The sequence below is a fragment of the Gracilinanus agilis genome, chromosome 1 (genome assembly GCF_016433145.1).
Source record: "Gracilinanus agilis isolate LMUSP501 chromosome 1, AgileGrace, whole genome shotgun sequence".
NCBI classification, from domain to species: Eukaryota; Metazoa; Chordata; class Mammalia; order Didelphimorphia; family Didelphidae; genus Gracilinanus; species Gracilinanus agilis.
The window spans coordinates 423,484,759-423,702,603 of record NC_058130.1 but is presented as its reverse complement, the minus strand read 5'-3'; the positions used below and the strand labels follow the sequence as shown (position 1 = coordinate 423,702,603).

The 217,845-nt window shown below is 37.0% G+C and overlaps 2 protein-coding genes across 2 annotated transcripts; one reads left to right on the top strand and one right to left on the bottom strand.

Annotated features, from left to right (window-relative positions):
* The first annotated feature begins 13,481 nt into the window (after positions 1-13,481).
* Positions 13,482-145,753, top strand: SLC9A3 (solute carrier family 9 member A3). The gene is made up of 16 exons (XM_044665160.1): positions 13,482-13,707; positions 78,590-78,892; positions 92,121-92,281; positions 96,891-96,969; positions 102,973-103,150; positions 106,384-106,604; positions 108,809-109,011; positions 119,198-119,287; positions 119,657-119,727; positions 120,475-120,604; positions 139,202-139,317; positions 140,184-140,313; positions 141,347-141,523; positions 142,246-142,318; positions 143,830-143,943; positions 145,506-145,753. The coding sequence occupies exons 1-16, from the start codon at positions 13,482-13,484 to the stop codon at positions 145,751-145,753; spliced, it is 2,520 nt and encodes an 839-aa protein (XP_044521095.1).
* Positions 145,754-168,307: 22,554 nt separating this feature from the next.
* EXOC3 (exocyst complex component 3) lies at positions 168,308-207,667 on the bottom strand. The gene is made up of 13 exons (XM_044665149.1): positions 207,615-207,667; positions 204,215-204,414; positions 201,535-201,754; positions 198,377-199,058; positions 190,754-190,871; positions 189,104-189,229; positions 180,662-180,762; positions 178,329-178,439; positions 178,075-178,225; positions 175,871-175,993; positions 171,060-171,221; positions 169,879-170,006; positions 168,308-168,989 (listed from the first exon to the last, which is right to left on the bottom strand). The coding sequence occupies exons 2-13, from the start codon at positions 204,356-204,358 to the stop codon at positions 168,818-168,820; spliced, it is 2,238 nt and encodes a 745-aa protein (XP_044521084.1). The 5' UTR covers positions 204,359-204,414; positions 207,615-207,667; the 3' UTR covers positions 168,308-168,817.
* Between the last annotated feature and the right edge of the window lie 10,178 nt (positions 207,668-217,845).

The window sequence follows — 217,845 nt, the reverse complement described above, 5'->3', positions numbered from 1 at the left end:
CGACGCACATTTCCACTGGTTGTAACATGTGTCCTTGTTCAGGGCCTATTTCCATATTGTTGTTAGTTGCATTGGTGTGGTTGTTTCGAGTCTACATCCCCAATCATGTCCGCCTCAACCCATTCGTTCAAGCAATTGTTTATCTTCTATGTTTCCTCTCCTGCAGATCTTCCTCTGAATGTGGGTAGCATCTTTACCATAAATCCCTCAGAGCTGTCCTGTGTCATTGCGTTGCTGCTGGTACAGAGGTCCATTACATTTGATTTTACCACAGTATATCAGCCTCTGTGTACAGTGTTCTTCTGGCTCTGCTCCTTTCGCTCTGCATCAGTTCCTGGAGGTCTTTCCAGTTCACCTGGAATTCCTCCAGTTTATTATTCCTTTGAGCACAATAGTATTCCATCACCCGCATATACCACAGTTTGTTCAGCCATTCCCCAATTGAAGGACATACCCTCCCTTTCCAGTTCTTTGCCACCACAAAAAGTGCAGCTATAAATATTTTCGTACAAGTCTGTTTATCTATGATCTCTTTGGGGTACAAACCCAACAATGGTATGGCTGGATCAAAGGGCACGCAGTCTTTTATAGCTCTTTGAGCATAGTTCCAAATTGCCAGCCAGAATGGTTGGATCAGTTCACAACTCCACCAGCAATGCATTAATGTCCCAATTTTGCCACATCCCCTCCAGCATTCATTACTCTCCCCTTCTTTTATTTTAGCCAATCTGCTAGGTGTGAGGTGATACCTCAGAGTTGTTTTGATTTGCATTTCTCTAATTATTAGAGATTTAAAGTACTTTCTCGTGTGCTTATTGATACTTTTGATTTCTTTACCTGAAAATTGTCTATTCATGTCTCTTGCCCATTTATCAGTTGGGGAATGGCTTGATTTTTTATAAAATTGATTTAGCTCCTTGTATATTTGAGTAATTAGACCCCTGTCAGAGTTTTTTGTTATAAAGATTTTTTCCCAAATTGTTGTTTCCCTTCTGATTTTGACTACATTGTTTTTGTTTGTACAAAAGCTTTTTAGCTTAATATAATCAAAACCATTTAATTTACATTTTATAATTTTCTCTAACTCTTGCTTGGTTTTAAAATCTTTCCCAGAGATCTGACAGGTATACTATTTTGTATTCACTTAACTTATTTATAGTTTCCCTCTTTATATTCAGGTCATTCACCCATTTTGAATTTATCTTGGTGTAGGGTGTGAGATGTTGATCTAGACCTAATCTCTCCCATATTGCTTTCCAAATTTCCCAGCAGTTTTTGTCAAATAGTGGATTCATTTCCCAAAAGTTGGGCTCTTTGGGTTTATCATACACTGTCTTGCTGACATCATTAACCCCAAGTCTATTCCACTGATCCTCCCTTCTATCTCTTAGCCAGTACCATATTGTTTTGATGACTGCTGCTTTATAGTATAGTTTAATATCTGGTACTGCTAGGCCCCCTTCCTTCACATTTTTTTAATTATTTCCCTTGATATTCTTGTTTTTTTGTTATTCCAAATGAACTTTGTTATAGTTTTTCCTAATTCAGTAAAGAAGTTTTTTGATAATTTGATAGGTATGGCGCTAAATAGGTAAATTAATTTGGGTAGAATGTTCATTTTTATTATGTTAGTTCGTCCTACCCATGAACAATTAATGGTTTTCCAATTGTTGAGATCTAGTTTTATTTTTTTGGAAAGTGTTTTGTAGTTGTTATCGTATAATAGCTGTGTTTGTTTTGGTAGATAGATTCCTAAGTATTTTATATTGTCTAGGGTAATTTTAAATGGTGTTTCTCTTTCTACCTCTTGCTGCTCTAATGTGTTGGAGATATATAGAAATGCTGATGATTTATGTGCATTTATTTTGTATCCTGCAACTTTGCTAAAGTTGTTGATTATTTCTACCAGCTTCTTAGTTGATTCTCTAGGGTTTTTTAAGTAGACCATCATATCATCTGCAAAGAGTGATAGCTTAGTCTCCTCAATGCCTATTTTGATACCTTCAATTTCTTTTTCTTCTCTAATTGCTATTGCTAGTGTTTCTAGTACTATGTTGAATAATAGAGGTGATAATGGGCATCCTTGTTTCACTCCTGATCTTATTGGGAAGGCTTCTAATTTATCCCCATTGCATATAATGCTTGTTGATGGTTTTAGGTATATACTGTTTATTATTTTTAGGAAGGGTCCTTCTATTCCTATACTTTTCAATGTTTTCAATAGAAATGGATGCTGTATTTTGTCAAAGGCTTTTTCAGCATCTATTGAGATGATCATGTGATTTTTGTTTGTTAGACTGTTGATATGGTCAATTATGTGGATGGTTTTCCTAAGAAGTTGCAATCTTCTAGAGAAGATCATTGGATAAGAAGGATCTAGCACAAATGTAGAAGAAGGTGTGGAAGGATTAAAGAGGGAAGAAAAAATTTGTATTAGCTTCTTGTAGAGTGAAACAGGGAACCAATTATAACTGCCTTGCTGCAGTGAGGATCCAGTTGACATTTCAACATGTATGTTTAATGCTCCTAATTGGCATTTTTGTGAGATTTCTTCCAGCTGTCCTCAGATAGCTCTGTAGCCAGGAAATGGATGTGTGATGGATGTATGCACAAGCGGTACCCCTTAAATGGCAGGAGATCTGTTTTAACATTACCATAACATTGGGTGGACACCTATAAAGGATTTGAAAAATTATACAGAATGAAAAGATGTATATGGGCTGTCATCTATACCATCAGAGGTGGTATTTATATCTGTGAGATCACCAATCTCTTGAAGGCTGTGATTTAGAAAGAAAACCCACATTGATGAGATCATAGAGCTACTGAAGTATCATTTCTTATAGTGCAAATAGTATTCCACAACTTGTTGATTCATTCTCCAAATGATGGATAACCCTCCAGTTTCCAATTCTCTTTCACTTCAAAAAGAGCTACTAAAATATTTTGGTATAAGTAGGTCCTTTTCTCTTAGTCTTATCTCTTTGGGATATAAACTCAGAAGTGATATTGCTAGTTCAAAGAATTATGCATAGTTTTATGGCCTCTTGAGCATGGTTCCATATTGCTCTCCAGAAAGGTTGTAGCCATTCAAAGTTCCAACAAAAGCATATTAGTGTCCCAATTTTCCTATGTTCCTCCAACATTTATCATTTTCCTTTTTGGGTCACTATTACAGGTGTTTTTTCCACCTATTTCCTCATTTCTTACTGCACGATAATATTCCATCATATTCATTGACATTTACATTTATTCACATCACATATCCACATCTAATTTATCCACTCTTCAATTGATGAGCTCTCCATTAGTTTTCAGTTTTTTGGTCCCAAAAGGGTTTCCATAAATATTTTTTACACAAAAGACCTTTATCTTTTTCTTTACTGCCACTAAATAACACTAAATAACACTAAAAAGTAATAATTATTAAAACAATTAGGCGGCCTCAGCCACTTCCCAGCTGTGTGACCCTGGACAAGTCACTTGATCCCCATTGCCCACCCTTACCAATCTTCCACCTATGAGACAATACACCGAAGTACAAGGGTTTAAAAAAAAAAACAATTAGGTACTAGTTAAAAAATATCAGAAAAGATAAATCTGGAACAGATTAGATATACAACATACAGAAGCAAATATATCTAATGCCATAGTATTTGGTGAACAAAAAGAACATGGCTATTGGGGAAAGGCTCACTATTTGACAAAAACTGATAGGAAAATTGGACAGAACTATAGAAAAAATAGATTTAGACCAACACCTTTTGTCAGATGTACAAGATATCTTGTACAAAAATAATCCAAATGAGTACATGACCTAGATATAAAAAGGATTCATAAAACAATTAGAGACATAAAAAAATACCTATCAGCTCTATGGACTACAGAAAAGTCCATGATCAAACAAGAAACAGAAAAGATTACAGAAAATAAAATAGACAATTTTGATTTCAAAAAATGTAAAAGTTTTTGCAAAAAGAAATTTAATAAAGTTTAGATTAAAAGGGAAACAAGGAGGAGGGGGGAATCTTTGCAGCAAGTTTCTCTAAGAGGGCATGTAGGTGGCTCAATGGACTGGGAGCCAGGCCTAGAGATGGAAGGTCCTTGTTTAAATCTGGCCTCAGGCACTTCCTAGCTGTATGATCCTGAGCAAGTCACTTAACTTCCATTGCATAGCCCTAATCATTCTAAAATGGAAGGTAAGAATATTTAAAAGTAAAAAAAAAAAAAGTTCTAGTCTTATATAGGATGGTTATTAGGGTTTTTTTTCATCTTTAAGACTGTATGATTTAACTCCAGAATCTTAGAGCTAGCTCACCCAAATTAACAATTTTACAAATCAGGAAAATGATCCCTGGAGAAATAAAGTGGTTTGTCCAACTTCATTAAGTTTATTGTTTGCTCTAGAAGTTTGCTTTTTTTTTTCAGACATCATTGCTTCTACCTGGGACACCATTATGAAAACCCAGTCAATACCTTAAATATTGGACTCTCATTGCCTGACTTTTCATATCTAATCATTTATTAAGTTCCAGGAATTTTGGTTCAGTAAAACAATAACAACAGCAATAGCCGCAGCAACAAAATTTAACAAGACCTACTAACCTTAATAACTTTTTTACATTTTAATTAACTAATTCAGTGCATAAAGTATATATATAACCTTTCCAGTTACTCCTTCTAAAATCTTTGTAAGGATTGTTTGTCTATTCATGCATATTCACTTTTCCTTTTCCATAATCATAGTGTATCATGAGGCACCATGGTATTTCATAAAAATAACTCCAAATTTCTTTTATATTCCTTACATTAGTCAGCCTTAATAGCATAATAGTATTCCATTACATTGACGTACCAAAGTTTTCTCCTATTGTTGTATGTTAAGTTGTACAAAAGTGGCACTTGGATGACTGTGGAATGGCTAGTGTAGATACTCACTTTTTAAAAGGTGAGTGTATAGGAAAAAAGTAGAAGAGAGCAGACTGGAGTAGGACTCATCCAGTGAGGGCTTTGATCCCCAAAATCCTTAACCTGCCCAGCCAGTCCCCAGACTGCATAGTGTCTCCCTTATTAGAATGTGAGCTCCTTCCATCTGTTCTGGAGGACAATTTGAAACTGCCCTAAATGCTACTACACTGTGCATATGCAGTGCAGTGACTCAGTGATACTACTGCTAGGTCTATACTTCTCAGATAGTTCAATGAAAAAGTCAAATGGCCAATATGTACAAAAATATTTTAGTAACTCTATTTTGCTGTAGCAAAGATTTGGAAACTGAAGACATACCTATCAATTAGGGAATGGTTGAACAACTTATATACGAATGTGAAGGAATACTATTCTGCTGTAAGCAATGATGCAGGGGATAATTTCAGGAAAACCTAAGAAGGCTTATACATACTGATGCAAAGTGAAGTGAGCAGACCTGGGAGAACAACTTATACATAATAATTTTATAAAGATTTGAAAGTCTTAGGAACTCTGAACCATACAATCAATAACCAAGCATGATTCCAGAGAACTCATAGTGAAACAGGCTACCTCCTTCCTGAGAGGAGATGGACTCGGGATATAGGTTAAGACATGAAGTTTTTTTTAGACAAGGCCAATGTGGGAATTTGTTTTGCTTGACTGTATATGTTTGTAACAAGGGTATTTTGTTTTTCTTGCTTTCAATTGGGGTTGGGTTAGGTGATAGGAAGAAGAGGAGACAGGTCTTTGAAAAGTAAAATAAAATTTAGTTTCTTTTTTCAAAAAAAAAAAAAAAAGAATGTTCTTGAGGGTAGACACCAGGGTTTGGACTTTCTTTATATCTCCAGCACTTATCAAGGTGTGGCCACATATTAAGCACTTAAATGCTTTTTGACTGACTGACAGAGATGGTAGCAACAGAGAGATAATGGCAGATCAATGGAGGGGGAACTATGAAACCTGAGGAGAAAACGGCCATTTTCTCTTTTCCATAAATACCTTGACATGGGAATTCTATTCTGATATTTCCAGGAGAAAGTTGTTTGTTGTTCTGTGTACTAAAAAAAAAACAAAAAACAAAATGACATCACTGATAATGTCTTTTGACTCCTGCATAAATTGGATTTAAGTGAAGCAGAGGTGCACAAAGTTGTCAGCTTTGGTCTCTCTTCCAGAGTGATCAAAGTCCAGGGGCCAGACAAAAGTAAGGAGGATTGGTGATGGCTTGTGCTGTAATGAATGACCGTGGCTTCTTCCAGGTCTAAATAAGCTCCAAGTACTCCACGATAACTGTTTCAGCCACCTTCATGGTCATCAGAACAAATTATTCTCATCTGCCCATTCTGCCAGGGAAATTCTTTATATGCCTGGAGTCAACATCCCCTTAACTCAAGTTTGAGAGTAGTCAGTTACCCTTAACATGCTTTAGCCTGACAAGAGAGCTCACTAAAGAGTGGCTTCTGTGCATACTATATAGCATCTTGGAGCCACAGGTGAGATCTGGGGTGGCAGGTGTTCCCTGAACACCCTATACGCCTTACCAAGAGAAACTAGAAACAAGTCAAAAAGAAATATGGGGGAGATATCTCAAAAGTGAACCAATATGCATTAATGCTAGACCTGGGATTTAAGGCCACAGGCTATTTGTGTATCTCTTTTTTTCCCCTTCCCAGAATATAAACTTTTTAAGGTCAAGGACTCATTGCTCCCACTATACTCCCTTTTTCCGCTATATAATCTTTAATCCCTCTTTCTCTACTGATTTATAATAGTGGTAAACAGCAAGTCATCTGATCTGCTCTAGCTAGAGTATATCTTAACCCATTTTCATGAAAAGTCAGAAAGATGGGAGAGGTGAGAAGGAGTAGGGGCAGGGAGCAGCAGGAAAGAGGAGAGAACAAGTAAGTATGCAAGTAGAAAGTTAAGGACTTATCTTTTTAAGCACTGTATTCTGCCCCAGACAGTCATGGGGATGGGGGCAGGGATTTCTCAGGATTTGCTGGGTCATCCCAAAGTGCCAAGTCCTTCAGAGATGAAAACATGTGAGCACATGTTTCCCTGGAAGTGGCCAGGATACAGGCTCAGCATTCCATGGGTAGGCTCAAGCCAGAGCAAAGCACCAGGAGCTTGCCATTTACTCAGGTTCCTTCCCTGATGCCTAAAAACATGACCACATCTTTCTGTCCTTAAAAAAAATCTCACTAGATACCACCATCCCTGATAATCCTTTATCTCTCTTCTGCCCTTCTCAGCTAAATATGCCAAAGCCATCTACACTGGATGCATCTATTTCCTTTCCTCTCACTCTTTGAAATGATCTGGAATCTGGTTTCCAGTCTCCTCATTCGATTGCCGCTGTTCTCCCCAGAGTTACCAATGATCCCTCAGTTGACATATCTAAAGGCCTCCTTGACCTCTCTGTAATATCTGTAAGTGTTGACCACCACCTCCTGCTGGATACACTCTCCTCTGGGTTTCTCTTAGTTCTTCTCCTACCTATCCAACCATATCTTCTCACTTTCGGTTTTTTACTAGCTCTTCATATCATGCACACTAACTTGTGGGTTTCCTCCAAGGCTTTGTCCCAGGTCCTCTTCTCTTTCTTCCTAGTCTCACTTGTTGATCTCATCAACTCCCATAGGTTAATTCTTATCTCTATGCAAATAATTCTTAAATCTACATATTCAGCCCTAATTTCTCTCCCATATCACCAGCTACTTATTGAACATTTCAAACCATAATACCCATAAACAACTCAAACTTAGCATGTCCGAAACAGAACTCAATGTTTTTCCCCTTCAAACTATCTCTCTTTCAAACTTTCCTGTTACTATGAAGTATCCCACTCTTCTTCCAGTCTTGCTTCATGTCCTCCATATCATCCTTAACTTCTTACTCTCATTCATAGGACACACAAAATCGGTTGCCGAGTCTTGTCTTTCAGATCTCCACACTTCTCAGACATCTCCTCTTCTCTACTCACATGTCTGCCATTCTAGTTCAGGTCCTCCTCACCTCTTCAATAGCCTCCTAATAGGGGTCGATGTTAAATTCTCTCCCCACTGCAATCCTTCACACAGCTGCCAAAGTGATAATGTCCAGGCCTCACCAAGACCTTCTCCTATTTAAGTAAACTCCAGTGGCTCACTATTGCTTCCAAGTTTAAATATTTGTAGCAAAGCTATGTAGTGCCTGAGACTACTTCCTCAATTCTCACTTACATGAGTCCTTAGAGGGCAGCAGACTACTATCCCTTTGGTTTACAGAGGTAATTCTGAGTGGTTGGGTTTCTAGTTCTATTCCTCACAAGCTCCCATAGGTATGCTTCTCATTGGTTATCAGACTTAATTAGCTTTTAGAAAGGCTGTTTGCAAAGCAGATATAGCAAGAACAATTGCTATGAAAATAGCTCCTCCAATTTCGGGGCACACTCTTCTTTTGCAACCTCAAGATTGATGGAGTGGGCTCAAACTTAGAGCACAAAGCTAATGGGTCACAGGTGCAGATGGCCAAGGGATAACTCAAAGCTTTAGTCTTTGGGGATGTCCTTTGTGAGACCTCAAGAAGTTCTCCTTATGTGTAGCACAAAGGAAACATGAATTTCACAAATCCAGAGATATCTCCATCTCAAATTTGTAAGGGTCTACTAGTGCCCAACCTGTGGTAGAACCTTCTGTACTCTACTGGACTGCTCAGCTACATACACTCACATTGTATCCTTAACCCAACATATATCATTGGTCTTCTTCAAAAAGGAAGGACAAACAGCTGACCAAAGCACCAAGGGCCATTGTCTTTGTAGATTCTTTCACCTGAAATCCTCTGCCTATGATTGGGAGGAATCTCATTCTGAAACAGTTTCCTTAGTATCGGATGTGGCCTCAGCTATACAGCAAATGCTGTCAGGCTACTGCTCCAGGGACAAAGCAATTGACTTTCCTGAACACTGCTGCTCCAGATCTTCTGAACTTCAAAATTCACAAGGTTATCACCTGGTTAAAGGAGAGGCTGGGGGAAGAGTTAGTGAAAAAGAGAAACAAAGGCAGAGAAAGACAGAGAGAGAAGAAAGAGAAAGAGAAACAAAGACAGAGAGAAACTGAGAGACTCTAAAAAAGACACAAGACAGAAAGGAGGAGGGAGAGAGAGAGAAACACAGAGAGATTGAGAGACAGAGATAGAGACAGAGAGAGAGAAAGACAGAGAGAATAGACACACAGAAGACACACAGATAGAACAGAGACACAGAGATAAAAACAGAGGCAGAGAGACAGACTTGAAAAAAGGGGAGGAAGGGAAGACTTTCCTCCAGACCCTGCCCCACCCCTAAAATTTCTTCCTTCAAAGTTGTTATTTGATGGATTTTTTCCCACAATTCTATGGACTAGCTCCAAACTAAATGGCTTTTTTTATAATATAGCCCCATAAGACATGATTAATTCTTTTTAACCAGTCACCAGATATTTCCTCTGAGGAAGCATCTGCTTTCATCTAATAATCTAAAGCTACTATGATGCTTTAAAATCGATTAAGGATTTTATTCATACCTAGTTTATTGGTTTCTTTTATTGGTAACCAAGAGGTCTAGGCCTTCAGTGATTAATTTGAGGTAGGGAGTGGACCTCTACCTCTACTTATAAACTCCCCTTTGTGGCAATTAAAGTTCATCACAATCTAGGTCTTTCTAGTCTCATGCATTATACCCTTTCATGCACTCCTTCATATAGCCACAGTGGTCTGGTTGCAGTTCCTAACACAAAATACTCCATCTCCTACCTCTATGTCTTTGTATCAGATGCTTCCTATACTCAGAATGCTGTCCATCACCTCCACCTCTTAGAAACCCTGGCTTTCTACAAGACTTCACTTCCTCAGGAGGATTTTTATCGCACAAGTATATCTACCATATGGAGACTTAACCCACTGCAGTTTCGATATATCTTGGGTTAACATGAGAAAATGAGAATTTTTGGAGAATTTTAGGGAAGCCACAGGTAACATACAAAAGCAGGTAGATGACAGAGAAAAAAGGTCTAGAAGCTCAGAAATGCATAAAATATGCATATAGTATTGCATAATATCAAAATATTTTATTTTATTAACTTTTTAAAGTTAAACTAGGTAAAGTTAAAGTTAAAATTAAAGTTATTTTAAGTTAAAATAAATAAAAAGTTGAAGTTTTCTAAAAGAATGCAAAAGCCAGCAGACAACCCACAAAGGCTAAAAATGTGGAGATATCTTAAAAGGTTTAGTAAATTTAGTTTTAAATGCCTATAACGTACTCTCAACATCCCATGAAGGAAAAAGAAAAAATTCATACTTCTCTGATACAAAGGGAGGGCCAAAAAATTTCACTTGGATTTTCCAATGTAAGGGATGCCTATACTCCCAGCTGCTAGAGTCTTCCCCCTCTATCTAGTCTGTATCTTGTATATACTCATTCATATACATTTAATTTTTCTCACTAAAACTCCCTGAGGGAAGGAACCTCTTTTGCTTTTTTCTATCTATTCTTTGTACTTAACAGAGTAAACACTTAAGAAATGCTTGTTGATTGATATTTTTATTCTTATATTTCCTTCAGATCCTAGGCTTGCACAGAGTAAATTCTAAATGCTATCATTGATTTAGTTTGATGAATCAATAGACAGCTAGATGGTTAAGTGAATAGAGCTCTAGGTTTGGAATCAGTGAACTCATTTTTTTAAGTTCAAATCTAGCCTCAGATACTTACTAGCGTTGTGACCCTGGGCAAGTCACTTAACTTTGCCTCAGATCATCTGTAAAAAGAGTTAGAGAAGGAAACAAACAAACTATATATATATATATATATACATATATATATATACACATATATATACATATATGTGCATATATATGTATGTATGTATGTCATGGAGAGTCAGTGGTGACTGAAAATGACTGAACAAAATGAATCAGTGCCTTATTGCCCCCATGTCCAGATGGTCAGTGCTATTCTTTCTTTTAGAACTAGCTATTTTTACAGCCAGCATTAGGTCAGCAGGCTTTTCACTTTAGATGCAAATAACTTAGCCACCACATAGGGATAAAGGCCTCTGGAAGATATCTGGTACAGTCATATGATCATAGGATTTAGTACTTGGAAGTTATAAAGTGACTTTTCCAAGATCACATAGGTAGAAAGTAACTGAGATTCAAACTTGACTTGTGACTCTACCATCATTTATAAACTGCTGTCAAAGCATTAGAGGCTCCCCTTTGCCTTTGAGCTAAAATGCAAACTCCTGTATTTGACCTTTAAAATCCCTGCCTTCCTCATATCTTTTCAAGGCTTCATATATATCACTCCCTCTCATACTCTAGGCTTGGGCAAAACTGCAGTACTTTCTGTTCTTTATACACAGTATTGAGTCTTTTGCCCCTGGGGCTTTGCACAGGCATGCCTGGCACTCTCTCTCACCTCTGCCTCATGAACTCCCTAACTCCTTTCAAGGCTCAGCTTAAGTGCCACTTCCTTTAAGAGAGCCCAAGTGGTTCACCTTCTTTCTTGCATCATTGTATTTGTATACTGTATATATCTTGTTTTTACTTTTCTGTGAATCTGTTGGATCCCTCTAAAATAGGAGGGGCCTTGCCCTCACAGATTGTCTCGAGTTTGTTTTTGTATCTTCCATGCCTACTACAATGCCTAGCATATATATAATGAGTGATTGATGCTACCTTCTAGCTTATGTACCCGCTTTGATAAAAGTATGTCCATGAGCATTCTGGACACCTGGACACTCCAGTGACTGAGGCATCATCAATTAGCCATGACTACGTTGGCAAAAAATGTAACCAAAAAAAGAAAATTTAGAAGCACCTGAACGGGGCAGCTGGGTGGCTCAGTGGATTGAGAGCCTAGAGATGGGAAGTCCTGGGTTCAAATATGACCTCAGACACTTCCTAGCTGTGTGAACCTGGGCAAGTCACTTAACCCCCATTGTCTAGCCCTTACTGCTCTTCTGCCTTGGAACCAATACACAGTATTGATTCTAAAATGGAAGATAAGGTTTTTTTTTTTTTAATAAAATAAATTTTTAAAAAGAAGCAACTAAAACTGTACTAGGAATACGCTCTACTGTTTATTTAAAAACCAACCGTATACTTTGATGTTTCTACCCAAATGAAACCTTACCTCCTATGGAAAGCCTTTTCTCCATGCCTAGAGATGGGAGGTCCTGGGTTCAAATTTGCTCTTGGACACTGCCTAGCTGTGTGACCCTGGGCAAGTCATTTAATTCCCATTGACTAACCCTCATAGCCCTTCTGCCTAGGAACCAATGCACAATATTGATTCTAAGACAAAAGGTAAAGCTTTAAAAAAAAAAAAAGCTTTTCTCATCCCTATAGTTGGTAATAGCAGAGACCACACACATAGTGCTTTGTTTTCATCTCTCGAGCTTGTTATTTTGTAAGATAATCATTTGCACGTGCTAATGAATTACTTGTATAGCTCACCCAATTCCTAGTATAATTTTCCTCTGCACACAATTTGGGCGTTAAAGAATTATTGAACTGAAATGAACCAAACCCTCATACTTGTGCGAGCTCCCTTCTCCTGGTGTTTTTAGCATCCCGTTAAACGGGCGTTCATCTGCCAGATTTGTGCCCTCTCCAAACCCCTTCCCAGGATCTGTCCCAAGCCTTGGCCCCTCCCTCCCGTGCATTATAACCCTGGATGAGTCCATAATTTCCTCGCTCGGAGCTCCCACGCCTTTTCCTCTCATTGCTTGTGGTGCGGGGACCCCACTGCGCTAACCTCGTGGCTAGGACCTCTCAGTTCACCGCGCGCTTGGGACGGTCGGTAGAAGCCGTGGGAACAGACGGCGTTGAGCGCTGCGGCTCGGACTCCTTGGCCGCTCTCGGATTGACTTGGCTCAGCTGGACTCCTTATCCAGGAGTCAGGCCGGCCAGAGACTGAGATACACGGAGCGCGGGGCGGGGTGCATGTGCGTGTGTGCACGTGTGTACGTGTGTGTGTGAACTGTGTAGTTGTATGTGTGTGTATGTGTGTGGTATATGGTGTGTGTGTGGTGTGTCCAGGGAGGGGAAGGCTCCGCCTCTCTGGGCTCTGGGTCCGCCCAATAAAGAGAACTGCGGCCGGACCAGCCGCTAGCACGGTGCACTACCCTCGCCTTCGCTCCCACTCCAGCTCCTGGCGTTTCTTTTTTCAGATAGCCCGGCGGCCCTGTGCCCCTTTTGCGCCGGGTAGGCTCCTCTGTCAGTCTGTCAGTCTCGTCTGTCTGCCTCGCTAGCCCTGGCCTGATCTGGAGCCGGGAGCAGCAGGTGAGACTCGGAGGCGCAGGGGGATGTCAGAGATTATGTTGATCCCATCCGACTGGAAAGGGCGCTGAGCCGGCACCGGCACCGGCTCCGCTGCCGCTGGACTTGGAGCTGTCAGCAGAGAGCAGGTGGCTGCTGTCTGTGACCGTCGCTGCCCCCGCTTGGAGGCAGCGCATCTCAGGGAATCCCAAGTGTCAGGCTTCAGGATGGCGTTCAGGGTGAGGGGGACGCGCCGGGAATTCCGTTTCCCTGTCTGGGGACTCTTGTTCTTGGCCCTTTGGATGCTGCCACGGGTGCTGGGGGTTGAAGAGATCCCAGGGCACAATAGTCACGAAAATCAGGGCTTCCAGATCGTCACTTTCAAATGGCATCACGTCCAGGACCCCTACATCATCGCACTCTGGATCCTCGTAGCTAGCCTGGCCAAGATCGGTGAGTGAGGTAACAAGCCCTCCAACCCCTACCCCCACCCCCTCAGGCAGACTGTCCGAAGACTTGGCGAGTTGGCGGCACCTGACCCAGACTCTAAAGATCCTCTTTTCATGTTTGGGGAGGATGATGGTATTCGGGACCCAGAGTGGAAGGATCAGAACCATTTATTTTATTTAGGCGTTCCTCCCCAAATTTCCTGCCACTGGACGGAAAGATTGCAGTGACCTTGTTACACAGTTGTAGTTTGAATCTTTAATCCAAATTAATGAGTTATCTTATCATAAGCCTTTTTTTCTAAGTCCAATCCTATTTCTTTTTCATGTCAAATACTTTTCTAAAGCAAGTATTTTTATCCTGTGATGATTATTCTCCTCTATCATAGTATTCATATAGCTAATGACTCTTCTGGGAAAACATCCCAGATTTTTTTTAATGGTGTGTCATTTTGTGACACCTCTTCTCCTCCCTCTCCCATAACATGACACTACCTAGAACTTTATGGGAAAGTGCAGCCGAGGTAGATAGGGATTACATTCCACCGTCAATGCTGATATTGGGGTCATTTTGTACGTAAGATTGGGTTAGCATATATTAGCATTACATAGTGCCACTGGTATCCTCAATATTTCCTGGTTCTCAGTGACATTTTACCTTTTGTAAAAATTTCTGTCTGGTTTAACAAGCATTGTAGGACTTGGCATATCTCACTTTTAATAACACTGTCTCTCATACACATATATATCCTACAGAATTCAGTGGTTGGCATTGAATTCTTATGTGATTTTTTTAAAAAAGAAGTTGCTGGTAAAGTTTGTTGAGAGCTTTAAAGGATATAATTAGAAAGTGAAATTGTGCTTTTATTACCTGAATTACCCTCCACTATTTCCAATAGATCTGAGATCTCATTAAGCCTTAATTGCTCAGCAAACTAAAACATTTCATCCTGATTCAACCACAACAACCCATGCATTAGTAAAAGCAGTGGAACAGGAGAAAAAATATCTTGTGTAAAAGAGGAAGCTTTTTTTTCCCCAAAGCCTTACGGATTTTTGGTATTTATGACAACTTTCCCCTCTTTTGTCAGGGTTTCAGATTTTTTTTTTCTACTTCAGATTCCTGTTTGTTTAAAACCTTGATTTTTTTTCAAATTTGAGTTTATTTCTTTAGACTATCTGTAGTTATGAGATATTTCTGTTTCAGTATACTGAAGCAGATAATTGGGGAAACCATGTGTGCAATGACATTTTCTCCTGTAATTCTTTTTTTCCCCCCACTGACTTCATTAGCTGTCTGTTCATTCCTCTGAGAAAGCTGCCTCACCTTTCAATAAAACAAAGGTGATAATTAACTACGAGGGAAGGTGATAGGAAGGTTAATTTTCCTCAAGTGCTTGCCTACAGAAAATTCAGAAGATTTAATAAATGTGTCTTTTTACTGTAAATCATCTGTTTTAGTTTATAATAATCCTTTGAAGGACCCGGCCGGCCTGTTGTCCCAGCTCTGTGCAGTGAACTTTTTCTGTCTAATATAGGTATATCCTGCTCCCTTCAGGTAGATGGGCTTATTTGATACAACCTCATTCTCTTTCTTTTTAGTATTTGACCTTTATCTTTATCAAATGATTTCAATCCCAAAGCAGAGCAAGGGGAATAGGCAATTTGTGTAGCTGGAACTGAACAGTTAACTTATCCAAGAAGACATAGTGTGGTATGAGAGGGAGCTTCAAAACCAGGAAGGCTTGAGTTCATGTTCCAACTCTGAATATATGCTGACAGTATGGCTTTGGGCATGTCATTTATCTGAATGCCCTAGGCAATTCTTTAGGACTCTAAGTTGAAGAAAAGGTACTAACCTGATTTGGTAGAGTGTTTTCTCATTAGGGATTCTCTGTATTAATGAAATCACTGATGCAATCCCTATTCATAAAGAAAGGTAAATACCTGAAAGCATAAAGGACTCCAACTAAATTTTTTTGCATCCTCACCAGTACTAGAGAAGAAAGATTACAGATTAAACATCAACTTCGTATAAAATTGTTTTGAGATGCAGCCTGGTAGATAAAGGTTAAAAGCTAGTCATGGATCCAGGAAAATCTAGGTTCAAGTCGTCCCTCTGACAAATAAATAGATCAGAAACTGGAAGGAAGAGGCAGCTAGGTGGCACAGTGGATAAAGTGCTGAAATTAAGAAGATTTGAGTTCAAATACAACCTCAGACTTTTACTAGCTTTGTAACCTTGTACAAGTCACTTAACTCATGTCTGCCTCAGTTTCCTCATCTGTGAATTAGAACAGCTAGGTGGCATGGTGGATAGAGTGCCAGGCCTGGAGTCAAGAAGAATTATGTTCAAATCCATCCACAGATACTTAACTGTGTGACCCTAAGCAAGTCATTTAACCCTGTTTGCCACAGTTCCTTGATGGTAAAATGAGCTGGAAAAGGAAATGGCAAACCACTCCAATATTTTTGCCAAGAAAACCCCAGAATGGGGTCATTCCACAACTGAAAAATGATTAAACAACAAATTGAGGATGATACTAGCACCTACCTACCAAGGTTGCTGTGAGGATAAAATGAGATATTTGTGAGACACTTTGCAAACCTTAGTAATAATTTCAACTGAAATACTTGGAACTTCTTAGGAGAAAAACAGTAAATGCTCATAGATTTAGAGTTGGAAGGGACCTGAGAAGCTGCTTAATCTAATTTTCCCATTTTATAGATGAGGAAACTGATACTCAGAGTCCATAGCCTGTAGCAGTGGTTCCCAAACTTTTTTGGCCTACCTCCCCCTTTCCAGAAAAAATATTACTTAGCCCCCTGGAAATTAATTTTGTTTAAATTTTAATAGCAATTAATAGGAAAGATAAATGCACCTGTGGCCATCACTGTTCCCCTGAATCGCTGTAGCACCCACCAGGGGCCAGTGGTGCCCACTTTGGGAATCACTGGCCTATAAGTATCCAAGGCCAAGATTGGACTATCCTTCCTTACTCCAAGCCCAGTTTTCTAACCACTATACAGTGGTGTGTTTCATAAAATAACATGGTTTGTATAAATGTCAACTCTCTGGGGGAAGCTAGGTATCTCAGTGGATAGAGAGCCAGGCCTGGGGATGAAATGTCCTGGGTCCAAATTTGGCCTTACACTGTTCCTAGATGTGTGAACCTGGGCAAGTCACTTAACCCCAATGCCTAGCCATTACTGTTCTTTTGCCCTAGAACTGATACTTAGAATCAATTCTAAGATAGAAGGTAAGAGTTTGAGATGGAGAGATAGATATATGGAGAGACAGACAGAGTCAGAGAGACAGAGACAGAGACAGAGAGACAAAAAGAGGGAGAGAGAGAGGGAGGAAGGGAGAGAGGCACCTTTTTCCTTGCTAAGCCCTTTTGAAAAAAGTTCTAGCTCTACCACCTGCACTTTTCAGGTTTTGCATGACAGTTCCAACATTCCGTAGTTGTTTAACCTTTTTGAACTCATTTTATCTTTAAGCCTAAATTTCCTCATTTCTAAAATGAGGAAAATGATACATGCACTACCTACCTTGGAAGATGGTGGTGAGAATTAAAGGAACTAATGTAATGAATCTGCATTGTAACTTTAGAGCACTACCTATATTGAGTAAGCTTGTATAACCTAGAAAATATTTTTCTCTGATTTTAGTGAGCTGAGGTAATCATTTAGAATGGAACAGCCCTCGTGTCTACTTCAATTTGGCTATCCTTGAAAGAATCCCTAAAGACTTCTGTAAAAAATACTCTGTCCTGGGTCACCAAGGACCAAATACTTATCTGCTCTCCCCTGGTTTGATTAACCCAGGGCAGAAAGAGATCACTATCAAGTCAGGAAGAAGGTTCTCGTGTAATACAGATGAAATCCTGTTTAAATAATTTCACATGAGAATTCCATTATATGAAACCATTTCCATTTTCCAGATTTCAAGCCCTAATGAAAGCTTATAAAATGTTATGTTTCTGGTATAAATAATTTTATGAAGAGAAAAGGCTATATAGATGATTGGTCTACAAGTCTTGTTAGTTTCATAATCAATCAATGGGGATTATGTGGTACCTTCAGAATGTCGAGAGATTAAGACAAGACTCCCAGCATATTGTTGGGTGGACCCCTCTCTAAAGGATTTATGGGGCAAAGTAGCTAAATGTTGCACTGTATGAGAGGTAATGAATGAGCTGCAATTGGCACTTATTGATGAGATTACACATCCATTGGAAGTCTTTAGTGTTGCCCTTTCAGTATCTTTTAAATAAAGCAGATGATACCTATAATTGATGTGAGTATAAAAAATGAATACTTTCTGAGAGAACTAGAAGATTGTTTGCACGTTGGTTGGTGAAGGTGACTAAGTTGTTTGTCTTCGACATCGGAGTGAGATCTTGAATGAGTGAATGATCAAAGTAGATATTCTGGGAGCAAATTAGTTTTGAAGTGGGAACTGCATAAAAAGAAAAGTAAAGAAAAGGGATAAGAGTTAAGTATGAAGGATTCAGCTCCAGAAAGACTGATAGGAACAAAGGGAAATATAAATTGGAACCCATAAACTGAAGATGAATTACAAAAGTATGAGTCGTCTAGGGGTTGGAGGTAAAAACAAGGGAATGTGAGAGAATTCTCAAGACTCACTTAAAAGATGGGCTTCTGTTGGCAGAATAAAATATGCAAAAATGATAAGGTCTTTTCTAAATTAAAAAAAAAAAAGCCCTTACCTTCTATCTTAGGATGGGTACTAAATATCCATTCCAAGACAGAAGAATGGCAAGGATTAAGCAATTGGGGTTAAATGACTTGCCGAAGGTCACACAACTAGGAAATATCTGAAGTCAAATTTAAACACAGGGACTCCTGTCTCAAGGCCTGGCTATCCACTGAGTCACCTGTTTTAGATACAAATGTTTTAGACACCTCAAACTTTTTCATTCAAGACACCTCAGAGTCAAGGAGTTTTAGGAAGAAATCTTGGTCTTGACCTAATCTGACTTCCTCAGTGAAGAATCCTTTCTACAATTCAATTATATATCTTCTGTATGCAAGACTTTGTTTTAAACATCACGAGAGTACAAGGATATAGTATTTGTTCAGCTTTCCAATAATTCTCTCTAGAGAATATAATCTGCTACCCTATACAGAAATCTCACCCTGAATGGGCAGAGCCTTTCAGCATTTTCTATTAGACAGTATCTTGCTCATATTCATTTACTTTGATTCTGCATTCATTTGAGATCCCATTGAACTGGATAGGACCTTTGGCCACCTTGTCTAACCCACGCCTAAACAAGAATGTCTTCTTCATTATCTCTGAGGAATGATCATCTTTTTCTCATAGATCTTTAATGAGGGAGACCCTACTACATCCTGAGGCAATTAATTCTACTTTAAGGTCAATTCATTGATTCTGAATTGGGGGGCAGGGAGATTGTTCTTCATACAAAATCCAAAGATGAGTCTTTACAAATTGCTTAGTTCTGTCACATGGGACCAGAGAGTTAAGTTTTGTCCTTCTTCTATATAATAGAGCTTCAATTGCTTGAAGAGTGCTACCATACCCTCCCCCTCCTCACTCCCTTTCTCTTCTCTAAGCTAAACATTTTCATTTTCTTCAACTGATTCTTTTAAGTCATAGTATAAAGGAACTGATTCACCATTCCTGGATTATGAATATTCTTAATCACAATGGATTTAATTTCAGGATGGGAATTCTGTTGAAGTCATAATATCATTCTGGTTCCAATAGAGAAGGCTTTTTACATAAAGGAAATCATTTTTAACTGTTCTAAACCCCATCTCACAATTTAATACATTTTTAAAGTATGTCAGTGTTTCATATATCTGATTTAAAATATTGAGCAATAGTGGTGTCAAATTCAAATGAAATGGATTCCCATGGGCCACATATTGACTTGGAAAACCACAAATTACCATTATGTTATATTGTAATTGTATTATTCTATTAAACATTTCCCAGTTACATTTTATCTGATTAGCAGTACTCAGGAATTTTTACTATGCTAAGTTTGACTCCTCTACTGTACAGTAAATAGATCCTATACATTAAGAGTTTTCTTTAATTCTAATCTACTGAATAATGAAAGAATCAGAGAATGTAGGGCCAGAAGTTCCTTGGAAGTCATTTCATCTTACATCCTCATTTTATAGGAAGGTAAAGTACCCAGGCCCAAGGCCCCATTGCTCTCTAAAACTAAAAATTAAACAGTTGGCTGGATTATTTGCCTGGCAATATATAGCCCAGTTCAATTATCCTACTAAAGAATACTTCTACCAATTACCTTTAAACTGACCCTATCAACCCTCAACAACATTCTCTAAACTGACCCATCCTTTTTGCTAAAACAGTCTTGAGCATTTCTCCCATTTCTATGATTTTTTTTTCAGATATTTATCACAAGTCATTCAATTCTTTACAGAGAAGGAAATTATGCAACGCAGAAGTTTACAAACTTTGTTTAATTGGGTTACTATGGATTGATAAAGGCAGAGAGTGTAGTGGATAGAGTGCCAGGCCTGGAGTCAAGAAGACTCATCTTCTGGAGTTCAAATCTAGACTCAAACACTTATGTGACCTTGGGTAAGACATTTAACCCTGTTTATCTCAATTTCTCCATCCACAAAATGAGTTGGAGAAGGAAATGGCAAACCACTCTGGTGTCTTTGCCAAGGAAGACTCAAATGGGATCCCAAAGAGTGGGACACCACTGAAAAACAAATGAACAACTAAAATTAATTTTGTGGAGAAAATCCTTTTTTCTTCCAATGCCTAGATCAAGCTAGTACTCAAGGCCTAAATCCACTTACTTTCTTTACAGTGTTTATTCCAGATACATAAATATATTCTTTACATCTTTGTTTCCAAGAACATAGGAAATAAAAAGATCACAAAAGAGGGGGCAGCTAGGTGGCTCGGTGAATAGAGAGACTGGAGATGAAAGGTCCTGGGTTCAAATGTGACTTCAGCTACCTCCTAGCTGTGTGATCCTTAGCAAGCCACTTAACCTTCAGTTGCCTAGCTCTTACTGCACTTCTGCCATGGAACCTATACTTAGAAGATAAGATTTTTTTTTAAAAAGTGCCTGAGCTGAGCCTTAAAGGAAATATGGGATGCCAAGAGGGGAAAAGGGAAAAGAGAATACATTCCAGGTACAGAGGACAGCCTATGCCAAGAGAGGCAAGGAGACAGAAATGGAATTCCAAGTTCAGAGAATAACAAGCATTTCAATGAGTCTAAAATATAGAGTCTGAGCAAAGGGAAATAATATGAAATTTGGCTGGATAGGTAGGCTGGAGGCAGACCTTGAAGGGCTTTAAATGCCAGGCTACAGAGTTTATGTTTTAAATCCTAGAAGCCATAGAAAGGCTAGCAGACATATTGGACACTCAGCATGAGTGAAATCTTGGCTTTACCATAAAGATTTAGCATCCAGCCAACTACTGGGCAATTAGGTGAAGCAGTGAATGGAGTGCTGGATCTGGAGCCAGGAAGATGTCTTCCTGAGTTCAAATCTAACCTCAGACACTTATTAGCTGGATAATAAGACCTGAGTAAGTCATTTAACCCTCTTTGCCTCAGTTTCCTCATCTGTAAAGTGAGTTGGAATAGGAAATTGCAAACTACTCCAGTATATTTGCCAAGAAAACTCCAAAAGGGGTCACAAAGAATCAGACATGGCTGAACAATAGAAACAGTAACTATTTTAAGATAACTTTATTGTTTATTACTATTGCATAAAATATTTCCATGTTGGATTTATTCAAAAAATGACTGTATTATAGAAGATCAATTTTTGAAATATTTAAGTGAAGTTATTTCTAGAACAATAAGATTAAGCTTTATTCACAGCAACAGAAATATCTTCTTTCATGTGCTATTTTTAAAAATAACTTTGATAGATTACCCATACTGAATCTAGCTTTGTGTTAGGTCCTCTATAGTGTTCATTTCCAGACATTCCCAGTCATATCTAACTCTTTGGGACCTCATTTCAGATTTTTTTTGGCAAAATGGTTTACCATTTCCTTATCCAATTCATTTTACTAAAGAAGAAACTAAAGCAGAGTTAAGTGACTTTCCCAGGGTCACACAGTATCTGAGGCTGGATTGAACTCAAGAAAATTAGACTTCCTGACTCCAGGCCCAGCATTCTATCCACTGTGCTATATATAAGGTAATATATGATGGCATCAAAGTGCTATATATAAGGTAATATATGATGGTATCAAAGTGAGTGATAATTCTCCAAAGTTCAGAAGAAGGAAGAAAATAAATATAAATGGTAAATAAGTCTTATACATGTTTACTTTTGTGAAAAATACACTAAATGAGCCTAAAATAATCAAATTAGCATTTAGGAGAGACCTTAGAGATCATCCAGCACAATCCCTTCATTTTTACAGTGGAAGAAAGTGAGGCCCAGTGAAAGAGAATGACTTCCCCCAAATCTCGCAAATATTAGTAATGGTTTACTCAAAACATCCCAAGATGGTTTGGAGGAAGTAGTAGTCAGTTTTTTTGCTCAGTCATTTCAGTCATGTCTGATTCTTCTTGGCTCTATTTAAGGTTTTCTTGGCAAAGATACTGGAATAATTTGCCATTTGCTTCTCCAGCTCATTTTAGAGATGAAGAAACTGAGGTCAGCAGAGTTAAGGGACTTGTTCAGGGTCAAACAGTGAGCAATCTGAGGCCAGCTGGTTACTCAAAAAGATGAGTCTTACTGACTCCAGTCCTGTCACTATACCATCTGGCTGCCCAAAGTGGTCAATACTCACTATCATTTATGTATCACTTGATATACATATATAATTTTGATTCTCAGGATAATCCAGTGAGATAGGTATTTCCATTATTGTTTATATTTCATAAATGAGGAAGCAAACTCTGTAAAAGGGATTAATTGACCTTTTCAAGGTCATACCACAAGTAAGTTGCAGTCAGGATTCAAACTTAGGTTCTCTTACTCTAAATCCAGTACTCTCCCCACCACACCATATTACTTACCTCACACAACAACAAATGACACAGGGTAATAAACAAGGGATATGGTTCTTAAAGCATTCATCTAACATTAAAAACTTGCCCTAGCTATGAGAAGTAGGGTGCCCACTATTTGAAAAAAAATGGCTGTAGCCTTCTTGTCTAGGCAAGAGACACTATTTCAGAGTTTTCAGTGTTTTAGTAAAGATTCCAAATTGAATATCAAAGTAACTAAACTTGTTTAATAACTGCATGAATTAATTTTGATCCATGACGTATCATGATTTGGTCACTCTCTCAAAGCCAAAAGGTGCCATTATTGATCAGTAGAACATAAGCAATAGGTCTTTACAGATGAGTCAGTGATGAAATAATATTGTCCTTGCCTGGGGCTAGTAATCAGGAGTTTTGCATTTATTCCTTTTGGTGCCATTTATTAGTTATGAGACTTTTCTGAACATTAGAAAACTGCCTTTGGTTTCTTCATTCTAAAATAAGTTCAATTATAATATATCCCCTACTATCTCACAAGGTGGCTATGAAGTTAATAATATCAAGGATGTATATAGTCTTCGAATTGGAAGGGATTTAACTTAAAGGTAACTTTGGAAAACTTTTCACCTAAAGCAGGAGTGCTTCCAACCCAGTCATCCAGACTCTAACTGGAAGTTTTCATAATGAATCAGTCTGTCCAGTTTCGGGGCAGTTCAGTTTATTGCAAAGTTCTTCCCTTTGTTGAATAAAAATCGATCTCTCTGAAATATCTATCTGTTGGTTCTAGTTTTGTCTTCTGGAGAATAACAAGAATAACTTGTATCCTTGTTCACTTTAATAGACCTTAAAATATTTGATGATGCTGTCATGGCCCCCCGCTAGGTGTTCTCTTCTGATTAAAAGCACCTGCATATTCATCAGAAACATCTATGTTAATTAGAAGACATGATTTGTAGACCCTTTTCTACCCTGGCCACCCTACTCTGGATGCACTCCAGGTAATCAATGTCCTTCTTAAGTTGTGGCACTCAGAGAACTGAACACAAGATTCTAGACAGGCATGATGTACAATTGGACCATTATTACCTCCCACGATTTGGACACACTATACTTAACATTTATTGCTGCCTAAAATTCCATTAACTTTTAAAACAGCTACATCATAATGTTAGCTCATCTTTAGCTAATAGTCAACTAAAATCTCCAGGCTTCTTCATATAAAGTAATGCCAATTATTCATGTTTTCAGTTTTTAGAACCTAAATGAGGGACTTTAAATTTATCAGTATTCAATATTTTTGATTTGGGCCAATTTTTTCAAAATATTTTAAGAAAATTTTGAATTTTGATTCTATTTTCTAGCATATTTGCTTTCCAATCAAGTGTTGTGCCATCTACCTAATTTAGTAAGCATGTCATTCATCTTCATTTAAATTACTGATTATAAAAATATTGAACATGCCATAGCCAAGGACAGAGTCTAGAGTACACCACAAGATATTTGCCTTGAGGTTTGACATTAATCTTTTTTTTTTTTAATTTAAACCCTTAACTTCTGTGTATTGAATCTTAGGTGGAAGAGTAGTAAGGGTGGGCAATGGGGGTCAAGTGACTTGCCCAGGGTCACACAGCTGGGAAGTGTCTGAGGCCAGATTTGAACCTAGGACCTCCCATCTCTAGGCCTGACTCTCGATCCACTGAGCTACCCAGCTGCCCCCTGACATTAATCTTTTAACCAACATTCTTTGATACAATTCTTCAACCAGCAAGAAACCTCCATAATTAAACAACATACATTCCTACATCCTGTCACACAGACAGCATTTAAGGACTTTGTCAAGTGCCTTTCTGAAATACAGTAGTTGATTTAAAGAAACAATATTTGTGCTGGTCACTTCTGTGAACTAATAATTCAAAGACAAAAATGAAAGCTATTCCATGCCCTCAATGAGCTTACATTTTATAGTCTTCTCTCCTCTACCAATCTAATAACACTATACAAACAGGAAATAAAATTAGTGATTTGTTCTTAGTGAACCCATTCTGCGTTTTCACCTCTCCCTGTTCTAAATGCCGACAAACCATCTGTTTAATCATTTCTAGATCTTGAGGTGAGGCTGGGGGGAGGGGAGGAATTCAATTTAAAAAAACATTTATTGTGATCCTTTTTTTATTCTTTCTGAAAAATGAGTTGACAATTTGTACATCTCCAATCTCTTATTCTCCGACTTTTTGTATTTTATATCTTCAAAAATCATTACTATACAAGGCTTTTGTTGCAGTCATTTGTTTTACATAATTTGACATTGGGTCTCTCCCAGTGTCCAAGATTTCTTAGTGATTGAAAGTTTCTATGATCATAAAATGATGATAATAATAACCTAACAAAATATTTTATGTGTCTGATCCACAGAACTCTGTGAATTCAGTAGTATAGGCATTGTTCTTATTTTTACTTCACCATGAGCTGCAAAACACAAGTATTATTATCATTATTATTTTAGAAAATTCATTATTCCCATCTTTTTAATAGAGTGTGGATAGAAAGTCTGGGAAACAAATCACCATCCTGCTATACTTTTTTTTTACATTTAATGTTTTACAGGTTATTGTACAGGTGGATAAAACAATTGCATTTTGTTGTAGAATAAAAAATATTGAGATGTAGGCACAAACACTATCAGCAAAATGTGTATACATATGTACCTTATCCTGTTTCTTTATGATTTTGATTTCTTCTGCTTGGTCTCTACATTTTGAAGATTTTTCATCCCAAACAGTTTGGGGATTATGAATATTTGTCACCATGAAATCTTTTGAAATGTTGTTCTAAAGTTTTTATGGAACAGTATTATGTTTGGGTAATTTTGGACAAGAGTTTGGTCTGCAATAATGCCCTAGTTTAGTACAATTTATTGTTTTTATTTCTCAAGAATATTTTGAGGACTGCATTTTGTAGTTTGCAGTAGAATTTGTCTTCCTTCCATGAAAGTTAGCAAATAATTGACATAATTTTAGCCACTGGATCACATTTTGCTGGGGATTTTATAGGTGTTAAATTGTTCCATCCATAGTCTGCACTGATCACTGAGTATAAGCTTCTTAATAATGTCTTTTCTTTTTATTTCTTGTGGCATTATCCTAGTCCTAAATTGCCACTATAAACTTGTCTGCTTCCACAGACAAATCCAAATGTCTCAGCCGTCTTCTTGGCACTTCTTTGTCAGCATACAGTTGGCCCAGCACATGAAGATAGTACCTAAGAAGGGTCTTTGGATTTCACTGTAGGATCTTTGTCATTTCCTTGGCTCCAGAGAGAATTAAACCAGTTTGAGTTATATCTAACAAATTTAATGTTGTGTATCTGTTAATAGTTTTTACTACTGTGCAATGAAATACTAAAAAGTCTACTTGTTCCAGATGTATCTCAAGGTTTTATTTTGTTTTTTTTTAAACTGCTTAACATGTCCCTGAGAATGTCTAACAATCCTTTTCTTCCTTTTTAGTTAGGATGTGTTTATTTTTCTGTAGTTGCCTTGGGGCAGTACCTGGCCCCAGGTTCCTTAATATTTTATGGTATTTTGTTTGTATGCTAGTGAAATATGTTATAGTCCATTTTACAGTTCCAAAAGTATATATTAAAACTAGAATTTAGTAAGTGTCAGTAGTATTAATCATGTACTTGCCATTTGGCTTTTATATCAGAGACAGCTTGGTGATACAGTAGGTAAAGCACTGAACCTAAAGTCAAGAGTAAAAATCTAACCTTAGACATTTACTAGTTGTGGTAAGCAAGGTCACTTAACCTCTGTCTCAGTTTACTCATATGTAAAATGGGAATGATAGTAGCACTTACCTTCCAGGGTTGTTGTGAGGATCAAATGAGATATTAACAAAGTGCTTTGCAAACCTTAAAGTACTATATAAATGCTAGTTATTGTTTTTTATTAATATATCAGTAATAGATTTCTCCTTAATAGCTTTATAAACAATATGTCTTACCTGGAGGAGAAGTTTGGGTTGGGTTTTTTTTTGTATTATCCTCACCCATTGGTTCAATTTGACCTCTAGATCCAAGCTTAGAGGCTTTAGTCTCTGTATACATTAAACATTTTGTACTTATTAAAGCCAGACAATATTTTAGTAGCACTGGGAAAAGATATCACACAAAGTAAGGGGACTATTTAGGGTGGTCTTTGATGGATCCATGTAGTTTGATGTGATCCATGAATATCAAGCGATTAATAAAATGCTTTCATTTGACTCCCTTTTTAACTTGGAAGCCATGTTTAGCTCCATTTAGGAGAGATGATAGGCAGAAACATAATGAGCTTAAATATCTCTGAAAATAATGTTCTCTGTGAAGTAGGAACTAGAAATACTGTAGCATTTTCATGATTTAGTGAATTGGTGTGTATGTATGTGTGTAGGAGGTAGGAAACCAGGTAGGAGTCCAGAAATGTGAATACACACATATGCCTACATAGTTGCCATTCTAGAACTACATGCATGTGTAAGTGTGAGTGTAGTGGCTATCCTCGAGCCTAAGCCCCTACTTCTGGAATGTGCTGTCTGCTCTTTCTCCCAGGGCCCCAGGGAGAGGCTGGAGGTAGAGGCTAGAGAAGGTAAGGAACCTTCTACATGGAATGCTCTGAGGATAGCGATGGAAAGGGAAATGAGCCATCCTTCCACATCTGCTCTAGTTTTTCTAGTCTGGAATGTCGAAGTCATTGGAGCTGCTAGAAAATAGCCCCTGAAGATACAAGTAGGATACAAAGGATCCTCCTGGCCACTGTTTCTAGCCGATGAATAGGAAACTTCTTGCAATCCATCTTAAGACCTTATTAGTGGATCTTCTGGCAGTTGCCCTTCTGGCAGGGATGATTTATGCATTAATGATGGTTATAGCAAATGCCAGATGTTGTCTTGCAAGCAGAATGCAGAATTAGACAGATGCTGAGTCTCAAAATGCAACAGGGACAAGATGCTAGCATAAGATGCTAACATCGCTGATGCTTAAAACGCTCTGTTTGTTTGTATGCTCTTTCCCCAAACTTCTTTCTTATTACCACCTCTCATATACTTGACTTGCTGACCTAACTGGTGTCCTTGCCATAGGCCTGCCCATGACACTCTACCTCCCTTTGCTGCCCCTTTGCACCGGCTCTTCCTCGTGACTGGAATGCACCTTCTTCAAATTTGGAGCCCCTTTTAAGTTCAGCTCAAGTTTCACCCTCTAAACAAATCTATTCCTGATCCCCCCAAAGTCTTCTCCTATGAGAATTGTCTAGTTTACTTACCTGTGTATGTGTTGTTCCCTCCCCTTATAAAATATAAGTTCCCTAAAGGCAGGACCTGGTTTATTTTGTAATTTGCAATCACAGCAATCTAGTACAGTGTGCGTGGCGCATAATAAATATTAAATGTTAATAAATAATAAGCAATATTCATAATAATAAATAAACAATACTCATAATAATAAATAATAAAATTAATAATTGAAATTAATAATTGTTGTTTGAAGTGAACTGTTTTGAACTAATAGAGAATGATTGCTTCTTTAAAACTGTATATATTTTTGCAACAGGCCATAGCAGGTAGAGAGCTGAACTTGAAGCCAGGACTTCGTAGGCTTAAATCTTTCCCAGGGCTTTAGGACCTTGGCAAATTCACTGAATTTCTCAGTGGCCTAGGAAACTCTCTAGATTGTGGAGAAGGTATTGATCAATCTACATTGATAGGAGATGCTTTACCTGAGAGTTTCTCATAATGCAGCTCCAATCTCTATCGCTATATAGTTCTTATAACCAAAAAAGAAAAAAACAAATACATTGCTACAATTTCTGTACATATAGGGCTCGCTCAGTTCCCCCCATGCCCAGACAATCCCACACCCCTGAAGTTTAAAGACCAATAAAGTTTCAAATCTCTCCTTCCAGCTGATATAAGGAGGGAATAGCCCTAACGACTCAGCCATGGTCCTCGCCACCTTCCAATGCTATTATTCTTTAAATAGGGGCAACTAGGTGGCTTAGTGGATGGAGACTCAGTCCTAGAAACCAGAGGTTTGGGGTTCAAATGTGACCTCAGATACTTCCTAGCTATGTGACCCTGGAGAAGTCATTTAACCCCATTTGGATAGCCCTTACTGCTCTTCTGTTTTGGAACCAATACTTAATATTGATTACAAGACAAAAGGTAAGGGTTTAAAGAAAAGAGTAGTAAATGTGCATCTGCACAGACCATGACAAGTCTAAGTCTTTTAGTCCTATCTGGTGGTCTGAGGTGGAAAACGGATACCTCAGCACTGTTACCCATCCCATACCCTGTCCTTGTTCCTTATTTTTAGAGAATAATTCTTCAGGCCCTTTCACATGTTTCTCCAGTAGGAAAACAGCTTAGTGCATTTATTATATCTATATATTTTTATATATTATTATATGTATATGGTATATTTATATTGTACATACATATATATGTATATAAAATAATTCTATTTATTACACACATAACTGAGACTAGACTCACAAGGGAAGAAAAACAGACCACATGTGTGGAATATCACTGTGGTGACTAGTTCCCCTGAAACTCATCCTGCTTTGTGGATACCCATGCAGATTCCCCATATATACAATTCCCTGGGGGCACAAGGTCATGGTAACTTTTGAACTTTGCCTTTCTCTTAACCTCTGCTATTATATTAGGTTTTAGGTTTAGAATGATTTGCCCCAACTTAGATATCAAGACCAACCTTCTTCATTAGTCAGTTAGGACAGGCTCTAACATGAAGTATTTCCAAACTTTTCACTCAATTATTTTAATGGAAATTCTATCTTCCCAATTGTTTTAATAATTATTATAAAATTCCTTGAAATAAAATAAAGGGCTCTGCAGTGCAAGTCGAGTCACTAAGGCATCTAATCAAGTTCCTGCTATATACCAGGCCCTGTGCTAAACCTGTGGGGCTACAAAGAAAGGCAAAAGGCAGTCTCCACCCTGAAGGAGCTCATAACCTATTGGGACACACCACCTGCACGAACAAGATATTTACAGCATATATTTATGGTAGGGAAGTTACTAAGTTTCAGGAAACTGGGAAAGGTTTACTTCCAACTTTACCACTTTTCAGGCTTGTGGCTTTGAGAAACTTGTATTATCCCACTTGGCATTGGTTTCCCCATTTTGGAAATTAAAAAACTGGAATAGATGATCTCTAAATTCTTTTTCTAGTTCTAAAACTTTATAATTATAGTAACTTGTATTTCTAGAGAAACAAATAAGGTATTAGACCCCCTATGCGTGATGGCACCTTCAGCCTGCTATACTCCATACTTAACTGGGAAATTTTTAAGAAAATAAGTAAAAATACAATGTTGTTGTTCCATCTTGCCTGACTTGTCCCATCCCCATACGAGGTTTTCTTGGCAAAACTACCCAGAATAGTTTGCCATTTTCTTCTCCAGTGGATTAAGGTAAGGCAGCTTAATTAAATGACTTGCCCAGGGTCACACAGCTAAATTTGAACTCAGGTCTTCCTGTCTCGAGGCCCCGTGTTCGATCCACTAAGCCATTGGTTTTCTAAGTCACATGCAACCTCAGATAGCTTTTCTATTTAAATTTGACACCCCTGATCTCAAGAACTTTCTAGGCATAACCAAGACTAGTTGAGCCAGGTGCAAATCTGGAAAGCACAAGTGTCTTTTAAGAACGTACCTCTACCAGAAGCCTGGAATAGAGCAGGGGTCTACTCCCAGGAATTCATTAGACCTGCAACAATCATTGTAATAAAAGGGATTTGCATGATACTTTTTGTATCTGCCAAGACGATCTCTGAAAATACAAACTTATAAAATCTACTGCCTTAAAGACAAGGGGTTTCAGAAAAAAAATGAGGACTCTTTATAAAACAATATAGTGAGTAATACAGAACAGACCCTGGCCAAAACTTTAGGTAGATTATTGTTATTTAGTCATTTCAGTCTTGTTCAACTCTTTGTGGTCCCATTTGGTGTTTTCTTAGCAAAGATAATAGAGTGGTTTGCCATTTCCTTCTCCAGCTCATGTTATAGATAAAGAAAAAATGAGGCAAACAGGATTAATTGATTTGCGCAGGGATCAGAGAGCTATTAAATGTCTGAGACTAAATATGAACTCAAGAATATGAGTCTTCCTGACTCCAGGGCCAGCACTCTATCCTAGGTAAATTACTTTCTCTTTAATTCAGGTTCCTAGCCCTGAGTTCTTCCTCGTCTTCAGTTGATGCCTGTTTCTTTCAGACTCTCCTAGCAATCTTCTATCAAAATATGTTTTCAGAGACTTCATTCATGCAACAATATAAATGACAGATAACATTTTCATTCATTTGAAATGTGGTTCTTAAAGCAATTAATTGGGATATACAGAAATGGTAACAAAAGAGTCCAAGGGCTATATGCAAGGGGTTTCCTCAAGGATTTTACTAGCATGAACATGAGGATATTTGGTATATAAAGTCTCTCTCTCTCTCTCTCTCTCTCTCTCTCTCTCTCTGTCTCTGTCTCTCTCTCTCTCCCCCCGTCTCTCATAACAGGACATTGATAGAGCTACCAAGTAGGTTATAAAATAATTTATTGGAGTCTGGAGCTGAGCTATGACCCTAGAACATCCTGAAGAAAAAAAAGCAAAGGTTGATTAGTGCTGATAGCATCTAGGGTTCAGATTTCAGTGAAAGAGATTGATTTAGGTCACTCACACTTAATATAAGTGGTTACCTTATTGAGTTACAACATGGGCTAGTTTTCCGAAAAGAAACACATGAATGAGATGTCAGATTCTTCCTAAGGTAGAAGCAACCTTTGGTTAGGGAAATGTTGAACTATTTCACTGACACAAATGATAATACACACATACATAGGCTATATTTCAACTGAGTATCTCAACAACCCTATGATTTAAATGCCATAGGTATTCTTTCCACTTTGCAGACAGAGACTTAAACTTAGAACTAAGTGAACTAATTTATCCATGGTTACAAGTTTCAGAAGTAGAATTTGAACCCAGATCTTCGAGATTTCAAACTCTCTTCACTTTGTATCCATGTAACAGATTTCATTGTTATGAAACGTATTGCTTTCTTGTAGCAGACTTTTGTTTTAAGGAATCTCCAACATAGTAGTCATCGGACAGTTATTCTGCCTCATATTACAGGTCTATCTGTCTCTTATCTCCCTGCTGCCAGTTTACAAGGCCGGTGATATGAAGTATTGTGCCTTGTACATCATTCTGTTTTCCACAATGATGTTCACAGAGCAGGTGCCCAATAAATAAAGATTTGCTGAATGTATAAATAATATTAAATTGTATTCCTAATATGTAGGACCTAAACTAAAAACAGGATACCATTATCCTGGTAGCTGAAAAGACATATAATATTTGGCCATTCTTGAAACTAAGGCACTCACCTTTTCCTTCTAGATTTTTGTCATTGAGTCACTTCAGTCATGCCCAACTCTTGTAACCCCATTTGAAGTTTCCTTGGCACAGATACTAGAGTTGTATCTTTCCTTTTCCAGCTCATTTTACATATGAGGAAACCGAGGCAAACAAGATTAAATGACTTGCCCAGGATCATACAACTAATGTCTGATGCCAGAATTGAATTCTTCCTGATTGGTCCAGCACTTTGTCTACTATGCCACCCAGCTGCCTTCCTTTTCAATATGCAGGTGTAATTCTTAGTTTGGATATATGATATGAATATTCAGATTAATTTCTTGGTAGAGAAAGTTGGGATATTTAAGGACTGAAGAGAGTTGGAGAATAACCAATACTTGATAAGACTTAAAGAATTCTATTGTATTGGAATTCTTAGTAAATTTTCTTCCCCTTCTTCAATTATAATGAGACAAACATAACCAGAAACTCCATTTATAGAAAATGACACTTAGATGGGCAAGGTCCAATGATGAAATTTCTACTACCCCATATAGAATCTTTGAAGAGGCAGAACTTCAAGTTAGAGAGAACCAGGCTCAAGTCCTACCTTCAAGATCTATTTATTAAGTACTCATAGATGAGTCATTCAACCTTTGAATGCCTGAAACAACTCTTTAAGCCTAAAAGTTCTGTAAGAGATGTCTCTATGACAATGTATTTTGCATACCAAGTGTTCCCTACATAACTGAAATTGCAGGGCTGGGCAAAAATTAATATGGAGCAAGCACAGGATCTTCCATTGGCCAGAGTTCCATTGAATATCAGTCATAGAGTCAGGAAGAGTGCCTCTGATATCTTGCCAACTGTGCAACCCAGGGCAAAATACTTAACCACTGTGTGCCTGTAACCTTATCTATAATATATAATAGTATATATATATATATATATATACACATATATATATAATTTTATAAATGTATTTTAAATTATAAATATAATATAGTTAGGGATAATAACAGCACCAATTTCCCTGAATTGTTGTAAAGACTGAATAAGGTAATAATGTAAAGCACTTTGCAAGCCTTAAAGTGCTATGTAAATGCTTACTTTTACTTTTTCTGTATCTCTCCTCCCTTTCATTGATAAACTTGTAAAAAGAATAGACTATATGAAATGCCTTTTTTCCTACATATCCATTCACCCTAAGCAAGTATGATTTCCAAGCCCTCCCTTTTATAAAGACTGCCCTTTCCAAGATCACCAATGAACTATCAATTCCCACATCCTTGAGGTCTTTTCTTCTTTTCTCAGTCTTTATCATTGACCTTTCTGCAACATTTAATTTTGTTGACTATCCCCTTCTTCCAGTATATTCTCTCATCCCTCATCTTCCATGACACTTTATACTTCTAGTTGTCTTTTTGTATACCTGATATTTTTACTTTCCTTTGATATTTTATTCTTTTTTCTCACTCACTAAGTATGTATATTCCTCAATAGTCTGTCCTGAGTCTTTTTCTTTCTATACTCTCCTTTGGCAATTTAATGGCTTCAATATATACCTCTAAAGAGATGATTTCTAAATCTATAGATATAAATAGATATTGATAATATACCTTAATAGACTGAAATTACATATGTATGATTTTTATCTTGAGTTCAAGTCTTATATCTCCAACTTCCTGGGGACAGTGTCTACTTGCATGTCCCATAAGCCCCATAATCCCAAACTGAATTTCCCTCATTAGATTTCCAACCTACAAAGATCCTTCTCCCAGGATTTAATGTGTCATTGAAGAATCTTCCATTAAGTCCTCCATACTCTCAAATGTCCAACCAGCTCAAATGCATAGAAAGTCTGTCTTGCTCTTGACATCTTCCTTTCCTGGATACAGATTGGTTGTTAAAGCTAACCTCGCCTTATGGGTGAAAGACAGCTGTGCTTACATTTTACAGAGAGGCTTTGGATGCAGAGTGAGATATTTTCAGAAATGGCCAATGTGTGAATTGGTTTTACTTGACTATAGTTCTTATAAGGGAGAGTTTTTAGGAGGAAGTAGTAGGGGATAATAATATCTATTATCTAAAAAAATCATTCCTATTGCTTTAAAAAACCATATGTAATAAGTATTCAAGGTCTCATAATATTATCTTTTTTTATTCTTGTACAAAATATTCATGGTTATTGATGCTTTTCAAATTCATACTAAAAAAGGAAAGAAAAAACTATATCCTTTCTGCAAGATACTATTTCCTCTTTATCTTGCTCTCTTCCATCCTCTTTTTTTATTTCTTGCTATATCTCTCATTTCTTTCTCCTTCTAGAATGTCATTCATTTATTTCTCTTTCTTGTTTCTCTCCATAACATCTTCTTATCTTTGTTTTGTTCTGTTTTATAAGGGCTTTTTGCCCTGATCTCCTCTCAGTTCAGCATAAAACTCAGGTTTATTAGCTGCACCTGCAGGAATCCTGTCTCAAGAAACCGATAAAAGCAGTTGGGAAGGAGAAAGAATCAGTGCTAGTGGATAGAGCTGATGCTCTCTCCCACCCTAATTCAAAATCCTCCTCAGACTCTAACTCTCATACTAAAACTCTAACTTAATGTGAAAATTCTAACCCTAACTCTAAACTTTAACCCTCACCCTGACTCTAACCCTAATCCTAAATTCTAAGCCTATCCCTAAAACTCTATCTCTAACCCTAAGACTCTAACCCTAACCCTAAATCCTGACCCTAATGCTAAACTCAAACCCTTGCCCTAAAACTCTAACCCCAAACTCTGATCCTTACCCTAAAACTCTAACTCTTACCCTACATTTGTAGATGAGAGAAGCTATGATGTTACTGCCCCTGTCAAAAATATGTGAGAAACTTGATAAAGTTTTTGCCTTATGGTCACCGATTCACAGTATGGTCTTGACTCTCTATAAAAGGGGGATATGATTCATTTCCTTTTTATTCATTTACATGCAAAGCTATCAAGCACCTATGTACAAATCGGTTAGCTAGGTCAAGGAGGGAGATGCCAGTTATTAGTTTTTTGAGTCTTTGACCAAGTCATTAACCTCTCTGAATCTCAATTTTCTAATTTGCAAAATTAGAACAGTGTGTAAAAGAAGGACATTACCCATTCCACTGGGTTCTTGTGAAGATAAAATTAAACAACTTGAAAGTACTTTGTAAAGTTGAGAGTGTCAGATAAATGTGAGCTGCTGTTGTTATTTTTACCATAATGATAAATAAAGTTCAGTCCCTGCCATCAATAATTCTTAGGAAATAGGAAAGGAATAAGTTGGTTGTCTTAGCAGATAAACTAGAAAAAAATCAAGCATTCAAAGTGAAATGAATGGTGATGCTGAATAGCCTGAATGTCAGCAAGTGCCGGTACAGTATTCCCTGGCTTAGGATTGTTATTATTAGCTAATGTCAGCTTATTGAAGCAAATGTCCTGCTTAAATGACATATTTTGCAATAGTCTTTAAACCCTACTCCACCCTGACATGCATACTTCCATCCTTCCATCTCTCATGCTCCACCCCATAAAACACAGTTTCCCTCCTCTTCAGTTCATCTAGCTTTGACAGAATCCACTCCAAGAAACTGTTCCCAGCTACAAGTGGATTTGGTAACCTAAAATCTTAATAGAAGAAAGTGTTTTGGGGGTAGCTAGATGACTCATTGTAGATAGAGAGCCAGGCCTGAAGATGAGAGGCCTTGGGTTCAAATTTGACCTTGGATTCTTCCTAACTGTGTGACCCTGGGCAAGTCACTTAACTCCCCTTATCACTCTTCTGCCTTGGAACCAATACTTAGTAGTGAGTCTAAGATAAAAGGTAAGGATTTTTAAAAGGGAGTTTTTTGGAGGTACTATGCCCAAAATATCCTATATGCTCGTAGAGCTTTTATTGTCATTATAAAACATGCATTTGCTTGATGTTTATCAGTTTGTTACAGTGTACAAATACCAACATTATTCAATACTGAGTTATAGTTCTGTAGTGTTTAGTTAAACCATGCCTCAGTTTTCCAGACGCACTTCTTATAAGAAGCAATATACTCCTTTAATAACAATCTGGAGTATCTTAGAATTATTGAACAAATGTACTAGAAATGACTTTAGAGATGATCTAGTTACTTCTCTCATTTTGCAGATAAGCAAACAGAAGCCAAGAAAGAGGAGATGACTTGGCCAAAGTCACAAAGCTAGCAAGTGTCAAGACCTAGAGGTCTCTGCATCCATAGCCTAGTGCTCTTTCCAATATTCCAAAACTAAAACACTTCATTTGAACAATGATTTTTAATTTGCAAAAGGATTCGACATCAAATAAGATCAATAACTGGAAAGAGAATTATTGGCTAAATTTTGCAAAAGATAAGTTGAAGTGTTAAGGGAACTTAAAGCTAAGCTTTTCTATCTTTTTATCTAATGTCATGGCACTGCTTAAAAGCCTTCATTATATGATATTGTGATTTCACATGTACTTAGCACATTACCTGATAGCTCTATTATCAGAAAGTGCCTATCTTGATCTAAAAATCTACATTTTTGTAATTTGGTCTCAGTCAGCCTTTTGGAAAAACAGAGAATAACAGAAAATAATGACTTCTCTCTTTTTTAAAATCCTTACCTCTGTCTTAGAATGAACACTAAAGTACAGGTTCTAAAGCAAAAGAGTAGTAAAGTCTAGGGAATTGGGATTAAGTGAGTTGTTTAGAATCACATATCTAGGAAGAATCTGAAACCATTTGTCCTCCTTTGGATGGACTCTGATTCATGGTTGTCCTTTAAAACATGGTATCCAGACCTGACCCTTGATTTCAAGATATAGTCCAACCAGAATAGAGGAACATTATTATTTCATAGATTTGGATAAGACAATCTGATTATATTGATGTGAAGTGAGGAAACAATGAATATAAAAGTGTAAACAGTTGTGATTCTGCTACCTGGTGGAAGTAAACCTGTTAATAGATTTCCCAAAGGGATATAACACCTTTCATGCAGTGTAAGTATGTGTGGATGGAGAGAGAGAGAGAGAGAGGGAGAGAGAGAGAGAGTCAGATAGATAGATGGAGAGAGGTAAATATGTATATCTATAATGCTATATAGACTTATAGAAATATATAGATAAATAGACATTTGTTGCTCAGTAGTGCCTAATTTTTTTCTGTGTGTACATACACACATGCACACACATATAGAAGTCTTTGACTTAAAAAACACTATGACAGAGGAACCATGAAAAGGGTTATGAATTCTGTGCCTGTCTTTACATCACTCTACTTCTGTTAGTTCTTACTCTAAACAACTATGTAAGCAGAATCCATAATGAATATATGTAATGGACTGAAGTGGCAACTCCTTAAGATGATTTTTTAATCAGCAAAATATCATTGTTGTAAATGACATTTACATCCACCACCATGGGAACTATTGTGAAAAACCTTGATCCTTGAGAGAGTTTATGGCTTTATAGTGTTCCATAGTGGAAAGAATGTTGGCTCTCAAGTCTGAGATGTGCTGAGTTTGTCTTTGAGCTTTTCCACATACCTGTGAGCCATGCAACCAAAGACAAATCACCTCCCCACCCACTCTGGCCTTTAATTTCTTCATCTGTACTAGATGACTTCCCAGGAATCTTTCAGCTTTGATATTCTGCATTTCTGTAAAATAGAGGAATAAAAGGTGCTGCCTAAAGCAGGAAGAGCTCATGAAAAAGCAAGAAAATAGCATATGCTCCATCAAGGTTGGCCTTCCAACATGGTGGACATTCCAATTCATTTCAAGACATTTCTGCAAGACATTGTACTAGGTCCTGGCAATACAGAGATTTTAAACACACACACACACACACACACACACACACACACACACACACACACACACACACACCCCTCTACCCCTGTCTTCAGGAAGCTTGGAATTAAACATGGATTTTGGAAGGGATTGAGAACCATACCCAGAAAACTATACTATAAGTTATAAAGAGAAAATAGCATTATATAGACTAGGAAGACCTGAGAGATTTGAAAATATGTATTTGTCTAGTTTGGAAGTTAGAGAATTAGGAAAGTCCTCATTGAGGATTTTATTCTTGAGGTGGATCTTGAAAGGGGAGAAGCAATTCAAATGATGGACATGTGGGAAAAGTCCACAAACTCTCCCTTCACTTTCACCACACAAACACAGACATACACACAGTGTTTTCACAGTACTTTGTTGCACTAAGATTTCACATATTACTGATTCATCTTATTAATGAGCATCCTCTTTTTAAAATCTGAACATACCTGCAAAGGTTTAGGAAATATCAGTCAGACATATTTTGGAAAGAATTCATTCAATCAAAATTTCCTTCCAACAACAAATACATCAGCTGAATAAAAGAAGGGAAACAGGTAGTTTTGGAGTATGGATGATTTTTAAAGGAATCTTAGACTACAGAAACTATTATTACATATTCAAACACTATAATTAGGGCATGTAGTCATGTGTACGTTATAAGTAAATGACATCTATGAAAAATGAAAATCTAACTTCCTGATTTCTCTTGTACTTCAAAATACCACTTAAACACAAATTTTCATCAAGGTCCCCAAACCATATTATAGGTTAAAATTAGTCTTTATATGCTTAGCTATAGACCAAACCAACATTTATAATACTGATTATTTTATTTTGATAGGGAAGTGGAGTCAGGGAGATGGAGAGTGGCAGTATTCCTAGTTTTAAACAACTCTCTTAGCTACTAACTTTTAGAAGTTGTTAGAGTGGGGGCCATCAGTATTTCCATCTCCCCAAAACAGCTCAGCTTGAATCTCTTGGATCGTTTTTGGAGATGAATATTGAGGAGTGGGGTATAAGGAGATCACTGAGACTTCCTAAGCAATCCTTTTTCTAAAGGGACATTTGACTCTATTTAACCATCTACTCCCCCTAATCAGAAGATGAGAGTTCAATTCATTAAATATTTATTGCATAGTCTACCTTGCATTAATTCAGTTTAAATTTTTCTGTTTTAAGAAATGATAACAAAGTTAAAAATAGAAAATTGATTCATTGACAGACATGTTGCATAGCATCTATACAATCTTTCTTGCATCCAAAAATCTCAGTTTTCCAGGACCTTTGGATTCTAGTAGCCTGTAATCTTCTTTTATCCTGAGCCCCCTTTTGTATTTCTTAGATGAAATGTATACAAAGAAAAATTGAATACTATCATGGAAGAAGCGCTAGGTCAAAAGTGAGTGGATACCTAGATTCTGGTTCTGGTTCTAGCACTTAAAAGTTACATGGCATTAAGCAAATTATTTATCTTCTCACATTTTCCTCAGTATAAAATTAGACTTCAACTCAGGTATCTATATAGTCCCTTCCAGGAATAAAATTCTTCGATTCTGTGATCTCTGATCCCTCGCCGAAGGCCTTGGGATAGGCCTTGAATTAAATGTGAATTGAGTGAATTTGTACCCTGCCACTAATAAGCTGTATGACCTTAAGTAGGTTATTTAACCACTGATGGACCTGAGTTTCGTCATCTGTCCCATGTGGGAATTGGACTAGATGATCTCTAATATCCTTCTAGCTGCAATAATCCATTCAGACACTCATAAATATATGCTGTACCTGGAGAGAATTCAAATGAGGTTTTTTTTTGTTTGTTTGTTGTTTTTATTCAATAATGGGATCAGGTTTATAGAGACCTTATGAAACCAGTCTGGGAGTGTGAGACTGGATTAGGAAAGCCCTTTGTGAGAATGAGCCTGAATTGATTGTTCCTGGGATGGAACTGGTGCTCTCACTAGCCTATATGCCCATCGAACTGACCTCCCTGATCGTGGCAAAGGGGGAAAAAGGAGAGGAGGTGGGTGTTCCCCATTCACATCCAGCAACTGGGCAAGCTTAGTTGTTCTTTGTTTTCTTACCTTGACCAATGCGGAAAGCTTCCCAAAGAATTCTCTGCCTGCCAAGCTGGAAATATCAAAGTTCAGCCGGTTTTGAGTTCTTGTGTTCTCTTTGTGCAGCAGAAAAATGGTTTCCTGGTCAAAGCAGAATGCAAAGGAATTTTTTTAAAAGGCGCACTTTTTTCAAGATAACTTTGGAAATGAGACCTAAGCATGGAGAATTGCCAGCACAAAATATCTTTATTTCTTTTAAGATGAAAATTCCTAAAATGGGTGACTCTAATAGCAATAGAATCATAATATTTTTTTAAAAACCCTTATCTTCCATCTTAGAATTAATACTGCAAATTGGTTCCGAGGCAGAAAAGGAGTAAAGGCTAGGCAATGGGGGTTAAAGGACTTGCCCAGGGGTAACCCAACTTAGAAGTGTCTGAGGTCACATTTGAACCCAGGACCTCTCATTTCTGGACCTGGCTCTCAATCCACTGCTTCACCTGTAATTTATAGCATTTATGGGATGTTGAATAGTACAAATGCTAAGAATAGTGCAAATGCTAAGAGTTGGTAAATAAGTTTTATTTTTATTAAAACTTTTCCCTGCAAGATGGTAAAAGGGAAGAAACACTGAGCCTACAGTCAGGAAGACTTATCTTTATGAGTTCAAATCTGGTCTCAAATACTTACTAGCTGTGTTTCTGGGCAAGTCGCCTAAGCCTTTTTGCCTCAGTTTCCTCATCTGTAAAATGAGCTGGAGAAGGACCACTGGAAAAAACCATTCCAGTATCTTTGCCAAGAAATGGTGTCACACAGTCAGACAAACTGAAAAACAACTGAATGTGTTTCCCTTTCTTATCTGTTGCCCAACTTATTTAAGAAATGGGTCCAGTGTGATTGTCTTGTTCAGGATATTCGGATGGGTAATATATACCCAAGAACTAGTTTCTGATCTCTGATGCCATTTCTTAAGTTGTTTTGTCTGTGGCAGCAGGGGAAGTTTACTGTGGTATCTACAGAATTGTAGTTCCTGTGTGGATGGATATAGCACATTTCAGACACATTACTGCAATTTAAAGTTATTTTTTACTGTACAATCAGACCAAAATTCCTTTGTTTTCATTGTGTTTATTTTTGGAAAATTCTGTTACCAATGATATTTGCAGGTATTCTAATTGCCTTTTTTATGATAATAAAAGCTAATTCTCTGAAAAGAAAGGATGAAATGTCCTACCTAGATTTCCCTTTGAACTGATGTGACAGTTCAAGAATGGCCACCAGGTCTCTGATATTTTTCTGTACTACTCTAAGAGATTATAAGTGTCCCTGACAGAACTCTGTGAAAAATCCATGAGGGAATACTTTGTATAGTATTATTCTCATCATAGGCACTTAATAAATCCACACTGAATTGACTCCTCATTTAATACGTCATTCACAGAATACAGGAGTCAAATACTTGCCACTACATTACACTGCAGCACACAGAGATATTCTTCCTAACATTCTAATGTTTCAAATATTTTAATTAATTAATAGCAATATTGGATGATGATTGTCTGTGAACACTTGGTTACTCTCAGCAATGACTGATCTGGGACAATTTTAAAAAAATTTTAGACTATTTTTCCATGGTTACATGATTCATTTTCTTTCCCTCCTCTCTTCCCTCCTCGCTTCCAGAGCCGATGAGTAATTCCATTAGGTTGTACAAATGTTTCACTTGATACCTTTTTCCATATTATTCATTTTTGCTATAGAGTGATTTTTTAAAGCCTACTCCCCAAATCACATAATCTTGGACAATCCTGAAAATCTTATGACAGGGAATGCAATCCACCTCCAGGGAAAGAACTTTTGGAGTCATCTTTCATATCAGTGTGTTCTTGGTTTTATTTTGGGCTTTGGCTTTTGTATGAGTTTGCTCTTACAACAATGACCAATGTGGAAGTGTGTGTTTGCATGATGATTTAAAAAATGAAAAAAAAAACCCAAATCGTTCAAAAGATCTGTGATTTTATTGGGTTGGTTATACAATGCAGATATCAACCCCCTTGGGTCTTTATAGGCATTTCTTACAAGTTATTACAGCCAAAATTAATCATCACCTTGAAGTTAGACTTCAGATGATGAGTTTTCCTCAGTTTCCTTAGGATTGTTTTTGGATGACAGACACAGAGTCAGTCACTAGCCCTGTATTCCAAGTAGTAATAGCTTGTCAGGATCTGTCCAAGATTGTACTCTAAAAACATAACCTTAAAGAACAAAGGGTCAGCTCCATTACCTGATGAGGCATCAGGATAGGAATTTAAGCAGAGGAATAATAACAATAACAACAACTCCTTACCTTTAGAAAGTCTAAAGACATGATGGAGCAAATGAAGATGCCCAAAATTTCTGTTTGTTTTTACCTTTGTGATCTGACAATCATGAAATGTCATTCCCATATTCTATGGGTTCCACTAGAACACAAGCTGTTTATAAATCGAACAGTATTAGTTAATAATACAAATTCAATATCTTTTAAAATATTTCTTCTAACAAACTTTTGTTTTTTTATTTTTTTATTTTTATTCTGACTTTTTTGTTGTTTTATAATGCTGATCATCTAATCAACACTATCACTTGCAAATAAAGGTATGTTCAGAACCAAATTATTGTAGCCTTTGTGTAAAAGAGGTGGCAAGGTGGTTCAGTGGCTAGAACACTGGACCTGGAGTCCTGGATTCAAATCTAGCCTCAAAACATGTACTACCAACGTGACTCCTGCAAACCATTTAATGTGTTTGCCTTAATCCACTAGAGAAGGAAATGGTAGACCACTGCAGTATCTTTGTCAAAAACAAACAAAAAAACAAAAACAAAAAAAACCCCTAATATAATCCTTGGGATCTCAAAGAGTCACACACAACAGAACACCAACAACTTTTGTGTACAGGAATGTTTTATACTTATTTTAGTGTCTTGAATTACCTGTTGCTTTCTACTTAGAGTATTGAGGTAGAGGGTTTTTTTTTCCTTATTCAAATATTTCTGGAATCACTTTTAAAAAAAAAGACAGAATTCCATTAGTTGGGAACAATCAAGTATTTCTGATGATTTCAGGGAAAGAGCCTGGGTCCTGCACAGAATCAGGCAAGGATAGAGTTGGATTACATTAATGTTATGTTTCTAAATGATATTAAATAAAATATATATCCAGAGTACAAATACTACATCATGCTAATTATAAGAACTATGAATTCTTTTATACTTAAAGAACCCCTTAATATACATTTGTGGAATTAAATTGAAACTTTGTGGTAGGAGGTGAGCTGCAGAGTGCTCATAGTTTTGTGCTTTTTGAGTAGAGTAGACCTTGTAGTGGTGAAGAAGAAGAATCTGTTGTCAAAGTCCTTTATTCATTAACTCATTAATCCTAGCAACATTCCTTTGAGCAGAGACACCCTTAACAGTGAGATGAGCCTTGTACTTTGGGAAAATGCTGTAAAGTCTCAGAAGAGCCCTGTGTTAAGTACATCTTGCTCTAGGCCAACCTACAATAAAGATTGCCTAAGGGTGACCCTGCACTTGAAGCATTTTACATGAGCTGGCAGTGTGCAAGAAGGGCAGGGTTGGCAACAGGCAACTGCCTCCTTCCTGGATGCCATCCCGATTTGCACACTTGGCTGGTCACCCAGAGAGAAGAAGGAATGGGGTCTGCCAGTATTTTCTTTATTGGGACGAAATGTCCCTTAATGCCCACAAAGCACTATGATCAAGCCCAATTTTGGAAAGAGAAAAACTGATGCATAGAATACCTATATACCTTAATGGAAAAGCCAAGGAAATGCAAATCACACCACCAATCAGGTAAGATGCCAAATGTGCTTAAAGAAGGAATTTGTTTATTTAGTGGGAAAACATCTTCATTCAACCTACTTCAAGGAAGGAAAAGATGGAAATTTTTTCTTTCCATTTTCTTGTTCTACATTAAAACTGTGTCCTGCATCGCCTAATACTTTCACTAATCCTTGCACCTCCTTTAGTGAGACACTTGGAAAGCTGCCTTCACTCTCACCAGTGGACTCTCTACTTTGGGGATTATCTTCAGTGAATTGTTAATCCTGGCTCAGCTCTTCCAAGTGTATTCAGGCCCTGTAGACTAATTTTCATATTAGCCAGAACAATTCGTGATTCGTGATAAAGTAAGTTAAATGACAAAAAGGAATATTCATCCCCAAACCAAAAGTTTATAATTTTTATGTAACTGATAATTTTGATTTCTATGTCTCTGGTGACATCCATTTGCCTAGATCATTTAAAGCTGACAATAAACACTGTTCTTGCAACAAATTTGGGTTTGCTGGTGTTCGTTCAAAAGGGAAGAGGGAAAGCATGAAAATTTAAGTTTTTTCTTCAACTAATGTTTCCTCCTCCAAACTAAGTTTTGACAGCTTTTAAAAACTGTTCATATAATCCTAGTTCTGCTTACCAGGAGAGATATTATCCTTTCCAAAGTTGGAAAATGGCGTAATCACAATCAGATCCTGTCACTGCCCAATTCTGTTTTTAGCCTAGAATTACAATGGGATTTCAGATCAGTTTCTTATGCTACATTCACATTTGTGCCAAGCTAAACTGTTTTCAACTTAAATAGACTTCCTATAGCTCTCAATGCATAACTGTGCTAAGTTAAAGTTAAACCACTACTGAGCATCAGCTGTGCTCGGTGGGGAACAAGGTCCTCTTTGCTTTGTAATGTACAACAAGTAGAATGGGATCATATTCATTAAGTGCCCTCCAGAATAAACTGCTTTAGATTAACGAAGCTTAAATCCTTAGGGGACAGTATGGTCCATTGGTTTAAACACTGGTCTCAAAATGACAAGGTTGTCATTTGATGTCCCATCTCCCATTGACCACACTTTACTCTTCCCCATAGTTCAGTGATTTCCTGTAGGATTTAGTGTTAAACAAGTTTTTCAGCTTCTGTAGTAAAGTGATATTGAGCAATATCAGAGTATTGGTCGGTTTCCTAATGATCAGTACCATGGTCAAGGGAAGGGAACTCTCTAATGGTCTCCACAGAATACTGATCCTCCTCTTATTGACTGAATTTCTTCCTCTTGGCTAGGACTAAGATCTTTATCATTAATCTTTAACCTAAAGCATAAATGCTGAGAATATCACCCCCCCTCCAAGCCATTAAAAATCTTTTATACCATCTCATTATTTGCAAAGTACTAAGTTGATTGGTTGCTCTTAAACCTTTGTATCCAGAGCAAGAATCATTTTCTGTGACAGCTTTTACATTTTTTACCCTTGTCCTCACCACCTTTTTTACCACAATATATTTGTTTTATGCCTGACTTAAAACAGACTGTATTAAAAACATAATTTTTATGCTTCCATCATTTATCCAAAATTAAAATGGAGATCAATGATCTGTTGTAAAATTAAATAAGTATATTTTGTCCCTTCCAAAAAAAGTTTATGCTCTATAAATTTCTAATGTGTCTTCTTTTTCCCTTCTTACATGAACTACCTCTTTTCCCAGTTTCAGACCTTTATTTATGACTTCTTTCAGGACATTTGGATATCTCACTGGCACCTCAGCATGTCCAAAACTGAGTTTATTATCTCCTCTCCCTCTCTAAGAGCTTCCCATTCTAACATTATGGTTTCTATCTATGGCACTACCTTTTGTTTGTCTCCTTTGTTTATTACCTTAAGGTCATCATTGACTACTCTCTCAACTTTTAAATTTATCAAGTCCTGGTAATTCTACCTCCAGAAAAATTGTCTTACATCCTTCCCTTTCTATTGTCATCATCGCCACTCTCCTATTAATCTTTATTACCACCCACCTAGACTATTTCAATAACCACCTAAGAGATCTTTCCAACTCTACTTTCTTAGTCTTCTCAAATTCATCCTTCATACCATTTCCCAAATAACCTTATTTTATTTACATAGATCTAGTCTTTTTATTCTTCAGTAGCCTCTTATCAACTACCAAGTCAATTTCAGATTTCCTTGGTTGGTTTATTCAATGCCCTTCCACAATATGACACTATTCTTTATTTCTATCCTTATCTCATAATATTCTTTCCCAAATAATCTACTTTTCAACCAAACCAAACTATCAGCTGTACAAATCAAAGCTTCATGCTCCCAACTCCCATGCCTTTGCCAATGCCATTGCTTATACTTAGGATATGTCCCCCCAACCTCTTTTATTATTGAATTCCCACCTTGTAACATTTAAAATCTGACACAGAAGCTTCCTCTGGTCCCCCAGTCAGTAAGTACAGCCTCTAAGACAGTGGTTCCCAAACTTGTTTGACCTACCGCCCCCTTTCCAGAAAAAATATTACTTAGCCCCCTGGAAATTAATTTTTTTAATTTTAATAGCAATTAATAGGAAAGATAAATGCACCTGTGGCCATCACCACTCTCCTGGATCGCTGCAGTACCCACCAGGGGGTGGTAGCACCCACTCTGGGAATCACTGCTCTAAGACATCATAGCATGCTAGTATGTCTTATGATTTTCTAATGCACTAATCATGTAATTTTATCTATTAGGAATTATCTGAGTTTTTATTCATTATCTAAACTTAACTCTCTGAATGCTGAGTGTAGTACTTTGTACACAGTAGGAGCTGAACACATGCATATTTAATGGGCAAATGAATTGGCATTATATTGATTGACTTTCAATTTCATTCTAATATTCTATTTTATAAACAAATAGTACACTATCTATAACTTTGTGTGGGACCATCCTTCATTTCTCTTTACTCCTAATCCTTTTTCCCTAGCATATAGTAAAAACAATAAATTTTTGCTGATTGGTTGATTTGTATATATTTCTCTCTTCTAGAGCAGTGATTCCCAAAGTGGGCGCTACCAAGGTGGCAGTGATGGCCATAGGTGCATTTGTCTTTCCTATTAATTGATATTAAAATTTTAAAAAATTAATTTCCAGGGATCTAAGTAATATTTTTTTTTCTAGAAAAAGGGCAGTAGGCCAAACAAGTTTGGGAACCACTGTTCTAGAGCAAGAAAGGCATAGAAGCAGGAGAGAATTAGTGAGGAGAGAGGGAATTTTGGGTGGTTAGCAAAGCAACTACAGGGTAGGGTTTTTTATGTTATTTAAAAAAAATAAATTCCTAGACTCAGTATTGTATTTTGTTTATCATTAGACCTGGCCATATTATTCAACTTACTGACTAAATGCACCAGGAATTCTTGCATTTCTTATGTGGGGTTCCAGTTACCTTTTTAAAAAACCTTTACCTTCTGTCTTAGAATTAATGCTAAATATTGATTCCAAGGCAGATGAGTGGTAAGGGCTAGGCAATTGAGGCTAAGTGACTTGCCCAGGGTCACATGGCTAGGAAGTACAGTAATCTGTAATATATAGTTTCAATGCCAGTTTCATTCCCTCTATCAATCTAATGGTAAATGTCATTCCTTGGGGTTTGACAGACTTAAATCTATTCTTTCTCTCCTGAATCTTGACTATAGATAAAAATAATTATGACTGTCATACTAGGAGCCCCTTCAGTATTTCAAGGCTGAAGGGGGGGAAACAACTTCCTCTGGACAACACAAGATAGCTTGTGGGGACATGGGACTTGAGGGAGAAGTCCCTTTTGTAGTGTTTTAATGAAAGAAATGAAAATTAAAATTTAGAGCACCTTCAAATTTCTCACTTAATTTATGGGCTTTGTATTAATCTTAGTTTAAAATTCATTAAAAGAATGAATAAATGAATTAATAAACATTTACTCCATTTATCTGCCACTCTGAGTAACAAGAAAACTAAAGTTCATATTCAACTAGGCACAAATCCCACTGGTTCACATGGACAACCCATTTTTGCTTATAGTTACTTTGCAAAGTGTAGAATTATTAACAGGGAACAAAGCCAGTGAGTTCTTTGAGCAGATTCAATCTAGTGTGGTGTATGGTAATAAACTTCCAACATAATAATGCAATGTAACTGAAGTTGGAAAACTTTTTATCTCTAAGGATCACTTAGAGGGGCTGAGTAAGCTTACACTTAAGAGGAAAGGAAAAATGAAAGAGGAAAAAATAAAGAAAGTGGTAATGTAGGAGGAGCAGTAGGGATGGAGAAATAGAGGAAGATGTGTGGTGAGGAGTGGGAGGAAAAAGATGAGAAAGAATGAAAGAAAAAAAATCTAGGAGGCCAATCAAATTTGTCTAAACTAAGCCTAATTGAGTAAGTAGTTTGAAATCTTAAATGGGTGAGATGAGAGCTTCTTGAAAAAAAGACGTATGGTAGTTGTCTTTGGTTTCGTTTTGGTTTGTTTGGGTTTTTTACTGTATTTTGGGATCATAGGATTAGGAGGAAATCTAAAATAATTCAATTCAGTAATCATTTCTAGGCACTGGTAGAGATACAAAGCCAATATATTAACAAATTTCCACATAAATTTTCCAAAGTTATATGATCAAACTTGTCTCCCTCCCTCCCTTTCTGTCCCCTTCCCAGTGCTAACAAGCAATTCAATCTGGGTTATACATGTATTATCATGCAAAACATATTTCCATATTGTTCATTTTTGTTAGTAAATAATCTTATAAAACCAAAGCCTCAAAACATACCCAAAGAAACAAGTGAAAAAGCAAATGCTTTGGTCTCCTTTCTGACTCTGACAGTTCTTTTTCTGGAGGTGGATAGCATTCTTTATCATAAGTCCCTCAGAATTATCTTGGATCATTGTATTGCTGAGAATATCTAAGTCTATCACAGTTGATCATTCTGTTATTGACACAGATAAGTATAATAGAAAATAATACATAATGCTGCATCATGGTGTGAGGCAAAGAGAGTCAGCGTTTGATATATGATGGACAAAGAATTTCCCTGAGAATCCAAAGGGTTGAAAGTCCTACTTCTGACACTCATTGGCTGAGTGATTCTGGGCAAGTCATTAAGCTCTACTCATCCCCAGTAATACTTTAAATTGCAGAGAAGATGGGAGGCCTACATGGGTAGAAGAATAAAATAACAGAGCTAGATAAAACAACAGCAGCAACAAAAGAAATGTATGCCTGATGGGTGTATAAGAGAAGTATAGCAATACGTTAAATGAAGTCAGGTAGAAGGAAGGAAGTAGCCTTTACAGAGAAGAGAATTTGAGTTGGGCTTCAAAGAAAATGTAGGAAGTCAATGGGTAAAGGATGGGAAGGGCATTCAGGTACAGAGCATCATAAACTTAACAGGCTCTGCAAATATTACCACACATCAAAGAGCAATCTTTACACAGGCAAAGTATGGCAAATATTGTAGAGCAATTTTCCCCACCACTCCCTCCCAGGAAGATAGGGATGGCTATCAGGAAATGTCATTCTAAGAGCAATCTGTGCACACAAAATAGATATGTGAACATCAGCGTCTGTGTGGCTTTTTGCCACAACTTGTAAAGGTTGGCATTTTACCCATTACTATACTGGAGCTATCACTAGCCTTTCATGCCCATTTAATTACATATCATCATTAGAAGCTGCTGCCTTCCAACCAGTTAACATCATTTAGAACCATAACCAGTGGCACGTCTCTGCATGTTTCAGGAGACCCATTTTTATCTTTTTTAAAATGTTAAGCATTTTAAAGGCACAGACCTGAGTTTACAGAACACAAATTTGAAAAAAGATGCTCCCATTTTGGAGAGCACTGAGTCAGATTTTAACAATGAATAGAGCAGTCACTAACTAAAAATCATCAGAAGTGACCACCATCATTGTTAGACCAACCCTCAGGACATATGGTGTTCTCCTTGATGAGTCAATATCCATCTCTTACTCAGATATGGTATGGTGATCAAACCAATTCTACCACTGTTTCTGGAAGGGGCTTGTCAATGGACTCCTCTAGGCTTTATTCAACATCTCTTTGACTTCCCAAAGTAAAATACCCTTTCTTGGCCACTAATGCCTTTTTAAGCATCTCTTCTCCTAGAATGTAAGTTCTTTGAGGGCAAGGACTCCCTTGTATTTGTATCCTCTGAATTTAGCAACTAGCTTCCTCTCTTATCAGGATTTAACAAATACTTTTCATTCATTCATTCATTTATTCATCCATTAACCATGTTCTTCCTAACTATCCCCCATCTCAGCCTAGTAAAAAAAAAAAAAAAAAGCAGATTTTGCTGAATCCTGTATGAAACTTAAAAATCCCAACTCCTCCAAATCTTCCTCACTGGTCCTGTTTTCCAATTCTTGCATTGTTTTGGTTGCGCTTCTCTGGACTCTTTCCAATTCCTCCACATTATTCTTCTGTTACCATTCCCCTTGTCTATAATCTGGTATTGACCCACTTTGCTAATCTATTAAAACTTATCTCATTCACAGGAATTTTATGAAATTTTCCTGTAACTTTTCATCTCCAGGGGACTTTCTAGCTGTATTGCCTTGCATGTAGTAAAGGTTTGATTAAATGTTTCTTGAAAGACTGAATGAATGTATTCCTAGGGTTTACCTCCTTTAGTAAGTTGCCAAAAGTGTGAACTATTCTCAGCCCTCATTGTCTACCCATTAACATTGTCCTATGGCTGTTTCTTAACCTCTATCAGCTTTTGACTTTTATGTAGGTTGTCTCCTCTTCTGGAAATATTTAAATGCCTTATTTTCTTCACAGACCTTGGGCAGAAGCATTTTTTAGTCTCAGGGGCTGGGGAATCATTCTGATCCTTTAAAACAAAGACCATAGGAATATAATGTATTACTTCTGAAAAAAAAAAAGATAATGTGATCCAGGTAAAATTGGCAAAAGTCTCTTAAGTAGAATCTTTCCCTCAGGGGATAGGAAAAGAAAATCCAGAAAATGGATTCATTTGTGTAGTGGGGGAGGGTTGAAGGGAAAAGAAAGGATAGAGAGAGCTAATTAAAGGATCCTTAAAAATTCAAAGAAGAAAACCAAAATTTAAATTCAATGTCCATAAAAGTAATTCAGGAAAAGAAAAGAAAACAAACAAACAAAAAAAAACAACACCACCTGCTAAAGTGGTTTGGCAATGGGCTTAAGAGTTGCAATGATCATTTTCTGTGACATTATACGTTTCAGGGAACTATCTTTTATATTTATTAAGAACATAAACCCTGTTCTAAATTTCTTAAGAACATAAAACGTGAAGGAAGGGGGCCTAGCAGTACCAGATATTATATTATGCTATAAAGCAGTAGTCATCAAAACGATATGTTACTGGTGAAGAGACAGAAGGAAGGATCAGTGGAATAGACTTTGGGATAAGTAACATCAGCAAGACAGTGTATGATAAATCCAAAGAGCCCAACTTTTGGGACAAAAATCCACTATTTGACAAAAACTGCTGGTAAAATTGGAAAATAATACGAGAGAGATTAGGTTTAGATGAACATCTCACACCCTACACCAAGATAAATTCAGAATGGGTGAATGACTTAAATATAAAGAAGGAAAATATAAGTAAATCAGGCGAACACAGAATAGTGTACTTGTCACATCTCTGGGAAAGGAAAGAATTTAAAATCAAGCAAGAGTTAGAAAAAATTACAAAGTGTAAAATAAATAATTTAGATTACATTAAACTAAAAAGTTTTTGTACAAACAAAAACAATACAACCAAAATCAGAAGGGAAACAACAAACTGGGGAAAAAATTTATAACCAAAAATACTGACAAAGGTCTAATTGCTCAAATATACAAGGAGCTAAATCAATGGTACAAAAAATCAAGCCATTCCCTAATCATTAAATGGGCAAGGAATATGAATAGGAAATTTTCAGATAAAGAAATCAAAATTATCAATAAGCACATGAGAAAGTATTCTAAATCTCTAATAATTAGAGAAATACAAATCAAAACAACTCTGAGGTATCACCTCACACCTAGCAGATTGGCTAAAATGACAGCAGGGGAGAGTAACGAATGTTGGAGGGGATGTGGCAAAATTGAGACATTAATGCATTGCTGGTGGAGTTGTGAACTGATCCAACCATTCTGGATGGCAATGTGGAACTATGCCCAAAAACTCTAAAAGATTGCCTGCCCTTTGAACCAGCCATACCATTGCTGGGTTTGTACCCCAAAGAGATCATAGGGGAAAAGACTTGTACAAGAATATTTATAGCCACACTTTTTGTGGTAGCAAAAAACTGGAAAACGAGGGGATGCCCATCAATTGGGGACTAGCTGAACAAATTGTGGCATCTGCTGGTGATGGAATACTACTGTGCTCAAAGGAATAGTAAACTGGACGAATTCCATGTGAACTGGAAAGACCACCAGGAATTGATGCAGAGTGAAAGGAGCAGAGCCAGGAGAACATTGTACACAGAGACTGATACACTGTGGTACAATCGAACATAAGGGACTTCTCTACTAACAGCAATGCAATGACCCAAGACCATTCTGAGGGACTTATGGAAAAGGACGCTCTCCACATTCAGAGGAAGAACTACAGGAGTGGAAACACGGAAGAAAAACAACTGCTTGAACACATGAGTTGATGTGGACATGATTTGGGAAGTAAATGCTAAACAACCACCCTAATACAACTATCAATAATATGGAAATAGGTCTTGATCAATGATACATGAAGAAACCAGTGGAAATGTGCATTGGCTACAGGGGGAGGGGGGGAGAGAGTAAGAACATGAATCATGTAACCATGGAAAATTTTTTTCTAAAAATAATAAAATTTTTAAAAAAGAACATAAATCTTTCAAAGAATGATCTTTTTGTTACCAACTCATTCTATATAGCTATTTATAATGACTTATTATTCTATTATTGTTATTACTCTAAATGTTTACAAATGTAAACAAAACAGGCATTTCCATATATAAAGAAAAAAGATATTACACAAATGAAATCACAAATCTCCTATATGTTTAACTTACTATTCTTCATATCTATATAATAGATCTCATCCACAGGTGTCCCAACCCCAATCTGCTCCCTCCATATCAGATAATACCAGGGATGCCAACATGTTGATATAAATTAAGTCTTTCATGTTTTATCTTTCTGTTCACTTTCTGGAGGTAACATTCTCAGTTTATTTTTTCAGTATTAGTATTGTGTCTGTGTACAATGTTCTTGGTTCTATTCATTTCATTGTTCACTATCACATATAGCTTTTCACAGATTTTTAAAAAATCAATTTGTTCATTGTTTCTTATGGCACAGTAGTATTCCATCACACTCATATACCACAATTTGCTTAGCCACTCCACAATTGATTGGTATACCCTCAGTTTTTAATTCTTTGATGACACTACAAAGAAAGCTGCTAGAAATATTTTGGAACATATGGGTTTTTTTCCTCTTTCTCTAATCTCCTTGGGAAACAAACCCAGCAGTGCTATTGTTGGGCCTAAGGGTATACACAATTTTATACTCTCTGGGTGTAATTCCAAATTGCTCTCTAAAATGGTTAGATCGGTTCACAGCTTCCACCAATAGTTTATCAGTCCCCATTTTTCCATATCCCCTCCAAAATTTGCCATTTAAGCCAGTCTGGAGGGTGTGAGGTGATATCTCAAAGTTTTTAAATTTGTTTTTCTCTTATCAGTAGTGATTAGAGCATTTTTTTCATATACCTATCTGTGGCTTTGATTTCTTCATCTGAAAATTGTTCATATCTTTTGCCCACTTATCAATTGGGGGATGACTTTTTGATGAAAAATTTGTTGGTAATTTAATTGGGATGGCATTAAGTAGATTAGTTTAGCTAGATTATCATTTCAATTATATTGGCTCTGCTCAGCCAAGCACAATTACTATTTCTCCATTTATTTATATCTAACTTTGTATAAAAAGTATTTTATAATTATGTTCATGTAGTTCCTAGATTTTTTTGTGGCAAGTATACCCCACAGGTATTTTATTCTCTGTCTGATTATTTTAAATGAAGTATCTCCTCATCTCTTTTTGCAGGACTTTGCCAGTAATTTATAGAAATGCTGATGATTTATGTGGATTTATTTTATATCCTGCTACTTTGCTAGTTATCTATAGTTTCAACTAAATTTTTAGTTGATTTTTTGTGATTTCTAAAATAGTGTTCTGATTCCTTTGATTTCATTTTCTCTTACTGCTATTGCTAGCATTTCTAATACTATGTTAAATAATATTCGTTATAATGGGCAGCCTTGTTTCCCTCTTGATCTAATTGGGAAGGCTTCTACTTCTCTCCATTATAGATAATACTTGCTAAAGGTTTTAGGTAGAGACCTTGTATCGTTTTAAGAAAAATTCCATTTATGCCTGTGCTTTCTGATGATTAAATGGAATGAGTGTTACATTTTGTCAAAGACTTTTCCTTCATCTTTTGGTATAATCATGGTTTTATTACTTTCATTATTGATATTATCAATCATGTGGATAGTTTTCTTTATATTAAACCATTCCTTTATTCCTGTTATGAATCCTGTTTGGTCCCGTTATAAAATCTTTGTAACATATTGTTGTAATCTCCTAGCTAGTATTTTGTTTAGGATTTTTGCATCCACATTCATTGATGAGATTGGTCTATAATTTTCTTTCTCTGTTTTTGCTCTTCTTGGTTTAGGTATCAACACCATATTTGTTTCATAAAAGGAGTTTAGTAAAACTAATTTTTCAGCTGTCAGTTCAAATAATTTATATAATATTGGGATTGGTGAGTCCTCAAATGTTTGGTAGAATTCACTTGTAAATCCATCTGGTCGTGATTTTTTCTTAGGAAGCTTATTTATGGCTTGTTCAATTTCTTTTTTCTAAAAAAGGTTTATTAAAATACTTGTACAAAAATATTTATAGCTACACTTTTGTGGTGGCAAAAAAATTGGAAAATGAGGGGATGATATCCTTCAATTGGGGAATGGCTGAACAAATTATGGTATCTATTGGTGATGGAATACTATTGTGCTAAAAGGAATAATGCATTGAAGGAATTCCATGTGAACTAGAAAGACCTCCAGGAATTGATGCAGAGCAAAAGGAGCAGAACCAGGAGAATGTTGTACACAGGGACTGATACACTGTGGCACAATCGAATGTAACAGACTTCTGTACTAGCAGCGATGCAATGACCCAGGACAATCCAGAGGAACTTATGAGGAAAGAATGCTTTAAACATCCAGAGAAAGGCTGTGGAAGTAGAAACACAGAAGAAAAACATTTCCTTGATCACATGGTTCGATGAGGTTATGATTGGGGACTCTAAATGTAGACTCTAAATGATCACTCTATCGCTAACATTAATAATATGAAAATAGGTCTTGATCAATGATACATATAAAACCCAGTTAAATTGCTTGTTGGCTATGGGAGGAAGAAGGGAGGAGGTGCAGGAAAGAATATGAATCATGTAACCATGGAAAAATATTCTAAAATAAATAAATAAATGTGAAAAATAGATGTATTCCCACATTTAAAATATAAATATAAATAAAATAAAAAAGGTTTATTTAGGCTTCCTGTTTCTTGCTCTGACATTCCAGGCAGCTTATTTTTTGTAAGTTTTCTTCCATTTCTCTTTCATTAAATTTGTTTTCATACACTTGAACAAAATGGTATATTCACCCTTTTCATCTTTAATGTAAGTGATCTGGTTTTCTTCTCTCTTATTTTTATTAGATTAACCAATGGTTTAACAGTCTTGATTTTTTCCACAAAACCAACTGCTAGGTTTATTTATTAATTCAATGGTTTTCTTACATTCAATTTTATTGATCTCACCTTTAACTTTTAGAATTTCTAATTTGGTGTTTAATTGGAGATTTTTGCTTTGTTTTTTTTTTCAGTTTTTAAAATTGCATTTCCAATTCATTCATCCTTTCTTTCTCTGCTTTAACATAAACATTTAGAGATGTAAATTTTCCTCTCCAAACTGCTTTTGCTGTATCTCTCTCACAGATATAAACCACTTGTTATAAAGCACTTTGTCCTTTTACTACACTCCATAAACATTAAAAATGAATAATCATAATCACGTCTTCCTGTAATATCTCAAAGTAACAATAAGTTACAAAGTCCTGGGTTTAAGGAAATAATAATATCATGACCCACATGATTGTCTATGCAACTACAGCAATTAAATGTGTCTACGAACAGGTTAGATTTACAACAGTCTTGGAACATTGCCCAAACATTTTATCTGTACAAAAGATGTCTTTTATAAAAATAGCCCTGTTGGAATCTTATTGGCAATATAACATAAAGTTTAGTTAGACTGACATTTGACCTGCTTCTGATTTTGTTTTCAGGAAAAGGATTATGTTTGCACAATCATTGTAGTTTTTAAATGATTTTTTTTTTCACCAAATGAAACACTTCTGCCAAGCAGCTGGTTTTAGATAATACCAAAATATAGTCATGCTATATGTTTCATACTTCTCAAAATGTTTATATATAATATGGTTAACTTCATTGTTCTCTAAAGTTAAAATCTTAGAAAGAAACTTTGTTTGCCTTCCAGTTATGTGACTTGAGTCAAATCCCTTTACTGTCTGGGATCCATTTTCTTTGTTTTATAAATTGAAGAAGTTGGATCATCTCTTAGGTCTCTTAAGTGTCCAATGTAATCATAGCATATATCTATTTTGTAAAAACATGAAGAATATTTAGCATCACATTTTCTTCTCTGCAAGTAGGACTGTATATTCTCTACATGATGAAGTCAGAAGAGACTCTTCTGTTCCTCCCATTTTCTTCAAGCACTTAAGGCAGTCCATGTTTCTCTTTGCCTCATGCCTGATCCTCCATCTCAACTTCCAAATCCACTTTGGATAGTTTTAGTCTTCCTGTAAGTTTCTTGTGGTTCTAGGAGATATAAGCACCAAATGCCCACAGTTCCTCACCTGAGCCTTCCTTTCCTATGTGACTTCTGATAGTTGGGGCATTTCAAGATATTCTCCCATTAAAATTTGTCTTTCCTGCCTCCCATTTCCTTAAGACTTGGCATTTTTGCTATATGACAGTAAATCATATGATAAAATAATTCACACCAATATGTTTGTGAGTGGTAATGTTTTAACCTTCCAAAGAAGAAGGAGGTATTTGGAGAAAATGTCTTAACTTTAATGATGGCAGTCCACAATGATACTCAGGGGCCAGGAGTCTTGGGCAATCATTCCTTTGTTTTCCCTTTCACATAGATGGGAGGAAAAGTTGGGAGGAAGAGGTGGAAACACACCAAAAATATCTCAATATGAAGAGAATGGAGGTTGAAGGTCGTTAAAAGAATAAAGAGGTAAAAGAGAATGAAAGTGTGGGATTAAAAAAACAAACAAACCACAAAGCTATAGGATTAGAACGTGAGAAAATTGTTCTAGTACCAAATGTCCTTATAGCAGGATGCAAGTCATTTATCAGCATTTAAGTAATATTGCAGTAATACAAGTTGCTGTAAGTAAAATACATAACCATTTTCACTTAGTTGGAGGAAAATAATAAAGAAGAAGAACTTTATGAGGAGAATTGCTTTGTTAAGTAATATTAACCATGAGAATTTAGTTGCCTCTTTTTTTCCATTTGACTTTTAATTTAGAGGCAACAGGGAAATACACACTTTAAATACACATTAAAGCAACAGGGAAATACACACTTTAAGCTTCATTGTATGTATAAAATAGAGACTGTTGAGGCAGAGACTAGTAGGATAAGCTGGAGATTTAAAAAATTAAGGAAGCAATAATAAGAGATGAATTAAACCCCATTTTCTTGAAAATAATTCAACAAGGTTCTTTTCCAATGTGGTCAAGGGTTCAGCAGGTTATTTTAGCCTAACAGTCAACGCGTTACTTAGGAGACAAATATAGTTGTGAATTAAACCCCTAATGAATCCCTAGACTGTAGTTCCTTTTGGCATGAATTTGAATTCTGTTGGGAATTTTAATATATAATTTAAACTTTCTTGGTTCTAAGAGTCAAGCTCTCTCTATTTCAAACTAGTGATAACCAGGCAGTGTGAGTTTTATGCTGAATCAAAAGTCCTTTCTTCATTTTTCTGCTTTTCTCTTAGATAAATCTAATCTTGTATACTTCCTGTAGTGGACTCTAGAAGTCTAATTTGCTTGATCTGTTTACTGGGAAGCTATAATTACAAAGGGAAGTAAAGTCAGTCCTGACAAACATAACCTTGTTCTCTGGTAACACTGTTCAACTCATCTAATTATCCCTGGAATGGCTTTGTAATCTACATGGGGAAAACATTCTGGGGTGGAACTTACTTCATTAGGAAAATTATATTTTTTAAGATGATGCTTAAGGGAATTTAAGCATGGGATTCTTGTACAAGAATTTGGGAAGGGCCAGGATGATACAGCAGCTGCAAGTAAATGATGACTGCTAGATTCATTCAATAAAATTACTGTTGAGACTTCATTGCATTTTTATTATATCACTGGAAAAATAGCATTTCTCTGGTAAATGTTAGTGTCTCAGAATGACTATATGTGTGTGGTTGTTGTTGTTGTTGTGTCATTTTCAGTTGTGTCCAACTCTTTGTGACCGCATTTGGAATTTTCTTAGATCTTAGAGTGGTTTGCCATTTCCTTCTTCAACTCATTGTACAGATGAGGAAACTGAGGCAAAGAGGTTTAAGTGATTTGCCCAGTGTCATGCAACTAAGTAAGTGTCTGAAGCCAGATCTGACCTCAGGGAGATTTGTCTTCCTAACTCCCTAACTAGTCTCTGTGTCTTATCCTCTGTGTCACCCAGCTTCAAGTGAAGATGTATGCGTGTGTGTGTTTGTGTGTGTGTGTGTGTAGTGTGCATATGTATTCACACACATGTGTGAGTGATGCTTTTCTAAACAAGGTACTGGGGATTATAAGATTTAATAATGTCTTTATGGTAACTGGAACATTCATGAATGAAATGGGTGTCTCCTTGTGTTAAGTCAAAGAAGTTAACTGGAGACAGACTTGGGCCATTTCTGACTAATCAGAGTTTCCTCCCCTAGCTGCTCCCTCTGTGGCGGTCAGAGGCCATCAGCTGCTTATAAGGATTAGGTTTTAAATCCTTTTAGAAAGTCTTTCTTTCGAAATATAAAATTGACATAAAAGCAAACTTAAATGTTGTAATTATAGGGGGGAAAAGTTGTAACTACTGTGCTCAGCAATTCAGATAACTAAAAATAGTTGAGAAATATTCTCAGAGAAGCACACAAAATATCTAAAATAAAATCTACCCTCTTCCTCCTTTCCAGTCTAGACAGCTAGCTCACGAATGGACTTGCTCTTAAATACATACAATTTCTTCTGACCTCAGTTAAGAGAAGTGGGACATTTTACATCAGAGAGGGTGGATGGGGTGCTACTCCCTACAGTTGGGAGGGAAGGAAGAGTCTTTAGTTCTGTTTCTCATTCACTTAAACCTCTGTGTGCTGCAGTGCATTCATCTGTAAAAGTTTGGAAAATTCATTAGATAATATTTGCAAAGGTCTCAAAGGTGACATCAGAAACTCTTTTCCTTTCTGCACTGGGCTTTGGATTTTGACACAGGGGGAGATGGCTTGTACACACACACACACACACACACACACACACACACACACACACACACAATACAAAGAAGTACATGATCGGAGAAAGGGGGATGTCTCTAAAATGTGCTTTGAGAAACTTGAGGGGAGGTGGGGCTAAGGATAACCAAAGAAATTTCAATGTGGAGCTGATAACTTAGAAGAAGATCACTTCAAAAGATGGAGATAGGGGAAAAGGGAAAATTCACTGTGGGTGTAGTAGATGATGGAAGCAAAGCCTAACAATCAAAGGTGATAGAAAGTAAGATTAGAAGAGGGATAGAGGGGGCAAATGGTGGCTCAGAAACGGGAGGTCTTTGGTTCAAATCTGGCCTCAGACACTTCCTAACTGTGTAAGCCTGGGCAAGTCACATAATTCCAATTACCTAGTCCTTATTGCTTTTCTGCCTTGGAACCAATATCCAGGATTGATCCTAAAATGGAAGGTGAGGGTTAAGAGAAAGAAAAAGAACAGTGATAGAGAGTATTGCTAATTAGGATGAAATTTAAGGTTGGGGATCGGGAGTAATATCAAGCTGGAGAGCTCAATTGATTCCTCATTACCAAAAAACAACTACCAAAAGCAAAAACTCCAGATTCTGCCATTGATGATTTCTTACAATCTGGAACCAGTTGACCATTCCAGGTAACTAAAGAAGTTGTAGCAGGAGCAGAAAGGAAGGAACAGAAGAGATAGGTGTAATGGAGGCAGAAATGAAAGCTTAACTACTAATAGGATTACAGAGTGAGGGAAAGGGAAGAGGCAGAGATAACTGAGAGTCAGCAATGAAAGAAAAGTGGGGCAAAAGGGCAAGCTGACAGGGAGCAAGACTGCAATAAAGCATTCCATTTTGAATTGCTGTAATATGAAAAAAAAACTATTTGAGTGCTATAGGTCTGTGTAATTAGCTAAAATGCTTGCACTCCTATTGAGAGTAGCATATTATGCTACTAGACAGTTAGAGTTTGGGTTTGGTTTTTTTTTTTTTCCCCTGTCCGTGACCATGGCCTGTACCCTAATTCAATGAACTGTTTCTCAAGTGTCCTGTAAGTCACAAGGGGAAACTGGGAAAAAGTTTGTGGTTAAGTACAAATCCACTGGGAAAAATTATTAATGGATAAGCGCCATCATATTTGCATAAAAGCACACTTAACAGATTGTAAACTTGAGGGCAGGGCTGTGACTTATTTATCTTTGTGCCCCCTCCAGTACTTAAGCATGATATTTTGCTCAGAGCGGAAGCTCAATGAATGTGGATTGACTTGATCAGAATCCATAGATTTGTGATTTTGACATCCACAATATTTCAGGAACTAATCTGGGTTTGCTATGCATTATCTGAAAAAGGATAGAATACCAGCATGAACTCTCAGGGGCTTAGCAGTGTTTTTCTAGCCAGCTGTTTACTGGTATGTTTAGTTGTATTTCATTTACAAAGGTTCGCCCATGTTAAAGTAAAACCAAAGGATTTACTGTGCTTTTTAATTTAAGTGGATTCAGCTAAATCTTCAAATTAGCTCAAAAGATCATTGAAGGCCAAAGGGGATTTTTTTATACATATAAGTGGGTCAGAGACTCTCCGGAACTATGCTTAATGTGTTTGTAGGATGGTTTATTTTGTAATGGTAGATCAGCTGATATCCTTTATGGGGACCAGAGGGAACTATTTTAGCCCAACAGTCAGAGGACACTTACTATTACTAACCTGTGTAGCTGCAGTCAGCTATTGCTGACCTTTAACATCAGTTAGAAAGGTTTGTAATTAGAGTTAAATGCTTTGTTATCCTGTAGTTACTATAATGCAACTGTACCATTTTGTGCTTAATTAGCTGTAACTCTTTCAGGACTCTTGCAATAAGTTACTGGCTACTTTAGATGCCACTTAAATAACATGTCATCGCTTAAAAGGTATGCTAGACTCAGCTGCCAAAAAAATTTCGAGTCCTTGACTTTCTCCATTATTAAACTCCTATCAAATACTTCTTCCCTTTTCCTGTCTTTATTTTGGTTTTTTGAAACCAGAAAAAAATCTTTGCCATTGGAAAATTATCAAACTCCTTGATATAGATTTCTTCCAATATATTGTTGGCATTGTAGCATTTAGTTGTGACATTTAGTCTCTTTTTTGTAAGGGTTTGGTATTAAATTTGGGTCAATGTAGAATGTCCTGATACAGAGCCTCACTGTGGACATTACTGTTCACATTTATATGAATTCAAATTATTGTAGGTTGAATTGTGGCTCCTGCAAAGTAGCAATTAAAATACCACATAAAAACTGATTCACAAAGCTAATTCATAGAGTGAGTGCTAATTTGTTGCTATCAGTATTACAAAGAGATCTCATAATTCTTTATTTCTAAGCCAGCTGGCTGGGCATTTTGAGGAATCCTAGAAACTAAAGTGTCCTGCATTTAGTAAGTACTAAATAAATATACTATAGTTGAATGAATAAATAAATAAAATAAACTTTAGGAATTTTATTATGAAAGATTTTACAGTAAGGTTAATAGAAGATAGCTTGGCCCATTTATCTTTTGACTCAATGACATTTTCAAAATATCCCTTTGATTTTTCATCTCTCTCCCTATCTCCTCTCTCATTCTTTCTCTCTCTCTCTCATTCCCATACATATGTGTGTTTATGTACACAGACACATTTCATAAATGAGGAATCTAGTAATGCTACCTAAAATGATGTTATGGTTTGTTACAAATAAAAATAAACAGACTTTTTCCCCAATTGCCTGTTGGGATTCAATAGATAAATCTCTATGGAGGTGCTTAAACTGAATCTGAAGGATCAAAATGGCATCTTCATGACATTGCCATTGGTACTGGTATTTCCATGGCTCAAATAATTATAGTTATTTTTAGTGAAGGAGAATTATCCCACAGATTTACAAAGCAACTTTGAAATATAAGACTGTCCAGAGGATGAAACAATTTCTGGAATTATATGGTAGTGATGAGGATAGAAAGAACCACATGCAGATGCGGGTAAGTGAATGGGACAGGTAATAGATGAAAATAGGGTTTGACCTAAAAGAAGCCAAAGCTCCCCTGGGCCTAGAATTCAATGACCTTCCTCAGTGTCGTTCTGTCTTAAAATCCCTGCCTTCATTCAGGATTTAGTTCAAATGTCATCTTCAGGAATAGACCTTTCCAAGTCTCCTCAGCTGCTCATGACTTCATCTCTGTTATCTTCTATCAGCTCTAGATGTACATGTTTTCTCTTCCATTGGAATGTAAATTCCTTGAGGCCAATAACTTTTATTTTTGTCTTCAAATCCCATGTGTAACTCAGTGCCTGGTAGTAGTAAGTGGTTAATAAAGGCTTGCTGAGTGCATGAGGAATTGAATGATATAGGACATTTGATAATGTTTGACAATATTACTCAGGGCCATCTATATTTCTAGCACTTCCTTTCCCCACCTTTTCCAGAACACCACCATTCCCTTTATTTTCCCACTAGCCTTCACGCTCATGTTCTTCTCTCCTCTTCTCTTTGTTTTATACACACACACACACACACACACACACACACACATTAGAACTCTTCTAGGAAATAGCAGGCATTGTGGTTAAGATAGGTTTAGTTTATAAGTAGGAGATAAGGCAAGTCACTAGTTGGAGCATCTCCATTGACTTCTAGCTTCCCATTTCAAAAGAATCATCTTTAGCATTCCTAAGTATAGAAATTACTCCTAGCTACTTCACGATCAATAAAAGGGAATTCATTAACTTGTTTGGAAAGGATATTTCTTGGTACTACGGGCACAAACTTTGCATTCTGTTCTGAATCAGTCACATCATTACAAATTAATATAATGTTCACCAAAAATGGATTGTGAGGTATAGGAGACATGACTGCTGGCATAAAGAGGATAAAATAGAAATTTCAAAATTTACATCTTTGCACTCAACTCCTGTTCTAACTAATAGGTTCCACTATCCCTTGGGGCTAAGACTTGGAAATTGCAGGATATATCAAATAGGAAACTTGACTTATTGACCTTATTATACCCATTATACTTCTAATTGGTGAGCTACAAGTAAATTGAAACTTAAATTTAGCCAAGTCTTTAGTTTAATTAACTCATTACAATTCAGTAGCATTCTAAATGGTGATCATGAATAGTCGTAGTAGGAATTGGATTAAACTAGAATCAGGTTAGTTTGAAAATCCTCAGTAAAAAAAAAAAACCCTCTGTAATGGATTGTATACCATTAGCTGTCTAAAAAGCCCCACAAAGCCAGAGCTACTTGAGAATCTAAGTTGACTAGTAGAAATTAATTTAGTTAGCCAAGCTGGGCCCTCTCATATGCCCACTTCTTTTTGTTAGTAGTATATAGAGGGTCTCCACTCATCATCTGATCTCAAGAAATTCTTTACCTCTTAAGGTTATTCTTATTTTATTATCAGGAGCACTTGTCATGATCAATAAACTTTAAACAAACCATTTCATAGTTCCAGCTTCAGTTTCCTCATCTTTAAAAGGAGGGGTTAGACTACATAATCTTACAGTCACTTTTGGTTCTAAAGAAATTCTGATTCTAATTCAGGTCTTCAAAGGCCAAGTTTTCTGACTAGATTTTAAGAGTGTCCTCTTTCCTTCATCAATGAATGAGGACTTCGAACACTAAATCCAACTAATTCCAAGGATATTTACCAGACTTCCATTTCTGGGAGCTAAGATAACAGAGTAAGGAATGCTTGCAGCTTGCCAAGGATATTTACCCACAATGCTATTACAACTGTTGCTAGCCCCAGCATCACCCTGGAGAGCTCCCTAAGTCCTCACACCATTGGGAAGTCTCTGAGTTGAAGAAGGAAACTACCTCCGTGTATGTTCTCTACCTTTTCCCCTTTGGACCTCCAGTTTCCTCCACTCTTTGATAAATGTTGGTATTATGTAACATGTCATAATAGTGCCAGAAAAGGGATATTTGCTAAAGAAAAATAATAATAAAACCTAGTTTAAATACCCTGTAAGGACAACAGCAACAACAATCATAATTTAGTGTGTTTGCCAAGTTTATTACTTAAATAAAACACTGGAGGCTAAATGAACTGGGATAACTAATTCTCTACTCTAGACCAAAAACTAAGTTTGCTCCCTTCTTACCCATGTATGCATGTAAAATGGATGGACCAATAGACTCGAGATTTCTACAAACACTAATAGTCAGATGTAAATTAACCTTCTTCTTTATCATTTCTCCTTTTATCCACCTTTTATTCTTTTCTCCTTGTTTCTCCATTGCATTTTCATTAAAATTAACTCAGATTCCACTGAGAACATGATAAACCAGCCATAGTACCCATATATGCATACATATGTATATACTCACATGCACATATATGTGTAAAAATAGACATTGATATATGTATGTCTATATACATGTGTATATATAAATATTCTAACTGAATAAGGAATTAAATAATTCCTTCAATAGTTTTTAGAGTCTTACAAGAAAGGGATACACTCTAATCTTAGCTTTTAATTATCCATTATTTCAACTGAGTGAGGCTTTATGATACCTAGCTTAATCTGATGATATATTAAAAGGAACTTTGAGTTTCTTGGAAGAGGGAGGGGAAGCACACCAAAGAATTGGAGTGCAAAGTTTTGTTATTATTTTTTTTAAGATAAGCATGAGTTCCGTGTACCCTTCTGATATTAGCCAAGTGCATACTTTTACAATTGCCAGAGATAAATTCCTAATTATTATACATGTCTCTGTAAATCACCAACTAGACACTGAAAAGTCTAGTACTAGGAGTGATAATGGTTAAAGTTCTATGATTGCAGGAGCAAGACAATCCCAGTCCTCCAAATACAAAAAGATCCAGGCACCTTACTAGTGGCTTAGCATGAGGAAACCATAAAAGCTTTAGAAGTTTACCTTTGTGGTTCCAAGTGACTTAACAGTTTGCATTTGTTAACCTGTAGAGCAAATCTTATGAGAACATGCTGCTTCTTTCATTCACTGGAAGATTTCATCTTCCAGTAAGAACTATAGATAAGTTGGCATGATGCAAATTAGAGAGTTTCAGCTATCAGATATTATTTCCTTAAGATGTGGACTCTCTCTCTCTTCTACAGGCTCTAGCAGCCATTTTTAAAAGGAAAGAGCTATTAGTTGTGCTTTACCCTCCTAACCCCTATATTCCTACCCCATTCCTTTCTCAGGGCTAAAGAGTTTATGTTTAGGAATGGAGAATATTTTGTTTTGTTGTAGTTGTTCAGTCATTTTTCAGTCATGTATGACTTTTCATCACCCCATTTGGAGTTTTCTTGGCAGAGATCCTGGCATGGTTTGCCATTTCCTTCTCCAGATCATTTTACAAATGAGGAAACTGAGGCAGACAAGGTTAAGTCACCTGTCCAGAATCCCACAGTTAGTAAGTGTCTGAAGTCACATTTGAATTCAGGAAGGCACTTTATCTACTATACCACCTAACTGCCTTGAAAGAATGAGGAAGATCATTTTCGGCTTAGAAGTGTGACTAGGTCTGGGTAATAATTAGGTAAGTCTAACCAAACTCAGTGTCTTACACATGTTGTTGTTGTTCAGTCATTTCAGTCGTGACCAACCCTGTGACCCCATTTTTTTTCTTGGCATAGATACTAGAGTGCTTTGCGATTTCCTTCTCCAGTTCATTTTACAAATAAGGAAACTGAGGCAAACAGGATTAAGTGGCTTGCCCAAGGTTGCACAGTAAGATCAGATTTGAACTCAGAAAGATATGTCTTCCTGAATCCAGGGCCCAGGATTTTCTCTACTGTACCACTTAGCCATCTATTTAGCGAACAATTTATTGGGACCCAATCCCAATATAGAGTACCTGAGAAATCCTATATTACAAAAGCCACACATACTCAACATCAATTTTTTAAGCATGGGCCATGTGTGAGACACTACATTGGGTTGGACACTAGGAATACAAAAAAATGCTGCCTCAAGGAAATTATTTTCTACATGGGGCAAGGGGACAGTGCAGTATACCAAATATATATATATGTATGTGTATACATATATATACANCGAACAATTTATTGGGACCCAATCCCAATATAGAGTACCTGAGAAATCCTATATTACAAAAGCCACACATACTCAACATCAATTTTTTAAGCATGGGCCATGTGTGAGACACTACATTGGGTTGGACACTAGGAATACAAAAAAATGCTGCCTCAAGGAAATTATTTTCTACATGGGGCAAGGGGACAGTGCAGTATACCAAATATATATATGTATACGTATACATATATATACACACATATATATGTATTTATTTTAATTTTATATTACAATTATATTATGTAATATATTTTTAAATTTTAAGTAAAATTATATATTGTAATTATATATTAATAGTATATATTAAAATATTAAATATAATATAGTATACATTTAAATTACATATAATTATATTATATATATATACATATATATTTTAGAACACTGACAACAAGGGATGTTGGGAAAAAGAGCCCAAAGCTGATGACATAGAGGCTAGCTTTGATCAGAAATAAGGATTTTCTGAGGTCTAGGAAGGGGGAGAATGATTCTCTAGGTACAGGATACAGCCTTAAAAAGGCATAGAGATGGAAATGACAGATTCAAGGAACAGAAAGTAGGTCAGTTTGACTGAAGCAATGAGGGCATGAAGAAGAGCCATGTGAAACCTAGAAAGGTGGGCTGGAGCTGATTTGTGAAGGCTTTTAAATGCTAAGCAGAGTAATGTGTCCTTTATCATAGAAGCAATCAGAAATCTGGAGCAGGAAATGAGCTGGTCAGATTCGTGCTTTTATAGGAAGATCATTTTGGAAGCTATATAAAAAATGGCCTTGAAAGGAGAAGAACTAGAAACAGGGGACAAATTGGAAGTGTTTTGTAATTCAGCCTGAAGTAAGATATCTGCCAGGTGAGTGGAGAGAAGGGCAGTGGATAGATGCAACATATGTTGTGGAGTGAGAAATCAGTGAGATGTTGTACTGACTAAATATGGGGAAGTGAGAAAGAAGGAAAAATAAAGATGAATCTACTTCCCTAATCTGAAACAGAAAAGTTTGGAGGAGGGGTGAGTTTAACAGAAGAAGAAAGGTCCTTTTTTTTTTAGATAGATTGAGCTTGAGATATTTGCACAGGATATGCAGTTACTAATGTGGGACTAGTGTGCTTCAGAAAGAATTAGGACTAAATTTAGAAATCAGGAAGTCATGTGCACAGAGATAATCATTTAACCAATGAAAACTATTGAAGTCACCAAAAAGGGGTTTAGAAGGTAGATTCAAGTCAGTCTTGAAGGATGGCTGTGGTTAAAATATGGAATATAATGATGACATAGCAAAAGAGACTGAGAAGGAGTCCACACAGAAGAAGAATCAAGAGAGAGCAGTATCATGAAGACTCAAGGAGGAGAAAGTATCTAGGAGAAGGAGTGGCCACCAATATCAAATTCTGTAAAGCATGTAAGCAACTTGAAAGAATGAAAAAATACCAAAATTTCTGTATAGGGCATCAGGAAACTGATTTAATAATAAAGAGATATCAGTCAGCATTTCCAGTACCACTTAGTACTGAGTACTCTCAGAGGTCAAGAAAGAAATAGAAAATCTTTCTCTTACACCAAGTGGGGAAAACAAGAACCACAGGTAACTGAAACAATTTTTAGAAAGCAACTCACCAACAATTACAAGTGAATATAGTTCTGGAACACCAGTGCATGAAATCTGACTTCTGGTTTCTACCCCTCTCCACACAGCTGACAAACTGATGGAAAAACAAAACAAAACAAAACAAAACCTGACCAGGTAACTCCTCTGCTCAAAGAGCTCCAATGGCTCCCTCTTGGTTCTATGGTAAAATACAGACTCTTCCAACCACCTTCCCAGGGTTGTTTTAAATTGCTTTCTCTCGTGTACTCAACGATTCAGGTAAAGCAGCCCACCCGATATTTGTTATACATAATCTTCCATCTCCCCTCTGCCTTTGCCAAAAATACCTCCTACTTGGAATTGATTCTCTTCCTACCTTTACATCTTAGGAACCCTAATCTTGTTCAAAACTCAATAGAAAAACCACCTCCTATATGAGTTTCCTCCTGCTTGACCCAGAAACGACTCTGAATATTTTGTATTTAATTGTCTGTGTTTTGTGTCCCTCTCTAACAGAAAGCAAGTCCCTTTAGAGAAGGAATTCTTTTGTATTCCCAGTATGTTGTACAGTGTCTGGCATAATAGCCTTAACAAATATTTGTTGAATAAATAAGATTCATATCTAACATAATGAATTCAGATAGAATGGGGCTAACCTCTGGAATTTTGAGAATTATGTTGGGAAAATTAAGTTCTCAAGTTTTCTGAATGTCAGGAAACAACAATAACAAACATGATACATTTGAACTTCCCAGCAACAATGAGAGGGATTTTATTATCAGGTCAGATTTTATTATCACAGTTTTAGAGATGAAGAAGAGAGGCCTAAGGGCCAGAATGGGTTAAATAACTTCCCTGTGGTCACTACCTAAAACATAGGTTGAGTTCAAACAATAAGCTCTAACTAAGAAGAAAAATGCTTTTGTTGAACTATCATACTATCATAAAAATTGAGATTACAGTATTATGATTAACTAGGTAATTATTATAGTCAATTATTACTTGGGCAATATCAACTTTTTCCATAATTATTTGCAATCAGAGAAACACTGTAGTTCAATAGAAAGCACTGTATTTGAAGAGGACTTAAGGTTAGAATTATGGATCCTATCTCTTACTAGTTTATATCTGTGTGCATAATAATTTAATTTCTCTGGACATCAGTTTCTTTATCTGTGAAATAAGAAGGTTGGACCAGGTGAGCTCTAAAGTCCCTCCCAGTTCTAAATGTGTAACTCAATTAGGTCCTTAAAGAAGCACCTTAATGCTTGAAAGTATTGAAACAGTAAGCTACTGCATTATTTTAACAAATATCATCTGTTTGGGAATTTAGCAGAGCTTCAGTTGTTCAATTATTTCCATCCTTTCAAATTTTTCAATTTCAATTTCAAATATTTCAATCAGTTCTTCATGAATCCATTTGGAATTTTCACGGTAAAGATTCTGGAGTGGCTTGCTATTTCCTTCTTCTAGTCGTTTTATAGAGAAGGAAACCGAGGCAAAGAGGGTTAAATGGCTTGCCATTAAATGTTTGAGGCCATATTAGAACTCAAGAACATGAGCCTTCCTGATTCCAAACTAAGTATGTTATACATTCTGCCACTTAACTGCCCCAACAGAGCTTGTAGGTAAATTAATAATTCCTTGATCTAATCCACTGGTGGTCTTCCTGTCTCAGAGTTGGGGGAGCAGAGCATCACTGCATAAATTGCTAGCTCTAGCAGGTCTCACACCATCATAGAGAACCAGTTACCTGTAAGTAAACCCATTGGTTTTACAAACACTTTCCCTGCAGAGCACATTACAGCCCCAAACCACAAAGACTTTTTAGAAGGAATTCACTCCCTTTATTTCAAAGGGTGGCTGGCATAATCAAAGGTTACAAATCAGTCTGTATCAGTAGCTAAAAGAAGATTTCCAGGTTACCTGATTATCAATGCTATAGTCTTAAAGGAGTAATTTCAATCCTTCCTAAGACATCAGTGGTAACATAGCCACCTGAATGGGCTGTAAGTGAGTAAACAACAGTAGAAGATGCAGAAATAGAAATTTTGCAACCGTGTGAAGGTAACACTCTTAGCCCAATGTCCCATTGTCAAATGAAAATTCTTGAAGTCTATCCCAGTGAAGAGGAAGCTTTGACATGCCCTGCTAATATGGGAAGACTTTAGATACTAGCTAAGTAACGTTGTTCTCTAAGAGCTAGCCTAGCTAATGATAATACTAGTTAGCATTTATATAGCACCTTAAAATACCATTTTACATATTATAATCCATTTGATCCTCACAATAACCCTGTGAGGACGGTGTTATTATTATCCCAGTTGCACAGATGAAGAAATTGAGGCTGAGAGAAGTTGACAGCTGTCTAAGGAAAGATTTGAACTTACACCTTCCTAACTCTGAGTCCTGTCTCTATTGTGTCACCTCCATGCTGAAGTATGGAGAGACTCATTGCCAGAAGATTGCCTACTGGGTGGATAATTTTTATTTTGGCTGCAGTGACTCATGAAACCCTCATGAAGGCATGGAAAGATGTCACTCTGCATATGTGGAGTACCCTCCCATGTTGGTAAAATCATAGTTCTTCTGAAGCACTCAAGCAAAGTTAAAACAGCCCCTCAAAGGAAGAAATTGGAGCCAAATCTGTATTGTAGCCAGTTTTAAAAGGAGAACCTCTGGCAAGAATATCCTCAAGTTACTTCATTTGATGTCATTGTTTCACCTCTACAAATTTTTTAGTACAGAGCTTAGTAATTCAGCCCCATTAAAAGATGCTAAATTCAATTTTAAAAATTCCTTTAAGACCTATCTTCAATATTCTGATTTCCAACTCAGTCTTATTTGGAATCATTAGTTAGAAGGCCCTAAATTTGGAAGAGAATATAACCTTGCAAGTGTAATATATCAAATCAAACAAGTGAAATATAACAGGGATATAAATATTGCATTCTACAAATCACTTTCACAAGTATGGGTTGAGAGAGGCATGAAGAAGTTAAGCTTCCATTAGCTCCTATCTGGGAGTTTTAGTCAACTGTAAATTCTGGATGAGTTAACAGTGTGCTATGATGGCCAAGAAAAAAAAAAGCCAATGCTATCCTTGGCCAAATTAAGAGAAACATGGCACCCTAATGAAGAAAGTCATAGTGCCACTACACTCTACCCTGCTTGGCATATTGTGTTCAATTTGACGTGTTGTGTTCTATCTGGGATACTACGTTTTTTAAAAAAGATGCAGGTAAACTGGAGCATATGCAGAAAAATGCAACCAGGTTGAAGAATGGGAAATGCAAGGAATGGTTGAAGGAACTAGCACTGAGTAGCTTGTAAAAGACTAGGAGGTACCATGAGAGTTATTTTCAAATATTTAAATGTGGAAGAATGGATAAGATGTGTCCAGCCTGACCCTAAAGGATAGTAATAGGAGTAATGGGTAGAAGTTTCAGGGGCAATTTAGGTTGAAAAGCTTCCTAAAAGTTTTGGTTACAACAAAGTAGAAAGGGCTGTCTCAGAAGGCAAGTGGTTCCTCCATCATTGGAGATCAAGCAGAGGCTGAACAGTCACTTTCAAGGGAAGTTTTTACAAGGTAGCAGATGATTCTGAAATTCTTTCCTTTCTTGGGATCAAGAGGAGTTGTTCTTATTCAGTCAGATTATTGTTTTTTGTCTTCAGCCAGATGATCAACTAACATTATTAGAGGCTTACTATATTCTAGGCTTTGTACTAAACATTGGAGTTTGGGGGAAAAAGAGAGGGAAATCAGGGGAGGCCCTGTTCTCAAGGAACTCACAGTATAATGGGGGAGACAAACTATAAACAACTATGCACAAACAAGATATCGTATAGGGTGAAATGGCCATAACCTAAGAGTGAAGGCTCAACCATTCAGGGGGGAATGGAACAGCCTTTTGTAGAAGGTAGGATTTTCACTGAGACTTGAAGAAGTTGGGGAAACCAGGAGAAAAAGGAAGAAAGAAAGAGAGAGAGAGAGAGAGAGAGAGAGAGAATATGAATGAATTCTGGGCATGGGAAATAGCCAGCAAAAATGCCCAGACAGGACACAGAGTGCCTTGTGCAAAGAAACAGCAAGAATACCAGGGTCACTGGATCATAAAGGGGACAGAGGTGGGGCAAGAAGGGTATAAAGGACTTTAAAAGCCATAAGTGGTTGTTGTGTTTCCTGAGGGAAAGGTGGCATGTGGACTGAAAATATATATTTAATATTCTAGAGCCTTATAAAAAGAATTATCTACTATATTTCCCTATACTATAACCTTATATATTCCGTTCCATTCAATGAAACACATTTATGAAGTGGACAGAGTGCTGGGACTGCACTAAAAAAGACCTGATCTCAAATCCAGCCTCAGACACTTACTAGCTGGGTGATCCTGGGCAAATCATTTAACCCTATCTGCCTCTGTTTCCTCAACTGTAAAATGAGCTGGAGAAGAAAATGGCAAACCATTCCCTTATCTTTGCCAAAAAATACCCTAAATGGAATCACAAAGAATCAGACATGATTGAAACAATTGAAGAACGAATTTCTTGGAAGAGAGCAAGGCTCTAATGAAAGTCTAATTTTATTTGTTGACAATAGAATAGTATTACAGAGAGTACAATGGAAAAATAAACTAAAGAGGGATAGGAATGGAGATGGGATCTGTGGATGGATATGAGGGAACAATGAATGAAGGAAGGAATACTTATTCATTAATTGTTATATGAACGTATTGTGCTAAGTTCTGGGAATATAAATATGATAATGAGCAGTCTCTGCTCACATTCTAATTGGGAAGAAAGATATATGAAGCTTCAGCTCCAGAATAGATGGAAAGGTCCAGAAGAAGCCAAGAAAGGAACTTTCATTTTAGGTAAGCTCCAACTCAGACTAACTGCTGAGCAGAGACATAGGGCAATATCAAGAAGAAAGGAGGGATCTTATGCAGTAGCCAGAAGATGGTGAGTCCTTGGTCCTATAGAATGGTCCAGGATTGAGTGGGTGGAGTCTTAGGATCCAACTGGTTATACAGGAGTGAGGCATATTCAAAGTTCTCACCCTCCATTTGGGGCTTATTCTAGTGTTAAATAGATCATCTAGGGCAGTGATTCCCACAGTGGGCACCACCGCCCCCTGGTGGGTGCTGCAGTGATCCAGAGGTGCAGTGATGGCCACAGGTGCATTTGGGGGCAGTGAATAACTGTAAGGGGGCTGTGAAAGTATGTGACAGGGGGCACTAAGTAATATTTTTTCTGGAAAGGGGGGATAGGCCAAAAAATTTTAGGAACCACTGATCTAGGGTAAGGAGTAGTGAGAAGGAGAATGATTGTTACTGGACTATTAGTCATTGTGAAGATGGAAGGTGGAAGAGCAGATGGAATGTCTATTATAGAGGGATATAGAATGTATAGAGAATTATTCTTAAATTGCATGGAAAATATTTGGCTGATCTTATATGTTTCATCTTCATACTATATAAAAATCCATATTGGATTTTTAAATATGTGCTGTTTTATCCATAGGGATCTTAAAATTTATTACTCCAGCTCTTTTATTTTACTAAGAAAGGCACAGTGTACTAACCTAGGGTCATGCAGTAGAACAAAGAATGATAGTTGCTTCCAATTATTTGAAAGCTTCTCACGTGCTAGAAAAAAAATTAGATCTATTCTACTTGGCCTCTATGAGTGGTATTAGAAACAGTGGAATAGAAGTTACAGAGTCTCCCTTTGATGGACATTGCCATGTATTTTAAAATAGAGGTTTAAAAAAACCTTACCTTCCATCTTAGTATCAACATTGTGTATTAGTTTCAATACAGAAGAGCAGTAAGAGCTAGGCAATTGGAATTAAGTGACTTGCCCAGTGCCACATAGCAGGACTTTTGGAAGCCAGATTTGAACCTAGGAAATATCTCTGTACTGAGACACCTCGCTGCCCCTTAAATTAGAGTTTTGACATAGGATTATATATCTAGATTTGGAAGGATCCTTAAAATGTATCTTGACTGACCCTCACATTTTATTGATGGAAAAACCAAGGTCTAGAGAGACAATGACTTACCCAATCACACACCAGCAATAAGAAATAGGATTCAATTGATCCAACCGTTCTGGAAGGCAACTTGGAATTATGTCCAAAGGGCTTTAAAAGAATGAATGTCCCTTGATCCAGCAATACCACTACTGGTTTGTATCCCAAAGAGATTTTTTAGAAATGGGAATGGTTCTGTTTGTACAAAAATATTTATAGCTGTGTTTATTGTGGCATCAAAAAATTGGAAAATGAGGGGATGTTCCTCAATTAGGGAATGGCTGAACAAATTGTGGTACATGATGGTGATGGAATACTATTGTGCTATAAGAAATGATAAACTACTTGATTTCTAAGAGAAATGGAAAGACCTCCATTAACTGATGAAGAGTGCAATAAGCGGAACCAGAATAACATTGTACAGAGTAAGTGAAACATTGTGGGACAATCAAATGTAACTGCCTTTTCTACTAAAAGCAATGCAATGATCCAGAACAACTCTGAGGGACTTAAGAGAAAGAATGCTATCCATTTCAAGAGAAAGAACTTTAGGATTAGAAATCCAGAAGAAAACATATGATTTATCACTTGTCTGTATGGGTGTATGATTGGGATTTTACTTTTTAAAGATAGGGACTCTATTACAAAAACGAATAATATGAAAATAGAATTTGAGTATAACCCAGTGAAATTGCTTTTCCAATCTGGGAAGGGGGTAAGAAAGAGGGGAGGGAGATAACGAGAATCATGTAATCATGGGAAAATTTTAAAAAGTGAAAGAAATAAAAAAGAAACAGAATTCAACTCAGGTCATCCAAATCCAAGGCTTTTTCTACTATTCTATCACAGAAAACAAATTGAAACATTTGCCCATGGTCACCATGAGTCATAGTGGATCTGGGGAGAGGGTCTGGATTTCCTAGTCTTTAGATGAACCTGCTGTGTCATCTACTTAAACCATAGAATGTCTTCAGTAGCATGCTTTCAAAACAATCTTTTTATGTCAGATTATGATGAAGTAAGAGCAGTTAGCAGTTAGTCAGATAGACGCCAGGACTGAAGTCAAGATTCTTCTTCATGAATTCAGATCCATGCTTAAATGCTGACTAGCTGTGTGATACAGGATTTATTTGTCCATTTTCCTCATCTGTAAAATGAGCTGGAGAAGGAAATGGCAAACCACTCCAGTATCTTTACCATAAAATTTCTAAATGGGGTCATGAAGAGTCAGACACAATGATTAAAGGATAAAGCTGTCTATGTACACCACAAGAATTACTGAATAAAGGTAATGCCTGAATAATTAGAGCTCATACTGGTCTTTATGAACCCATGGCAATCACTCCTTGATAGTGAAATTCTGGAGTAGAAATGTAATGATTTATACAAATAATTATGGAGAAACTTCACATTCTTACCCTGTTAGATTATAGTGGGATAAAGAATGTGAAATTTCAGACACAGCGTGTCCATGTTGTATATTTATGTATATGTTGTTGTTATTATTATTTTCTATAGGATTCTTAGATTCAGTGGGGAGATTACTTCATTTCAAGTCAAAGGACCTGAGTTTTTAATCTTTTCTCTAAATTTTTTGACCTTTGTGATGTTTTGAAGATGTCATTTGACCTCAGTTTCCTAATCTATCAAAATGGGTTGGACCAGATGAACTCATTCTTTAAAGCTCTTAATCCCTGATCCTAATTGCACTATCTGAATGGCTTGGGCACCCTATTTTTTCTACTTCAAAATTTGAATGGAACTGTGGGAGTAGAAACACAGAAGAAAAACAACTCCTTGATCACATGGCCTGATGGGAATATTATTGGGGATGTAGACACTAAACAATAACTCTAGTCCAACTATCAATAATATGGAATTAGGTCTTAAGCAATGATACGTGTAAAACCCAGTGGAATTGTGTATCGGCTATTGGTGGGGCGGGGTGAGGGGGTTTAGGGGAGAGGGAAAGAACATGAAACATGTAACTATGAGGAAATATTCAAAATTAAAATTAAAATTAAAAAAATTTGAATGGAGTAGATTGAAAATTTGATTAAAAATTATTTGCAGAGACAATACAGCAAATCACCTGGAAATTCTTATCATGAGATATGTTAAACAGAAAAAATAAGTTCAGTCACTAATTTCAGATGAGAAACTTCCATCTGTACCACTATGTCAGGTCCTCTAAGAAAATACCTTTTATTCTGGAATAGTTTCTGGGCTGATAAATAATAATAGTTAATTAATAGAAATAACTGTTCCTATACACTTTTTTGATAACTTGGGAAAAGAATGTTGCCTTTCACCAGATTCATGGGATAGCCATTTAAAATTTAAAATTCTTTAAATAGTAAAAGTAGTCTTTGGCAAATAAATGAAGTGAGTGAGTATGACTATTTACCAGGCACACATCTAGTTCTTCTTCAGTTCTTCAGTTGTTCTTCAGCTGGTTGATCAAAATTAACTGTTATTAAGTTAAAAGCATTATTAACACAAGGAAAGCCTGTCTCTCCCCATCTCTTTTTCTGAGTCTGAAAATAGAACAAGAAATTATATTGGACAAAATAGCCCCATCTGAGCACAGTTCACCTATGAGGATAAAAGACAGCTTTAGGGAAATAGTTTATATATTGATTATGTAGAGATGATTATATAGAGATGAAAGGGATGACTCCTGTGATCTTTAGGAAGAAGTCTCAAACTATCAGATTAAAATCTAGCAATTGCTCTCATAGCTTTATCTGACTTAATCTAAATCAGTCACTGTCTCCATACCTTCCTCCTCTGTCAGCAAAACCTTTTGGGGGTTGATAAGTTACTATCCTATCAGCTCACACATCAGTATTCCACCACATGCCTTGAAGACTACAAAAAAGACTTCAAGGCTATTCATTGTAGCTTCTCATCAGGAAAAAAAATGTTGGGACCTTTGCCTTAAGAAAAAACTACTAGAATTAGCAAATGAAGAAAGTAGTGACTTCCAGGGGAGACTTTACTAAAGTGAAGGCATGAAAGGAAGGGAGTCTAGAACACTGCAGTGTTTGTGCTATTATATCAGTCAGATTGAAGTCTCTATTCAAAGAATAAATTAAAAAGGAATTGAATGCATGGGGAAAAGGAGAGTGCAAAATCGCCGCATAGGAAGTGAATCTGGGATAGTCCAGGCTAATCAATAAATCAGTCAAAGAAACATTTATTAAGAACCTACTCTGTGCTGGGGCCTATGTTTACTAATTTAGATACAATGACAAAAAATCAAATAGTTTCTTTCCTCTCGGAATTCCCCTTGGAGGGGAATAATGTATAATCAAGCTGGTTAGACTAGGGCCAGATGAAGCCCATCTTAAAAGAAAGATACCCCCTGCCCCTGTGCTACCACAGGCAGTGGTAGTGATTAATTGGTAGGCATTCATTGAGCACCTACTATGTGTTCAGTCCACATGTGATATGGAGGAATAGAAATTAAATGAAACACTTAGTCTCTTCCCTTGAAGAAGAAACAGAACAACTAGAAGATTTCTGTCCAGGTACCAACTGGTGAATTCAGATCCATATTCTGTAAAAGATCATGGATTTTTTTAGATCTAGATATAAATGCATTTAAGAGGGAAAATTTTACAATTCATCAACACAAACATGTTATTGAATTTACAACCAAATGCATTGCCTAGTTTGCAGGTGCTTCGGTTTGTTTGAAAAGAAAGAGCTAGAAAGTACCATTTGATTTTCAGAAGGGACCACTGGTGACATTTCCTATGATTGTGAGTTCATAAAAAAAGGGTCCCTGATACAAGAGTAGTCCCAAGTCTTAGAAGAGGAAGAAGAGGACTAAGCTTTCAAGGAGTAGAACTTAACATCACTCATTTCATTAACATTTACTATGTGTTGGTTATATGAAAGCTCTTCCCTGGTGCCTCCTCAAAGCTTAGAGATCCTTAAAGGCTACTTCAGTTGAGTACAAGCATTCACAGGTCCTACCATCCTGTGTCTAGTAATGGATTGTTATAACCATTGCCAAAAGCCTAGCTAAGTTCAGAGAGGCTTATGACAGGAGGGTGGGCTACAAGTGATGATTTTGGGCAGAGGAAGAGTTGTTTGATTTGTTTATTTGGTCATTGAAATTCATTAAAATCATCTATTAAGTCTTTGAAGGGTTTTTAATTGCATCATTGTGGAAAGTGTTTGCTGGTAGAAATCATAGTTCCAAAATTACTTAAGAATTCAAAAAGGTTCTGGGAATTCAAAATTGGAAAAGACAATCCTTGCCCTCTAGATGCTAAGCAAAAACTATTTTATCTAAGAAATATATCCTGTGTTCTGATTCTACAAAAACTTCTTTTTTCTTTGCAGTTTTCCATCTATCTCACAAAGTCACCAGTGTTGTTCCAGAAAGTGCTTTGCTCATTGTTCTTGGCCTCATCCTGGGAGGGATTGTGTGGGCTGCAGACCACATTGCCTCCTTCACCCTCACTCCAACTGTATTCTTCTTCTACCTGCTGCCACCCATTGTATTAGATGCTGGGTATTTTATGCCAAACCGACTGTTCTTTGGAAACCTTGGGACCATCCTCTTGTATGCTGTTATTGGGACCGTGTGGAATGCTGCCACGACTGGCTTATCACTTTATGGAGTCTACCTCAGTGGCATCATGGGTAAGGAGAAGATCTTTGCTATTTTTTATGCCCAGTTGTCTTGGTGTTAATTTACTGAAGCCATCATGATTCATTGTAGGAGTGGCTCATTTCTTGAAATACTTTGCATAAATATTTTTTTCTTTCCAATTATAGGTAAGAAAAAATTGGTATACAATAATCCATTAATAAATATACTTTCAAAATAGGTAAATTAGGGTGTGATTATTCACAAAAATTTTATCTTTACAAAAATATTTCCCACAGACAATGATAAGTAAAGAACTCTCCTAGTTAATTTACCCTATATAAGTCAATGAACAAAAATTCAGTTTATAGTATTTTTGAAAAACACAGCAATTGTCCAAGTATACTTGTATTTTTCTAAATGAGCATATCCATATTGCTATAAAGCAAAGTTCCCCAAAAGGTTCATCTTAAATGATAACCCAGACGTGGCTACCATTCTCCCTTCTCTGACACTTCCAGTAGAATGGGCCCAGTGGTGTTGGCTGTCAGAGGAGCACAAGAACAAGTTCAGCATTTCCACTGGGGAAGGGGATGTTGTTGAAAATCATTGGCATATAGCCTTCCTCGAAACTTTTGAACACTCCTTTCTAGATCCCAATGACTTGAAGTGCCCATCCACCCATAGAAGCTGATAGTATCATCAACTACTCTTTCCTAACTCTTCTTACCAACTCTTTGCATTTCATGACTTCCATGATCATAGACTGTGGGGAAAAGAAAAATGAAACCTATTCTGAAAAAGAACAGAGTTCTATGCTAGACTACCTAGTATAGCTAAATGAATATTGCAGCATATGACATTTCAGCAAAAAGCTCTCTGCAGTAAGTTTTTTGTCATTCCACTAAAAAGTGAGAGAACAAATACATACAATATTTTCTTCTCAGCTGTCTCACATTAGCCTGCATGTCTGAAATAACATTGAAGCATATGTCTCATCACAATTTAGGTCATTTTATTGTTCTTGTGCCTATCTCTTCTTTACAAAACATGCCACCCTACCTTTCTGAATTAGATTATTATTTTCATTCAAAGATAGGGAAACAAGAACACAGGGGTGCTAAATGAGTAGCCCACAGATTTTGAATAAATAGCCTAAGGTCAGAACTCAGGCAGGTCTTAGACACTGAACACTAATTTAATCTAAGGAAAATAAGAGTTGGCTAAAACAAAAACAATTCACACATCAACAGGGTTGTGCATTTAGCTTCTAGGTACATAAATTACAGGACTCTCACTGTCTATGTTGGGATCCAAAATGGGCAGTTGGAAGGTCTCATTGACACATAGACTATCTCCTAAGTCTGGCCCTCCACAACATATGGTTCCCTCATATTCTGGCAGAGTACTATAGCAATTGTTTATGCACCTTCTTTTTTCCTCGCATTTTATTCTTTTTAAATCAAGTGCTTCTTTTGTTCACTATTGAACCCAAACCCACAGAATTCATTTTCCTGTAGTCATAAGTAATTTTCAAGCTCCCACCTGATTCGATTCCTGAATTACAGAAATAACACTATGAAAAAGTTATTTTCTCTAGGCCCTTATTATATAAAGCAAGCACTAGAAATCTTCACTGCATTAAGGATGCATTGGGAAAGAGATGATCAAAGGTCCACATCAGAAAGTGCATGCTTTGACAGATTGATTATCATAATCTTGAATTGCATTTTAGTTAACATGAGACTTTGCCCTCAACACTGTGATCACACATGTTCATACTCAGGCCCCCTTTACTGATCAGTATTAGTGAGGCCATAGCATCCAAGACACAAATCAGAAAAATCTATTTTTATTAGGCAGCAATCTCAAAAAATGATATGATTATATGCCAACAGTTCAGTTCTGTAGACTTTGATACCATGCCTATATCAATTTGTTACAGTCTATAAATAGCTCATAATATCTCATTCTTGTGAACATTATATTTAAGATGACACTTACATCATCTTGTTGGCAGCTGAAGCTGGCATTTTTATTTGTTTATAAATTTGGGGGTACCATTGTGGACTGTCTTTGCTCCACTCAGAGATCTGATGAGCAACATACGCTAGGCTTGCATAGTCTACACGTGACCATTGTTCCCCATCGCTTGTGTATGATGCTTCATTTCTTCAGTCTGGGAACCTGCACCTAAAAGGAGAAGCATTTTATTCTTTTTATATATGACAATGCAGATGACCTACAATGAGTAGGGATTTTTTTCAGTTTGCTTGTAGAGGATGGATTTGTGTGATTAGCAGGGCATATGATGAATAGCTAAGGTTGGAGCACAGTCTGTGCTTGAGAATCAGAGCAGAGCTAATTGGCCCACATGAAAGAGAACTGGTATCTTGGCTGAGTTGGTATGGCGCTCCCCTAAATGGCTCTGCCAGCAAACTAAAAGGAACGGACTCATTCTATCTCCTGGGTCTGTTACCTATCTTCGCATCAAAAAGCAAGAAACATTTGAAGTTTCTTTTATTAGGTCCAATAAACTAGTTATTTTGAATATGATGGTCATAATGGTGGCCATTGAGCAGCTAGGTGGTTCAGTGGGCAGAGCACCAGCCTCAGCGTCAGGAAGACTCATCTTCCTGAGTTCAAAGCTGTATAATCATGGGCAAGTCATTTAATCCTGTTTACATCAGATTCCTCCTCTGTAAAATGAGCTGGAGGAGGAAAATGGCCAGCCACCCTGGTATCTTTGCCAAGAAAGCTCCAAATGGAGTCATGAGGAATTGAACATGACTAAAAAATGACCAAACAATGTTGACCTTCCTTTTCCAGTATTAATGTCATGAAGAATCTTGTCCATTTTGTATATAGTTTCTATATGCTTGGAGTAACTCAAGTCTTTATAATTAAAGTATAAGGAGAACATTGATACTTTTTATTGGATCAAACCATCTCTATACTTGACTTATGAAGCTTGTTTCCAGATTAAAGTCTCCTAATTATCCCATGGTCAGAAACTATGAAGGTGAGGGAAAATAATCTAATCAAGAGAAGAGCAAAGAAGTACTTGGCTGGGAACTTGGAAGCTGAAAACTTAGCACATGGAAATAGAATGAGTTACAAAATGAATGAAGCTAGCTAGAAGGTATCTTTAAAAGTAATAACAACAATAATAATATTTACTTGTGCCTCAGCTGAAACTTGTTATTTTTCATTAGAACATCACAATAAGTTAGTGGCTAAGCACATTACATTTATCACTAAATAGACACAACTAGGTAGTTTTAACAACTATCTGAAAATACCACTATCTGAATTGATGCCAAAACATAGTGGTTCTCCAGTTTCATGTAATTTTTTAGACTAGATTTATGATCATAACAGCGTGGGGAGCTTCCCAGAGGGGACTTCTTCTACCAATTCAGATGAGCAAAAGTTCTGCACCTTATAGTCTTGGAGCATTGCCAGAGGTACCAAAAAGTTAAATGATTTGCCTAAGGTCACACAGACAGCATGTATAATAGAGATTGAACCCCTGTTTTCCTTATAATTGACTGTGCCATGTTAACTATCTTCGTATGATCATTATGAAACAGACACTAAAAATACGTTAATTAGTACATAGAAAATATATATAGCCATTGCTCACTTGTGTATAGCCCTCTAAAACAATGGTGAACATGGGCCCATAGACTTCTTTTTAATAGTGATAATTATTTTAGCATAATTGTTTTTCTTTGTAATTCTATGCTTTTTCAATTCTCTGAATTCAAAAATATCATTCTGAGAAGGGATCCACAGGCTTTATCAGCCTGCCACAGGAATCTATGACCCACAAAAGGTCAAGAACTTCTATTCAATAGAAAGAAGAATGATAATTAGGACTTACTGGTGGTAGCTTTTGTTTCCATGAACTAGTTTGTGTGTACCTGTATCTATACCTTGAATTAGGATTTTATTGGATTTCTTTTAAGTCAAAGAAGAACACACTTTCCAGTGCTTTGACTCCTAAGTCAGGCAAGGAAGGTAAGAAGAGACTCTATTTTTCCTTTGTACACTAGTGTAATTAAAGGTTTTTAGAAAAGTTAACCATAAAGGTCTCCTCTTTACTTTCTACTAGCCCCTAAAAAAACACTCAAATAGAAACTTTTGACTCCAGGGATAGGACTTTGCTGTGAACATTTTAAATGCTTATGGGTACATACCTGCCCTCTACTGGATGGAAACAAATCCATTCCAAATAGCATTGACCCCTTCTCTGGTAATGGAAGCTGAATGTCATGAAAGAAGCCATGTCCTGAGTCCTCATCTCAAAGTGTTCAGTGGCGATTGTGTGCAGACATCATACATTACTCATCAGATGGAATGGATGGCTCTCCTGCATTAATTAGACTTAGTCATCCTAATTAGCTAATATTTGAGTTCTTTTAAATCAGCTGGCCCTCAGGGACTAGTAGGGTGGACGAATGTTCAACAAACCCAACAGTGGCAAAAATTTATAGATATAAGCTATATGTAACTCTTGAATTTGGCTTTTTGAGATACAGACTTGAGAAATGCAGGGTCCTATGCAGCTCTAAATCTATAATCCTCTAATATAGACAATGATTTATCTACCTTGCACTATACCACCAATTTTACTCATCTTTCTAATCCTGAACCAACTGGTATTTTGACTAAACTGTCTGGTTTGGTTTTTGTTATATAGCCTCCCTAAGGGGTCAGCAGCCACAACTGTGTAGTGAGCAAAAGAGAACTCTAGTAAAACTAGGGAGAAAATCCTAGGAGACTACCAGAGTTTAAAGATTGACTGACCTTGAAGGGGAATTTGTATCTGAAATCCACTTGTGCTTGAAATCCAGAAAGGACAGGAAATGTGTGAGAAATTTGCATTTTCAAATTCCACTGAAATGAAATGCTGACATTTGTGGATTGAGATGGTAAGATGTATGCTTCCAAAGTCTATCATGATTGAGAAATAAGCTTTACAATTGAAAAGTTACTTGAAAATTAGTCCCTCCTTTAACTTCTGTCTATTCGTGAAATAATGAACTTTGTAGAATCAGCTGACAAAATGGTTTCTGTGGTGTTGGCAATATCAAACCCAGATATCAGAGCCCTGAGTAAGTTAGTAAAACACAACACAGATAAGCTTTCCCAACAGAATCTGCCCTTCCATCTCTTTAGAAACAAAATCTTGACTGCCAGTTGATGCCATCTCCTGTATTGCTCTCCTTAGAAAGTGTACCCGGAGAAAACCAGGTTGTGTTCATTGTCACTTGCCTATATGGTGTACCCTCATATCATTCAGGAGCTTTTGCAGCATGATGCAAGAGACCAGGAGCCAATGATATTCTCTCCAACCTTCCTCTGCCCTCAAAGGTTTCTTCTAGTTTGATCACCTAAGCCAGTTAGAGCATGCAGAACTGAAATGCCCTTCATCATCCAGGAATAGGCAATTGGGGGTAAGCTAAGTGGATTGAGAGTCGGGCCTAGAGATGGGAGGTCCTAGGTTCAAATCTGGCCTCAGACACTTCCCAGCTGTGTGACCTTGGGCAAGTCACTTGACCCCCATTGCCCACCCTTACCACTCTTCCACCTAGTAGCCAATACACAGAAGTTAAGGGTTTAAAGAAATAGGCAATTGGTGGCATTTATGTCGTCAAGTAATTACAATAGAAAGTAATCGTGTTTGCATTCTGCCAATATTTCCCTCTTTTTTCTTCTCTTTCTCTCACTTCCCATTTTGTTCTCTTTTATATTCTCTGATTTTCTCACTCCTTTTTCTTTTAACTCATGTCTTTCTTCACTGCAGAGTCATAGTGGCTGAAGACACTGTCTGGTGTCTAAAGAGTTGAATGGAGGAAGAATATTTTACTTATCATACCTTAGTTTATAACCATATTTGGGGATGTGCACAAAAATGGAGCAAACATACATGTACACTTTGCCCCACACATACGTGGACAGTGTGAATGTTAGGTAGAGATTTCATTTCAGCATCTATTTTTAAGCACGTTCAGTGTACAAAGTTCTGTGCTAGTCATTAAGGGAAATACCAAGTTTGAGTATGAGGAAAGCTTAGAAATTTGGAGGTAGAAGAGACCTTAGAGGTAATCTAGTCTGATGCTTTCATTTTCTGAACAAGAAAAATGAGCCTTAGAGATGTTAAGTGACTTGCCCAAGGTCACATCAGTAGTAAATGCTAAAGACACAATGTGAGTCCTTTGAACCCAAATCCAATGATTTTTTCAATATTCCACCAAGGAGACAAGGCATAAACATGGACAACTCTAATACACAGTATTATTGCCTGAAAGTGGGGAGACAAATGATGAAGTCCTATGTGAGGTCCAAGGGGGGAACCAAAGGAATATCCGTAATGTTTATGTTAGTTGGACCTGGATGATATATAGAGTACTGATTACTACCATTCACAATAAGGCTATAGGAATACCAGTTGGGAGCTCCAGGTTGTGATGGAGAGTAGAAGCAATCTCTTTTAGAAACCCTAATCTTTCTGTTAGAGCTCATCAACCTTTCAAAATATTTTTTTTAATTTAAAGGAAAAATTATCTTATACAAATTTGTGGGAATATATTTTTGGACAGCCAGATGTGGTAGAGAATTACTCTTAAACTCAAAAATCATTGTAGATTCATGGAATTCCATACTGGTGGGTTGAATGTGATAAAATATATGTAACATGCTGATAAATTTAGTATAAAATCTAAATATATGATATTAAGATATAAAATATAAATAGGAGATTTATAATTGTATTTGTATTGCCAGGAAAATGACAACATGAGAGCAAAAAATGTGAAAACTCATATTTACATGAGGCCTTAATGTTTACAAAAGTCAACAGTTCAAAACAAAGGTTAAAAAATGTTTAGTGACTTGCTTAAGGTCACAAAGAAAAGTGTAAGTTAAGAGTTAAGACTTGAATTCAGATCTTTTGACTTTGAGTCTAATACATTTTCTACCATTATATTTCTTTGCCCTCCAAGCATTTGGGAGACACAAAAGAAGTTTAAGACAAAGATGCTGACCTCAAGGACTTTTTATAGTGTAGTTACAGAGATAAGATTAACCCATATAAAAGAATTAGAGAATAATTAAGCACTAAAGCCTGTAACTTCGTTTATACTACAGAGATGAGAGAAGGTGTTGTGGCTCAGGGAGTAAGGGAAGACTTTGTCAAGGTGAGACATTAGATTCATCTTAAAGGTTTTAATAAGTAGCCTGGGAGAAGGGAGGGCACCAGATAAAGCAATTCAAATTTGACATATGGGGCACTGCCAAAAGGGATCCACTAGCAGATTCTTGAACAGGAAATTGGCATTTCCCATGGCTTAAACCTGTGGTTTCATTGGATCAAGAACTCTTGTTAGAGAGAGGAAATGCTCCCAGCCTTAGGAAAGGCCATACCTACTCTGAAATTTAAAGTCTTTGGGAGCCATGCTGAGGTACTGAGAAGGTGTTGACTGGCCCAGAGCTCTGTAGCCAGAAGACATGAGGCAAGATTTAAACTGCAAGTCCAGCTCTCTACTCTCTTCATTTCCTTACTTTCTGTCTCAGTAACAACTCTAGGGCTAAGCAATTGGGGTTAAGTGACTGCCCAGAGTCACAAAACTAGAAAGTCTCTGAAGCTAGACTTGAACTCAAGATGTCCCATCTCCAGACCTATCTCCTAGCCAGGCTTCCTCTAAGCCATAAAGATGCCTCCTACTTGTTTCTTAACGTGGTAAATGAAGGTTTTTAATATGGTGAGGTGCCTGGAAATGTGAGCATTCATAATGTTAGAGTTTTGGAAGAAACTTCAGAGTACATCAAAACTAACCTTTCCCACTACAAGAATCCTCCTATGTATCCAGCATTGGTACACATCAAACTTTTCTGGATAGCTTTCTCCATAGACAGCCTGTCTGGGGATTTCATTGAGTGGGAATGCAGTGCTTCCAGAGGTAGTTTATTCCTTTTTGAGAGAGTTTTATTAGGATTCTTTATTAGGAAACTGAGGCTGAGCAAGTTAAATGACTTCCCTAATACAACATAGATCTCCTAAGTCTAGTATGTTCTCTGATCTATATTATTTACTCGCTTTCCCCCAAATGTTTCTAGCTTTCCCCTGGAGGTCAAATGAAACTAGTCTAAACCCTCTTCTGCAATACTTAAATTCTCTAAGATAGTAGTAACTAAAAGCAATAGTAGTATCCATCCCCAAGTCTTCTCCAAACTTGCCTAGATTCTTCAAATGATTCTCTGCTTTTAGGTAGATCAATGGTTGATATTAGTGGGTAGAGCTGTAAATATATTGGGAGATATAGTTTTGTAAGATTATAAGAGAAAACGAAAGAGACAGAGAAAGAAACAGAGTGACAGAGAGAGACAGAGTGAGAAACAGACAGACAGACAAACAGATGGAGAGACAGAGAAACAGAGAGAGAAAACCAAAGATGCATTTATTAAGATGGGAAGCTCAGCTAAAAAGTAGAGTACTGTGCCAACAACAGAGGAAAAATATAGTCTGGGAATTTCTTTGAACAGAATCAGAATCCAGTTGTCTTTAAGGAGATTAATTTCTACCTGAAGTGGAGGTAAACCCAGAGCTCACATTGTTTGGCTTTTTAAAATATTTCCTTTGCCAGATACTTAAAGACGCTGAGCTGGGAAGCTCAGCCTGAGTCTGAAGGTCTAAATGAAAGGCAAGAAAAGACAATGGTCACAAGAACTGAGCCTTTTGGAGGAATTTAGTCACCAGAGTAGAACACGGAGAGTTTAAAAGAAGCAGGTTAATGCTTTAAGCCTTTGCCAAGCTAATTGAGTAACATGAGACAATGTGCCTGTTACCTGATTTATTTATATTTTATGTTCTGAGGTTTCCTTGCACTTTAGTAACAATAGTTGGTGCAGTTGAGTGACTGTAATTGCTCACATTTCAATACCACTATACGTTTTACAAACATGTTCTTCACACCCATCCCTTGAGGAGGGTAGGGAAGTAATATCATCTCCACTTTACAGATCATCAGGAACCTGAGGCTCAGGGGAATTAACATACCTTTCCATACAGAGAGAGAGAAAGAGAGGGAGAGAGGGAGAGAGAGAGAGAGAGAGAGAGAGAGAGAGAGAGAGAGAGAGAGAGAGAGAGAGAGNAGAGAGAGAGAGAGAGAGAGAGAGAGAGAGAGAGAGAGAGAGAGAGAAAGTTGCTGAAATTCAATTTGATTCCATAAATACTAATCCAGTCTGTTCTAAGTGCTGAGAATACAAAGAAAAAAACAGTCCTGCCCTCAAGGAATATATGAGGGAAATCTGGGATTGATAGGTGTGTGTACTAATAAATACAATATAAGGTAATTTAGGGAGTTAAGCAACTGGAAGTTATTGGAGTAGACTCTGAGGAAGTAGCACATGAGCCTAGTCCAGAAAAAAGCAAATGACATTGAAAGGTAGAGATGAGAAGAGAATGTATTCCAACAACCCACACAAATGTATAGAAACAACAACAAAAAAGTCTTATTAAGGGATCAGCAAATAATGTATTTGATGGGAACTTGTGACAAGAGTATGTGAAGTGGATTGGTATAAAATAAGGCTGAAAAGTGTTTTGAAATAAACTTGTGGCAGGTTTTAAATGCCAACCTGAGAAATTTACATTTTAGCTGGGAGGCAATGGAGAAGGTGAAAGGTTTTTTAAGGAAAGGGATGGTCAAAGACAGACCTTAGGAATATGATTTTGACTGCTTTGTGGAAGATTTATGAGAAATAAAGGAGAGGGATGCAAATAGAGAAAACAAGGAAGCCATGTGGAATAAGAGAGAGATAAGGAATAGGAAAGAATCAAGGATGGCTCAGTCTATGATACCTGGGTGACTAGGAAGATAGCGGTACCCTCCAAAGGTTTAGAGAAGGAATGGATTTAAGGGAGCAGATTATTATTAATAATGATTATACCTGCTCCATCCCCATCCATAGGACTTAAAAGATTTTCCGCCTCAATTCCTTCATTTTTCAGATGAAGAAACTAAGACTCAGGGAGAAAAGCAAAACCTAGATGCTCCTTGGATGCCAAATCTGGGACTCATTCTATTTAACCATACATACTTCATCCAATTTCAAATAGAATATAAGCTCTTAAAGATGAAGTCTGTTTTTGCCTTTGTGCCTTCCACACCTAGCATAGTATCTTGCACATAGAAGGCATTTAAAAGTTTTTGTTGAATTGAAATAAATTAGATTTGAGGTTAAGGAACTGGAAAAAATATTGAATAGGTAATTTATGCAACAGAATTGGAATTAAGAAGTGAGATTAAGATTAGAACTATGGGACTAAAGATATGTGTATGCTTATTTACCTGTGTATGTATATTTTTATATATATTCAGTATAGAACTGAACATATATACATATTTTATATAACTATATGATTGTGTATTTTACATATATGTTAAGTATTGGATTGAATATATGTAAATATGTGTTTAGATTATATATTGTTATAAATAAAAGGAGTCCAAGGGAGATGTATAGATGTATAATGATGTTGATGTATCTATCTGTACTCTCCTCAGCTGTAGATGATGGAGGAACACCAACTCTGATCACCCTTGACTGCTGCTATAATTTATCCCTTTCTCTCTAACAGTTGCCCAAAAAGAACCCTCAAGAGGTTAGATAGATGGGTAACCTTTCCAGGTCCAACCTGGGTTTGGATAGATTAGTATTGGGCTATTGATTTACCTTGGATGACGTTTAGAATCTGACTGCATTTGACTCCCTTCCCAAGGGCCATGATATAAACCACTCAGGAAGGTATTTGTTGTTGAACACTCTTTATCTATACTCAGGGAAAGGATAACAAGAACAAGGATTGGGGATTAGAAACCCTATTGATCTATTATCTAATAAACTAGTTGACAATCAGGACTAGAGGCTATTGATCAGGTGGAAGCTGGAGATTTGCTCACTCCACTACCTCTAGCCAGACCTGGCCATAGCCAAGCCAGAGAATAGGGAAGCTTCTGATGCAGCTGTATTGATGATCTTATTCTCTCAGCTTTCTCACTACCAGTTTTGGTGATGCACTAGCTCTCACAGTCTATCAGGAAATAGCTTCAGAGATATTCCTGCCCTCTTCTTCATAGACCTCCCTGCCACCCTTCAACCACCCACTCAGAGATTTCCCAGTCCAGAGACTCCTTTCCAGAGACCTCCAGAGAGCCCTCCTCAAAGTGGCTGTCAGGGGTATTGATACCATTGGGCCAACTGACGTTTGCTCCTGGCTCACGGCACCTGGGAACATTCCGAGTCTTCCACTGCCATCCCTGTCATTCAAGGTGACATCCATCACTTCCCAGATTATGACTATAACTGTATTTACATATAATATATTTTACTATACATTTTATATATGCTAGGTATTTATATATGCTACATATTTATGTGTGTATAAATACTCAGTCCTATATTGGATATATGTGTGTAAAAAATATAACAAACAGACAGATAGATGGATAGATAGATAGAGATATGTAGATAGATAAGGTGAGACTATGTAGATAGAGTGTCAAGCCTGGAGTCAGAAAGACTTATCTTCCTGAGCTCAGATATGGTGCCAGATACTTATTAGCTGTGTGATCCCAGACACGCCACTTAACACTGCTTGCCTCAGTTTCCTCATCTGTAAAATGAGCTGGAGAAGGAAAAGGCAAACCACTTCAGTATCTTTGCCAAGAAAACTCTAGTTGGGGTCATGAATAATCAGATACAATTGAAAATGACTGAACAAAAACAACAAAATATGGAAAGATAGATAAGATAGATAGATAGATAGATAGATAGATAGATAGATAGATAGATAGATAGATAGACAGATAGATAGACAGATGGATGGATAGATGATTGATGAACAGATGGATGAATGCATACATACATACATGCAGGCATACCTAGACATATAGGTAGGTCCAGTTCCAAAACACAGTGCCCTTTTCACTATATCACTCCACCACTCTTGAACTAATGTGAACTAACTGAACATGATGTCAGTGGATATAGCTGAAGAGAGAGAGACCACTGAAAAAGACAAGGGGCCAGGATGTGAATGCTCAAATTGTGGCTTTTGAAGCAGGACCATCCTTTAAACTCTTGAGTTGTAAAAGTGGAAAATGATCTAGCAAAATGGGGATGGGAACAAGTTATAGGTACCTTCTTTTTGCAGCCTGTACTGACCATCTTATTCATTCCATGTTCAGAACTACAGAATAAAGCAACTGTACGAAGAGAATCCCATAGAGTTACCTTGAGGAAGAGAATCTTCTCCAGACTATTTTATATGTTTGTAAATTACCACTGAGATGAGACTGGTATAGAGGATTATGTTATGATTCAGAAAAATGACTCATAGTTGATGACTTACAGTGAAGTGTAGCCAAATTACATATTTGTTTAAATTTCATTCATAAATACCGTTGCTTGGCTCAAGTGATGGAACCATAAAGTTTAGGTATAAAATCTGCAATAAATCTAGGACTAGAAAAAAGAGGAAGATAGGAAAGATGATAGTATATACTTTCAGAGCTGGATTTTATCAGCCCTCAAGCAATCTGTGAAAAATTCACACTGATCCATAAAACTTTTAATCCTAAAGAACATTAATCCATAATAAACTATTTCTTAATGAAATGCAGCAAAGAAGAGTGGATAGAATTCTGGAGTTGGAGACAGGAAGACCTAAGTTTTAATTCCACTTCAGACCTTAACCATATGGCTCTGAGCAAGTTCCTTTTTCCCTCTAATATTCAGTTTCCTCCTCTGTGTAGAGAGGCTGCTGGTCTACATGGCCTCTAAGGTCTCTTCTAGTTTTAAATCCATGATCCTATGAATCTGTGAAACATATGCACTCCAAGAACCCTTCCTGTGCCTGGTCCCTGACCTCTTTGCTATGGAGTTGTCACACAGCAGAGTGGCCCAAAAGCAAAAAATTTAAGAATTTTTTTCAGTCTTCCAAAGAGTTTAACTTTAGACCACTGTTTCCTTCCACTCAGGAATCTGATACATGGGAAACTTTTCAGGATCTAGGAGCCAGCTGTAGAATACCCATATATTTGAAATAGAACTCAAATAATCTTGGTACTTCATCTTAGAAATTCTCTGAAGGAATCAACAGTTCTTTATGTGACTAATTTTTCCCTGGAACTGACTGCTCTCAGATTGGATCCGGGGGTTCTTCTAAGTACTGGTTTCCCATGTGGCTTGTTGCTTGCTTTGTTTTCTTAGGAGACCTCAGTATTGGATTGCTGGACTTCCTCTTGTTTGGCAGCTTGATAGCTGCAGTGGACCCTGTGGCTGTCCTGGCCGTTTTTGAAGAAGTCCATGTCAACGATGTCCTGTTTATCATAGTTTTTGGGGAATCGCTGCTGAATGATGCTGTCACCGTGGTAAGCAAGTGGTGGTGAGGGTTTGACTTAGTGGTGGTTTCTTCCTAAAGATTCATTGTAACTTTTTTTTAACTGGGAATTAGAGGCAAAAACAATGCAGTAGATTTGAAATTCCACGTAGTTAAACATTTTGAAAAATTCTACAAGTTATTGGCAAGCACATACACCTTTGTTATTTCCTTTCCCTTTCTGTAGGCCCTAACAGACACTGACACCAACACCAGGATAATCAGGCCTGATTCTCCCAAGTGGAAAACTTTACTGAAACCTAAATCTACTCTATCTGCAGTATTCTCTTCCCTTATGAAATTTGTAATCTCATCAAGGAATGTTTCTGACGTGTCTTGTTGTTCAATCTGATAGCTCTCCAGACCCCAGGACTTTACTGATTCCTTTACTGTGTTATTTAATACTCTTGCCCACATTAAATATCAGTTTAAGCAGCTGTTAGTCTTCTTGTTGTTTTCTCGCTTAACTCGTAAGTTAACAAGCACTTGGGGCAGAAGGAAAGAATGAGGAAAAGAGGAGAAATCAGATGTGCGATTTCATCAGTGTGAGGAGCTCCCAGTGAGTAAACTCCCTCCACCAATACAAATCAGCACCTGCTCTATAATTTTGAGTTCCCTGACCCCTCAGAGGTTAAGTGAATTTTGCCCAGGATCACACAGCTCAGAGGCAAGTTTTGAACCCAAGTCTTTATGATTCCAGGACTGGCTAGCTTTTGATCTACCATACTGTTTCTCTAATCATTTTTATCTCTTCCTAATTCAAAGTTTAAAAATAATTTAAAATAAGGTTTCTTCCATTCCTTCTTTTCAAACTCAAAGGAGGCCCACCTATACATTTCTATAAATCTCATGCTGTAAAATGTTGGTTGTTCAGTCATGCCCAACTCTCCATGATATCATTTGGGGTTTTCTTGGCAAAGATACTGGAGTAATTGGCCATTACCAGACCCCACAGATCATCTATCCCATCTGCTACTGTTTGTCATTGCGTAAAAGCCCTATTAGATTCAGAGAAGGAGTCACAAAACTTTTCCTAAGATACCAATGGAATTACTTCTAGATTTTAATTAATATAATAAGTAAATTATAGATTTCTGCTCAAAATAAAAATATTGCTTAAAACAACATTTTATACAAAATCCCACAGAATAACTAGAAAGTTTCTATAGATGATCAAGGTTCTCTAGACCACTTTAGAAGAATACTTTGTGAACCTAGATCACTTTGAGGGTAAGCATATTGGGATAAAGTATTATGATAACAAAAGAGGATTTATTCACCTTTTTTTAACCAAGGAACACATTTGCTTCCCTAACATGGGAAACTAGATCTATCTTCAGTGTTTTCCAGGAGTCTCTCCTTTGTCCAGCTTTATATTACAGGAAAGAAGAGAAGGAATTGGCTGGTTTTCCAAACTCTCAGAAAAACTGCTTCTTGAATCTCCCTTTAACAGTGGTTTAATGTATTTAGAGTCAAAGGATCAGAGTGCAAATCCCAACTTTACTATTTACAACTTATCATGTGGTCTTGGGCAAATAACCCAAACTCATTGAGTCTCCATTTCTTAATGTTTAAAATGAAGGGGATGGACTAGATCCTAAATCTCTAAGGTCCTTTCTAGAAGGAAATAATTAAAAACTATATAATAATCGTGACAATGTGCTGAAAAAATCATGGCACAGAAGTCATAGGCTATTGTACCCATTCTTCCACTTTATAGAGTAAGACCTTGGGCAAATCATTCTCTGCTTCTTAGTATCCTCATTTGTAAAATGAAGTGTTTAGATGGGGGAAGGAAGGGGGATTTGAGGGGAGAAAGAGACAGAGAGAAACAGAGAGAGACAGAGACAGAAAGACAGAGAGAGATGGAGACAAAGAAAGGGGGAGAGAGAGAGAAAAAAAAACTTATTTTCCTCTGGAGTATAAACCTAGACCTCTTCTTAGTCAATCATTCTCACTCTTTTTAGACTGTGCTATTATTAGATGTGAAAGCTCTTCAGACACTATATTATACTGTTTACTGATTTACTGAAAAAGGATAATAAATCCTTGAGGATTAACACAACATTCTTTTTTCTCCCAAAGTTCCTAATTGTTTATTTGCTTGTGTAATGTGCCCTCTCTCTTTTAAAGTGCCACACACAAAAAAAAAACCTTAACTCACCTGTTTTGAGAATTTCACAATCTTTGACATATTTGGAGGTACCCCCAAAATGCTGAAAAATCAATCTCAGAGATCGGTGACCTACAAACAGGGAGGCATACTTGTTTGGAGAATTGAAACTCCTAAAATTGCAAGAAATCTTAAAGGCAGAGGGGGCAGGTGTGCCAGTGTAGGGGGAGCAAGGAAAAGTAGAGAAGGGGGATGGCTACCCAGTTCATGTAGGGTTGTAGTAAACAGTTGGTACAGTTCTGATACTATCATCCATTATGCTGCCCAGGTGTCAAGAAGAAGTACCATAGAAAGCAGTGCCTGACCTATATTTAGAGTTATGACTGAATTGGAGTATATAAGGCTATATATGCACTATCTATATTAAGCAAAAGAAGTATGAAAACCAAATAATGCTATTTGGTATTACTCTGCTATTGTCCATTATTTTTACAATATGAACTGATTTTTGGCCATTGCTATTTTGAAAAATAGAAATCAAAACAGCCTGAAAGACTCGACACTACTCATTTCATCTTTTTGTGGAATGTGTGCCTATGTGTCCACAGAAATCTATTAAATCATTCCATAAGGCACTCACAGACAAAAGTGAAACCAAAGCAATGTTACTAAATACTAGTTACTTCTCCATTTCTAAAGATTTTTCCCTAAAAATAATTTATTTCCTTTAGTAAATGAGCTGACATTGATTACCATTAGAAGTTTGAGGGGTGAAAATTGATTTCTCAATAAGATACTGTGCTCATTCTGTTTAGTTTAATTTACCCATGCAGAAAAAAAGGAACTTGGGCATCCATATTGGTTCCCAAATATTCTCAGTGGTAATTCTTTGAGCATCCATAGGATATATGATTGTTACCCTTCTTTGAGTGGCATCATTTTTTTCTATGATTACTAAACTACTAATAGCAGCTCAAAATTTCATTCTTCTTGAAGTTCCTAAATAATTTCATTTATTTGATAGATGAGAATTCCCTCTTATTTTATCTGGCCTTTATATAGAGAGTGCATATATAATCCTATGATTTTGCATTAAATGTCTTTATAAAATAAAATACTCAATTTCATCCCCACAGCCTAGCCAATAGAGCTTAGCAAGAAAAAAAATTGCTTTTGAGGTTCCTTTTCATCATACTTTTAGGTAATTTTCAGACATTCACATCAATTCTCTTTCTCCAGCACAAAGCATTCACATCAATTCTCTTTCTCCAGCACAAAGATCACTAGGCTGTGGGCTTAGAGGAATAAGGTACCCCACTGTGGTATGGTGGGGGAAAGGACTCTACTTAGAGTCAAAGAACTCGAGTCCCTATTCTGCTATGAGCTGCCACTCTGACATTGAGCCTCAGTTTCTCCCAAATGAGGGAGCTAATTTAGATGACTTTTAAAAGGTTCCCTTCCATGTTTACACCTATAATCCTAACTCAGTGTCTATACTACAAGACAGATGTTTTGAGGTCTAGTGGTGCTATTTACCAGATTGGGAATACTAGAGAGGAACCTCTTACTGCTCTCTTGTCTTCTCCCCTTCAATGGTCATAGGTCTTTCTAGAATAGAAGACTGCCCAACAATGGCACACTTGGCAGGTGGGATAGAACCCTACCTTTCTCTTCTGCAGAGAATGAGTAGTTGGGTGGGATGGGAGAACAAAGTGGTGCCAGACAGTTCCTCTTGTTCCTTTCCCAATGGCACCCCCTTTTCTGGGTTATGTAAATAAAATGTTATAGTGCTTGTGAGGTACTTTCTGGAAAAGGAATAGAAACTAGCATAATTTTAAAAGAACTCAGACACAGAAAACACAGCTGTCTATACAAGCTGGCGTGAAGGAAAGCAATTATGCAGGATCAAGTTTCTTAGCTTTTTATCTCAATGTCTTGATAGGATAATGTTTAAACATCAACACCCACATAGACCACAGGGGGTGAGGATCCCACAAGCCAGGAGTCAAAACGATACCAAAGTCATTTTTAAAAAATATGTGTGTTTGATAATCATAATTTCTCAAATTTCATGGTTCTTTATCCCTGTTTTGTTATGATAAAGCAATTCACCGGATCTGCCTCCTAACAGGTGATCTTACAGAAAGCCAGGGCCTACATGTGGCAATAATTCTGGATTTTGCTATTTATTTGAAAAGATTTCAGTTCAGAATGTTCTTTCCTCCTCCCATTGAATAGACAATGTATTGCATTTCATCCTTCTTTCTTATTTTTGGCCTTTTTAATGTTGATTATTATTATTCCATGATGACTTTTTTCCTTCCAACAGTTTTATTTCCAAACTAGATTGATTCCTTTCTCCTCCTTCCCATCTTTGCCACAGTATTACATTCCAGGACATGTAAAACCAATGCCTATTACTAGGAGGGAATCATTTGATGTCATAAATATGATGAACTCTTATTTGACTCATTTCCTCTTCTTTTAGGTCTTGTATAATGTATTTGACTCTTTTGTGTCACTGGGTGCTGACAAAGTGACAGGAGTGGACTGTGTTAAAGGAATAGGTACGTAAATTAAAATATTGCCTAACCCTTTCTTCAGAACCATCCCATTAAGGACTTGTCTAGCAAAATTAAAGTCTACAAATGATGTCATTAATTCAGCAGTTTTTTCAAAAAATATTTTGCATAATCATTTACATAGCAACAATAATCTTTTCCAGGGCAAGTGAGTATTTCTTTGGGTGGATCTATTTACATGTTAAAAATATTTGTTTCAATAGTTTCTCCTTCATAGGCCTATTATCTGTGGAACCACGGGTTACTGAAGTTGAAATGCTGATTACTTAGTACAAGCAGTCAATCTACTAGTTCCCTTTAATAAGAATTTTTCCTTTAAGGTTTGAGACTGCCTATTCCAAAATCATATTCATCCTGTTCTGCCAAACCTGCTTTGTTCCTCAGATTTCTGTGGATTATCACCATCTTCCCAGTCATCCAGACTTGAAACTCTAAAGGCACTTTTGATACCTAATTCTCCATCATTTTTCAAATCCCATCAGTTGCCAAGCCTTGACTGTCTCTCTAGAGTTCCTTGCAGCCATTTTTTCCATTCCCACTGCTAAATAATTTTCTCACCTTTTTGTAGTCTTGCCACACTCATGTTTAGAAATTATCAACAATTGCCCGTCTTCTACATAGTAAGTAACAACAGGAAGTATTTATTAAGAATTTGCTGTGCCAGGCAAATACAAATACAAAATTGAGACTATATAACCTCTCATGAAGTTTACATTCTCCTAGAGGAATGGATAAATTACCCAGCATATATACAAAATAATTACAGAGGGCAAAACTAACAATGGGAAGAGTTGGAAAGACCTCTTAAGTGGCGACACTTAAACTGAGTATAACCATGGAGACAGAAGAATATCCTGAGGGACAGCAAGTAGAGTTTTATGAACCATATAATGTATGATCTAGAATAATATGCAATAAGCCTGAATGATAGAATAGAACTAGACTCTGAAGGCTTGAAATGCCAAACAAAAATTTGCATTTTATCCTAGATGCAATAGTAGTTTCTTGAGCAGGGAAATGATATTGTCAGAACATCCTCTAGAAGTATCCATTTCACAGCTATTTGGAAGACAGATTGGAGAAAGGAGAGTCTGAAAGGAAACCCTTTTGGAAACAGTTACATTAGTTTAGGTGAGAGGTGACGAGATCCCAAAGTAGCTTGGCTGTGGTCTAAGTAGAGAAAAGAGGATAGATAGAAGAGATTCATAGAAAGTAGAATTGGTAAGATTTGTCAATCAGTTAGATATAAGGGATTAGTAAAAAAGAAGAGCTGAAGATGAAGCCTAGCTTACAATATTATTTAACAGAAAGAATTGTAAATCTCTCAGCATAAATAGGGAAATCAATTTGGGAGTAGAATTTAATAGAAAAAATAACAAATTCTGTTTTGGACATGTTGAATTTGAGATGCCTATAGGACATCCACTTAAGAAGTCTCTGAGATTTAGGTCTAGAGGTTTAGATGACATCTGCCTAGAGATAATAGTTGATTTCTATAAGGCTGAAGAGATCACTGAAAGTAGAGAAAGAGAAGAAAGCACCAAGGGCAGAGCTATATAGTATACCAACAATAATAAAGAATATGTGATGATCCTTCAAAAGTGAATAAAAAAAAACAAGATAAAAAAGGAAATGTCATGAAAACCTATAGAGAAAAGAATATCAAAGAAAGAAGGAAGTAGTTAACCCATTGCAGGTAAGTTAAGAAGGGTGAAAACAGAAAAGGACATTGGATTTAGCAATTTAAAAAAAAGTATTGGTTACTTTGAGAAAAGAAGCTTCAACTTATATAACCTATATCAAATTTTTCAGTGAGTGGGGAGGACAAAGAGAAAGAAAGGGAGAAAATGTGGACCTCAAAATGTTAGAAAATGAATGTTAAAAATGTTTTACATGTAATTGGGGGAAATATTACTTTAAAAAAAGACAAACCACTTTAAAAGACTCTGATTAATGTAATGACTAACCATAATTCCAGGGATAATGATAAAGTATATTATCTACTTCCTGACAAAAAGATAATAGACTCAAATACATTTTTGACCACGCCCAACATTTAAAATTTGTTTTACCCCCCAAAAAAGAAGCTTCAGTTGAAGTAAAAGAGATGAAAATTAGATTTCAAGATGTTAAGAAATGAGTGTAAGGTAAAAGGTAAAATGAGTAAAAAGTGAAAAAAAAAGTAGTTGTAGACAGTCCTTTTAAAAAGTTAGTTTGAAGAAAGAATAGGGTCAAGGAAAACTTTTTTGGATTTTTTGGAGAGTTTTGGAGAAGTAGGAGTGTTTGTCAACAACAGGAAAGAGTCAGTTTATAAGGAGTTGGAAAATGGAGAGTAGAGAGGATGATTGAAAGAGCAGATGAGAAAGAATATCCTCCAGAATAAAAGCAGAGAAATTGGTGGTGGCAAGAAATGTCACCTAATCTCCTGAGAACAGAAATAAAGAGGAGAGAATGGTGGTATGTTTCAGATGATATGAAGTACAGAATGAGGGAAAAGAGCTAGCTCCTGAAAGATGGCCAAAGATGGCACACAGGGCACTTTCTGTGGGCACAAACATTGCCCCCCCCCCCAGAGTTTATTACTAGAAAAGCATAGGGACTCTGGGCAGAGCTGCTCCCCTGCCCCTCTCCATCACACCTGACAACACTTTTTCACATTCCCCGCCCCTCTGCCCAGCAGCCCAATGGGAGCACTTCCTCCCTCACCTGTGTGGGGCAAAGCAGGGAGGGCACATCCCGCACTTAGTGGGGGGAGGGGGCACAATGCTGGGCCTCTAGTGAGGGGGCACAGCACTCTACCTCTAAAAGGTTCACCATCACTGCTCTAGACCAAGTAGACCACTTAGAATTACTTAGATATGAATTTTATTTTCCCATCTTTGCACCTTTGCTCAACTTATTCCCTATACCCATAATGCCAATCTTCTTTCTTCTTGTTGAAATAAAACCAGTCTTGTAGGCCCATCAGAAGAGCTACCACCTTCATGAAGACTCCCTTGAACTCACCAGCCTGAAGGATGCTTTTGCCTGCTGTGTGCTAGGTGCTGAGGATACAAAGATTTTTTTTAATCGTCCATACCCTCAAGAGTTTACATTCTTTTGAAGGAATATAAGATTTATACAAATATACAACCACAAGATCAATTCAAAATAATTTCAAGAGGGAAAGAGGGGCTAGCAACTGAATTGAACTTAGCTGAGCCTTAAAGAAAGTTAGGGCAGAAGTAAGGATAGATTGTATACTATAAACAGGGTCCAGCAGAATTAAATCTGAGTAGTGGGAGAGGGAATGTCATGCACAGTGAATATTGAGGTCAGTATGACTACAACACCATAGGTGTGAAGGAAAGTAATATGAAATTAAAATGGATGTGTAGAGTGGAACTATATTATGAATAGCTTTAGATGCCAGACAGAGACTTTTGTGTTTTATCTTAGAAGCAATAGGAAATCACTGGAGATTTTATAGTAGTCATTGACTTAACATGGTCATATAGCTTTGAATAATGGATTGGGGAGGGGAAAGACTCCCTATTTTCAAATTCAAATTAAGAAACTATTATGGTACTATAGGTGAGAGGTAATAATAGGCTTGAGGGAGAGTGGAGGCTGAATGAATGAAGAGAAAGGGGCAGATGTAAAAGATATTGTGAAGGTAGAATCAACAAAACTTAGCAACTAGGTATGAGAGAGAAACATTTAGAGAGATAAGTCAATATCCATATCCATATATGCACAGATATAGATAGATAAGTAGAGATGACAATTGAACCCAATGATGTAGATGCACTCACCATGGGAGAAAATGTAGAAAAAAAGAAAAAAAAAAAAAGGACTCAGCATTGGGAGGAAGGAAAAAGAAAATGATCCACTAAAAGGAAATGAGAAGTTATAGTCAGACAGGTAGTAGGAAAACCTAGAAAACAATTTTACATAAGAGAGAAGTGTTCAGGGGGAGGGATCAATAGTGTAAAAAGCTTTAGAGAAGACAAGTAGACTGAGGCCTGAGAAACTATTTTAACAGTTAAGAGATCTCTCATAGCCTTTGAAAAAGCATTTTCAATCAAGTGGTGTAGTCAGAGATCAGACTATAAGGAGTTTAAAAGTGAGAGGGAAGTAAAGAGATGGAGTAGTCAAATTGTATGAAAGATCTTTCTATGGAAAGGAAAAGAGATATAGCATGATCAGCTGTAGGTAATGAGCAACAAACCAATGGTAAATGAGATGGAGAGGGAATGAAAGAAGAGAAAAACACTCCAAAGAATCAGAAAGATATGGGTGCAAGAGTAGAAACTCTTTAAAGACAGGAGAAATGACCTGGGGTAGGAGATAATTGAAATCAGAATCTACACAAAGCACTTAATAAATATGCACAAGGAGATAGCTAGGTGGCTCATTGGATTGAAATCTGGCTTCAAACACTTCCTATCTGTGTGATCCTGAGCCAGTCACTAAACTCCCATTTCTTAGCCTTTACCACTCTTCTGACTTGGAACCAATACACGGTATTGATTCTAAGACAGAAAGTATGGATTTTAAAAAAATCTACACAAGCCTAAAATATATGTCTGTGAATTGATTGTTGATTGATGGAATAAATCCTGAAGGAAAAGAAAAGCTTTTCCAGGAAAGCAGAGGGAGAGTCTGGAAGTAGCAGTGATAGCAATGTTTGTGCCTTAATTCTCTAGATCTAGTGTATTGGGGGTCTGAGTGTAGAAGCACCCAGAACTAGAGGTGAGGGTGGCCAAGGAAGCAATGTCTTCTGCTGAGAGACTGGTTTCCATAAATGCAAGAAGTTGAAGGTATTATTGAATGAAAAGATCTAAGAAAAAGTTTATTTACAAAAGAGGGCAGATTAACAAAGGGGCTTAGGAGAGAGAGAGCTAAAGGTGACATGATGAGATCAAGGGAAAGTTTTCTTCTGAAAAGCTCTGTGACTTTGAATCACAAGGATTGGCAGAGGACATTGATGAACCATTTGAATGGGATTCATTCTCAAGACCTGATGGAAGACTTGTCAATTCATTGTCTCTCAGAGCAATTTGGTCTGAATATGAGGAGAGATTTTTTTTTAAATCCCTGCCTGCAAGGATCTCACATTCTAATGGGAGAAAGAGCATGTAAATACTATAAATATATAAGCAATATACAGAATACATGAATGCAACCTCAAAGAGGAAGAAAGCATTGCAGCTGGGATTTTCCTGATTCCCAAAGTTTCTCTCCCCTACCAATTTGTATTTTTAATTTATTTATCTGAAAACATTTTCTCTCTCTCTAGTAGATTCTAGGTGCAGAAAATGCATTTTTTGGTCTATATCCTCAGCATCTAATGTACAGCCTGAAACTTAGAAGGTGTTTAATGCTTAATAAAATTGAATTTAGTCTAGGTATTCTATTCACAAAACCGTGTTGGCCCAACCCAATGAGAACTTAACCCTCACTCGTAGGAGTAACCTGTTCCTAAAATAATTATTTCAAGAGGAAATATTCCCCTACCAAGTTTTCAGAATATAGTCATCTTGTGTGTTTTCTTAAACGTTTGGCCATAGTGTCAGGTCATTTAAGGAGAAATTCTGAAATCTCCTCACTTGTCCTTCTCTCTTTGATGGGGGAGGGAGAATGCTTTTTTGAGGAACAATCAAAGTCTCTAGAAGAGACGTGAAAATGTGTTGGTCTTGCTGGTTGACAATAAGAGCTTTCCCCCTCCTCCATTCTCCTCCCATGGAAAATAGTAGCTGGAGCATTAGCTACTCATGTATGAGGTAAAGCACCGAGAAGCAGAGAATGAAGTCTCTTGTTTCCCAAAGCTTGTTGATTCCTCAGTAGGATGGGGTTACTGGGCAACGAATGATGAAAAAATGATCATAAGAGACAGGCCATGTCCAGTGCTGTCACCCACAACACTGGGGCCCTGGGATGTCTGAAACAATGAGGCCATTCATCTTGTATCAAAGTCAGCGTTGTTGGTTCTTGTCTCTCTTGTAGTGTCTTTCTTTGTGGTGAGCTTGGGAGGCACGCTCATAGGAATTATCTTCGCCTTCCTTCTGTCTCTGGTGACTCGTTTCACCAAACATGTCCGGATCATTGAGCCAGGATTTGTGTTCATCATCTCCTACCTGTCCTACCTCACCTCTGAGATGCTATCTCTCTCGGCCATTCTGGCGTAAGTATTATTAGCTGCATTAAAACAAACCTTGTCTGAAAGTGAATACAGAAGAGTATGCCAGTAATGAGTATCTTGGCCTTAGTTTGGCTGGGTTATTAATAATCACTGGTGGGGCAACTAGGTGGCTCAGTGGATAGAGAGCCAGACCTGGAATCGGGAGGACCTGGGTTCAGATTTGACACTTCCTAGCTGCGTGACCCCCGGCAAGTCACTTAACCCCAATTGCCTAGCCTTTACCACTCTTCTGCCTTGGAATTGATATGTAGTATTGATTCTCAGACAAAGGGTAATGGTTTAAAATAATAATAATCACTGACAAGTACAGTATGTTACAGAATTAAAACTCCTTGGGAAGTCCATGCCACCTAATAGTATGCAGTTGACATTCACTCAATAAAAAAAATGAAACATTCTGCTTCTTATCTATGCATATATGACTATATTGCTTAAAAGAATATAAAAATGATCAGGACATACTCTTATCCATAGACCTAAAGTAATCTTTCAAGGGAAATGTAGCCCAGTCCACAAATTGTGAACCACAACTGCCAAGTTATAAAGGAATCAAATAGGAAAGAAAGAAGGGAAGAGTGGGCCAGGGTTCCATAGAGAAAATCAAATGGGTGAAGAAGCAATTGTCTGGTAAATGAGACTAGAAACCTGACTATTGGGGATAAAGTGAGTGCTGGTAGGCCTGAGTTATCTAAGCTGTCTGTTTATATTTATCCGATTGTTAAATTGAGAATTTTCAATTCACCTTCTTAGACACCATCTTAAGGAATTTTTTAAAAAATTAAATAGTTTATTTGATTCATTTCATGTGCTCAATTTGAAAGACACAAGTTTAAAAAATGGTTTGGGATCACATATTTTTATTGATAATAACCAACTTTAATGGTCTAGCTCAAATTATTCCTCCTGAAGCTTTTCTTGATTTCTACCCTTTCTCTCTCCACCCAAGCTAGAAGAGATTTTTTAACTGATAGTTTAGGATTTTATATTTGCATTTGAATATAAATGTCCTCTACCTTAACTATACAAATAAAAAAGCATTCAATCTGGAGTCAGAAGACTTGACTTTGAATTCTAGATTTGGAGCAAGTCACTTAACTTTTTGGTGCCTAATTTTCCTTGTCTATAAAATAAAATAATTGAGCTAAATTATCTCTAAGGTCCTTCCAGATCTAAATCCCATGAAATCCAGTAAAACAAAGTATATTATCTTTCTTTGTTTACTTAGGCACAGTAGAATGAACAGATTATAGTCTACAAAAATAATTCGGTTATAAAGTGCTTCTTTTCCCCCAGTAGTAGGTGTTGAGACCCTAACTGAAGTAATTCATGGCATTTCTCAGGACTCCTCTTCACCTCACTTTGCCTGCATAGACTTACCCTCTCTACAGCTGGTGGTCAGTTCCTCTACCACAGACATCATTGTGGTTATCTTCAGATTAACAGACCCAGAAGATATTCCATCCAGGAATACAAGAGAGTTAGAAGATCCATTTAATCAATTAATTCTGGTCAAAACTTGCAACCTACTGCAGCCCAGGACTTTTGTTATTGTTGTGAAGTCATTTCAGTCATGTCTGACTCTTTGAGATGGTTTTCTTGGCAAAGATGCTGGAGTGGCTTGCCATTTTCTTCTCCAGTACATTTTGCAGATGAGGAAACTGAGGCAAACAGAGTAAAATGGCTTGCTTAGGGTCTCACAGACCAGAACTTAGGAGATGCTTACTCAATGCTTGTTGAAAATGAATTGTAGGGAGGCAGCTGGGTGGCACTGTGGATAGAACAGAAGGCCTGGAGTTAGGATGATATGGCTTCAAATCTCAACTCAGACACTTCCTATCTATGTGGCCCTGGGCAAGTCACTTAATTCCATTTGCCTAGCCTTTGCCCTTCCATCTTAGAGTTGTTACTAAGACAGAAAGTAAAGGTTTTTTTTTTTTTAAGGGGAAAAAAAGAAATTGAATTGTATCTAGTTAGCTGATAATACATTGCCTTTCTTTTGATACAGTTGTGATATAGGAACTGGAATAATGCCAGATGGAATCCTATTTATAAATAAAGTTGCCAAGATTAATATTTAACATATATTTATTATTTCAATGATTTAAATTGAATGAAAAAACATCTTAGAGCTACAAGGAACCTCAGATCATCTAGTAAAATTATTTCACTTCACTTATGTAGGAACTGAGAGGTTAATGTGGGATAAAACCCTGACCCGACTCTCCTGGTACCAAGTCTAATCTTCTCTTGCTACATCACTCTGTCTCTTACTACAATCCTTTCTGACCTGCCTCTTCCACTATATAAATTAAGTAATAAATGATTATTTATTGGCCACCTATTGTGTTCAGCATGAGGCTGGTCTTCTCGAGGAAGGAAGATACAAAAATATGTAAGAATAAAAATAGATTTCCCTCAAATAAATCTACAGGAAAACTAATTCCCGCCCCCCCCCAGGGCTAAATTGTTCAGAATAGACCTTTAGTGCTATAGAAATTCAGGAGAGGGCAACCCTTGAGAACTGGATTAGTCAGGAAAGGCATCACAGAGAACCTGAACTAGGCAATAAAAGGATAGGATGCCAACATCTAGAGAGGAAGAAGCAAAGCCATGATCAAAGATACAGAGGTACCAATGAGTGTGGTATATTGGTGGAACAGTGTGGATTCTGGCTTGACTAATTTAAGGAATGTTGACATTATGACACCTGTACACTGCAACTATTGACTTCTTACGGTCCATCTTGTGAAAAGAGGCCATTGCTGGCAAGAACTTATCACAAAGACATCTAAACACTTTTTATCTAAGGAGTAGGAAATGATGGATAGAGCCCTAGGCTCGGAGTCAGCCAGACCCAAGTTCAAATTTGATTCAGACACTTACTAGCTATGTAACCCTGAGCAAGACATTTAACCTTGTTTGCCTCAGTTTCCTCATCTGTAAAATGAGCTGGAAAATCAAATGGCAAACTACTCTAGTATCTTTGCCAAGAAAACTCTAAAAGAGGACACAAAGAATTGCATATGACTGAATTAACTGAACAGCAATTTTTATCAAAACTCCCTTTGTTTATTCATATTGTCCTTCTGTTCTGTGGTCATGTTATAGCAAGTACACAGAATTAACATTTCATTATTAAGTCAAGTAAGACCATAAATGACACAACATTTCATGGAGGTGGTCATTTATCTGCATAATCATGAATATCTTTCCAGGATAACTTTCTGCGGCATATGCTGTCAAAAATATGTGAAAGCTAATATTTCTGAGCAGTCGGCCACTACAGTGAGGTATACCATGAAGATGCTGGCAAGTGGAGCTGAAACTATCATCTTTATGTTTCTGGGAATCTCTGCTGTAGATCCAGCCATCTGGACTTGGAACACAGCATTCATACTCCTGACATTAGTCTTCATTTCTGTCTACAGAGCCATTGGTAAGGAAAACCTACCTGCTTCACTTAATTCTAAAGATTATTATTATCTTATCCCAAGGCACCACAATATCATACCTGAGAGTACTGCAGTAGGACCCCTTTGGATCATGTGTGCAGTGAAGGGGGTCTAAGGCAGGAAGAAGGAATTCTGGAAACCTAACATATGATGGATTTATTAGACTTTTCAACATATTTTTGTCTTTCTATTGAGAAGCTCCTCAGCTGAATAATACAAAAATTCTCTCGAGAAACTAAACTATTATGGACACTGAATGACTAAAAATCCTTTTCAAGTTGCTCTTTTTCTCCCTGTCCCAGTTACATATCAAGTTACAGTAAAGAGCATTCTGACCATAGAGTGGATTAAGAATGACAACAGGTATGTTCCTGGACTTTTAGGTCAAGGAGAAAGTATGAAGCAGAGCTGGGACTAAGTGTGGTCAAAGTAGGCAGTCACCTAGTAAACTACATAGAGGTAGGAGGGAAAAAAGATGTGATACAGGACACATTTTAGTTTTACTTTTTTTGAATACATAGAATTTTCATGACACAAAATTCTCTTTGTGGCACATAGATATTTATTTCAGAGTTACCTTTTTACACTAATGATTCACTGCCACTGGTTGGCAATAAGACATGGCAATATTTTAAATTGTGAGTGGAAGCATCATTTATAAACTTTTTCAAGAAAACCCAAATGTCTTCCCCTGGCCCTGTTTTAAACCAGGGTAGCGAATGGGTTTCAAATCGTGGAAATAATTTGGTTTCAGACTGACTTTTTTTGAACTCTGCAATTCCAAAATTATTTTCTAGTAAAAATCAAAGCACGTGAATGAGGCCTAGGGGAAGGGAAGTTGGGGAGAATCATTCTGAGATGATTTACAAGCTCTTATTCTTTCAACATGAACAAGATCCATCCTGATGATCTCATTCTACAAGTGATAGTGAAAGGGGGGCGGGCTCAGAGTGAGACATTACACAAATTCTATACCTGCAGTGTGAGTGACTTATCGAGACTAAAATGTTTCTCATTGGTTGCCAAAGAATTACAAGGCAGGTAAGGAGGGAGTGGCAGCTGGGAGATTTGAATCCTTGTGTTTTTGTTCATGCAGTTGGCACTGGGACAACCAAGTCCCTATTTGGGACTTGGTTCCTTCCCTTTTCTGGCAGTCACATTGGGAAAAAAAGTTGGAACTTCAAGTGAGAACGTGCAGTCAGGAAATGAGTGATTTTTACCTTATCCGTTTCTGCCATTCTTGTACTGTGGCATTAAATTCTACCATTGAAAACAATGCAGTAAGCTAATTTTAAGCTTGAGTTCAAGTTTGAGATGTGATGATGTAAGGCCATACACAATTACGGCTCATATTCACCCATCCAAGATTGAAATCATTTCCAGTGACTGCTGAGAAACAAAGAATTAGTGTCCACACCATCACACACATTGAAAATGTAATGCATTACCTAGCAGATGAGGATTTTAAATTGAAGTGTCAAACTTCCATTCATATTTTGAAGTAAACTATGACATTATGAGGTTAGGAAATATTTCTCTTTGTCTCATTAAGAGAATGTCTGATGATATTCAGCTTTACTTCCATATGTAAACCCTTATAGATATTTTTGGTCTGGCCCCTGGTCTTGAGAAGACTGAGAGAGGTATTCTCCACATGAATTTCTCACAAAAGAAATATGATAGGAAGAATAGTGTTAGACAAGTTTAGAAACTATTTCCAATCACCCCGTAAATGAGATTTTCTAGTTTGTAAAATAATCATGAAAATATATTACTTCATCCTCTACCTTTCCTGAGAATTAAATTACCATGCTAGGTAGAAGCAAATCCATTCTCACTCTTTATATACCTTTTAGGCATCTTGAAGACAAATTTAAGGAAATAATGTTCTCTGAGTTCTATTTCCTATGGGTTCCTAAGCCTGTTTCTGCTAGATAAACTGACAGAGAGAGTAGTGATGAAAAATAACCAAATGAGTCTGTGGTAAAATTTTTTTTAAATGCCACATTCTTGTCTCTGAGCTCTCTTCTGAGGGGTAAGAAAGCCTGTGTCTTAAGAAATAAAATAAAATTGAATAGCAGCTCTGTCATAATTTAATGAAACATTTCCTCCAAGCTTTACTTCAGAAGAGAGATACTACACAAATGTGTTTACTGTGTGATGAGACCACAATGCATATTTCTTCTAGGTGTCGTCTTACAAACGTGGCTTCTGAACAAGTACCGGATGGTCCAATTGGAGATAATAGACCAAGTGGTCATGTCATATGGGGGTCTCCGGGGAGCAGTTGCTTATGCCCTGGTTGTTCTTTTGGATGAAAAGAAAGTGAAGGAGAAAAACCTCTTTGTGAGCACCACCATCATCGTGGTGTTCTTTACTGTCATATTCCAGGTAATTCAGTAGCCAGGTTTTATGTGCTTAGACAAAGGGACTAAGGCAGAATGGTTGTCCCTAAATCCAAAAGGGTCATTAGCTGCAAATGATTATTATAAAGTGTTTCAAGGCACCAGAAGCCTAATTGGCTTTGTAATTTTAGTAACTAGGAACCTGTTTTATAGGTTTTCACGTGGCACCACATGGGACCCAACACAATTTGTCCTGCCTTTAAAAAAAATTGTCTCCCTCAGACTGTAGCTGATTAACAAAGCCAAAGTTAATATTTCATCTAACATTACTCAGCACCAGCCAGAGTAGCCCCCTTTTTATGATAAAAGGAAAGGATCAAGACAGTGAGGAAAAGCACGTAGGTGTCACTTTTCAATATCCTGCTGAAACTAAGAAGCTCCACAGGTCATTTGTTTAGGTACTACTCTCTTTAGGAAAGCCAGCTAGAGCAGAGAATGCCGGAGGAGGAAAAATTATGCTTATCATCTCTGCTGTTCTCCATGAATTGGTTCTGTGGTATCTCTGCTGACATTCAGAAATCATTACTCTTACACAAGATTAAGCACAAGTGACTTCATTTACCTCCATTCCACTGACACTGAAAGTTTGGTTAGTTTGGCCATGAGGCCATTTTTTTCCAGTTCTTAATTCGTAGTATAACAATGGTGAGGAATAAGTTACAATTTAAGTTAAATTATAATATCATGGAGTCAGGTCTTAATTCATTTCTCATTGACCACTGAAGATGCATATCTAGAGCTCTGGGCCATTTTTTCAAATCTCTGGATACCAAGGTCTGAATTAGTGATAGAAAAAGAATGTTAGCTCTTGTGATGATGATTTATACTTAAGTGGTTTGATGAAAAGATCATTTGGTTCAGAGAACCTGGGCTCAAATCTTATGATGGCACAAGCATGACACAGTGAAATATCCTATCTGTGTGACCCTGGACAAGTCACTTAACCCCCATTGCCTACCCCTTACCATTCTTCTGCCTTGGAACCAATAGCAGTATCTATTCTAAGACAGAAAACAAAGGGTTGGTTTTTGTTTTTTTTGTTTGTTTTTTTTTTAAGAACTCTTGGAATAGGCTAGCCTTCTTGAGAGTTCTTAAAAAACAAACAAAAAAACCAACCCTTTGTTTTCTGTCTTAGAATGGATACTGCTATTGTTTCCAAGGCAGAAGAATGGTAAAGTCTAAGCAATTGGGATTAAGTGACTTGTCCAGGGTCCCACAGATAGGATATTTCAGGGATTCTTAAGTGTTAGTGATTCTATAGATAGATTTTAAGGGAGTAAAATTTTTAAAAAATAGTTGTATAATTATTTTATAAAATGATTGGTTCCCTTTATAATCCTATATATTTTATGGTACGTATTTTAAAACATTTTGAGGAAGAAAACCCAGCCTGCCAAAAGGAAAGTCACACACAAAAATGACACACACAAAAAATTAAAATCTAGTAAACCTTAATGAAATAATAGACTCCATGAAAACTAGAATAGTCCAAAGAGAAACCAGTGTTTCTAGGAATTGAAAAACATGTTAGAGTGAAATCAAAAGATTGAAAAATAGAAGAAAATGTGTCTAGGATAATAACAAACTGTCCTAGTTGAAGGAGAAATAATTTAAGAATAATTGGATTCAGGGATTATGAGAAGATGATAACATGCTAGGATCTAGAGCAGCTCAGATCTCTGGAAAATATACCAACAAAACTTTAAGATGTACCTTTAACTGGCAAAATAAGGAGAATCACACTTAGATTCCTCCACCCATCTCAGGGTTGCACAGGAGAAAAAATGTCCTGGACACAAGGACTGTAAGAGAACCTGGAAAAAATGAAATAAGAGATAACAAAATAGAATGGTTAAGATGGAAAGAATGTCAAACAAAACTGAAACATTAGAACAAATAGTAGAAAATGTCACTCAAGAATTGAATGCTCTGATGAGACAAATAGAAGGGGACTCGTAGAGATAAAAAATATTAAAACAAAAATATAAAATTAAGATGACCAAAAAAAGGTAAGACATAAAGCAACAACTGATCTGAAAAATAGTGCAAGATGAAATTATCTAAAAATTTTAAAATTGTATGAAAATCATGACCAAAAAAAAGACTGCATATCATATATCAAAAAATACTAATAAAAATGTACCAAATTCATAGAACCAAGGTCAAAGTCAAAATGTGATCTTGTTCCCTAAACCATGGAGAGACAAAGAAGAGAAAGAAATGATCATTTAAATAAACTGTTAATAAATGGGCTGTAGCATTGTTAGAAAGATTATACCTATGACTAAGTTGGATTTATATCAAGAATGTGGAGTAAATATAACAAAGCATATTGATAATATAAGTAACAAAACAATGGATTATATAAAAAGAAGCCAAAAGAATTTTGATGACATTCAATACTCATTTATAGTAAAAGCACTAGGAATCAGGAATAAATGGACCATTCTTTAATATAATAAATAATATCTACCTAAAGTCAGGAACAAATATTATTTGTAATGAAATGATCGTGGAAGTCTTTTCCAATAAGATCAAGAGTAAAGCAAAAATTACCATTCTCACCTCTACTATTTAATATTGTGCCAAAAGTGCTCATTGTATGAGTAAGATAGAAAAAGAGAAATCAAAAGGAATACTTATAAAATAATCAAGTATAAAAAAGAAGAAACAAAATTATTTGCAAACAACATGACAGTTTACTTAGATAACCCTAAAGAATCAACGAAGAATTAATCAAAACAATTAATAAATTCAGCAGAGTTACAGAATATCAAACAAATCCAGACAAATTATCAACATTTTTGTATATTACCAACAAAAACTTTCTAGAAAGACCTAAAAGATATAAAATATTTGGGTCTTTCTCTACCAAAATACTCCCATGAACTATATAATCCAACTGTAAAATATTGGTTACATTAATATAGATTTAAATAAAATTGAAGGAATATTAATTTATTGCAGATAGGTTGAACCAATATAATAAAAATGACAATACTACCTAAATTTGTTTACCTATTCAGTGCCAAAACAATCATATTAATAAAAGATAATTTTTTAATAAAATAGTGTTAGCAAAAAAAAAGAATAATGAAATTCATCAAGAGAAATAGAAGGTCAGGAGTCTCAAAGGCACTAATGGAAGAAAAAAGTAGAATGAAGTGAGCCTACCAATATCAGATCTGAAAATATATTACAAAGGAGTAATTGTTAAAATTTTGGTACTAGTTAAAAAATAGAGAAGTGAATGGGTGGAACAAATTAGGTACACATCAAGGAGAATCAAGTAAATGTATCAGCATACTCTTTGATAAGCCAAAGACCCCAATTTCTGGGGTAAGAACTCCTTGTTTGCAAAAGCCTGCTGGAAAAAAAAAAACAAAGCAAGCAGAAATTGGATATCGTCCAACCTCTCATGTAGATATAACCAGGACATAGAATGTGATAACATAAGTAAATTAGAAGATGCACTTTTTAGAGCTATAAATAGGGAAAGAGTTCATGACTAAAGAGGTGGTAGAGAAGATCATATAAAGTAAAATTTAAAAAAATTCATAATATAAAAGTGAAACATTGTGCACAAATGGAAAACAGTTAAAATTAAAAAGGAAACAGGAAACTGGAGGGAGGGGAGAATCTTTGAAGGAAGTTTCTTTGGAGAAAAGTTTCATATCCAAGATATAGGAATTGATTCAAATGTATAAAACTAAGTATCATTCTCCTAATGGTCAAAACATATCACAAGTTTTCAAAGGAAGAAATCTAAGCTATTAATAGCCATATTTTTAATTCTTAATCACTAATAATTAGAAAAATGAAATTAAAGTGAGTTCCACTTTACATCTATTAGATTTTCAAAGATGACAAAATATGAGAATGACAAATGAAAGAAGAACTGTAAGAAAATAGGCATACTAATGCATTATTGGTGGAGTTGTGACTTTGTCTAGCCATTCTGAAAATTGACACTATACTCCAGAAGTAATAAACTATACATATCCTTTGATTCAACTATGCTACTACTAAATCTTTACCCCAGAGATATTAAAAAAGAAGAAAGGGAGCTGTACATACACCAAAAAAAAACCAAAACAACTTTATAGAAGATTTTTTTATAGTAACTCCAAACCAGAAACTAAGACAATGCCTACCTACTGGGAAATGGCTAATCATATTATGCTATATTGATATGATGGAATATTATTGTATCATAAAAAATAACAAAATGTATAATTTCAGAGGAAATTGGAAAGATGTATAGGATCCAATATAGAATGAAGGAGTCAGAATTCAGAGAATAATTTTTGCCCTGACAATATTAAATATAAAAATAACTTGAGTCTGGAGAGCTGATTATGCAACCTCCATTCCAAGAAGTAATGGATTAAAATGCTAGATATGCATTCTTGGACTAGTCCAATGTTGGGGGGAGGTATTTTAGTTGGGAGTAAAAAAAAGAAATATGAGACTCCCTGAAAACCATGATTTTTATAAAAGTAGACATTATATTTAAAGAAATCACAAATTAAGACAATCTAGATCTATTAGAACCAGAGGGCAAAACAAAATAAAAAGAACATATCAATCACCTTCTGAGAGAAACCCCAAAAGGAAAAGTATCAGAAATGTCATAACCAAAATTCAGCTCTCCTACATCGAAGAAAACATACAGATATACATACAGAAAAGAAGCATTTCAAACATCAAGGAATTACAGTGAGAGTCATATATTGTTGTTAAACTGATTTGTTATTTTTAACCCTGTGTGACCCCATTTGTGATTTCCTTGGCAAAGATACTGGAGTGGTTTGCTATTTGCTTCTCCAGTTCATTTTACAGATAAGAAAGCTGAGGCAAACAGGGTCTTATGATTTGCCTAGGGTCACACAGCTAGTAAGTGTCTAAGGCTGGATTTGATCTCACATCCTCCTGACTCCAGGCTGAGCACTCTATCCTCTGTGCCGCCCAGCTGGCCTGAGGATCAAAGAGACCCTGGCAATTTCTACTATAAATGAGATGAAATCTTAGAAAAACAAAACATCCTCATAACCAAAAATAACTTTCTATACAAAAGTATAATCCTACAAAAGAAAAAAAAGTGTAACTTTAATGGAATAAAAGATTGCCAAGTTTTTTTGAGGAAAAGATCAGAAGTTAGTTGGAAATTTGAAATACAAACACAAGAATCAAGAGAAATTTAGAAAGGTAAATTTCTTCAAACAGAAAGAACTGTATGATGATATACTTTCATTCTAGAGTAGAAAAAGAAATTCAGTGTCTTCAAAAGGTATTGAGAGAATTAAATAAGGCATTGGGAAGAGATTGGTTCTTTAGAGGATTTTAAGAAAAAAGAGAAGGGAAGTTAAAAGGGATACACTAGTGTAGGAAGGAGGAAGAAAGGGGTAAACTGCTATTTTTCATAATTAGAGTATGTGAAAAAAGGATAAACTCATGGAGAAGAATATGGAGGGAGTGTCCAGTAGAGGATTCTCACTCTTTTGCAGAAAGAATTGAACACACACAAAAATATCAACCTCAACAGGGAAACAAGGAATAGGTAGGTGTGTGTGAAGAGGGAAAATACTACTGAGGAAGAAATAATCACAAGCAAATACATTTCCTGATCTCGTAGGGGTGATAAATGGGGAGAAAAAAAGAAAAGAACTAGAATCAAAGGGGTACCTCTCAGTTAAAGAATATCCAAACAAAATGTAATTTGTGAATGAATATAATGGAATATTATTATGCTGTAAGAAATTACAAAGAAGTTTTCAGAGAATCCTGGATGGCGTGGAATGCTAGAGTGAAGGGAGAAGATCCAGGAGAATAATTTATACAAGGAAAACAATATTGTAAAGAAAAATCAACTTTGAAAGACTTAAGAAGTTTGATCAATGCAGTGATCAAACCATGTCTCCAGAGGAGTGATGTTACCCATTTCCTGGCAGAAGTGCTATATGAAAGGTTCAGGACTCTGTCAACACCTAGATTTACAATATATACTGTGATCTTCTATTCATTATGACCACTCATGAAAATGTTTTCTTTTTTAAATACAGTTATTATTCTCTATGTTTAAAGTCAGGAAAACATATGGTACATTTTAGAGAGATTCCCATGTATTTTAGGTTTCAAACAACGTAAAGCTCCAGAATGTAAAGGCTTAATTCTTAGGGACCACAAGAACTCTCTTGTTAAAAATGCAGAAAGCTGAGTTTTCACTAGATTCAGTGCTCCTATGGAAAATATTTTGGTCACTAATTTTTTTTCACTCACCTCAATTGCTTAGTTATAAGTACCCAAGTCAGAAATGAACTTTTTGACCATCCTATAGCACAGTGGTTCCCAAACATTTTTGGCCTACCACCCCCTTTCCAGAAAAAATATTACTTAGCCCCCTGGAATTTATTTTTTTTAAATTTTAATAGCAATTAATAGGAAAGATAAATACACCTGTGACCATCACCGCACCCTGGATCGCTGCAGCACCCACCAGGGGGCGGTGGCACCCACTTTGGGAATCACTGCTATAGCATCTAAAAACAAACAAAACACTGAGTCTGTATAACAGATGCTTGAGAGATGTTTATTGTTTGAAGATTGCATCTGCTGTTTTAGACCCAGTACTAATAATAATGAGAGACCCAGTACTACTACTACTACTACTACTACTACTACTACTACTAATAATAATAATAATAATAATAATAATAATAATAATAATAATAATAATAATAATAATAATTCCAGCAGTCCTGGAATCAGGAAGACTCTTTTTTTTTAGTTCAAATCTGGCCTCAGAGACTTACTAGCTGTATGACCATGGGCAAGTCACTTAACTCTATTTGCCTTAGTTTCCTCATCTGTAAATGAGCTGGAAATGGAAATAATAAACCATGCCAGTATCTTTGCCCATAAAACATCAAATGGGGTCATGAAGAGTTGGACACAACTGAAAAAAATGACTGAACAACAAGTAGTAATAAGCCCCATTTTTTCCTTCTGTGATCAGAGAAATTAATGTGGACAAATAATAAGAACAAGTCATCTTTGATATAAAGTATGGAGTGTAGAGATAGTTTTATTTTTTCCCAAAGGAGTCCTGAGATGGGGTAGGGTGTGGAAAGAGTGAGGCAGCAGAACCCAGAAATCATTTCAGCTTTCCTATACAAGCTAAAAACTTCCCTACACTAATACTGGCATACATTAAATTGGTAGAAGCCAACCCGCCACAGATAGTATGGAAGAACAAAGGGAACATTATTTTGTTACTAGCCATTATCAATTAGCACTGGAAAACAACAAAAATATTTAAAAGCATAAATGTACTACTAGAGTATGGCTGTAGTTAATGTTTATCGTTCCTTTTCCTGAGAAAAAAGAGAATGTTTTTCTCCATGGGCCTGCACTCACAATTGAGAAGGGGATTCCTTTCTGAAGGAGCTCTGACTTCTTTTCTTTTATGCTCTTTGTTTGTGGGAAGAAGTAATTTTCCAAATAACCTTGAAATGAATTAAAGGAATCAGTGACGTAAGAAAAGTAAGCAATTTATTACCTCCTAAGATCCAGGTCCAATGAATAATCTTCCTATGACACAAAACCCTTATAAACAAACAGGCAGTTCAGTGAGCATGCATATGTAAGATACTGAGAGTTCTGATGGAACAGATTCTATTTGTCCCCATTTCATGAAGAAATGGTCTCAGTTAATTTAGTGGTAGCAAACTCCCAGTGCAGTGCATTCAAAACATTTTATTCCATTATTAACTTGCAGCTCCACATGCCTCTGGGGCACATTCAGAATTCAGAAAACAGTCCTGTTGTGGTTGTTGCTAAGGTTGATTTTGTTGAGTGCTGAAAGTCTAATAGGAGGAGGACTTTATTTTATTCTAACATGACAGACTGTCCCTAAATCAGACCTGAGTGATAGAAGACATCTCATGAACAAAGCTCCTCAAGACAGACAAGGTTGAGTTAATACCAAGTTTCTCCCTAAGAGTCAGATTTCTGCCAAATGCTGGTCTACAGAAGGTGGTGGTTTAAAAAAAAATGATTTAAGGAAACAATCTAAAGATAGAGGTGACCCATACTAGAGATGGCCCAGACCCACTGAGTTAACATACAGCACTGACCATTGTTCAAATCCACAACTGTCAGCTTGGTGTGACATAAATGGATATAGCATATTCTAATGCAGGACCTAGTAACATCTTTATTTTGATCTTCTCCATCAAAATGCATTAGTTTTATTGACAAATCTGAGTCCTAGAGGAAGGGAAGAAGTAAAGGAAGGAGGGAGGGAGGGAAGAGTGAAGAAGACAGAGAGAAAAGTAAAAGAAATGGACATGATGGGAAGGAATGAAGATGCCCTGACTAGTAAAGTCAACCAACCTGATAATTTAAAGCTCCTACTCTTCCACTGGTCTGATCTGTGAAAAAGGCTCCATTCCCTTTTAATGAAAAAGAACATATCTACACTTCTCTTTACTCCATATAACAATTTCAAATATAAAAGATACCACAAATGTTTAACATTCTGCTCTTCCTAAAAGGAAACTTTTGGAGGCTGCACAAATTAAAATTTCTAGAGTAAGCACATTGTTTTCAGCCTCATTTCCTTTTTCTTTATAGACTAGAATAACATGAGTTTGAGTCAGTCAAGTGCTTATTCATACATACAGTCATCCCTTGATTATTCACACACACATCATACCCACAGCAGAGCTATGGGTAATGCAGGATGACAGGTAATCCAAGACTTATTTATTTCTGGCTTTGGAATATTTTTATTCTACTTAGATTTGAATATATCTTTCCCTATAGACCTGAACCATCTCTGTCTAATCATAGCATGTCTCATCATACCACCCTGAGGTCTAAAAGCTTTCAATCAAAGCACAAATTTTAGAATATTCTCTCAGGATGACTTGTATATCTTTAGTCTAAGGACTAGCCTAACCAAGTTTAAGTAAGAAATGATTAACACCAGGTTGGCTACAAGATGGCCACAGTAACTCTTAAAGACCACTTGCTAAATTATAGATTGTAACCCTCCACATTGGTGGATAAATTGCTCCCACAGATGAACTCATAGAACCTTGAAATATTGTTGACATGTAAGTTTTGACTATGGCTGTAACTAATATTCCAAAAATTAACTTCAAAACAATTATGCTATTCTGCAAAAATCTGACTGAGAAAGAGCTAGCACCTACTTCTTGCTCAACACTTTGCTTCAGTTCATTACAGTTTGCTTATATCAGAAGAGGTGAGGTAGTTAAGTATTTGGATTTCCACATGAAAACAGCAGCAGGATTTGAGAAGTCCATAGGGTAATTGTGAGCCTATGAGGTAGACCCCCAGAACATGAGCTCCTTAAGGACAAGAATTATTTTTTTGTCTTTGCTTGGAATAATATCTTACATAGAGCAAGTTCTTAATAAATTGTGTTATTACCATAGACTGATATAAGTAAATGTTGTATTATAGAAACAGTTCGATTTTCTGGTATTCTAGGGACCCTTTCTCATTTCCTTTTTATTCCAGATCATATTTCCTTAATGCAAACCTCAATATCTCAGAGGACCTAGAGTCAAATCCTATTTCTGACATTATTTATGTGATTTTGAATCAATGATTTAACCTCCGTGGGTCTCAGTTTCCTCATCTGTAAAATGAGATGTTGAACTAGAGAGGCTCTGGGATCTCTTTCCCTATTTTCCCTCTGATGAACAACACATTCCAAAAACAACTCCAAAATACTTTAGACCTGTGTTGAGAAACCTATGGTTACTCCCCTTCCTCTCTCCATGGGTGCCTGAGGACATTTCTCACATGACCTGCTCCTGTGCCCAGCAGCCCAATGGGAGCGCTTCCTCCCTCCCTTGCCTAGGGTAAGGTGGAGGGCTCACATGTAGTATGAAGGTACAGTTTGGGCACTTGGTCTCTAAAAGGTTCACCATCACTGCTTTAGACCATTTTCTGCCAGAGGAATTTTTGTTCTTGGTTATTTGGCAACTACAGCATATGATGAGATATCTACTAATGATGAAAGAAGGTCTTGCCAATTGACATATTTTGGTAGCACTTTCTGAGGGTTTTGCTTGAAGTTGTTGTTCAGTTAAATTTTTCAGTTGTGTCCAATACTCCATGACTGAATTCTCTTATAGGGTCTGACCATCAAACCCTTGGTACAATGGCTGAAGGTGAAGAAGAGTGAACACCGAGAACCAAAGCTCAATGAAAAGCTTCATGGCAGAGTAAGAACCCACAAGGGCAGTGAGATGGGAAAGAGATCTTAGTATCATTCAGGTGAATCAGCCTGCTAAGGACCATCAGGGTCCACAAGGACTCAGTGATTGCCTTTTATGAGCCTGGCTTCCCTTTCATGCTGCCTTCATGCGCTCCAGGCCATGGGGTAGAGCCAAGGAAGCATTAGTTTCAAGATTCATTGAGTTAATTTCCAAAAGGGAATTAATCCCTCTTAATCTTCCAGGAGGGATGAGGAGGGAGAAGGAAGGAGGTGTTGAAATGGGAACAAGAGTGAGGAGGGATTAAAGCTAAAAAGAGAATGCAAAAAGAAACACAATTTCTCAGGGACATTAACAGAGATTTCTTCATTTTTAAAGGCTTTTGATCATATTCTTTCTGCCATTGAAGATATATCTGGACAAATAGGACACAATTACTTAAGAGACAAGTAAGTAGTTTTAATTACTCTTAAAATTGAGCACTTAAGAAAACATAATGTGTTTATTTATCTTGGCTTCCATTAACTTTATTGCTCCAATGAACATTTATTTTTGCATGTTTGTTGGTATCCTTAAATGTGCCTATCTTTATAAAATTCTAATCTTACAAAGGTTTGAGAGCAATGTGCTATTGACAGTCAACAATATTTGTTAAGTATTCATTATATACATTCTTATTAGAGTTTTATTACAAGATTAATTTGTATTAAAGAATATTAAAAAATAGAGGATCGAATTTGAGATATCTGGAATAATTTAAGGATACTTACCTAGGAGCATAAAGATGAGTACAGTTTCAAATAGCATATAAATATTGAAGTTCAAAGAAGGTTTTGAGTCTTACAGTCTTGGAGCTGGAAGGAACTATAAAGTTCAACTTTATGGAAGCAGGATGGTGGACAGGGGGCTGTACTTGGACCTTGACACTGATGAGTTGTGGGCCCAATGGGCAAATTTCCTTCACCTATCAGAGCCTCAGCTTTCTTCCCTGTAAAATAGGAATGGTAGGACAATCCTCAAATTGTGAGGACTGAATATGATGATGTATGCAAGTGCTTTCAAACATGAAAGTGCTGTATAAATAGCTACTATGTGGTCTAGCTCCTTCATTTTGCAGATAAAGAAACTGAGGCCTGGAGATGCTAAAGGTATCATACCCACTCCTACTGTCCAAACATTTTTGTTTCCATCTTTAGGTGGTCCAATTTCGATAGAAAAGTCCTAAGCAAATTACTGATGAGAAGATCAGCTCAAAAGTCCAGAGACCGGATTCTGAATGTTTTCCACGAGCTCAACCTGAAGGATGCTATTAGCTATGTGGCTGAGGTACTTTCAAAAAGAATTTTGGGCTATGACCATTGCTCTTAAGTTTTATACTTAGCCGCAGGACAATTTAAAAGTTCTGTGCGAATGTTACACCAAATTACGTTACCTGCTTCCAGTTATAGTAAGTGCCATTTTTTAGAACTCAAAAGGTTTAGTACTACCGCCGTTCTCATACTATCTGACTGATAAGCTCTAGGTTCTGATGGTCTCACTCTATTTCCAATAACAGGATCTCCTTCCTAAGGCTCCCTCTCATTGCCTTGACAACCATTCCTCAAAGGGTGTCTCCTCAGGAGGTTATAATTTTCACTTTCTGGTCCAAAAATTATGCCTTTCCAAGATGGCGCTTGGTATAAAGACACCTCATGGTCTTCAGATTGTCATACGAGGTCAGACTTATGATCCATCCAATTCCATTATTAATGTCACTGAAGGATATATCATAGGAAAAAAATTCAACAGCTTTTGTTTGTTTGTTTGTTTTTATTTAAACCCTTACCTTCCGTCTTGGAGTCAATACTGTGTATTGGCTCCAAGGCAGAAGAATGGTAAGGGTGGGCAATGGGGGTTAAGTGACTAGCCCAGGGTCACACAGCTGGGAAGTATGTAAGGCCAGATTTGAACCTAGGACCTCCCATCTTTAGGCCTGGCTTTCAATCCACTGAGCTACCTAGATGCCCCCATCAACAGCTTTGATGTCAACTTCACAGATTAGTCATGTGCTTAGACCGGAATAATAACAAGTAGCTTAGAGATCAACCAGCCCAACCAAGTCATTTTACATATATAAAGAAATTGAGGTCCAGGGTATGTGTGTGTGTGTGTGTGTGTGTGTGTGTGTGTATGTGTGTGTGCACAAACATATATACGCATGTCATGTTATATATTATTGTAATCATATTAATAAAATGTTAGATGTACTCTTATTTATATCACCTACTCATATAATATATACACACATATTACATTATACTATATTATTATAGTAATAGAGTTATGTAATATTAGATATAGTAATATATAACTTTACTTAATCATATATAATTATATAAAAATATGATTAACAGCATATGTTGCTGCAGTAATATAATATTATGTCTGTGTATACATGCATGTTTACATGTGTATATGGACATAGATGTATACCAAAAATTGGGCAAAGAGTACGTAGCTGAAATGCATTCCCTTTTCTCTTCTGCCTTGTTTTCCTCAAAACCACCTCCCCTTAAGCTATTCCTCAGCTCTCCAGTCGCTAGTGCTATACTCCCCTAAAATGCCGTGTATTACTTGTTGGGGTAGATTGACTATTCATATATATGTACTTCCCTCTCATGATCCATGGTAAGCTTCTTGAGGTCAGAAAAAGTCTCATTTTTATCTTTGTATAATTGGCACATGAAGTGGGAACAGGAAGTAGACTGGTTCAGCTGGGTTGTAGAGAGAACATGTAAATCTGACTCAAGCCTTCTTTTCTAGGCTTGTTAGATAGTCCCCTCCATCACAGGGCCTGTTATATGGTAGGCATTTATTTTTGGTTTGTTGGTTGGTTGGTTGTCTAATAGAAATCAACATAAATGCAAACGTAAGGAAATGTAAGATAATTTTAGAAATTAGGATATCAGCAGCTGGCTGAGTCAGGAAAGGCTTCTTATAGGAGATGTTGTTTAAACTGAGTTTTTAGGGAAGTTAAATTCTTTAAGGTGGAGAGGAGGTGTGCATTTCAGGTGTGAGGCACCCAAGGCATGGAGACACAAAATGTGATGTCAAATAAAAGGAACAAGAAATAAGTCAATTCAGCTGGATTGTAGAATACATGAAAAAGATTAACATCAAATAAACCTAGAAAGATAGGTTGGAATAAAATTGTAATGGAATTTAAATGCCAAACAGAGACACTTCTTGTTTTTCCCCTGCAATAATAAGGAGCTAGTGGAGCTTTTTGAGCAGAGGAGTGACATTAGCCAATCAATAAACATTTAGTAAGTATCTAATATGTACCAAGCACTATGCTAGGTCAGACTTAGCCATCAAGGAACTTGGGTTCTTTTTAGATGGTCAGTTCTGTGCATTATGGGAATATCCATTTGACATTTGGGTAGAGAAATAATTAGAAAGGGAAAAGGTCTACAGGGATACCAGCAAGGGGGCTTTTGTAGGAAAAGGGTGAGAACTGTGCCCAGGACTGCTTTAAAAGCCTTCAAACATACCCCACCCATGATAATAATAATAATAAGTATAGTAATAGCTAGTGCCTACTATGTGCCAGAACCTATGCTAAGTGCTTTACAATTATTATCTCATTTGATCTTCACATCAATTGTGGAAGGTAGGTACTGCTATTATCCCCATTTTATAGTTGAATACTCTGAGGCAAATAGAAGGTAAGTCACAAGCCCAGGCTCACACAGCTGGTAGTGTCTGAGCCTGGATTTAAACTTGGGTTTTACAGACTCCAGTCCCTGGGCTCTACCCACTGTACCCACCTAAGTGCCACAGCAAGATTCTGACATTGTTCTGCTTTTCTATCAGTCACTGCAATGTCTCTGGGTGGCCGCATCCCTAGGCACTTTCTGAGATCTCAATTCAGCTCTTCCTCTGCTTGACCACAACTACTTTATCTCCCACGTTGTTTTTTTTTAATTTCTTATTGTGAATCCCCTGTACTCACACTGGCTCCTACAATCCCTTAATTCACCCATGTTGCTGAGATTCGCATCCTTCTCTTTTTTTCTTGTTTAATAAAGATATTTTATCTTACCAATTACATATAATAACACATTTCCACATAAGTTTCCTAAATCTTTATGATCCAAATTGTCACCCTCCCCCTTCCCAGAGCTGGCAAGCAATTTGATCCAGGTTATACATATATTATCACTCACATCCTTTTCTAACTTCACCAGACTCAGTTCCAATCTCTGACACCAGAATAATTTCTTTTCATAGTCATAATTTTTTAATTTTTTAATTAATTTGTTTGCTTGTTAAATTAAGATTCCCAGGTAACTAGGAACTCCTTTCCTCCTTTCCCTCATCCCCAAATGATGAAGGCATCATTTGACAATAAGGCAAACTGTCTTCCTTGTTTCTATTTATCAATTCTCTCTCTGAAAGTGGACTTACATAAGTCATTCTTAAAACAATATTTCTGTTGCTGTATATAATGATCTCTTGGTTCTATTTGTTTCACTCTTCATAATTTCAGGTAGGTCTTTCCATTTTTCAAATTGAGCTGCTCATCATTTATTAAGGTGCAGTGGTATTCTATCACAATCATAAGCCATAACATGTTTAGCCATTCCCCAATTGATGGGCATCCCTTCAATTCCTAGTTCTTTGAAAACTGATCCAATCATTTTGGAGAACAATTTGGAATTATGCTCAAAAACTTAAAATGCTCTGTTAGTCTTTTGACCCAGACTTACCATTAAACTTATTTCCTAAGGTGATTGGGGAAAAGAGTCACAGGTTTTTAGAGATGAAAAAGACATTAGTTATTCAATTCATAGCATGGAAATTGAGGCCCAAGAAGATGAGACAAGTTGTCCTAGAATTCATGTTTTCTGAATCCTATCCCAAAGCTCTCTCCTCACTTTGAGTATGGCTGTCAGAGTTCTATTGCTTTTCACACAAGTACAATGGTATGAATAGGAAAGAGCTAAGAAGGTACCAAATCAAAGCCATCACTGACCTTAAAGTACAGGCATCACTGCCCAGGTCTTTTGTGTATACTATGTCTAAAATATGTATCTTACAGCATGACCCAGAGCATAAAATTTTCCCCAGGGGCATCTTAGCATGAGAAACAAAACCATACAAAGGGATAACCATTCATTTTACCAGATTCCCCAGCATCATGTTGCTTAGTCACAAAAAAATCTCACATAGCACTCTCTCTTCCCAAAACAAATAGCTCAGTCAGCACAGTTTATTGCATCAATCAGCCAACAAGCCAAGAACTGAGCTCTCCCATTTCTTATTCTCTCTCTCTGTCTCTCTCTCTCTCTCTCTCTCTCTCTGCCTAGAGGCTGTTTTAGAATGGGAGGAGCAGCTGATTGGCTTGATAGAGACTTTCCTTCCCTACAGATAACTTTGCCTCTCTGTTTGTCATAATGGCTGCTCTCTTCATCCACCTCCACAACTTTCGACTTTCTGTCAAGTGTAAACTCAGTTCTGGCCCTAGATCACTCGCTGCCCATCTTCTCCATTTTTATACCTAGGTCATCATGTTTTGCTAGAGGGAATGCAAAACTGCCATTACAAATCATAGCTATGATTCAGAGGAAGAACTGTGGAAATAGAAACACAGAAGAAAAATAATTGCTTGAACACATGGGTTGGTGGGAACATGATTAGGGATATAGACTCTAAGCGATCACCCTAGTGCAAATATTAATAATATAGAAATAGGTATTGGTCAGTGATACACGTAAAACCCAGTGGAATTGCGTGTTGCCTATGGGGGGATGGGATTGGAGGGAAGGGAAAGAACATGAATCATGTAACCATGGAAAAATATTCTAAACTAATTAATTAAATAAAAATTTTCAATTAAAAAAGTGATGGATAAAATGCTAATAATGAAGATTAAACTTAAAGATGTCTCAGGAATACATTTTCCTTTTTAGAGAGCTGGTTTTTAAATATTTACCAGTATACCTTTGCATGCTACCCACTTCCTAACAGTGAATAATGGAATAAAGTTAGAGAATGAAACACACACACAAATAAGTCATAGCTATGGTCAGTGAACATTTATTAAGTGCCTACTATGAGCCAGGCATTGTGCTAAGTATATGTTGCCATTTCCTAGGTAGCAGAACTGGTACTCCTAGCATCCCTTCAGTCAGCCATTTTTCAGTTATGTCTAACTCTTCATGACCACATTTGGAGTTTCCTTGACAAAGATACTGGAATGGCATGTCATTTCCTTCTCCAGATCATTTTACAGACTGAGACAAACAGGGTTAAGTGACTTGCCCAGGGTCACATAATTAGTTAAGTGTCTGAGGCTGGTCTTGAACTCGGGAAGATGAGTCTTTCTGACTCCAATTCCAGCACTGTATCTACTGTACTACTAACTGACCTCTTCCACCTGTGCTCCTGATGACATTGCTCCTCTTAAGAGACCGTATAACTCTTTTCTCCCTAGTATCTCTAAAATCAAAGCTTAATGTTGGACCTTTTCTTCAATTTTCACTCTCTCAGTGATCTCCTCAGTTCCTATAGGTTCAGTTACCATCTCCATGTAGATGACTTCCAAATCAGCATCTTTAGATCTGAATATCACTATTTGGATGCTCCACAAGCATCTCAAATTCATTATGTCCAAAACTGAACTCATTTTCCTTCCCTCTCCCCATGCCACCATCTGAATGAGCCTTTCTAGATAACCATTCTTTCTTTTAAGTGCACAACCATCCTACCATTCATTCACAACCACAACTTAGGAGAATCTCACTGAACTCACATAACGAAATTGCTGCGTCTTGTTGATTTTCTCCATAACTTAGCTCACCTCTTCATTCACACAGCCACCACTTCGGGATTTAAGTAGCTGCTTATCACCTCCAGGATAAAATACAAATTCCGCCCCCTGTTTAACATTTGCAATCCTTCACCCTTTAGCTCCTTCTCACACATTCTTCTGTTTCCCCCCTCTGTGCCTAGCACATTGCTCCCACACACACACACTCATAATATTCTCCCTCCTTATCTTGACTTTTTTGAAATTCCTAGTTCTAAGGTTCATTTTAAACTCTGCCTCCTACATGAGACCTTTCTTGTTACCCTTCTGTAAGTGTTCCTTCCTCTTCCATCCATAATTATTTTGTATTTCTTTATCCAAGGGAAGCTAGGTAGCTCAGTGAATAGGACACTGGGCCTCGAGACAAGAAAACTCATCTTCCTGAGTTCAAATCTATCCTCAGACACTTACTTACAAGCTGTGTGACCCTCTGGAAGTCACCTGGCCCTCTCTCCGTTTCTTCATCTGTAAAATGAGCTAGAGAAGGACATAGCAAACCATTCTAGTATCCTTGCCAAGAAGACCCCAAGTGAGGTCACAGAGAGTCAGATGTGACTGAAAGCACTCAACAACAGATTAAGAATATGTTATATTCCAGTGGCATATAGAAACTTTGAGCATAGAGACTGTTTTCCTCTATATCTTCATATTTCTACCACCTAGACCAGTGCCTGATACATAGTAAGAGTTTAATAAATGCTTATTGAAGTGAAGTGAATTGAATCTTTGGTTTTTTCCTTTCAGTAGCTTATAGAAACACAAAATCACTTACCTTAGAATCGGAAAGACTCAAATGCTCTACAATATGCCTGATATATAGTCATCTAGCCTTTGCCTGAACCTCTCTAATGAAGAGAAACACACACTCTTTAGGACAGTTCATTCCATTTTAGGATAATTCTCAATTTTAGGATCTTTTCTACACTGAGCCAACACCTGCCTCATTTCAATTTCTCCTCATTGTTTCTAATTTTGCCCTCCAAGGCCAAATAAAACCAATATAATTCCCTCTTTCACCTGTTAACACTTCATATATATATGAAATCATCAATAATACCCCAACTCAAGTCTCCTTTAGGCCTACCATTCTCTATTCCTTCAATCCTTTCCTAGCATAATATCTTTAATTTTTTATGAGGACTTTCACTATCTTGTTTGACTTCCTTTGGGACATTTTCCAGTTATTAATTTTTTACCTAAAACATGGTGTCCAGAACTCAACATAAAGCTCTGGATATAGTCTGACCAAAATAGAGTAAAGGAGTCTTGGACATAACACCTGTCCTAATGAAACCCAATATTACATTAACTTATTTTGCAGTATAGTGAATCCCACAAAATCCTCTTTAATAATATATATGTATGCATATATATTTTATTTAAACTTGGCTTCATAAGTAAAAGATGAGGAGACATATATATGCATATATGTACATGATTATATATATATATATACACATATTTATGTATATGTGAGTACCTCCAAAGACACAGACTGAAATATATATATATTTGTTTGTTTGTTTGTTTGAAATTCACTCTTAAGGATGCCACAATGACCTTCAATACTACTTTCTGTAGAGTGGTGGGAATATAAGCCATATTACAAGGGACTAAGATTGGATCAAATCATGAAAACATGGAGGGAAAAACATATACTACTCAATTGAGAGCTGTTGAGGGGGGAAGAAAAATCAATAGGAAGGGGCAAAAGTAACTGTTAAAGGGATTTTTTTGTATTTCTTTTTTAAAGTAGAAGAAAAACATGCCAATATATGTGTTATGTGTATGTGTATATATACAGGTGTATGTATGTATGTGTATGTACACACATATACCCCCTCTATTTTTTACTTATGAAGTTAATTCTTGGAACCCAAGTTTAAGACTCTATGCTAGATTTTATCTTATTAAATTCAGCTCAATAATCTAACCTGTCAAGAACTTTTTGTTTTATCTCTATCCATGTCCTCTGTGTGAGTTATGTATTCTAACTTCATATAATATTAAAATTAGACAAGTATGCCATCTATGATTTTATCCAGGTCACTGATAAAATTCTCACACAGCCTAGGACCAAGTTCAGATATCTGAGACACTCCCCTGGACATTTTTTTGCCAAGATGACATCAATATATGAATGTCTGTATTAATTAGATTCGGCCATTCAATCAGTTTTGAATCCACCTAAATATGCTATCATTTAAGTCCACATTTTTCCATTATTTCTTCAAAAATATTGCACGAGGGAACTTGTGAAATACTTTACTAAAATCTAGATCAGCTATTTTTATAATATTCTTCTGATCTACCAATTTCACAACTTTACCAAAAAGGAAATGAGAGAGCAGCTAGGTGGCTCAGGGGATAGAGGGTCAGTTCTGGAGACAGGAGATCCTGGGTTCAAATCTGACCTCAGACACTTCCTAGCTGTGTGACTGTGTCATTTAACCCCAATTACCTAACCCTAATCACTCTTCAGCCTTGGAAACAATACAAAGGGTTGGGGCGGGGGAATGAGCCACTTTCCCTTTTCCCTTCAAAGATACACGGGTTTCTTGTATTTTAAAAAAGAAAGAGAAAAACCAAAACTCTTTAAATGATCCTATTTATTTCTTTTCCTCTAACAATAGTTCTCAGATGAGTAGTTTATATTTGTTCCTTCCATTTTTTCACTTTGATCCCTTCTTAATCCCTTGTAAGATGGTTTCTGTCCCCTCTTACACTTCTATGCACAAAGTAGCATTGAAAGTCACTGTGACTTTTTTATGGTTGAATTAAATTTTTTTTCAGTCTGTATTTATCATTACCTCTTTGCTACATTTAACATTGCTGACTTATTCTCTTCCTTCTTAAAACTCATTTCTCCTTTCACTTCCATTGATCCAGCTATCATAGCAGTACTGAATACTTCCAAATCCAATTTCAACCTCTCCCCCTAACTCTAATATATTTACAAGTACGTAAAGATATTTCCACTTTGATATATCAATAGATCCATGATCTTTCGAGCATGGGTAGGAATAAAAGAGTCTCTGAGATTCTTTCTCAACTGCCGGATTATGTTATCCTGTGATACTCCCTCTACTCATACAAATTGTAACTCATCTGTACCTTTTCATATTGTTTTATATTTATCTATGCCACTTCATCAGTCTCCCACAGAGTCTTTTACAAATGCCAGTTCTGCCTGTCTCTTATCCCTCATGCTTACTACACAACCAGCCCATTGGTTTTTCTTGTCATACCTGTTATGGTTATAGGGGGTTATAGTGGAAAGAATGTTGAACTTGGCATCAGAGACCTTGGTTCCAATCCAGATCTTGCTAAATTGCTAAATTGTGGGATCTCAGGTCAGTCATTTAACTTTTCAAAGCCTTGGTATCTTTGAAAAGCAGAGGCAAAATAATACTTATAAGCCCTCACTCACAAAGTTATTGTGGGGAAAACACTTCCTAAATCTTAAAACACTATACACATGTGAAGCATTATTGATGATTTCTATCACATTGACTGCTCAAGGACCTTTGGAATATGCCATAGCTACTTGTTATCCACCATATGTTTTCCATTACTCTTTGAGGAACCTATTTTTTTCACTCTTGAGATTATTGGACTCTGAGATTCTCAATTAGATGGTAGCGTGAAGTGAATATTGGAATTCAAAAGCATAACATTGGAAGCACAACATCTAGACTCTTAACACTACACTTAAGCTTTATGAAGTACTTTCTTCACAAGCCTATGGGGGATATTGTTGTTGTTTGTCCTTCGTTTTCAAAATAGACCGTATATCACAATCTTGGAGTCAGAGTACATTGTATTTGGCTGTCACTGTAGAAGGAACTACCACAGATCAGGCACAAGTGGTTTGTTAGAACATTACCTTCTTTGAGGTGGGCACACCATGTTGGATGGCCCTGTATCAACATTTCTCATGTGTCATAGCCAATATTAAAGTTCTTCAGTTAGAAGTTCTACACAGAGAATGTACCACTTATACTGCTTCTTCTGACCACAACATGAGTGTTTATCATGTGAGGAGGTAGGTAATACAAGCCTGAAGGGGAAAAAAATCCTATAAAACAATCAACAAATAATGAAATCAAAAATTATTTTGTTTTCTATACTTCTCATCAGTTTGGTGTCTAAAGACACAGTCTGCTATAGAAAATAATCTGTGGAAACTTGCCATCTGTCAAAGTTCACCTTCTCATAGTTTCATCCTTTATGTGTACATAGATTACTCTCACAAATACTTTGTTAGATGAGAAAGGAGGCATATAGGTCAATAGTTACTGATGCCTTCTCAGTCACCTTCTTTTTATTTAAAAATATTGTCTCTGAATTTTTCCATTCTTTGAGAAGATTCCAGTTTTTTTTTGAGACATCTTGAAAAGAAAGCTTTTTAAATTGTGTTTCTGTGAGCCTATTATTTTTTTTCTGTATTTATATGATCAGATACTATTGCTCTTCTCAACTCCAAGTGCCTTTACCACTTCCTCATGAAGAGAAAATGAATGTGGCTTCATGGAAAAGAGCTCTTTTGAGCCTTTGACTCAAAGATCTCGACTCATATCCCAGCTTGGACTCATAAAACTGTGTGGCCCTGTGCAAGTCATTTAATTTCTCTGAATTTTGACTTCCTCATCTGCAAGTGGAAGTGATATTGTATTACCTTCCCTTGCAGTTTTACAAAGAATACCTCGCTAAAGGATTCCATGTGAGTTACTGAATATTATAGTGTTAGAGTTGAGATGTTGGCCTCCACTGCTATCACTGATGCCATTAGATTGCTGTGGAAACACCAGAAGATCTATTCCATTTCATATCCACTTTTTGACCTTCCAACTGTTCATCTACATATATTCTTCTTATGATCTGGCTTAGCTTAGTCTCACACCGAGTTCTCTAATGGCATGCTTTCTTCCCAGGAACTTTTTACTCCATAATATTTTGGGGGGAAAAATAGCTGTCAATGAACATGGCCCTTGGCTGCCATGTTTTTTATCCTTTCCAATCATACTATTCTTTGCCACGGTAGGTTTTATCTCTATTAACCTGTTAACTTTTTTGCATTATCAGCAACAAGACAGGTGGGGAAATTCAGCATGTACCTGTACTCTATCCATTAAATCTTACACACTGTGCTTATTCTCAGCTCTGTGCCTTCCCAAGGCTATCTCCTAAGGCTAGAATGTCTTCCCCCCTCAGTTTTTCCTCATATGGAACATACTCATCTTTTCATGACAGCCCAATGATTTTTATTGACATCTTTAGAATCCCAACTTCAAGACTCATTGTTCTGCCCTAGGAATAGGAAGATCTGTTATGTCCTTAAGGTGCTGACAATAGTATAATGAAACAACACTTCCCCTACTATGGATGTAAATTTGATGTTACTGTGGTATTGTTACTTGTAGTGGATAATAACACTGTAGGAGCAGGTAGGGGCATAATGCATAAAGTGCTGGGTTTGGAATCAGGAAATCTCATCTTCCAGAATTCGAATTCTGGCCTCAGATACTAACTAGCTGCATGACCTTGGGCAAGACCATATCTATAAAATTATCTAGAGAAGAAAGTGGCAAACCTAAACAGTGTCTTTTCCAAGAAAACTCCAAATTGAGTCATAAACAACCATAGCATGACACTGTAAAAGGTGCACATTCTCTAGCCACAGCAAATGGCTCATATTTGTGAATAGGAGAGTGGGCAAAGCAATTTAGCACCTAGGCTGGGACAGTTGTTAAACATTGAATTTGATCCAGCCTTGCAAATAAGTAGAGAATCTGAAGTTTAATGGAACTGGAACTTGATACAAAATATTTTCTTTTGACAAAAAAAAAAAAAAAAAAAAAAAAAAAAAAAAAAAAAAGGAAGAAAAAAGTTGAGCTGGGAGCTCTGGTTTGAACAGTTTTTAACCAGGCCTTCTCTGTAGAATGCAGAACAAACCACTTAGCAAGCAAGGCCAGGCTTAAACACTAGTTGTAACAAGTTCTATATTCCTATTACACTAGGAATAAGGTGCTTTTGGAATTCCATTTTCTTGGTTTTTCAGTTGTGTCCAACTCTTCATGACCTCATTTGGGGTTTTCTTAGCAAAGATACTGGTCTCTTTTGCCATTTCCTTTTTCAACTCATTTTACAGATGAGGAAACTGAGGCAAACAGGGTAAGTGACTTATCCATGATCACACAGCTAATAAGTGTCTGAAGCCAGATTTGAACTCAGGAAGATGAGCCTTCCTGACTCTAGGCCTGGTACTTTATCCACGGTACTGCCTAGATTAAGAATATCATAGAATGTCATCTCTACTCTGCAATTCATTTACTCTGTACTCTGTAGGACTGTTTTACTTCACATTCTTTCCCTTAGTTACCTATAATTTTTTAAAGGTAGTCTTTCCTGTGGGCAAATTAAAAGAGGACCCCAGTGCCTCAGTCAGGAGAGTTAGACAATGTAGGTACCCTGGAAAACAGGAGACAATTGGTTGCCAAGATAGAATAAAAAAAAAAAAACACTTCAGAAATAAATTGAACATTGGGCATTATCTAGTCCAACTTGTACCTGAGTAGCATTTCCTTCTACAGTGTCCTTGTTACTTAGATATTCGCTCTTTGCTCCCTTAATTGTGAACCCCCAAATTCCCGAGACATACCATTGAGTCCACTTTGGGGCAGCTCTTGTTTTCAGAAAATATTTTCCTCTATTGAGCCATAATTGCCCTCTGTGCAACTTGCATGTCACTCCTTGGCCTATTCTCTGTGACCCAGAAGAAGTCATCCTTTTTTTCTCTATGAAAGAGGAAGAGAGAGCCTACCATTACAGCAGCCCTTGAATTTGGGCTCTTAAAAAGGAAAGTCACAGTCATGACACCTTTCCTTTCTTGGGTCATTCCTTTGCAAATAGCATTATATTTTAGAATTTTTTTCCTCCAAATGTCTTTATTGCATCATGAAGCATTTTGTGAAGGTTCATAATATAATAATTTTGCCAAATCTCCTAAGCATATATGCTGTCTGTCTCTTTAACTAAATAGAAAGCACAGTAGAATCACAGGCACATGAAATGTGTTCATTTATTTACTGATCCTTGGAGGATAATCATATCTACTTTCACAAACCTTCCCCTCCCTCCACCCTCAGTACATTTGTATTTATCAGAAGTAAAACTTACAAGTTGTGATATTAAGAATGAACCCAGCAATAGTATGAACATTTTGCCCAAATGAAGCTAATGAAGATAACATTAAATAAATGAAAAGCAGGACCAATTAAAGCCCAGCACCATGTAGTAGAAGGACATTACCATGACCATCCTAGGTGATAGCTACACCCTGAACCCTGCTCCTTTAATTACTTGACCCTTTTGGAAGATGTGACCCAGGAACAAAATACAGAAACATTTCTCTGACTACCTGGATCATTTGGTATTGCACCAGACAGGGTTAAAACTAATAAAACCATATAGACAATATTTCTTCATCATTGTAGGGAAAGGGGTGAGTTTTCTTTTAGGTGAAGAAAATAGAAAACTAGTTGTAGGCTAATATTCTGACATGAAGAATGGAAGACTCAGATGTAGGGCCATATGTATGTATGTCATAAAGATAAGAAAATAGGCAGGGGAAAATCTAGAGCTAATAAATGTCTAGCCATTCAGGATTGTTCTACATTCCCAAGTTTTGTCTCATTTTCAAATGTGCTAGGATGTTCCAGGGTTAGAGAAATCAAGGAGAAATCTTTCTTTAGACTTTCTCATTTCCCGTTTTGTGTATTATCACTCATGACTGCCAAGTAGCCCCCAAGAGCACCTTATTTTAGAGAGCTTTCCCAGCTCTTCCTCCTCAAAAGGAGTAGTTGATGTTTAGTCTGGAGAAGAAAGACAAAATAGATAGTTGCCTTCAAGTATTTGAAAGGTTGTCATATGGAAAAAGTATTAAAGACTTTCTGTTGGACCCCAGGACTAAGAGCACTAAATAAAAGTTGCAAAGAATTAATTTAGGATCTAATGAAAAATTTTATAACAATTGGAGCTATTCAAAAGTGGAAAGGACTGCTTCTAGATGTACTAGAGTTCCCTTCATTAGAACTTTAAGCAAAAGTTGGATGATAGTTGTCAAGAGGATTACAGAAAGATTCTAGTTCCATTATGGATTGGACAGGGTAACTTCTGATATTCTTTCCCACTCAGATTCTATGTCTCTGTGAAAGTCAGTTTTGCAAAGTAAGTTGGATGGCTTCGCATAATAAATAAGGAACTTGGACTTGCTCAAATTAGAATGATTTTTAGCAGGGTACAACATAACAAAAATGTGTTTTAGAAAGATAATTCTGACAGCCATATATGGGATGAACTGGAAGAAGAGAGACAGGTGGAGAGAGATAGACAGAGAGAACTATTCACAAGACCACCATACTTGTCCAAATATGTGGCAATGAAGATATAGAGTGACTTCATTGGTGGAAATGGGAGTAGAAAGGAAATGGTAACTCTTTGGGGAGAGATGATATAATAACTTAATAAATCAATGAGCCATTTTATAGTTGGAGGTATCTCCAAAAATGAGCCATAATGTGAGCGGTTACTCTCTATTCCCCCCTATAAGATGACACATCTTCAATGACTGCATTAGCTGGTAACACAAAAACATTTTATGGAAGCATTTTTGTTGGCTTAAATAACATCCTGTGGGCTAGACCCAAAGTCTTATATATCAGCAAGTAGCTGTGACCATCTCTGATGTTAGGCCACATATACAAATGAGGTAAATACTCACTAACTTTATGCTAATTTATTGGAGCCTAGTTTAAATCAAGTTGATATGTAATCTGAAAAAATAGAATACTTTGTCCAAATATTCTAAAATACATATTTTCTATAAATTTTCTGATCTAACAGAGGTAGCATGCAATAGTAGGAAAAGAGTCATCATCCAATCCAGATGACTTAAATTTATGTCATCCTGCTTCTGAAAGTATTGGCTATGTGATCCTGGACAAGTGATATAAACTCTCATTGTTTCAGGCAACTTTTTAAAACTGTAAATCAACAAGAACTTGTCAAGCAATCTGGTGAAAGGAATTCCTCATCAAGGAATGACACTAGTCTTCTCCTTGTCCCTAATAAAGTGTCAGTCCACTAGAGATCCTTCATAAATGGCACATCAATTGGTATTAAACAAATAAAATCCTTCCAAAGTGCTTAAAAACAGTCTCTTTCAAGCAAGGAAGAGATTCTCCTTGCAGTCTTACTTATATCACCAATTGGCTTCACAGTCTCTTCTTCATAGAAAGTACAAAAATAATAAATCTAGAAAGAAAGTTATAGTGGAAGTACAGTGAAAAGGTTTCAAGTTGAAAAAGACTGTAAGTGGCATCTGTTTGAACCTCCCTCACTTTTCAGATGAAGAAACCTGTCCATTGATCACAAAGCCAGAACAATGTCTAAATGAATGATTTCACTGTGTTCATGACAAATTTGCCCTTCCTATTTATCCCTATCCAGTTAAGCAGTGTAGGGGGTACATAGTAACTGTTTGATCTTGAGCTCTTTGAATCACAATTTCTATTCCTCTGTTAATAATATTTGCCTCTAATTTGAAACATAGCAGCCCATTTTTGAAGAATAAGAGATGCTGTTGGAATCATTACTTATGGTTGCTATGGTGATTTGAAAGAGTTGTCTATTAAGAAATGGTGCCTTACAGTAAATTGTGGCAGCGATTTCTGAAATTAATGCCTGCAAGGGATAGAAGAGGCAAATTTTACAGCTTTTACTCTTCCTCTGAGAGAAAAGCCAACAACAGCAGACTATCAGTCCATCATGTATTGAATGAGATAGGACAAACTCCATATATAGGGAGCAACAGCAGTAAAACAGTCTTCTGGCATCCAATTCCCAAAATTTAAAATGACTCTTGTTGCCTAGAACACCACTGTCCAAATGTGGCCAAGCACCAACACCACTAGTAAAACCCCCCATATTCAGAACAGAGGAAATAACTAAATTACACTGATTCTTCTTAAAAGAGTTTTGCTTTTTCCTTGCTTCATGAAGACAGAAGAAGAGGAAAAGAATAAATAAGAGAATAAAGGTAATTTATAGATGGTAAAGAACCACGTACATGGTTCTTTCTTACATTAAAGCAGAGAACATTACACAGCTGAAGAAGCAGAAGCCAGTCAGTGGAAGGCTTTAAACGATGACCCTATAAAAAGCACAAACTAAAATGATAATAATAATAATAGCCAACATTTATATGGCTCTTATTTATATAGCCAGGCACTGTACTAAGCCCTTTACAAATATTATCTTACTTGATCCTCACAGCACCGTGGGAGGTAGATGACATTATTATCCACATTTTACAGATGAGAAAACAGTGGGAAATAATATACAAATTAAAATAATTTCCTAAGAAAAAAAGTTGCTTCGAAAGTAAAATATTACATAAGTGTGAGGAGCTATTGCCATCCATGTTTTGGGTGGTTGTGAGGGTCAAATAAGATAATGTACTGACAAGTGATTCCAAAACTAGAGATGTGAGGGAAAACTAAGAGAGATATTTAGAGCGGAATGCAAGGCATTCAGGTTTTGACATCTTTGGTGTTCACTGTTTATCACATTCTTTATCCACTTGTTAAAAGGTGCTAAATAAACACAATGGAAAAGATCATAAATTCTAGACACCATATGGCCCTTTGTGAAACCTGTGACCCACTCAGATTAGCCTTGGTAAAGGACAATAAATCCTACCACATGGCACTAGGTGCTATTAAATCCTTGCTCTTCCTCAAGTGCTCACGCGGCTCTCAGATTATGATAGCCCTAAGAACATTCTGCACTACCAAAGGTCACAATTATCAAGGATCAAAGCTGATGCTGTTCCTGTACAATGATTGTAGTTATCTCCTACTGAACAACATGCTCCACCACACGGAGCCTTGGGCTTGGATGCCCTTTACTCGCACTGGGAGGTGGCTGGCAGTAAATATAAGGAAAGGAGCACTAGATTTGGAGTTAGAGGACCATTTCAGGCTTTTTATATAGTACCTGTGTCATGTTGGGCAAGTTATTTAATTTTTCTGTGCCTCAGTTTCCTTATCAAAAATGGGAGAAGTGGATAAGACAATCTCTAAGGTACCTTCTGGCTTCAGAATGATCTGTGCTCTTCAGATTTGACTAGAGGCCTTAACCCAAATGTCTTTTTAAAAAGCAGCACAAGAGTATATGGCTCTGGCTAGAATCCTAAAGAGATTCATGAACCAATCTGTGGGACTTGTGCTTCTAAGCAAGAATTCAAGCCTTTGGAATTGTGAGTTACTATGGACTCCATGATTCTTCTAATAACTAATAGCTTGGGGAAGCTGCCAGAAGGAAAGAGGAAAATAACTGTTGGACAGTACTAAAAAAGACCTAAGGTTCCTACTGTTATGACTCCTTAAAACTCTTAGCCGTCACTGAAGCAAAGAAATTTGGCCTGCCTTCTCCCCTTTCCACAACTCCTCCACAACTCTTTTGTAACTTCCTTTCTCCTTTGATGTAGTTTTTAATGCTCATTTAAACCTGAAACCATGAGAATAAAAATGTTGGAGTTTGAATAATATTAGTGTGCACACAGCATTACTTTTCTCCTTGTACCCCAATTTAGTTTATCCAAAGTCTAACCCTACTCTCCTCTTGGTGTCCTTCTGTATAACTATTAAATACTGAGGAAAAACTTTGTAGAAGCCAAGATTTTCTCATATAATGTAATAGGATAGTTTTCTGGTTATAAATGAGAGTTAACATTTAATATGTATTTGAATGTATGTTTAATACCAAAGACATACAATAAATATATTCAATCATTTTTTTCAAGAGCTTAAAATGAACTGTTCTCTCCCACATGGACTTTTTCCCCCTCAGTCTCTTTCCTTTGCTAGATAATTATTAACCGTCTAACTGGTTAGTTCAAGCAGCCTGTTCAAGAACCTTAAAAACTTGAATTACATCACAGCTTCTGCATTAGTTTGGGCTATTTTCTCTCTCCTCCCTCCCTCCCTCCCTCCTTCTCTGTCTCTGTCTCTCTCTCTGTCTCTCTCTCTGTCTCTCTCTCTGTCTCTCTCTCTCTCTCTCTCTCTCTCTCTCTCTCTCTCTCTCTCTATCTGTCTGTCTGTCTGTCTGTCTGTCTGTCTCTCCCCCACCCCACCAAGGTCATGCATTTTTAGTATTATAGTATTTCTTCCCTTCCCCAATCATGGAGTGTCATGATAGTAAAGGACACTATGCCATTGGCTTTCTCTGACCTACCTAAAGTCCTCAGAAATGGCAAGTTCTCCAGATGAAAGAAGGTTAAGTCACAGAATGAAAGAATCTCAGATTTTGGGTCATCCCTTGCCAAGAATTCCATCTCCATCTCCATAAGTGATCATCCATCCTCTTCTTGAAGGCACCTGAGTGAGAGCGCCTGCTAACTGCCCCCTGGGGCACCCCATTCCATTTTTGGATCATTCTCATTATTAGGGAGAATGTCTTTAAACCAAGTTGGAATTGTGCCATTGCATCTTCTACCCATTGTTCCCACTTTGATTCAACAATAATAACAACCTATTATATAGAACTTTAAGACAGATGAAGCATTTTCTACACAAGCTCCATGAGGCAAGTTGTATAAACATTCTTATCACTATTTTAAAAGAAGCAGCCAAGACAAAACAGTGCATGTCTCCTCATACCACAAAGAAGGAAGCTTTGGAACTGGACCAAACCATAGTCCAGGGTTCTTGATACTTTTCCAAGTTGCCTCCATACTGATTCACATCATGGGAACTAGAAATGGTCTAGTAGGAGTATTCATCTCTTCTCTGGGCTTGCAGACATACTGTACCTGTCATTCAGAATATTGATTAGATTGACTTTTCATTCCTAGGAGGGCAATTGGGTGGCCTGAGAGGAGAGGATGGTGAGCTTATAAATAATTGGTCCTTATTAGCAGAGGGCCAAAGCTGATTTCCAGTACCACAACCTATATTAGGTACTGCCCAATTTGACTAACATGAAATATTTCCCCAAATCCATAACAGGGAGAGCGAAGAGGGTCTCTGGCATTTATTCGTTCACCGAGTACTGACAACATCGTCAATGTGGACTTCAGCACTCCTCGCCCATCTACTGTAGAAGCCTCAGTCTCTTATCTACTGTAAGTATTCATTTCTCTGGATTTTCCTTCTGTAGAAATTATGACAGATGGATGAATGCCTGGGTACCTGAGCAGAAGAGACTTAGAGTGGATAAGTCAAGGGTAGCCCATGCCTATTGTGTCCCATACCTCTCCCTACCCTTTGAAGTGATCAATTGCCTCATTCACCCAAAGCTTCTCTTTTAGCAGTGTTACTGACCAGTTTTAATTAAAAAGAAAAAAAAACCCAACAGAAAAGGAAAGGAGTCCTTGTTCCTTGGTGTCTGATGTTCTTTTGACTTCTGACAACCATTACAGTTGGTTAATCAATGAGTGCCTTTTTAGAAGACTTTACATTGAGCTACCAAATCCTGGTTATGTTTCTAGTAAAAATACAATCAAAAAGGGAAGGGAAATAGTGGGGAAAATTGTACCCAATATCCCAGCCTGTCTCCTTCCTCTTATGCAAAACGTTGTTTTATTGACCATTCAAGTCAAACTGTGTTTATCTTTCCATTGTGGCATGATAATAAAATGAAACAAGGTCATTTAGGGGGCAGGCATCAAAGGCAGCAATGGAAAGTGTCTGAATTCATCATCCTGGCTCCTGGAGTAGATTATGTTCCATCAGAAGAGACCTGAGACATTACCAACTCTAACCCTTTCATTCTCTAAATGGGGCAATGAGACCCAGGGAGAATTGACTGACTTGGTACCCAGTGGCAGTGGCAGTACTTTTCTGCCTATGAATTAAAAGGAAAAGTGACTAGGGATAAAAGAATCATGGCCTTAGGCCCTGGCACAGTCATGCTCTTTAGTTATTTTGCAATTCATACTTATTCGTAGTTGAGAAATAATATATTTTGTTTGTTTGCTTCCTATTTTAGAAGAGAAAATGTCAGTACTGTTTGTCTGGACATGCAAGCTTTGGAGCAGAGGAGAAAGAGTATTCGGGATACAGAGGACACTGTCACTCACCATACACTGCAGCAATATCTCTACAAACCCAGACAAGAGGTGAATGGTCACCATATATGTCATACTCAGAGTTTTTATTAGGGATGATACTTTGGACTTCTTTGATAGGCTAAAGGCCTAATAAATTAATAACCCTATTCAGCATAACTCTCAAAACAGAGAATAAGTTGACATAAAGGGGTACCTGACCTTCCCCTCACCACAACATATCTGCAATTTAGGGCTACTGAACATGGGCCTTAAATTCTCCCTCCCATACCTCACCCCAAAGTAACTAGAATGGGGATAGGAGCAGTAGGGTAAGAAGGAGTTAGTGGGCCCACTCTGCCTGCATCATTGAGCATAAACTCTTGGTTGACCCCATGAGCAAACAGAAGGTTGTGCTCCATCGAAGCTAAACTTCTGGAGTAGCTAGGTGGCAGAGTGGATAAAGTTCCAGGTTTGGATTTGGGAGAATCTAGGTTCAAATCTCACTTCAGACACTTCCTTTTTCCAAATCCCATTTGCCTACTCTTAAGAATTGTTACTGAGACAGAAAGTAAAGATCTTTATATTTTTAAAGCTATACTTCCTTCTTTCTGCAGCTACACAGATAAGAACTGGGCAAATTATTTAGCACCTGTGGGTCCTTTCTCTATGTTGAATTAGAAAGGTGCAAAAAGAGCGAATGGTTGGTGAGGATCAATAAATAACTTCTGAAATAAAGCCCATGGATTTTGTTTCATCATTCCTTTGCTTCTGCAAAAGCCAGTGAGATTATAAACTTATTTCATTCATATATTATTCCAGCTTAGGCCCATAAGTTTTTATTTCATTTTTCCTGAAATAATAAAGTACAAAACAGAATTAAAGATCTTCATGCACCAAAGCAGATTTTATTGAATGGCTCTGTCAAAGTTGATGAGAGAAGGAAACCCTCGTAGATAGGTCATCTAGGAGAAATTGAGTAAATATGTGAAGTAACTTTGGGTTCATAAGTAATCCAAAGCCCATGAAGTTGTGTGCATGACTCAAGTGTGGCTTAACTACCTGTTCCTTTATTGCTTCATTTGTTTCCCTTTCTTCTCTGTAGTACAAACATCTCTACAGCCGGCATGAGTTAACATCAAATGAAGACGAAAAACAAGACAAAGAAATTTTCCACAGAACAATGAGGAAACGCTTAGAGTCTTTCAAATCTACCAAACTTGGAATAAACCAGACCAAAAAAACAGCCAAACTCTACAAGAGAGAGCGCGGTCAGAAGAGGGTAAGGCACATAGTTTTATCTAGGACAGTATTCAAATTAAAATACATGGGAATAGCACTTTCATTCTTTTTCCTGAAGAGAAGTCAGTAAGAGGTAGTTCCATTGATCCCATTCAAGGGAATTTAGTTCCTGAGGACCTGTAGTTTCACCTCACACAGCCAGTCCTTTGGTATGGACCCTGAAGAGGTGAGAGGCAGGTTGATATGGTGGGAAGAACGCTGGACATGGAACAATGAAAGCCTGTTTTTGAATATTACCTCTAATGCTTAATAGCTATGTGGCCACAAGCAAGGTGTTTAGCCTTTCTGAGCCTTCCATTTCATCCTTCCTAGAAGTTTTAGGATCTGCCTCATAGGATTGTTGCAAGGATCAAATAATATAACATATGAAAATCTTGAAGCGCTACAAGTTATTACTATGTTGTCAGGATTAAACTATACAATGTATATAAAGTGCTTGGAAACCTTAAAGCTCTAAGAAAACATCAACCATTATTATAACAACCATTATTATGTTATACTATGTTAACATTATATATCATTGTATATTACATATATTAACATTACTATATATTAACAACCATTATTATATTTATTATAAGATCCTATGCATCCAGTGCAATGGTTCCTAAAGTAATGAGTCCCTCTTCCTCTCAAACAAAGATGTCTCTGATAAACTTTGAGCTGTTTTTTTTTTTTTCCCATTCCATTTTTGTTTTACAGAGAAACAGTAGCATACCAAATGGGAAAATACCAATGGAAAGCCCAACTCGTGATTTTACCTTTAAGGAGAAAGGTAATTATTTAATTAATTATTGTCCTTTAGACAGAATCTATGACTGCTCTTGAAAGAGCCACCAGCAGATTCTGCTAGGCAGGATGAATGAGGAGATGGGGGAGGAAGGCAGTATTGCTTGAGAGGCTCCCACCTCAAACTGCTCAAATGATCCTTTCTGGAGAACTCACTCCGTCTCTCAGCAAGCAAGCCAACTCTCATGTACACTTCCCTAGCAAGGGTACCAGGGTTCCCACAGTAGCTCTTTCCCAGTTCTATAATGACCATGTTCCTCCTGGAGTGTCAGGACTTAAAGAAAGGTTGCTGTTGAAAGGCAAGTCAATAATAGGGTGAGGTGGGTTAGCCCCAGGAGCTATTTACAAATCCTTCCAAAACCAGCCCCCCTTGGCTTATGATATCTAGGCTTATTAGAATGGGAATCATGAAGAATAAGGAGAAACGATGTTATAGTCTTTTTGTTACCTATAACACTAGTCTCCACTGGAGTTCTGCCATGATACACTCTGTGGCTCAAAGAGGACTCTGGATTCTTAAAAGCCATCCCAAGCAGAACAGTAGTTCCCATTATAGGACTGGCAACAGACTCTGTCTGTCATCCAGAGACCAGCCCCAGCTCAGAAATTCTCATCATCAAAAGGTGATGAATGTTTTTTTTATGGCTACAACAACCCATGAAACCATCTCCTAGGGCATGTCAGAGTTATAGTCCCCATTGGTGGAGGGAGTACCCATACTGATGAGACTATGGACCCTTAAAGCAGTGAAGAAAGGATATTCTTCTGCTTCTCAGCAAATACAGAATGTTATAGATCATCCCTCTAATTCTCTTTTGCTTTATAGTGTTCTGTGTTTTCACACTCCCTGCCTTTCCCCTTATACCCCTCATCCCTGACCTGCCCCACCCATCCAAAGTGTGGATTGATAAGGACTCATGGGATAGGTAGGTGGCATTTAAGAAAAAATCATTGGAATTCCATTCTATCCCTTCTTCCAAATTTTTTTTAAAATCTTTACCTCCCATCTTTGAATCAACACTGTGCATTGGTTCCAAAACTTTGGAAGACCAGTAAGGGCTAAACAACTGGGATTAAGTGACTTGCCCAGGGTCACCCACCTAGGAAATGTCTGAGGTCAGATTTGAACCCAGGACTTCCTGTCTCCAGGACTGGCTTTCTATCTCCTGAGCCACCTAGCTGCCCCAGCCCCTTCTGAGTTCTTAATCCAAAACCATCTGTCTCCTCCTTGTTCAATGTTACCATAAAATTGATTCACTAGTCTGCTTCTTCTCTGGAAAACAATCCCTGGTTAAGACTGTTTCTGGGGAAATATTGTGTAGCAGTTATATCCTCTCTAGGACAGAGACCCAAGATGAAAATCCCTATCGCTTCTGCACAATCTTTTCATGAGTAGTGCTGCATACTTTTGGATATTGTCCTGAATGGCCACCAGCTTGAACTCAACCCTGTGTTTCTGGAATGCAGAATTTTGTCCATAATTTTTCCTTCCCTTAGAACTGGAATTTTCAGACCCAGAAGAGACTAATGAGTATGAAGCGGAGGAGATGAGTGGTGGGATTGAATTTCTAGCCAATGTTACTCAAGACACAGCCACAGATTCAACTACAGGTAAGGGGAGGGGTAAAGATGTTTCTGTCCCTGAGAGAGGGATCATTTAGGAGAAGAAAACCCTGTGAAAGAGGTTGCAATGCAGAAAATGGGAACATTGTCCAGGCTTCAAAATGCCTTACAAATAGTGAGATTGCCTAGAGGTTACATTTTGAAATATGTCCATGCCTCAAAGAAATGTAAATTTCTGGACATTCAGGGGAGTTTAAGTCATTTCCATGCCACAATGAGGCATTGGAAGGAAACTTAAAGTAGTTATTTTTTTATTATGTGTATGAGTATATTATTGATATGTGACTAAGTGAATAGAGCACCAAGACTGGAGTTTGTAAAACTCATCTTTTTGAGTTCAAATCCAGCCCCAGACACCCAGTAGCTATGTGACCCTGGGCAAGTCACTTCCTGCTGCTTGACTCAGTTTCCTCATCTGTAAAATGAGCTGGAGAAGGAAATGGCAAACCACTCCAACATTTTTGCCAAGATCTCTAAAGGGGTCATGAAGAGTCAGGCAGGAGTGAAATGATTGTACACATAAGTATCTAGTTTAAAGCTTTGATTTTTGTGTGTATATATAAAATATATAATTATATTTACTAAGAAGGGAACTAATTATCATGAAATAGCCTTATTTTACCTAAGATCATCATTCTGAGAATCATAAGATTAAGTACTAGATCTTCCTTGATTTCAAATAGTGTAAGAAGAAATTTAAGTAATTTTTAATCACACATGAAGATTCCTCTATAATAATTTGATAAGTTGTAAGTGTGGAATAAGATATACTAGGACTAGGAACAGTATTAAAAGCTGCTACAATGATGAAAGAAAATGGAAATATACTTCCATTTACCTTGGCACACACTCTTGATGTTATGACAGGGGAAACTGGTCTCCTAGCTGTGCCATTTCATGACCAAGTCACCCAAATGGGGGGATGCCCTGGTCCTAACCCCTATTACAAGTATCTGTTCCTGAAATCTATTTCATAAACCCTGTTCAGCATATCTATTTTGAACTTACATTCTGAACACCGGGCCCTGTTCATGACCTCTACTGAGTCACTGCCAATGCTTATAAAATCTGTAGGATCTAAGAACTCAGGGTATCAGACCAAACTGGGTGTCTGTAGACCCTAGTTTTGTAATCTTCAGCTCTTACAATAAATCCAGTTTTACTCAGATCTTTTGCCCATTCTTTTTCTTTTTAACAATAGGTCCATTTAAGAGAAGGATTGAAAGAGAGCTAAGATAAATGTAAGATCATTCCAGGTGGTGTGATTTTGGTCCATGACATTTGGAGCTGGGGAATCTTGTATCCAGTCCATGTAATTTCATTGCTATACCAGCAAGTGGCCCTTTTCTTTTCAGGGACTACCCGCTATGAGGCAAATAAACCAGGACCTGGTGCTGAGGCAAATTGGACACTTAGCCTTTGAAAGAATCAGCTCCAGGGGTCTGTACTTCCTTGAGGCCCGACATTGCTTCTGCTCCCCTCCAAGCAGACTGGCAGATTCTTTGACTCTCCCTGCACTGATGTGACCTCCCATTACCCTTCTTTCCTAGGAATTGATAACCCTGTTTTTTCAACGGAAGAGGACCAGAGCATCTTTACAAAGGTGCCACCATGGTTGTCTCCTGAGGAGACAGTGGTGCCATCACAAAGGGCACGTGTGCAGATTCCATACTCTCCCAGCAACTTCAGACGTCTCACACCAATCCGGCTCAGCACTAAGTCAGTCGATTCCTTTTTGCTAGCTGACAGTCCAGAGGAGCGGCCTCGGTCTTTCCTTCCAGAATCTACACATATGTAAAAATTTTTTTTAATGCAACCTTCATATTTTTTTTAACACGTCTCCTCTACTGTGGCTGTCTAACAAACTTTTTCATCTTTTTCTTCCTCAGATTAATTTTCTTTCTGCCCCTCTGACTGTATTTCGTACTTTTTCCTTTCTCTCTCCTGTGATCTGAACCTGAATTTTGGCTGGACTTCTTTCTCTAGGAGGCATGTTGTATTCACTCCTAAGGAGACTACCCCTGATACTTCCTTGATAGAGGTTCTGCCTTTTCTTAGTCAATTCCAATAGATACAGATTGATTTTCCTTGTGTCATTCAGGTAGCACTTCTCTGACTATGTACAAATGTACTTCTTCATCTAAGTCACTTCTATTTATTCTACCTATGATTTGTTTCTTTGATATCAAACTTTACTTAAGACATGATTTAAAAAGAAACTAACATTTTGCCATAGTCAATGAATTTTTCGATGAAAGCTTTTCAACCCTTAAGATAAAGCTGCAGCCTTCAGATTTGAGTGAGGAGGGAGATGAGCTAAAATGAGGAATTAGGAAAGTAAATATAGTCATGGCCCCAAGGAAAGGTAAGAAAAGGTAAGAAAAGAAAAAGAAAAGTGCCAAAAGCACAAGATACTATATGGACATTTGAAAGGTTTAGGAAAGGAATCCCAATCAGGAATCAGGAAAGGTCCTATTTCAACCTTGATATAAAAGCTATTAATTTACTGGAGAAAGAAAAATAAAACTCAAGAAGATCAGAAACCATAGTGTGATTATATTTCCCTGGGAGATAATTAAAGTTAGGGATCACAGGAACCCAGTACAATCCCAAGAATAGGCTGGGAACCTCATCATTATATAGGTGACTGCTCCCCAGGTATCCCTTTGCCAAAGATGAGAGAACCAGAGATATCAAAACTGTGGGAGGGTCAGAGATTCCAGACTGACCATACCTTTAACAGTTCTACTGAGGAGTGGGATACACCTACAAGGCAACTACTACCCTCTATTGGACAGAGGCTTTGAGGGGATTGGGGGCGGGGTTCCTGCTTGCTCTCTTGGGGGTTACAGCAGCTTCATTGGGACTTCTATCCCAGGAGAGCATTACCATTTAGGAAAGTCTTAACGTAGAGCCATGAGCTAAATGGGCCAATAGGTCAGTTGTCCTAAGAAAAGTGGTAAGAAAACAAGAGTGTCATGAGCCTTCCTACCCCCAACCTCAGAGGTTACCCCCAAGAACTTATACAAGATATCAATACTGAGTCCTTTTTCTTTTTCATGCTTAGAAATTAAATTAAAGTGCTTTAAAATTGCAAGGACACTTACAGCTACATGTTATATTTTTCTTTCTTTCCCCAGTCCCTGAGAAATGACACAAGAAAGTATCAGTCTATGAAGCAGCAGGGAATAGTCCTGTTAAAAAAGAATGGGACTGAGGCAGGATGAGAACAAAGAGCTGGAAGTCGTAAGTTTCTCACTTCCAGTTTAGCCAAACTTCCTTCCTTCCTAACCAAGAGCAATAAAAATGTAAACAAACAAATAAATAAGTGCATAGATAAATAAGTAATAAATGGAAAACAAAACAAAAACTACAAGGAAAACCTTAATAACTTCTGTTTTCTCTTTATACTTTGTTTATCAATGCTGACTAAGAGGCCAACTCTATCTGCCTTAAACTTTGGTCTTGCCAAGATTCTTGAGGTGGGTCCAGGAATATGGCAAAGCCTTATCTTTTCAAGAGGCAACTGTAAGGAAAATCCAAGGATTTTCTAAAAATAATTTTAGATTTGGAAAAAAGAGAGAAAATTGAATTACTTTTTTAGTGACACAGCAAGTGTTTTAGCTTCACTTAAAATAGGGGTTCTTCACATGAAGTCTGTGACCTTTTTTAAAAAATATTTTGATAACTGAATCTTAATATAATTGGTTTCTTTCATAATCCTCCGTATTTTATTTTATGCACATAAAAGCATATTTTTGAGATGGAGTCCATAGGTTTCACCAGAGTGCTGAAGGAGTCCATGATTAAAAAAAAAAGATTAAGAACATCTGATTTAAAAGCTCTAGCTTGAATAAAACCTCTCCCCAAACTAAGGTGTGGTAGAATTCTAACTGGCTGTTTTGTGTTGATTTAGAAAGAAACTAAAACAAAAACAAGATTAGTTTTCTCTCCTCAATTTGACAAAGGGGACCAGGAGATAATGAATGACTCAACTAGGGGAAAGGTTGTCTCCTTCCTCTTGGAGAATCCCTCTATTATTATTAGGTCTGTTTAAGGAATTTCTGGGTAAAAATGAGCCTTCTTCATTAGCAATAGTTTGGAATTAGAAATGTTTGGTAAATAGTTTGAGAAGCCACTTCTATCAAGCTTCTCTGACTGTCACTATTAGGCAGGGATGACTTTTTTTCACAAGAAGCATTCTGCTGCTGCTTCTACTGATTAGCTTCCACCCCATGCCTTCTCCCTAAGGTTGAGAGCTTTCTTTTCTTTTCTTTTCTTTTCTTTTTTTTTTAAACCACCTGGGGATTTCAAGCACACACAGGGAGCCCATTCCCAAGCAACGCATACTTGCTTTTTCTCCTCCCAGTAAAACTTCTCTTCTGCAGAGTGATACTTGCAAGTTTCAACCTGATTAGGTGAGGTTGCCTTTCTTTCTGAGTGCATACCTTTGAAGAAAGTGAAGGGCTGAGTAGAACCAAAAAACAGAATTTTAATTTCAGGGCAAAAGCCAGAGGATGGGCTAGCAGCTACTAACTCTTCCCTTTCTCCTGAACCCCCTAACCTTTGCTAGACCTTCTTAGTGTTTTAGGACTTTTCTGGTTAGAGCTCTATTTGTAGGACAAAACAGTCTTGGTTTTACCCTTGGACAGGAGACTACAATAAGAATAAATAGTCAAACATGGAAAGGGAAGGGCACATGGAATGATTTCCTGAACTCCATGCATCATTTGTGTATCCACTTAAATAGCCAGATGCCACCCTGCAATCACAGATTCATTCAGCTCCTACTGTATACAAGGCACTGTGCCAGATCCTGAAGCACAGAGATGAATAAGTTTTGGGCCTTACCCTCAAGAAGCACTTAATAAGAATAATTTGCACAGGTAAAAGGCAGGCCAGAATGAATGCTATAATCTTATTCAATAGATAGGGTCTCATGAATCACCTGCAAAGAAGTCAATTGGTGTCCACAAAGCTTTTGAATATAACTTTGAGGAAAGGAGCCTTCCTGAGCCCACAGTGCCTTGCTTTAAGGAGAGAATTTAAAGGAAGAAGGTGTTAAAAGGAGATTCAGTCAGAATAAATGAATGCATGAACTAAACACATTCATTAAGCTCCTCCTATATGCCAGTCACTGTGCTAAGTGCTATGCTCACAAATACAAAAGGGAGGCAGTCCTGTTTTCAAGGAGCTTACAATCAAACAGAACAATAGAGGAGCTGTAGACAATGAAGAGTCATCCCTGTCAAACCCACTACCCCTGGGTGCTTCCCAAGGATCTGTTCTGAGCCACCAATTCTCTCCCTCTATAATATATTACTTGGTTATCTCATCTGCTCCCATGGGTTCAGTTATCCTCACTGTGCTGATCATTCCCAAATCTATATGTCTAGCATTCATGCCTTCCCAACTGCCTTTTGAAAACCTCAAAACTATATGTCCCATAGATATCTCAAACTCAAACTCAAACTCAACATGTGAAAAACAGTTCATTATCATCACCTAAAATTTTCCCCCTTTCTGAACTATTACTACTTAGGACACCATCATCTACTCAGTCCTTAAACCTTGGTATCATCTTCAACTCTCCATATTTAGTCAATTTTTCTCCTCCTACACATCCTCTTATTCATTTAGACACAACACTAGATCATTCTTTCATCACCTCTCATCTGGACCCTTTTGTTTTCCCCACCTCAAATTTTTCTTCTCTCCTATTGATCCTCTCTAGCTTGCCAATATGGTTTTTTTGACTTTACCATGTCATTCCCCCCCCCACTAGAGGAATTCCTATTACCTTCAGGACAAAATATAAAATCTTTCTGATTTTTCCATTTCTTCATAAACTGGCCTCTTCCAGCCTTCTCCCACTTCACTTCCTTTCACAAAGTCTACAATCCAGCTTCCTTAGCCTCCTCGCAGTTCCTCAGACACAATATTCTATCCCTTGTCTCTGTGCTTTGGCCCTGGCTATTCCCCCATTGCCCCCCCCCAATATCTTCTCAGTCCTATCCTTTAGTTTCTAATACTTCCTTCTGTTAGATTGTCTTCCATTGACTCTGTATATAGCTTGTATATATCTAGTTATTTACATTGTCTCCCCTGCAAATACAGGAACTGTTTTTGCCTTTCTTCCTGTCTCCATATCCCCCCAAATATTCTACTTAAAAAAGATGAAAGAGGCAGAAGCCCTAGAGAGGTAAAATGACCGGCCCATCCTACATAAGTAATAAGTAGTAGAAATGATATTCAGAGCCATTCCTCTGACTCCAAATTCATTGTTTGTTTTTTAAACTACATTTCATCTTTGATTTTGACTTTGGGCAGGTCTCTTTCCCTTCGTGTCCTCAGTTTTTTCATCTATGAAAATGGGATAATAATAACTCCTGTCCTACTATCTATCTGACAGGGATATGGTGAGGAGCCATAAGGGAGCACTACATAACTCTTGCCTGTTACTAGAAAGTACCTTGAACTGGAAGTCAGGAAACCAGGATTTTAGGTCCTGCTCTGCCTCAAATTAGTTGTGCAATTTGTCACTCTGGCTTCCTCATGTGAAAAGAATGTACTGGATTGGGTAAACCCAGAGGTCCCTCCCAGCCCCCAAATTCTCTCATTTTAATAATTCATTGCTGGATTGATTGATTGTCTCCATTTGCTGTCCTAGGTGAGACAGGTTCTGATGTGCCATTGACAGGATATTCTTCTTCAAGGGAAAAACTGCCTTCCTGGAAACCCGATCAAGCCAACCCCACTTCGTGTCCCCCAGAGAAGCCCCTGCTCCTCCTCCCAGCCTGTCTGCAAAGGCCATGGACACAGAACTATTCTTCCCTAGACAACAGAGGAGTCAGTACTCTGCCTCCCGCCTCAGAATACACAAAGCCTTATGATGGAAAGCCGCCTGAGACCAACCCCAATACCAACTCCAGTCAGAACAACCCCCTTCCCGTGAGCCCGGGCTATGGTTCTGAGACCAAAGGAGAGTCAGCGAATCCCAAGCAAGACCCACCTACGGGCCTGAAAGAAGAGCTGGGGGGCCCTGCCCCCAAAGCCCTCCAGGAGAAGAGAACCCTGCTCAACATGCATGCACACTTGAGGTCAGCGGCAGCGAGGCGAGTTCAGAGCCGAAGGTCCTTCCACAGACCCAAACCCCTACGCTACCCCAAGCTGCAGAAACTCGCTTCCCTCCCTCAGTCTTGCCACATCCTCCCACATTCTCTGGAACAAGAGGAGACGCAGCTGTGATCCAGGAGAGAGCAGGGTTTGGGGGGGCGGGAAGGGGGGAGGGATATCATTGGGCATAGAAAAAGAGAAGCGGGGTGGGGAACTGAATCCAGGAAAATTGGAGCTCTCCATCGCAAAAAGGGGAAAAGGAAACCCTCAGAGTCCCAGCTTTGTCTGTCCTGCAGAGGCACTTCTAGCTAGCATTTCTCCTTTTCCTCATTGGCACGAGAGGAAACGCAAGATTCTTCAGGCTGAAACTTCTTGGCATCCTTTGCCTGGGGCGCCATGTCCTCTGCAGCGATTTGAGGAAGGGGGAGTATGGCAAGATTGAGTCCACAGTAACGAACTCCCAAATGTTTTACTGCCCTCTTTAGCTACGGTTGCTGTAGTAGAACTGTGTTGGGTGCTGCTCAGGTGGCATCCCTGCCCACAGAGCTCGTAAGTAAAATTTAGCCAATGAGAAGAAGGGTGAGAGGGAAATGTCACAAGGGGGAAAGTAGGAATATGGTTAGGGAGAGGTATCGCCTTAGCTTTAGATAAAAACAAAACAAAACAAAACAAAAACAAAGATAAAGCTGTTGTCTTGGAACTACTGCTCGGCTTTTCTTTGGGATCTCAGGTCTCCTCTGGATGAGATGGATCAGTGCCTTTTCCTCCAAGGGAAACTCTTCAGACATCATTTTCCTACTTCTGACTGTTTTGTGTCATTGAATCCTTGAAAAACTCACTTCACTTGGGGGATTCGATTCCTCGTTATATAGCTGATTTCTCTCAGTGATGCTGAGATCGAGCAATAGAGAACTACCTGATGAAACAGTCATGGTCTTCACGGCTAATTTGTTGACCCATCTAGTGGGACCATCTAAAAGTCAGACACAGAGATTTGATTGGCCTCATCTGGAAAACTCATCCATGAACAGATTTCTTTTCTGCAGTCTTTGCACATGGTTGATTCCTCTGCTGTAATGAACAAGTCACAAAAAAGGTCTCTTTGGACCTTTGATGTTGGTAATGGTGGGATTTAGCTAATATTCAATGGATAGTTAACTACAAATTTGACTTTTGTTTTTGTTTAAATAATAATTCACACATCTTTCCTCCCCTTTTCATCAGAAAGACCACTTAAATGAGTCTGAGTGATTAGTCCCTTATTGGCCAATTTTGCCACCATTTATGTTCCCATCTACTGTATATTTTCTTAATCTCTTTGCACAACTCAATTAGTCTTATTTCCTCTGTCCTTTTGTGTTACTTTATTTAAGTGCCACAATTTGATGACTCAGGAAGCAAAAACTCACAAGTACTGTGGACAGAGATGTTGGATATTAGTATATCCTGGCTGCTTTGGGAGATAGGACAATAAAATTGTACTTTATGCCCCAACACATCCTCCCAGCTGAGCAAGAATTGTCTTGGTCAGCCAGATCTTTCCTAGTAAATGAACTCTTTTGGACCCCAAAGCAAGGAGCCATTACAATGTATGATTGCTAAAGATCCCTAGTTGTCCTGAGTTATCATCAGGCTTTCTTGCCCAACAGGTAAACTTTGGGGAAGGATTGGCCGTAGGTGTGAGCTACTTGTTTAGTGGGTGAGGCCAAGCTCAAATGACTTTTCCAAAGTGCACCAGGGTTCTTTGGGGAGGATGCATTTTTTCCCCAACAAACTGTCTTGTATTTCATTTGTTTCAACTTAGGACATTTTGATTTAATTATGTATCTTTATCTTTTTGACACCAAAGTTTCCTGCATTAGTCAACTCAAGGTGAACACTGACTGAAGTTCAGGATGGAGTTTCTGGACCTCAGAGAAATAAGAGTTCAGCTCCCATTTTTGCCACTGTGCACACTTAGGAAGTCCTTTGAACTCTCTATATTGTTTTCTATCAGTGAAATCTAAATAAGGCCTTCTGTCTCTTCATCTCCTGACAGCACATAAAAGTGAATGATTAGACTGAATGATTGATAGTTTTGGATATTGCATAACAACTGATTGTCCAAACATTGGCCTGCTACTGTCCCAAACCAGGAGAAGTAAGGAGTCAGGTTCTATCTCACCAGTTTTTTAAGCTACCTATTCCCCTAGTCAACTATCCTGTTTGGAATGCAACAATAAAGAGAAAGCTTAGCTATATTTCTGCAAGGGATTACTCAGCACCCCTTATGACTATTATTAGGACTGAGACTGAAGGCCTAACTGCTTTAAGGATTCTGGCATTCCTCAGGACCTGGGGAAGCACTTTTCATAGAGTGGTTCACCTGCCTGAACTCTCTGGTTTAAGACACCACCAGAATAATCAGGTAGTTTGTTAGACCAAACAATGGGAAGGACAGTCCTGAGCAGTGGAGGAGGTGGGAGAGAGAGGGAAGATTGCAATGATTAATAATGTATGCCTGCCAACATAAGAGCATCCAACTTCAGAATGGCCCCAGCGTATATTCTGGATACCTTCCCTACTCATGGTGCCAAACTGCTGGTTAAAAACCTGATTTAAAAATCAGTTCTTTTAAAACATGGTACCCAACGAACAATTCGACTGAAAGGCTATTTTCTCTTCCAACAAACTGATTTGACTGATTAGATAAGTTGTATTTGTTCTGTGTAGCTGCCATCATCATTTTCCCACATTCTTTGAGAAGTAGAAACAACCAAATGGTAAAGTATATCTATTTTTTCATCAAAGGGAGCCTGAGAACATATTAGGAGATCTACAAGGTGAGCCTTCTGTGACAATTCAGAAATTTGCACTAAAACTGTCTGTTGAATCTTTTTTTTCTTTCTCCCCTCCCCCAACATTCCTATGCTCTGGGAAGAGGGGAGCCAATCCTTAAGACAACTTAAGTATGAATCACCCCATGCCATCATTAGGGCATGATTTCAAGAAAAGCAGGAAGGAACCCATCTCAGAGTAGCTGTGATGATTTTTCATCCAACTCTGGATGGCTCCTGAAAGGGGGTGGGAGAGTTGTTCACTTTTTAGAGAACATCAATCTTCTATGTTGACAAAGCTCAGAATTGGAAAATTAATCCTAGGATCCTTCCTCACCCCTTACTCCCACTCCCCAGCCCCACCAGAAAGGACCCAAAGTAGTCCTAGTGAAAGGAAGAGTAGGTGCTCTTTTAGAGGGGGGTAAAGAGTGAGAACAGGGTGGCAAAAGAGCACCTCTCCCCTCCCCGTAGCCAAGAGAAAGGGAGTATCGACCAGGTTGTAAACTTGGGGAACATATTGCACACTTCTCTGATGCTGGATGTCTTTTGAACACCAAGTAATAAATGAATGGCTCCTTGGTTCACATCTGAGTCCAGCAGAATTCAAGCTGCATTGTTCAAGCTTCTATTTTGGGGAGACATAAGAGGCAGACTAGTGATTTTAAAATGTTTTTTTATAAGTATGGCATAAGCAATCAGTATTCTGAAGCTCTTTGATCAGGAAAATGAAATTGCTCACTGATCACCTTTGTCTTCCAATTTGTGATTCATCTTTTACCAGCAGCTGCTCTCAGAATAGTCATGGCAAGGGAAAAGCAATGAATAGTTTATATTCATTTATCATAGTGTGCACCAATTGCAGATTACTCAAGTAGCTAAAGACTCCTTGTTTTCATATCCCTACAAATGTTTGTTCCAAATAAAGAAGGAATTATCCCATAATAGAGCAGATACCTTTTAAAAATCTGTCACTGGGGCCAAGATTCTGAGACCCGCATTTAGGAATATTACTGTCCTGTTTTTCTTTTTAATACACGGAGGTGCTTGGATTCAGGGGACCCATTTTGGCTTATCACATCCCAATGTGTAATAAAGAGTGGTGGTGTAATGGGGATCTCTTCTAGTGAACTTTGCATGTTTTCCAACGGTTCTTCATGTTTCCCAACCATCTTTTCAGTCAGCATGATTTCCACGGTGCAGAAATCAATCTAGATATATATAATTTTATATTGAAAGCAAGTCTGGTGTTCTCGGCCATCATAATGATCCCCTCAGGTTAATCACATGGCCAGTTAGACCTGTTGAGCAGCAAGGTTGGTTCTTCAGGACAATTCCCAAAGAATAATTTGACCAGAAAATGGCTAATTCTATGCTGTCAAAAAACAGACTTCCAGCATGACAATATTCTGGGCACTCTGAGAGCTACACTAAGTGTTTCAGGCTGTTGAGATGTCATCCTAAGAATGACCTTTCCTGTGCACTGAAAAGTCCTTAAAGACCTGAAAGAGTTAATCCATTTTCCAAAGTGCCTCCTTTAATTGCTCAGTTGCATCCTATGTTTTGGAAAGCTCAAGCTTGGCATAGCCCTTATCCAGATAATCTAAAAACAAAGCAACGACTTTTTAAAAAATGGATCACAGCACAGACAATCAGATATTTTCAACCATCTTAACAAATAAGTTGGACTGCAGCACATTCTACCCAATCATCTTCAGCACAATCGGCTGTTAAGACAGGAAAAAAAGCTCTTTGACTGTCCTGTCCCAACCGTACACTACTGCCTATGGATGTTGGTCAGCAGAGCTCAGCTGTGACTTGAGAACACATTTGTCTATTGTTTCATTCATTCATTCAACAAATATTTACTTGAACCTTTTGTTTTTGTTGTTATTTTTTTTCTTTGTGGTTTGTCCTTTAGTGGCCAGGCAGATATTTTCTTTCATCTGTGTTTGTATGAAATACAGAAGTTACCCAATAACTGTATAGGGGGTAGAATTTCCAGATAAGAATATTTTGTATTGAACAAGGAGACCTCATTTCATGGAAGGTGTGATATTTCTCTTCCCTACATTTCACATTCTCAAGAATGAGTTCAGTAGATTTTTAGTCTATTTACACAGTGTTATGAATCTTATTACTGTAGATATATTTGATAAATAGCACATTCTCACCATTTTTATCATTACTGTAAAACGGAATGTAAACGAAATTCTTATGAATGTATATTCCTTAGGAGAAAAATGTGTTATATAATTTTTATTAGGGAAGAATTTAAATTTCCTATTTATTTAATACATACCTTTAGCCTACTTCGTTGTACAAAGATAAAATGCATAAATATAAGAAATCAATGATTCTCAGTTCAGTATACTTTGTACTCGGTTTAATTTTGTTGCGATGTTCAGTGTGCTGTGATAGTGATCTATCATGGTGAGAAAAAAAGGGGAAGAATTTCCTTGGTATTGAACTGGAAGCTGAGTTGTGAGTTGTTAAGCTGGTTGTATGGAATGTTAATTTACAGATATGTGATCAAATTGGAACTTTGTGTGATCTTAATCACAAATAATTATGTGCCTTAATGAGCCTTTCTCCAGATGCCTTTTAGAGGATTGGCAATAATTCCTAAGTAAGGATAGGGCTTCATTCCCATTACATGCTGTAATATTGCTTGATCAATTCTATGAAATATATTTTCAAATCACCTTGTGATGAAAATTTTGTCTATAAATTATGATTTTGTTGGAATTACATTTCATAATCCCAGATATAAAGAAATACATATGCGACCATTGCTCAGACATTAAAATTAATTTATTCCCTTCCCCCTTTTTAAAGGGTTGTTCTTTGTAGCAAATGCGTGATTAAAAAAAAGGTGTAGTTGGGAATGAATCTGCTTTGATCTTCTCTGCCATGATCATAAGACCAAAGATATGATCTTTCAGACAGAGAAAAGAAATCTACTTAATAGACTATGCAAGGGTGTAGACAGACAGTGAAACCGTGAATTGAAAACTTGTTATTTTGCACAATGAGAAACACAGGGTCCCTATACCCTGCTGATCCAGAGAGGACCCTTAATCAGTGAGTCTCATGGGGTCTTCTGCCTTGGGCAAGTAAATGAAGGATTGGGGCCATAGAAGCTCACTTCTCCTGGCTTTTTCACTGAAAGCAGGGTGCGGATAAGATTTGATAAGAATATAGCAGCTCATTTATTCTGGAAAGGGTTTCTTCCCTTTTGGTTTCGGGGAGGTGGGAAGAGAAAATGTTAACTAGGACTAGCTCTAGGCAAAATTTTTGAATTTGGGGCTCCTCCCACATCTCTTCTCCATCTTCCTCCTCCCTTCCTCAGTAGCTACATTCCTAAAATCAGACTCAGAGCTAGAAGGAACATTAGAGATCATCTAGGCTGGTGATGACAAACCTATGGCACGGGTGCCAAAGATGGCACACAGAGCCCTCTCTGTAGGCATGAGGCCACTCTCCCCCATTCTCCCCAGAGTTCATTACTAGAAAGGCAGAGGAGACTTGGGTGGAGCTGCTCCCCCCCTCCCCACTATGCCAGATGACACTTTTTCACATCCCCCACCTCTCTGCCCAGCAGTCAATGGGAGTGTACAAGGGGGTAAGGTGGGCAGCTCACAGGTGGCAGAGCTGGAGAGGAACAGAGCTCCTGGGCCACTCCCCTCCCCCTCTCTATACTTGCAGAGGACATTCCTCATTTCAACTGCCCCTCCACCCTGACCAACCCAATGGGAGCACTTTCTCCCTTTCCTGTGTGAGGTAATGGAGGGGGGGGCAGGCACTCAGTGGCAGGGAGGGGCATGGCACAAGGTCCCTGGGGAGAAGCTACACAGCACTCAGTGGGGGGGTGGCTGGCACTCCATCTCTAAAAGGTTCACCATCACTGATCTAGGCGAACTCCTCATTTTACAAAGAGGGAAACTGACTGTCCGACATTAAATAGCAAATGAGAGGCAACCGTGGAATTCAAACCCAGGACCAATGCTGCTTGTCCAACACTGTGCTTCCTCCTTAACCCTTGCCTTGGTATACTCAAGTTATCTTTGGAGCACCCAAAAACCTTCTTCCATAGCTTGCCATATTATAGTCAATACGCATCAGGTAAGCGCCTACTCTCTGCCTTTATTGTGCTAAGTGCTGGGCATGCAGAGCAAGGCAAAAGAAGCTAAAGAGAGAGAGAAAAGCCAAACAACTACGTACATAAAAGCTATATCCCAGGTAATGCAGGGGTAACCACAGAGAGAAGGCACTAGAATCGAGGAGGGTTAGGTACAGTTTCCTGTAAAAGGTGAGATGTTGGCTGTGCTTAAAAAAAAGTCCAGGAGGGCAGGAAATAGAAAGGAAGAAGGAAGAAGTCCAGGGGTAGAGGACAGCCAATCAAAAGACATCTTGGAGACAAGAGATGGACCCGGAGGCGGTGGGATTGGGTCCCAAGAGCGCATGGTGGGAAATAAGTGGGAATGAAATGAGTGGGAAGAAGTCTGGAAGCCAAGGAGGACAACATGTTATGGAGGGCTTTAGGTAACAGCAGGTTTTCTATTGGATCTTGAAGGCGATAGGGAGCCACTGGAGTTTATTGAGCGGGGAAGGAAGGTATTGGAACCTGTACTTTAGGAAGGTCAGTTTGGCAACCCAGGGGAGAATTTACTGGATTGGGGAAGAGATAGGAGATGGCAGGCTATTGCGGTAGTCGAGCGTATACTGGGGTAATGGGAGACTGTCAAAGGAGGGATCAAAAAAGGCTTTCTACCTGAACGTGGGATTTTCCCTGGGACTTGAAGGAAGGCAGGAAGCAAAAATGAGGAGGGAGAACATTTTGGGATGGGGAACAGCCAGTTCTAATACCTAAAATCAGAAGCTAGACTGTCTTGATCAAGGAATAGCAAAGAGGAAGCTAGTGACACTGGATCACAGATTACACATGGTATAAGAAGCCTAGAAAGGAGGGAGTTGGGGGTGGGAGAGACAGGTTATAGAAGGCTTTGAGAGCAAATCTGTGGATAAACATTTATTATCTACCATGTGTCAGGCCCTGTGCTAAGTGCTGAGGACACAAAAATCAAAGAGTGTTAGTCTTTGCCCTCAAGGAGCTTCCAATCTAATGAGGGAAAGACCACACAAAATGAACCTGAAAAGGGGAAGAAAGGTACCTGGCATGAGGCCATGATGGCAAAGTCCAAAAGGTCTGGCCAGGGCTTTTGGAAGACCACTTTGAGAGCCAAGTATAGGATGGACTTGAGTGGGGAAGAGACGTATGGCTGAAGCTTCCATTTCATTGCTGATCAATAATGGGAACAGGTCCATGATAAGCCACTTCCCTTCCAGGCTCAAAAATACAAAAACAACAACAAGTATTTCTTATTTTTTGTCGTTGCTATTGTTATGTGTAGGGCTCTAAGGGCCTCCGAAGTGGGGTCAGACTTTCAAAAATCATTGTTATGATCAAACTGGAGCCTGCTCACCTGGATAGTATGTAATTTGAGAGCAATGATTGTTTCATCCTTTTTGTCTTTGTAGCTCCAACATTTACCACAATGCCTGGTATTTAGTATTTAATCAATGCTTGTTTGATTTCTGTCATTCTCTACTGTGTACATAACCACTTTAGAATCAGAGTATTTATTAAGCAGGCAGCTAGGTGGTTCAGTGGATAGAACGATGGGCCTGGATCCAAGAAGACATCAGTTCAGACACTAGTAAGTCACTACTTTGCCATTTGACTCAGTTTCTTCATCTTTAAATGAGCTGGAGAAGGAAATGGCAAACTACTCCAGCATTTTCCCAAGAAAAGCCCAAAAAGGAGGCACAAAGATTTGGACACAGGGCAGCTGGGTAGCTCCAGTGGATAGAAAGCCAGGCCTAGAGAAGGGAGATTCTAGGTTCAACTCTGGCTTCAGATACTTCCTAGCTGTGTGACCCTGGCCAAGTCACTTAACCCCCATTTCCTAGCCCTTACCACTCATCTGCCTTGGAACCAATACACAGTATTGATTCTAAGGCAGAAGGTAAGAAATTTTTTAAAAAAGAGTTGGACATGACTGAAAATAACTAAACAAAAAATTTATTAAGCCCTATGACTCCAGACCTCAATAAGGGCCTCTTTTAGTTCATTGTGTCAAGAAGGTGATTTTGGATGCTAAAAGAAAGTGGGTTATAATGAAGAGTACTGATCTTGCCATCAGAAGGTTTGAGTTCAAATCTTTACTTCTACATTGTCACCCACCCTCTCTGGGATGCAATCTCCTATAAAATGGAGGCAACAGGAAAGTAAATACCACTTAGGATAAGTTCCTAAGATTTTAGAACTGGAAGAGACTTAGAGATTTTGCAAATGAGGAAATCGAAATTCACAAATTATATAATTGACCAGAAAATAGATGAGCCAGGATCTGAACTCATGTCCTCTGCCTTTAAATTCAGTGCTCTTTGGATGATCAAACTAGAGAACATGTAATCTTTTTTTTCCCCCCAAATGAGGTCATACACTTGGAGGAACTAGGGGGATAGAGACTCTTTGGATGTTGGAGAGACAGAGAGAAAGAAACAGGGACTGATACCGTGGGAGCTGGCCCCTGGCAATGCTTGACAGCAACAACGAATATTAGCCCAAGAGTCAGGAACCTCTTTTTGCCCTTAAATACCACCAGAAGGGTCAAGCAGTACTTAAATGTGCCGATCAATACAAATGGATACTCTGAGGAAAGGAAGAGGAAGAGGAAGAAAATAAAAGAGGAAGGGGAAGAAGGCCAGAGAAAGAAGGATCACAAATCTCAGGACTGAAAGGAGCATCAGAAGTTAAGTTTAACCTGAACCTAAAGAGGAATACTGTCTAATTCTCCAAGAAGTGGTCATCCAGATTCTATTTGACTTCCACTGTGAGATGTCACAAGCAAACTTCAATAAAAGCAGATTGAGGTATCTTTTCTTCAAGCAAGAAAACATTTTATTAACAGGCATGACCTGCTAATAGAATCAGTCAACGGCTTGCCTTAGTTTCTTGAGCCAAAGGCCCTAAGATGAAAACAATTCATTTTTAGAAAGTTAAAACAAAGTAGGGTGCACATGGGTTGATGCAGACATGATTGGGGATGTAGACTCGAAACTACCACACCAATGCAAGTATCAATGATATGTAAATAAGTCTTGATTGATGACACATGTTAAAACCAGTAAAATGTGCATTGGATATGGGGAGGGGGGGGGTGAAGGGGAAAGGAAAAACATGAATCATATAACCATGGAAAATTTTTCTAAAAAAATAAAATATTTAAATCTTAAAAAAAAAAAAGAATATACTAGGCCAGATACCAACAAAGTCTAGAATAATTAACAATTATTCCCCAGCACCATGAGTAATAAAGTGAGGACTGAAACAAACAAACAAACAAAAAAACAAAAACAAAGTAGGGTGGATGACATCATGGGGTTGATGACATGATTGGTTACATAGCTGAGGCATAGGAAAGCAATATAATTGGTTGGAAGTTGGAAATGAGGACTAGAAAATGGCTCCTGCCTACCCCTTCTGACTAAGAAAAGTTCATCGTTTGAATCCACCTGCAAAGTCAAAAGATATTAAGCTAAACTTTTTTGGATAGCAAAACTAGACATCCTTGATGAAGACATCCAATAGTCACTCAAGGATAATAAATTTCCTTGACAAGAACAGAACAGTGATTAGCAGAAGGGTTTCTAAACTTAACTCCTAATATACCACCTGAATTTATAAACTAAGTCCAAAGGCAAAGAACCACGATGTAAGCAATTACAGGACAAAATCACTTAACTGAAAATAAAGTCAGTTAAAAATGATACAGAGGGGGCAGCTCAGTGGATTGAAAGTCAGACCTAGAGACAGGAGGTCCTGGGTTCAAATCCGGCCTCAGACATTTCCCAGTTGTGTGACCTTGGGCAAGTCACTTGACCCCCATTGCCCACCCTTACCTCTCTTCCATCTAGGAGCCAATACACAGAAGTTAAAGGCTTAATTTTTTTTTAAATGATACAGAATCAATTTTAATCTCCTCAGAAAAAACTGTCTGCCTCTCAAAGCAGTCCATTTTACTTTTGGAGAGGTTAAATGTAATAGTTTTTCCTTTCTGCAAAACTGCAGAAATCAACTGCAACCTGCCTCCTTGCCTCTTCAATACTTAAAGTTTGGCCCTTTGAGACCAAGTAGTATAAGTCAAGTCTTTATTCCATGTGATAATACTTGAAGACACGTGCCCCATTTAATCAATGTTGTTTATAAAATATGGCACTCATAACTGGACGAAATACTCAGATAGGTACTTTACAGTAATAGAATGGAAACAAAAATAAAGAATACATATTGGGGAGTAGTAGAGAGCATGCCTTTAGTTGCCTAGTTTTACTTTTCCTTGAATTGGGAAACTAAGTAAAAGGAAATGTTTTTTTCAATGGATTAAAATAATCCAGGGGAATCTGGAGCAAAGTTCTGCTTTTCTTAGGTGCCCAAAGTTGAAAAATGAACAAATTTTGACTTTTCAATAAATTAAAAAAACAAAAAACACCTGAAGTACAATCCAGTGAAGATGCCATTTTTTTTTTAATAAAAGGATAGTGATAGGGGCTAGATAGATTCCCAGAGCAAGAGGTCCTCAGGCAAATCAGAACAATTCTAGCTGGAAAGACAAGACTAATTGTGTGAGTTGGATTTTTATTTGTTGTTTAAGCCGTTTTCAGTTTCATTTGACTTCATAACTCCATTCGTTTTTTTTCTTGGCAGAGATACTAGAGTGCTTTGCCATTTCCTTCTCCAGCTCATTTTTACAGATGAAGAAACTGAGGAAAACAGTTAAATGACCTGCCTAGGGTCACACAGGCAGTGTCTGAGACTGGCACTGTGCCACCTAGTTGAATCTAGTCCATGGTAATTTCAGACCTTTTATACCTAAATAACATTGTTAATTTATCCAAAATATTTTCACATATACTATCTCATTAAATTTTCACACAATCCAGCAAAGTATGGAGAAATTGTTTTTGACAGATTAGAAAATTGAAAAACAAAGCAGTTGAGTGATATGCTTTCATTAGTGAGAAAAACATGGCTAACTCAAAGCCCACATTCTTTCCACTGGATCATGATGTTTCTTATGATTATATTGCCCAGTTTCTCATGTCTGGGAAGTGCCATTGTTTCTTGGCACTGAAAAGGGTATTAAACTATCCGGGATGCCTGGGTTCTCGTCCTGTTCCTATCACAAATGTTGTTATTGTAGATGCCATTTAGCCTTTTGGGAGTTTCTTCATTTTTTAAAAGGAGCTGAATTAGATCTCTAAAATCTAAGAGAAATGTTCCTACCACTAAATCCTTGGCATTGTCAGAATGGTTCAACATGAGAAACAGATATGGTCTAACCATTGGAAATGACATTAAGATGTATTGTCATCTGCTTGGCAGCTGCATGCTGAAGGAGAGCCTTCCCATCTGACTTGTTACTAAAATCTGGTACATCTATGCTGTCTCCCCCATCCCAGGAATAAGCTTCTTCAGAATAGATTTTCCTATTTGTCTCCCCAGCAGTTAAGCCTGTGCTATATAATGACAATATTAATTGCTTAGTAAATGTTTTTCCATTTGTTTACAACTCTAACATGCTACAATTCTCCTTAGAAACTATTTGGACAGCAGGGAGTCCGAAGTCCAAGTCTTTCATTTTTAATGAACAATTTAATTAATTCAACACTGACTGGTTCTTCCTGGATCAAAGGTGTCTTCTACTAACCAGAAGATGGCGCCCCAGGACTATCCAGGTCCCCTTAGAGTGTTTATACCAAAATGTTGAAATGCTTCCCTGTTGTGAGTTTTCATGATCTTGGTTACTCCACTTTCTCTCTACATATCCAAATGTATACACTTGCGCTGGCTTTGGAAACAGATTGGGTTTCAAATCTCAGCTCTGCTACTTAGAGTCTCAGCGAAGGACTTGGTCCCTCTGGGCCTCCAGATCATCTGCAAAATGAGACAGCTGGACTGGTTGAGAGGGCGCTTTCACCTCTGCATGCCATGAGTATGACCTTGTCAGTACCAGGCTTTAATGAAACATTTGCCCTAATCAGCCCCACATACTATCACCCACAAACACATATGCAGTACGTTTGTGATCTATGAAACACGGCTTTCATAAGCAGTAAATCAAGCGGGCTTAATTACAAGATAGCTTGACCCTTACGGCTAGTGCCAAATATAACATTAAGTCTTTTGGCTAAGGCAAACCATAATTGAAACTGCTTTTTCCTCTCCTCAGTTCCTGTTATTTATCGAGTACCTTTTTAAAGGATTTCCTCTTGCCACACTTTTAAAATACAAAGTAAAAACTTGGTGTTACCTGAAATTCAGGGATTACTTCAAGAACATGCTAACACAACTTCCAAAATGGAGTGGGGCAGCCAGATGGGCTCAATGGATAGAGAGGAAGTTCTAGGTTCAAATCTGACCTCAGATACTTCCTAACTGTGCTGACTCTGGACAAGTCACTTAACCCCAATTGCCCAACCCTTACTGCTCTTCTGCCTTGGGACCAATACTTACTATTGATTCTAAGATGGAAGGTAAGGGTTTAAAAGATAAAACATAAAATACAAGGGGGGGGCAGCTGGGTAGTTCAGTGGATAGAGAGCCAGGCCTAGAGATGGGAGGTCTTAGGTTCAAATCTGGCCTCGGACATTTCCCAGCTGTTGACCCTGGGCAAGTCACTTGACCCCCATTGCCTACCCTTACCACTCTTCTGCCTTGGAGCCAATACAAAGTATTGACTCTAAGCTGGAAGATAAGGGTTTAAAAAAAATCAAAATAAAATAAAATACAAAAAAGAGTGGAGTGACCACCAAAACTTTTATAGGACTATAGATTTAGAGCTGGAAGGGACCTCAGAGGCCACTTAGTCTAAGCCTCTCCATTTGCAGATATGGAAATGGTACCCAATGAGGTTAAATGAATTGCCTACTGTCACAGAGGTAGTCAACCCTAGAAATAGAACTGCATCCTCTACCTCCAGAGCAATTTTTCTTCCCCTGGCACCAAATTAAAAGAACTAAGTGAAATGAATCATGGATTTGTCTTGTGCCATCCAATGATACTACCAGGCAACTTGGATTCTTAGTCTATGCCTCATGACCAGCAATAGGATCTGAGTTAAGGAAAAAGGTAACATTAGCGAGATGCCACAGAGGCACTGGAGGCAGGAAAGAGACAAGAAACAGGACAGTCAGTGTGAGACAAGGCAGAAAGACTTAGGTTTGAATTCTCATCTCTACTACTTGATAACTCTGGGATCAGGAGTAAATCACTTAATTCTCAAAATTCCGTTTCCTTATAACTAATACATATACTGCACATATAAATGTAATTGTATATCATGTTCACAATCATATTTCTCAAATTCACTTTCCTTATGATTAATATGATTATAACACTATCCATATATTATAAACATAATTACATACAAGTATAATCATGACATAATTATATAACCTCTTAAACATAACTTTGTTGCTTTGTAAAGCAAATGACCTGAAGCACTTATCCCAGAGTTGTTGTGAAAACCAAACGAGATACATGTATATCATCGTACGTCTTAAAACACTATTTAAATATTATTGAAATACCATAGAATTGACAATTATTAATAAAAAAATTTTTTTTGCTTTTCCTCAGCTATATTAAATGATGTAAAGGGACAACTAAAATATGTCTTCTTTTCTTATCATACATTTAATTTACCAGTAAGGTGCCACTGCCTTTGTGGAGGAGCAAATCAAAGAGTGATACTTCTTACTCCAATAGCCAGTTATGGTTCATAGCTTTTAAACTTAAAATGGGTGTTCAAAAAATTGCTGTTGCCAAAGAGATCTATGAGGAGTGAAGGCACAGCTAAGGAAGAAGGCCCTTTTACATAAACAGGCAATAATTACACTAGCAAATAATTATCTCCAGTTGGAGGTGGGGTAATTGAGAATTGCTGAGAGGTAAGTAAAAAGGAGGTTTTGGGCAGTTATTGTCACAGTGGATAAAGCACCAGACATTTGAAGTCAGGAAGGCATATTCCCAAGTTCAAATCTGGCTTCAGATACTTAGCTATGTGACTTAGACAAGTCACTTAACCCTGTTTGCCTCAGCTATAAAATGAGCCAGAGAAGGAAATGGCAAACCACTCGAATATCATCTTTGCCAAGAAAACTCCAAATGGGGTCACAAAGAGCCAAACACGACTGAAATGAATGAACAACAAAAAACAAAGGTTTATCTATATTAAGAAACATGTTAAACAATCAGTAACAGAGTAGGAGAGTTACAATGCTTAATTTTTTTTTCTCTAATTAACAAGCATCTACCCTCAGACTCCACCAACCCAACCTTCCCACTTGAAAAAGCAACCAACCAGCCCTTCAACACATATGCATAGTCAAGAGGAAAAAAAAAAAAGATTCCAATACTAGCCATGTCTGAAAATGCATCTTAACTCCAGTCTATCAATACACGGTCAAGACATGGACAAACTTCAAATCATTGTTTTTCTAAAATCATAGTTGATCATTGTATTGATCAGTCTTTCAAAATTGTTCATTTTTACTACACTGCAATAAATTGTTCTGCTCATTTCACTCTGCCTCAGTTCAAAGTGAAGTTCAAGTGATACCTGCTCCCCCCCTTCTTCCTTCATATAAGCTTCCTTTTACTTGCACCTCTTGATTCTGATATGCTCCCCATTTCTTCTGTAGTTTACCATTTCCTTTCTTCTAAAACAATTTTATTAGATGTTATGTTATTAGATGCTATGACTTCTGCTGATATTTTACTCCCATGTTTGCAATTTCAAAGTTTCTCCTCAGCTGTAATCTTTTCATTAGGACTGCTCAGAAGTTCTTTGATTCATTAAGTCTGTTATTTCCCCCCTAAAGAATTATACCATTCTTCTGGGTAAATTATTCTTGTTCATAAGTCTATATATTTTGCCTTTAAGAATATCACATTCTATGTTCTTTATTATGTAAATGTGGCTCACTTCTTAAATCTTGTGTGAGCCTGGCTATAGTTCTATATGTGGAATTCTTTCTAGCAAATGATTTTTTTTTAACTTGGAAGTTCTGAATTTGACTTGTTTTTTTTTTTTTTTCCTGTTATCATTTTAGGGTGTTGTTTTTTTCCCAGGAGGTGAATCAATTCTACTTTCATTTTGCCCTTTGGTTCTGAGAGATGTGGGCAGTTTTATGATTTCTCGAAATATGTCTGGGCTCTTTTTGTGGTCATAGCTCTCAGGTAGCCCGACAACTCTCAAATTATATCTCCTTGATATATTTCCCCAGTCTTTACTTTTTTTACATTATATCATACATTTTCTTCTATTCTTCAGTCTTTTACTGTTTTAATATTTCTGTCTAATTTTGGTTTGGTATTTTTTAATTTTCAATGAGTCTGTTAATTCTTTCCAAGACCTCTCTCCTCCACATATTTTTTTTCAGTTATTTTCTCTAGTATTTTTATTTCACTTATAATGCTTTTTTATAAACTCTTTCATCATTCTTCTAGGAATTCTAATAAATCTTGAGGGCAAGCTGTTTTTCTTTGAAGATTTGAAGTTGTTTATTCTCCTCTGGGTTTGTGTCTTGGGCATTCTTAGTTTTATAATAGTTTGGGTTTTTTTTTTCATTCTTTTTTTCTTAGGTATATTCTCTGGGCAAGCTTGTGTTAATGGCCTAACTAGGCATTCTACAATTCTCTGAGCAACCCATGTTTGGGGCTCTGGGTATTAAGCCCGAGTTCTCAGCTCTTCTAGGAAACCCCAGCAACTACTGATTACATCAAGGGGCTGTGTTGAAGTTCTCAGCCCACCTTTGCCCTGGTCATCTGTCAATTGGTCAAATTTGAAATCTTGAGCCAGAAAGATGAGCCACTGTAGCTTCTCCTTTATTTTTCCAGTTACTACTCAGTCCAGTATTCTTATTAGATATTTATTGGCAGACTAGTTGCTTATTCTTTCTATTCTGCCATCTTGGCTGATCTTCCACATCATGACTCTTTCTAGAAAAATCACCAACCAAAATGAAGCCATGAAGGGCAAATCAGTCTGTAGTCAGAAAACTAAGCTCTTTGCAAATGAGTATCATGAAATGACCCCCTCTGATTTTTCTCCTGGTGTTTCCACTGATATACTCTGATGTGAATCACTGACAGAGAAGACAGATGATGTATAGGGATGAATATAGATTAAAACTGGCTGAATTTGCTATAGCAATAAGTTGGAGGATGAGAACATTTTTTTAAAGTAAATATCTAAAATAATTATAAGGATATCATTATAAAATGTCATCATTCTCATTTTTCAACAGAGAAAGGTTCTTTCTTTAAGTTAATTTTTAAAAATAAAATAAGGTTGCAGCAAGCATGTTAAAAGTTTAATCAAGCATCACATGTACAAAACAGGATACGTACGCATCCACCTTTTCATTAAGCAGAAGTGCTTTATAAGCAATGAAAATTAAATGAATACAGACTCTTACTATACATTTCATGACCTCTAAAAACTTTTAAAATATTTTAATTGGACAATAAAGAAACCACATGATTAACATTTCTGAATCCTGAACAACTTTACAAAGTACATTCATCACAGAAGCATTATAAGCAAATATAACTATTGCTAGTTTGATACAATGCACATAGGCCATCAGAATGTGCCATTCTTCAAATGGCCAGTCTAGCAAGTCAGATTTTTGGTCAGATAAGCCTAAAACAATCCTTTTCAACTCCATGACAAACAGGTACAAAAGTTCAAAGAATTATGTTTGAATTATAATGAGTTACACTTGTCTTAATCATTTCTAAGGATGTTGATGGTCAGCCACAAGAATAATTATACAAAAACCAGAGGCTCCTATGTTGGTTATTTTAGAAGTTTAGTCACATTCAGTGAAGGAACTGTAATGTCTTTAAAAATTGGCACATAATTTGGATTTATTTGAGTTTGACCTTGTTCCAGAGTTTCAATAATTGTCTGCTTCATATCTCTGCTAGCATCTCCTCTTACTGTAAGCAAAGCTGCAATATGATCATCTCTGTGAATGAAGAGAGGGGAAGAGTAACAGTAATAGCATTAGTCTAAGTCTGAATGCAACCCACACAAAAGTCATCCAACCTCTTTACATAGCACATGGTATCTGAACTTAATGCTACCAGTTTGTTCCATATGCTCAGAAATGGCACTTCTAGATCTAAATGCCTAGCTACTCTGAACAATAATTAAAATGTATATCACATCAGCATTGGTAATTGCCAAATTTTTATTGGAAATCAAGCTATGGATGATCTAATGCTGATTTTATTTTGACTAAAAAGAGAAGAGAAAATGGATTTTCCATATGAGTAGATTTTTTTCCTACATCATCAGTCCATATTTGGAAGAGATTTTGCTTTTATATTTTTGATGGACGCAACTGTTTTTTGGTAGATTTTTGTTTAGTGAAACAAAAAGGTAAATAGGAAAAAAATAATGGTTTGGTTGGCACTGCTTCTTTTTGTCAGTCAGTGCTCAGAATATAGGATCAAGATTATAAACATAAAATGAAAGAACTGTAGCAAAGTGAAGTCAATAGTGCAATTTGAGCCATGCCTCTTCTTTTTCACACTCAAATTGTACCAATGACTTCATTTTTCTACTCTTCATCTCATTTTTTTACACATCTCTCCAAGATGCAGAGAACTGACAGATCCTGGTAAACGATATTCAGGAACACATGGCCTCATTCTACTTTCTTCAAGTCACCTATCACTCCTTTACAAAGATCACTATAAGCAACTGGCTACTTATTTTTTTGGGATTATTTCTTGCTACCCCCCAGCCTCAATGTCTTTACTATTACTGTTCCCCTTTTCTGGAATACTATTTCCCCTCCCCTCAAGGCTCCACAAACATGGATTGAAAATAGAAAACATGAATGTCATTACCTGATATCTGGATATTTGCTGACTAGAGTGGAAACTTCAAGATAAAGCAGTGAAGGATCAGTCAGTTTAATAACTTCTGCAATGGCCACAATAGTATCACAGTGTCCATCTGTATCCTCTCCAAATCCCTAGAAAATGTCATGTAAAGAGCACTGAAGATTACCTCTAAGAATATATCACTTCATTTAATACAAACCAGAAAACCCTCTTCTTTATAAGATCAAGTTAGATGGCCAACAGCAGCTCCTTCCATTACTGTAATGCTCTTAAAGTTCACAAAGAGTTTACCTCACAATCACCTGGTGAGGTACAGTGGATGGAGCACAGGTCTTGGAATTAAAAGACTGAGCCTGGAGTCCTGGCTTTTCAGATTGCTAGCTGTGTTACAAGATATATGCCTCTTTTAGGACTCGGCTTCCTCAGCTATAAAATAGGGATAATGATACTCATGCTAGCTGAGGCAAATGTTGTTGTAAACCTTAAAGTGAGACCAAAATGCAAATGGTAATTAAGCAGGTAGTGTACATACATCTTCATTTTGCAAAGAAGGAAACTGAGGATCACAGAGGTGAAATCACTTGCCCAAGGTCAATATGGCTAATGTCCAATCTTATTTTCCCCTGACCAATAACAATTAGTAATAATAATAATAATCTTAAAACCACATTTTTGTAATGCATTATGGTTGTTCAAAAAGTCATTCATATATATTGCCTGATTTGAAACCATATAGAGAATTTGACAAGCTTTAGCTAGTGGGACTTTCATCTAGTCAATGTGGAGTCTGTTTTGCCTTTATTCCGATCTACTCAAATTTTGCTTAAAAATGGACTCTCTCATTTATCTAAATATGCCTCATCATACTGAATCTAGAGGGGTTTTTAAGTAATTACATACTCTTAATTACACTTACTTCTTATGCCATCACTTTTTAAGCCAATTTTAAACTTACTCAAAATCTAAGGTAGTTTGGTAATAAATTAATAAAGAATAAGTAATTATTTGGTTTCTGGTTTTAATTTTAATTTTTTTATTTTCTGGCCCTCTCTCTACATACACACACACACACACACACACACACACACGCAGACACATGCATGCATGCACAACTAGGAGAGATAGCAAAAACAGATGCTAAAACTAAAAGTGAATTGACAAAACTACAGACCTAAGACACTTACAGAAGCAAGTTTTCTAAACAAGAATCTGAATTGCTCTGCTTCTTTGATCATCCTTTCTGCACCTTCTTTGCGTTCCTCAGCATTCTTGAAGGAGATACGCTTCTGCATGATGGCTTTGATGTATTCTACCACCACCCTTCGGTGAGCTTCAATTGTCATTTTCTGTAGGGAACAAGTATATGAGGTTTCCACAGTTGAATTATAATAGTTCACTACTACTTGCTTTATATTTTAATAAGGATTACGCACACTTTGAAGGTTTTTATCAAATCTACTGTGATGAATTAGAAGAAATGAAAAGGAATGGAATATCAATTTTACTCCAAGCTTGCACACTGGTTTTAAAAAGTCATAACTAGCAATGATCACAAAGTTCATGGATTATTTCTAAATCTCAATTATTCTTTTCCTTAAAATCTCAGAGCTAGGAGTCTCAAAGGTCAAAAGCTGCAAAAATACCCTCTACAACCTTTTCAACAAGTGGTCATCCCATCTTCACTTGAAGGCCTCTGGTGAGGGAGAACCCATTCCTTCTGAGAAAGCTCATTTTTGATTACTGTTAATATTTCATCAGTTAAATCAAAATAACATCTAGACTTTTGTAAACTATACCTATTTCTCCTAGACTTCTGTCCTCTGAAGTCAAGCAGAAAAAGATGAATACTTCTAGCTATAATAATACTTGAAGATAGCTAATATGCTTCCTTTAAAATGGCTAAACATTTTCATTTCTATCAAAGACTCTACAAAACACATGGTTTTAAAGTTGTAACTAAGGGAGTGGTAGAATCCTGATAGGCCCAGGGTAGGAAAAACATGATGGTAGTGCAGAGAGTATAATCTGGACATGGTGTGTACTTGTACTAGGAAAAAGAGCAGTCTGTCTCCCAAAAGAATCTACAGTGGAAGATGATTGGGAAAAGTAAGATCTGAGAGCGGAATTTTATGGTAATGGGATCCTGGGAGCAGCCCAGGTGGGGAACAAAAAGTATGGCTTGAAACCTCATCCACTCCATACAAGTTAAGGCTCTGAGAGGCCTCAAGGGCCTTCAGTATTTTGGCTTGATGCCCTCCAACTTATCTAAGTCTGAGCTGTTCACAATACCCAACCTATCAACCTACAAGCATTTATCAAATATCTATGTGCCAGGCTTTGTGCTAGCACTAAGAATACAAGTACAAATAATGCAATGACTCCTACTCTCAAGGAGCTTACTTATATTTGGGGAGAAGGGAGAGACAATGTGTAGATATAATTATATAGAGAATAAGTATATATAAGATACATATAAAATAGATAGAAAGTAGTTAAGCACAAGATAGAGGGGGTGGGGCCTGAGATCTGGAGGGCGAGGATAAGGAAAGGCTTCATGCACAAGTAATGGTAACTGAGCTGCAACTTTTTTTTTTTAAAAACTCTTATCTTCAATCTTAAAATCATTACAGTGTATTGGTTCCAAAGCAGAAGAGCAGTAAGGGCTAGGCAATGGGGATGATTACATGTCTTGCCCATGGTCACACAGGTAGAAAGTATCTGAAGCTGGATTTGAACTCAGGACTTCCGGATTCCAAGTCCAGTTCTCTATCTACTATGGCACCTAGCTGCCCCTTAAGTTGCATCTTAAAGGAAAAGAGGAACTCTATGGATAAGGAGGGAGTGCACTGGGCATGGTCAGTGCAAAGGCATGGAAAGAGGAGATGGAATATCACAGATGAAGAACAGACAGAAAGTCAGTGTGGATGGATGAGAGGGGGAAAGATCCAATGAGGCTAGAAACAGAAATTCAGGCCAGGTTGCTCAGGGCTTTAACACTAACCGGCGGCAATTTTATTTTATCATAGAAACACTAGGAATTATTGGGATAGGGAAAAAAGTGCTTAAGGAAAATTATTCTGAAAATCATATGTAGGATGAAGTAGAGTGGAGATCAATTAGGAGACTACCACAATAATTCAGGAGAGAAGTTATAAGGACCTAAACTAAGATTCCTATTCACACTATGAGTGGACAGAAAGTTTGAATGTGAGTGATATTATGAATAAGAAATGGTAAGATTTGGCAACTGACTGGATTTATGGAGTGAGGGAAAATGAGGAGTCCAAGAATAATTCCGAATCTGAGATACTGAAATAGAGAATAGGGATGAACCTGAGACCCTGGGAAGGATGGTAGTGTCTCCAACAAAATAAGGGAATTAGGAAGTTGGGAAGGATTTAGGGGGAAAGATAAGTACAGTTTCTGACATGTTAAATTTAAAAAGTATTGAAGACATCCAGTTTGAAATGCCCAATAAATAAGCAATCTTAGTGATATGGGTCTGAAGTTCAGGGGGAGAGACTGGGGCTGGGTATGGACCTGAGAGTTATCTGCATCAAGGTGGAAACAAATGAGGTTACAGAAAAAGTAGAGAACAGGAGTTCTTAGTTTTTGTGTCAAGGACCCAATTTGTAGCCAAGTGAAGTCTAAAACACTTTCTCAGAATAATGCTTTTAAACATATAAAAGGTACAAAGAAATCCAATCATATTTAATTATAGTTACAAAAATATTTTTTCTAAAAAAAGTTTGGGCCAAGGGTTAAGAATCCCAAAGTTTAGAATTTTTCCCCTGTTTTTTTTTCAGTGGCAGTATCCAAGTCCTTATAGCCAATTTGTTCTCAGGCATCATGTTCAGCACTTTAAGGACCCAACACATCTGGTGTCTGACAGTATTGAAGAAGGCACTGCTATGGAAGTTGTGTGAAACAACAACTCAATCCTTCTGGGTACATAGGGTTTTCTACCTCCAGACCATAATCCTGTGGGTGTACTGTGCTAATCTCAATGGTGTGCAGCAATTCCAAGGTTATCCACTCAAGTTATCTGCATCTGTCAGCCAGAGATAGCCCAAGCCAATGTGATAATGAGATTTAATCATCAAAAATGTAAACACCCCACTTATACTTGAGTGGGGGAGATCTGTAACCCAAGTGTGCAAGAGTGGATGAATCAGAATTGACTGACTGACCCCTGGGCAGTCCTAAGCAAAGCGTTTGTTGTGATTGGACACGTAAACTAGAAGGCAGGCACAGGAAGTGATGCAAAATAAGTGCCTTTAAAAGGGAGTGACAACTTCCTATAATGCAGTTCTTATTCATTTCTTGGAACTGGAGCTTGAGTGGAGATGCTGCTTGCTGGACCTGAGACCTTGGTGAGGCTGTTCTTAAATATCTCCCTTAGAAATACACGTGGTGAGTATAAAGACTGACTCTTCCTAGATTTCTCTGAAGGAACTCTCCTTTCAAGAGAGGCTTTGTGACTAAAGCTTTTGCTTCACTTGTCCCCAACCTTTGGCCCACAGCTGAGCCTTCTCTGGCTGAAGACTAATTAGCCCTTCCTGGGTTGAGCCGAAGGCTGGAGCAAATTACTTAGTGTATTAGCTATATCACTGTATCCTCTCTCTGATTTTCTTACTTTCATGCTCTCCTCTCAATTGTAAATAAAGTACCATAAAAGTCATTTTGACTTGAGGTTTTTCATTAGGAATTGGATCAACTCCTTGGAGACCAAAACTTTTAATATTCAGTCAACCAAACTCTTATTTTTCCCCTTTACACCAACCAAGCACCTGATATGGCCCATCTTAAAAGGACAGTACTAATAATATACAAACTTCAGAAAACATAACTACAAAACAGATCACGATCTCCCTGAACAGCTGGCCAGGATGCGCTACATACAGTTCAATGTATATAGCAACCATTATCTAGAAATCCAAATCATTTTTCTCAAACATCATATTTTTAACAAGAAGCTCAATTTTCAACTTGCCCTTCTCTTCTGGATCTGCCTACTTATAGCTAATGCTTCAGTTTCCTGCCCAGCTCTTTACAATCCCCAACAATGCTTCCCATGTGTTCTCTGGCAGAATTATTCACTGCTTATGATACATCAGAAAAGGGCAGGGCAGAAATCATCTGGCTTGACAAGTCTTGGGAGGGTCTTCTGACATATCTCAGACACCTATCACAGGAAGACAGTGTTAATATAATGTTAACGCAGTAGCTATCTCAGTGTGCCTCACTGGCAGTCACCATCCTCTACCACTCACTTGTCTTCCCATGAAATTTACTGGATGAGCTCTTTCCTGATGCCACTTTACCATTCCTTCAAGTACAAGCACATGCTTCCTCCCTGAGGAGTTCCTTCTCTTCTGAAAGCCTCAAACCCATCATATCCTCCATTACCATGGTTTATGAAAAAAAGACTCTGCTTTAGTTGTAATTTCTAATACCTACTAAAGTCTGATCTCTTACCAGTTAGACTGGCTTTTACCCTTTACCGCATATGATTTAACTCCATCACAGAAATAAAAAATAGAAAAGAAACGTCAGGGTTTCTGTCAATGGCTTCAGTAAATTTCAGGAATGTTTGTATTCAGTTTTTTTGGTTTTTGGTTCTGTAATAAAGGCCCCTTGGTATAGTGAAAAGGACTAAACTAAAGGTTGGAAAGCTGGGTTCAATTCTAACTCTGCCACTGGGTAGTGATATGAACTCATGAAATTCACTTCAAAACTGAGTGTCAGTTTTATCTCAAAAGTTGGCTGGACTACATAATCCATAAGGTCACTTTTAGCTTTCAGTCTCTATATTTCTATGTAATCCAATTTTCTGAACTTAATGTCTGATGTTTCTTCTATCTCTCAAAGGCAATTAAAACTATTAAGATATGTTTAATAAAAATATTTATCTTGTGTTTTGATCTAAGTATGAAAAGATGAGCCTCAAATGAAAAGACAAAACTTTTTGCAGATGACCATGTTTTATTCTTACCTTCTTATAGGGCTTTTTAATTTTAGCAAAGTCATTGAAATAATCTTCTACAGTGACACAAATTGTATCCACAGCATTTGATCCCATTAACCATTTCTTTGTCATCAATTCACTGAGATGTGGCTGAAAAAAACCCAAAGAAACTGAACATGTTATATTTTATTAAGTGTCAACCTGTAAAACATTAGGTAAATTTAACTTCTCTTCTGTTTCAAGAAATGAAAACTACTGTATTGCTTAACACCTTTAAAATAACAAACTACTGGAAGAATTTATAATACAACTTGTTTATGCATTAGTCTGAAAAGTTCAAAATTTCTAAAAAAGGAAGCATTCAATGATATAATTTATGTATCTCAAACAATTTTCATTTTTAAAAAAGGAAAGAAACATTAATAACTAACTATATAGAACCTGACTTTTATAGGTCTTTGAGTCAAATAACAATTTATTTGCAGAAAATGTTATTACAAATTTTGTGAAATCATATTATTAGTTTATATTGTGTGGGTTTTGTTTTGTTGGGGCTTTTTGGGGTCTGGACCAGAGATTTCACTGCTGAAGGAAATTCTAAGTGTTGAAACTATGCATCCAGATTAGTAATCCACTGAAAACTTGGGAGTCTCAGAGAAGAATCCTGAACAACTAACTGTCTGTCAGCCTACCCTTTTTTGCCCCATTCCACCGGACATATGCTCTCCTAACTGTAAATGCCTAACAGTGTCATTATGTCTAGTGAGCTCCTGCCATGTTTCACTTTATACCCAGCTTATCATCTTGCCATTCTATTGGCTTCTACCACAAACATACTCTTTCCTGCCCTTCCAACATTGAAAGCAAAATAAATCAATGTCACTGTTCGTAAAAAAGGTACATCATTTCACTGCCCTGTAGTTCCACCCACTATCCCCATGATTTTCTAAACCAAAACACCCTCCCTGGCTACCATTCCCTCTATGTGTTATCTCCTCCATTAAAAGGCAGAGACATTCTTCCTTTTCTATTTTTATCCCCAACACTTAGCATGCCCAATATACAGAGTGCATAATAATTTTTTTCCCTTCATTCATTCATGTGACTTGCCACAAGAGCAATTTCTCATAGATTCTAAAAGTCCTTGTTCTAATTTTTAAAATATTTAAGGAGATTTCAGGAAAAATAAGTGACTCTTTATTCCAAAGTGCTGTATATATTTGATTTCCTTAGCTGGAAATAAATTAACTTTGTATGCAGCAGTGATTTATTTTTCTAATAGAATCTCACTACTGATACAATGTTATGTCCTAGAGCAAGTGGAAAATTTTCTTCAAAAACTTTCCTTAAATGGCCCAAATCCCTTCTAGTAAAACTTCAAATTCTGCTTAAATGTTAACAGCAAATCAAACAAGGTTTCAATTGGTTTAATCAAAATAATATACACCTGGCTTTTAATTAGTGTTTTACATTACTAGTTAATTTTTAAGGTATGTATTATTTTTCCAAATGAGGATAAAGATTATGTCATTATCTCTGTATCCCCCAAAAGCAATTAGTATAATCCTATGTATCCATCCATATTGGTATTTAATATATATTTCTCCAATTAAAGAGGCAATGCTATATATACGATTTTCTTCATTCCAATAAACATTTAATGAAACCTACTACATGCAAACAACTATGCTAGGTATTGGAGATACAAAAGCAAAAATAAAAATCTCTTCCTCAAGGAGTACCTCCTTCTGAGGAGCTGTGGTGGGATAATACAAAGATAAGCATATATAAAAGGCCTTTCTGAAAACTTGGCTATGCTCTGAAGTAAACAAGGGATTCCACAAAGCAGCAGAGGTTAAAAGAGAATATATTCAGACATGGGGGAGCGGTATGGAATCACAAAGTCAGGAGATGGAATTTGGTGCAGTCCCTTTCTTTGTAAATAGCATTCCTGAGGAGCACAATCTATGCCCAAGCATATTATAGCCTTTTTATTTTTCTTCCTTATTTGTCCTATACTTCATTAAATAGTTTATCTTTAATATTACTTATAATGTCATATAACATAGGAATATAAACACATAAGATTTAGGAACTATACACCTAAAATATCAAGTTACAAAGAAGTTACCAAACGGATTTAGATATAAAAGAATCATGAACATGCAGTCCATAAATATGTTGGCAATCTTTTATATTTTAAAGTAAATAATTATGAGAAAAACACTAACCTCTAAGTCCAGGAAGACTTCATCAAGCAAGCTACTACAGCCATCCTTTGCAATGGTATCTAAGATCATATCCATGCTAGGCTGACTCATTGAAATTCCCTCATCTGTTTCATTTTTCAAATATTTCCTTTTTAAGCTGACTATTGACTCTCTGAAATAAAAAAGATTGTTAGTCAATTGAAAAAATATCTATTCTTACACTTTCCTTGTTAATCAACCTAGTTGATTTTCACAAGTAATAAAATGAAACTTACTTAAAGGTCTGACAATTGTTGATGACAGCTATCATATACTGAACATAGCAATGTGGATGTTGCCGATTTCGTAGGTGCTCTTCTTTATATAACTGTGCCTCATCTTTATATCTGAAGAAATATAGACCCACCCCCCCAAACAAAACACCGAAGTTAAGCATCAAAGGCATTTTTTAAAAGTTATAATCATTTTATACCTAGAGAGTAGTTTTTTTAGTCATCTTTAGTCATAAATTAATGCTTTTCAAGAAAATACATTCTTGATTATTGATATTAATGCTATCTACAAGTGTCTATACTATGCTAAAGATTAAGCAATGAAAAGATTATATTATAGTTATTTCTCACATAAATAGAGCCTCTACCAATTTTGCAAGAATCTTTTGTATAGATTAAATATATGATTAAATCAGAATTTTTCTAAAATTAGAAGGGGTCTTAGAAATCATCTAGACAAATTTCCAACCTGATCCCTTCTATACTATCCCACATAAATTTTGCACAATTACTTTTCATGTTGGAGAGCTAACAGAGGTATAACATAAAAATTCTGCTCATAGCAAATTATCTTTATGTAGGCTTTTCACCTGAGGAAATCAAGATCTTTTGCAAATGATCCTTTTGAAAACACCAATGATTTGTTTCATCCATGGAATTCACAGGTTACAAGCCTATATTAAGTGCTTTATCTACTTTTGTCTGCCAACTGAAACTTTCAGAGGCTGAGTAAAAAACCCATATGCTTTTCTTTCAAGGTTCTCCACAATACTGTTCCAAAAGAACTTCCAGCTCTCTCATACAAAATTCCTTCAAATATATTATATTTAAGACGTGCACTACTCTAAACAGCCTCATGTGGAAAAATGTTTTTTTTTTCTCCTATTTCTCTATTGAAGACCACACCTTCCTTCAAAGCCTGATTTATGAGTCATCTCCTTCATGAAGTCTTCCCTGATTTCTTTTTAGCTTAGGTCAAAGTAAATTCCCCTTCTTTCTTAAAATTTCTCATAGCTAAGTCCTTATTAGTACAAAAACTAAATTTCTTAAAGTGATAAAATTATTTGAATTCACACTATATAGATTTCCCTTGAGTTGGAGCCAATGGACATAATCATAGCTCTGAATAGTGGAAATTTGAAGAGCAACCACTTCACTGGATTCCTTACTGGCAATAATTGGGACCAAATTATATCTGGTTGAATCACTTTCATACACCAATCTCTAATTTCTCCCTTGCACCACAATTATTTGTATATTTCTTTTTCTTCTTCTGTAACATATAAGCTTCTTTGAGAGCAGGGTCTGTATTACATTTATCTTTTTTTATTTCTAGTTCCTAGCCCAGTGTTTAGTACATGGCAGACAACTAATAAGTGCTTAAGTTAAATTATACGTTAAATCAGTAAAAGCATTAAAAATATAATCATGTTGGTTAATTCACTGTTCTGTTAAAAAAAATAAGGTTTCTTAATTTTCTTTTTTTTACTTTAATCAAAAGTAGACATACACAGAAAGCAGTGAGTCAATCTGGTCTGCTGCTTAAATGGACAAACAGGTTAAGTATTTGGTTGGAAGTAAAATATTATTAATGCCCATTTCAAGGTACATTAAAATTCCACACTTTTCAATTTAAACAACTGCAAATAATTACTTTGTAAATATGATGAGGGTGAAGTCTAATGACAGACTTTTTGGAAACGTATTTCCTAAGAAAAGCTGCTTGTGGATTCTGAAATAATACATAATTTTTTAGAAATTCCTAACATTGCCGTGAAAAGTACAAGGATTTCACTGATATTGTAAATTATAAGGTATAAATTTCTTCTACCAATGCAGGTTGGTACCTTCACTGCAAACTAGAGTTTTAGAGGACATAATGATTTGTCCAAGGTCACGCAACCAGTTTGTATCAGAGATAGGCTAAGGCCTTCCTGGACTCAATATTGTTTTCCATCCACTATATAATCTACTACATGTTCTATTATTGGTAGGAAATAGTAATTTTCCTTTTAAAACTTTATATCATTAACGTAGGCAAAATGAAAAGCCCAGAAACAGAGGGTAATCAGTCCATGAGATTAAGAGTCATAATTCAAATGTAAGAGCATCATGACTTAAACTGAGTAGAATATACCAAGATGTAGGATATGTTATTCAAAAAAAGTCTTACATCTGATGTCAAAAGGAAGCTATAATGCCCATTCTCACTGAAATTTTTTCAAATTTATAAATGATACTAAAGTTAAATAAACTTTGACTTAAAAAATAAAAAGACCAATTAAAATAAAGTAACATGCTTTTTATATAAGCACACCAAGTATAAAAATACTTACCTACTCAAGAAAGAATTCATTTGCTGAAGACATAAAAGTAGTACTTGGGTTTTTAAATCTTCACTTATCTGTGCTGCAACTTGAAGATTCTGCTCAAACATCTAAAATCACAATTTAAGATGAATTTTGACATTATTTATCAATTCATTAAGATATGTCTTATACCTTAAATTCTTTCACAATGCAGAAATCTTTGAAATCTAGACTATGATAATCATCCTTGTAGAAAAGTCTGCAAATGCTAAATATGATGAACTAAGGATACTTGTGATTTCTAATACTATCTTCTGGACAGTAACACTATTCATTTTCCTCAGGAATTAAAGAGCAGTTATTTTGTAAATGGTTAACAAATTTATGCCTAATTCTAGCACTCAGTATATAATGTCTTCACTGGTTCCTATGTCAGAGGTCATACTAACTACAAACAATGAGTAGTGGAACAATAAGAAGCCTATGCCAGCAGGTCCTACAAAGACTTCTAGGGCTTAGTCTTAAAAGATTTTATTTTAAGGCGGTGAGATATTTTCTCTTTATACCAGGAAGATAAGCTAACACTTGTCTATAGCAAAGTCTTATTAGTTTGCAAAACCTGTGCTACCAAAAGTCCTTCCAGCTTAAGAAACTAATTTTTCTTCCTTAAGTCTTGCTAGCCCTTTTCTAGTCCTATTCCCAGGCCTCTCCTTCTTCCTTGCTCCCACCCATAGGATCCTGCCAGCTGGTGAAGCTACAGAAAGCAAATGATCCTCTGCAAAGAATGAACAAATATCACCCAGAATATAGTTTATTTTGGGAAACACTATCCTAGGTGAGATTAAGGAAAAATTGACGAAGTTCTTATTAAGAGCAAAAAGTAGGGAGCAGCTGGATTGAGAGCCAGGCCTAGAGATGAGAGGTCCTAGGTTCAAATCTGCCCTCAGACACTTCCCAGCTGTGTGACCCTGGGCAAGTCACTTGACCCCCATCGCCTTACCCTTACCACTCTTCTGCCTTGGAGTCAATACACAGTATTGACTCCAAGACAAAAGGTAAGGGGGTTATATTAAAAAAAAAAAAAAAAAAAAAAAAAAAGAGCAAAAAATAAAGGCAGGAAAATTAAAACTAAGTTTTGGCCAGGACAGTTGGGGAAGATATCCTCTTGTCACTAGACAAGAAGATGAATTAATGAAATAGTGAACAATAAAGAGATAAACAACTATACCTGACATTTTTAAAGAGTTTTTTTATATCTACAATTTAGGGATAACTACTATAGAATACGTTATTAATATCCAACAATAATCAATTATCCTGTACTAAATTTACTCAGATTAATACACTTAAATTACTTTACAGAACTTGACATTTTAAGAATGGTAAAAATTTAACCATTTTAGACATTACAAATTTAAAATTCATTGCATTCCCTATATGGCAGGAATAACAGGCCCCCGGTACTCACACTTAAACAAAGAGGCTCTAGAGCAGCACTGGTGAAGTATTGGCAGGCATGCCCAGCTGGTAGAGGGGGAGCTGCTCCATTCCCCCTTTTCCCAGCACCTGAGGACATTTTTTGCATGTCCCACTCCTCTGTACAGCCATGCAAAGTGAGCACTTCCTCCCTCTGCTCTCTGGGGTAATGCAGGGGGCTCCCAGGCAGCTTGAAGTTGCAATTTGAGCATGCAAACTTAAAAACCTCCGCCAGTGCTGCTCTATAGTAATCCAAGTAGTTCAGGAGAAAATCATGTTCAAATGCCTTAATTATTTATTATCTCAAAGAAGCAAAGCCAAGATGGAGGAGTAAAGGTAAAGACTTGTCTGAGCTGTCCCAAATTCCCCTCCAAACAAAAGTTTAATAACTCAAAATGAATTCTGAAACACCAGAACCAATGAAAAGAAGAGATGAAACAATTTTTCCAGACCAATACCATCTTAGAAGGTTGGGAAGAAAGGTCTGTCTCACTGGGATTGTGGAGCATAGTCAGCTCAAGACCATTCTAGCAAGCCATTGGGGATGACTGAATCTGTAATGACAGCTTCCGAGACTTTTAGCACACCAACAGGGAGTCAAGACAACTAGTCAGAAGACGGAATCCCTTAATAGCACTAGGACTGGAACTCTATTGCATTGTCCATACACAGTTCCAGGTGTAAGAATATAAAAATTTAGGTTTTTATGCTAATAGGAAAGCTCTAAAGTAATATTATGGTCGCTGATTTAAAAATATTATAGCTTAAGTCAAAATGACTTTTAGTAGCTTTATTTACAAAGAGCTGGAAAGAGTGAAAGTGGAGAAACGTAAGAAGAGGGTAGAGAAATGTCTAGCCCATCACCCTAAATGTTGCTCTGGTGTCCAGCTCAACTCCGGTAGGGCTCGGTAACCTTCAGCCAGAGGACCGATGGTGTCCTGAGCAAGGGTTCCACCAATGCAAATTCCTCCAGGAAAGGAAGGCCACTCTGGAACCAATCTCTCCAGAAGCCAAGGAAGGTAGGCCAGCTACTCACCCAGCAAGCCGACACAGGATCCAGGGAAATGTCTCCAATGTGAAGTCCTCCAAAGGCAAAGTCCAAAAACTAAGTCCAAAGCCCAAAAACCAAGTTCAAAAGGCAAAGTCCCAAAGACCTCCCTTGGGCAGGAGGTTCAGGATTTTTTATAATTCTTTTTCCATGTCACTTCCTGTCCCTTCCTCCACTTTACAGGAACTAATCAGTCTTTCAATTTGCCTAGCACTGCCCAAGAGGGTTGGCAGTGGCCTCTGGAGCTGTCACTCATTCTAGCAAGTGACTCATGAATTCTCTTACTTAGTGTTAAGTAGAGATGCTTTGAGTTCTTGATTGATTAATTTAAAAGTTGCTGATTGATAGACAAAGAAAATTTGATTCACTCTTCACACAAGTCTCAAGGTTCCAGAGTGAGGAGAAACACTAGTAGCAGCAGCAGGGACCCTGGACACAGTCCACAGGAGAAAGCATATTTATCACCGCTCAAAGACCAGAGCATGGGCCAGGAGATCAGTGACCATATCTCGCCTTAAGTCATACCATCAAGGAAAAATTGAAAACTTACAGATCTCCAAAACAAGCTATGAAAACAGTAACATTAAAAAAAAAAATGAAGCTTGGAACAATGCCCCCTCAATCCCCGGGAGTAGAACGCAACTTTGCCATAAAGTTAAAAGTCAAGAAACAGGCTAGGAAAATGAGCAAAAACAATAAAAAAAAAAAGAACCTAACTATGTTACAACGACAAGGTCAAAATATGCTCAGAAGAAAACAATGTCAAAACAGTTACATGCAAAGCCTCAAAGGAAAATATAAATTGTTTGTTTGTTTTTTGTGTTTTTTTAAACCCTTAACTTCTGTGTATTGGCTCCTTGGTGGAAGAGTGGTAAGGGTGGGCAATGGGAATCAAAGTGACTTGCCCAGGGTCACACAGCTGGGAAGTGTCTGAGGTCGGATTTGAACCTAGGACCTCCCATCTCTAGGCCTGACTCTCAATCCACTGAGCTACCAGCTGCCCCTAAGGAAAATATAAATTGGTAACAAGCCAAAATAAAAAGAAAAGATTTTCTGAAAGAGCTCAAAAAAGATTTCAAAAAATCAAATAAGAAGTATAGGAAAATTTTGAAAAAGAAATGAAAGTGCTATAAGAAACCCATGTTTTAAAAAAAGTCAACAGGGGGCAGCTAGGTAGCTCAGTTGCTGGAAGCCAGGCCTAGAGAAAGAAGGTTTTGGGTTCACATCTGGCCTCAGATATTTCCTTGCTGTGTGATCCTGGGCAAGTCATTTAATCCTAATTGCCTAAGCCTTACCATTCTTCTGCCTTGGAACTAATGCCTATTATTAATTCGAAGCTAGAAAGTAAGGGTTTTGAAAATAAAAATATTTTTTTTAGAATCAACAGTTTAGTAAAGGAAACACAAAAAAATACTGAATAAAAACAGAATAGAGCAAATGGTAAAAGAGGTATAAAATCTATTGAAGAAAATTCCATAAAAAGCAAACTAGGCCAAATGGAAAAATTTGTACAAAAATCCACTAAAGAAAAGAATTCCTTGAAAGGCAGAATTGGCCAAATGGAAAAGAAGATACAAAAGATCACTGAAGAAAATAATTTCTTAAAAATTAAAACTGGGCAAATAGAATCTAATGGGCATCAAGAAACATCAAAACAAGGGGCAGCTGGGGCTCAGTGGATAGAGAGTCAGGCCCAGAGACGGGAGGTCCTGGGCTCAAATCTGACTTCAAACACTTCCTAGTATTGATTCACAGATGGAAGGTAAGGGAAAGAAAAGAAAAGAAGAGAAGAGAAGAGAAGAGAAGAGAAGAGAAGAGACTGTCTCTTATACANAGAAGAGAAGAGAAGAGAAGAGAAGAGAAGAGAAGAGAAGAGAAGAGAAGAGAAGAGAAGAGAAGAGAAGAGAAGAGAAGAGAAGAGAAGAGAAGAGAAGAGAAGAGAAGAGAAGAGAAGAGAAGAGAAGAGAAGAGAAGAGAAGAGAAGAGAAGAGAAGAGAAGAGAAGAGAAGAGAAGAGAAGAGAAGAGAAGAGAAGAGAAGAGAAGAGAAGAGAAGAGAAGAGAAGAGAAGAGAAGAGAAGAGAAGAGAAGAGAAGAGAAGAGAAGAGAAGAGAAGAGAAGAGAAGAGAAGAGAAGAGAAGAGAAGAGAAGAGAAGAGAAGAGAAGAGAAGAGAAGAGAAGAGAAGAGAAGAGAAGAGAAGAGAAGAGAAGAGAAGAGAAGAGAAGAGAAAAGGAAAGAGAGAGAGAGAGAGAGAGAGATATCAAAAAAAAAAATCAAAAGAATGAAAAAAATAGAAAAATTCACCAAATAACCTAGATCCAGAAGTTGAAACTAAAAGAATACACAGATGATCTCCAGAAAGAGATCCAAAAATGAAATTTCCTAGGAAATTATAATAATTATAATCAAATTACAGGCTCCCAAGCCAAGGAGAAAATATTATAAGCAGTCATAAAGAAATAATTCAAATATTGTGGAACCACAATCAGGAAGATCATACAAAATCCTCATTAAAGGATAGGAGGGCTTGGAATATGATATTCCTGAGGGCAAAGAAACAAGGATTATAATCGATAATCACCTCATGAAGAAATTAGGCTTAATTCTTCTGGAGAAAAAAATAAGATATCTAAAGAAATAGAGGACTTTCAAGAATTCCTGATAAAAAGACCAGAGCTAAATAAAAAATTTATCTTTCAAAAACAAGACTCAAGAGGAGTATAAAAAGACAAACAGAAAAATCATAAGGGATCCAATAAAGTTAAACTGTTTACTTCCTTACATGGGGAAGATGATACTTTTTACTCCTAAGAACTTTATCAGTTCTTAAGGCAGTTAGAAGGAGTACACAAAGAAAGAGGGAAAAGGTGTGGGTTAGTTATGAGATGACATCAAAAAAATTAAATTATGGGGTAAAAAAAAAAGAGGGATGAACAGGGAAAAGAGGGAAGGGAAAGGTAGAATGGGATAAATTATCTTATATAAGAAAGGTGTGAAAGAGAGGAAGATGGGGAGGAGGAACACTTGAACCTAACTCTCATTGAAATTGGTTCAATGAAGGGATAACATAAACAATGAGTCAGGTATAGAAATGTGAATGAGAAATTCCCTCTCCCATATGATTGTTCACTACCACCATATGATTTTAATATTTGATTTAAAATGAATGTAATATCCCCTTTCTATGTTATCACCCATGTGACATTGATGAGGCAGTGTAAGGCACAAGCCCGAGCTGATGAGCTATCATCCATGTGATAGAAGCAAGCAAGCTACATGAAACTAGATGTATAAAAAGCAAGCTACATGAAGTAAGGCATGTATGCCTTATACTGGTTCAATGAAGGGAGTCCTGGTTATACAACCCATGGAAGAATTCTAACACCCAATGAAGATTGCCTATGTCAACATTATATTCATATTCTGCTATGCTAGCATTTTATTTTAGTCCTCAAGGAAAGGACAATCTTTTCCAATTATATAGTCCTTTCCACTGAAGTCCTATACCAAAGATGCATATATAAGAGTTCTGATCTATTTCTGGGTCAAAGTGCCTTTAGAAGGAGTGATCTCAAAGCTTTGGTTGCTAATCAAAGCCTTGCTTTATTGCTAGACTGGCCCTCTCTCAATAAACCTATTTCTTTTTGGCTTGGAGACTTGGTTTTTACTTTTTGTGTTTCAGCTAACAAATTTTCCCCCTAGAAATCAATCTTACTCTATAGGGATGTAGGAGAAGAAGGTGATAAGTGAAAGAAGAATAGAGGGAGTAGTGTGACTGATAAAAGGGAGGGAAGTTTTGGGGAGTTAGTAATCAGAGGCAAAATATTTTTGAGGAGGGAAAGGGTGAAAAGAGAGAAAGATAAACAGGGGGAAAATAAGATGGAGGGAAATACACAGTTTAGAGCATTATGGGATACAAGATGGAGAATTCTGATCACATAAAATTTAAAAGTTTTTGTACAAACAAAACCAACATAGCCAAGACTCAAAGGAAAGCAGCAAATGGGACATGGGGGCAGGTTTATAGCAAGGGTCTCTGCCTTATTTCTCAATCATACAGAGAGCTGAGTTTCTAATCTATAAGAAAACAAGTCATTTCCCAAATGATAAATTGATCAAAGGATATGAATATGAATAGGCAGTTTGCAGATAAAGAAATCAAAGTTACCTATAGTCATATGAGAAAATATTCTAAATCACTAATGATTAAATAAATACAAATTAAAATAATTCTTAGGGTACCACCTTGTGTTATTTAGAAATTCTGGGGCTCCATTTAGAGCTATTTGGGGCTCATTTGAGCTTTTAAATGACAAACTTCCTGTGGACACTTGGAAAACGACATTTTCCATGGTCCAATGGGTTTCCTGTTTTGGATGATGTCTTCAAGGTAAATCCCGGCTTTAAATATTGGGAAGTCAGGCTTGACTTCCTCTTTGCTACCTGAGCACGCTCCCTGGGGAACATAGAGAGGATTAAGGAAGGTACGGAATATAATGGTGGAGGCGGGATTTTTGAAATAGCCAGGCACGTGGTCCGATTTTATTCTATCAACATGGGCCTAAATAAAATATTAGTTTTCCTCATAATATCAACATTTATCATTTTTAATCATTACAACCTCATACCTATCAGATTGGCTAATATGACAAAAAAGAAAAATGACAAAAGGTGGAGATGTGGAAAAAATGGGATACTAACTTACTTTGGAGGAGTTGTGAACTAATCCAATTATTCTGAAGAATTTTAGAACTATGTCCAAAGGGCTATAAAATTGTGGACATCCTTTGACATACCAATTGCACCACTAGGTCTATATCCCAAAGGGATAAAAAACAAAAAAAGGAAAAGGACCCATATATGCAAAAATATTCAAAGCAGTTCTTTCTGTGGTGACAAAGAATTAAAAACAGGAGATGACCATCAGTTGGGGAATGATTAAACATGGTATATGATTATAATGGAATGCTATTGTGCTATAAGAAATGAGCAGGATGATTTTAGAAAAATTTGGGAGGGCTTATATGAAGTCATGCAAAGCAAAGTGAGCAAAACCAGAACATTGTACACAGTAAAAGCATTATAATTTAATGATCAACTGTGAATGATTTAGGTATTCTCATATTCTCAGCAATGACTTAAAACAATTCCAAAGGACTTTTGATGAAAAGTGTTATCCACCTCCAGAGAAAGAAGTGATAGAGCCTGAATGAAGATCAAAGCATCCTTTTTTATATTTAACTCTATTTTTCTTGGAGTTTTTTGTTCTGTTTTCTTTCACAAAATGACTAATATGAAAATATGCATTACATGACTATACATGAGCAGGGAAAGGAGGAGAGAATTTTGAACTCAAATTTTAAAAAAATGAATGTAATAAACTGTTTTTACATGTAATTGGAAAAATATGTTAAAAGGAATAAAAAAATATATGTATTACCTATTATAGGTCCCTAGGCAAAATAAAGTTTGACTGCTTTAATTCAACAAGCATTTACCAAACTCCTACTGTAGAAAAGTCTCTGAACCAAGAGTCCAAATAGGAGATGACAAGGGCTCTGAAGCATAGTGATGGTTCCGTGAGGGAAGAGAAAAGTAAAGAATACAAAAGATGTTTTGGTGGCAGAATTGATAAGACTTGGCAACTGGATGTATAGGATTTGACTAAGAACATGAGAAATTAAGGATGATTTCATGGTTGCAAACAAGTATAAGATTAGGAATACTAATATTAGATGGCTCCAAGCAAGGTATAGCCTCACTGAAACTATTTTAACATCTGTAAAATGGAGGAATTAGACAATATGAGCTCCTTGGTAGATTCTTAATCTAATATTCTTCCCCCCTCACCCCTCCCAATGACAATAAAGTGATTTTCAAAGGTATTGGTTTTACACACAAATTAAATATAACAAATCAGGGAAAAATGCCAGAAATGGGTCCTACCTGGAAAACAATAGCAGGGAGTGTAGTTTGATAGAAACCATCTTGGTCTGCTTCAGGTTCAGTTTCTTTAATCCAATCTTTCTTATCTGTTTCTAGTGCTTTTCTCAGCCAGGCAATGATATTTGACTGAAAGAAAGATAAGATTAATGTGACAAGATGGAAGTAAGACCACTTTTGAATCAGACAAAATGACTAATCCAGTGTTTATTCTCCAATTATGGAAAGCTGTGGACTATGATATGAGAGAAATTGAATAATTCACACTGGTCTGGGCCAAAATGGAAATTCAAGTTTGAAATATCTTGAATTTCCTCACTAGGTCATTTGGTCATTAGTTTCTTATAATGTTCTCCTTAGTTTTTCAAAATATGAAACTAAGGAAAGTAACACAATCGAGATACAAAGCCCTTTTAAAATATCATTTGTAGGTCAAATATAATATTGGAAACAAGAACAGGACTAGAGGAGCAGGAAAGAAGCCTGCAGAAATAATGTATAACTAAGATTTAACAGAGAGATCCAGAGGAAAACTTTCCTAACACAGTTTGTTTAAATATGGTCAGGAGGCAGAAGCTCAAAGCAAATTGGATTCATCATAACTGGTCAGTCATAAAAAAATTATCTTGGAGCAGATCTTCACTTTCTTCACTAGGCACTATAATTGCTCAATGCTGTCCTTTACCTTCTCCTTACAAGCATCAGTCACTTCTACAGCCTGCCCCCTCCCTCTCCCTCCCTTTCTCTCTCCCTTTCTCCCTCTCTGTCTCTGTCTCTGTCTCTGTCTCTCTCCTCTTCTTCCCACCCCTCCTCCCCCTTACTTTCTTTGTCTTATAATCAATACCAGATATTGGTTCCAAAGTAAAAGAGCAGTAAGGGTTAGGTAATATGAGTTAAGTGACTTTCCCAGAGTCAAGAAGTATTTGAGGCCATTTTTGAACCCAGGTCCTCTACCATCCTAGGCCTGGTCTCTATCCAAGGAGCCACCTACATATCCCTGCAGGCCCTTATTTCTTATCACCAAGGACTTCAACAATAGCATAAAGTTAGAGATGTCCCTTTTCTTGCTAACATCATGTGAATTCTTGTAAAGTTTCCTTTATTACAAATGGATTAGCTCAAAATTTTGCCTAATTGCTCACTTAACAGTCAACTCTACTCCCATAGTCTCTTGCTCTTCTTTTGTATCACCTCTCACTCACATTCAACATATAACAGAAGGTCTGAGTTAAATCAGGGAAGTCTTTAGAACAGGAGTCCAAGGACCCTACCTAGTATTCTTATTCAATTCTGCCTTTCACATGACATGTTCCCTTTCTAAGTTCAGCAACAGTCAAGGGGCTATGTCTTTTACAACTGGCAACCAGAAATTTCAAGGCCTAAAAGAAAAATATACCTTGCTTACAAGTCAGCAACTTATTTCAAATATCAATAAGAGACATTAATAATCAGAAGCAAGGTTGAATATAAACATCTTTAAACCTCCAAAAGTAAACTTTAAAGTAGGCTTTCTTTTTCCCCTTTGACAAACAATATGCCAAAACTATTTACTAGGTATAGATTAAAGCTAGTGATAGCCATATATTTAGCAGCATAATGATACTATAGAACAAGTCTTTTTTGTATATGACTGCACATGCCAGTTTTACTCACTGTAAGTGTTGACATATATGTGTCGAGCAGGTCAGAAACCACATTTTGTGAAATTAAGGGCTGCAGGGTATTTATATCCACTTCTGGGGCCAGTTCCAAATTTCCCATCATCTCTGCACTAAATTGTACCAAAACAAGATCAACCAATTACAAATGAAGACAAATAGAAAGAAAATTCTTTAGTCACTAAAAATAGTTTTGCTTTGCTTTTTTCCCCAGGATGCTATATAGCCATTCTTTTTGGTCTGAAATTTAGGCAATCCTAACAGTAATCTGAAATGTAAGTAAATCTAGGATGCAATTTTAGTAAAATTTTAAAAATATTATTAAAATTTTTAAAAGAAAAATCTCAAATATAGACTATACCAAATGTATTAATGTTTTACTATATTTCTTTGCTATTTTAATGCCTCATTTTAAAACCTTCCATCTATTTTAAACCTTAGTTTACAAATGGTCCACATACATTATCCTATTTGAATCTCACAAGCCTAGTGAGGTAAGCATTTATTAAACAAATAAGGAAACTGCAGATCTTGGCAGATAACTTACTGTTCCATGATCATAAGACTAGTAAGTTGAGTGCAAAAATGAGAACAAAAGACTCAACCACATTATCTTCCTTCCCTCCCATGTCAGTTAAATGGCCTCCTGGGAGAATATGATGTTTATGTAATAAGCAGACTGGCAAAGTTTAAAAAAATTACAATAATAATGTCAGGATGACCAGAAGTCATAGTGAGCACTAGTTGTATTCCCTAGGTGTAGCTCTGAATAAATGCAAATGGAAATGACATTCGACTCAGTCTATAAGAGGTACTAGTTCAAAATATTAACCTTTAATGCTTTCTTAAATAACAAACAGGACCTCCCTCCCCTCAAAAGAAATGTGGAGAAACACTCAGGCTGAATAACACATACAATGTCAGACTACTGGTTGTTTTTGCCTAATTTTCTGTGTACTAAGGGAGAATTTAATTCTTTAGGTGGTAATGAGAGCTATTGCCAGAGATGAAAAAGTCAACAATAAAACAAACAAAATACAAATGTAACCCATCACATTAGTTCTATACTTCTTCAGATAAATCATGTTTGTGGATCCTCCAAAGAGCCATGATAGTTAGTCATTTACTCCAGGCTAATTATAAAGTTTGGCTAGTAGAATTAAGCTCTGCTTTACACTTTTATACATAGGTTTGGATATTTGAATCGAGCTCTGATATATATACAATACTGGTTGTATAGAGAATTAAATTAAAATTCCAAATTTATTGGGGAAAAATACTAACTGATTCATTCCTTTTAATACCATATAACAATTTTTCAGCCAAACTATTTCTAATCTACCAGGTTGCCTATTTAAAATCAAATCCATTTTCAGTAGTATAGCCCTAAAAGGCAGCCTACTTGAATTAATCACCTTGTACTTTTACCTCACTCATCCAAAGGTTGAATAGCCTCTACTTGCCGAACATAGCTGAGAAAAAGAAAGCAAAGAAGACCTCAAAGCACCCAAAGTTGAGATGACACAAAATCTGTACATATTATTCAATGGCAACTTCTCAGGGTTTAATTAAGAGATAATGTACTTTTATTTTATATACAAATCTAAAAAATGGGATTATCTTGTTTTCCAGGCATTACAACATATCAGAAACAGGGAATGTGTGTGTAAAGCACTAAGGATAGACTAACAGCAGTGAGAAATGATAACCATTATAAAACACAGAAAGACAACAAAAAGCAGACAAATTGACTCAAAAAGCAGAGCTTTTAGTAATATATCTAGTTAGAAGCAAATAGTTATAAACCTTAAAATCTGGTTTCATATTCTACCACTTGACTATAACTGTTTTCTCCAAGGTTAGAAGCAACTTCCTAATTGCTACAGCCGATGGCCTTTTCTGAGTTCTCATTTTTCTTTGACCTATCTACAGCTTTTGATATGACTGAACACCTTCTCCTCTTAATTAATCTCTCCTCCCTATAGTCGTCTCTTTTGGTTCTCCACTTTAACTATTTGATTTCCTTTGTGATATCATCATCCATGTCTTAACCCCATGCTGTGGGTATGAGATTTTACCCTAGACATTCTTTTCTCTCCACTCACACTTAATGACTTCCTTAGCTCTTAACCTGGTGAAAGGCAGCAGAGTAACAGAGTCAGTCTAGGAGCCAGGAAGACCTGGATTCAAGTCCTGACTCTGAAAAGCTATGTGACCCTGGACAAGTTACTTAACTGCTTAGTGTTCTAGGCAGCCTTCTAAGACTACAAATTGCAAAGATGGCACCAGCTTGCATTGCCAGACTTTCCTTAGCTGGGAGGTCCCTATACCAACAAACTAAAAGGTCTAGTCCCTGTTTCAATCCTTATCTCAATTCTAGAAAGCAAAATAAATATTTTAGAAACTTAGTGCTTTCATAATTTTCCATTATTGGTAGGTTACAAAACAGGAAATAACCATACCTAAGTTAGTAGCAAGAAAAAAGCTGGAAACTATCCAGTTATTTTATAAGAAAACATTGCTACCAACCTTGATTATAGTGGTGGAAGAGGGAAGCTTATCACTGAAACTGCTCATATCAGAACAAAATATTTAACCATTTTAAGTCAGACACTGACCTTGACCTCTTGGATATGTATAATTCCTATGTGTATTAGTCAACAAAAGAAAATTTTCTTAAGCTCAAAAACAATTCAGATGGTTGTTGAGAATTTAAATACATCATTAGTGATGTTTTTAAACACCATTTTTTTTTAAATTGACATACGGAAGAGACCTTCCAAATAATCTAGTCCAGCTTCATCATTTTACAGTTAAGAAAATAGAGGCCTAGGGGAGTTAAGTGATTTATACAACAAGGTTGTATGAGACAGAATTGAGTGTGCTATTCTCAGAATGAACATTCATCTTATAAAGGCTAGTGCATTACCTTTTGTTGATTGAGGACTCCGGACAAAGTTAGTAGGGAGATTCAATCACAGTGTTTTAGATTGTAGGTCAGGACCTGGTGCAGGGACCTGACAGGGGAGGGGAAAGGAGCCTTTTGGTATATATTGCCTGTCTGCTGCCTAGTCAGTTGGCACTTCTTAGCCCATCATTGAAATGCTCTCTTTCATGAAGGAAATAAACAACTGCCTCTTTTTACTCCTACATTCTAATTCCACGTTTTGTTTATTTGAGTGAGTCATCATTCTTATCTCACATAAGGTCAAACAGGGAGTACTGATGTAGAATTTGGACCTGGGCCCTCCATAGTCAGTATTCTTTCCATAGTATTGCACTGCCTAGAGGCCTTTTCAATCAGAGCAGAGGAAAAGCAAGAATGCCTAATATTACCATTATTTTAAGATACAATTCTAGAAATACAAGCTATAGCAATAAGCCAAGAAGAAGAGAATTAAGTGAAGAAATGAAATTATTGATTTCCATAAGTGATATAATAATTGATGTAGAGAACCCAAAAAAGTCAAGTAAAAATTTTTTTAAAAACCACCAAAGCAGCAGGATATAAAATAAACTCATACAAATCATTAGCCTATCTGTATATCACCAACAAAACCAAAAAAGAAGGTAAAAATTAGAAATTCCATTCAAAATAACTACAGAATATGTATCATGTGTAAAGGTATAAAATATCTGGGAATCTAACTTCCAAAATACATATAGGAATTAAATGAATACCACTAAAAAATACACTCTGTAGAAATAACAAAAGAACTAAATAACTGGAGACATATTATTGTTGAGGGTACCACCATCATCTCAGTCATCCAGGCTAACAACTTCTTGGCTCTATGTCCTTTCACTACCTTTCATGCACAAAATGTTCAGTTCAAATCCCACCATCTATAGACTTTCCTGGTCTTCCATACTGCTAGGACCTTCCTTCTAAGAATATCTTCTTTACTCTGTATATTTTTTCTATGTTGTTTACATTTGTCTGAGTCATGTGATTTCCTTAAGGGAAGAAATGATGTTTTTGCCTTTTATACATTCAACACAATGCCTGGTATAGAGTAAGAGCTTAATAAAAGCTTGTTGATTAATTGACTTGCATGTGGTTGAGGCATGCCAATATATAAAAAAAGACAACATGATCCAAATTAATTTACTTAGTTGGTGGCATGTAAAACTATCCAACTATTATATCCTATAGCTAGAAAAATATTATAAATCCATAGGAAGAAAGAGGAACAAAAGGACAGAAATCTCAAGGAAGATAATGAAAAATAGTAAAGGAGTCTAATTAGATATTAAACTATACTACAGAGTAGCACCTATTAAAATTATTTGGTACCGATTAAAAAATAGGAAAGCTGATCAATGAAAAAATCAGATAAACAACATACTAAAAGGAACATAAGAACATAGTTTTAGAAAAACCCAAAGACCCTGACTGGGGCAAGGATGATTTGACAAAAAGTACTAAAAAAAAGCAGTCTAGAAGAAATTGGTTTTGCCCAACACACTCTACACAAAAATAAGTTCCAAATGGATAATGACATAATAAATTAAGGAACAAGGAAAGATCTTTTTAACTGTTAAATAGTTTAAGTATGTAAACAGACAGTTCTGAAGGGATAAGAAATCCAAACTATTTATAGTGAAAGGAAAACAGTTACAAATCACTAGTAATTAGAGAAGCAGAAATGAAAACAACTTTGAGATCCTACCTCATACCAAAGACAAAAAAGGAAAATGACAAATGTTGCAAGGGCTATGGGAAAACAGACAATAATACCCTATTTTTGAAACTGTAAATAGGGACAACCACACTCAAAAGCAATTTAGAATTATACAAAAGTTACTAAACAGTGAATATCCTTTGACCCAGCTATACTAACTGTTAGGTCTCTCCCTAAAAGAGATAAAAGAAACAGGAAAAAATACTGTATGCACAAAAATATTTGTAATAATTCCCTGTTGCTTGTTATTGTGGGAAAAAAAACCCTAGAAATTAAAGGGAAACCTATCAAATGAGGAATAATTAAATAAATTGTATATGAATATAATGGAATACTATTATTTCATTGTATGAAATGAGGAAACATGATTTCAAAGAGGCATGGATGGACTTATACAAAGTAATTTAGAGTGAACCAAAAGAACCAAAAGCAGAACTAAAAAGATTTTATAATACTATAATATCAATTATCATAAATAAGTTTTAAAGATTTTTATAAACTGATGAAGAATGAAATGAGAAACAGAAAAACAATTTACACAATAACAAAAACACTTTAAAAGCAAAAAGCTGAGAACTGAAAAAAAACTAACATCAATGCAATGACTATTCCAGAACATTCTATCCATCTACTGACAGAGAACTAACAGATTTAGGGTAGAGAATAAGAAATATATATATATATTTTTAAACCCTTACCTTCCATCTTGGAATCAATTGGTTCCAAGGCAAAAGAATAAAAAAGGCTAGGCAATGGGGGTTAAGTGACGTGACCAGGGTCACACAGCTAGGAAGTGTCTGAAGCCAAATTTGAAACCAGGACTTCCTGTCCCTGGGCCTAACTCTCAATCCACTGAGCCAACTAGCTGCCCCCAAGAAATATATTTTTATATATGAAAAATTAATTCATTTTGCTCAACTATACATATTTGTTACAAAAAATTTGTTTTCCTTTTCTCTTTTATTTCCCAAAGAAGGGGGGTGGTGGGGGCAGGAAGGAGAGAAAATAGATCTGTGATCATTTTTTTTTAGGAATTTTTTTTTTTTTAAGAGAGATTAGGAGGGCAGCTGGGCAGCTCAGTGGATTGAGAGCCAGGCCTAGAGACAGGAGGTCCTAGGTTCAAATCCGGCCTCAGACACTTCCCAGCTGTGTGACCCTGGGCAAGTTAAGGGTTTAAAATAAAAAAAAAAAAAAAAAAAAAAAAGAGAGGGGAGAGAGAGAGAGAGAGAGAGAGAGAGAGAGAGAGAGAGAGAGAGAGAGAGAGAGATTAGGGAAGCTACAGATGTGAAATGTTATATACCCTATTAGATGAGGACACTAGATGGTAAACTTTTTGTTGTTATTGATGAGTTGTTTCAGTCATGTCCAATTCTTGGATGCCATTTGAAGTTTTCTTGGAAAAGATATCGGAGTAGGTTGTCATTTCCTTCTCATTTTATAGATAAGGAAACTAATGCAAAAAAAGGATTAATAGATTTGCCCAGAATCACACAGCTAATAAGTATCTGAGGCCAAATTTGAACTCAAGATGAATCTTTCTGACTTTAGGCCCAGCATTCTTATCTACTACGCCACCTTTGCTGTACCTAAATGGTTAGTTTTACTTTGTTTCAAAAGAGTTCTCACAAGGTTAGTAAATTGAAAGTGTTTAGGATATTAAAACAAAACATTTCAACAAAACTTAAAAAAAAAAAAATCTTTGCATCAAGTTTCTCTGATGATGTCTAAGCTATATGAGAAAACTGAAACAAGTAAAACAGACTAAGAGCCACTAACCAATAAAGAAATGGCCAAAGAATAAGAACGGGCAATTATCAAAAGAATAACAGCAAGCTAATGAGCCATATATAAAAGCGCTCCAAATTGCTAAGAAAATCTTAATTAAAACAACTATTTAGTTCCACTTCACATACAAGATTGGCAAAGACAACAAAAAAGGAAAATGGCATTTGCCAGAGGTAATGTTAGTCACAGTAATGCCCAGTTGGTGAAGCTGTGGACTAGCCTAGTCATTCTGGAAAGTAATTCTGAACTATGTCCCAAAAGTCATTAAACTACCTAACTGTTGATTTCACAATACACTACTAGATGGTAATAACATTTTTTGCATGCAAATATACAAAATTATTAATAGTAGCACTCTTCTATAGCAGCAAAGAACTGGAAATTAAGAAGGTGCCTATCATTCAGAAGATGGCCAAACAAGTTATGGTAAATGAATGTAATATTTGGGGATCATAACAAATAATAAAAGGAATAGATTCAGAAAAAGTGGGATTAATTGTATGAACTGATGCAGTAAAGTGAAAATCAGAATAACAATTTATATAACGACAACATTGTAAAGAAAAAGAACTTTGAATAACTTCAGAATACTCATGATTGGAATGACCAAATGTGATTAAGAAAGAGCAACAAGGCGAGCTTATCATTTCTAGAAAAAGAAGTGGCAGATTAGAGGTACAGAAAAAGAAATATTATTTTCAGAGATGATTAATATACAGATTTGATTTGTTTGGCTCTGCTTTCTTTTTCAAAGAGAGGGTTTAAAGAAAATTGGGGTGTCAGAATCACAGGAGAGAAGTCTCTAGGGACTATGATGCTAAAAAAAAAAAAGGCAATGATGCCTCTCTTAAAAATTCAACACAGAAAAGGAAGTTCAGAGCTCAAAGACAAGCAGGACAACTTTGCAACTAATGTGACAAATTTAAGACATACTTTTAAAAATGCTACAGCAAATAGTGACTCATGGTTGCATATATAGCCTTTTTCTATTATTCTATGTGAAAAGGTTCACTTTTGTTGGTGTGTCAAATTCAGAATAACAAAACATCTTTTTTTAAAATCACACATCTTCTTCTACTCCTTCAACTCACATTATAAATTTACTTGTTTAATAAATGCTAAGCAAATAAATATAAAGTTCACTTTACCTTGTGTAAGTATTTAAAACCCAGGTTAAGAGGCTAACAATTTCATTTGCTTCTAGATCTTCTGATGCAAGTTCCTGCATGCGATTGGACAAAGCCTGATGATACATGGTTAAGAGTTTTTTGAAAATATCATAATGAGGAGGAAAACACTGAACCATTAGGTTTTTTGCAACTAGTAGATCATCAAGAACATATTTCCGTATAATTTCCAAGTGGCGAACAAGCCACATTTTGTCAGATTCTCGGGTGTCTGCTTGGGTACCTTCAATTCTAGTAGTCACAGTTCTGTCCAAGATGTTAAACATTTTTTCTTTCCACTTTTTGGGTCTCCCACTAGGAATGAATCCAGTTTGTTTTTTACGGTCAAGCATACGCCGATCAATTTTTTCTTCTCTTTCAATTATTCTGACAACAGAAACAAGCAAGGTAGGATCCCGGCGAACAGTAACTAAAGATCTTTGCAATACCATCCATAGCTGCTTGCCTAACTCCTCAGAAAGTTTCTCCATATCTCCAAAATAAAGTTTGATGAGAGTCATGTCATGAGTATTCTTGCTATCCATTCGGTATTGCTCATACATCAAGCCATCCCGAGAACATTCTAGGTCCATCAGCTTTCGATGAGCTTGCAAAAATTCCCCTTGTTCAATTAAGTCTTGAGTTTCTCTAACAATCTCTGGTACTAAGGAAGGGGAGGGAAAAGAGTTTTATCAATGCACAATATGGGGAAAGTAAAAAAATCTAAACAAAACTCTAACATCTATAAAACTGGTGAATTAGGTAAAATAAAGGTGTTTAAATTAAGTCAAAATAGCACTCTCTAAAAACTCAAACCCAATTCTGGACAGTCTGCTCACAAAGAGAAGAAAATATTTTTGTCAGCAATGTATTTTTATCATTTGAGAGAAATGCAATTTAGGTCTACAACAAGATACCCTTTTATACTCTTTTGAATATTAGAGGTAAATGTTGCAAATAACAGGAGAGAGTTAGCTGAGGTATTGGTTTTTTTAAGCAGATATTACTCATTCTTTAAATATCAACAACACAAAAGTATATTGTAACACCAAAATCAGAAGGGAAACAACAAATTGGGAAAAGATCTTTATAACAAAAAACTCTGACAGGGGTCTAATTACTCAAATATACAAGGAGTTAAATCAATTGTATAAAAAAATCAAGCCATTCCCCAATTGATAAATGGGCAAGAGACATGAATAGGCAATTTTCAGGTAAAGAAATCAAAAGTATCAATAATTAGAGAAATGCAAATCAAAACAACTCTGAGGTATCACCTCACACCTAGCAGATGGCTAAAATGAAAGAAGGGGAGAGTAATGAATGCTGGAGGGGATGTGGCAAAATTGGGACATTAATGCATTGCTGGTGGAGTTGTGAACTTATCCAACCATTCTGGCTGGCAATTTGGAACTATGCTCAAAGGGCTATAAAAGAATGCCTGCACTTTGATCCAGCCATACCATTGTTGGGTTTGTACCCCAAAGAGATCATAAATAAACAAACTTGTACAAAAATATTTATAGCTGTGCTTTTTGTGGTGGCAAAAAACTGGAAAAGGAGAGTATGTCCTTTAATTGGGGAATGGCTGAACAAATTGTGGTATATGCTGGTGATGGAATACTATTGCGCTCAAAGGAATAATAAAATGGAGGAATTCCATGTGAACTGGAAAGACCTCCAGGAATTGATGCAGAGTGAAAGGAGGAGAGCCAGAAGAACACTACTGTACACAGAGACTGATATAATATGGTAAAATTGAATGTAATGGACTTCTGTACCAGCAGCAATACAATGACACAGGACAGCCCTGAGGGATTTATGGTAAAGACGCTACCCACATTCAGAGGAAGAACTACAGGAGTGGAAACATATAAGAAAAACAACTGCTTGAATGCATGGGTTGAGGTAGACATGATTGGGGATGTAGACTCAAAACTACCACACCAATGCAACTAACAACAATTTGGAAATAGGTCTTGATCAACGACACATGTTAAAACCAGTGGAAATGTGCATCAGCCATGGGTGGGGGGGATGCGGGGGGTGAAGGGGAAAGTAGGAGCATGAATCATGTAACCATGTTAAAAATGAATATTAATAAATGCTTAAAAAACAAATAAATAAATAGCTTTAAAGTTGGGGGAAAAAAGTATATTGCAACACAAAGAGAACTGGTAGGTACTTGAATGACCAATTGTTCTTACATCTTAATTATATAAGTGAGGAAATGAAGGATAATAAAATTAAAATGACTTACCCAAAATTATGTGATTAACAGGGTGAAAGGTCATTAGGGTATTATGCCAACTCCAGAAAGGCAGTGTGATATAGTAGGAAGAACACTGTATAAGAAGTCAAATGGCCTAGTTTCCACTCCTGGTTCTACCACTAACTAGCTTTGTAAATTGTGAGGAAATAAGAGACTTCTTACATTTCATTTTCCTCATCTATAAAATAAAGTTAGACTAAATAACTTGAATTCCTTCTGGCTGAAAAATTCTATTATATTATAATTCTAATTTCCTTCTCTCTAGCAAAAATTATCTTAGCAACTACCCCTGAAGGTGCTAAGCAGTCACTGACATTTTATAGAGCGATATTGTTTTTGGCAATGCCCTAGTAGTTATTTGATCACACAATAACATTTATGAGTGTTACTTTGAGATGACCACAAATTTTCAGAAATAAGTTAAATTTGTGGTAGTTCAGTTCAGACAGGCCATGTTTCATGCATGGCTGCACATCTCATTGCTGCACTCATTCGATATTGCCAAACAGAGATTCAATAATTTACTTCTCATTAACTTGGTTCACTCACTTGGTAAGTCTTCATCAATATCCAAACTGATATATAGTATATATGTATAGGCACATATATACTATCAGAATGCAATGCAATGTGCCATCAGGATTTGAACTTCCTCCATAAATACAAAGTGTCTGAAATCAGGAACTATCTACATATTAACCATACAGGAAATAAGGAAATGTAATGGATGCAGGATAAAAGGTGGAAAATTGGATGAGAGAGCTAGTAAGAATTTTCTTACACAAAAAGAGGGCCTCCAGAGCTATTCTGCTACATTATACTTAAGATGGTTTATTTCATAAACCAATAATATTTTATGTTCACTTACCTGAAAAGATGTTTTTGAGATTTTCTACAGCAGCAGCCAGCTGACTGTGCTGTACTACAGCATCTTTCACATCCTTGAGGTTTTCAATAGTGTTGATGCTCTGTCTCCAGTCTTTACTGACATCTCCCAGAGACTGCTGTATATCTTTTACATCATTTAATGCATTATGAAGTTGACTCAAACCAGTCCGGACGCCATCTAGTTGCGACTGGATGGCAGCCTAAAAAGGGAAAGAGACATTGTTCACATTACTTAACATAAGTCAGAAATCTCTCTTCAATATTTCTTTTTTTTTTCTCTTCAATATTTCTTGATGAAAACATCTTACACAGTAGTCGCTCCTTCAGAGAGTTGTGTCATTGAAAATGGCAATAGAATTGTATAAAATGCTCAATGCCTGGACAAAAAGGAATCAACCTAGAGAGGGCATAATAATTAAAGAAGGAATGACTAGGTAACTCACTGAATAGAGAGCCAGGCCTGGAGAAAAGTCCTGGATTGAAATCCAGCCGCAGATACTTCCTAGCTATGTGACCCTAGGCAAGTCACTTAACTCCCATTGCCTGGCCCTTACCACTTTTTGCCTTAGAACCAATACTTAATATTGATTCTAAGACAGAAGGTAAGGATTCTTAAAAAAATAATCAAAGAGGGAATGTTTTTTCTTTACAGCTACATGACAATGATGCCTCGTTTGGAACATAAGCCTCTCTTCTAGTGACACAAATAATTCTGAACGAGCTTCTAAAATGAGTTGCAGAGATGCCACTGGGGAATACATTTTTGCTTATAATAGATGAAAAAAGACATTGTCGGTAGGGGCTGTAAACATGGGCACACGGCTGTATTGGCTCAATTGTTCTAAAAAACAATTTGGAATTATTTGAGAGTAGCTAGTAAACTATACATACCCCTTAGACTAGTGATTTCACTATTTTGCAAGTGTGCCACAAAGGCCAAAGGCAGAAAGAAAAGTGTCAGATGGATAACAATATTCTTATGAACATTTTTTGCAGTAGCAAAAAACTGGGAAAAAAGTGGGCAAACACTGTTTGGCTGAAGAGCTCTGAAAAGAGTAGAATATTATTGTGCTATGAGAAACAACATATATGAAGAAACATGGAAAACTTCATGAAGTGACAGAAGAAAATGGAACTAAAGAGAATATTAGCACAATAACTACCATCATACAAATGAAATAAACATTAAAGTATAGCTTAATTCAAATTAAAGGCAATGACCAATATGAATTACTGACAAAAGAAGATGAAACACAATCCTTCCTCTCCATAGAGAAAGGAACCATTGGTGTTAAATGCTGCATACACTGTCGGATGTAGGTGTTTAATTGATCAGTTTTGCCCATTTTTCTTCCTAGCAAGAATAGGATTGGGAAGGATGAGAGGAAACATGTTGGAAAATTACTATATTGTAAAAAAAAGTCTAAAAAAATAAAGTTTTAGAAAAAAGTCTGGTGACAAACTACTGAACAGAAATACTGGACTTAAGAATTACTTTCCCTAAGAGCACTTCCACAAACCAGTCAAGTACAGGACAGCATCTTTCAAAGATGAACTTAGTTCGCATGAATAGAAAAGTGTCAGCGCTCCCCAATCAATAAACAGGACAAAATGTTTCTTCTACTGTCTATGTATGAAACAGCTTATAGAAGAGCCAAGTCCACAGAAAGAAGCTGTTCATATGTAAGAGTATTTGGTTCAACTTCCTGAGCTTTCTGTTGAGGCCATGGAGGGACATAAAAAGATTCTAGTCATGACTGGGAAATAGTCATCCCAAACTTCATTAAATAAGAGCTATATGTATGTAGCATTTACTATGTGCCAGGCACTATATTAAGCACTTTAAAATTATTGTCTCATGTGATTCATCACAACTCTCCTGAGTTACTACTATCACTTTCATTTTACATATGAGGAAAATGAAGCAAAGAGATGTGAAATCACTTGGTCAAAGACACAAAGCTAATACACGTCTGAGGTTGGATTTTAATTTAGCTCTCCTTCCTGATTCCAGGTCCAGCACTCTGTGCACAATGGTACCACTTCATACTTCATTAAACTAAAAATAAACCTTCAAGAGGGTCAAGATGTTTAAATAGTTATCTGAAAAATAGCTGATGTATAAACTATATTCCACTTTCAGAGTACAGCAAAACCTCACTAATTCAGATAATTGGTATAAAGCCCAGGCTGGAAAAAATTCTGAAGACTCGTTAATGTGTTTATTAGCAGAGACAGAAACTTTTATTAACTCAATCTAGATCAAGAAACAGTTGAGTAGAAGAGGTCTTTAAGGGCCTCCTGAAGAGCTGAGTAATTCATCAGAACACAATGAGTCTTGGTTAAACATATACATAAAACAAATGATCTATCTGAAGGTAACTGAAAACTGATTCTCCTCAACATGTCAAGCATCTTCACAATCCCTTTTACTCTATTAATTTGCACTAGGAAGAGTCTGTTAGCAAAGGAAAATGTCTGCTCCATTTTTTTCCAAATAATTGTAAATTCTGACTTAAATAAATAAAAGCTGGTATCATTGTGTTTTAGTGAACAGTTAAAATTACATATACCCCAATCATGGAAGGAGTGTAAATGTGAAAACAGGACTATTTGTTCTATCCCTAAATGAATCCGATCACATGACAATGGTTTCTTACCTTCAGTCTAGCCTCCACAGACGCTTTTTTACGAGCCTCTCTTCTACGGTACTGCTCCACTTTGTCCAGCTGGTCAGGTCTTTGAAGCATTCCTGCCACCCTTTGGACAGCTGTGGCTACTGCTTCCCGATCAGTCTCCTCCATGGTTTGAAAGTATGCTAAATTCCCACAACTGTCATATCACCATCATTTAAATGGCACTAATGAAACATGAAGGTACAGTTATTAAATATGTAAAAATGACTTCTCAAAATGGAAACAATTACCTAAAATGTGGCTGATAAGGCAAACAGCTAATTGTTACACTATAACTTTAAAGATCTAATGCATAAAATTATTTTAAACAGATTTGGTTTGTTTTAAACATATCCAATCACTACCACAATTTTCTCTATTAGATTGCCTCAGACCTTGATACAAATAATTCAGGACCCTAAACCCAAGTGTCTTTGGAATAGCAATGCTTCCAGTTCAATGCCCAGAGCCATCTTCCAGGGATGCAACTCCTACAGAGACGACCCTGGCAAATGTTTTTACAGGTACAATATCATCAAGTGTTGAAGACCCCCAAAAAGAAAGTCCTTGGCACCAATACTTGGCATTGCCAAAATGTCCAACATCAGAAAATGACATGATTTTATTGTGGAAATGACATCTTTTAAAAAGTTAAGAGAGAATAAATTATTTTTATCAGATAGTAGTAGCAGATGACAAGATGCCCTCAACTTCAGAAATCTTAGTAAAAGGAGAAAAAACTCACCTTGAATTCTTTCCCTTTTTTATGGAAAATGGTACAAAAAAAATTAGGTATGGTAATAGACTTGGTATATCTTTCTGTGTGCACCATTTGATTCTATTATCCCTATCTCAAATTATCTTCTTAAAGTAGTTCAGAAGTTCTTAGTAAATTACCAGGATTTTTCAGAAGTATATATATTAAATAGCTATTGTCAAATCATAGGAATAAGAAAGCTCAGATGTTTTTAAACAATTAAAGAACAGAACTGTGGAGATGATTAACAAGTATTTATTGACTGCCAAAATATGTCATCTACTAAAAAAACTGGTTATTATTAGAAAGTGGCAAATTGCATTGTATTCCTCTCAGAAAAAGCCTTAGATATAGGAGAAAAGACATTTACATGATCTGACTTAATGAGCACTGGGAATATTCTCCTACTCCTAACTTTATTTTAAAGCTCTGTACCAAATCAAAAAGTAAATAAGTGTGAGATAAGTAATATATTATGTTTTAATCAGTCATTTGCATTAAAGCATCAAAGTGTCTCTCCTCATTTCCTTTTCTGAGAGGTTTTAATAGGAAATGTAAGGGCTACCAGTGTCAAATATAAACAGGCAGGGGGTATGGAAAAAGGAGATTATGATGGTAAACACAAGCTTCCCTTACTTCAAATTTTTGCTTTAGTACTGGCCCTAGTGACATCCATTAGGATTTGAGAAGCCCTTTGTAATTTCAGATTTGTGGGATCCTCTTCCAAAGAAAACTAATGGAATTTGTGATAACAGGTAGGGTTATTTAACACTGGCACATAAAACCTTACTAGTGGGGAAAGCAAAATTTTCTATAAGGGGCAGCTTCCTGGAGAGGAAAGAACTCTCAGAAAAAGAAATGAAATATGCTTTGATATTTTACTACAATTAAAACAATATATTACTTCTCTCAGACTTATTTGCATTTTGATTTTGCACAAAGTTTTAAAATAAGGAAATTAATCTCTAACTGCAATTTCAATCATAATCTAGATGGGTGGCTGAGAGGGAGGAGAAAAAATGGAAAATATTCCCAGAGTCTAATAAATCAGAGTATGTAAATGTCTCTTCTAATCTATCGAATATCTGAAAGGAAGTGGGTGGCAATTTGCTACCTTCCAATAACAACCAGTTGTACCTGGAGTTAGACAACTTGACTTAAAATTGTAGTTTTACTATTTCTACTTATGCAACCTTAGAAAAATGTAACCCTTTCAGGGCCCAAGTTTATCTGTAAAAGAAGAGAATTGGTAGATGAACTTCAAAGCCTTTTCCAGCTCTATGATTCCAAGTCATTAGGTTAGAATCATAAAATATCATTAGAATATGCCTTACAGAATATCTTGTCTACCCTCATCACTCTTAAATATGAGGAAATCAAGGCCAGACTCCTCATGCAACTTCCACAGCTAGTTAATGGAAAAACTGAGACTCCCAGATTTCCAATATAGTGCCCTTTCTGACCAGGTCTTTTAACTGTCGATCATAAATACAGTCACTTGGGACCCTCAGTTTATGGGCATTTTTATTAAGCACTTATTAGGAGCCAGGCACTGGGTTAGGGGCTAGGGATACAAAGAAAGGCAAACATAAGCCCTCAATGAGTTCACATTCTGATGGGGGAGGCAATATGCCCGTAACTATGTAGCTACAAAATATATGCACTCTAGGAGCAGCCAGGTGACACTGTGGATTAAGTGCCAGGCCTAGAGATGGGAGGTTCTGGATTCAAATCGGGTCTCAGACAGTTCGTAGCTGATGACCCTGGGCAAGTTGCTTAACCCTCACTGTCTACCCCTTTACCACTCTTCTGCCTTGGAACCAATACACAGTATTGATTCTAAGACGGAAAATAAGGGTTTAAAATATATATATATATGCACTTTAAGTGGAAGGTAATCTTGAAGGCAAGGCACTAGCAATGTGGCCAGAAATAACATCCTGGAGAAGATGGGATTTCAGAGAATTAAGTCTCTAATTGTTTTTAAAGTCCTTTGAGGAAGTGACCTACCTAAGACTAACAAAATGCCTAAAAGATAAATGAAATCATCTACAGACAGTAAAATAAGTATTTGGAGCTGAAAACAGGCCACCTTCGTATAAGGTCTAGGAGGACACAGTAAAAGCCTTCTCAGCAGTTAATGACCTGCCACCTGGCCAAGATTCCCGCAACAGTGCCATCCAGGAGGGAAGCAAATGCACATCGCCCCGCCCCGAGGGGCAAATGCTCCAAAGGAACTCCAGGAGGTCCCCGAAGTTCCCCTATGCCCCAATGGCCTCCAAGCGCATTACAGAGACCGCGCAGAAGTCCCCGGAAGACGTAGGGGCTTCCCTGGGGCCATCACTCAGGCCAGAAGGTAAGGACGATAAAAATCCCGAGGGTGGACCAGACAGGATAGAGCCTCTCCCTCCGACGCAGCCCGGGGCCCACTCGGTCTGCCCCGCCACCCGCTAGCCAGGACCGACTACCTCTAGGGACAAGAGCCCGGCGGGGACCGCGCCTGCACCTGCCAGGGCGGGGGGCTCCAGACACCGCAAGGAGATGCCTTGGGCCACAAGTCCCCAGCAGCTGTCTCTCCCCCACTCCCAGACCCAACTGCTCCCTCAGTACGCCTCAGTCCGGCCGTACCTGCTCCGGGGAGGGGGCCGCGCTGCCGATCCTCGCTCTCAAAGACACCAGACATCGAAGCCTGGCCCCAAAGAGGTTCCGAGGAGCACCCCACCACACCCCCACGGGGCTGCCAAACTGCGGCTGTCACCAACTGGGGGTCTCAGGCGCCTTCCCTGAACGCCTTAGATGTCCACTTCCGGGATCACCAGCCATACCGGAAGCAGGCACGCGACGTTGGGTGACGCGCTCCCGAACATTCTTCCGGTCCACCGGGGCACGCTGGGTTCTGGGGCAACCCAGCGGTTGCCGTGGTGACAGTGGGCTGTCACCCGTCCACTCGTAGAGGGAGGGGATAGTAGATGATTTTTCAATTGATAGTGAACTCAGAAGACCAGCTACCTGACCGGCAATTGGCTCCACTTTCCCTCACCTCTAGCGGGAGCGCCAGATTAGCCCCCTGGGCTTTTTCCTTCTCTCCACTCTGGCAGCTCCTACTCTGAGGCCTCCCAGGCCTCTTGGTGACAAAAACTAGCAGCAAAAGGCAGAGGCAGAGCTAAGCTTGTCCGTGTGATCTTGGACATATTTCTCTGGTTTGCCAGTTTGGGTCAATTCTCTGCATAATCAGTAAAATTTTCCCCGTTTCATGTCTGTGATCAGGGCTTGCACTCCATCCCCTCCCGGTTCTTTGCAAGTGGGGGTTGCCAGTGATCAGTCCATTCCAGATTCCCAGAGATTGAAAGGAGAACAACAGAAGACTAAGGTCATGGTGGTCTCAAAATTTCCCTTTAGCTCCTGACACGTGCTCTAGAAAAATCTAAATTAAAGTATGTACTTTCCGAATAAAAAAAATCTTGGTTGCTATGGCTCATACCTTGTCCCTGGCCATCTCCCTTTTCACTTGGCAAGCTTGCCTCTTCCTCTTACACTCACCATTCTGATACGTATAGCTCCAACCTTGACTTTCATCTCAGACTAAGGTCAGGCAGGATCTGCCTCAGCCCGCCCTCTCCCATGTTTGAAAAGGAAATCTAGATATATGCTAGAGACAGTTCTTTTCTGTGTACTGAGGGCAAAATGGGTTGACAGCTAGTCCCACATATCTGGCTTTTTATAAGGGTGGCAGCAAGACAAGTACATGATCCCTTTAAGTATATAAATGGGAGTCAATGTAATGTGGATTAAAATGTGGTCTATAGACAAATTGGGATATAAGCACCCCCAATATGTACTATATGTTGATATATATCGATATGGGTGTGTGCATATATCTATATATCTATATATCTACATATAGATATATAGATATATAGATATATAACTTTTAGGTATGTGTATATAATAATGTGCATATAAATAATAAAATAATTTGTGTGTATATAAGTAAATATATAATATGTATATATATATATATAATATCTCTGGGGCATTTCAAGATCCCACTTTCACTGGGTTTGATTCACTCACTCCAACTTGCTTTCACTCAGACAGGTCTTAAGTTTCTAGAGACAGACCATGAACACATGGATTACATTCAAAATCACAGTCCTTAGAGAAACCCTTTGAGAGGAAATATCATTCCCTTTTCATCACTCTAGTTATTGAGCTCTGATCCATTATATTTTCTATCTGTACAACCAGCCACTCAGAAGATAATACTTTACACCATAATGTATACAACTAGCCACTCATGATGACACTTTTAGATGTTAAACATAACTACTTATTTAACAAAATGGCAAAAGAAAAGTTATATGTAATTGTTACAACTAATGTTAAAGTAAATGCTTTAAAAATAGCATATTAATAATAGAAACCAGGATTAAACTTTTCTGCCAATACATTCAATATTTATGATGAAAAGTGGGCATACACTTATAGGAGCCTGCAAGGGAAGAGTAAGAGGGAGGAAAATTCATGTGCTTGGGATAACACAGCACTCTGGACTGTCGACTTCATTTAAAAAGAGGTTGGAGGGGGGTTATTGGGACACTGAACTTCACTTTCAATGCTCTGGACATTATGCCTCATTTAATAGAATATAAAATCAAGTTGGGGTTTGGGGGCTTTTATATTGCACAAGAGTAGTCTTGGGTTCTTGGACTTTCAGTAGGGATAAGTGCTAACCCTAAATTCGTTTCTAACCCTAAACCTGGTGATGTACTTCCAAGCCTCATAAACAGGTTTCAGTGTGACTTCCTGCAGCTTTCTAGTGAGCCTTCAGGCATTAATTTCGGACAAAGCAAAGTTCAACTGGTGGAGGTTTTTTTGTTTGTTTGTTTTGGTTGTTTTGGTTTTTTTAAAGGACTGCTAGTCATTTTTTGGGGAAAAAAAAACTAATTTGAATCCAGGCAGTCTGAAGTGTAATGTGTAATTCTCTGATTTTTCTAGTTGAACCATTTAATGGTTGAAATTTCTTCTCTGGAGAAGGATAGTTAAATTCTAGATAGACAGTTATAAATATAGGAAATTAGCTGTCTAGTAAAATAAATAACTTTCTCCAGCCATGGTACAAAGTAATTGTCTAAACACAGGGTCTTTTTTGTAATTTTCCTCTTCTTTATCCCTACTTTATTAACTTTATTTTCAAGATAGGTATCAATTTAAGTGATCGAAAGAAGTGAACTTAAAGTTGTCATTTTAAGTCAGTTCCTAGACTATTCTTTGAATTAGGAGGGTTTATACTTCCCTGTCCTAATTGATACATATAATTCCCTATTGAGATTTCCTCAAAACTTTTTGTTGATGATAATTAGCTATTACAAATATCAGCAAATAAATTATTGAAAAATTAAACATTCCAAAATTCACTAATTTTTGGAAAAGAAACTAAAATTAAGTAGCTTCAGGGACTACTAAAAATCACTTTGTCCTAATAAAGCTGTACTGTCTTCAAATTATTTAAAAAAAAAAAAAGTGAGAGGCTTAAGTAGTTGCTATCCCAAAGTTCACAAGTTGGTTATGTCTTTTGACATCAGGACATAGACAGGCAAGGTCCAGCATTGAATCTGATTTCTAGACTCCTGCTTTTCTGCCCCATTCTTCTGATACTTTGGTAGGTTGCTATTGCTAGATTGAGTAGTAGTTCAAGATGTGGATATTAGAAAGTCTTTTGCCAGTTAATGGTTGGTGAGTCTGATATCAAGATATTTCCCTATCCTTCTGTCTCTGTTCCAGGTGAGGCATTATGAGTAAAATATTAAAATAAAGGTGACAGATTTCCATAATATAATTTTTTGGTAATTCTTAGTTTTCTCACATTTCTTCTTTCACCCAAAAAACAAGTTTCAACTAACACTAATAAGATATGAAGCTTTCTCACATTTATTCCATTTATAAATATCTTACCCCTAAAGTCAGGATCCTATAGAAAAGTAGCTTTCTTCCTAATTACAACAAATACTTATCTTTTCTAAAGGTGGGCATCAATTTCCAATAAAATTCTTAACTAAGAGCTGTATAAGCATTGAGTGGTGGCTGCAGATAAACCGGTAGAGTAACCCTACTTGGATGTTAAAGAATCTTATTGTGGAGTACAGCAACACATACAAAATGGTTCTTTAAACCGATTTGTAGAATTGATATTTTATAAAAAAAAAAACCTGCATTAAATTTCCTGTAAAACCATAAAACTTCTAACTTTCTACTTCCATGCTTGTAAGTTAGAAATTGGAAATTCACCTCTCCCCACTATTATTTGATACAGTTTTAGAAGTGTTAACAATAACAGTAAAACAAGAGAAAACTTAAAAGGCATAAAGACAGGCAAAGAGATAAAAACCACCCCTTCTTGCTATTGACTTAATGGTTTATTTAGAAATTTGTAAGGAATTAGCCACCATCAGGGAAGGTGATTCCTGTAGAACAAGGGCCAGACATTATATATATGTTAACACAAGTAGAATTTGGCTATAAATATTAAAAACAGTTATGCTTAAGAACTCCAAAGAATTTTATATCTAGAAGGAACCTTAGAAATCATCTATCCCCACCACTTTATTTTACAAATAAGAAATTGAGGTCCAGAGAGACTGAGTTGCTTACCTGTGTCCTAACACTCTCTATGTGGCTTGAGCAAGTGAGTTAACCTCCAGATGCCTCAGTTTCCTCATCTGTAAAATGAGGAGGTTGGACTACATGTCATTTGAAGTCTCTTTGACTATAATTCTATGATACTTTGCTCCAATAGCCTCCTGAGAAATAAGTTTCAAGCATGAGAGGAAATGTTCAAACAAAGGCTCATCTACTTGTCAGTGGTGCTGTCAAAGGTATCTATGTACATCTATATGGTAAGATTCAGTAGATGAATTTAAGATTATGGATGTGAAAAGAGCACATTAAGAATCCTGTGTTCTTTCTTACATACACAAGTGGTTGGATCTTCACTGATATACTACTTGTTTTCACAACAGATGAGTTTTCCTCAGCAGAGCAATAAAAATTTAAGGATTATCTGTCACTTTATTCACTCACTGGTGTAAATATGACAGTTAAAAAAAAAAAACTAAACTAAAAACTAAAAAACTTACCTTCCATCTTAGAATCAATACTATGTATTGGTCCCAAGACAGAAAAGCAACAAGGCTCAGGCACCATGCTCAGGGTCACACGGCAAGGAAGTATCTGAAGCTAGAATTGTCCCTAGGACTTCCCATCTCACACCTGTCTCTTGATCCACTGATCCATCTAAATGTCTCCACAATGTCTTTTTGAATTTAAAAATATTCTGCATTTTCAACCTACTGAGATTTTACCAAAGCAACTGTCTTGAAATCAAGGGATTTTTCTTGTCATCTTTAAAGTAAAAAAAAAGAAATAATGCCTAAAACTGTCAAGAGGAAAAAAGTGCACTGTAAAAACTTAAGCAATTAAGTTCCAGGTACAAACAAGATCATTAAGAAATATATAAGTTATGATTTTCACAGTAATAAAAATAAGCTATTTTAATAGGCCAAGATAAACTTATCAATCAGTGAATATGTTATGAAATAACATAGCTCAAAATAATAAATATATTACAAATATAAATATATAAATAAATATTTCAGTCTGTCCATGAAGAGTCACAAACGTTTTATACAAAAATTTCTTAAAACATCCTCATAGGATCAAAAAAAAGGAGAGCAGAACAAAAATGAGTTTTATACTATATATTTAGTGCTTTGTGGAAAAATTTTCCTATTAGTAGACACTCCTCTAAGAGTACCCAACCTTAAGAAAATATGAAACACACAGGAATGCATAAATTGAGAACAAATCTAATTGTGGAAGAAACTAAGCCTTTCCAAGGCCTTTTAGATCAAAACATACTAAATTAAAACCAGAAATCAGAGACCAATACAAATTATTTGGCAAAGTTTCTAAATAAATCAGAACTTTAAGTAGTTGGAACAGCTATATTCAGACCCAAGTGAAGTGTCTTAATATCTTCAAGAGCAACCCCTTTGGGAAAAAAAAATCACAAAAAGTATAATAGAATATTCCAGATGTAAATAGGAATTAACAAGATACAATTTTTATGAAAAACAAATTTTAAGATTATTGATAGGAATTTTTTACTCAAGCTTCCACAAACATTCCTAAATTTCAAACTTCTGTTTTGAGATTTATAGTGTGATTTCTTTCTTTCTTTTAAATTTAGACCATAGATTTCAGAATGTTCCCATTGCAAGAAACTTTATAAATCATCTGGTCTTCATTTTAAAAATGAGGAAACTAAGGTCCATATCCTGACCATCCTGTTCAGGATTTCTAAAGTGAAATATTGGTGATTTTTTCAGTAGGATTCTATCTAAGACTTGTCCAAAGTTTCATAACTAATAATCCAAACTATCTTTTTTCTTTTTTTTCTGTTATTTACTAATTTAGTGAGAGTCCCATTATACCATACTGCTCTCCTAAATGTCTAGGCTAAAGATTCTACATACCAAATCTTCCAAAAGACTTATAGTGTACTAATTAAGGATAAATTAAGTCATATTCTCTAATTTATCTTTTTTGTGTATTGCTAAATTTTACTGATATCTTTTTTTACTTCACCAAAATTTCTTCTAATATTTTCCCTCCCAGCCACTCCCTAAAACAAATAATCATCTTTAAGAAAAAAAACAATGTTTAAGAGAAAAAAATCAGCAAAATTGATTAACATATAAAAAGGCTAAAAATATAAGCAACATAACATAATCATAGACCTCCCATCTCTGCAAACAGGAGAGGGAGAGTGATTTCTCATTTCTTTAAGGTCATATTTATTTTTTGTAATTTGGAGCATTCACTTTTTATTATTTTGTGGTTGTTTTTTCTATTTACAACCTTATAGTCAATGTGTATATTGTTTTCCTAGTTTTGCTTACTTTACGCTTCTGCATATCCTGCAAATCTTTCCATGTTTTTCTGTATTCATGATGTTTGTTGTTTCTTACTAATATTCCAGTACATTTATGTACCACACTTTGTTTAGCCATTCCACAATTGATAGTCACCTACTTTCCAATTTTTTCTTGCCACCAAAAAATGCTATTATAAATGTTTTGAGATATACATACATACATACATACACACACACACACACACACACACACACACATATATATATGAATCTTCTCTTGTCAATGACTTCTTGTGGTAGAAACCTAGTAGTAGAATCTCCAGGACAATTGAAACAGACATTTTAGTTGCTTTATTTGCATTATTCCAAATTACTTTCCAGTATAAGGTTGTACTGATTTTCAGCTACACCAACAATGCACTAGGGTTCCTGTCTTCCTACAGCTCCAACAGTGACACCCTTATCTTTCATCATCTTTGCCAATTTGTTGGGTGTAAAGGAAAGCTTGGTGTTATTTTGTAGCCTTTTTTTATGATTAGTGAATGGAAGAATTCTTTCATATGGTTGTTAGCAATTTTCATTTTGAGAATTGTTTCTTTTTGAGAATTTTGAGAATTGCATCCTCTGATCACTTAGCTATTAGGGAACAGCTTTTGATATGTATGTATGTATTTATATACCTACATGTAGAATATCACATATTTGTGTATATCCCACATAGAGGTACAGATAAATTGATGTACAAATAAATGCTGTTGATTTTTGTGGATTTATTTCATAGCTTGTAACCTTGCTGAAGTGATTTCAATCTTTCAGGAGAATCTTTGCTAATGAATAAAGTATTTATTAAGCAGTTATTATGTGCAAAACACTATGCCAGGTGCTGGGGACACAAACAGAAAAGTTAGACAATCTTTAGGAGTTCATATTCTAAAAAGAGAGACAACACATATGGAAAGTTTTAGCTGTAAGTCAGATGGAAAGGTCCCATGGTCCTAAGGGTGCAGCCCCAAAGCAGATGGTAATGCTTCTTTAATGTTATTTCCACTGATGAAATCATATTAGTTTCTGATGTTGAATCATTTGGCAGTGCCAAGGACTCTGACATGACATGAACTATCTTTGGGCTGTTAATAGATGTTGCAGGAGCAGTAGTCAGGCTGCAACTCCATATGAGATGCTCCTCAGGTTAATGGCATCTAACACTGAGCTGAAATTATTGTTTGTTACATTTGCGTTCTCAGGTGTCTCTCTCCCTCCACTCCCTGCACTAGAGAAAGCATCATTTGACCAAAAAAAAAAAAATATATATATATATATAAACAAACCGATATCTGGCTTGTTTCTGTTAATCAGTTCTTTCTCTGGAAGTGGATATATATAAGTTCTTCAAACAATATTTCTGTTGCTGTATATAATGTTCTCTTGGTTCTGCTCATTATGAAGATCCTGTGGTGGTTTGACTATATTTTTTAGAGGTTTTGTTTGTTGTAGTATAGATGATTGTGTACTTTGTCAAAAACTTTCTGCACCTTTTGAGATAATCATGTAGTTTTGAATGTTTTTTTATTTTTAATAACACTTATTGTTTTCTAAATGTTCAACTCATATAAATATATCCTGGTATAAATATTTATTGGTATGTGGATATATACACATACATTGTATATGTATAAATATATAACCATATATTTATTGGTATGTATATATACATATATATAAATATGTTGTATATGTATAAATATATAAATATAATATAAATCTATGTGTAATATACATAGATGCTCACATATATATGTACATACATTTATACAAGTAAATATATCCTAGTACGAATATGGTAGAAATGAATGATTTTTTATATGAATTGATGCAGTCTGTTGGATAGGATTTTACTTAAAATTTTTAAATCAATATCCATGAATAAAATTGATCTATAGCTCTGTGCTTTATCTTTCCCTCATGTAGGATTTAAACTGTATTTGGAGGGACATCTAGATGGCTCAGTGGATTGAGAGCCAAGTCTAGAGACGGGAGGTCCTAGGTTCAGATCTGGTCTCAGACACTTCCCAGCTCTGTGACCCTGGGCAAGTCACTTAACTTTCCACTGCCTAGCTCTTACCGTTCTTCTGCCTTGGATCCAAAAGACAGAACTGATTCTAAGATGGAAGGTAAAAACTGTGTTCTTAAAAATACAAAACATTTAAAAACACAAAAATTTTAATGCCCTGGAAGAGCAAATATGCATAAGATTTAATTGGTATCACAGAGCTCATCACACAGACTCTCGCCACAAGCCCATCCCTTTTCTGAATTTCCAGTTTCTGTGAAGGATACCACTGCCTTCTATTTTGCTAGGCTCCAAATCCCAGTCGTCCTAGGGTCCTTACTCAAATAAAACTGCTCTTTTCAAAGTTCCAAATAGCATGTCTTTGTTTTGTTTTTTAAAAGATTTTTATTAAAAACCTTGATAGAAGAGTTTTGAACACATGCATCCTATTATATAGTGGGGAGTGACTAAGGCACAGCTATTTGTTCTGACTCCCTTCTGATCCGAGATGAGGATAATAAGCAAAATCTCATCCTTGGACTCTGATGCTCACATGGTCAAGTAAGAGGTTCTAGAGGACTAATCTTGCTACTTGGTCATTAGAGTAACATGATTTTTTTTTTTAATCTTAAAGTCCAATACTCTGTGTGAGACAGATGAGCACAGAAGTGGCAACATAGTTGTTTAGAGGGCCATCTCAAATCTTCATGGATTTGGAGCTCTGGCCTTTGTGCTTACCTGAACCCACTATCTTGCATCCCTTCACAATAGTCGCCATAAAGGAGTTGAGTCTGCCTACCAGGATCTGTGTGCATAAATACCTCCCAGAAGCTTTGGACCCAGGGACTCTGCCTAGGCAAGAGCAGAGAGACCTCTAGTGGCCATCTGCCCAGCACCCTGCTCTACACTGCTTCAGGGAAGCCAAACCCTTCTGAACTACAGCTGTCAGTTCATGAATCTGGTGACTTTTCTGAAAAAGAACATTCTGAGTCCTGGTGGCCAGGGTAATTTTTGTCTTGGTTGGACTAACTTACATCTTCCCTCCAGAATAGCCGCCCTTAGCCAGTTTCCTGATGATTCACTTTGACTTGGAAGGTGTCCTCCGTAACAACCTTCCTTTTCTTAGACAAGAACACCACCATCTTGCATCGAAGGATGTGACATGAAAAAGGGTCAGGGTGACAGTCCATGTGTAACCCAGTGGAATTGCTTGTCAGCTCTGGGAATGGGAAGGGAACAGGGGAGTGAGAGAACATGAATCATTGGAAAACTTATGTCTAAATTTGTTATTGGAATAAAATAAAGAAAAAAAAAAAGGTCAGTAGTGCCTGCTTTCCAATGTGTCATCACAATAACTGGCTATTTAACTATGCAATTTAGTTATCATTGTCTTCTCTCCACAGTTAATCTAGGCATTTACTAGGGACTATATAAATGTCTATTCCCTCCCCTTCCCTCTCTCATGCTGTGCTTGGGTTCAGTATAGCTGTATAAAAATAGGAAGTCATTTTGAGCTCTCATCTAGTTATAGACTAGAAGATCCTAGTTATAGACTAGAAGAGGCAACAGAAAAAAGGAGTATTTAACTGAATAATGCTAACAAAACACAATCTACAGGAAAATGTATATCATGAAGTCATGATGAACAAGTCCTTTGTAGATTCCTGCACCAGTAAGAGAAAAAAGAACAAGAGATGTGGAGGAAAAGAATTGGGAGTGTGGGAAAAGAGAATAGTGGTTATAGAATCAATGGCTATCTTAATATAACGGAAAGAGCACTGGGCAAGAAGTCAAGGGAGCTTAATTCTATGGCTAACTCTGAAACTGTCAAATGACTGGGCAATTATCTAATCTCTTGGAGTCTGTTTCCTCAG

Coding starts and splice junctions, on each gene's coding strand:
- EXOC3 (XM_044665149.1), bottom strand. CDS start 204,358: ATGGAGGAGACTGATCGGGAAGCAGTAGCCACAGCTGTCCAAAGGGTG. Junction 201,755..204,214: donor CTGTGGAGGCTAGACTGAAG/GTAAGAAACCAT, acceptor TTCCCTTTTTAG/GCTGCCATCCAGTCGCAACT. Junction 170,007..171,059: donor TGTTTAGAAAACTTGCTTCT/GTAAGTGTCTTA, acceptor GACATTTTCTAG/GGATTTGGAGAGGATACAGA.
- SLC9A3 (XM_044665160.1), top strand. CDS start 13,482: ATGGCGTTCAGGGTGAGGGGGACGCGCCGGGAATTCCGTTTCCCTGTC. Junction 96,970..102,972: donor GGACTGTGTTAAAGGAATAG/GTACGTAAATTA, acceptor TCTCTCTTGTAG/TGTCTTTCTTTGTGGTGAGC. Junction 143,944..145,505: donor AGCCACAGATTCAACTACAG/GTAAGGGGAGGG, acceptor CTTCTTTCCTAG/GAATTGATAACCCTGTTTTT.